This window comes from Lytechinus variegatus, chromosome 4 (assembly GCF_018143015.1).
Source record: "Lytechinus variegatus isolate NC3 chromosome 4, Lvar_3.0, whole genome shotgun sequence".
In the NCBI taxonomy this organism is placed as follows: Eukaryota; Metazoa; Echinodermata; class Echinoidea; order Temnopleuroida; family Toxopneustidae; genus Lytechinus; species Lytechinus variegatus.
In genome coordinates this window covers 34,520,086-34,747,251 of record NC_054743.1, presented here as the reverse complement: position 1 = coordinate 34,747,251, position 227,166 = coordinate 34,520,086, and the positions used below count along the sequence as shown (strand labels likewise).

Sequence of the window (227,166 nt, the reverse complement as noted above, 5' to 3'; positions counted from 1 at the left end):
AAAATCAAATACTTAACAATCGGAATATTTTTACTGTTATAGTAGAGCCATGCATGTCTATTCACTTCATAACCAATTCTATATAGGCCTATATATCAGACGTGTCATTACAAAGGTCATCTCTCCCAGCATCTAAATACAAATATATTACTACCGGTAAATATTATTTGTGTATAAGGTACCTTCAGATGTTATGGCCACTCGCATTGGATAGCACTGGCAATCACCAGTGGTGATCACCAACATGTCATTCAGACGTTAACACCACTTGCGTTTGCAAAACCGACACAGGGATAGTAGCGACCTCTTTCTAAACGTAACATCATATCTTTATTACTGACCCCTAGTAACCCTCGATCCTACAGAGATAAAGAGAAAATCCAGTATGGAACCATATCTACCCTGTTATTGCAGAGTCTATTACTGTATGTATTGGTATATTGCATCCCTGTTCCATGCACCTACATAATACACACACAAAACTCCCCTTTCAGATTTTAAAGAATACAAATATATCGTCTAACTGATGAATTATAGGTAAATCTGTTATCAGATTTGATTTATAGTACTACCATGTATCTTACAATTCTCATTGCACTTATCAGAGACTTTTGTGGCATTCTTTCCACGGGAAAAGCAGTCTCCATGTTTATATTTACATGTAAATGTCATTATTAATTATTTAGATAGAAATAAGTGCTGCTAAGATAAGATCAGGGCCCTGTCTTACAAAGAGTTACGATTGATCCGAACCATCGTAACTCTATGGAAATCCATCAGTGTAATAATTTTTTCTATGAAAAATTTGCACATTGTCCTTTTTATGCAAAGAGAAGCACAGCTAGAAAATATTTTGAACAAACATGCATAATAGAAGTTGACGTTGCTGGCCATTCATAGTTGCGATAGATTGGATCAATCGTAACTCTTTGTACAACAGGGCCCAGGATTAAAATCTACAGATTAGATATCAATTAATAGTATACATTGATTAAATGCACAAACTAGTTGAACAATTCCATAGGAGAGGTTAATTGGACAAACATTCGAATGGATTCATACAATGCAGTAGGTGAATACACCATCATGAAATCTAACTGAAAATTATGAAAAATTACAAAACCCTAGAGAACAAAATCATCTCATAAAGCAGCATTAGTTGGAACATATCAGGCCTATCAAATGCAAGATAAAAAAAACCTCACATGACATTACTGACTACAGACAGAGTACCCTCTACGATCCAAGTTGTTCTATTTGCATAGGTGACATACACATGTACCTACAGTACCCCTAATGAAGAAACAGTTTTACATCTAATTCAGAACAAAGTTTCACAAACTATGGAACTACATTGTGCGACAACAAGAGTAATATGTGTTTATGAGTTGTTTCATTTTCTTATCCAGTAGTCATAAATGTAACCAAAAAACACCCAGGAAAGCGAGAGACATCTACTTTGTCACACAGTATGTCATTTATACTTGGAAATCAAGAAGGAAAATATTGAACCAAAATTAAAAGGTTGAGTTTTAATTGGACATTAATATTATAAAATAGCATGACAGGAAATCAATAATTCTAAAATGAATGTAAATAAATTGATGTCATGTGATCTTCAACCCAGCAGACACATCTGACTGAAGTTTGATTTCACAAAGTTTACAAAGGCATGGAAAAGTTTCAACATTTAGAACAAGACTGATCATGAATAAAATTGAAAAAAAAATATATAAATGATTAATTTCTGCATGATTTCTGGAAGAGCTATGTTTAAACAGTGGCAATATAGGAAAGTCGCAAGTGATTTATATTTTGCTATAAAATATTTATTATAAATTGATAAATCTTTTTCAAAAGTTGTGTGAAATATTAAATGAAAACCAATACTCAATATCAAACGTAATCAACAAAACTAATTATAAAATTTTAAGAATTTTGCTGGAATAGCAACAAGAGTAATGTAATAATTGAAGGTGTTTCTAGATACAATTATTAGATTTCATATCATATAAACATTGGGGTTAATTATATTCAAAGTCACTAACATGAAGGAACATGATAAATGGCACCAAAAGATGGAAGACAGTTTTCTCAAAAAAAAAAAAAAAAAGCATCAAAATGATTAAAAAGTATGCTTACAAAATACTAAAATATGTGCTTTCCTTCCCAAACATGTAACTAACATAATGGAATAACTGGGGGAGATACACAAGAAATAAACTTCACTGTATTAAATGATTTTACCCAAATATGGTTCTTACATTTTAAACGATAAAAAAAAATACTATTAATGTATCCAAGCGAGTTGTTTTCAAGGTACAATATAATATCAATAATCTTCCTTTCCCCATGCATTTATACTGTGCACATCTCTGTTTCATTAATTGCAAAGTTCCACTTTCAAAAGTATTTGACACAAAGGAACTCGAAAAGGAGGTGGAATAAATAAATATGTAAAAAAAGGGAATAAATACAAACTGAATGGTATTTACACGTTCATGCTGACTTTATAGAAGTACCCTATAATATCTAATCCATGATTATTAATAATGGGAATCTGTATCATCAGAAATCTTGAATTCAAGGTAACTCTATCTCACTCTATCTCTTGCGTCTGTATAACGGTCATTGGTGTACATACAGCCCCCCAAAATCATATATAAACACCTCACGAATACATTATTACATCCACTAGTTTTGAAAAGGACACTTAATGAGCTTTGTAATAGGCTATTTCAAGGAAAAATCATCAAGTGCTTATTGAGATTATATTTTAAAAAAACTCCTGGCTCGAGAGAGTGGATTTGTATATCATCATTTGACAAGTAAAAGGGCAATATAGCTGATATAATAAAAAGCATCGGTTTTTGTTTTTTCTTTATAAATTTCTTGACAGAGTATTGAAAGCCCTTTCTTGTGATGTCTTCAAAATTACCAAATTATGAGTATTTTCGTAGAAATTTGATAACAAAGAAGGTGCATATTGCTTCCGAATGCCAATTTTGGCTAATGGAAGGGCATTATTTGAATCATAACTGGTATTTTTTTTTGCGAACGATAGTTTCATATTGCACTTTTACTTACCGAACAGCAATATATAAAATAAATTCATATGCAGAAGACTATAGACATTGGAAGACGCTATATTTTGAGAAGCTTTGACCAGATCAAGATGATGAATGATGATGAAAAAAAGACAACATACTATTTCACTGGCAGTACACTTTACCTCAGTTTGTGCCACAGCACTTGTAGGTTGACACTAACGATTCTTTATAGCAGAATGTGGTCCACAATGTCACTTCAGTTTCATTCATAATCATTATTGTTGCAAGTACAAGTAGACTTTGAAACTTCTATCTTTTTCACAGTAAATTATTTGTGAATTGACATGTCACTGCCTCAATTTCCAAATGCCTGCAAATCTGTTTCACTCATGCTAATCAGTATGCTCTCTCACCGGGCAAAAATACGAAAACAATGAAATCACTGTATACAAATGCAAATTGGCAGCGTTTTTTTCAAAGGAATCTTGCAAGTTCATCCATGTTAAATCCATATTTTATTTTATCAATTTACTAACTGGATAAAAATAATCATTGTTGCCAATTTGAGTTGTGAAGGCAGATTAATTTAAATCTTGAAAAAGCTAGAATTGTGTATCCATTTGGATTCAAACACACACATAAATATGAATAAGTGGGACTGCTATATTGCTTCATATACATGTATGAATACACCATGCTCTGTAATGCCCAAAATGATTTGCAATATATCCTACTGAAAATACAACTGTTTCTCACTGAATTACTATCAAAGAATGTTATTGATTTGAATCAATATCAAGTTATGGAAAGCCGTAGTAGGTTCCATTGGCCAATCAAGCTATGGAAAGCCAAATAATTTCAGTGACCTTGACTAATATGGGCCTTTCCGTTGCAATATCACTCTCTATCACCATGCATAGTGATGTACATAAATTAAAGATCATCGGATTGGAACGCAACGTACTTCATTAACAACGCTACTCATTGGATGAGTTTGGTTCATACGGTTTCTAATTAATGATTGGGAATGCTGCTTTAAAGACAAAGCACGCAGTCATGGGTTGAGTGTAATAAGGTCTTTCCGGACTTACTAACAGCTGCACAAGGACGCAAAGTTAACTAGACTTTATTATATTGCTACAAACGATCTGTCGCTCTTTGCTAATTGGAGGTTTATTCTCCCCCTATCAGAGGCTTCAGTACACTTGATCAACATTCTAGTGGACTATATAGTCTTGACCCCTTATCCAGAGGTTCGTACCTAGGTTACCATATGTCATGAGTTGATGGGTCATTAGCAACTGGTAACCATTGTAATGATAATGCCACATGCACCAACACCGATGGTTCAACCTTTTGACCTCTATCACTGAAAGTTCTAAGAAGATTCACAAACGCCACAGTGACAACAATGGCTCCACTCATGACTGCACGTACGTTGATGACGACAGTGTTGCCATGGCAATTTATGTGTGTTTATCTTTGTTGAATGATGCTCGGAGAGTGAGACATGCCTCTACCCATTGGTTGTGATTGCGTAACATCTCCTGCCAGAGTTGGATCTCAATGCCTGTTGAATCCTGCCACTCCACGCTTCGACCATACGACTTACCTACATGCATATGAAATCAAAGGAGAATTGAACCATCAACATCGTTGTTCATGCACATGGAAATGTATATATAATAAGGACATTTGTATATTGGACTTACAAAATGTATACGAGTTTTACAATTATAAGTTACGGTAAGTTTATGAACAGTTACTTTTTCTATTTAGCAATCAGTCTTATCCACATGGTCTAATTGTAGTTAATGTACAACCAGTAATACACTGTAGTTCACCAAACCATTTGGTGTAATTGGCCTGTTGCATAAAAATGACCAGTATGCACTTTGCCATCCCATGGTACCTTGCAATGGAATCCTTAATTCTGATTGGCTGTTTAACATTGTTACCATGGTAGTTACCATTGGATGGTAAAGTTACCATAATTGTAACCTTTAAGCAACGATGCCCTGGAGCGTATTTACCACACTGTTTAGTTTCTAGTTAGGCTATATCAGGGTACACGTGTGTGTGAGTGAGGGGCAACCTTAATCTTACCCGTGCCTGAGCCAAGACTGCCATCCCAATGGAAAGATATACTGGAGTGTGTGTGTGGGGGAGGGGACCTTGTTCACCTCCAAAGAATCAAGAATATGAATTAGTGGGTGGGTGGGGGGAGGCCTTACTCTTACCAGTGCCTGAGCCAAGCCTGACACCACCAAGGAATGAAGACGATCCTATCTCACTATCCCAGACGCCAACCTCTAGCGCCCTCTCCTTCAGGATGTCTTCAGTGACATTGGGAAACTCTAGACTCTGCTCATAGGATGGGTTCAGGGTGTTCCGCATCGTAGCTGTCTTCTTCTTACCGTTCTTGCTTCGGTCAGGTTCCAAGTACCTACAAACACAAAGTTAAACACAATACTCTGGTATTTACCTAGAATTTATCAACATAGCTGATATTTCACAAAGAATTAAGTCTGACTAAAGATAGTAAATTCTCAGTTGCATGGTCTAAATGTATCATCACATTGGTCAAATCATGCTCAAGGAATGCGCTTTGCAAGGTATTTATCATCAAAGAGCTTTTGTGTCTACATATATGATCAACGAAAACTATAATAAAGTTTATTATATCCTCAAGAATTTTATACAATATCATCACCTTATACACAAATGTCCATCTTTCTAAGACATATAAATCTTTCTCGGTGAAGAAATGGTCGAGACAAATTTGATATATTTTTTTCCACATGGCACATGCAATGTAAGTGCTAACCAGAGTAGGTCAACAAGATTGTTGTGTATTTTGTGGCACCAGTAGGAGAGAGTTTGGACTTACACTTTGATGTAAGGGTTAACAACAGCCCCGACTCGCTGAGGCGTAAGGTTCTTTGCTTCCTTGATGTGAACCTTGAGACTTCCTCCAATCTGCTTGGCGGATAGGCCTTTCTTTTTGCGTCGCAACGAGGACTTGGACTCGCTGGTTCCATTCTTGTTCTTATTCTCATCCAGTAGGGTCTCAAACATGAGGGCCAGGACTATGTCTCCCTTGTAGGAGATAGGCTTGGTCTCAGTTGGTGCGACCTGTCAGGGAAATTAAAGGTATATTACTTACAAAGAACAAACTTCTTCTTATGGCGAGTCCGCTATCTGCTTTTGCCAAACTTGAAGATTCTTTCAGAACTTGGGGTCATGTCTTCAATCTTTGTCACCTCCAGGAGCAGATTTGTAAACTCTACTTTGTGTCATACTGGTCCTTTTTTCACATGACAGTATACATTCTATTATTTTGACAAATAATAAACTTTTGCACTAAAATGCTTGTCAAAAACAGGAATTTTGATTAATTTACAAGATCTGATGTCATCTTCAGCTGATGGCATACAAGTCACTGAGAAACTTGATTAATACAAGGAAGGGTCTTCTGTTGCAGGAACCCTCAACCCATTCACCTATCTTGTGCTTGTCCATTTTTTTAAAGTGAAAATAGTGCCACCCTCTATTAAGTCCTAGATCCACCCCTGGGCCCTGTAAAGTAAGCAATAAATCGCTAATTTCAAAGAACAATTATTCTGATGGGTGCTTAGTCAATCAACTGAGCAAAATTTGCATGCAACGATGGTCATGATAGACCTTTTCATGTAGCGATTAATCACTATAACCTTTATGTTACAGGACAAAGGTTGTGCTTAACCGACAAAAACTCTATGAAACCCCCAGCAGGGCTACCCAAATGACCAAACACCGACATATGGAGTGTTGTGGCCCAGTGGATCAGTCTTCGGGCTTTGAAACAGAGGGTCGAGGGTTTGAAGCCCAGCCATGGCGCAATTTCCTTCGGCAAGAACTTTATCCACATTGTGCCGCACTCGACCCAGGTGAGGTGAATGGGTACCCGGTAGGATTAATTCCTTGAACGCTTTAGCGTCTATTAATATGGTGGCTCAGCTACAGCCGGGGTAATGATATGATACCAAGTATCAAAGCGCAGTTGAGTATATGCACATAGTAACTGCACTATATAAATGGACATATTATTACTTTTATTATTATATATCATTGAATTCTTCCTACCCTTGTCATTAGCTGATGCCACTTGACGGGATAGCTGGTGAGATCCACCCCATCCAACGGCAGCAGAACCTCCCCAAGGAACATGTTATGACCAAATCGATCATAGTGCCAGACTGCCACACTGAGGGTCCTGGTCTCAAGTTCGCTCTGAGAGATAGGGTACTTGAGGTTCTCGCTGTAGTTGGGATTGATGGTTCCCTTTTTGGTCCTGGTCTTACGCTTGCTGTTCTTGGACTTGTCCGGCAAGAGATAGGTCTTGATGTACCTATAGGGACAGAGAACATGGGTATAACTAGACTACAACTGAAGTCGATTGAAAGCATTGCTTCTCGATTATATCTATCCATGCACACATGATAAGTTGACTTCATTCAATTATAAAGTAGGACTACTCCATCAATAAGTGAAATTGTCATTATGATGATCTATCAGGAACTCAATTGTCAAATCTACAAAACAGAGTACAAATGGTCATATGGCTTTTTATTATTTTGTATCAATTGTACCTGTCAAAATCATCAGAATTTTTCAACATAAGTAGGTTTACATTGCCCCCACCCTCCCCATAGAGGATCAAGAAACTAAAATGGATCACTAATGGGCCGAAATGGCTGGCAGGAGGACCTCGACTGAGGATCCAGCTGTTCTGGAGGACATTTCTCTGCACAAAGTGTGTTTTGATTATCTCTTCTTGGCAGTGCTAAGACCCTGTTCCAAAAGTCATCAATCTTGAAATATAAACACAGAATTTATTACCTTACAGAACAAATTTAAAATATCTAGATCAGATTTGACGTTATTAACTTACGGATCCGATTTGTTCCTCTTGGCGTCAATGGGCACCAGGTCTCGGCAGCCACCGATCTTGACTTCAAAGACGTTGGTCTTGAAATTATAGCCTAGTCCAAAGCTGACGTCACCAGTGATGGGGTACTTTCCGTAGAACTCTTCCCCAGTACTGTAGAGACTGGTCAGACTAGACGTACTACCCTGTTCATGAGATCAAATCACCAAATACATTTCAATAACGAGCCTACAATAAGGTCTGCATATGTCAAGCATCAGTAAGACAAATAATAACCAAGTCCTAACAGAGGGCAATGCCATAAAATGATCAATCTTTTTAAACATCTGACCCCCATTTTTCTCAAGTTTTACTTCATTTTATAAACTGACCAATACATGGTCCTTTGAGAACACTACAGACTGTAATAAGAAAAAGAAATCAGAGACAGAAAATTTCATGAAGGTCTCACATATAGGGGGTCAGACGTACATGTTTTATGGAATTGCCCATGACAATAAAGGTAACTTTGCCACTGCGATGAATACCACAACAACCTTTATACTGACATTAAAGTACCATATTTTAAAACAAATTTGTGAAAAAGCCCACTGCAAAATGCAAATAACTGCAAAGTATGTCATATATCATTCAGTAAAACAGATCTTTGGTCAAGAGAGATCCAACTTCTAAAGGGAGACTTGCCTACATTGTCAAATCTAAATTCCATCATTGTTACCAAAAGCTGCTTCATATTATCTTTACATAAAGAGATATTATTTTTTTCTGATGATTTACATTGATATTAAATTTTTTGTCTAATCAAGTCTACATTTCAATAAAATTTGAATCTAGCATAAACTGTACATGTAACTAGGCAAAATTCTTTGCACACTGAATTAATTTTGGTGGATTATAATAACGATTGCTTCCATGATATTTTCTTTAATTCAAGATTTCCATATTGCACTATTGATATTCATTGTTATTATTTCGATGTTGTCCAAGAACTGTTGCCTTTTATTAGCTTATCTAATTTGAAGGTAGGGAAGAAAACTAATTATTACGATAGAAATATTCCATTGTACGAATGTGCAAGATTGCAACATCAGCGCGGAAAGGGTTAAAAGTTTATAGAATCCTGTATCTCTCTTCTCTTTTTCGTTAACTTGTTAACAAAAATACACTTCTGACACATTTCGAGAAGCTGAAAAGACCTCCATCGACAATCACATTGATCACATGCTTATTGATATCACTCAAAATATTCATGTTTTTTTCAGTAGCCATTTCTGGTTTAAAAAAAAATCATTTTTCATGCTTAGACTGTCATAACTCTCAAATGCCCTGCAACATAAAAGCTACAATAATAAATTATATTCAATCATAACTGTATATCTATGGCAACCCATGTGCAATTTTTTTTTAAATATTGAGCGTAGCTCTTTATATTACGCATTACCCTGACATTATTACTGTATACATGAAATCAATCTACCAAATTCAGTCATATATGGACCTTCTAGGAAGGCTAGTTGCTATCAAGGGGTACCAGGAACATGCGCATCATTATTCTCAATTGCATAAAGTTTAATGAGTATGGGCCAGGGTACAATGACCTTTGCACACATTAATAATAATAATAATAACAATAATAATAACAACAACAACACCAATAATAATAAATAATACTAATACTACTTGGGTCAATAAACGTGCATCACATAAAGCAAGTTGCATGTCCCTATGCGCTATAGGAAGAGTAAAAATAAATACATAGTCTCACAGTCCAATACTTTTTTAACTTTTTCTACCCTTTTTCTTTCCCATTAATAGGTACTCTCCTAAAAAGGAGGGAATTTTGAGAGATTTTTTTTGTATTTTAAAATCATTTAGAATGACCTATTGGACTACTCAAATAACCTCTAGTTTTCACTCATAAAGGCGTGAAAATAGATATTTCAATCTTGATTCACTCTAAATTATTATTTAAAAAAAAATCAAAATCAGTCACTTTGTTCAAAGAAACATTGCGAAGGCAAAATATACAAGATCTACGATAAAGTTGGTCTAACTTTGGTTGAATCAAAATAAAAACTTAATCTAATCCTAAAAAAGTTCGCCTGAAAATCAAAATGTTTGACAGTCATTATGTTGGTCTCCTATCAAATTTGAGGTTTTTGTTTGCATGATAAACATTTAGTCTATTTGCAATTTGATATCTTTAAATAATTGTTTTGTTTTGTTTCCTTAAACATGAACCTGGCCCAATGTCTTCCATTTATATCTTGAAATTAGTTTCATAAATGTTTAAGATACTTTAATTTCTGCAATGGCACTGAGTGGACATTTCATAAAGCTGTTAAGAACAACTGGTGATCCTTTCTTGTGGTAAATGATATTCATCATAAATGTAAAGTTATGATTTTTTAGAGCATAAGAAAGGTTCACCAGTCATCCTTAAAGTCGCTCTTAACTTATGAACAGCTTTATGAAATACATATCTCATACCCCTTTCATAAACCCAATTAAAATGAATTAGGCGGCTAATAGCAGCATAATTTGGTCGTAAAATTGGAGGAGGACAAGAGTTATCCGCATTACTCTGATGCTGCTATTATCCGCATAATAGCAGCATCGGGACAAGATTTTGAGTTTATGAACGCATTTCCAAATAATGCGGATAATTGCCATGGTGCGGTCACAAGGTCACCCTTTTCCAACACAACCGCATCGGAGGGGGCGTGTCCAGTTGTCATGGCGATTATCCGCCTTTTTCAGGACGGGCGCTCGTAAAAATAATGCGGCTTATTTTCGGAGTTTATGAACGCAATTTTTATTGAATTATCCGCATTACATGTACTCTTAGGCGGCTCATTGGAGGATAGGTTTATGAAAAGGGTATCATTTCACCAATTCAATTTCATCACTGATATTTTTACTTCAATCAATTCAACTGACAAACCCAGATACCCTGTCCTCAATAACCTTGCACTGTGGAACACTAAGTTCTTTCAGACCAACTGTAAATATTACTGTTTTGAAAAGTTGTCAGATCTGACTTTTCTTGATTTGGATGGGTTGGGAAGCACTGGTACTATGAGGTATTTTGAGGTCTCAAAAATTTACTGGTATTTTGCCGATTGGGTCAGTCTGAAAGCACTTGATGGTTCCCAACAAATCTAATCAAGATTATTCTTAACTAGGCTACTTACACTGCTTTCAGTAACCCACTGATTATTTTTTTGCTGATTTGGACCAGTCCAGGGCTAAGGTATAATTTTGAATTTATGAATGGTGCGGGCTATCTTAATTTGTTTGCGCCATGCCTTGGCCAGTTTGGTGCTGCTTTAATCAGCATCAGACCAGCGCCAGGCCAGCATGCCTACATATTTGTGTGATCATAAAAGTAGCACGGTTCTGCAATTTTTGTTGTGTGGTGCAGAATATTGTTTAGCACAGGCCTGGTGCGGAAAAAAAATTCATGAGTTACTGACAACAGTATTAGCAATTTATATGCTTACTACAAAAATGCACCTGGTAACACTAACAATAAATAAATTGAGATTGATCTGAAATCACAAATAAAGTCAGTCCTTAAAAGACCTACCTCTCCTTCTTCTACAGCCTACTTGTACAGTTATAGGGGGGGCAAGGACAAATTAAACAAAATCAATTCAGTGATGCAAATTTGAAACTTGAAAATATCATCTACTGCTTTTGATTTTCAGTAGGGTTTTAAGTATCCTCTTATTCTCCTGCAAATAATTAGTAAAACATCACTTCTCAGAACACACGGCATGTGCAACAAATACACTCTAAAATAACAGCTGTGAAGTGCACGTTAAACACTGGTGATGCTGAAAATAAAACAAGAAAGCTACATGTACATCTATCATATATTAATAAAAGTGCAATGCAATGCAATTCAATTTTACAAAACTATTCATCCTTCATGTCTTAAAGTGCAATCAAACACAGTTTACTTGATATTAATGTAACAGATAACGACAAGGCAAAGAACAAGATGCACATCAAACCATTTTATACCTTACGGTGCAATTTTCTCCTTTCTAAGGCCTGTTGAGCAGGGAAGTAGAAATTTGCATTTATAATGATATCTTTACTGAGGCAGTTACAACTATGAAGAATTCATTCAGGATTCACTTTTTAAATGTTGGTAAGATATGAGAATTCATTTAAATGCAGAGGGTTTTTATTATTTTTATTCAATGTAACTGATATTCTATGATGTTAAATTTTACTACAAGTCCAAGATGCCAATCAACTTATTCAAATTGATCTTTTCTTGAAAGAATATAATGATAAATTTCCTTTTATTCTATTTTATTATAGTCTATTCTATTTTATTCTATTATAGTCTATTCTATTCTATTTTATTTTATACTAATCTTTTCTAAATCTGTTCTATTCTGTTCTATTCTATTCTTATCTCCTCTCCCCTAACCTAGAATGAGTGATTGTTAATCACTTAACGAGACAAAATATACAACTGATGCAAATAAATAGGTGGGATTTTCATTACTACATGTACCTTAAGATGAAATGGGATTGATTTGAAGATATTGGGTTATCTGTTAGCCAGGGCATGAAATTTGAGTGAAGTATGTATCTGACTCATGTAACATTTAACATCTAAACATGGCACAACACATTTATCACTGATGAAAGTGACTTGAAATCAATATGAAATGTGAGATGTTGGCAATGTTTGTTGGCAATGTAATTTGGCACGCAACTGCACATTCAAGTGTGACTCTAAATCATACTATACTCTTTGTGAAAAACCCCTCAGAGCTTGAAATAATCCAAGGCAATCAAAAGCTATGGATGTGGGTGTCATATTGACTTGTCTAAATACCCTTGACTTATCTAAGGTGTGCAAGACTGCATGCTTCTTCAGGCCTGCATTGAAAATGACAAAGTTGTACACATGACATCTGCAACGTAACGTTCATAGCTTCACAAAAAAGGTAATTTTTCATGATTTTGAGATCAGACTGAGTGTGTTCCCATCTTATCACACCAATCAGATGAACCTCTTAAGCAATTTCTTCTGTACCCATAATGAACATTGAAAGGCACTTCTACACCAGGTTGATGCCCTACCTTATGCAGCATATTTGACCTTGACAATCTCTTTTCTACTGGAGTGGATGCGGTCGTGGAGGCAGTACTGACTGATGATCGCGATGTGAACCTATGTAATGAGTCTCTCTTTCTTTCTGGTCTGTCTTCCCCAACTACCGATGATACTTGTGACTTCTTTTCTTCATCTGGAATTCTTGGTGCCTGTGGTGCTCTGTGTTCAATGTCAACCTCGGCATCCCTGACCGCAGAAGCTGCAGAATTGTCCAAAGATGGCTTGACCTTTGAGCCAGGGACTGTTGCAAGTTTTTCTAGGGTAGGTTCTCCACCTGAATGTCCATTAGAAGGTCCTTTGGCAAGATCATGATCGGCGATGACAGCATCTGATCCGGAGACAAGTTGTCCATTCTGATACCGGACCCATTCTCCGGTGTTGGGATCCTGATCGAATCAAATGGGAGGCCATGATGATCAGTGATGTCAAAGAGCATTGGTGAAGAGCAAGGGTTCCGGAGTGAAAGGGGTGTGATCGAGTCTCAAGGATCAGTGAATGGATGATGGAAGTGTCGGGTTAGTGTGAGAAGTCTCCTGGAGAACAAAGACTGTCCTGGGGGACACTTAGGTGTGATGATTACATACAATCACTAGTGCTTCTGGATGACCCGAGTGTTAGGTGCAGTTGGTGCTGGATGATATTAGTGCATAGTACTCATATGGTGCAAATATGTTATTCTCAAGACAAACTATAACAATCTACAAGCATACAGATTCACAAAGTATTGGTGGTACATCGTATGAATAGGGGGGTTGGTATGGGTTTGAGTGAGTTGGTGAGTAGTGTTACAAGGTTATATGAATAAACTTTTGAGTGTTAGTCTCCAGGTCCTGGTAATAACAAAAGCAATTCCCTATAGAACTACTGGGTACACTGGGAATACTCATCTCATATGTATTTGGGTACATTTACAATACAAGGGGTTAAAATGATGTCTGCCAGTCTGCATGTACCTAAACAAATTCAGTATTAAATGCATAAAGGAGAGTAATTCTTAACAACAAGATTCCTTTATTTTCCTCTCTCCTTGAAATTCTATATCAAATATAGGTCTAGAGATCAACAAATCTGGAAAAAAAATCACTAATGGGTTTTGGAAGAATTGTATGATACTTTCCCCCCCCCTTTGATTTTGAAGAATGTAGCTTCTTTCATAATTCCTCAGAGGAACTACTTTGATCACAGACACTGATGGAAAAAATGATATTTGTTTACACAATCGATTGGGGGTCCCTGGCAGGATGTCATGGAGAACTGCCTGCCATAGAGATACCATTCAATCTCAGGGATCGTCACACCGAAACAATTAAACATGGATATGCAAACTTATGCTCGTCAAGTGATTTTGTAACTTAATCCTATCATGGGTAATTCCATGCTACAAAAATCAGCCATTTTCACATTTTTCCACCAGCTGTCCAAACAAATTTAATTTGATTTGTCATACGGGACATCTCTTCATCCCACATTTTCATCTTTAATTCACCTAAAGACAAATTTTGGTTTGATTGTCATTTTTTCACATGACTACCCACAAGAACTTTATCACTGCCTAAAAAAGGAAAATTATTGCTCAAGCGTTCAGTTTAGAGATATACATGTATGACACACATGGAATCACCCTCCTATGTTTCTTGATATAAAAAAAATTAATTGAAGCTGCACTTTTCAAGCAAAGATATAATTTCTTCATATTTGATATTACCAGAATAGAAAATTCATGAAATAAAAAAATCAATGGGATTAACTAATAAAATGGCTTGATATATATATATATATACATCAGTATTCCCTTTCAAAATTACCCACGTGTGACAGACCCGTCAGGATTACAACATCATATTAAGTCCAGTAGACCACTACACATTTGATGAAAGCTCGATTTCAAGGTATTGTGAGACTAGATTTATCTACATAATACTTGAATTTTATTACAGTCATTTAGTATTACAGGAATGTCACCCTGACATAAATTTTCTTCTAAGCACAAATAATGAAAAATATTGCTTTACTGAAAAGTGAAATCCAACAAAAGACCGTGGAATTATAGATTACACTTTAATTTAAGCTGAAACATCTCCCCATATACCAAGTGATTTGAAGTCTATAAAATGCTATTTCTCAGAAATTAAACAACGATTTTACCTGCATGTGCATTCAATGTACCCATAAACAGAAACAATATTTATAAATATGTTTTCTGAGAAATATATTTCAAATCATCATGATCCATTATAAATGAGGAATGTATCAAATTCGTATTGCATGACATTTCATATTCATCAGCTTTTTGCAACTTATGTCACAAAATTTGATACTCTGAAAATTCATTAACTCTTTGATTCTTTCATGCATTTTAGTCATAATTTGCTTCTCTCAAGTTCTGCTTTGGTTAAATCCAGCAATATGTCAGGGTAGACCTTCCCTTTTTAGGTTAATTGTTGATACACCTTCATGCTATTCATGTCTACTCCTAGTATAGTATCTTGTGGTGGTCTAGATGAATGTTTTCTCTTTAAAAAATTGAGACGAGACGAGACATACCACGTTTCCTGTTACATAGAACCCCGGTGTAGCCCACTGATCGTAGACTACATTAACCTTTGCATAGGAATTCAAGAAAAAGATGTGGCAAATGTAAGTCATGGAATAGAAACTGTGAGTTTTGTGATTTGTTCCTAAACATACACAAATCAATGACATAGATACATCTACAGTGTATATGACTTAAAATGATCTGCTTTTACATAATACTTAGGTGACGTCTCTAAGCGCATTACAGTTACTGCATATCATTACCCAGGGCGTCGGACACTGGCACGCCCGCACACAATGTATGCACTTTCTCCACTCCCCGGGGAGCATTCCAACAAGAGTTCCAAGACTCAATAGCTATAGGCATACTACATACTAGCTTTCGCATCATATAGGGTAGAAGGTGACAAAGTGTGGATTGATGCCTTGCCAAAAGGATGCTAGGCCAACACATGGATTCATGCACGAGACCATCTGATTATAAGCCGAGAGACAGGACGCTAAATCACGACACTTCTAGGTATAATTTTCTATCATAATATTTTACAGTGTCCATATAAATGGTGAGACAAAACCTGTGCTAGTGCATGCATTATATGATTTATGGCCCTGGATAGTGGGGTTCTGGAGGTGCTGAAGCACCCCAAGATTTTCCTGGAGGGGTGCTGTGTGTGTTATTTTCTGGTAGGTGAAACAAAATGGAGAAATGTAAACAGAATGACCTCCATTTTGTAGTGAAACCTTTTTTTGCCTGTCAGATTTCTCATGACCTCCATTTTGTAGCGATACCATTTTTTTTGCTTGTCGGATTTCCTGTTACCAAAATGACTGTCATTTTGCATAGTGAAATATCCCTTTTTTCCTTTTCAAATTACATCAGCACCCCATGTTTGAGTCTCAAATATAAGTTTGCTATTTTAAATGACAAAATCAATTAACTGAAATTTTCATGGAACTGTAAATGATTGAAATGTGTCAATTGTGTATACTGAATGTACAAGTAAAACGTATCCCTCCCATTCTATGTGCAGTTGATGCTATGTATTACTGTCATACATGTATGAATAAAAAATGTAAATTCTCATCTGGCCAAAAGGCATTAGTAGCACTATTAGGGATTTGAACCCCTAACTTCAGACATTTTTACAATGATCCACATCTACACTTCAAACTTGCCTTTGCCCCCACCTCGTAAGGTTTCATTATCAAGCTAAAATACAAGTAAGAAGTGAAAATCAGGGTAAGAAATAACTTAGGCCTTTTTTTCCAAGATTGGGGCGATTGCGGATTTTTTTTTGCTATTTCTTTCATTTTGAGGGCTACTTTTTTGCGACAAGTAATTATGCTTTAAAAGAATTTGTCATTATTCTGCTGCATGAAGAAAATTGATTTTCTAAAGTTTCTGGAATAGTAATTGTAACAGATCTGGGAGTGACTTTGGAAAAGATGGTCACCCCAAAGCATTAATTTGGGGAATTTCAGGGGCAGTTTGGACTGTCATGAGAGTTAGGTTGTCAATTGCTTTCATGTATTTCCTATGCTGGTTAAAATTCACATATGCCTCGTATTCAACAAAATAATGCCATGCTGAATTGAGATACCAGAGTACATGTACCTAAAAGAATCTGATTTACTAACCTTCCCACTTTTACGTAAAGGTCTCAAAGAAAATCGCTTTAGACTAACATGTTGAGGGGTATGTGATCCTTGTGCCTCTCTGTCGGCAACCAATCCCTCGTCATCAAGGATCATACTTGGTGTCCTGACAAGACTTGGTTCATCAGCTACTGCTCCTCTTTCTGAGGAACACTCAAGCTCTGTTTCTTCTCTTACGACAGGAAGACCTTGTCCTGGATGACTTTCATGACTGGTTGATGCCCTCATTGATTCCACCTCATCCTGTTTGGTATTACCTTCACGCACATTCCGGGATTCCTCAGCAGGGTGAACAATGCTCGCAGTTTGGCTCTGATCTGCAAGGGATGACTCTTTTTCAAAGAACCTTTGGTCAGATTCTTCAATGCTATCCAGGGTGGCTCGAGCCACAATTTCTACTTCATTGAGAGAATCTGGAGGAAGTACTATCTCATCAACTTTGAGAGGAAGAAGGGGCTCCAATAAAATATCTTGGTTTGAAATAGGTGCTTCTGTAATTGGTGTTAGCTTGGGTAGTGAATGACTTTGATCTTCTGTCATGAGCACTTTGGGTTCATCAGATGGATATAGGGCTTCCTCATCTGTCTGGTTTTGAGTATCTTCAGACATTTCTTCCTCTTCTTCATGGGCACCACTTTCTGACTTTCTAATGCGTATTATTGTGGCTTCTGCAACCTTTTCGACTTTAACTAAAGCATTCGGTGGCAACACTATCTCTCCAACTTCGAGTTCCAACAGGGGTGTTATAGCACATTCAGGGGTTCCCTGTGAAGCTTCTTCAGATAACAGTATAACATCTTCATGGGTTTTTTCATCTTGGTTTGTTTTATACGCTGCCAGTCCGCTTTCAGAAGCCATTCCAGTATTCCCTTCAACGATATAAAGAGGGTCTGAGCTTTTCTTATCACGATCTTGATGTTTGTGTAGAAGTTTCACACTATCCTTTCTGATTCTCTTCCTTTTGAAGACCTTCTTGGGGAAATGGGCAACCCATTTAGCTGTTCTAGAAACCCTTCTGAACTTCAATGTCTCTGGTCTCTCTAGAGGCTGCTGATGCATTTCCTGCTCAACTGAAACACCTTCACTGGTCTCTTTGAGGTCTCCAACAACCAAAGATGAACTGCTTGCACCGATAAGAGCATTGGGATCTGTGTCACTGCCCTCCGTATGTATGATTTCATCTTCTCCTGTGCTTTCATCGGGTCTGTTGTCTCCATTCAAAGATGGTGAACTAAAATATGGCGACATTTTATTTTCCATGATCATGCTCCTCTGTTCTTCATCAAAACCTCCAGAGGTTTCAGGGTCTTCTCCATTTTTCTGAGGAAATTCTACTGCAGGAACAAGTGAAGGTTCCCTACATTCTTCAGCTGCAATCCCTGGAGGAATATCAGACTTTGTCATGCTGGTCATAGCATCTTCACTCTTTTGCCTTTCTTCAAGAGAAGAAGAATCTACTGGAAGCATAGTTTCATCAGGTTTAGGTGCTCGCATGGGTGTCGTATCTGAGCTTGACACTTCTTCCTCTCCCGATATTTCTTGAGCTTTGCTTGCACCAAGTTGTGTGCATTCACAAGCAAAATACTCCATGGAGTTTGATTCTCTACATAAATGCTCTGGCTCTCCATGAATATGTGCAAGATCAACATCCATACCCTGATCTTCATATTCTTGCAGTAGTGGCTTTGGAGGTATCAGCGGTGCTTCGGTTTCTTCTGATATCTGAGAATCTAAAGATTCACTTGGTACATCCTCTTCAGTGCTAACTTCTTCTGCAGTTTGCTTGAATTCAACCTCTTTGGTCAATGACTCTTCATCTTCATTCCACGTTTCCTTCTCTTCTCCACGATCAAGGATCTCAGATTCCAATGCAGGCTCACAGTCTTCAACGTTATCCGAGGTTTGAACGCTGACAAGTCCATCTTCCCTAGGCTCCTACACAGAGGCAAACCATTAAACACTGCCTTGAGAACTTTCATAAGTGATGTTGGCCATGCAGCATTTCTAGATAGTCCAGGGATGTGCCAGTAAATGGAATCAGATATGGGAGAAAGCAGTCTGTTGCCAATCATGCATGCGATGAGATCGATAAGAAATACAGTATTCCCACCGGAAATGATAACATACTGTGATTATGAAACCGCTGACATTCACATGCATATTCATACACCCCTCTATCATATAAAGGCCATTGGAAGAGTTCAGACTAAACAAAATTGATTTGAAAATATGATTAATCAATGAAATATACAATTATGGAGTACAATTTGTAAATTTTCATCACCTTACACTTAGACTTTAAAACATCAACAAAGTGAACGTCTTTGTCAGATGCATAAAAAAGATATCTTAGCTGAAAGTAACCACAGTGTGTTCATATATGTGAATATGATAACACAATCACAGTTAAGTGTCTTTGCCAAACCTAAGGAGTTGTCTATCAAAAAGATGGAAAATACAATTTGTGAATGGAAAAGAAAAAATATCAAGTAAAATTAGAGGGCAGCCAATCAGTACCTTGCATAATTCGGGACTTAATTTCAACTCTCTGATGAGACCATTCCCTGTAAGATCACTCATGATCTTAATGGTTGCCGTTGGCTGTTCAGTTGATGTGTCGGCAAAAGCAGAAGCTCCCTCCTCCAGACTGCTGTCAAAGGCCACCGACACACTAGGATCTGATGTAGAGGACATCTCTGGTTGTATTGGTGCCATCTCTTCTACTGCAGGACTGTGTACAACTGGCACAGAACCCTGACTTTGCTCTATCTCCTTGGTCGATACTGTTGCCTGTGCTGCTTGCAGAGACCTTGACCTCTCTGAATCCAGCATCTCTTCTTGCAACTGCCGCTTAGCACCTATGAGAACCTGCTGAACAACTCCAGAAGCAGTTGCCATGAGCAGACCTTCTTCGGTTTCACGGAGTGCCAGATTTTCATCTTGACCTTTTCCAATATGCAGGTCACTGGAATCGAACTTAATTCCATCCACTATATCATCTTCATCAGCACATAACTGGGAAATACTGGCTTCATCCCCATTCACATGAACCGCAGGATCAATTCCAACATTCTCCTCATGAGGGCCAATGACCTGATTTTCAACAGCAACTGCACCCGAGGAAAAACAAGGCTCACTATGAACTTGTGCAACTTTCCAAGCTATTTCATCTTGAGATTCTTCCGGATCTGATCGATCAACTTCAGCGAAGGCAACATAGCTCTTCCCAATTCCCCACTCTTCCTCCTCTATGCTGGTTCCCACATCATTGGTAGAGAGATCTGGGTTATCTTCACCATCCTAAGATATGGATGAGGGAAATACACAAAAACTGGTTGCTTCAGTCCAAACCACAAGTCCCAGAATCCATCCACAGATGCAGTTTATAGAGAAGTGTTTAGAATAGTAAGGCAAAGGTGCAGCGTAACATATGGCAGATGCATTTAATTTTTTCAAGATGCAGAGTGATGTATGCATGATTTGATTTTGGACTTTGTGGAATACAGTAACCTGGGATGCGTTTTATGAATTTTTCTTTCGTCTTATTTGCTCTAGCCAATCAGATGCAATGAGATCAGTAGCTTATAGCAGTCCGTGGTGAAAATTTACTTTTTTGTTTTGTGGAATAGCAACCAGTTAGTGCATGTGTACCCTCTTCCCAAACATATACATGGACGATGAGGCACAAAGCAGACATAGATCCGGGGAAAAATAAAAAACAACAAGAAATACTTCATTTTAAAATGATCCCAACGTGCACTGAAGACTCCAAAGAATACACCGATCCATGCTTCACCAATGAAAGCTCACAATGAAGATGCAAAATTATTCAATTTAGAATTTTGAACAGTGATTTCATCATTATCAATATGCTGCCAATTTAAGGAGTTTAATGGTTAGCTTGATATTAATCAACATTCATTCACAAACGGCGCGGTATTCTGCAGTGGAAATGGTACCATTTTGCAAATAACTTTTCCTCTTTCGATTCATAATCCGTATATAACTAATTACTCGCAGAGTTTCAGGATAAAGGGAAACTGCAAATTTGGGAGACAATGTACCTCTCAGCATTAATAAACTTCAAGGCTTTTCCCAACATGATGATGCAATATTCCAGTAGATCCTACAGAAGGTGAAACATATTTTTTAATCATGGAAGAGGTTTACTGTACACCATGTGCAAAGTCCTGGAAGGACTGATGTTAGAAAAGTGGATAGAATTGGAGGTAAAATGGAAAGGCGACAAAGTGGAGGTTTAATTTTTTTAATGTTTCTTTTTGTGGCTTCACAGTTGACATGTAAAATTGGCACTTTGTATGAGCTCAAAAGCAATTTACGGGGGAACTGTTTCAATTAATAAGGACTATTTTGATCATTTCTTGGGGCAAATTGCTCTTCACACTTGTCTGCTTCTCTTAACCTGGTTTTCAGTTAAAAATCTTCCAGAAATGATCCGATTTTACAACAGTAAGTTTTATTTATTCATGGAATTTCATATAATTGCGATGGTTCTTTATGATCTAGAATTCAAAAGGTAGTGTTTGGTTTCAAAATCGTCTCTGACGTATCATCCCTAAGATTAGCCAACAGAACTACTATTAAGCTGAAAAAAAAGTTTTTTAAGTCAGAATCCCCCAAACCCTTCTTTCCCAAAGACCTACCTTAGCACCCAACTAGCAGTTTACTAGCAGTCTGGGCAGCTTCTTCGAGCAGATATCCTGCTACAATGGTAGTTCTGACAAGGGTAAATTGCCAATTCGTCCACTGCCAGCTCGTCCACTCACCAAATGGTCTACCTTCATTTAGTCTTGTACCATTCCGTCCATCAACATGTCGTCTAACATCAACCATTTGGTTCAATCATCACTTTGTCTAATCACAAGTTGGTCTTTAACCTTTTCGTCTCATAACCAGTTGGCATAATACTTGTTTCATATTCATTCATTTTGCCCAATTAGCATTTAGTCTAATTATACCAAATGGTTTATGGACTAAATGACTATTGAACAACTGGCTATTGACCAAATGGTTATTAGACCATGTGGATAGTGGACAAATTGGCAATTAGACCATGTGGATAGTGGACGAACTGATGGTAGACCAATCGATAGTAGACGAGTTGGCAATTGGATGAATTAATCTCAATTACACCAGCATTCATGACATCCAAATTCTTATAAATTTCTAATCAATTGTCCAGTTTTCTCAAACTTTTATTGATAATATGATTTAATGATGATTATGTTAAAGGCATATTTTACCCAGGGTAACCATTTCAGTTCTGAAAACCTGTTCTTCTAGCAGGCCCTGCTGATCATGTTATTACCCCAGTTTAAGCATGTCTACCTTGATCAGGCAATCGGGTTATGGAGGAATTTCTTCCTGCCAGTTAACCATTTACTACACCCGGGTGGAGAGCGGCAAATGCTGTGGTGGGATTCAAACACCCGACCTCATGGTTCTTAGACCAGAGACTTATTCACTCGTTTTTTGTGTTGCAAAACCTGACTTGTTCTAAGGTTTTCTTTCCCCAATACCACGTAAATAGAATCCGCAAATACTTACATGATTATGGGAGTGGCATCCACGGTGGAAGTATGTTAAAATCAAAAGTTCACTTTTAGCCTTTCTTGTTCTTAAGGGAGACTATTTTAAATTGATGGACTTCTTACAGCAGGAGACCCATACCCTGAACAATGCTTATTGTTCATAACAAGCCTGAAGAGGTCTCCCTCAAACAAATCAAAAGTGAAATGACCCAAATTAGATTCACACGTGTTGTGGGTTTTTCTTAAAACTTATTTGGGACAGTTATTGCCCTAAACAGAACGAATGAAGTTACCAAACACATATACCTACGCACAAGTTAGTTGCTGTTTGGTGTTGCAAAGCCCGACTTGTTCTAATGATTCCTTTTCCCATTATCAGGTAAATAGCATCCGCAAATACTTACAGGACTATGGGGGTGGCATCCAAGGTGGAAGTATGTTCAAATAAAAAGTTGACTTTTATAGCCTTTCTTGTTCTTAAGGGAGAGTATTTTAATTTGATGGACTTCTAACAGCAGGAGGGCCAGACCCTTAACAATGCTTATTAGAAGCATTCATTTCATGCATCTTACACCATTTTCATACCCATGTTCAAACATGACCTGAATTCAAAACAAGCCTGAAGAGGTCTCCCTCAAACAAATCATGAGTGAAATGACCCAAATTACATTCACTTCTTGAGCGAAGAATTTTGTCGAAGATTGAATCCTGGAATGTCACAAAACTTGGGGAAAGGTTGATATAACTGGGCCATTCTTAACCACGGATGTGAAACCTATTTAGGTGATAAATTCTAAGCCTTCCAAAAAAGTTTATCAGACAAACCTCCATTTGTGTCATGGCTCCATTCCCTTTTGTTGTAATCCTTGATCAATAGTCATTATCCACTCATGCATTAAAGGCACAACACCATGTCTGACAAAGAAGGGACGAAGCTTGCTCTTAAAAGAAGAAATGACTTAAGACACCGAACATGTGACCTCTTCGCACGTGTTCTCAGTCTTTAAGCTTATGTGGCAAAGTTATTTCCCTAAACAGAAAGAATGAAGATACCAAGCATGTGACACCAATGCACAAGTTAGACGCTTGTAACCCCATCGAGGGATGCAGAACAATGCTGCACATTTTACTTTCACTTTCCAGCTGAGCATTTGGCTAAAGAAAATAAGCCAACCTATTTAAAAAAGAAAAAAGCTCTATCCATGATTCAATGAAAGGAGTACTATGACTTCTATTTCTTTTTTGTTCACTACTTGAAGAAACATCAGGGGTGGTTTCCCCTATCCCCTTTACATAGTTCTGGCCATGATGAACCAACATTACAACCAATTTCCATTCATAACCATACAATTACATGGTAATGATGCGCAGCGCTTAGAAACATAAAATTGTGCGATATCAACCTTGCAAAATATCATCAATATCGCATACAGTGTATACACAATGCAATCAAATACTACTATCTGAAAAGATATGATCTCCCCTGTGAATAATAACTTTTTCTTAAAGATATTAACAAAGATATCTGCAAACATAAAAGAAGGGATTGTTCACAAAATTATCATTGGACTCTGTAGCATGCATGTAATTCAAGAAGTTTATAAAGATTGTTATGGAATGGCGTCATTCAATATAACTCCCCATGCATATAATGTCAGCATATGTTAGACATTGGTTAAAATCAGCAGTGAATAAAATGTGCCGCTTGGATATAGCTTTACAATTATAATGTTGCCAATCTGAAGAACACAGAAAATAGTTAATCATATCAGCGAATCAGATGTTAGAAGGTATAACCAGTACTACCATCGAGATAAGAAAATCTGGATAGTGCAACAACGTGCTCTGTGACTTGGGCCACTGAAAACACTTTACAAAAGTACTTTTTTTAAAAAGGTTAAGAGCACATTAAGTTCCCCATTTTTTTCCTCTCCTGCATGTGAATGAGCATGTTGTTTCTAGCATGTAGGTATGGCCCCATATCCTGCACTCTTATATCAGTCAACTTGACTAGACAAGTAGTCAGCTGGGTGCAAGTAATAGTCTAGTCACATTTCTGACATATGTTCTAATCAGAAATAATTCAATTCTAGTAAAATACGACTAGAAAATAGTCAAATATGACTAGAAGAACAGTTGCACCCAGCTGATCCTATCAACTAGTCATTTTTGACTGATTTGTTTTTAGAATGTGATAATTGCATCATGGAGTAATTCTTCTGTAGCTCCAAGGTTGTGTGTGCAGTAGCATAAACAAGCTCTATCCAGTCTTTGTATATCAATGGATATTCCAAGAGAGAAATACATGAATGATAACCTCATAGCCCAAGAAGTTATTAAGCATATTATATGGAACATGTTTGTGAGTGCACAGGAAAGATACCAGGATAAATACACTTGAAAATATGTGGTGTGGAGGGTACTTATGAACATATAAAACAAATAATGTATAATCAAAGAAAGCATAAAATAATTCTTACATCTGCGAAGCACAATATAGTTTGAGAATGAATGGACATTGAAATACAGTCCATTCATCTGTTAAAGAATGGTTTATCTATGATCTTGAATGGTGACTTTATAAAACAAAGCTTTAATTGGTCTTTTAAATTTCTTCAAAATATATACATTATCAAATTAATGGGCTTCTATTGCAGAATTTTAAATATTGAATACAAAATGCATTCACCTTCTTCAATATAATATACAGTCATCACGACATCTGTCTTTATTAAGCCTGTTAATAATTTCCTGATCCTTTGATCTTTACATATCCCATATCCATACACAATATCAGTGCATTTTCTATAATAACATATATAATTGTCATTTTGTGTTAGGGCTGAGTCAAGTCTAAAATTTTTCTTTCCAGATTCTGATGGCGTCTCACTGGTCGGAAAGCTACACTCATCCAAACACTGGAAATGGTAAAACATTACATCGGACAGATTACTGTGTTCTGAGATCCAAGACTCCGCCCTAATTCCTATCAATCATCTGTTGCCATAGCAATCACCATCACCGTGAATTGTACTTACCCTGTACATATTAGCTTCTAAAGCCTGTCTATGCAGTCTCTCGGATCCGCTGTAATATTCGCTTTCACTGAATGATGAATCCCCCTGAAAAAGAAAGAAAAATAATCAAAACAATAACAGTTTCAGTTTTCTCCCTTTAAAGGTATTGTTTAACTTTGTGAGCAGCCGATTAAAAAAATTCTCAAACCAAGATGAAACATGTGTACCAGTGCATGTATTAGAACTAATAAACCCTGAAAACAACCATTATTGAGAATGAAAAGCTAAAACTACAAGGATAACCCCGATTTTGTAAATAGGCGTCTTATAGACGCCTAAATAGTACACATAAGTGTATGGGATGAAATTAAGATGGTGTTTCCGGTCACTTTATATTTCAATTTTTGAAGCACTAAATAATTATTTTCGAACGCAATTTTTTCTGGGCTTCATTTTTGTAACATATCCTAGACACAGGTGACAAGTGTGACCTTCTAGCTCAGATTTTTTAAAAGTCAAACCAATGTTAAACAATCACTTTAATAACTCGATGAATATTTGTGATTTCATCCAAAAGTAAAAAAATTATTCATGGTTTCTTCTACAATTAAACAAAATATGATTTCTTCTACTAGCCAATACATATTCATGGCTTCTTCCAAGAATAAATTAATATTCATGGGTCTTCCATAATTCAATTGGTGAATACTCCTGATAAAATCAACAAATATTCATGGTTTCTTCCACAAACCATGAATATTCATGGTTTCTTCCATGAGTCAATGAATATACATTGTTTCTTCTGTAAGTCAATAAATAGCCATCATTCTTCCACACATCGATTGGTGAGTATATAATCATGGTTTCTTTCATAAATCAATGAATATTCATGGTTTCTTCACTTCCATAAATCAATGAATATTCATGATTTCTTCATTTCCTTAAGCAATAAATATTCATGGTTTCTTCACTTCTATAAGTCAATGAATATACATGGTTTCTTCAATTCCATAAGCCATAAATATTCATTGTTTCTTCACTTCCATCAGTCAATGAATATTCATGGTTTCTTCATTTCCATAAGTCAATAAATGGTTTCTTCATCTCCATAAGTCAATGAATATTCATGGTTCCTTTACTTCCATAAGTCAATGAATATTCATGTTTCTTCACTTCCATAAGTCAATGAATGGTTTCTTTACTTCCATAAGTCAATGAATATTCATGTTTCTTCACTTCCATAAGTCAATGAATATTCATGGTTTCTTTACTTCCATAAGTCAATGAATATTCAAGGTTTCCTACAGGAAACATTCATCTGGCTGTTTGAACATGAAATGCCCCTTATGATATCATATCTGGATGGCATTTCATCCATTTTGATTTCAAACTTTAATACAATTAATTCATATTGTTTTGAATCTTAACATTACATTCACCAAACCCAGTAAAATGAACATTACCATCACATTCACATTCATTTAAAACTGAGATGGTAATAGGTGTTGGGGGAAATCTGATGATCTAGTTTTCCAAATATTTAGTACCAGGACAATGATTTCCATGTTTCAAAACAAAAAGTTTACCATTATTACTTACAATATCTTGGATGGCAATGGTTGGAATAGGGGGGTGTCTCGGCACACCCCTTCCACCGGACCCATCAGACCGGTAGCTCCTATCGTCTTCCGATAGCTCCGAACCATGGTAGCTCTTGCGGCTGTTAACAGGGCTGTCTGGATGTCGTGGTTTTCCATGCTGGATGACATCTGCCGTCAAGAAAAATACGAGATTACATGTAGTTACAGGTTTAGAACGATGATGCCACTCACAAAAGAAATTGGTGTGAAGAGTAAAAAAAATATAAAGATAACTTTGCCTGAGTCAAACCTACATGTACTTGAACTGGGACCATTAAAATCTGGTGGACTTCAGAGATATATTTCATTTAGAAGAGTTATAAAAGATGTTTTGCATAATCTGGGCCATGTCTTACAACAAAGAGTTACGATTGATCTGAAAAACCCAAATGATATGGAAATCCAACAATGTCATAATTTTTTTCTCCAGGAAATTTGCACAATGTCCTTTGTAAGAAAAGAAAAACACACTGAAAACAATGAATGTATGACTTAACATTATAGCTAGAAAATATTTTGAACAAATGTGCATTTTAGATGTTGACGTGGCTGGCTGTCCATAGTTGTGGTGGATCGGATCAATCGCAACTCTTTGTACGACCTGATCCTGGTCTTCAAGGTTGCTTTGACGTGGGTGAACATTCAATTTCTGGAAGATTGATTTGTGCTAGTTTACCTGAACATAAAATTATTTCAATATCTATTGGAATTGTGCAAAGTGCCTGCATATGGTTGTCACAAAGTAAAATTACCAGAGGTAAGCAGTTTCAAGTTTGACACTTAATTCATAGCATGTCTAAAGTAAAGACCACACTCCATACTCTCTGCATTATGCACAAAAACCAAAGGTCTGCGTTTCTTGACGGGGGGGGGGGGAGATGATCTATTGTATCATCCCCACCCCAACTGGATGATTAGAAGCCATATTCCCATATTATCGAATGAAATGGTTCATTGCGTTTATTAAAACAAACCTTAAACTACGATGAACCTTCTCAACAATCTAACAATGATTGACTAAAACATAATGAGTAAAAGCTACAATGTACCTGTCATAAAAGTAGTTTCAACATGAAAAGCTGACTATACAACTCCTTGATAGCGACTGCTCATGCACCCCTTATTTTAGAGGGAACAAGGAGATCTACAATGTAATGCATGCATGCAATCTCCAAGTATCGATGGATGACCAAAGAGGGGTAATGCAGAAGAGAGAAAAGGGGGCATAGAGCATTTTGGTAGGATCGTAGGAGGTGCAGATACCAGACAAGGGCGGGAGACAGGTGGATAGATAGGCTCAACGTTCCGTCTACTAGTACTTTGGTCCAATAAAGAGAAGGCCCAGGATCCCACGTACAGGACTACAAGTGGCTTGGTCCTAATCAAATTCACAAGTGGTCTACTTTTCTTTTTCAATTACCAAATTCCTCAGAGCAACACATTTTTATCATGCTTCAGAGTGATTTTTTTTAAAAGTTCAGCAGGGATATATAAATTCAAGTATTTCGTTGCTGACTATGAGTTGGGTGCCAATTTTGCTGCACAAAACACCAGTAACACAGTGATCTATGAAAATCTAGTGTAGTATATTAAAAGTATTCCTTTTTCTATGTTGTGAGATTAAAGACAACCATGATGAACCAGATTTGAATAATTCATCAGGTCAGCATGGCAAGAGGTGTTTCTATCTGCAATTTCTTCATGACAAGATGGTTACCAACCCAAGAAATGTATGTACACTTGAATTAACCAAATAGAACGTGTCGATTTTTATGACATGTCTGCCTTGAATATAGGATAAATAATGACTCCTTAAATTAAAAACTTGGATCCAGTTCGATGGTACATCCCGAATTACGCAGGATACCAAAAAGAATGAGTAAGAATTAATCCAATAAAGCAATGAGACGTGATTTACACCTTGTAATTAAAGATGTAGATTTTATGTATTCGTAGAAGAATTCTGATTGCTAAATAAATGTACTTGAAGAGAGCTTAACAACTTGAATTTTGCTCTGATGAGTGCATGTCAAAGACTTCTTTATGTCTGTGTTTCAAAGGTGAATTCTGAATTTGAATAAAAAAAATCATATTTTATAGCTCGCTTTGTTAAGTATATATCTGGATATCTTCTTACTGAAAGGCATTCAGCAAAATATTAAAATTGAGCTCAGTTTATAAATTATCCCCTTCAAAAGATAATCTTTTAAAGTACTTAGGTCAGTATGTATGCTGGTATAAATAACATTAAAAATAGTATACATACATGTCATGAAGCGTTGGTCAAAAAAGTATGTTCTTAAGCACTGAGATGCAAGGCTTGAATTGGTAGCCATTTCATAATAAAATATCTGTAAAATGTTTGATGAACTATTCCATCATTGTTAATGCAACACAGATTGGGCATGCTAATTCAGGCATTGAAAAGGGAGCAAATAATTTTCTTAAAGCAGGTCTTCAGAAAAACCACCACCATACAAAAAAAAATCCCCTCATGCGATTGCATCTAATTCTAAAAACATAATAAACATAACAAAACAATATTTAACAATTCACCAACACTGAAAGTGGAAAAGTGCAGTCATGCAGTTTTAAAGAAATCATTTATTTGTCTGAGTGATCTCCAATTTGACTTGGAGAGATATGCAAGTATGGGGTTCAAATGCCCACAATGCATCAGAAAGTGGCACAAATCTATTAAGGTATTCACAATGGAGAAAATATTAAGGTAAAGTGAGGTATTCCAAAAGTTTTAAAGGTTAGCAAAAGATATAGGAGTACATGTACAATGTGAGTTAGATGCAGGGGAGTTTCGGAAGTTATCATCACTTGCGATCAATAGCGCTATCAATCACCAGTGGTGATCAGTAACAAGTCGTGATATGTTATCAGAACTTGCAATCAATAGCGTTATCAATCACAAGTGGTGTTCAGAAGCACACCATTCACACGTTATTTACCACACAATGGATATACGATCAATCACAAGTGCCAGTGAAGATCAGTAACAATATCATTCACATTTAATAATTGGTAATATTGCTTTCTCGGTTAACTCTGAAACATTCCGATACTCGACAGGGGGTGAGAATAAAAAAAATGGAAACAATAAGGGGGATATGACTTAATATATCTTAAATATTATACTACAGTCAGTGAAACAATTCATATTAATAAGTATTGTAAATATTTTCAAACAATTAATATCTGAGATGAAGCACTTAAGTATTAAAAATCTATTGTTGGATTTCACTTCTCCTAAACTTATCCTGTGGTATTAGAAGAGATGAGATAAATATGAGGTATATAATAGGTATATAATACTCTGTTGTCAGCCTTTTCAACCACCAGTTTACATGTACAAATAAATTTAAAAAATGAAAGTACTTGATATTTTACAACTACAGGTCCCTCTAACAAAAATAAAATTACTATCAATTGTAAGATTAATCATAACTGTAACTGCGTATATATGGCAAAAATGTAAAACAAGTTGAAACTAACTAAATGATTGTATCTCTTTGTGTTAAAGCCACCACACACCTTACGACTGTCCACGATCCGATTGAAGCAAATCCCACTTTTCTTCTTTTCTGAAAATGTTCATGAATGTTCATATTGATACTAATATAACAATTCTGAATGATTGCAAGCCTTAATTAGTTTCGAATCATAGCCAATCGTGCGACTGCTATGATCTCACTACAACTAGATGTTCAATTCGCTTTTATTCTAAAAAGGATAATAGCATGGTCACGATGATTTTGAACATTACACAGTAATTTGTCTCAATATTAGCATCAAATTTTGCTACTACATTTCATTCCAAAATTGCAGACTTCTCGGAAGGTGTATGGTGTCCGTTATAGATATAGGTCAGGTACAGGATCAAATAGGGGCATATACAGCCCCCCCCATGACAAAGCTTAGCAATCGATCATGAGACTGATTTTTACAATCGATCATACATGATATAATCAATGCAATCAAACATTGAAATCAGTCCCACAATCGATTGCTAAGCTTTTGTTATGGGGTCCCTGTTCACAAGTTAAAGGTCAAGTCCACCCCAGAAAAATGTTGATTTGATGCCCATCAGTAACTATTTCTTTTGCTTTTCATTATTTGAATTATACAATATTTCATTTTTTACAGAATTTACAATATAAATCTTGACTAAATCACATAATGTTAAACAATATTAATTCCACATGTTAAAGGGAGGAATAAAACTCTATTTCACATGACAAGGGGGAGAAAATCAGAACGTTTCATATTTCATATAATAGAATATAAAACGAAATAGTGAATGGGTGACGTCATCAGTCCCTTTAGTTCATTTGCATACCGACCAGGATATATGCATATAACTGTTGTTCAAAACTAAGCAAAATTTTAAAATTTTATATCTTTCTTACTTTACATCCAATTTTGATGAAATTTTCAGTGTTAGTCTTGTTGGATTTTTCTCTTTTTAATTTTATTCACATCAACTTTTTGTTGGGGTGGACCTGTCCTTTAAGATTTCCACAACCCTGGGATTAACCTGGGACCTCCGATGCCCTCCCCCCCCCCCGCATCCCCCTCGTAATCTAGCAATGAAAAGTAACCAATGGAAACATTCAGAAATCAATCATAACACAGGATAACAAAGTTTAAGATATCTAAACAACTAACCACCCCCGTTATTCAAAACTGAAGTCTGCTACAGTTACAGATCATTCAAATGCTGACTGAACATCAACATATATGGTATCCCCTAACACAACAATTCAAAATAATTTCATAATTCATAAGGTCCAATACAATAGAGACATAAACATATGTATAAAAATATACTTTCTGCAAAGGTGGGCTTCTGGAAAAATACTGACTAAGGCACAATTAAAAGTGGAAGTAACAATAATTGTGATATGTGATTTCTTTCGTGCACAGAGAAATAGACACAGGAACAAATCATTATATAAAATAATCATCTAAAAAATTATATGACAAATGAAAACTCCCTTTTTTGTAATTACTAAGAGACCAAAATATAACAATTACTGCATTGTCATAAGCACCAAACTTGTATTATATTATCACACATTAAGTATATGATATGAATGCATAAAAATCTTACTCCTTCGACAGTGGTTATTCCGATATACAAGACTATTTCAAAGAAAATATTTAAATGCAAGAAAGTCATTAATTTTAAGAAAAATCTTTGTATATCTTTGTTCTTGAACTCAAGCTCTATGACATGGTGTACACCCTAACTACATGGTACAAAGATAAGAACTCCTGTCAAAAATCTGTGCTGCATTTTGTGGCAAGAATTCTCCTATTTCTTGTAGCAATTTTCCTGCATTCTCCAATGATATGACGACATATATGCTTTTCACACAGCACATATTTTTCTTAAACCTGGGAAATTGGTGTTGCTAAGGGATGGGGGGGGGGTCTTAGCCCCATCAAATTTCCCAGGGTTAAGCTTGGCCCACTTTGGTTTCACACTAAGTTTTAGCAAAGTGGGCTAGCACAGTCTGGCCCTGGAAAAAAAATCAGAGTTATAGTTGCGGGGCTAGCACTACAATTACAGTGCTAAGAGATGTAGTGTGAAACGAAACCGGGCTGGGGCTAAGCAGTAGCCAATCACAGAAGTCGAAATTGCATATTAATCATGCTCTGTGTGGCAAAATTATCAATATTCATGAGCTGTGAGATAGTCCAAGTTTGACACGTTAACCCCAGCTAAGCAAGACAGTGTGAAATCAAAAAAAGATATTACGGGGTTAAGGATAATATGGGGTTATAGAAATGCAGTGTGAAAAGCATATGAGAATGGAGAGTCGGCTCTAACATTTGACAGGGTGCCTAACACAATAATACTGATTGTGGATCTACATGTATACAAACCAGCACGACTTTCAGAATTGATATTTTCATAAAAGTACATACACACATTTATCAACCAATGGCCCCATCTGAAGAAAGAACTCTGATTTGCACCATCCTCCCTGACTGAAACATTTCTCGGGCAATTTTACTATCGATCCTTCAGTAAGACGGGGCCAAGATTTCAGACTGAATTACATGGCAAGCCAATGAATTATTGCGTAAGTGTGGTTGCTATCATAGCTTTGAGTCATATGACTGTTCTAACTCTGCATCCAAGTCCTCTGGTTCCTCCATGATCACGGAGAGTTCACCATCAGAACTATCATCACCTGCAAAAGAGAACGGTCTGGTGATGGTATTGGGGGAGAATGGACGCGAGGAGATGCTGTCAATCTCATCACGATTGTCCTCTTCCTCATCCTCCTCACAAGAAGATGACGATGAGGAGGAATCATTGTCATTATGAGATCTTGGAAGACCGGGTGATGATGGTTGCTTGCGATGGATCCGAGGCTGAGGAAGCGATTGGCAGACATAAGGAGTGGTTGGCCTGTCCAAAGGCTGCGGCCCTTCTCCTGTATCTTTGAGAGGAGTGTATCTTCCTTTGCTGAGGTTTACTGGACTCTCAGCCCTGTCTTTGTCCTCTCCAAGTGTATACAATTGAGTCTTCCCGTCAGGGGTACTGGACAGCACCCCAAACTGTGTCTTTGACTGCCTCATCAAACCCTTTTTAGAGGCATAACCTACAGATGCTTCAGCATCATCTAATTTGGATTTACTCTTGCCCTTTTTCTTACGCCTGGGCTTATGATTTCCAGAACCTTCCACAGCAAAAGTGTTCTTTGATGATTGTTTAGATTGTTTATCTATTGTTTTCTCAGGTGTTTGACCTGCAAGAGCACTCGGACTCTGTTTCGCAAGGCTTTGACTGTTCTGCGACAATGGACCAGATTTTCTTTGACCAGTCTGTTCCTTCTCACTCAAGGTTTGCTCATCATCAGTTGAGAGGTCCTTAATCAACGATCGCATCAGAGCTTTGTTGTAATCTAGTTTGGATTTGTAACAAGCCTCTTTTTCCTCTGACGAGTCTGCAATGAGTGATGGATCAAATTCAAGATGGGCTTCATCAAGAGAATCAGTGTCGCTGGAGATATCCAAAGATTCACTGAACCTCTTGAAGGCATCCTCATCTTCATCATCAGATACAAGCGGTTTGCGGTTTGAAGGAGATGGCTGTTGAGGTGTGCTTGGTGTTCTGATGAGCCTCTTAAGAAGTGAATTCATAAGGGTATCACTGTCGTCTCCACTAGCAGCGCCTTTATCCTTGACTGATAGTTCACTCCCTGAGAACATTCCTGGCAGGACCAATGGAACCAATCCATCTCCATCATCAGAGAGTCCCCATTCATTCACAGATTTGTCTCTTTCTGAATTCTCAAACGTGGCTATTTTTCTTCCAACCTTCAAGACTCTTCTTTTGTTATCCTGGTCACGATTCAAGTTCGTGTCCGACTCGCTGCTCTCTGAGAAGTCAAGGTTTGAGATATCTATTGAGCTGCAATCACTGCTTTCATCATCATCATCAACAAGGTCTGTTACATAGTGAGAATTTATACTTCCCAGATCGTGGAAGGATAACTGCACATCGCTGACTTTGCTTTGTTGTTGACTTTCGTTTGGAATACTGTCCTCTATGCTCGGGTTTGGCTTTGCCACTTTCTCCTCACTGTCCAAATGCTGTTCATGAATAATGCTGTCAGTTGGTGCAGATGTCTTTGCCATGTCATCACAGAGCTCACTCTGCACATTCTGAAGCAGACTTCCCTGTTGCTGGAGATAAAATATATCAGCCAAAGGCATGTCTCTCTTGCATACTGACTTCACACTATCATATCTGCTTGGTTCATCTTCATTATTATTTCCAATGTTTGGAACGAGGTCTGGAGCAATCCTCTCAGACAAGCTCAGTTGCGATGAAATCTCCTCTTCCTCGAGAATGACATAGTCGTTGGGTGAGCTATCGTAGCTGAAATACTGAAGTGAAGGATAGTCATCCTTCAGCGAAATAGCAAGTCTCTCATTCATCAAGATTCTCCTCAAATCAGACCCAAAGGAGGAAACGTTAGATGTCTTGCTGTTTGTTTTCAGGCTCGCTTCACTTGATAATGAAAGAGACGATGCAGACTCATAGCCAGAACTTGCAACTGTGCTTCCATGTTGGTGCAAGGTGGCCTTTGTAAGATTGTCCTCCTGAAGCAGACAACCGCTACTCTCACTACTGTCAATGCACTGCCCGTCAATCTCTGATGAAGAGGTGGTCTTCTTGTTATCCATCTCCTTGGTATCCGTGAGGGTATCCCATGCAACTGTGCTCGAGCTTGTAATACTCTGGGTGTCCGTATCCGACTGTCTAGACGATTCTTCTCCCGCCGTGTCATCGACAGTATCAGAAACAGATTGATCCTGAAAGTCATAAACCCCGCTACTCAAATACACCCTATCTGAACTCACAGTATCATATTCGTAAGAGTTACTGGTTGGTTTAGTGAAATCACCAACGTTGGCATGCCTTTTATTAGTCACGTGTGCAGGGAACCTTGAGGAACCTACATGTGGGTTAGTTAGAAGGGCAGATGAGGTAGTAGTATGAGACAAAGGGGTTGGATTCAAAACGTGGGATTGAGCACTTGTTTTGAAAGAGGGGGCGATGTCTTGCCCCTCCTTGGAAACTAATGGCACTATTTTTTGTGGTGAATGTACATTAGTTGTATATACCTGCCTATCATCTATTTTATCTACAGATAGAGCATCCATCGACAGGTCATATCGAGGTTCTTTGCCACTAAGTAATACACTCTTATGGGATTGGGTGGTGAAAGGGAATTTGGACGGCAAACTTTTGTTACTAGAAGATTGTACAGCACTTGATTGGTTATCTTTTTTTGAATATGAGTTAGGTAATGGGAAGGGCACCTTGCCCTTCTCAATATTTATATTTGTGTAGCCACTGTGAAATGATTTTATGCCACTTTCGGATGCATTGTACTTTGGATCTAAAAAAAAAGGAAGAAAATAACAAAAAAACTATAAGAATCTGCAGAGATTTAACAACAAAATATATCATTAAAAAATATACACGTATAGTATAAAGTTTGAATGAAAGTTTTTTATCTAATCATAAGATGAACCGGTGACACGACACTTGCTCTGGCGACATTTGCTTCTGGGGAGCGTTTCATCAATATTTTCATCCGACAAGTTGTCAGATCTGACATCTTTCCATGATTTTGATTGGCTGAGAGGCACTGTTCCTATGGTAACTGTCGGATAAAACATCTGACAAGTCCTTTCATGAAACACTCCCCCGGTCTTTATATCTAAGAGGACATCTCGGGTTAGACTTGAAATTGTAATAGAGTTTTTAATTCAAAATAATGTAAAGATTAGAATTGTGGTTTATTTAGTTTTGAGGGTTAGGTTTTATGTTTGGCTTAACATGCAGATTTTTCATCGGAGCAATTGTCGCTAGAGCGACTGTCGCTAGAGCAAATGTCATGGAAGCGATTTGCCTACTCCTCTGTACCTAGTGTAAAATCATACAGTTAAAAGGCTGGATATAATCTTTCAATTATGAAAAATATTACCAATACAACAAACATGAATTAATTCCAATTTGTATGATATGAAAATGGCAAAATATAGACATACAACATCAGAGACAACATCCAAAATAAGAACAAAAACATGTTTATCTTTTAAACATTGTATTAAGCACTATATATGTTGCATATCATTATCATCATTATTTTTGGTATGTACCAATGGGTTTTGAGAAAATATTAAAACATTCTTTTGTCTCCTGAGCACCCTGATGGTTAATTCTATAAAACAGTAGACCATCACCAAGAAATGACAGATCTGGGCCATGTCACATGAAGCTTGGTGATTGAATGATCGTGGTTCTGATTACGATTAATTGCATTGATTATTATGTATGATCGATCGTAGGAACCAGCCTCACGATCAATCACAAAGCTTTATGTTGCTGGGCCCAGGATGTCCTATAATAACAATAGATGGTGATCAAGAGATGATTTCACAATTTCCTTTCTGAAACACGATTCAAGGTTTGGAGGGATTGGTATAATTACTGGATTTATTGAGGGCAGACACGCCTAGTCTGCTGCGCAAATCTTTCTCTCGAGTTAAATGGTCTGCATGCACAGACTAGTCTGCAGGCACAGTCCCTGATTGAAACTTTGATCAGCAAGTGTGTCTCAATGCAAAGACTAGCACGTACAAAACTTGCTGTTGAGGGCCTTCAGTACACAAGGCATGAGTAGGCTGCATAGTCAGCTGTGCAAACCTCTCTCTTGAGTTAAGGGTCTGAATGTACATTCAGACCCTTAACTCAAGAGAGAGGTTTGCACAGCAGACTATATGCACAGCCTACAATTACTGTGTACAGAAGGCCCTGGCCGAGCAAGGTTCATATGTGCTTGTCTCATGTAAAGACCAACTTGTTGCTCAGTTTCAATAAGGGACTGTGCTTGTAGACTAAGAAACACATGTATCGTATCCAGGGATTTTAGTGCCACTACCGACAAGCCCAAGGGGGGGGGTATGCTTCTAAAAGGGATCCGAGCTTTTTTATCTCTTTCTTTTCTTTTCTTTTTTTCTTGGTGGAAAATTTAGAAGGCAATATGCTTCTTGAGAGTGGTGGTTGCATATTTTATGCTTGTCAGAAAATCGTTGCTCCTCCTGACCTTGCATTGATCTCTTTCAACCTAAAACAAGTAAATGTTTTATGTAGAGTAAGTTAACTAACTGTCAGTAATCTTACAAAATTGTACTATACATTTCAACTACAAGGAATACATGCAATGAAAAAAGTTTGAGAGGAAAGAGACTTAGATATATGAAAATAAACATGTATATGCAACAAAAGAAGAATGGTAGGAAAGGTTGTTTGAATTGTAAGTCTATATAATGACAACAACACAAACAAAAAACAACATTAACAAAGATAATCAATGTTAATGATAAAATAAAAAATTCAATTTCAACAAAATTTACAAAGAGAACAGGGGCTATTTCACAAAAACTTAAAACTATGGTTATAATTTGCCATTCTAGTATCAATTAATTCCATGGGAACCCTCTGGATTTTGATGGCTGCTGAGCCTTGGCAATAAATCGTTCAAATAACGCAGCAACACACGTTCTAAAATCGTCCTGGAGAGTACTGAAATATTTGGGAGTAAAAATGACTGATGAAGCCCCAGGGATAGCCAAACGAAAATACTTTCATCGGTTTATTTTTAATTGGTCTAATGTCAATCTGTCCAATTACCAACTCGTCTACTATCATTTGGTCTACCATCAGTGTGTCCTCTGTCAACATGGTCTATATGCCATTTTGCCCATTCATCATTTTGTCTAATAATCAGATGTTCCAATAGCCTTTTAGTCCATATCCTATTTGGTCTAATTGGACTTGGTATTATTTGGGCAAAATGAATGAAAATAAAATGGAAATCAGACCAACTAGTTTTAACACGAAATGGTCATATTAGACCAAGTGATGATTGGACCAAATGGTTGCCGTACGAAACGTTGAAGGGTGGAATGACATTAGACAAAATGAAGTTAAACCATGTATTGAGTTGGCAATAGATGAATTGGCAATTTACCATTTGAAATATTTTGATCAGAGCATATTGGGAATACGATCAAATCAAAATACACACCGTTTTCAAATCTTTTTTTGAGAATAATTCAATCACATTTGTTTAAAGCTTGTGTATAGTTTTGGTAAATCCACCAAAATGCACCTATCACTATTCCAATTCATTGCTAGCTAATATGAATGGATATGCCCTATAACAGTTATGATGTGGAGGATATGAAATGAAAATGTGTTTTACAGGATAAATTTTGCGATTTTACATGGAAATTTAACTTGATCGGGTCACCCGATCAAATTAAAATATCTGTGTGTTTTTGTCTTTCAATTAAATCCTATTCCAAATCATGGAATGGGCTGAAACTTTCAAGATATGTTCTTTTTCTGTAACTTTTGGATATCTAATCACTAAATTTATAAGATAAGTGCTTGAATGCCCATTTTTTTAATTTAAAACAAGCATCGCCGAGAGAGGGCGCTATATATCCAAGATTTGAATATTTTAATTTTCTCAGAGCAGTGCAGTTGGAAAAATATAACAGTCTCTACGCTTCAGTAAGACTGTCATATTAGATGATATTCGATTATCAATCACATTATTGACCCTTTACCAAAGCTATACACAGGCTTTAATGTCTACAGTGTTCAATTGTTGTAGGCTCTGTATGGGCCATGAAAACACAATGCAAGAGATGTTTAAAATGTGGATCAACTACATGTATACAATGAGGGTTTTAAACTAAAGCCTTCGAGTGAAGGACAACTTTGAAGAATCATCAAACATTACAATCTTATCAAGTGTTGGGGATAAATACTTTTTCCAACGGTTGATTATTTGTGAATATTTGAAATCAGATTATTCGCATATCGACAGTGTAATGAATCTCTTGGTAATGCTACTGCTCCTTACTTATTTTAGAAAATGTATAGATCAGAAATAATATCAGAAACCTACAGTACAGACAAGGATGATATTGTGAAATTTTCAGCCCATTCCATACTGAAGACATAGTTTTACAGTGTACAAAAAAACAAGCCTCTTGCTTTTGATAACTTTCCCCACAATGTAAAACTTTTGATTTATGATAATAACAATAAACACATCATCTATTATGCACTATCTATCTAATGAACTATTCTGAGGAGAAGGGGGGGGGGCACATCCAGCCCATACCCCCACGCCCTTTTGAGAGGCATAATCAAAATCTGTAATGTAAATATGATGTTCTTACACAAGTGTGCCCCCCCCCCCTTTGAAAGTCACAACATATACTTTTAATGGAAATATGTCGTTCATACGCCAGTGAGGACCTTCAGGAAAATGTCCCCCCTCTTTTGGAAAATCCTGGATCCGCCCCTGTGTGTGTTTATGTGGAAATTAAATCAATAAATAATTTCAAAAATATTAATAAGTAAATGAATAATGATTAAAGGACAAGTCCACCGCAAGAAAGAGTTGATGTGAATAAAAAGAGAAAAATTCAACAAGAAAAAATAATAGTGAAAATTTCATCAAAATTGGATGTAAATTAAAAAAAGTTATGAAATTTTCAAGATTTGCAAAAATGGGTCAGTCTGGGGTTGTCTTTTTCCCACTTCCCATTTAAAGGATGATATCGACCGCGCCATTCGCCATTTAAAAAAAGTAAGCAACAGGACAAGGAGAATTAGGTTTGGTCCACACATTTTTCGTTGGTCAAATTTGAATAAAAAATTGTAAGTTGGCAAGTTTGACATGGGTCTGTCAGATACGGCAAACAAACACTTTTTTCCCCTATTTGAGAAGACCGAGTGAGTAAATAAACTATAGGCCCCTTTCGAGTACACGTGTACACGCACGGTCAAGTCAGTGCACGTGTACTAAATTCCATCACCATGTACACGGTAGCATCTGCACAAAGCTTGCATGGGAGTTGCAAAGTCAGTGAACAAGCTCATAGCCTCACATTAATTCTAAGTTCTCAGACACTGTACAAGTTTTAATCACTTAAATGTCACTTTCATACTAGTGTTGTACATGTAGTTAAACATTTTGCAATCCGTTAAACGACCGCCCATGCCACTAACCATTCTCAATTTGACGGTTTTGGATAAACAGAAATTGTTTACTGCAGCCTTGTGGAATTGGAAGGCTTGCACTGCGCATGCTTACTGTACTTTCAATCATAAATTTGAAATGAATACATCATGCAATTTGTTTATATATATCCTGCAACGTGTATACACGTGCATCAAAAATGGACTTTCAAAACGGGCCTAAAATAAACATACCTGATGGTCCGTCTACATCTGAGAACCAGAGATATTCTCCCCTCACATCGAGATCATTAGCCCAGCTCAGCCAATAATACAGAGGTGGCGAATAATATTGGGTCACCACGTCGGCCATTTTAACCACCGGGAGTATGACGGGTAAAATCAGACTTCGATCACTTCTGCTATAAGTGGCAGGCTGCAGCTAGCTCGAATGCAGTGCTCTCTTGATAATACCCCAGTAGGTTCTTTCACACATTCACTTTCTCGAAACCTTTCAGGACTATCTGATGCTAACAACATGCTAACAAAAACTTAATATACACATCTCCAAGACTATTATTGTAAGCCTCTTTGTGGAGATTGCTCAAAACAGATTTGCCTCCTTTTCTTAAAATTGAAGGACACGCAAGATTATCAGACTGTATACCCCGGGGGGGGCACTCGACCAAAAATGTGGTGGGGGTGTGCCGCGGGCGAGACAAAAAACGGGGGCCTTGGAGCGGCCGGCTTATTGTAGGTCCTAAAAAGGAGGGTCCTCGGAACGGGCTTCGGAACGACAAGTGTTTGTGAAAACGGGGGTCCTTGGAACGGATCGCCAGCGTGTGAGTGCGTATGCATCCCTATGGAACGGTCATGCGTGCATGATGCAGCTAGCGCGGCCTCCGCCGGGGGAGCTCTGCAGCCGCTTTTCACCAAAATTCGACTCATTCAATGCGATCGGAGCGGCGTAACGAAAAATATGCGAAGCTTTGGAGCGGATTTCCCTCTTCTTTTTTCTCGATAAGAAGAAAATGCTATGCCTTGGAGCGGCTTTCTTTGTTCTTTTTCTCAACAAGGCAAAAATGCTATGCCTTGGAACGGAAATTTGAGTGTGAAAATGGGGGTCCCCTCCGCGGCACATACCCACTATGCATTATATACTGAGTGCCCCCCCCGGGCTGTATACATGTCATGTACGCTTACATGTACATACAAGTAACTCCATGATCAGACAAAGACATTCATTTCATGATGCAGCCAAGCATTTGATTTGACCCAATCTCAAAGAGGGGTGTTGCAAATATATTGGAAGTAGACTGAGGCCGGCCCCTGAGGCTTGAGGCCAGTGTCACACCAGATTGATCAATCCTACAGCCGATTGTGAAAGTTTAACACCCCCAACTGGACTCAGGCCACCTTGACCACTGAATTAGTAATAGCAAACAATGGATATAGTTAATGAACAATGCAAAATGTTTACATGAAAAGTCAGGTGACTCGTGTCACAAGATTAGAGGATGTGAAGCTGGCTTAAGTGTAGACAAATAAAGTAAGACCCAGACCATGGGTGACAAAGGATTAAACCTGTTCTACATCTGAAAATTGCTGGCCTGGGGCCGGCCTGAGTCCGGTTGCAACCTTGAGAAGAGTTAAGGTGGATAAGCTTCACAGACGAACTTGGTCCGGGAATGTACATGTTTACATCACAGCAAACTCACCCCCCCAACCGGATTGTTCATAGAAATTTATTCTATCCCGAAATCTGTTTCGAAATTCAAGAGCACTTTCAGTAACTGTTAGTCTGAATGCACAGATCCTAATTCAAATATTAATTAGCTTCAGGATTTGAAAGTGGTCTGCAAAGTGCAGACTACCTTTGTCAATATTTTGGACTAAGGTTATCTATGAGCTACACTTCTTAACCATATATATCTCCTCTTTCTGACAAACATTCACACCTCTATTGACAAACTGGGGTCTGCGCTGCAAAACTATTGCAAGTGGACCGAGACAGGTTCGAGGTAGGTTTGCGTTTACATCCACGATTCAGTGGCCCATGCAGGGCCGGCCCGAGACCAGCCAAAGACTTCCACTGGAGGTGTTCTCGGGATCGGTTTCACATGTTTACATCTGTTTTCTTTCCACCCCAAGGCAGGCCCCAGGCCAATGATTTTCCGGTGTTACAAGTATCTCAAGCGGCTTCATATCCCAGGTGTGAATTCGGCTTTAAACCGGACACAAACGTATCAGGGGTAAAAAGACCCACACAATCACTTTTTCCCACTCTTTCCTTAACAGTCTGCTACGCAGACTCTGAATGGCTCACGAGGTGGGATCTCAGCGTGCTGCTGCTGGTTTGCGCACGCTGAGATCCCAAAGCAAACCAGCTTGTAAGGGTGAAGTGAGCCATTTCAGAATCTGCAGCCAGGGTAGACCTAGTCTTCTTTCAATCAGCTGTGGTACATTCACTGCAAATGTGGGTCTACATTTGTAGACTACTCTTTCCTTGCTATTATTGTTCTCTTTATCTACATGTAGGTAATTGTATCTCCCTCCTGGCTTCATCTCTTTGTTAACACCATTTCTGAATCTGTCTCATTGTGCATGTACCTGAGCTCATATTGTGGAGATACCAAGGATAGGAAATAAAAGAGAGTCTGGATGTGTTGCTTGATGTACCTTGAGACTTAAATACTGACTGTGCTCTTTACTGACTACTAAGTATTTCCCTGACTCCCCCTATAAACATAACATAGCCAACATAGTAATTCTTTTAAAGATAAGAATTCCATCAAAGGAGGGTATAAAAAAGATAAGCCTGAGCTTTGAGCCCTCTAAAGTTTTGTTACCCCCCCCCAAAAAAAAAAAATGTCTAGCGTTGATCCTGGTATTCTGCTAATTTCCATCAACATTTATCTCTTGGAAACTAAATATAAAATAACCATTTTTTCCAGGGGGGAAGCTAATTAAGAAAGCTGTTCAAATTATTTTAAAAATAAAGAAAATTTCAGGATATAATCTTTGCTTGAAGCTTTTTGATATATGCAATTCCAAAATTTATATGATTTGTGAGACAGTTCAAATGGCCTTTTCAAATAAAAATAACAAGACATTACTGTGTGAGGGAACTGAAACTCATCAAGGGTTTATTCAAAATGTCAGCATCAAATGCAAATTGATGGGCACATGGGCATGTCGCGGTCTAGTGGTTTGCCTCTCACTTTTCAAACAGAGGGTCGTGGGTTCAATCCTAGCCGTGGTGTTTTCCTTCAGCAAGAAATTTATCAACATTATGCTGCACTCGACCCAGCTAGGTGAGGTGAATGGGTACCCGACAGGATTAATTCCTTGAATACACTGAGCGCCGGTATTAGTAGCGAGCTGAAGCCGGGAAAATAATTAGCACTTTAAATCCACAAGGCAAAAAGCGCCAAATAAATTCAGCTATTATCAATTTTAATAAGTTTCCCCCCTTTTTTACTACCGGTATGTGTCTTCTATAAACAGAACTGGGGGTATAGGCCTGTTCTTCCTTCCTGTCTTCAGAACACTGCAACTAAGTCACAGAACAATGTTCATGCAAGTGCTTAAATCAATACAAACTACAAGTACAAAGGTATCATTTTCTAGTACACCTTCATGTAAGCACATCATCAACCTTAAGGCCTGGTCACACCACCCAAGCGTTGTTGGAGCGGTAGGGAGAGGGGTCGAATTTCGCTCACAAAATTGGGGAAAAAATCAAAAACAAAAATCGCAAACAAAATAAAAACAATCAAAATCGAAAATGGTGAACGGGAGCGAGCGCTGATGATTTTTTTCTCTCCGCTCCATGACCGCTTTAACAACGCTCGGGCAGTGTGACCATGCCTTAAGGATTTATCTAAAAAGACAAATAGGCAAAACTGCACTGCCAGACAGTTTTCCAGTAGTGTCTGTATATTACTTGGACTCATGACTCACAGAATCAGTCTACATGTTCCACGGTTTATCCGTGTGGTAATGTAGTACTTAGGAAGTTTTGATCCACATCTTTGGTATCTCTCGTTGCTAAGTATTACACTTTCGCCACCAGAGGGCAGCATAACATTTTTAAGATTGACAACATTCAATATTAGGAAACTACATTTCCATCTACCAAAAAGGAGCCATAAAACTTAAAAACTTATCGTCAATGGGCTGTAAACTCTTTTGCCACTAGAGGGCAGCAGAAGATTTTCAAGATTAACAACATTCACTATCAGGATACTACATTTCCAACCACCAAAAAGGAGCCATGGAACCGTAAAAAATATCGTCAATGGGTTGTCAGTACCTCATATCCTCTCTATTTAACATTTATGACAGAAATGGCATCCTCCTTTTGCTTTAATAGAAAGAGGTCTCTCCAGGAATATCTTCATAAATATGACATTGTCACCAATGCCATAATTTTAATATCTATTTTCTTAGCTGCATTCGAATTGCTAATTTTGAGTTATAATCATTTGACTGCCAATTGACGCTATATAATGTAATATGCCATTTTATAGTGAAAACTTGTAAAAACCCATCATTTTCTCCGAGTATAATTGACCGTCTTATAATCTTAACAGAGAGGATACAGTTTTGATAGAGTTTGAGGGTCAGAGGGATAAAGATATTAATGGATAAGTGTTAGGTTTAACATTGAGGAAAAGTGTATACAGTCAGTGTGCTATGTTCAGGCAAAAATCAATTAAAAACCCACGACAGCCACCTTGCTATTAAAATGGTATCGCCTTTCCTCAGGCAAATTTTTTTTTTTCAATTTCCTGGGCTATTTTTCACAACTTACTGCCTAAATCTACAAAATTGAGATTTTCCAGTGCTCTTTTGAGTATGGGGGTGAAATCCCCCACCCCCCTGCATGTATTTTTTTTCTCCTTTGACAAGCTGGTGCTTGATTTTGGGAAGGGAGCTTGGATTTGGACAGGGCTTCACCAGACTGATCACTTAGACAATTGCCCCCCAAACTGATTTTCAACCAAATTTGAGATACAAGTTTTTACCAGCACACAGAGGATATGCTTGTCACCAGAACATTAAGGGACAAGGAATCAAATTACAAGAAACTAAAACCCCACAAATCTAACTGACCAATAAGGAGGGAAAGGTAATATGAAAAGTAACCAAAGGTGCAAACTAAAGCAATTTAGAAAGAGCGACTCCTGCGACACATCTTGTCTCAATAGGAGCAAAATCAAAATAGGAAGTATGTTAGAGACACATTAATTGTACGGATGGGAAGGCGTTATATGAGGACACTGCGCGAAAGTTTGGGTTGCAATTTAAATCAATGAACTAGAAAAACTGAAAGATAATCTAATTACTGACATAAATAATACATCCAACAAATATCTACGGCACTTACTGGAGTTGCCTGCTTGAAAAAGGAAGAGAGGGTGGTGTTAAGTGAACAAAGAGAAAGTAAAAAAAAAATTGTTATAAATCCTACCTGATTGCCTGCTTCTTCTGTTGGTAGATGGAGAGACACGCTCCATTGTGATGTCAGCCGATCCATACATCCCTCCTTCAACATCATTCCTGCATGGAAAAGAATCCATGAATACATGTTTATTTGCTGAAGAGAATGATAAACAAGATTATGAGAGATTTGGCCTTGATAACTCGCGCAGGCCAATTCTAATTTTTGTTTATTGTCTATAAAAATAATTCAATAGTAAGTACAATGATAAAAAACAATCATAATAATAATAAAACAATAATAATGATGATGATGATGTTGATGATAATAATGATAATAATAATGATAATGATAATAGAAATAAAAACAACAACAATAATAATAACGACTATGATGATGATGATGATGATGATGTGGCCAAGTTAGGCAAGATGTTGAATGGACTGGCTCTAATTTTTTTGTTGCAACTATTAAAGCACCCTCTCTATGTATAAACATTATATCTCAAATGAAAACTACACACAAACAAATTGCATTCTATTTCTTTGCACATATTATTTCATCCCAATTATTCTGCAGACTAGCTAATGCTCTAGCGCCCCCTCTATAATTTATGTAAACATTTTGTCATTACATTCAGAGGTCACACAAAGAACAGATTAGTCCAGATTGGACCTTGTTGTTTGGAAGTGCCCTTTCCCAAAGCTAACATGGAGGGCACATGTCTCCCAATCTCTAATCAGCGCCAATCCACTCATCTTCCCTCCCCAACAAGGGAAGATGAGAGGATTGGTGCTGATTAGAGATTGGGAGACATGTGCCCTCTATGTTAGCTTTGGGAAAGAGCACAAAGAACAGATATGTGACTGCTTGAATTTTTTATGGGGAGCGGGGTAACTAGAGCAATTCATACAAAAAGTTGTTTAACTCTTTGCATGCTGAATTAATTTTTTGGGAAAATAAGGACAATTGTTTCCATGTTATTTTCTTTAATTCAAGCTTTCCATATTGGACCATTGATAATTATTATTAATACATAGATTTTGTCCAAGAACCATAGCCTTTTATTGGCTTATCTAATATGAATTTAGGGGGAGAAAACTAATTATAACGATTGTTGAATTTAACTGGACGAATGTGCAAGATTGTAACAGCGCAATAACAGAATAATATACAGAAAAAGACTCTGTTTAGTCCTTGGTGTATATGAACATGATTGTCGGAGTAAATATCAAATGTGAAGGTAAAATCATTTCATTTTTATGTTTTTTTATGGAATTTATTATATTCAACAGCAATGGGAGACTCAATGATTGCTTTCTGAGACATTATAAGACATCACAGCAATTTGGGGGTGAATATACAATTCTTTTAGCCTCATAAATCATGACAACAGCTCTATCAAAGCGATCAAACTACATTATTATTGCCCCAAGTCAACCAAACCATGCCAACCATGGATAGCAAATAAGAGTTCATAAAGTACCGTATGGTTAAATCATCTTCCAAAGCATGGGATGATAAAATGAGTGATATGCATGTACATGAAAATTTCCACAAAGACACATATAGAATATTGACATCAGATTGCCATATGGTATCAATAATTTGGAATGAACCAATAACATAATGCAGCATAAAGAAATGTTCAGCTTGAAAACAGCTAGTATACAGTACCCTGCAGATAAATATACAATAATTTTTGTGATTTTTCAAGTGGCAGGCTCTTTAATACTGTATCTTGCAAACTTAAAACTGCAGCCGGTCAGATCCTTTAAAGAAAATCTTTAAAAATCTCAAAAATTTACAGATTTACATAGATCTGGTGTAAATATTTTCATTACTCTGTAATTGATATGACTAAAGAAAAATTTAATCCCTATCTGATAATTGTTGATATTTTCATTACTATTATTAAAACTGGGATAAAGTGCAATAAAACTTGAGATAATGCTGTACATAACTGAAGACAAAACTTGATAAAAATCTCAAAATTGCAGATAATTTCACGACTGGGGGTGTTTCATAAAGCTGTTTGTAAGTTAAGAGAAACTTTAAGAATGACTGGTGAACCTTTCTTACATGCTAAACCACTGCCAATGAACATTTTGGTGTATACCATTAACCACAAGAAAGGATCACCAGTCGTTCTTGAAGTCGCTCTTAACTTATAAACAGCTTTATGAAACACCCCCAGTCGTGAAATTGTCTGCAATTTTTAAAGTTTTATCAAATTTTGTCTTCAGTTATGTACAGCAATATCTCAAGTTTAATTGCAACTAAGTTTGTGTATTAAAAAACAAGACAATGCAGCATATATTAGACCCTGTTGTTAAAGTGCACAGAAATTCATCTTTTTCAAGTGTTTGCTATTTGATATTAAGAGCCATCTCATGAATCAAGAACATCTGTTTGTACAATATGGATCTAATAACAGTACTGTCATCAATCCAAACAAGTGTTTTTTATCTGTGTGTAAAGCACCCGACAACATATTCTGATGTTTATGTTTTTAATATCCAAACACAATGACGGATCACTGTTTTTCAATCGCAACATGGTAGTGAGAAGGTGAAAATATTTTCATTTTTCTTGAAAATTCCAATTTTGTTTTGCAATTCCCTTATTTTATTTTGCTTTTCTACTTTCAACCAAATTCCTAACTCATGCTACCTTTTGGCTCATTTATTTTTAATCATATAGCAAGTTAGTGCAAATAATTTCAATTTGAAATTTCCATTTGAATAATTTCAATTTCAAAATTTTGGATCATCAAATTGCCGTTTCATATTACCAATGTTTCGATTTTCTGTTTATCTCATATTCATATGCCTGCATTGATATCTAAACAAAGCAAAGTCCGATTGTAGACAAGGAATATTGGATTGAAATTGAATCATATCTCTTGTTTCTGTTCATTCAATTTGATTATACATGAATGATGCTCAAGATAATGGAGTAATTATCAAATATATATTAACATATGGACTTGATCGTGAAGTAAAATAATTACGCATAATTTATACAATAGCTTTGATATTCCCTCCTATGTGCCTGATGTGAGTATTCTTTTATTAGTGATGCTATCTGTATGAAGAAGTAGCTATGAATGTATAAATTTGACATGAACATATGATGACCATTATCAATTCTCAATATCTATTATATCTCACCTTTTCAAAAGGGTTTAGCTCCTCTGATAGACATAAATATAATACTAAACACAACATCACAAGTAAGTTACCCCTTCAAATCATCCAGTATAACAAATCATTCAAGTTGAAACCAAGCATAGAATGTAGCTAGGGTTGTTAAAGGTAAATTCCAGTTTTGGTAATGATCTCAAAATGACTTTACAGAATCTAATATAATGACCACCCAAGTGTCTGTTTGTACAAATAAAAAATATGTGCCAAAGGATTCTGGAAGAAATTGTGTAATTGCTGAGAAATAAGCAAAATAATTCGGTCACTTCCATCGTGTCTTTATTCCAGCAATAATAATACACTGTCCCACGTGTGCCTATCTGTGTTGGCGATCTTCAGTGTGATCGTATTTCAGCTTAGATTTTATGATTTCACAAAGTTCAGTTTATGTAACTGTACCAGATCTAGATCCACAATGATATAGTCATACTTAACCTTGGTTTACAGGCTTTCTCACAAAATTAGTGTTTTGCTGCAACTACTAACATTTAGCTTTAAAAAAGTGGTTCATCGAAAATTAAATTAAAAACCCTAGATATATCCCATGCTTGAGTTTAACTTGAATAATTTGACAGATTTGATGGGGTTCTTTAGGGGGAACTTACTTTTGATGTTGTGTAAATCTGATATTTTGTAAGCTAAGAACTTGAGATAGCTTTCCAAAATACATGTATAAAATTCCATTCATTTTGTATTATTTTAATCCTTTGTTATTAATGCTAAAGGGACCATTTGCCAAAAAATGAAAGTGATATGATCGATTCATTCATTTTGTACTGCATGTTTATTATCTTTTCTTAAAATGCTAAAGGGACCATTTGCCATAGCATGAAAGTGATAAAATACTTAAAACTGGGAGGGTTGCATTTTTTTTCTGAAATGTTGGGAACTAAATGTGTAATACTAGGAGACATAGTGACTTGGAAAGGTGATAATTTTGACAGTTAACGCGAGGTAACATTGAGTTGAATGTTTTGAATTACAGGCAACAGCTGTGCAATTCGCAGACCTGAACCCGGCAACGCAAAACCATAATTAATTGCATAATTAAATGAATATAATGTATCAAAGATTACAATCAATTGTATCTTTTCATGTCACAAGTAAAGGTTTTAGGATAGAGCGCTTGTTTTCACCTGTGTACAGTAGAAAGCATTGTTTAAAATTTTATGCAACGCTGTTCAAAATATCAATTTAATAGTAGTTGTTTAACAGGTCAAACAATCACCTATAATTCATTGAATATTACATACTGTAGGGGAAGGCGGGGTAAGTTGTGACAGTTTTTGCATGTTAGAATTGATATGATTAATAATCTTGTCGAAATAAGTACCTTGCCTTGAAATTAAATTCTTCTGAAATATTTTCCACCTATATATAACTTTCTATCCCCACACTGAAAGTCATCGTGACCTTTGAAAAAAACGATGTCAAATGGCTCAACTTGCCCCATATATGGGGTAAGTTTGAGCCACCTTCTGGGGTAAGTTGAGCCACAAAAACTATGTACAAAATGTATGAGGGGAGAACCAGCATGTCAATTTTTTGTTTAAAGTCTTTTCACTTGCTAATTCTCTATAAATACTAACATCCTTTAAAAGGAAAAGAGCAGTCATGTAAATTTGCTCCTTTCAGCCAGCATTTCAATCGATTTTTATGTTTTTTTTTTTTTTTTTAAGATACATTACCATAGGAATTACCATGGCTCAACTTGCCCCATGCTGTTTGGCTCAACTTACCCCAGTCCGAACTTAGTGCGATAATTTTGTATCCACACATTTATTATGCATCCATCATATAAGACTATGACAAGAATGAAGATCCATACCTGGACTAATAATGTTGTTATCATGTCTTTATTATATTTAAAGACGTGTGTGTTTATAAAGCACTTATCTATTTCACACTCTTTTTTACTTTTTTGGCTGAAATTCATATTTTTCCCTCTAAAAAAATACTTTTTGTTTCAAAGTTGAAAACAATATGGTGGGGTTAGGGGTTATGCTATGGGTCATCAATACATGACACCACCACAATGTCTGACTCATTCATTATTGGCCTGGGGCTGGTGGCTCAACTTACCCCGCCTTCCCCTACATAACAAGAAAATCAACCTTGTGGTTTAAGATTTCAGACACTTGTTTAAACTGTTAAACAACTACTGTTAAATTCATTAAGGAAAACATTAATGTATAAAATTTTAAACAGCATTTTACAGTGCAGGCACAGGTGAAAGCAACCACCTTGTTCTTACACCTTCACACTTTAAGATAATAATAAAAAGGTACAATTGATTTTGTGTGAATGAATTTAATCTTTAATGTTTAATGTAACATGACAGAATCACCATAGGTTCAGTGTAAACGAGAGCACCATCTAATGTCCCAAACTCACGAATGTGTATTAGCCACTGTATCGTTTTTCGATTGTTGATTCTTTGGTAAATCTGAATTTCATCTTTTTACATATTTATCAATCTACCTCGATAATGCCTTAAACTTTTTTTTAAAGAGCCTTTGGAACACTTATCTTACAAAGTTATTGATGCTACTGGCAAAGATAAAATCCTGGAACTTTCAGCCTAATGCTAAAGAAAGGATTTTAATGTGTGTAAAATAACAATATTTATCCAATAAAACATATTTTAAAAAAATATCCTGTTCATTATAATAATTTTATGGCATGCAGGTTCATAAAAAAAGTTAGTCATGAATTTATATGTGACATGCACTTTGGGATACAGAAATACTATACTCTATTACTATTACATGAAACTACTGGTGTATGACTTGTTTAACATTGTATTCTATTGTGTATTTTGGATGTCAATTTGTTTCAAGATTTTTTCTTTGTACTGCAATATTGTTTATGTTTTTACCTCATTGTTTAGCGAATGCTGTGTATTTTGCTTATTGTTGGAAGTGAATTATGTTAAAATTCACTAACATAGTCAATTCATGTTTAATCATTCTCCTACATAAAGCTCTATGTGTATATTCATGAAAGAATAAACAAATAAATTGAAGAATAAATGGATAAACAAAAAATACATAAACAAATAAATAAATAAATAAAGGAATAAATGAATAAAATGAAATAAAAAAAATAAAATTCAGATAAACTGGCAAGGTCATTAACTTTGTAGTAACCAAACATATCTGATATAAAAGTAGTATTAAACTTACAGTCATACATGTACTTACCATTGAACAAACTTCTTTATGTAATTAAATACACTTCTCTATTTATAATAAACTTATTATTTTAACTCTTCATGCTCCATTCTATTGAATATTGTAAATTATCAGCTCTTACAAAATGTAATGCTTGACATTTAATATAGCAAAAACATGAATACTAAAGAAAGAAAAGTAAAAGATGACTTTTTTCTGAACAGATAAGAAGGGGGTACAAATAATAATTAAGTTGTTATAAAGTGATTTTGGAGAAATTATTCCCAACTAGCAGGTAGCAAGGTTTTTTGTCATTGAACCGAAGCATTTTATTGCATAAAGCTTTTTATATAACAATCATTGCTTTATTTTTGTCAATGGCATATTGCTATCTAAGTATGCCTATGACTATCGAATGATGCTTGAAGAGTTCAAATAAGCAGTAGACATAGCAAAAACAAAAATAACATGCAAATGGTCTGGGTATCCTCTAACCCATCGCCTATTGGAACAGTTTGATCCGTGGACAAAGCGTATGCGAGATCCCTGTACAATCAAAGCCTACTATGGCAATTCCAGTATTCATATTTCAACAGGTTAACTCCTTGCCTACTGGAACAAACTGATCCCTGTACAAAGGCTATGGGAATTCCAGTTCTCAGCAGTCAACAGGTTAAATAAAAGGGTTTTTCGAAAGATGTAAAAAATGAGGGATGCAATGGAAGGCTACGCTACCAGGGTTATGATGCAGTCACAACAACGAATCTGACTCCAATTCAAACAATGTTACGTTCACTTGTGATATCGTAATAGATTTTGTCCGTCTGGAGCCCGTAACACAAAGCTTTAATGATCATAGAAGAAACTTTCACGATTGACTAGAATGTACAATCAATCATAAAAAAATCAAGCATACGATCAATTGTTATGCTTTGTGTTACCGAGCCCTGGGGCCGTGACACAAAGCTTAGCACTGATCGTAGAGCATATTTCTACGACTGATTGCATTGACTACAATGCACAATCAATCGTAAAAATCAAGCATACGATCAATCGTTATGCTTTGTGTTATGCAGCCCTGCATGGAGTCAGTATCACTGGTGTGACTGTGGCATGTTGTATGGAAATCACAGGTTGAGACAGAGGTCAAAGGTCATGCATGGAGAAACCTTTCTACATTCATTGAAAGGCAGAAAATGGATGATTCGAGAACAGTTTTCTTTTTACTTTTTTTTTATGGGGGGGGGGACAATACAAGGAAATTGAGATTCGTTTAAAAGGATCCATAATTAATGAGTTTGAAGAATGAAAGTAGTCCAGTGTGTTAGACAGGGTGTATACGAACTAGGGGTAGGGATGTGTTCAAACAATAAAAATTTGATTTAATATTACATGCACATGTATGGAGACATATTTTTAGAACATGTTCATGACTACAGACTCGGACTCAGACTTTGCTACATAAGCGACAAGTTAGGATTGTTGAACCTTTTTCAATAAAACCCTTAATAAATAAAAAAAGAGAAAAACTTTATCTAATTCCTTATTAAAGGATAAGGATTCTGACCATGATTGAGGTTTAATGAATAAAATTACATAAATCTGCAAGAATTGCTCATTTTCATTTGCAAATAGTAATTCTAATACTAGCTCTCACTTCATTGACAGCTGATAAAATCTATTGATTAGCGAATATATATTTAAAATACTAGTAGAGGAAAAGTACTACTGCCACAATCACCGCCTCTATCAAGATAATTTTTCTTATGCAAATCGGGAGCAAATGGTTAAATATGGAAGTTATTTTGAAGCGGATTAATAAACAGAATCTGCTTTAACTTGCTGCTATTTTATCGGGGTTTTTCAGATCATATATTCGAAAGGGATAGGGGGTCCTACCACAACATTGGTCTTTTTGTTGCCATTTTTTTTTATTACCTTTTTAAAATCATGCCAATAAGATGCATACTTGACTCCTATCAATCCACTCAAAAATATGTGTACTGATGCCATATACTTTAGATACTTTTTGGAAAGCATTTCAAAGATGATAGAATTAAAAAAGATAATAAAAACTTTTCATATTCAAATACGTGTTTATTTTTCCTCATTCACTGCTGTGATATTTTGTGATACATTATTTTCCCCCATCTATGAATACAGATATCAAAATATTAGAATTTGAGTCAAATGAATCGATTCAAAGTCGATTAATGCTGGGACTCCCATTTCTTCTGCAAATTAATAAACAAACAATCTTCTTTTTTCTTAAACCTGTGAGATTTTATGAAATCCATGGTAACTCCATAACCGCTGGTTCTATTTTTTAACCTTAAAGAAACACCATATCTGAGGCACTTGCATGGAAAATTGCAAATTCAAATTGAGCCCTCCCTCAGTTAAGATAAAACAAGTAAGGAAGAAAATCTTAAACTGCTGGTAGTTTCAGATGGGTGATTTAGTATGTTAATGCAAAACACTTCAATCAAGAAAGAGGATGTTAGTTTGAAGGGTGACAGTCTTATCTTGTCTCTTGCATTGAGATTCTAGGCATTCTTAGGTATTCTGGCAAAAACAAAAAGATAGTGCAGTCTTTTTGTTTAAATGCTGCATTGAGCAACCTAGAACCTTGATGCTACAAGAACCATTCAAGTTTTACCACCAGCCAAGGCAATTGCTCAAAAATATTGTCTTAATATTCTGAATGAGAGCAAACACTTGGATACACTGTTCCCTATTGATTAGTAGAGTCATGCAGATTTCATGCAGGCAAGGAAATGCCTTTTCAGTTGCAACTTCAAGGACAAGTTTTTGTTTAAACAAGCTTCCTATGCTAGGTTTTTTCTTTTAAGGAGAGAGCAAGCAAAAAAGAGAAAGGGAGAATAAATCTATGCATGACCTTTATACCTTTGACCCCAATGTGACCCCGACCCTGAAGCAAGCGATCCATGTGATGAGTAATGATGTGATCTATGACGCCGATGAGATGAGAGTATAGGTGATGAGGGCACCGAGTTCGGCATGGAGTAGCTTACGCCACCACCGCCTCCACCACGACGGACCTTCCGCCGGTACCGCCGAGCGTGGCCATCTTCAACCTCTGACAGTGGGGGTGTGGAGGTACTGTCGGTGCCAGATGGCATACGCCGCGAGGAATGAGGCGATAGCCACGGACTACTGGGTGTGCTTGAGTCATACCTTACAGTGGTGCTATCATCGTGGTTCATCGGTGCTCCATGGCGTGCGATGCTGCCCCGCTGAGAGGCGCTAGGTCCGATGCTCTCTACGCCAGAAACCATACTCTGCTCGTAGCTGACATCACTAGGGTAGTCCTCGTCAAACGTGGTGCTCCCTCCTACCGATGGTACGTTGGTACCTCGACCGTGGAAACCCGAGTCTGCAGGGCTCTGCGGACCACCGTTGACTTGAATGTTTGGTTCAAGTACAGTCTTGCTTTGTCCTAGTGACATCTTTACAAGTTCTGTACCATAGGCTCCCGGCTGTCCTTCTCTCTTTGGTCCAAAGGCCTCTCCAGATTCTAGTCGGATTTGTCTAAAACAGAAAAAAAATGTATCAAACAAAATAATCTCTGCGGAATAATGCACCTTCATAATTTATTTTCATTATTAGTAATCATGGGCAACATTTAATGCGAGGATTGTTGTTTTGATTGTATTCCCTAATCTATTATTTTTGTGTTATGTGTACTATTCTCATATTGTATCAATAAACTTTGGCATTTATACCTTTACATAACAGTATATATATTTCTAATGGAAACAGATATAAATTGAATGAACAAAACCTACCTGAAAATTGTAGAATCTGCTTGCAAACCAAGTGAATATGAAACCATAATGATACAGGACAACATACGTTTATATTTTATAAGGACCTGTCTCATCGTTCCGTGCAAGCCTTAAGGGTGAGTTGTGGGCAACAATTTTTGCTACCTGCAAGTCGCCCGCAGGTCGCCTGCATTGACAGTATAGATCTTGCACGCAGTTGCCAACAGAAGTGCACGCAAGTCTGATTTCCACGCAGAAAAGTTTTGAACATGCTAAAAACTTTGTAACGGGCAATCATCCACGGCAACTCATCTGCAAGGCTGGTACATGATTTGACAGGCCTTCAAAGACAGTGAATAATACAGCAAACTTACAATTGTTTATTGCAGATTGTACACAGCCACTTCTTGCTGTTGGGAAGGATGACTTTACAGTTGGAGCAGACCTTGTGCTGGCAACGTGGGCACACTTCTCCCGAGTTGAATATTGTACCGAGTGGTTCCCGACATCTGGCACAGACCTTCTTCCCGCTATCTACGCTGTCATCATCGACCTTGACTGCGGATTTCTTTCGCAGCTCGTGGAGTTCCGTTTTCAGTTTTCTAGAAAAGGAATATTGAATAAACTAATTATCCCGACTATCGAAGAAAGAGAAGAAAAGCAGTCTTCATAAACAGATGGCCTTTATCAACAGGTTCCTTTATTATATGTCTTTCAGGGGAAACCAAATTTGTAGTGCTCTTATACAAGTGGTATATTTGACTTATCTAAGAGGGTACATGTAATAACAAGTTTTAAGCCCCTGCTAGAAAGAACACAGAGTCACAGAGTGAGATCACAGTGTGGACTATGTGAAAGTATTGTGTGAAGATATTTTCACACTGTGGACACTTTGACTGTGTGACTGTTCAGAATGTGTTCACACGGTCGACTATGTGAATATGTGATCCACACAGTGCGATCAGTGTGTTCACACAGTGGACTATGTGAAAATATCCACAGTGTAAGAATGATCAAATTCAACAGTGTGAAGATCTGTTCACACTGAGGACACCTTGCCAGTGTGACTGTTCACAGTGTGTCAACATGGTCGACTATGTGCACATGTGATCCGCACTGAGGAAATGCTCAAATTTAACAGCGTGAAGGTGATGTCCCACCGGGTTCCACACTGAGGGACACTGTTCTTTCCAGTAGGGACATGCCAAGTCTGGCACCCAAGTTGTTTAAGGAAAAGGAACTATAAACCGGACATCCCAAATCTCATAACAGGCTGGGGGCCACAATTTTGAAAGGGGGATTCAATCACAATTTTATGGTAATTTTTCATAGTTTTGTACATGTTCATGGAAAAAAGTGGGGGCGGTTCCTCTGCCCCAGAATGAAAAATATTTACAACCTATCAGTTATTTTGTAAATTCTTTAGCACTGGGATTTATAGGGTTGTGAGAAAATTTCCGATTCCGAAAAATGTGATCTGGATGCAAGTTTGGTTTTGGTTAATGTGCAAATTTCCAACAGAAACAATCACAGCATTTTGAACAAAATCACTAAAATATTGATAGTTTTAAAAAAGGATGCAAATCATCTAATCAGCTTGAGTGCAAAAGTGTTGTACTGCAAAGTATGTAAGTTATTTACTAGTTTTTGTGTGCAAAAATAAGTGGAAATTTAGATGCAACAAATGTGAGTGCATAAATTAAAAAGTTGCTCACACAAGCTTTGAGCTATTTTTACAAAGAAAAGAGAAAGTAGTACACTCTTGAGCAAACACTTCACTAATTGCTCTACTTTATATTTTTTTTACATATTCAAGTACAAAATGTTTTTTCAGGGGTGAACTATTATACATGCATGCCAAGATTAAAAATAAAAACAAATGAAAAGTCCATACAACAACACAAGTAAAAGACAATTTACAAGGTAATCAAATTTATACACTAATTCAAAGGGGAAATATAATATTACGAGTAAAACACACATAAACACTGTTAACATTGTCAAGTTGCAATTTACAGGACTGAACACAAGGCATATTGATAACCAGGGGAGGGTTTCATGACAAGCATGTATAACACTGTAAGTAGTCAGGCAGTGCTTTTCACTGACAACTGTTACAGGCTACTGAAATCCTTGCATCTGATTGGCTCAGAGCAAATAATCAGAATAAACCTGATATGACACTTCATGAAACACTACCGATGCATAAAAGGGATTTAATAACATAAAAAAATACTGTATTATAAAATAAATACACTTTAAACCCAACATCTTCAAGTTTTAAAGTGGATTAACTACATAGTATTAGTAAACAATTAATACATAGGTATTTCTCAAGATAAAGAGTTGACCTTTTGATATTTAGAGTGTTATCGAATGGAGTATGATGGCAACAATGCAATAGATGGTTGCCAGGTATTAATCAGAATAAGCCAGGATTCCTTCTCCCTTTGTTAATGGTTTCAAGTATTGATACTAACCAGTCAGTGTACACTACTCAATAATTTTCTCTCTGTTTTAAAAGGAAATCAAGAAAATTCAAGTGAACTTTCAACTGCAATTCCAAAACAAATGATAGAAAAAAGGCTGCATGCATTCAATAACAAGTTGAAGGAGGCACCGGAGAGTTTACTGAAGATAAAAGGCAGATATAAAATTTCCAGGCGAGCCTGCGCTTTCACCGACGTAAAAGATAGTTGTATGATTATGACCACTTTTAGAGTAAAACACAAGTGCATTAGTTTGGTAGACAAAATCCCCGAATTATTTCTCCCTTTTAGAAGAAGCATACTTGATACCATATTTTTATTGCAAGCATCAGCTCTTGTGTCGTAAAAAAATCCATGAGTAAAACAAGAGCATTAAGCCTACTTAATTTCTAATCAATTAAAATTTTGGAATACATTTTTATTGCTTGGAAATTCTAAGTAATGTTCTAAAATTCTGTCATTTTCAAAGTTTTCTACACAAAGTACAGAAAAAAGGTAAGCCTGTTGTTAAAAATAAACATTTAATATCTTCTGCTATCACAAAGAGTAGCAAAGATAGCAGTATACAAATTTATTCAAGTGTGATAAAAAGTTTACAAGCATACCTTACATGTACATAGTGCGCTGTGATCCCTTACACTATAGATCTTCAACTGTAATTTGGATTTTGATATAAAAGTATGTGATGACTTGGAAAGAAAAAAAGTTGTAAGAACTATCTTTTAAAAGATTAAATCTGCAAAATTCATACTCTTCCCAAGAAAAAGAGGAGGGGGAAGGGGAAAGGGAAGGGGTATTTATTTTGACTGGAACAATATGCAAAATTCACATCCCACCCCCAACCAACAAAGGGGAATAAGAAGGGAAACACTACATATATGTGTAACTAAATTACATAAATATTTAGTAAAAAAAGGTAAGAATCCGCCCCCACAAACACTGTATGAATCCTTGACTTTATATGGAAGACTAAGTCAAGGAGAATCAAACAGAATCTCCTTGGTTTGTTTTTATTTTAATTTTGATATTATATTCTTCTTTTTTTCATACATTTAAATCAATATGCAAGTTAACATGTTGAGACCTGTATGAGCTTGGAGAGTAAGAGGAACACAGATACCTAAGTAAGACCGTGTTTACACAGTGACACGGCTCGGGGGTTCGACACGCGAGCCGTGCTCAACACGGCAATTTTATGCTGTGTAAACGCGATCAGTGTGATCCGCGAGCCGTGTCGAACACGGCTTTTTTGATCCGCCAAAATCGTACGTTTCAACCCGCGAGCCGAGTCAGACTCGGCAATTTTTTCGTGTGTAAACAGAAAGCCGTGTCGAACTCTCTTGACCAGGTCACTGCGCGCGCTTTCACTTTTGGCATTGTTGTTGTTCGCACGGACAAGATTCGATTCCGGCGGTGAATTTCCCGCATTTAATTTGCGACGTCATAATTCTTCTTCCGTTCGAGATCCGCGAGCCGTGTTGAACTCGCCTTTTTATATGTACGTATAAACGCGATCTCTGATCCCTTCTTCGCAGTGTTCAACCCGGCTCGCGGATTCAACACCCGAGCCGAGTCAATGTGTAAACACGGTATGAGAGAGAGAGAGAGTGCATATTCTGCATGTATGTATTAATAGCAAGACATCTTTTACATGGACTGCACTGAATGAATGGGATCGGGCACCATTTAATCCGAAAATCCCTGATTTATAGAAAAAGAAATTTCCTTGGGTTAGACAAAAAGGATTCTTTTTTCACAACAGGTAGAATGGTTTATTATTGTGAATACTCTCATTCCTTGTCTGGTCTACTCCTCTGTTTCTTTTCTTACTATATTGTTGACCCCCCCCCCCCCCCCCCCCGATCTACATTTCTTTAAGCCCACTCTAAAGATCTTTTTAAAAATTTGTCAATACTTGGTACATTTCTTTTTTTCCTTACAAAAATGGGGGCAGAGTACTCTCTGTCCTTACGCTAACCCTCATTTTGTTGGGAGGGGCCGGGGGGGGGGGCGGGATTTCATTAATAGAATTTATAGAAGAGTGATTTCAGAAAAAAGGGACACTCACTTCTATCACTATTCAAACGCAAGACCAAACCTTATTTTTCATTCTTTAAAGAAATAGGACTACTGTTATCGTGCACCTACATGTATATTCATAGTTGATTTCTTTGCTCTCGAAAGCAAGTGTAAACCCTGTGGCCCATATTCCAAACTCACATTCAAATTGAACATTGGTTTAAGGTTTAAAGTTGTGTTTTCAGTATGGATAGCCAATCGAGGCTCAAATTCCTATGAACAGTGCACATCCAATTTCTTAAATCCTTCAACACTCCAATTGTTTACAATTGTCTGGGCATGATAACTGAGGCATTTCAAAGTATTTTTATTCATTATGAAAGCAAGAGGAAACAAAATAGTCAACAAGAAATATACAGCATAAATAGAATTCTATAATTATTGGCTCCCCATAATTTTAGAACAGAGTTAGACTGCACATAGTATACAGGCCTATGAAGCACTTTGAGGAATTTTAGATCAAAGGAAAATCAAGACCAACATGGAATTGAGAGCGAGTAATCACCAAAAACATACATTTTCGCTATTCTGAAATATGTAACCTTTTTTTTTATCATTGGTGTATTATCCCCATTGATTTGTGATGCATACTCTTTCACACACGAACCAATCCATGGGACCTGGGCTTTTTTTCGGGGGTACAAAGTCTAGGATGACTTATTTTAACCGGACATGGTGGCTCAGTGGTAGAGCATCCGCCTAATGAACGGGAGGTCGTGGGTTCGACCCTCAGCCAAGTCATTACAAAGACTTATAAAAATGGGACCTTCTGCCTTCTTGCTAGGCGCTCATGCAGCATTTAGATTGGAGAAGGATAATAATAACATATAATGTTATGCAGGGCCCGCTGGTAGAGCAGTTTCCTACCTGAAGTGGCTACCCTGGGTAAATAAAATATCATTATTATAGGAAACAGTACTGACAAAGGATGCCTACCTGACTGCTAACTATAACTTTTGTAATGAATTTGCTGGTTGCCAGGATAACTTTACCCCAATATCACATGACCTTTGCCTACAAGTACAACATGTGACCACAACACCTGACTATATTAATTGTAGTATATACAGAATTGTATCTGGTTTCATTTTGGGCTACTTTCAGCCTTAAAGGGATATGTTCTAAAGAGATTTACAAGGACCAGCATGAAAGCATTAGGACTTGAATAACTAGATTGAAATTCGAAAGTAGTTCGAATAATGAAAGTTTCAAATCAGAATATGATATTAAAGTTGCGGAATGTTTTCATTATTTTGTCAACATGGTTGAAAGCAGTTCTCATGAACATGCAGAGAGAGACCCGCCCCCCCAAACAAAACCCATACTGGAACATCCCTTTTCGTCCTCTCTGTCTCCCTTTTCAGTACTTCCAAAATGCCTTTCTCAATGCCCCTTTTGTACTGACTTCTTGTATGTCAGTGAAGCATGTAGCGTTTGACAAGACCCAATCAAATGTAATGTCAGTTCAGAACTAAAGCATGCAGATATATATACTGCAGCTCTCAATACCCAATGTTAGGACCCAGCCTGTACACTTCCCTGGAAAAGTTTTGTTTACTTTGGCTGACCAATGATCAACAACAAAACATAAACAGAGAATGCGCCTAGAAAACTTGATAAGCAAAAAAAAAAAAAGAAAAAGGTCATCAGTTAAACTGAGGAGCATTTCGACCCCAGAAACTTTGACAAGCCCCCTCCCCCGGTGAATTGTGCATTTTAAATGGTGCTCAATCAACGCATTCTACATGTTTTACATGTACTTTTTTTTTCTTCAAATTTTGCAGGGTTTACCATGACCTTTTGCCCCCCCCCCCAGTTAAACCTGTATCTTTATAGTCAGTTCCTTAGACTTGCGTCTTAAGTTTCTTTGAGGCAGCACCTCCCCCGCCACCAGTAAGAACATAAGTGGACAAAGTTCTATACAGCCAGTCTAAAAAAATTGTTAGCCTTCTTTATACAATATACTTTCCATCTTTACACCATACCCAAATCAAATTCAGTCTTGAATGAAAATACAAACTCACTCCACCTCATCTCGCCTACAAAAACAAATACCTTAATAAGCCAAACACACTCCAAATTTTACAAAACAAAAAGAACAAAACAAGACAAGTAACACAATAATTCCACATATACTCACAATAACACATATGGGCAAAATATAAACCCCCTATCACCTATATAGTCCTTCTTGGGGAGTTTTCATAAAGCTGTTTGTAAGTTAAGAACAACTTTACAAACTGGTGAACCTTCTTGCGTGTTAAACCATTTCCAATTAACATGGTGTATACAATATACCACAAGAAAGGATCACTGGTCATTCCAAAAGTCACTCTTAACTTAAGAGCAGCTCTATGAAATGGCCCACCCCCTGGTCCCTCTGTCTCTGTTGGACAGTCTGTACCGGGGCCCATTGCAGAAAGAGTTGCATTACACCCAACTTAAGAAATCAATCGCAAGTCCCAAATGTGCGCTTTTGATTGGTCAAAAATCAAGTTGCCCATGATCTTTAAAGTTGCGATTGATTGCAACTCTTTCTGCAACAGGCCCCAGATCTAAAATTGTCAAAATTTGGCAAGTTTAATAAAGTTAATAAAGGATAGGGAACAATGGGGGTCGAGCATATACATGTACATAAGTTCTGGAATTGCCCATTATACAAAAAATTCCCAAAACACCCTTTATCAAACCAAACCGGGAATAAGAACAAATATGCTTGCATTTGCAGAGTGTATCAAAATAAAAACAAATTTGAACTGTCCATTGATTGAAGCATGGACCTACAGTAATACATGTAGGTCCATGACTGAAGTCATCCAATACTTTTTTTTTAATTCAAAGAAGTATTTAAAGTAAAGTTGAGTATGCAAAATGATGAAAATTTCACTTTAATGTAAATTTTGAAAAGTTTGATAAAATGAAACTGTGGCACATTTTTGTGAACCAGTTTTACCTATGCATGCTATCTGCATGTTCTCATGAATATGTGATAAGAGATGTCATCTCCCCATTCTTACAAATAAAATCATAAAAAAATTCGAAATCCTCATGATTGCTGACTGCAATTTTGTAATACAAAGGAGATATGAATACACTTGTATAAAAAAAGGAATAGATCTCAGATCAAATTATTTTTAAAAATTTGTAAAAAGGAAATGCGAGGATGTGACATTATCACTCACTCATTACATTCCTTAATTCATCAGGTTAATAAACAATATCAATTAGTCAACTTAATCCCAAAATATGAAAGCATAGTGCATTATCCCCAAGGTGCATCATAAATGTTGGTTTGGAAGCAGGGGAGTTTGTCATACATTCTTTATGTATGACTTTCTCCCAACTCCAAACAGAGTGCGAAAACCACAACAAACTGAATAACAAATCATTATCATACATGTACTATAACACATTATATAACATATAATATATAATATAACTTATGATATATCATATAACTTATGATATATCATATAACATATAATATATTATATAACATATATTACATAACATAATTATTTAACATAAATTAACGAGGGACAGCAAGAGTCATGACGAAAATGAATTAGAAAAGATTAAAGGAATGGGTAAAATAAAGGAGTATAAAAAAAGAGGAATAAAATACTTATGAAAACATGGGGAAAGAAGATTGCAAACCATGTTACCTTGTATTGGTCCTGTTTAATATGAATAGCGTGAAATGGGGAAAAAATCAGATAATGAATACATTTTGGAATTGTGAAAAGAAAATGTACTGCAAAAGATATACATGAAGATGCACGACAGAACATGGTACATGTACGTATATCAAGTGGCAAGTCCACCCCAAGAAAACACTGATTTGAATAAAAAGAGACAAATCAAACAAGAATAATGCCAATTCTTTTTAATCAAGGTTGAATGTATATTTATTATTTAAGAAAGACTTAAAACTTTGCCTTTCATCACAAAACAGCTACATATATATACGCAACTTAGTACATGTACAGTGTAGTTGATAGTCGTCGATGATGTCACTTTATACTCACTATTTTTATTTTTTATTTGTATTTTTGTGTAAATTTTTAAAGAGATTTGAAATAAATTATTCTAATTCTGATGAAAATTAATCTGTTTGAATTATACAATATTTCATGTTTTTTTCAGATTTGACAAGGAGACTTTTTATTATCAAATCACACTAGTCAATCTTTGTTTTAAATATTATTACAAAAAACTGAAATACTTCATATTTCACATAATAAAATGTTATTGGCCATGAGGCTGTGCATATACTTGTAAATGTTTTCTGAAATGAAGTGATAATTTGAATTATCACAACTTTCACATCTGATAATGAAATAATCAGCATTATTAAAAATTTTATTAATTCTCTCAAGTTACTTTTCAAATTATGTTTTTTTTTGTTGGGTGGACTTGCCCATTAAAGAATATATATCTGACGAAAAACAGCAAAAAAGAAATATATATCATGGCTTGGCCGCAGATCTCAAAATTTAAAACTTTTCAGAGCAGCTTAGAAAAGGCTGTAATTTAGCAATGGTGGCAGTCTGATTGTCTGAAAAGCAGTCTCCTGATACCTGTGAAGAACTGTTTCAAGGCAAAAGAATGTTGCTACCCATGTCATAACGGTAAAATCAAGCTTATTCTGAGCCGTCATCATAATATTCAAATTTTGAGATACCAGGTTTTAGCAGCCTAGCCACGATATATAAAAATGAAATATGTACAAACATATACCGTGTTTACACAGTGACACGGCTCGGGGGTTCGACACGCGAGCCGTGCTCAACACGGCAATTTTATGCTGTGTAAACGCGATCAGTGTGATCCGCGAGCCGTGTCGAACACGGCTTTTTTGATCCTCCAAAATCGTAGGTTTCAACCCGCGAGCCGAGTCAGACTCGGCAATTTTTTTGTGTGTAAACAGAAAGCCGTGTCGAACTCTCTTGACCAGGTCACTGCACGCGCTTTCACTTTTGGCATTGTTGTTGTTCGCACGGACAAGATTCGATTCCGGCGGTGAATTTCCCGCGTTTAATTTGCGACGTCATAATTCTTCTTCCGTTCGAGATCCGCGAGCCGTGTTGAACTCGCCTTTTTATATGTACGTATAAACGCGATCTCTGATCCCTTCTTCGCAGTGTTCAACCCGGCTCGCGGATTCAACACCCGAGCTGAGTCAATGTGTAAACACGGTATGAGTGATACATGTATACATGTAAAATGAAGCCGCAGAGAAAAGCTTTCTTTTCTAACTACCTGTATTTAAAAGTAAATTGCTGGTCCATGCCCGGCCAGCTTTAAGTTGTACAAAGAAAAAGAGATGAACTACTGAAAGGTTTGAACCAAAATAGTCCGTCCTAATGTTAGCGCAGCTTAAAGAAGCACCATGGGGTTCTTTTCACAAAGTTGTCTAAAATTCCAAGTTGCATGCAGTATAGCATCAGTCAGAAAACAAGCTACGTGTATGCTCTCTTGGTCAATGAAAAATCTTCTCAATCAAATATTATGAGCACATTAGAGCTTAATACCTCGGTCACAATTTGCTCTACGGCGGCCGTACGGCGAGTCGAAAACGGCCGTTTTAACATTTTCGTAACAGCTACTATAAACACAGGTGGTTTGAATAAAACGAATGTTTTTGACTTGCCTTACGGCCGTTGTAGAGCAAATGTGACCGAGGTATAAAGCTATGACTTATTATCTTTGTGAAACTAACCCCAGGGATGGGCTGGGCCAGGCACTGACCAGAGAATATAACTAATCAGAAAGAAGTTCAACATGTAAGTTGGGAACTTTTAATCACTTTTACTGCATTTTTATCTAAAAAATAACACTCATACGGCAATATACAGAACGAATAAGACAAGTACACAAATGTGTTCATTCTAGTGAAAAAATAATGATGTACAACAAAATGACTTTTTCAAAAATTTCAACAAGGATTAGCACTTACACTTAACAATACTAATAGCACACAAACATATCAAATGAATAAAATGTCAAATTTACAGAGACATTTGGAAAACTTAATAGGATTTAATCATGAGAAGAGACAACAAAAAAGGGCATGGTATAGGTTAGAGAATTTTTTCATATAAATGTTCTGGTCTTTTTTCCAACTTTTTTTTGGGGGGTGCAATGATTGATCATTACTTTCCCTTAAATAATGTATTTGCATGCACAGATAATCAGAAAATGTAACAAATTTAGTAAATTTGCCTAAAATTTGTCTAAAAGAGACAATCATATGAAAGCCCTGATTGGAATACAAAACAAAGGGGTAAGAAAGAATGTTTGAAATATAAAAACATGTATTTTATTTAATTCAAATATGTATACAGCTTTGCTTTCAAATTTAAATGGGATAGTAAAGGACTTATGAAGCTGGATTATGGCCAAACGTAAAATGAATTTAGCACTGACAGTTTCTTTCACGATTTGACATGATAACCTTGGAATGAAAACAACATCTCGCAGACCAGAAAACTAACAATGAGCTTTGTGATTGAACCAATAGGGCATGCACTAAATGTCAACATCAATGTTTGATTATCAGGGGAATCAACACTTCTGAGAAGAGAAGAAAAAATAACTTTCTTATTACAATTATAATTTTTAAATGCTTGAATCTAGAGAGTAAACACAGTACATGTGTCAAGGTTAGACAAGGAAATATAAAACAAGAACTGAGCATGAAGTCAGTTCTTAATACCGTGTACCTGGAAAACAAATAATCTTCATCATAATTGAAAGTAAAACATGCAAATTCAATTTAGACGATCCAAAACTATTACACTATAATCACATGCACAGCATAAATGTTGTATTGTGTTTTCACAAAGAGTCCAAAGAGGCAAAAAGTTTTAACACTTTAAACTCATTTTCAACAAAAAAAATCTAAAAGTAAAAGCCTCTTGTTACGGTTCATGGAAACAACAACATTGCTACACTTTTAGAAAGTTTTTATTTCTAAGTAAATTTAAAAAATAAATATACTGACATTTTTATGCATGCAAACTCAAAACTAATTGATAGCGCTCTAACTATTTAAGGCTGTCAGATCTGCTCAAATTCAACATCATCTTTTTTAATAACTGCACAAAATATGTAACCACGGCTAAAAACTACAACCATAACACCAACATCCACGACATACCTCCACATTTTTATTTCCTCTTATTCCGAAGCAATTTGAAATTCATTGAAAAACTAAGAAATGTGCTTGCTAGAATTTCAGAAAGCAAATAGCGGGGGAGACAATTGAACGGTTTGGGAAAGAGGGGGGGGGGGGGGGGGGGACTGGTGTAGGTTAAGAGGAGGAAGGATGTACTTTTTTATACTGGAGCTATACTAGTTAGCTATTCCTCAAGCCCCCTCAAGTGACTATAACTTTGATAAATTTCATCAAAAATCAATTTTTAGAGTATGTACATTATTGCACATACTCACGGAGGCAACATGAAAATGTGTTACAAATCTTACAGAAATTGAAAAGAGTTTAAATGATTTACGATATCATCATACACTAGGTGCATACTTGTGTCCGCATACATTTAAAATCTGCTAATTGGCACTGTACAGTGTGTGAAAAAAATGTCTTGAACAGAGTTTGTGTTTTGAAAACGATGATGAAAAAATGACATTTTCAGGGCAATCTATCAAGATTTTCGTGGAAGAGGCTTCATACAAAACAAGATAACTAAAAATTGCCTGGGCCTCTATGTACATGTACATGCAAAATATTTTCAAATTACATAACATAAAATTGAAAACCAAGTGTGTTTCAACTTTAAAAAAGAAATTGACATTTTGGAATTAGCGATTACTTTTAATCATGGACATAGGTCAATGCTTTAATAAAGGTAAATTGTGAAAGTCCATAATTAATTTCAGAGAATGGCTGAGGGTCATTCCCATTTTTTTATTGAAATGACATGGTTGCAAGAGTAAGTTTTCATGAGGAATAAGGGGAAAAATAATGGTGTAAAGCTAAAATGAAATGAAGGCAGACAACAAACAAAATAATATAATAGTAGTGAAGAAAGGAATCTATTATGCTAAAGGGTTATTAGGAAAAACAAGGTGTGGGCCGGAGTGAAGAAATGGGAGAAAAATGCATGAAAATATTATCAGTTTTTTTTCTGAATGGATCATAGTTTACTTAACAAATCCAAGGCCCAAATACTTCCAAAATAAGGAATAATATTGAAATATCAATAAAGGACATGATTATAAGAAAAAAAATTGAAAAATAACACTAAGGGATGATGTACATAAGTACATTATGTAACTTCACAATTAATGCTTGAATGATACCTGTATCATTTTGGCTGATCAAAAATCTTGACGTGATTGTGTGAGCACTTTGGTCAGACATATTTTACAATCGTGGCAGTACGAAAGTATTTACGGTATCTAAAAAAGAAATTTGGACACCTCTCACTACCTTCCTAAAACTAGTTTAGTGGAAACTAGTTTAACGTGTAGTGAGAAGGGCCAAAGCGATCTTCCAAACTGCTTCAGAAAACAACCTGGCGATGTAGTTTTCAAGATCACTTTGCCTCATTAAACTGGTTTTAGCATAAGTGAGGACACAACCGTTCTTCGGGAAGTGATCTTCGCACATTTTAAGGGTGCACGATACTCTACACGACAGGTGCAGAATGTATACGCTGCTGTTTCAAATTTCGGGCGAAATGTGTGACTGTTATCCCCCTGAGTGTTTCCATAGCAACAAGATCGCTTTATGTGAAGTGATTTGAAAACAACTTTCGTGTGCATGATCAAGTGGGAATGCTAGCAAAGCGATCTTCCAAACCGGTTTCCTGGATCGGTTTCCTGTACACTAGTTTTAGAAAGCGAAATGAGAACGGCCTCTTTTAAAGGTTACACTTCAATAATCTCTAAAGAATGCTGTCTATCCTTTTACCAAATAGAATGATATTTGTTTTCAAGTCTGAGTGTTTGTTCGCTAACATTCCACCTGTGCAAAACGATTACATTAAATACTTCAAATTGACTTCATTGGGTTTTAATAAAAGAGAATATGGACTTTGATATTTGCTCCCTCTAGTCTCTCTGGAAATGGCAACTATTGTCATAACCTACATGTAGATTGTGCCTTAAAGGGCAAGGCAACTCCTTAAATTTGACTGATTGTATCACTTACTCTTTTAAAATTCCCTATACTTTAATAAAAAATCTGTCTCTTATTAAAAATTTGGCTTCCACCATACATGTTGGCCTACATGTACAGTAGTCCAATTTGATTTTGCATTTTGAACATTTCAGTTCACATTTTATATCACAAAATAACTGTATAGAAAACTTCATTGTGAAATAACTGGGATGGAATAACACTTGTCATAAGAGCCTTGCATGTAAACTTTAACGTTGACCTGAACATGACCTTTGACCTTACCGTGTGACCCCCGACTGCAGCATAACATGCAGGTCACTTAAGTACATCTAGCATCCAAGTTTTGTTACAAAGTGACTTACGGTTGCGGTGTAACATGTCGGTGTCATAAGAGGAACTTTAACATTGACCTGAAAATGACCTTTGACCTTACATGTACTATGTGACCTCTGACTCCAGCATCACATGCAGGTCCCCCAAGTCCATCTACAATCCAAGTTTGGTTGAAAAGCGACTCACCGTTGCGGAGTTAGGTGTCATAAGAGAGTTTTGCATGTAAACTTAAACGTTGACCTGAAAATGACCTTTGACCTTACCGTGTGACCTCTGACTGCAGCATCACATGCATGTCCTGCAAGTCCATCAAACATCCAAGTTTGGTGGAAAAATTACTTACAGTTGCAGAGTTAGGTGTCATAAGAGAGTTTTGCATGTAAACTTTAATGTTGACCCGAAAATGACCTTTGACCTTACAATGTGACCCCCAAGTGCAGCATAACATGCAGGTTCCCCACGGCCATCTACCATCCAAGATTGGTTGAAAAATGACTTATGGTTCCAGAGTTAGGTGTCATAAGAGAGTCTTGCATGTAAACTTTAACGTTCACCTGAAAATGACCTTTGACCTTGAGTCAAAACACAAACAAAAAGAAGGGGTGAAAGGAGAGGTGCCAGGCACAAGGCATGCTAAAAGCTTTAATAGGCTACATGTCTTAAAGCTCATCAAGTGATCAAACGATTGGAGACAAAGATTTTGGTTCTTCATTTCCATCTTGTGGCCACATACCAAATCAATCTTGTATTTCATGTACATTGATCATCAACGTATCAAAATAACAATCTTTCTTCATTGTTGCATTCTTGATTCTTCACAGAATCTTTTGATGAGAAATTGGTAGAAAATCACTTTTTAAAATTCAAACTTAAAAATAATTATTTATAAGGGGAGGGCGGGATGAATTTCTGCTCAGTATAACAGTATATATATTTTAGGACTCGTGCTTTTTCTCCTACAAACTCAAGTCACATGAATGGTGATTTTCACTGACTGTTAGTAATACAAATCCTTGCATCTGATTGGCTGAAAGCAAATTAGTCCTTGAAAATCACTGACAAACCTTTTCATGAAACTCTCCCAAGATCTGAGTCTATGAAAAACAAGCCTAGAGCAACTACATGTACATAAAATTTTCAATTTATTAAGAATTTTTCAATTTACACGTAGAATCAATGATGAGACTACACAGTATGCGAGGAAACATGGATGGGTAGACTTTTAAAATACATGAAAGTTCTTTTGTTCTCTTTGTTTAATAATGCAAGCATAAAGTGTTACCACCCACTCTAACCCTTACAAAGGAACCTTTGCAATGTTAAGCTTCCTATTTCTATGCAGTGAAATGTTAAGAACAAAACCCATCTTACTCGCTGTTGTGAAAAATGAAGAGGACAAAATGGGAGAAAAGAACATGAAAAGTTATTAAGTAAATAAAGCAAAACATGGATGAACAATCATTGGTTCCATTCCTTGAATACAACAAATGTTTGGAATGTGATCAATAGTACTCAGAATGATAATTGAAATGCAATGAAGCATGTACATGTATACAGGGTATTGACTAAAAATGCGTTATGAAAATTTTACATAAAAAAATTGTGTATCATGTAAATGTACATACATGTACTACATGTAAAGTATGTGATAAAAATGTACAAAATACCATCCTTTCCGATTCATATCTCTTCCACAAATACATTTTATACCATAATAATCATCATGAGGGAGTGCTCATAAATGTTTGAATCACAGGACATTGTGTTAAAAAGAAGCAACATTTCCTTCATTCAGACTAATTTCAGACTACAGAGCTCAAAATTGGTTAGAGTATCCACTGCAGTGCAAAATCAACTTGATCTATCTGTGTTCCAACTCTTTTAAGAAATTCTTTGCTACGTTTTAAAGCATGGATGTTAATAGGGACAGAATAACTACCAAGATTGTCTTTAGAGGTCTACATGTATTAAAATTCATGCTATAAATACCCACAGACCCTACACTCTAAATTAAGGAGTACTTTGAAAGAAAAGGTCCAATTAATCTATAAATATTTGAAAGCACTTGGGATGAAGAACCAGGGAATACACAATAATAGGAATGTGATCACTAAGTATTCAATATTAAGACAGCCAGTAATCAATATAGAATAATAGTTCAGCAAGAAGGATAAAAAATCAATTTCCGTCTATGCCTTGCTTGAAAAGCACAAAAGAGAAGATAGGGCCTTGTCCTTTTTAGGAGTCAAGGAATATCATGTCTATACTATCCTGGGACGACAATTGGTTAAAAACAGCGCTTGATTGCCAGTGCATATCCTTCTTTCCTGTTACCCTTTAGAGTGACTACACTGTAAAAACTGTGGTGTAAAACTGACACCAATCAGTGTTAATAGAGGACCACACCCTGAGGTGTTAAAATAACACCCTAGAGATTGAACATAACACCAAAGAGTGTAAATGTAACAACCATAGGTGTTGCAATAACACCTATAGGTGTAAAACTAACACCATGCACCAATTTAACACTGGTGTAAAATTACTGGTGTGGTCCTCTATGTACACCGGTTAACACCAGTTTTTGCTGTGTATAATCAGTTTTTAACTATCATCAGCAATACCTTGGTCACATTTGCTCTATGGTGGCCGTACGGCGAGTTGAGAACAGCCGTTTTATTCATTTTTATTCAAACCATCTGTGTAGATATATACAAAAAGTTTTAAAAGGGCTGTTTTCTACTCGTCGTACGGCTGCCTACAGCAAATGTGACTGAGTCACTGAGGTATAAAAAAGCGGTATCATATGATAGTTTCTAACAATGCTTGGACCAATGTAGTTGGTTAAGATATGAACCTAATAACTGAGGGTCACATGCAACTTTCTTTTTAAACAGTTGGTAGGTTAATATATGTTAAGTAACCTTAAAAAATTTTGAGACTGTACCAGGTGTCCTAAAAAAGGGCAAATTGAAGAATGTTGCAGTATTAAATTTTAAATAGCATTTAATATTGGTTTAAAAACTTTTTAATATTCATGACACCATGATCAGTGAATTAATTATTAAAGGAAAAAAACATCTAAACACTAAAGCAAAATACCAAAATACACTGCTCTGTGCTATGTCAGGGGTCAGGGGGGGGGGGGGAGACCCATAATTGTCTATGGGTTGTTGACCCTATCCCAAGCCTTCCCCATCCCTCCTCCACCTCTTATCTTGCTCCTCAAGAATGAATGGCTCCTGCTCCGATTGCTTACAGAAGTAATAGTTTTTCCTGCTCTTTCCCTTCCCAACTTTCTTCCTCCTTACTATAAGGATTACCCCACCCCCAACTCCCTAGCTTCCATCTTCCATTTCTTCCTGTTCCCAAAACACTTTCCTTCCTCTTTATGATTACCTCTCCCATCGTTCCTATAAGCCACACCCCCATCTCCCTGCCACCACTGATAACTCCCCCTTCTTTCTCTCGCTCTTTCCTCTTGAGAAATACTTACTTGACTCTCTCCTGCTCCGTCTGCCTGAGCTGCTCGTCCCTCTGTAAGACATCCATGATGATCTTCCGCTCCTCCTCCGTCAGGTGCTCCAGGTTAATCATCTTCCTTCGATCCTGTCTTCCACAACCCTGAGAATCTTCAGCTGGGGTGTCTCCCCTTCAGTCAGGTGCTCCTCTTCCTTCAAGGCAGTTGTGACCTGGTATCCAGGCCTAATTGTGTCCTAGACTATGGATGCTTCCTATGATGTCATGGTGTCATCAGTTCTTGATAAAACCGCATTCAAGAGTTGGAGTGGTTCTTTTACGATCGTCTTCACATCTGGTTAGCACCGCAAGGCACTCATGTTATGTCAGGTATCACTAGGTCACACATACATCTGCTAGATGATTTCTACTTCGGCCTTCAGAATCTGGACAAAAAAAAAAGAAATGAGAAAAGAAATCCAATACTAATTACTCGGTTCAAAGTTCAAAGACTGGCGATGTGTGAGATTTTCTGTGTCTTGGCCTGAGGCTGCAGGGATTGTGTATAAAATATGGTATGGGGATACTGTGAAACATACATGTGAAAGAGATTTCAGACGATGAGCAAGAGACCTTCATGCAGGGGTCTCTCACATAACGTGCGACTTGTTATGTCTGATCACAATAGTTTCAACCTCCTGCAGAATGGATTTGGATGATACTCAAAGTAAAACATTTTAGAGTTAACACCAACGTGGAAGGCGATGTTCAGACCTCAGAGGAACTTCTTTACTCCATGCTCAGATTACTCACATAAATCATGCCCTTGAGAGATGGTCTGAATGCCACTATCCCTTACATCATTCGGATCCATTTACAAAAGTGTTATACTTCAGCTCATCTCTCTTTCTCTGCAGCTAAGTCACAGCTCAATCCATTTTGTCAACAAACACGAGCAGGTCTCCTCACAACTAGCTAAACTTGTGAAGTTGTGTCAGATTCTCTGTGTTTGTATGACAATGGAGGGAGTATTGAAGACATCCATAATGTGTAGATGGCCAGTACATTGGACAGAGTACATTAAACTCTATAACCCTAACCTTCCTCAAAGCTTTTAAAGGCATGGTCCAGGCTGGAGATAAATAGAGTAAAATTTGAAAAGCAAACTGCTGAAAATTTGATCAAAATCGCATAACAAATTAAAGGGGAAGTTCACCCTGACAAAAAGTTTATTGTAAAAATAGCAGAAAAAATAATAAAAAATATTGACGAAGGTTTGAGAAAAATTCATCAAATATTTAAAAAGTTATTAGAATTTCAATTATTTGATTTGTGACGTCATATGCGAGCAGCATTCCTACACAGCGAATGGTAAAAAATCAATGAAATGTCATTTTCTCAGAAAATTAAAAATGGTTTTCACTGTACCTATTGTATATCAATAGACAAATCATTTCACACCCGATCATGAATAGAAAACATAATGAAGTCATCAGGAACCATAAAAAATTTGAAATTCATGCATTTTATATTACATAACACATGAAGCAGCTGCTCGTTTATGACGTCACAAATCCAAAACTTTGAACTCCAATAACTTTCTTATTCTTTGACGGATTTTCCTCAAACCTTCACCAATAATTTTTACTATTTTTTCTGCTATTTTTACAACAAAGTTTTCTTCAGGGTGAACTTCCCCTTTAAAGTTATTGAATTTTAAAGATTTGCATAATATTCTGGTGAAACAGTTCTAGGCATGTCTTCATGAATTTTCAATAGGTTGGCTGATGATGTCATATCCCCCCTTGTTCTTTTTTATTTTATTATATGAAATTAGGTTAATTCAATATTTTTCTACCAAGAGCTACAACAATTGGAATGACAAGTGCATTTTTTATTTATTGCTGCAACTTATTTCAAATGGAGACACATCATTTACACATGTACATTATGAAAAAAATGAAACAATTATGATTTCTTTTAATAACGTAAGAATCAAATCTGCAATTTGATGCAGAACGAAGGAACTAGATAAAAACTTGTGGTAGTGGCCAGTCCACCCGTCTAAAATGACCACTATAACCAATTCCCATGGAAGCAGATCGATTGTATCTATAAGAACCTGTCTATAGCAGCCACCTGTCAATAAAGGCCAGTGTTGTGTTTCCCTTTGATGGACACGATAAACCGGTTGCATTGTACATACACAGACAATAAAAATTCATTGGGCTTTGTGGTTAGATTTATAGGTTTGGTCTAGAAAGCAATGCACATTTTCTGAAACAAATGCGCAAGACATGCAGCAAAATTATGGTCATAGATTCTCAAATCGTCCCCTCTCATTATACCTGCATTTACTTTTATTGACATGGGATACAATTAACCTAATTATGGTACCCTCACTACACATACTGGTCATTAAAAATTTGATGAAACAGTCATGTCATGGAATAATTTGATAGTGACACTAACGATACCCGATAATTTCTGTTCGGGGTAGATCAGGGCAAATTTCCAGTTCAGACTTCAGAGAATACATGACCTGGAACTAGCGAACTTTGAGGTAGACTGAAAAGTAAAAAAAAAATAGATTCTAAAATCATCCCCTCTCATTACTACATGTACCTACAGTTTTTTTTAATGACATGTAAAACAACTAACCTCATAATACATTAATAACCATAATGGTTATTAAAAATTTGGTGAAAAGTCATACAAGGAACGTCAGTGACACTAACAATTTCCTCGCCATTCAAGATAAAAAATTTCAACTTAATGCACATACTGTATAAATGTATGTACGTAGATATCAAGGCCACATCCAAGACAATGATCAGATAAGCCACATATCTTTTAAGAGATATTTCTGAAAATACTTGTTGTTACCATGACAATATAATTTGGATTATTTCAGAGGTTATGAACAAGGTTATCAGCTGGTCACTATTCTGATTCACTTTTTTTGAGGTTGGATTTTATGGTGTATGAATTGTAAGAAGCCATTCCTGAGGACATGCATGTAGCCTACATGTACAGTACCGGGGAACGGTAAATGCGCAATGTTATACTAAAACAAGAACCGGAATCTCATTATCACCAAGCTGTCTGCGTGAAGTTACCCCAGTACCATAAAACACAAGCAATTAAAACGCGAGGATAAAATAAGGTACCAGTATCTTCAATAAACATGCCAAGGAAATGGAGTGCATGGATGAAAGACGTCAAGCTTTGTTGGATATTCCTGTCACACACACTTCTCTCTGGATCACTATCCATGCCGACATGTAGATTATTAGGCCTGTAAATGTTTGGGTCAAATTAGACACTGTTCTCACTACCTTCCTAAAACTAGTTTAGTGGAAACTAGTTTAGCGTGTTATGAGGACGGTCAAAGCGATCCTGGAAGCGATCTTTCAAACCGGTTTATAAAACCACATCGCGATGTAGTTTTCAAGATCACTTTGCCTCGTTATTTTTATAAGTGAGGACACTTCCGTTCTCCGGGAAGCGATCTTCGCACATTTTGAAGTTGCTACTCCACGCACTGTGTGTACATCTAGAATGCCTCTGCTGCGGTTTCGAATTTCCCACGAAACACTTCACCCTATGAGAGCGTTCCCACAGCAAAAACATCACTTCACGTGAAGTGATTTTGACACCCTTTTTCAGGTGATCAAACTAGTTTAAGAAAGTGTAATGAGAATGAGTCTTAGCTTAATCTGCCAGAACAAATGTATACCTTGTCAAGTTTCTTGTCTATATTGTCAAAACTCATTACTACCAGGTCTAATTTCAAAGGAATAAACGTTATTATCAATTTATTTAAAGACTGAAAAAATTATAATCAATATTTATAGCCACCAAAAAGGGAATTTCAAGTTTTGAACCCTTGGCATCACTTCAGTGCAGCATACATGTAAGGTGGTTTCAAACCGCCTCGATCACAAGAATCCCCGTTAAATTACGAGAACTTTTTTAGGCTGAAAAATACCCATTAATTATTCCTGCATTCACACCGCCCTGAAACATACCCTTCGGGATAAGTTCCTGAAGTTACGAGCATGCGCAGTATGGTCTGATAAGCAGGCAAGGCGCGAGATTCAAAATCACTAGCCCAGCAGCCACCCACGGCACCGCACCGAACAACACGCTGGGCTAAAAGTTCCCATAATTTGCTTTCACATCGCCAAAATACCTGCGACCTTGGAAAAATACCCAGCGAAAGTTCTCGTAATTTCGCCAAGTACCTACTATTTAGCGGGTATTTTCTTTCGGGGAAATTACGCGTAGTTTGCTTTCACATTACCAAAATACCTGGTATTTTCTGATCGGGGTAAATTTCCAGATCAGAGAATACCTGGAACTGACGAACTTCGAGGCGGTCTGAAACCATCTGTAGAGCTTTCACTTGTTGCTTTTACCACAAAAAAGGACTTGACGGCAAAATCCAAGTGCTAAAAAGAAAGACTTCATAACTCCACTCTCCAGAAATTCTAAATCTATATGTCTCGTCTGCTTCTGAGGATATTTATTTTTTACAAAGATATTCTACATACTGTGGACTTATGTAAGATCCTTGCTGGTTTGACGGTTTCCTTGTTACATGTACATGTATATCTGGAAATGTTGCTAATGCATGCTTTTACAGAAAAAAGACCCTAAAACAGAGCTGCCAACCTGAAAAAGAACATTTCAGTATTTTTAAAGTTGGAAATCAGTATTTCGGTGAGGAAATCAGTATTTTCAAAAAATACCATAGGACAACACATAAAGCTGAAACTTTAGAAATCAGTATTTTACGTTAAACTGTCAGTATTTTTCTCACTTTTCAGTACGAAATACTGAAAATCAGTACTACATGTACTTGGCAGCTCTGCTAAAATGCTTCAGTCTTAGTATTCCACACAAATTAATCTATGAAAAATAAATCACAGAAATTTCATTGTGCAGATTACTTACCAATTGCTATATTGAATAGAATCCACAAGATCATTCAAATGAAAATCAACAGATTGTATCAGTTTCTCATACTTCGGATCCAACTGCACTAGAAATCATAAAGTTATTGCAAAGCTGAAGATTTCCACTAATTTCAATATTCTACTGACGAATTCAATTCAATGGTTGGCCTTCTTCTGATCTATGCCCCACAGTTAAATGGGGCCAGCTTTCTTTCTACAAATCTGAAAGATACATTGTTGTGAAGCTACTAGACTGTCTTGTTTGCAGGTATGCTTTCCAACTATGAAGCACCCATGCATGACTGAACAGCATGCATGCGTAGAAAACATGTAAAGGTGTACTGTAGCTGTTTGAAGAGAGCAGTAACACACCCACGTTATATCATCGATCAGCCAAAACACATTTGCACTTTTTACATGCATAACAACTTATGACCTTCAATGTATGTAAATTTACACAGCCTATTTTTTTTAAAGGTAATTAGAATTCATATCTTCTAGTGATCAATGTATTTGGTCGTCAAATCTGAAATCAGATTTTTTTTCAGTACTACTCGGCCTACAGCTACATTTGTTTAGATCTGAATAAAAGTACATACATGTACGAGGCCTAACGATAGACTATAATACTGAAGAAAAAATGATTCTCTGTAAAATCTACGGGTAAATTTTTTGAAAAGGGAATAACTCTAGGCCAAAACATATCATTACCTTTAATGGTCTGCTCTTGTAACAGATCAGCTTTTATTTTTGTGACATATTGCTCGCAATTTTACTTTTTTAGTTTCATTTTAAAGTGCTGTTCCCTCATTGTTGATGATTTAGGATTTGAACTGGAAAAATACTTTCAGGTAGTGAAGATCTGAGCTTGCAAATTGATTTCATATAAAAATGTAGTGGTATGCTGCCTACAATACCAATAGACTGGTTCTGCAGCTGCAGTGTGACTGGAGTAATAATGTATCCACAGGTAATGTCACAAATACATGTATTGCTGCAAGCACAAACAAAAATAATGATGATAAATCAAGAGTACATGTATACCCAGTTAAAGGCACAAACAAAAATACCAATAAAATCATAATCCAAGATTTGTAATTGGTCCCAGGGGGCCGGGCACAACCAATAGGTGGTTTCAGACGCCTCGAAGTTCGCCAGTTCCAGGTACATAAGCAAACTACGCGTAATATCCCCGAAAGAAAATACCCGCTAAATAGTAGGTACTTGGCGAAATTACGAGAACTTTCGTGGGGATTTTTCCAAGGTGGCAGGTATTTTGGCGATGTGAAAGCAAATTACGGGAACTTTTATCCCAGCGTGTCGTTGGGCGCGGCAGCGTGGGTGGCTGCTGGGCTAGTGATTTTGAATCTCCCGCCTTGCCTGCTTATCAGATCACACTGCGCATGCTCGTAACTTCGGGAACTTATCCCGAAGGATGTGTTTCGGGGCGGTGTGAATGCAGGAATAATTAACGGGTATTTTTTAGCCTTAAAAAGTTCTCGTAATTTAACGGGGATTCTTGTGATTGAGGCGGTTTGAAACCACCTATTGACAAGTGGAAATAATAATGCATGATCAGGGTCTGCATTTTGAGGGTATAAAAATCTAGAGTACAGTATATTTAAAAAGGCTGTAGTTTTTTACCAACATTACATGTACATGTTTACTATAATATAATTGGGGTCCAATTTACCCCGAGCTGATTAACTAGTGATTTAAATATATCCCCAGTTCTCCTTGCAATTGAAATGCACAGAACAACTAAAATGGTAAAATTTTATGGGAAAACTTGTTACGGGTTGTGTTTCATGCCAAATACATACTTGTTAAGGGTGGGGCTATGTAGGCTACATGTAGGTACTTCGTCAATGGACGAGTCCATCTCAATAATAAAAAATAAATCTCAATAAATAAAAAAGAAAAATCCTACAAGCATAACACTGACAATTTCATCAAAATTCGATGCAAAATAATTAGTTTCGCTTAATTTCACAAAACAATTAAAGTACATACAAATCCTGGTCGGTATGTGAATGAGGTGACTAATGATGTCATCCACTCACTATTTTTTGTTTTATTGCATGAAAAATGAAATAATTTTCTCCTTACTGTCCTGGGCTATTCCACGGTTACTCACGTTACATTTGGAGACACCTTGACTCATACTTGGACCTGTAACTCCATTATTATTGATAGGAACTAAACATCTTCTTATCACAACAAAGTACACAGTCTGACTATCCGTTGTATAAAAACAAAACTTGGGAAATTTTATTATGCTCCTGGCAAATCTTTGGAATGTGTCGGTTACTCACGTTACATGATTTGGACATGCATTAAATGAAAAGTCGACATAAGTGAAAAGTCTCCTCATGCAAGGCTTTTATGAAAGTTGATTATATCCATTTCAAAGAAGTATATTAGGGAGACAAACTTTGTATATAATTAAAAAAATAAAGAACACATGGTTTTTACTTGGGGTGCAGATAATGTGGTTACTCACGTTACGGTTACTCACGTTACATTTTGTCCATGTATGGTTAACAACACACATGTCATTAAAAATTCAATAATGTGTGTAAAATTCATTGCTAGGAACATCAAAATGAGATTTTATACCAAAAATTGGAACAATTGGAGCTTTATTAGGGTGTAGGAGGGAAAGTATGATTTCGCTTACTAATTATGCATAAATTAGCATAATCGCTTAGTACCAATTTGCATGAAATAAATTACTGTATAGTATTGTAGATTATGTCCAAGACAACCTGCACGCAAATTTTCGGCGTGATCGTGCGGCCAATGGCCGAGATCTCAAGAAGGGCCTGGGAGGCCCCCCCCCCCCCCCCCCGGGCCATATCAACTCCCAAAATACCCGGTCTAGATAGGGTTACAGGTATAAAGGGCATTCAATGTGTTGTTCGAACACTCGGAAGTTTGGTTAATCAAAACCAAGCCTTACTAATGCACTCTCGCATTGTGAATACTTCTACTAATATTCATTTTTTTGTGTGATTGTATGACTACTGATATTTTGATGAACAAAGAGTCACATCAAAGAGGTGTACCCTCATTTTGCTTTTAATTAATCAAAAATAACTTCACAACTCACCATGAGACTTAAAACTTGACATCCCACAGAAAATGTTACCTAACTGAATAATTTTTACTGGTTACTCACATTACATGATGGTTACTCACGTTACAAAGTTACTCACGTTACAGTTTTTCTTCATCATTTTTATAAAAAATTGTACTTTTTAATGATTTTGATAGTCATCACTGTGTCAAAGATTGTTTGAAGGAAGAGAATTTAAAATCCCACCAATTAACTGTGAAGAATTTTTCTCTCAGAAAACAAAGTCAGTTTTTTCGGTTACTCACGTTACATCACCTCAACAGGTTGCAATATTCAGTTTTGAATGAGTACTACAAATTTACTTGAAAAGCTGTTGTGTATTTTAAGTAATTTGACCCTTCTAAACTTCAGAAATATATAAAGTGGTATGTTGTTGCAATAACAAAATGGTAGTAAGGCATATTTAATTTTTCACTATTTTTCTTGTATTTTGGTACAAAATGGAAGACACAACTTTTGACCATTTTTACCAAAGTATACATATGAAAATAAACTTTTTATTTCTTGTTCCTGAAACTATCATGTATGAAGGACTTAAAGTATTAAAAAATTCAAGAAAATATTGAATTTGAATTTTTAAGCTCATGTCCACCAACCTGTGGAATTGCCCTCCTGTCAAACAAAGTTTTATTCCTCTGTGAACATGTGGAATTACCTGATTATTTTAATGGTTCAGTCAAGTTTGTCCTTCTTGTGACATCGGTAAAAATTGAAATGATGTCTAATTCAAACAATAAATAAAGAGTGACAGACATCATCGACTCTCATTTGCATACCACTGGCCATGCAGTATAAATGTGAATAAACAAAATTTATATTGTCACAACTTTATGAATTATACATATCCAATTTTCAATGGTGTGCTTGTTTCATTTTTCCAGGGGCCTGTTGCATATAACTTTTTACCTGAGAAAACTCTGGTAAAAACTGAAAACTAAGGTTACTTTGATTTCTGCCATTGACTTTAACACAGGGAAAAACCGGTAAAAACAACCTGCGTTTTCTCAGGTAAAAGTTTTATGCAACGGGCCCCAGGTATTATTTATTCAAATCAACATTTTTCTGTGATGGACTTAGACATTTTTTAGGGCTGGGTTTCATACCCAATACTGGGTGATTTCCAAAATTATTGTACACATTTATATCAAAGAAAACCTACATTGTATAGTGACAAGGCTCCTCTCCCCGCCCTCGTAAAGTAGACAAAATTACAATTAATCATAGCCTGTAATGATCATAGACTTGGAGGATGATTAATATGATAACAAGTGCAATGATCAAGTACTTTCAAGTGCTGCAGATGCATGTATGGTGGCTCGTCAAATGGAATTTCAAAGACAAGAGTCAAAATGAATTATGATACATGTACATGTTAATTTTGATATTGATGTACAATTTATTACATACATGTACATGTAATGTAGCAAACATTTAATACTGTGATTTAAAAAAAAACACATTGAGTTCAGTACATTTACGTATGAATAAAATCATGTGTCAAATTTTGGGAGCTTAAAGAATTTTAATGATTGATATAAAGTACGAAATGTCTGATGTTGGGAATGTTGCATACATGTACTTCTAAAATAGATAAAAAGTAGCAAAATACTTCGATATGTGCATCATCCATCAATCAATCAATCAAGTGGGTATGAATCTACAATAGTTACAATGTAGCACTAACAATATAGAACTACAGGTAATGATTTATAAAACAATTTATATCTTAAAAATTGGTCCTGAATTTTGTTCAACTGGACAAAAATTGGAATGCAGCAAAGTTCACATAGCTTTTTATAAAAATAAAGCCAATATTTTTTTGTTCTTAAAGTGACATATTTATCAAGACAAATAGGGACATTTACAAAGAGAATTAAGGTCCTGCTATATGGTCAGCCATATTCAAACTTTAAAAAAGTTTAAATCTATGAAAAATTAGATAGCACCTCCTATGCTTAGACAGATATGAGGTGCAAATCACATTGGATCTTTACAAAAAAAAATTGGCAGGAAATGATGACTTGTCCTCCATACACATACGAGTACAGTATAATACCACCCATTAAATCAAATATTGAGTGAATTATAATAACAAATGTCAATATCACTATCAATGAGTCAGATCATAAATCTAATCAACCTCTCATACTATATGTACTCAATAAAGATGTGTTGCAAAATTATTGCAATCATGTTCATCCTGAAATAATTGTTTGATTTTCTTTTTTCCTTTTTTTTTGGGGGGGGGTAATCATGTATGTGGTATGGGCTGCATTGGGACATTCCACTCTGATTACCCCCTTTTTCAGATCTTGATTTCAGTTCTCTTGATAATCTATTTAGCGAAGATTATTTAGAAGCCACTCAAAAGCTTCTCAGTCAAGCTCAGAAGACCCTACAGATAGGCCTACTTACGAATCATACCTGTTCGCATGCAAATGGGGATTGTCGAGGCTGAAGTTGTGTGCCCCTTTGTAGCTACAGTGTACAGCAATGGTCAGGCCCCACCATCACAAAAGATTTCTGACCATCACTCATTGTGAAAAACACTGCTTCGGTTCACCACTTATTTCAAATGAAAAGTGTTTTGAAACGAACTCCTTGCAAAAAGGAATTGCACTTGCATTCTTTTCCATCTAATCTTGTTTTCTTTATATTTAATGATAAATATTAGAATTTAATTTCAAATATTTGCTAATGTCAGATTGTTACTACATTGATGTTCCTTCACTTTTGACTTTAAGACCACTAACTTGGCCTGAAAAAAACTTTGTAATGCAGTGAAATATAACGACCACCACCAAAATGGGTCTAGCTAGGACACTGGTGTGCCCATACTGTCATTAGCACAATCTCTAAGAAGAGATGCAGTGTGAAATGAAACTGGGCTAAGGAAAAGTGGGGCTAAGCATTAGCCAATTACAGAAGTCGCAATTGCACGTTAATCATGCTCTGTGTGGTTAAGGCGTTATAGCCCGGCTGAGCAAATAGTATGGGATTAATAAGAAAATCAGTGTGAAAAAAAAAGATAGTATGGGGTTAAGGAAATGCAGTGTGAAAAGCATATTACTCATAATACATGCATAAGGAACAAATTATCAGCTGAAAATTGTTGCGGAACAAACATAAATCCATAAATGTGTAATCTGAAGTATGAGATATATGCAGAAATCCCCCCCCCCCCTCATACTGTGTTTGAGAGAATCCCAACCAGTGAGTATTAAAAGAAACTGCATGTACAGAGTCATTATGTTATGAAAACATATCAAAATTAACACTCAATAATAAAACAAAATAGTCTAAATATTTAAAAAAGTAAAATTCAAACTGTAATACTGCTTCTCATATCCAACAACGAAAGAATAAAGTACCCACTACCAGCATAATAATTCAATAATTTCAATATGTGTGAAGGGAGGATGACATCCACCTGCATAAAGCAATCCACAAACTTCTTGCCCTCCCCCCCCCCCCCCCCCCCCCCCCCCGTTCAATAGTAGTCTACATGTACAAGCACAGACTTATATCAGACACTTTTTACCATGCTTAGAGTGAAGACTAGATACATGTTCCAAAGGCTCTGTATGTGTAGAGTGACCAATAGTATACAGTGAATCTAGTCTCACTACTTCAGACTGCATCATGCACTATACCAATGCAAAAAACAGGGGTCTGTGACTAGTTCACTAGCTAGCTGCAAGCTTGAAATTTGCGTGGCGGTTGGTCCGACTGTGGTTCAAGATATGACTACACATGATATACAGTTCAAGCGTGACATCCTATCCAACTGTGAACCACCTGTCCATTTAGTTTACATGCATGTACATTACAGTACTAAACACTGTCAACATAATGTCAAAGACAATATTCAAAGGTTCCCAGAATGTTCTGTAGGACAACGTGTACATGCAAAATTCATGTTTATTTTGTCTTTGTTATATCTTTTTAGGTTTTTACTCTATGTTAATTTTGTAACAATTAAGATGTTTTGATGATTTTATACTTGAGTATGATTCTTAGTTTCTTACATACATGTAATGAATTGAAGCCTTTCCCATAGCTATGGTCAAGGATCGATTGCAAATCAAACTACATGTATCGTAATTCATGTAGTTATTCATCCATTGCTTGACTTAAAAAATAGATTTTAGACTCTTGATTAGATTCACCATATTCTCTCAAGCAAATAAACATACTGTACAAACAGTATGTCAGTTACAGATTCAAGTTTCATTCCATTATTCTTTTGATTTGGTTTTACATATCAAACATGAACAAATATTTTTAAAAGCTGGGAACCTGACTTTCTCTAAACACGTGACATTGTAGAATTTCTCACTCTTTGCCTCTGTAATGCTTTATTCTTTTCTATTAAAGATGCATCAAGAACTATATAACAGGTACATGAACTTACTTACATGTACTAGAGTTATTGGATAGTGAATGTTTTCACAGAAAAATCCTTAGATCTGATAACTACTTACAAACTTTCATTGTGCTTTTGAATGTGATAAATCCAAACCAATATCTTACTTCTTGTGCAATTGTGTGTATAGGATGCATTATAAATAATCTTATTCAGGAAATAATTTTGCTTTACAAATTTGAATTAAGCATTTTTGGTCATAAGAGAAAAGCTCTCATCTAGTAATGTACAATCCTATGTAAAAATATATACCAAAGACTTTATGCATAGCAGTCTTTCGAAAATGTGGAGGAAATTGCAATGCGAGACCGGGAAAATTATTCCGTTATTCAATTTGTAAAATTAAAAGATATCTAAAAAGCAAAAATTTGCCATATATATAGCAATTTGAAAGGGAAAACCCAAACACGACACATTTGATATTTTGAAGCAGTATGCAAACCGATTTAATTTCTTTGCAGTCAGATTACAGCATGTAGAATCGAAATAACCCTGCATACTGCCAAGTACCAGGAGATGTACGTAAGAGATATGAAAACCAATATCGTGACTCTATGACAAGCCTTGGAACGTGGTAAGAGGGATTTGAAATGAAGAAGCTGCAGTCTACTGCATCAAATATTATCACAAACCACCCATGCACGGATTATTAAATTGCCCGCATGCTGTTCTCACGTTCTATTATGCCAAAACATCCTTCAAAATATACAAATAACACTGTACGTGTAACTATGTACATGTATGTAACTCTCAAGTTTCAACATAAATGATTTTCAAAATTGCATGATAAATCGATACTTTATGACAGCCTGTTCCATCTGTAATGTGCATGTTAATTCCTACTTGTACATTTAAGAAAACATTACAAATAAGTTAAAGCATGGCTAAATTTATATCATTTTTGGAGGGGGGAGTGAGTTTATTGTTGTTGCATTGTAACAATGTCGACTTCATAATGTGTTGTATATATGATAATTTTTTTTTTTTTATTGTTGTATATTGTGCATGGCCCTGGTGGACAACAGTGTCTAAACCACTGAACAGGCTACCTGGGTAAAGAAGACAAATAAAATAGAATAAAGTAAATAAATTGTACCATGTACATGTGTGTGTGTACAGTAATAACAGTTATACACAATTCAATATTTGACCCTTTTCCTGATAAGGAGCTGTAATTGTATGGGACTGAAATGTAACCAAGGCACTCAAAAGTTATTTCTGTAGGTTCACAAGAAAATGCATGCACTTTGTTGGCCTATAATATATGTTCAAGTATTATCATCTACCGTATAAGGCTTACAGTACATGTATGTGTTTCAAGATCTAAATTAAAGACATACACTGTACTGTACTGTACATTTGCTTTACATATTTTACCTACATGTATTTCTACTCTTAACCAGTGCATCTAAAAAAAATCCATACAAAAACTGTGCAACAGAAATACTGTATTTTCATATTTTAATAGGCCTTTAAAAAGACTGTTTTGAACTGTAAATAATTTCTACATCTGATTAATTTACTAGAAATCATTTGGTGAATTATGCCAAATAGAGATTAGGTGTCTAATGTTTATGCATTATTCATGAACTTGACATACTTGGGTGAAACTACAAGTACACACATGTAAACACAGAAGAAAATATACAGTGCATCCCACAAAAAAAGAAACCGAGATTTATCGATGATAAATTAATCACAAATACAATAGACAAATGACTTTATACCATTGTAAAGCTTAGAATCTCTCCTTTCATCTGAAATTACTTAGATTATTTCTCATTCACACATGAGTGAGCAAAAAACAATTTGAAGAAAGGATACCAAAAATTAATTTGGCGGGGGGTATCTGAATTTTAAAAAGAAAATCACATGCCTAAAGTTCATTGAGAGTGACATATGGAGTATAAAAATATTTTTGTTTATGTCTATAAAGTAATATTGCACAGAAGTAGGACTGTAGGAGTTAAAGTTGATACATATTAAGAACAATAAATTTCACAAAAAAACTTTTTAGTGTGGTCCAATCTGTAAGAAAATCAAAGATAATTAAAAGTATTTTTTTTTTAAGTACTTAAAGTATTATTTTTCTCATAATCATATAGTTTATTTTCTTTCAGTTGTTATTTGGCGAAGGTGATAAAAATCAATTTACATGTACATGTATATGACGAGCCTTGTCAAAAGGATGTCTGCTTGCTCTGTATAGGCCCTACCCTATATTGCAAACTGTATGACAGGAATTTATTAAAAGTGTACTAGTAGTATTGTGGCTTGGAATTTATGGCTCTTTGGGCATCATTTCATTATCAGTTTCTTGCTCCTGTTGCACTTTACTTCATGAGAGTATGTTATTTAGAAATTTCTTTTATATTTTTTATAAACCTAGTGCTTTCATTTATTGGTTGTACTAAAGCAAAGCTACGAGCAGCCCGTACACGAGATGGCACTCCTTCGAAAAATACTGAAAACAACCTCCTACGCCATGGCCTACATGTACATGCCTTCCACAAAACCAGTAATACAAGCTCCATTCAAAAATCAAATGTACGGATAGAAATTGAGCCCCCTCTATTGGCAAGCATTTTCGCCATCGACTCTGCAGAATGCGGTTGTATTTTTACACAGGCTTAAATATGCTGGCATGTGTGGGTTTGAGCCCTTGGCTTCACGTCTTCAGGGGATTCGCCCGGAGGGGCCACTTCCATTGACGAGTGGATACCATGCGTGACCATGGGGTCTCAAAAAGCACCCTAGGCACGTATTTTCCATATTTTGCAAATGCACCCCTTAACAAGTATTGGCGTGTGAAACCCTACCCTCAACCAGTATTGGAAACAATGGGGTCTCGAAAAGCACCCTAAACACCTATTTTCCATATTCTGCAAATGCACCCCTTAACAAGTATTGGCGTGTGAAACCTTACCCTTAACCAGTATTGGAAACAAAACGATACTATTGGCAAGTATTCCATGAACTGAACCCCTAAAAAAGTGCAGCGATATTTCACTGTCATGTCACGGACGTCGGTTTTACCGTTACCTACATCATTGGGCTCAGTACAGCCCCACCTCCCACACCTCGCGCAAATCGTACTCTTTACACATAGTGTTGACTCTTGGGGCAAGAAGTACAACCTTTATAAAACATTTAGTCTTTATTTTTTATACCCTTGCAAAATCGACCCTAAACACATAGCCTTCCTTGAGAAAATAGATACTCTTTTTCCATTATTTTAGTGTTTTTGACACCCTTATTACATTACGTACGTAACCTGCCCTATCTTGAAAAAGATATCCTTTTCACATGGTTTTTTGGTTGCGCATGGCATCCACTCGTCAATGAAAGTGGCCCCCCGTGGGGATTCGTCTTTACTTTTTGTCTTTAGTATGATGGTATTACATTACAATCACACAATTAAAGGTTCGTCCCAGATGGAAATAATTAAGATAATTACCAGTATGTGATCATATTACTGTCACACATACTTACATACACACACACACATGCCATTACCACCAATAGTTCAGGATAAAAGAATCCCAAATTCGGCTATAAACTCTGTATAGATATAGTCAAGCTCCAGTCGGTACTCCAGCCCTTGCCGCACACCTGCACCTGCGCCTAGTATACTACCAGTACCAACCAACTACCACCGGCACCGGTACCGTTCCTCAGACAAAACATATTAATGTGCAAGACAGGTTATTGATTAAAACTAATAAATTCGCGTATCCAACATTTCCATAAATCATCAGTATTCAGATTAAATAATACTTACTACTCCCAACTGCAGTTTGTCAACAAACAACGACGAAAGGCCAGGCCCGACTGTTAAGACGTCACAGATCCAGTCGCTGGTGGAAGTTATGATACCAATATGTCAGGCTAGCTGCATCACGTCACGTCAATGAGCTGGGCGGATCGAGAATGTGCAGACTGCGCTTTACACTGTACTGTACGTAGGGCGCCCGAGCTCTATGCCCAAACGATACACCGTATACATACAAGTGGCGCCACTCCCGGCGCCACATAGTTCAGAAGTACATGAAGGTAAAGAAGAAGTTAAATCTTTGCTTTTACTTTTTAAAAGATAGGTTCTTCTCAAAGGTGGTTCCGTATAATTTTCTTAATTGATGTATATTAAAAACACAGTTTTTTGTTTTCGCGTTTGATGGGGGGGGGGTATTCTTCAGCCCTCATATGCACTTTTTTCAGTTAATTATGTGCAGCACACGTTTAATATAATATTTAAAAAAAAACAGTCAAGGTGAAATGAAGCCTCTAGTCCCGGTTTCACGGCCACTGATATTGATAAGACGAAGATGAATGAAGAAGATTGACCAAATAGATATTCTTTTTATGATGATGCCAATTATATTCAACATTGATTTGAATAATATCATAATGATGATGATGATTATGAGCATGAAGAGTAAATCATGATACCTTGTGATTTTCTGAAATATTGTTTGTTCATAATTATAAGGATACAATACAATAAAAAAAATGTTTACATAAATTTGCTGAGTTCAAATCGACTTTTTGTTGGGATGGACTTGTCCATTAATTACTGATCAAGTGGGTGCAATGCAGGTGTGCGGGTGCAGTAGATAGCAGTTGAGTATATGAGAATATTAAGTAGCGATTATGCATAATGTTGTGGACAATGTGTTCATCTGGAGTAGGCCTCTGAGATGCGTATAATAGATCTTTTAAGAGTGGCTTTCAGGGAGTATGGTCGAACAAGATTATTTTGATGTTGTCCAAAAATTATTCCAAAAGTCTGGACCATGATGTCGAATTGATTTAAAGATAATGTATGATCTGGGTGTGTTAGCTAAATGGAAGTGTCTTTCAGATTATGCCAATTGGGTTCGTATAGTTGGACAGAGCTACACTCTAAAAAAAATTAGTAAAAAATGACTAGTTATAAGAGGGTCAGCTGGGTGCAACGTTATTCTAGTCACATTTGACTATTTTCTAGTCGTATTTTACTCGATAGAGTTATTTCTGACTAGAACCTACTGCACTATTCGTATAAGAGTAGGGGGTAACCCCGGTGTAGTGGTCCACCTGCATTCCCCCAATCAGTTATATCGGGAGGAGGGACCTGCGGGTCATAGTGATTCAGTTCGCTTTTCGCCTGCCAGGCACAGGTGACGCCAAAACAAATAATAATAATAATAATATATGTCAGAAATGTGACTATCAGTGATTGTCATATCAGTTGCATCCAGCTGACTATACTGGTCTAGTCAATTTGACTGATTTGTTTTAAGAGTGTATATTGTGCTTAAACATGCACAAGGCGATGGAAGTAAATTATCAATATATTTGAACATAATCATGGGTGTCGATCCCGGGGGACGGGGGATTATTATATCGAAAAAAAAATCAGGTGGATGATGGCCTATACAATCATCCCCCAATATTTCGAGGGCATGAAAATACCGTATATCTCCAGAAAAAATCGATAGCTTTATAAAAATCCATAAAATCAATAATCATTCAAATTCAAATACAAATTCAAATTTATTTATTTCACTTCCATCAAATAAAAACGAATTGTATGCCATATATAAACATAAATATTTGTATCCGTTGCAAAAAAATATTAATAATACATATGTTGTGAAAAAAAAACACTTAGACAAAATGGGCGACACATTGTAATTAACAACACAGAAATACAAAAAAATAAATCGTTCTCCAAATTAATTATTCCTAAGTTTTTTTCTGAATTTGACAAGTCTGTTTTGAAAACAGTTAACGCACTCATCTGCACGTGATAAGTAATAGGCAGATCCAGGGGGCCCGGGCCCCCCTCCCCCTATCGGCGGAGCAAAAAAAAAGGAAAAAGGGGACAAAAGAAAAAAAGAAGGGAAAAGAGAGGAGAAAAAAGAAAGGGAAACATAAGAAGAGGAAGACGAGTGAATAGAATAAGATAAGGGGAAGACTTGGAAAATAATATTTTAAATATTTCATGTCACTGTACAGTATAAAATTTTCGCTCGCGCTCGCATTGACTTTGAGATGATTTATATATCTTGCTCAATGCGGAGCTTAAATATCGAATTTTGAAGTCAATATATAAAACATATTTCAGCTAGGAACTCGGACTTTAATTATTTTGTTGATTTTTTAAGTGCTCTGTAAAAAAATTATGTTTTATCTTCTGAATATTAGCATTTTCTGCTCTCTCTGCGGCGCTCGCAAAATTTGATTTGTCAGATACCTATTATTTTCCTGTATTCCATAAAGTTCTCAAATATCCCTATCCAGGTCAAATTGTCGAAACATAACAGCTAGCGCTTCACGCTCGCATTTTGATTGGCGATTTGATATGTATATCTCAATTTTAATTCTATAAAAACTACTTAAAATCCCCATTTCATGACAGTTTATCAAAAATTTCGGCTCTCGATTTGCGCTCGCATTAATTGTTGAAAATATATTAACTCGTGCATCTTATTCAGACCATAATATATTAACAGATTTCTCGCTCTCATTAGGCTTATTAGATTAATAAATACATGTAAGATATTAATTAAACGATCGAATTGACCCTTTTTAAGAATGGAATATCGACAAGTTTCATCTTCTGCTTAGGATGAGAAATGGGAAGATAGTCATCATTTTCAAATGATGACATAGTGTTCTCAGAATGTCCCTGTCCTATGTTAAAACTCAAAGTAATAATAATGAAACATATCAGATCTTTTTTTAACTGTGATTCATATCCACCTCACAATTTTCCTACAAAGTGCTTGAAATGCAGAGCTTAAATTTACCTTTTTCAGATAGGAATGTCAAATATTTTAAGCTCGCGCTTCCCGCTCGCTTTATAGATTTTCATGATGAAAAAAGGGTATTTAGAACATGTAGAATGCCCAGATTCTAGGTCAAAATCGGAAAAACGCGCAGGCATGTTTATTGAGATACCCTGCTTGTTCTCTATTTAAATCATTATAAGCCTATATATCCAGTCTCAGATCAGAATATCAAAAATTTTCTGCTCACGCTTTGCGCTCGCATGATTAATGTAGGATCAGACACCAAATTATACCCCGTTTTTAGGTTTCAAATCTCATTTTTTTTCTGCTCGCACTTCGCGCTCGCATGAATTGTTTGGTTATATACTTATACCGTTTATGATTACAAAAAGTGCGTAGAATGTTATTTTTTAGGTCGGAACGTCAAAATATTTTCAGCTCGAGCTTCGCGCTCGCATTATTTAATCATTGAAATATGTGTCGTCTTAATGGCTAAATGCAAAACGTCCTTAGCAGGTCCCTTTTCGACAAGGCCAGAACATATAATAAAAATTTCTGCTCGCGCTTCGCGCATGCAGTAATTGTCTAGTTACATACGCATCTTGTTCAGGTTCAAAAACATTACCCAGAATGTTCAATTTTCAGGACAAAATACATGAAATTTCAAAATTGTTTAGCTCGCACTTCGCGCTCACACTATCTACATTGGACTTATGAAATTATAACACATTTATGTTGCTTATATAATAAAGCTAAGAAATTACTGTTAGGACATGGGCATTTTGCCCCCCCCAAAATAAAGGTACGATCAAGAAAAAAAAAAAGAAAAGGAAAGGGAAGGGATAAGGGTGAAATATAATATTATTTTCCAAATTCTATGTCAAATACATCACGAACTTGGATTTTTGTAATAAAAATGTCAGAATTTTTGCTCGCTCGCTCGTAACTTCTTAATTTTACGCGATACGCCATATCGAGCCCCCTCAATTTTTTTGGCTCATTACACCACTGGGACAACCCCTTCAAAGAAACAAACAAAAATCAACTTTGAGCGGCCGATTGGGGAAAATATGGGTGACTTATGTGATATGCATAATATGCATATATCTATGGAGACATCTATATGTCGCATTGCAAACAGATCTCAATAGCTTTCGAGACATGCAAAAAATTATGTCCAAAAAACTTCCTTGGGTTTGTCCAAACTTCAAGGCACGATAATACGCCAGTGGCGGACTGTACCAGACTGGAAGAAGAAACTTTAAAAAAACTTTCAGTGATATAGATGTCTAGCACCCTCTCTCGACAAAAAAATAGCAGTTGCCTCACAAACTTAATTGGTGTAAAACTGAAAAAAAGAAGAATCAAGTATTCAATTTGCGTAAGATCGAAAACAGAAAAGACATGCAATAGTGGTGGAGGATTTGCGCTTCATTTTGCTTCACACTATGCAGTGCGTCCAAAAAAAAAAAACGAAACAGAGATTTATCGATGATTTATCATAGCTTAAAGGACAAGTCCACCCTGACAAAATTGATTTTAATAAATAGAAAAAATCAAACAAGCATAACACTGGGCGTTGTGGCGTGCGCCTGTAATCCAAGCTGTGGGGAAGTTACAAATTGATGCAGAGGTTCGAGCCCTGGTCACGTCTTTCGGATGGTGACGTTAAATATCGGTCCCAGACGTAAATAATCATATCTGATTGATACACGTCTGACAAAACTCAAATACACACATACACACACACTGAAAATTTCATCAAAATCGGATGTAAAAAAGAGATTTATGACATTTTAAAGTTTCGCTTAATTTTACAAAACAGTTATATGCACATCCTGGTCGGTATGCGAATGAGGAGACTGATGACGTCATCAACTCACTATTTCTTTTGTATTTTATTATATGAGATATGAAATATTCTAATTTTCTCCTCATTGTTAATTGAAACAGTGATTAATTCCTCCCTGAACATGTGGAATTAGCATTGTTTAATACTATATGGTGCAGTCAAGTCGGTCTCTATGGTCAAATCTGTAAAAAGTGAAATATTGTATAATTCAAACAATAAAAAAACGATGAGTGATGGACATCATCGACTGACTCATTTGCATGTCACCGAGTTGTGCATATCACTGTTTTGTGAAAAATACGCGGAACTTTAAAAAGGCCATAACTTTCTTATTTTACATCCGATTTTGATGAAATTTTCAATGTTATGCTGGTTTAATTTTTCTCTACTTATTCAAATCAATATTTTGCTGGAGTGGAATTGACCTTTAAGGTATGAAATGAAAGAGCAGATATTGAAGTTTTTAGGCATGTGATTTTCTTTTTGAAATTCAGATACCCCCCGCCAAATGATTTTTTCATATCCTTTCTTCAAATTATTTTTGCTCACTTAAATGCGTGAATGAGGAATAATCTAAGTGATTTCAGACAAAAGAGGAGATTCTAAGCTTTACATTGGTAAGTAATTCGTCTACTTTATTTATAATAAAGTTATGATGATAAATCATTGCTAAATCCGGGTTTAGTTTTTTCGTGCGACGCACTGTATAGGCCCAATCAAAAAAAAATCCCAACCGGAATACTTTAATGAATGATTATTTTTCTTCTGCTAGGGGCGGCACCGGGTAGAAGGAGGGAGGGGGGGCAAAAAGTGACGCATTTATTCATAATAATTAAGCAATATCATGTCTAGTGGATTATTATAGTCCTATCTAAAGAAAATAATGCCCTGGTTATGATGTCAATACCTTTTTGATTTCTCCTCATTCTAAATCCTTTTCTCATTTTTTTTCTTGTTCTTCTCCTCCTCCTATTTTTTTCATGATTTCTCCTCATTCTAAATACTTTTATCAATCTTTTCATCTTCTTTTCTTCTTTTTTTTCTTCTTCTTCTTCTCCCCGTCCTCATTTTCTGTGATCATTATAATTTTCGAATTACCAAATTGGCGACGTCGAATTTGGTTTGATATACATGTAGCTATTTTCAATTATGATTGGAATCGTCCATTATTACGTAGGGGATAACTAGGTAATATATATATATAATTACGACCAAATAATTTTTCTTTCATCCCTTAACAGTACAGAATTAGAATATCTCACTTATGTTAATACTTGCCATTACCTTCTTCAATGATGATGAATCATAAATTACATTTTAGAAATAGATTACCATAGCTCGTAACGGGATAAAACATAGTCAATTCACCCAACAACCTCTTGCCAACGAAAGGTCACCGGGGTCAACTTGTAAATAGAAAACTGTGCGAGAACCTATCCCAACTCTTGAAATTTACGTGTTTGAAGAATAAATTTCATCAATATGGATGATTTTCAAACTGCCGAAGAGGTAAGTATCCATTAATGAACATGTAGATCTATTTAATAAGGGAGAAAGCGATGAATGTGTCCAAATAGCGGTAATGTACCACCACTTTTTTGTGAAAATTCCAACTTGAGTTCCCGACCCGGGTGTCTGTTGTTGACGTTGTTAAGCCTATCGTAACTTACTGAACTCCCCCCCGGTTGCGGCGGCGGAACTCTAGTCTCGATCGCGATCAAGCGGAGAGTAGCAACGGCTACGCGCTACCTACCAGCGCAGCTGGGAAACGGGTTCAAATTATCATCACGCATCATTGTGACTAGACAGCTGTCAGCCGTCTGTTTCAAGTTTTTTTTTTAGCATTTTAAATAAAAAAAAAAATTCTCATTACTATTAAAACGAGCAACAACATAAAAATACATTAGGCCCTATATAAAAAGAAGGCAGTGTAATCTGTGTATACAGCCACACGCGTGTGTCTGGCTTTACCATCCAGCCACACGCGTGTGGTTATATCCAGAACACCTATCTGTGGATACCGCCACACGCCGCCAGTAATAACAGTAAAACACGTATGTAGGTCTGACCGTCTATATCACGATCAAAATAACCTCATTTCTTCATTAAATTCTTACATTCTAAACCCCTTTGAATATCCTTAGGCCCTAGATCGTTTCAATTTCATTCTCACCATCTTCTCTCCTTGCTTTTCTTGTCTTGTTACAAACGGTCGTCTGTTTAACAGCAAATTCTCTTTTTCTACTTGTGTCGATTCTGGCTTCCTTCGCGGTGGCAGACCCATACAGCGTTAGCGCAGCGCAGTAGTAGACATACACAGTTTGGGTTTCGTACGTACGCACGTACGCGCACATAGCCTAGAGTCAGTAGAGAATCGACACAAGTAGAAAAAGTGTGGAAATTTGCTATTTAACAGGCGGCCTTTAACAGACAAGAAAAGCAAGGAAAGAAGACGGTGAGAATGAAATTGAAACGATTTAAAGAAATCAGAGTGGTTTAGAATGTAAGAATTTAATGAAGAAATGAGGTTATTTTGATCGTGATATAGACGGTCAGACCTACATACGCGTTTTACTGTTATTACTGGCGGCGTGTGGCGGTATCCACAGATAGGTGTTCTGGATATAACCACACGCGTGTGGCTGGATGGTAAAGACACACGCGTGTGGCTGTATACACTGCCTAAAAAGAAAATTAAAGAACTGTAGGCCTACCAAAATAAAGATTATTATTCTGTTTTGGCCTGCAAATGAAATGCACCAAAACGGGGAAAATAAACTTGAAAGGGGAAAAAACAGCGACTAGTCGCGCACCTTGCTTCACATCCGTTTATCCGAACTTAATAATACATAAACATATGGCCATTGAGTCCCCTGTACAGATCGAGCTAGAACTTCTGTCTCTGTATTTTGGTGAGTGGAGCTAACGGAGTTCAGCAGAACAACCAACTACAGAGACCAAAGCTTTTGGTCTACATGTACTGTTTTACAGACTGCAGTGTGACATGATTTAGATCTAGTAGTAGAATAAGACGAAATAAAACGAAATTTTCTCCTTGCTCGATTCTATTTTTTTTCCATGAACATGGTGAGAAAAGAAGTATTATTGATGGAAATCTTGACTTTTCTGAAGACTGAATCATTGAATTGGCTGAGACTAGCCAGGCCCAGGAGGCTCCTTAAGAGTAAAAATCATTTACTAACGTATGCTTATTCTCCACGGAGCCAGGAATTCCTTTCCATTCATCTCCATGTACCGCCAAAAAACCTGAAACTTTCGCCCCCGAGACTTCGACTTTCCTTCTAAAAGATCTAGCCCTCAATCCTGTGAATCAATGTCTTCATTTCCGACATTTCTACGCTATCGATTTCATTTTTAAACAAGAATTCATTTAAAAAACAAGATAAATGTTATGAAAAGACGGAAAACTTGCCACCATGTAGGTATGAGACCAAAAAAATAAAAATCATGGAATTACATTGTAACCTACATGTAGTCCATTGGAAAGGGCTGAAAAATCCATTTAAAATTGTATATTAACTATTACTCTAGGCCAAATATTAATAGTTATGATTTTTTTAATATTGAAAATCAGATTTCTAAATTGCCATTGCCTTACATGTACCATTGCGACCATTCAAAATGTGTGACCGACCGTGACCCCCCAATTTTTTTTTACAAAATTATACAAATTATTCATTTTACTCTATAAAACGGAGTAAAAAAGAGGTGATGAGAAAGGATATCAATATTTGTCTTAATTGATCAATGTATTAAATATTTAATTAGTAATTATCAAAACTGATATGTTTAATTGTTCATAAACTCATTACCGAACACATACAAACTTTTAGAATTTTTTGACAGGAACTTCTGCAACAACACATCTTCTAAATAAAACTTTCAGAATGATAAAACATTGAATATTGTCTTACAGAGAGATCTCAGTATTGCAGTATTTGATAAATGTATTGATTAGTAATTATCAATAAGCAAATTAATTAGTTATCTACATGTATTCAAATGTCACTGCTGAAAAAAAAAATCTGGGCCTATAATTAAAGCGACCAGAAACTGGCAAACACTGGTTGATGCCATCTACATGTACGTTTTCCTCCATTCACTCATACGTAACATTTTTCGACACACGCCGTGCGCTAGTCCGACGCACTATGTGCGGGCTGGAACAGTGTATGAGTAAATGGGAAAAGCCGTAGATGGCGTCAACCTGTGTTTGCCAGTTTCTGGTCACTTTAACAGATGTTTTTATTGAACAAAATTTTGATGTCAGTTTCTACTCTTTTATATATATCAGTAACAAAAATAAAATCTTTCATAAAACTGTATGAGCACATGATTCAATGCAGGACCTAGAATTATATTATTATTTTTTTAATTTTATTTTTTCTTGGGTGACCTCAGGCTAGTTTTGCCTAAAGAAATGATAATGACATCCCAATTATCTTACAACAAAATACTGAAAACAAGCTAAAATTGTGTAATGTGTATATTTACATTCATCAAAGGATGTAATAACTAATAATATAAATATAAGCAAGTAGACTCTAGATCTCAAAAGCAAATAATTCATCAATGCAATGCACAAACTGCTAGCATAACCCCTCTGTGCACCCATGCCAGGGCTCCCGGCGTCACGGCACTCATCAGTCATCATGATGGTCGCGTAGCACGCAACTCTCACGGCAGTTTATTTCTGACAATCAATTTTTAGGATGTAAAAAATAAATGATCAGATTTTTAGACTCGATTTATATTCACCACACACCAAGAAAAATATATTAACAAGCTGTAAAAATAGGTTTAAAAACTGTCAAAACTTACCTCCAGGGCCGGTTTCAATGGTAAAGACAACATTAGACTTTCACATGAGCCAAATCCAACTTCCATGCGTCCGATCTTCAAAATTTAACATCAAGGCAAAGGGGATTTTTTTCAGCTATGTCATTGGTGAAAATAAGCCAAATTGGCAAGAAACTGCCAAATCTAAACCCATTTAAAGCCACCCCTTACAGAGCAACCCAAGCTCGTTTTGAAACCGCTGCCCCGGTATTGAGATCATATTGCGCGATAGTCACATACCTACACCATGTTTACGTCGCCATCTTGATTTCATTGTCTTTTTCTTGGCAACGGCACGCAAATCGAGCTTGAAAATATTTCTCAAGACCTCAAGACATGGTTGGGTATTTAACTCAGAGACCGTGTGAATCAACCTTTTCCATGTGTACTTCGCACAAATGCACACTCACGCCACGCGCCGCCTTTCACGCTCAAGCAAACAATCCATTGTTTCCCTCCCTAAAAATGATTCAGCACAGAGGGGTCATGGCCCAGTGCACAAAGAGTTTAATTGTAATTACCATTTTACTTGGCTTAGCCAAAAAAAAAAGGTAAGAGTAGACTATTAAATTGAATACTGGCACTGAAACTTTCAGAGGCATGGACAAGACTTTTATCATATCATACAGTCATATTAACAATTTCAACCTTTTTTTTTCATTTTTAGACTACATTTGTTGTGGATGAAGTGAGTAACATTATCAAGGAAGCCGTAGAAGGGACCATCGGAGGCAGTGCTTACCAACACAACAAGGTCAACCAGTGGACGTCGAATGTAGTCGAGCAGTGTCTAAATCAACTCACCAAACTAGGAAAGCCTTTCAAATATATTGGTAAGACTGAGTTATTGGTAAGACTGTGCAAATCATTTGCTAAAGTGAAAATAGTCCCTACATGTACCTATCCTACCTCTCAGAAATTGAAACAGTAAGGTGTATTTATGTTTATTTTAGTATTGTGTCAAGGCCCACTTGTTGATTAAAGTTTCAATCAAGGTCTGCCTACGGGCTGAGAATGAGTCCTTACAAAAAAAACATTTAAGCCATTAGCATTGATTTGACTAAGTTACACAATGTGAGCTGTTACGGTCCAAATTGTTACCCAGTCTGTACATGTATATGAAGCGCTGAAAAAAGCACCTGAATTCATTTAGTGCTTCAGAAAAGTGACAAGTACATACATGTCTGACCGGAATTTTGTTCAAATTTCAAACGGGTACGAGATCAAAACATATGTTACTATTATTACTCTGGAGAGATTAAATTAAGATTCTTTTATAGTCACAGATATCTTCATGTCTGCACAAATACACAGTAGTGCTAGGTTTACATGTACATACATGTGTTATGGGCAAGTCCAAGAAAAGGTCACCCTAGAAGGCAAAATTTCATCTTTAATTTAAGAAGTTATCTTTGGTGGAGTAAGAAAGCCTAAATGTGGAATTTTAAAATTTCATTAAGAGAAATGTGATAATATGCATATTTATGCTAATTTGGGGCACCTAATTTGCATAATTGGTAAAATGGGCGTTACGTATGGGACAATTATAAAAAACTCATAAAAAATAAAAACAAAACTTGTGAGATTTAGTCATAGGTGGGACATGGACCCCCTAACATCTTAATACTTATGAGGGAAAAAAAGTGGTGTCATCTAATTAATTATGCAAATTAGGTCTTGTCCAAGGATGGAATGTCCCATACGTAACATTTTGAGGATGTTTTTTAAAGTTATTTCTCATAATACAATACTTTTATTGTTGCATCTCTGGGAAGTTCTAATTTATAAAGTATGAAAATGTTATACCACAAAAAGTTTCAAAAATAGAGTTTACTTTTTAATTAAAAGTTAATTAAAAAATTGTTACGTATGGGACAACATGTTACGTATGGGACATTTACACACAATGTCAATGGGGAGATTTGTGTACAAAGTGAATGGAGAAAAAACAAATTTCAAGAGTGCTCTAAACAGTGATTATTTACCTTTTCTTTAGTTTTTAAGGACTGATTTGTTATAAATACTGATTAATGAAAACAACTGAAGCGAAAAAATTTTGAAAATGGAAAAATATGAAAAAAATAAAAAACAATAGAAATACATAAGAAATTCATGAAACCATGAAAAACAAGGAAAAAAAAGTTAAAATGGCTAATTTCCTTTTCAGTCATATCAAATATGTCTCAATAGAACATTTGAAAAGACAGAAACTCTTTGGTTATTTCTATATTTTAAATTATTTCAATTTTTTTAATTATGGGGAAAATTGTGTACGTTCTCTATGGGGACAAAATGTCCCATACGTAACTGTCCCATACGTAACATGTCATTAATTTGTTTAATTAGAGTCTGTAATTAGAGGGATTTGACTTATGACATGAAACTTGCCTTAGATATACTAGAGTATTGTGAATTCTATCACACTAAGTTACAAGTTGTCAAATGAAATACTTTCAGAGAATTCTCAACTTGAAAAAAATGTTCTAAAAATTGTCTTTTCTCTGCGTCCCATACGTAACGGCCCATCTTTTCTCTCTAAAAGTTCAAGGTCAAGGTCATATGTCACCATTTTTTCCATGATTATTCTTCTCCTAGATGTCTACCATCATGAGGGTATTCAATCTAATCAGAGTCAATTAACACTATTTTTCAGGTCATTGAAACCTCTGAAATGTCCCATACGTAACGCGCGCGAATTCTTGGACTTGCCCTTATCAGATATTATAGTCGATAGTAAATGTACGTGTATATTTGTTTCTCTTTTTCAGTCACATGTGTGATCATGCAGAAGAACGGTGCAGGCCTACACACAGCCAGTTCATGTTTCTGGGATAACTCCACCGACGGGAGCTGTACTGTAAGATGGGAGAACAAGACCATGTATTGCATTGTGAGTGTCTTTGGATTGGCCATCTAAACCATCGGAAACCCGTCATCAGAGAATGCTCTATGACCGGTGCAAAGGATTTGACCAATGGACAATTGAGTGCTTTAAACACAGCGATGATTCCACTTCCTAATGTTATCTTGAGTTAATATGTGTTTACATTTCCATTACTTTTATGTAACATCTCTTCATTTCCACCTTGTATCCTTAAATAGAGAGATATAAATACTCCACAATCATATTAAATATTTATTGTTTTGCAGTATTTAATATGTGAAGGTTTGTTTATTTGACTTTTTTTCAGAGTATGCTTGAAAAGTATCAAAAGCATTCCACGTACATGTATATCATACCCTGTTTCGCATAGATTGCTTTGAACAAGTTGTAACTTATTGACAGTTGCCATAGCAACAGACATTACCGGCCAATTAGATGTAGAGCCAGATTGTCCAAGGTAGTATATCATTGATATAGAATTTGTCATTGATGGCAACTTGTGTGAAACAGTGCCGAGACATCGAGGGTCTGTTCACCAATTTTTTAACACAACTTACAGTATAAAATATGGTAAAAAAAGAATACCCAAGGTTCTTAACAGTATTTTTTTTTTAATGTGACAGGGTTCAGGGGTGCTTTTCATGAAGTACATGTACGCTGTCAGTGATTTCCACTAAAAAGTTTTTTTGTAAGCTATAAAATTCTTACCTCTAACTGACTGAGAATGAATTGTCGATGAAATCACCAGCAACATTTGTTTTTAATGCTCATGAGATGTCCATCAACAGTGGTTTGTTTTGATTGACTTTCTTAACTTGTATATGGAGTACCCATGAGATTGAAAGGAACATGGAAAGATCGTTTTCGAGGCACCATGTCATATGCTCATGCTATACACTGCAAATAGAGCGTGTCCATGGTTTGCTGATTGGTCAATAAGTGAAGTGAAAGGCTGGAAACCGTTCATCTGTAGTAGCATGTTTATGCATATAGTTCTGATTTTTTTTAAGGTATGATACAAATGGCACATTAATGGGGGGAATGGCTGGAGGAATTTGGTTAAGCACAAATGTATAGAGATTTTTACTTAATTTTTTGTTATATAGTATAATTGAAACCGAAAATGCAGAGTAGGATACATGCGACTCATGAATTTATTGTATATTAGGAGTAAATAAAGCCCAGAATGAGGTATCACTATCTCTCAGAAGTCATAATTTTTTAAACTTAGATATAAATTAATCATAATGTATATGCAAACTTTAAATTGTGTCATATAGTGTAGAGCATTTAGTAGCTTTATTGTAATTAATTGTACATAAGGCATCCATAATGCAACAGACTTATGTAAATATTTTTTTTCTTGAGTATATTTTGCGGCATTATCTGAAAATAATCTATTTCTGTATCATCTATGATTGGACTTTTTGTTCCTGTTTGTTTGCAGGTTGTAAGTCACTTGTAACAGGCTTGGTATTTGGTCTGACGATAAGAGCGGACTGCCCTTTTCAGCTTGCAAATACATATCAAAATCAACTTTGCCATTACCATTTTTACCAAGCCTGCTAACTTGTTCATGCCAGTTGCATGTTATAAATCTGCTTTACCACCAAAAAGCTAATAATCGATCATCAATACAACCAAAAACAAAGTGCTGTTACCTTCTTGTGGAAATAAGCGCTAAGGTCTTAAGATGAATAATTACCAAGCTTGATAGAGGGTGCCATCCAGATGGACTATTACATGCATCGATCACAATATCTTTTGTTCTTCTGCATATGAATGAATATTAAAATAAGGTCCATACTGTAAGACCAACATACAGGAATTCCACCTTCAAGAGAGGGTTGTCACGTACAGAAGAAAAGCAATATGGAGTTTATTCTCTTTCAAACAAGGCGACTTAGTGTAATTCCTTTGATTTTCTTATATGTACATGTATGTTATTCTCTGATTTTTTTCAAATTATTTTTCTATTTTTCTCTATGCACTCTTGTTACTTTGGCTTGCTTAAACATATTGTAATTTTATTGTGTAAGCATGAATTATAATTATTCTGCACAGAGTAAAATATTCTAAAGCACTCATTCTTGAATCGAATATGTCGAGCGTTACATATGAAATTAGATCTTCGTCCATTCCTACCTCTGTCCTGCTATGCACCTTATGATTGGCTTACATTTCATGTGCAGCTATTATGCTTTTATCACCTTTATGGATTACTCTCACCGACTTTTTTTCATACAATTTAGAGTAAACTGCTGGTAAATCTGCCCAAGTCAAATCCATTGGGAGTGGACCACAGAAGTCTGATTGACTTCAGAGAAATTTGACTTAGCAGAAGCATGTATAACTGTTTTAACATGTTATAACACATGTTTCGAATACTCTGGTAAAAAAAAGACTGCAACTTACTGTAGGCAAATAGTTGACTTATGGAAGGTCGACTTCGGCAGAGTTGCCTGTATTTGTATAAATTAGAGAATTAGCTTTGAATTTGAAAAATAATAAATATTCAACCAGTGCAATTGCAAATGAGGTTTTAAAACAATAGAATACTGGAGCATTGTGCTACATGTATCAGTACAGATGAAAAATTGAATAAAGTTTATTTGGGGAGTTCACTGTACTTTGAATTTCAACTTGAAATTTTGTTCTGTGCTAATGATATGTGTACATGCAACATATATATCTTTTTGAAAAAAAAAGATTATCACCTGTGAAATTGCAGAGTTATTTATGGACAGATGCAATCAAAATTGTCATATTCTTTCATTCTTGACCATGCTCTCATCCCTGGGTTTATAGAATCCTGAACTGCAGACATGTTGCCAATTTGGTATTCTGGTCAGTTATCATGTCATGACTTGTGCTTACTTGATAAATCAGTCTCCCCCATTGTCAGGTGAATATATTCAACTAAAACCTAAATGACCAAACTCAAGCATTTAGATAGCTCTGGACTCACTTCTTCATTGTCCTGATAAGCTCTGAAAATAATTTGCATGTTATGTTCTGACCCTATATTGTGAAATAACGCATGGAAATTATCTGTATGTTTTATGTGTTTAGATGCTAGTCGTTATTGACGATATACTAGTACTGAAATGTACTACATGATAAGTTCTTACAAAAAATTGATTTGGACTTTTAATAACTGTATTGAAACCACCACGCCCCCAATTTCATCAGAAATGCGCATTTGTGTTTCATAAATAACTATGTCTTTGATGTGATGTGTGTTTATTGTATTAAAGGAAAAAAAACATATGCCAAGGAATCTTATGTTGACTTAAATGAAGTATCCACTAAATTGTCACTGTCTTCAGTGTCCCATTGTTGAAAAAAACAAACAGACTTGTCAATTGTCCATAATCTCAATATTTCAGTCTTTTCATGGTCCGACTCGATTCCTAAGATATCATACCATCATAGTTTCAAAAACAATTATTCAATCCCATAGTTTTCAAGCCAACATAAAATTTCATCCCCCCCAAAAAAATGTATATATATAATTCTGAAGAAACCCTCTTGAGATGGTTTGTGAAAAGTCACAAATTCTTATATTCGTATGTATGACCAAATTTCTGAAAAAGGAAAAACAACTTGAGGGCAGACATGTACATTCAAGCGCCGCGGTGTAGCGGTTCTGACTCTCGCCTTGTAATCAGAGGGTAGTGTGTTTGAATCCCACCATGGCCTCGCCCCCTTTGGCAAGGCGCCAATCCACACTTTGCCACTCTCACCCAGGTGCTAATTGGGTACCAGTAGGAAACAACCGTCATTGTGGTTGGTTTAGCAAGTTTGCGCCTAACAGGCTGCTTGGAATGCTATGAATCCAGTGACTGGGTAATAATAATTGTGAAGCGCTTTGAACAGTCGTAGATTGATAAAGCACTATATAAATGCCAATTATTATTATTCAGAGTGCAGAGAGGTTTCAGAAGAGGAAGAGTAAGAGAGAGAGAGAAAGTGGAGGAAATGGATAGGCAGAGAGGGGGGGGGGGGGGGGGGGTGGCTGTTGATGCATGGCATTTTGTACGCAGTCCAAGTGTATTAAAAATTGACAAATCCTGTATTCCCATTGGCAGAAACCTCTTCCCACCCGGTTCCAGAAGGTACATGTAATGGCCCGTATTCTGAAGTCAGGTTTAAGTTAGACCATGGTCCAACTTTGTGCTAAAATTATGGGAAGCCAAAAGTGTCAAAATTGTTATTAAGTTGTATGTTTATTATGTTTATTGTGCTCTTTCTTGATTCATGGATGGTGAAGACAATCATCTATTTATACTTCCTAGACAAATATGAATGATTTGAAAGCCAAATGAACTGAAACATGATATCTCTACCATTAGTGATCTATGTAACAATTGGCTATCCATACTTAAACCACAATTTTAAACCTGAGTTTAAGTTAAACCTGACTTCAGAATACAGGCCGATGGGTTTACCCCTGGATTAACGACACATACACAAAATCATACACATGTACGTCACATTTCATACCACAAATTCACAATACACACTATTTCATGGCTCTGTAAACTCGTGATAAAGGTTCCTTATACTGTCATGACAGGTTTTTGATCCATGAATTACCGATTATTAACAAAATGACGAACACAGATACAGACAAAAAAGTGACAAACAAACTTCCATAATTTAAATTTTCTTTTAATATACAAATTTGGTGAATTCAATTCACAATGATAGTTTGGTTCCTTCACAAGTGACAAGATGCGAGAGAAAGGGCCTGATTGACCTCTGGGAATAATCTAAAATGAATAGATCAAACTAAAGATTCATTTAGATCTGTCGAAAGAAAGCTTAGCAACATTTTTCAGTGTTCGGGTGTGGCGAGATAAATCACCTCCCTGATGCTACATGTCATTGACATGCATTACATATTTCAAATCTTAAAATGTTTGCAAATGTAAACTATTAACAAAACATTTGAGTTCATTACGATGTCATGAGCATGCTATGTTATGTTGTAATTTCGTCTCAAAAATCTGAGCAATTATTGACAACGGCTTGTAACAAAACATGGGGCAAAGGCAGAAGATATGCTGTATGGCCATTCTTAAGAATTACATGCAGTTATTAGTCCCAGTAGTTAGCAAATTCTGCTATTTGCTGAAATAAACGACTGGTCTTGTGATGGATTTTGGCCAATCGTTTGAATAGGATTGATGTCAACATTTCATATCCCATTGATTTTATCTATCACAAAATGTTGCTGCAAGCCTGAATGAGGATTAATTGTGCCAAAGTAGGGCATGACTAGTCTGCAGGCCCAGACCCTGATTTAGACTTTTTCAACAAGTGGGTCTCTAGCACATACAACAATTTGCTGTTTCAATTAGAGGGCCTGAAGTACACAAGGCATTGTAGGCTGCACATCTAGACTCGAGTGAAGGATTTGCACAGCAGATTAACATAAGGGCATGACAGACATGGAGAGAAAAATGTCATATATCTGTAAATTATTAAATCCCACCTGTATAAGTTATGAATACAGATGTAGGGTAGCTGGTACAGAGAGACTACACATTGGAATGCCTCAATATTTCAAATACCCATCATATGATTGGGGGTATGGATCAGATACATGTATGAGAACAGGAAAGTTTTACATCATACACTAAACACATCAAGTCAATGGAAGTTATACAACCAACTTAGAATTTAACTTTAATTGAGCAATGCTACATAATATTATAAAAGAAACAATGATTAATCAACAGTTTAAGCTATATTCTTTAAAAATATTGAAGCCTTGCAGTTAAAAAAGTATTCAACAAACATTTCAATTACTTACTAGTATATTCTGATTTGATTTTTAAAACCTCTCAGCCAAATCTGCCAGAGTTGACCTCACTTAAAGTAACTCGAACAATCTTGCTATTAGTTTATTCCTTTCCAGTTTACATAATTTGATCTCAAGTTTGGCCCATTCTTTCACCTCATGATATAATAACATGTTTGCTAGTGAAACCAAATATGTTAATTGGAAAGAATTCTCTTTGGAGTGCGGTCAACAGACTGTTGGAAGTTATGTAAAGATTATGGCCCATATTCTGAAGTCAGGTTTAATTTGGACCACGGTCTAACTCTGTGCTAAAATTATGGGGAGCCAAAAGTTCAAAAATTTTGTTTATATTTCTTATGTTTACTATTTAGTTTCCTTTTGCTTTCATAATGATGAAAAATACATTAAAATACTTCAGTTATCACTCCCAGACAATAGGGGTGTCATATGAGTTAATGGATGTGTACTGTTAGGGATTCGTGCCCCAACTGGCTCTCCATAATTAAACCACAACTTTAAACCAGGGTTTAAAATAAACCCGAGTTCAGAATACGGGCCAATGTGTTTCATGAAGTTATTTGTAACTTATAAAGGTTAATTGCCAATGGGTTTATTGCCAACTTGTCCACTCATCATATGATCTACCTTTATTTAGTCTAATGCCAATCCACCCATCAACATTTCGTCTAAGAACCATTTAGTCCAATAACCACTTGGTCAAATCATCACTTCATCTCATCAACAGTTCGTCTATGACCATTTCATCTTAAACCAGTTGGTCTAATACCTATGTTATTTTTATTCATTTTGCCCAATTAACACTTAGTCTATTTCGAACAAATGGTATATGGACTAAATGGCTATTGGACCAACTGGTTATTACACTAAATGGTGAGAGAATGAAATGGAAATTAGACCATGTGGATAGTGGATGAACTGATGGTTGACTGAATGCTAGTAGATGAGTTGGCAATTGGACGAATTGGCATTAGACCAATTGAAAGTAGACCACTTATAAATTAATTTACACATGACTGGTGACTAATTCTTGTGCTAAATGGCACAGACCAAATCCCTACATAGCGGACTTAGCACATATAGGGAACATGTTCCAGTCATGCATAAAGTTAACATATAATTTACAAACAGCTTTATGAAACATCCGCCTGATATCGATACTGATGACCATCTTTCACAAACCAAACATGACTAATGAGAGACAGTAGGGCATTAAAACAATTGGTTACATGGAAGAACGACTTTACTACTATATCGTCAACATATAGGCCTCTCTTGTGGGAAGCATGTCGGCCAACCGTTTGTTGTCAAGGGTCATAGCATCCTTCTGGCTCTGCAAATTCAAAATTGTGATTTCTACTTGTCAATCTCATCAATCACACATTCACCGATCACCTTGTTCATACTGCAGGCCATCGCATCTGATAATCACTGTAGGACGAACTCATGTACAAAACTAACTATCTAAAGTCCTGGACGTTATGAGAGTTTATTATGCTCCCGTTGGAGTCTCATGTTATACGCCTTTGAGACGGTGTTCCAGGAGTCCATGTATCTATCCATACACATTGCTATGCATTTCTGAGAAAAGATGAGAGAGAAAAAAGAAACAAAGTAGACATTATTACAAAATGAATACATATTTTGTAACAAATTTATGCAAAAATGGCATACTATCACTAAATGCTTTTAAAATCTATGTTGAATTTCCATTTGTTCTGTTTTACAAATTAGTATCATTAGGGACAAAACAATGAATCAGATGGAAGAAAAATAGTTGTTTTTTATTCATTTTTAATGTTCTAATTAAAGCCATGTTTTTGTTTTGTTGTGTTATCAGAATAATACAAACAGAATACATCATACTATCATTTTTTATGGTCGAAGGGTATCATGAGAAGAAAAAAAATTCTCCATAAAAGAGGTGTTTTTCGTTTACCAAATTATCTCAAAGAAAATGTACATCTTTATCCCCCACCAAATTTCAAAACAAGGTGTATTGTAATCTGGACGAGATCACACATTTTCTTTTTCCTTATGTTTTATAACAACTTAAGAAAAGTGCAATTGATTGGCCCAGACAGATTGGCCAAACACTTTGAAATATTATCATTTCACTGTAAACATAAATATACCAAGCACACAACCCTATTCCAACTTATTTGGGGACTTACTCAGCTCTTACTTGATTTAATGTTCTTCCTAAAAGCAAGAAGTACACATAATGTTTTCATATAAAATGGACCTTTGTGGAATGCGTGGGAGTTCTCTGCCCCAAATTAAAAATGAATCGAATAGGTTACACAATGTCCCAAATTAAAAACAAATCGAATAGGTTACACAATGCCCCAAATTAAAAACAAATCGAATAGGTTACACAATGAGCAAGGAAAAAAATAATTTGTCCCTTAATTTTTTTTTAAATAGATGAACAAATAAACCTGTGTGAAATTTACTTTGCGGAATCAAGGATTGAAAACACCTCCTAATACGACCTTTGACTTTGTGACCCTCTAGATCTAAGGAGACCATCGCCATTTCCATATGCATTTAATAACTAAGTTTTAAAGTTGAAATTTAAAAAATTCAAAATGTTCTTTTTGTTGAAACAAAAAACAGGACAGAGAAACCTAAAAGATTATGACTCCGATAACCACCTATTGTAGGTAGAAGCAGAAAAAAAAAATAATAAAAGTAAAATAAAATGGAAAGAGTTTCTTTTGTGATAGCCACCCTAATGCTAAGATGCCTAACCTTTACCCTAACATTTTTTTTTACACTTTGGGTAGTTGTCGCAAAAGGACCTCTTCCCCACAAGAATCCCACCAAATATCTCCTCGTTAATTTATCTAGGAAGTTGAATAGCTAGATTTTTTTATTTAAAAAATGAAAGCTTGTAGAAAATTAAATCTTTGTCAAATATGACAGAGCTCTCTTACCTGTTCTGAGTTATCTAATGTTGTTCCTGGCTTATACACACACTTCTTGAAGCATTTATCAGTCATTTTCTGTCAAAATCAAAGAGACAGTTACAGTAAATATCTTATAAGTTTATTCACCGAACCATGGTCATTTTCAGTAAATAAACCCAGGTTTTCTGTGATGTAGATCGGGCATATCGTCACACTGTGAACAGAGCGTGTTCATGGTAAAATGAATACATGGTATGAACTTCCGGGTTTGCAGGGTCAACAACAATCATGCATTGCGAGGCCTGTAGACATCGATACAGGCTGCAAGATGGCTTCGAACGAAGCTAAGATGATGAACTTTATCCCCCCCCAATTTTTTTTTTTCCTATGGTTTTCATTGAAATATTAAAATGAAAAAAAGGGAGTACTTGTATGCTAAATTTGAGGTATCTTTGAGGGCTTACAGCTCGAAAATGACCCCCTCAAGACATATTAAGAACCATGTTTTTGAGTAGCTTGCAATGTTCTCTTTTGATTGCTACCAAACTTGCGGCCAATAATTGTGGCGCTGAGAAGCGAAAAAGACAATACTGAAACCATGTCAAAATTGTTAAGATAAATTTTGATCGTCGGAAAGGCGAAATGTACTTAATCCTACAAATAGTAATTTATGCGTCTTTCAGGATATTTCGCCTGATTGTATAGGTTTCAAAGATATATTTAACATTTGACATGTCTGTAACGTTGGCAAAGAACAATAGGAGACAAGATGGCGGCGTAAACATCGGGCAAGTCTCTTCTGTTTTGTCATATTTTTCTCATTTTTTAAAATGAATTCTTGTTAAAAAATAAAATCGATGGCGCAGAAATGTAGGAAATGAAGTTGCATCCCATGTACAGGGCTATCCTACATGTAGGGCCTAGATCTTTTAGAAGTAGAAAATCTCGGGGGCGAAAGTTTCAGGTTTTGGCGGCCTACTAGCATGACAAGCTCGTGAATGGATAGGAACACCCACTCATTCAATGAACAAGGTTATAATATAATTATTCACAAGTTACTAATGAAAAATAAATTGCAACTGTATGGAAATTAGTAATTTTGGTCACAAAGTGATATTTTAATGATTTTTTAAAGTGTGTGCTCTGTACAACATTAGCATACCATAGTCCTACCTCTAGATTCCCCACAGGCAGGGACCAGGGTGGTAGCAGTGAACAAGTGGGAACACCTAGCTTCATTGAGAGTAATCTTATGTCAGTAAATGATTTTTACTCTCTAGAAGCCGCCTGGCTAAGCCTACTAGTACTATTAGCCTACCGATTATTTAATAGGACCTAGCCTAGGCCTAGAATCTAGATCTAGGCACTCATTCAATGAACAATGAACAATAATATAACCTTGTTCTCAGTTATATCTCCATGTGTGACAAAATAAGGGTGGCAATGTTTGGCTTATTTTCTCTTTTTCTTTGGGGCAAATGCTTGATTTTTTTACACTGACAGTTTCCATTAGACCTGTTAATTCATACTGCTTGGCTCTTATTTAAATTTGATTCTTTATATCATTTTTTCTTAATTAAAAATAGAGATCAAAAAATGAAAATTTTCTTGCCATATTACTTTCCACCAATAGAGGGCGTACACAAAAATATGGCCAAAATTCAAGTTTTTTAGTGCTCTGGTGAATACAAAAATTATTCCCACATTACGAATGATAAATAAAAACAAACTGTATGGAAATTAGTAATTTTGGTCACAAAAGTGATATTTTAATGATTTTTTAAAGTGTGTGCTCTATCACTATACAGCATTGGCATACCATAGTCCTACCTGTAGATTCTCCACAGGCCAGATGGTAGCAGTGAACAAGTGGATCTAGGCCTAATTTCAAGTTTTTACAACCATCACTCACTTGTTCACTGCTACCACCCTGCCTGTGGGGAATCTACAGGTAGGACTATGGCATGCCAATGTTGTACAGGGCACACACTTTAAAAAATCATTTAAATATCACTTTTGTGACCAAAACTACTAATTTCCATACAGTTGCAATTTATTTTTCATAAGTAACTTGGGAATAATTTTTTGTATTCACCAGAGCGCTCAAAAACTTGAATTTTGGGCATATTTTTGTGTACGCCCTCTACTGGTGAAAAGTAATATGGCAAGAAAATTTTCATTTTTTTATCTCTATTTTTAATTAAGAAAAAAATAATTTAAAGAATCAAATTTAAATAAGAGCTAAGTTGTAAGAATAATAGGTGTAGTGGAAATTGTCAGTGTAAAAAAATCAAGCATTTGCCCCAAAGAAAAAGAGAAAATTAGCCAAACATTACCACCCTTATTTTGCCACACATGGAGATATAACTGAGAACAAGGTTATATCACCTTGTTCATTGAATGAGTGCCATCACTCAGATTCAGAAATTTCTCAAAATCTCATAAATATATAGAAGACCTCACCAACAGAATATAATAAAGTTAAAAAAACAAACATTATAGTGATACGATTGGTGCATATTCTATATTCATTTTGTAAAGAGAGCGCCATAAAAACCCATCAACATCAACGCATTGTATAATTTGCACTGAGATCCAGTGCAGTCCCACCCCATTCACGAATGTGTAAGTTATTGTAATGACGTCTAACCCGATGAAAGGTTGCTCACCTGTAATAATTCTTGGGCATTTGCTAATGCAATTTGTGTCCTGACTTCTTCCATTATCTGACCCTTTTTAGCACTATCCATTTTCCCACCCCCTGACATGCCAGACGATCCAAAAGAATCCATGATATATTTTTGTCTGGAGTGAGTTCTACTTCACACGTGTGCTGCGCCTGAAGATTCTCGCTGTAGCTGTAATCAAGCATGCATGCATGGGATCGGATCGGATAAAGCGTAGCCCCTTATCCAACTCTATGCTGTAATCCGATGAAAGCGACTGAAGTTAGAGGATCAAAATATTGACTCTACATAACCTGCGTTGTCGATTTAATGATCAAAATACCCAAGATTTGGATTGAAAAGTCTGATTAACTTGTGCTTGTTCAAAACTGTTGAGGCATAGACTGCCCCAGTGAGGTTAGAACAAAAATGGCGTAGAAACCAATCCCGTCAGATAGAAAACAATAAACATTTTCACCATTTTCTTTGCATTTATTCCATGAAGTATGGAATATTGTACTTTTTTCTTGTTTAATTGTGAAACAAGATTTGATTAATCGCGAATATGTGGAATTTTCATTATTAGTTGTCATGCCCCTCCCAGTTCCCCCTTGTTTTGGATTGTACTATGTATTTCTTGTCATGGTGCACTCATCACAAACTGTGCTTTCTGAGTTTCTATCTTCATTGTTTTGTTTTGTTCAAGTTCATAAAATCAATTAATGATTTTATTGTTGGAAATGTATGTACTTCATTCATTCATTCATTCATATCGATCGAGGGTTGGTATGTCTTTTTTGTGTCAAATCTGCAAGAATTAGAGAATAATTGAACTTTCTGGGAAAAATAAATAACAGAACATTAAAAAAAAAATCGCGAAAATTGCAAAAGCGACCAATTGAGAATGTTCTTTTTTAAAATTTAGATTCTTTAATTGACATTGAAATTTCAATTCACACATCATCGAGCCGATTTGGAGGGGGGAGACGGCGTCCATACCTGAAACCACCGTGCTATGCGCTTATCTCACTGGGGCACCGTCATGATATTTTGAGAGAGAGGGGGGGGGGGGGCGGGGGACGACCGTGATATAATTTTATTTTCTCACACGAATGAAATAGGCATAATCATAGCGTTACCTAGATATCTGATTTCCCCTTTTCATTTCGAATCCCCGCAAATTTCCTTATAATTTAAAACACTTATTTTATTTTCATTAATGAATTAAGTGAGCATTTGTTTTCTGATGCCTGTCACTGGATTGTATCTACTTCCTGAAAGACATCGAGATCTAGGCCGGGGGGGGGGCTCCTCCGATATTATGGCGTCAAATTCCAGTAAGGGGGGGGGGGTGCTACCCGGCTCTCCGCTTGTGGCGCTGTTTCGCCCTTGTTTCCAGCCCCACAAATTTAATTTTTTGTTTGTCAAGTTAAACTACGTACTTTAAATTATCACATTGCGTGAGAGGCCGACGGTAGATGGGCCTACATTAACATCACTCAATTTCCAATAAAATTTAGTTAAATTTTTATGAACATTGCCATACTCGTCGGTGTGTCAGTGAGATCGAAACTAAATCATGCATGTCAAAGTTGATTAATATTGCTACTTAAAAGAAAACCGAAACTTCTTGAAATAATAGACAAAGGGGCGGAAAGCATGAAACTCATATAATTTGCTACATGACTGAATGTATATTCAAGCAAAGGCAAGGGCGTAGGCTGGTTTGAGCATGGGGAGGCGGAACTATAGTGTTATGGGGGTGCACATCCGGGAAGGTGGAACTAAAGTTTGGAAAGAAGAAATGGTACAATTGTTTTTTTTTTTTGCTTGCCAGTGTCGGAAGTTCTCTTCCTTAGCAAGAGGGTTCGCGTGCACCCCAACCTATACGCCCTTGAAACTTCAATAGCTTGCTCCACTGTTGTGTTAAAGCAAATGATTGGTTAAAAGCCATCATCGAACATCAATCAGTTGATTGAAACATCCTGAGCGTAAAAGTGTCAATCAGTGGAATGTATAGTGTATAATGCACTTTTGGATATTGATCTATGATGCTGAACTTGATTGTTGCACCAACGCTCATTCACCCCCGGCTTTGAGCACGGTCAATCAGCGGTCATCTCAGACTGCATCATTGGGTCTCCAATCGGGCCTGTAAAATGCCTACGAATTTCACCAGATTAAAGACAGTTTCGTACCAAATTTTCTCCGAAGATGGCGGATGCTTCTACTTTTTTAGAGGCATTGAGGCAAGTGCACTTATCTTCATATAATTAAATAGATAAACTCACAGCTTCTGATCTGTTCATTATTAAAAAAAAAAAACGTTTGATGTCTTAAAAGAATGATGATCATGATTATTTGTGATTATTTTGATTTTTATGTGCTATGTTACTACAAGAATATTTTATTAGGAGGCTGCACTCTACAAGCTCCGCTTTTTAGCAGCCTCCTCCATTTCCAACCCGATATGCAATAATCTTGAATATATTTTTTTGTACAGGGATACTTGAAATATTATGTTTTGTTATTTGTATGTCAAAATGTACAAAACAAACCGTAATTGTTGAAAATGGAAATAAAGAAATGAAATCAAATAAAATTAATTTTAAAAACACTATAATCTACAGATGTTCCCTTCCGTGAAAATCGAACTGACGAAGTATTCTGATCTCAAGTATGTACGATTGAAAACTGCTTGTAACATTTTGATTGATATTTTGTTGGAAATCCTTGGACATTCTTCAAGATTTTTGTCGGGGTGTTAATATAATTTGAATTAGCTTCAGATTCAGATATTGGTTGCAAACGTTTTCGACTTTCTCTCGTTTTGTGTCGAACCGTTCTTTTCACATTATATTCACCTTTGCTGAAGTAGAATCTATGTATTAGGACCAGATAAAACCGTTTGACTTAAAAGAGGTTTATAACACATTTTGTGCATAATAAAACTATATATAAAAATACTTTGACTTATCATGCTAGGCGGATATTTGACTCATTTAAGATCGACTACATAGTAAAAACAAAATTATACAACGCTGCTTACTATATGAACATTACAGTAATTGTTTAAACAGTTTAAACAAGTGTTTAAATTTTAAGCAACAAAGTTTAATTTTCAATATGTAATTTTCAATATTTTTTCATGATTATTTAAACGGTTAAACTAATGTTAGGTTTATATAGTAAACAACGTTGTATAAAACCTTAAATAGCGTTTTTACTGTGTAATAGGTGAAGGCAACTTTTTTTTGTTTTTACTTAATGTTGAGAAACACACAGATACCACGAAATATACAATTAATGCTTTTGCATTATTCTTTATGTTCATATTTAGCCTCATCATAATCATGACCTGTGCTATCATAGAAAACACCACGGCCATCGCCATCATTCTACGCGTGCGTATTCTCAGACAGACCCCTCATAACATGCTAATCCTGAACCTGTGCGTGGTGGATCTGGGCGTGGCACTTTTCAGTATGACGTTTTCTTTGGTGTCCGTATTTGACGATGGGCGGTACCTCGAAGAGCATAAGTTGCTATGTAAGGTACGTTGCAGCAATGATGAATGGGCTACATTAATTTACAATTTATTTTTTTTCCCAATTTTCAATTTCATCTTCTAACATGTCTAATGATGATTTTTCCACATTCCACTAACAAAAGTAAATCCAGGTATGATAATTATTCAGCATTCTATAGTACAATAAGCAAACATTTTTCAACATAATGATAAACATACTAAGTATATATATACATGTATATATAATACACGTGGACATGTATAATTAATAAATATAAATTGATGTATTATACACAATATCGTCAATTGAAAGGTGTGAGACCGCCATCTTATAAGCTTGGAGTTTAAAATTGATTGAGGCATCGAAAGGAAAGGGGAGAGAAAACCAAACTACAGTGGGATAAAGGGAGATAATCCTTTATTTCACAGAATAATAGGAATATAACAGAAGAAAGGTGGATGGAAAAGAAAGGTTCAAACCGAGAGAGGTATAATAATCATAATGTTGATAAAAGTGAAAGCGCAAGTGGGTGAGTGCGCAGAGTGTGATTCGAGAGTAAAACCTTTTCACAGGGGAAGCGCTAGGGTACTTAGACAGGATTGGGGGCAATTCTACTTTTTTCTCTATCAATTGAAAAAAGTGGTAATAAAGATTTAGACGACCCGTCCTTTACACCTGTTTTTTGTTGACTCTCTATTCCTTTCGAAGTTGTTTCTCATTTCCTGGTAATTTTTTTTCTCGCTCCCGATTTTTTTAATAGGAAGGAGGGGGGAGGGGTCGCCCCAAGCCCCCTGCCTGTAGTGTCACCACTGGAGTAGCCCATAATTTACTGCACGCTATAGTTATATTTTAATCAGAATTACGTAATCATTGAATGACATTGCGTAAAATGTCACTAAAATTGTAAAATTGGAAAAACAAAATTGTGAACATTTCTTAGTAGTTGTTGATGATCTGTGGGTGATAGGACTTTTAGTGGCAAACTTTTAATATATGTTCTTAAAAAGAATTAGCTTTACCTTTGTTTTTCAAATCTGATCATACTCTAATGCAGGCTTTAATGTGTCATATCGATATCGTGTTTTCCCTTTGCCACCTAAAATAAATTTCTCACTGGCAGCTTTTTTTAATCAAATATTTAAATTCTATATCTCCTTTTCGATCGTATACAGGTGACGGGTTTCCTGGCAAACTTATTCACTTTTACTCATCTTATGACAATTGTTGTCATAGCAATTGATCGCGTTCTAATCGTGACGTCATTTAAGGCACTCCCAGACAGCCATCTCAGAGTCTTCATCATGGTGGCCACATCATGGCTCATCGGGACAATTATCCCACTGGCACCAGCAACAGAACTCTTATCCAGCATGATTTACGTCAGTTCAACAAGACATTGCACCATCAAGTTAAACGCTGTGAAATTTCGTATAATTTTCATCATCTTCATATTTTTATTTGTGATTCCTACTCTTGTAGCCTGCTACTCGTTCGTTGCTTACACCCTTTGGCGAAAGGGCCAAATGCTTAAGGAATGCCAGATGTCCGGTCGAACACGAGGGAAGCGGGCTTGTAGGGTTGGTGCGGTTGAGCCAAGTCAGAACAGTGAAAGCAAACCAAACTCAAGCAATAGCGTACCAGAGGAAGACAACGGCAAGAGGTGGGATCCATCTGACGTAATGACCCCTACCGATGAGGGCGTATCACATGATGAATCGTCAGGAATGGTCATTGATGATGATTCTTTAGGAATGGCCACTGACCATGCTGACGACGATGTCCTTGAAAGGCATCGCGCAGAACGTCCTCACGTCTCGTTTCCAGACGTGCCAGGAGACACAGCAGTAGAACCTGGAAAGGTCTTATTCTATAATCGCAAGGAAAGTCTCACATCGTCCGTCGCTAGCAGTTCTTGGGTAGCTTCAGGACAGTACAACCAAAAACAACGGAATGCCACTGGGAAGCGGACCAAGAAAAGAAAACGGTCGTTGAAAGTAAGAAAGAAGAACTACTTCATCCAGAGAAGAGTTTCCATTATGGGTAAGATCATGTCTAAAACTATCGTGTATTTTTCTGATGGCTCAAAAGTGGTTTTTAAATAGTTCACACAACTAACATAGTAATAGTGTAATTGCTCTTTCAATGTAAAGTGTCATCAAAAGAACATGGTGATTTTGAAATGAAATAAGTGACGCAGAAAAAAGTGATTCATGAATATAGACTTCATATAAAAGTGATAAACAAAGGATGCATTCTTTGAACTTTGGATGAAGACGGTGAAATCTTAAATTCAATAGAAATGTGAACCAAGATTTGCTTTAATTGAGACAAACATAATTTCTATCTGGTAGATTGCACCACACATACCATACAAACCTAAATGATCTTCATTTATTTTGAAAATTATTATTTGAAAATTTGCCTTTTCAGACAAAAGAATAAAAAATAAACCGTGAAAATGAATGAAATAAGGTTTAGTGTTAGATGACACTACATTTTGAGCTTAAACAAATCTAAATTTATCTGAGGCATCGTGTTGGCTTTTATTTATTAATTTAGTTATTTGTTTATTCATTTATTCATTCATTTTTTCTATGAATTCCAGGAGCACTTCTTGTGCTGGCGTCGGGAATCTGCTGGACACCATATGTGCTAGTTCGAACCATAGACCACAGCGTGAATGACGCCATAGGAGTATTTGCAATGTGGTTGGCATATTGTATCACGGTCATAGATCCTGTCATATACGCCTTCATGAATCAGCATGCGAGGAAAGAACTTATTAGGTACAAGAACATACTATCACGGAAGATATCGAAATGACCACCACACGATCTTGATGTCACCAGAATCAGCGGCTATCGGGGTGACGTGATGGACAATATGCGGCATTAATGATTGGTCAAACCATGGACCTACTACAACATGGTCAAACTGACTATCCATTTAGTGAATATGATTATGTCCTGCAAAATTAACGGCAAAATCAACTCAAAGTTTGGTAGATTGTAACATTGATTGGGCTGGTATTGATATTTATTTGGTTGGACATTCTTTACCAACACATAGGGGTTTTTTTACGAGTAGTTTTAAAGAATGCAGTTCATTCTTCAACTAGATTACAGTCATGTATAGTTATATTGTTTGGAAGCCAAACCAATTTTAGATTTTGTTTCTTCTGGATTCGCATTCATTCTATACATATTTGGAAATATTTGCACAATTGATCAAATCAAATCAAAATATGTGACTTGGTAGAGTCCTCAAAAAACGTAAATGCAATATGATGTTAAATATTATTACAATTCCCTTTTTCAAAACTCGAGACGTATTCTTGACATTATCATTGTAACAATGATTATATGGGTACTTGATTGCAGATTGATGTCCATTGAAGGTTGATGGTTCTTGTACGTTGTTTTGTTATTAATGAATAAGAGCCATCTTGAAATTAACTTTCAAATCTGCTTAAGAATAGGGTAATGAGCGTGAGGATAGGAAAGTAAAACTCAACTTTATTATTTCGAACATTAAGTGGCATACATAAATCCAATTAGATAGGTCATTAGTCATTGATCATCCATTCAATCATCATAATCATGGTGATTATCATGATTATTCTGTTGTGACATGGTGGCTCAGTGGTATATACTTAAAAAAAAATGACGTTCTGCCTTTTTGCTAGGCGCTTAGCATTTAGATTGGAGAAGGGTAATAATAACATGTTATGTTATGCATGGCCCGCTGGAAGAACATCTTACAGCTGAAATGGCTACCCTGGGTAAAGAGTTATTTTTATTATTATTTTATAGCCCTATTATTATGAGGAGCAAACCATCATGAATTTAAAATGACTTTGACGCTAACCTATATCATACTCAAATGAAAATAAACTACATACATTCACAGTTGCTTAATAAACTTTCACATCGTAGTTAACTTCTATCAAACATTGTCAAAAGAGACTTTGCGGTGAGAGATGATATAAAGAATGCTTTCAAAATCATGGCTATTTGTTCCAATATCCTCAAATCTATACAACTTACAAAGCTGCCATAGACCATGCAGACCAAACTTTCGTGAATAATGGCATTTAAACAAAAAACAAACAATACGTTCAAAATCGACAACAATTTATGCATTATCAAGGTAAGCAGGTTTTTCTTTATTTGGAGATCGTCTCCTAGTGGCGGAGTTCGAGGGGACGCCAAACTGGAAGGGAATACAATTATACACACACACAAACACACACAATCACACCCCATCACACACACACACGCACATACTCAATGCAACGAATGAGAAAATTGAAGTCATTCCATGTCGTAAGACCACAACATTATGGTTTTCTTCTACAGATCACTTATTGAAAGCATCATCATATTTGATTGTGTGGTTTGGTACACAAGCTGCCGTAAGAAAGATCTAAATGCACTAAATAGAACGGTCAGACAAGCAGAGAAAATAACAAGAAAAGAAATCTCATTGATGTATGTCGAAATAAAATACTGGAAAAGGCAAAAGTCCGTTAGATCTTCATCCCTATTTCTTTTATCCTTTCGTTGATTTTGAGTGTTTTTGGTACCCCAACCTCGAAGGTAAGTATTAAAATTAGTTAACTGTTAGTGTTTGTAACTGTGGCAGCCTATGGCTACCTTCTGGGCTCCGGCCCGCTTCGCTGGCCGGAGCTCTCTGGGTTAATAGAAAATAAGACATTACATACTCTAATGCTGCGATTTCATTTATTGCTTCAACCACATAAAAAACACAAAGAATTACAGCAGTATTTGAAGGTACAATACAAGAGAGCTCCAAAAAGAAATACCGTGTGGCTAGAACTTCCTACAGGTAAAATATAACAATAATTAAAATTAATAAAATCAATTCGTATGAAAAAGTATGTTAAACATAAATATGACAAATATACAAATAAACTCTGGTTAGCACTCACAAGCTGCACTGCCGCGAAAGAGCGGCAAAAATTAAAGTAAACCAAATAATGCATATTGAACAATTACATTTATCATGAAACTGATGCTAGTAAAGATGAAGAAGTTGCTATAAGTATACTTCGTTATTATTGTGTCGACATATTTTGTAAAGTCAGCAAATCTAAAAAATAGTATACATTGGACAATCTGATGGCAATGCAGAATTTATCTTGGCAAAATTATTAGTAATTAAAGTCAATGGGTCAACGCAATTTTGTCCACAAAAATCTCGATCTTCCTTCATCGGGCCCCTGAAAATCTGGTGTACTATATGTCATTGGCAAAAATGCATATCGATTTCATAATCGTTATCGCTGCCAATAGGTGGATGATTTAACATGTTTATATATATATATATATATATATATATATATATATATATATATATATATATATGTACATGTTTATAACTAATAATAATATACAAATCGACATTGAATTAGAAACACTTCCTAAGAGCACTCACCGGTTCGTACAAGACTAGTTCATTATTCCCACATTTTCTTCAGTACCAATTCACTTCTGGAGGAATGCACAAAAAGTATCCTTGCAGAATCCTTCTAGCATAACTCCATGCTTCTAGATCTCAGATTCGAAACTTCCTCTACAGGTAAACGTACCTCTTACATGATAGTCAGGCATGTCAAGGGTGCCCCGCTGCGCTGGTGAGTGCATTCGCCCTATCTTAGAACGTAAGATGACTGTGCAATGGTGCACAATAAGCCAGTTCGTAGTTCCTTTCTGCTCATTATCAGAGAAAGGTCATTGGTACTAAAATGACACGGTGGTTAAAAAATTAATGAGATAAGCACCAATTTTGATGTCTGGATTATTCATACATTCTTTTAAATTGTGTTTTTCATTTACATCCACCAAAAAACAACCACAATGCGTCCACGAACGATTGGTATTTCACACTACACTTTGCCAAGTACATTGTGCAACATGCTATAATATGCATTCAAAATAGAAATGCAACGAACCATCATAAAATGTTCATTGGTGTGTTATTCTAGTCACCTGGTCTATTCAATTTCTTCATCCTGCTATGTAAGGCAAGCTTACGTAATATCTTGCTTTGAAATCTGCCTATCATAATGAAAGAATGAAAGGTCATTTGACCAAAATTGTCTATGAAGTAACTACGAACTGGTCCATTTCTTCATCCTGCTATGTAAGGCATGCTTACATAATATCTTGCTTTGAAATCTGCCCGGCTATCATAATGAAAGAAATGAAAGGTCATTTGACCAAAATTGTCCATGAAGGAATTACGAACTGGTATAGTCTGCAGGCATAGACCCTGATTGAAACTTTGATCAGCAAGTGTGTCTTCACGCAAAGACTAGCATTGATGTTCCAATTCCTGAGTTAGAGGGCCTTCTGTACACAATGCATGAGTGTAGGCTGCACATTCAGACCCTTAACTCGAGTGAAGGGTCTGCACAGCAGACTAGGTGCACAACCCAGGACAAATAAATTCCATCGATATAAAAAAGCTAGATGGGGCTCGTTGTATATGCTTGCACACACGACCAAGGCTTGAAGATACAGGAAAAGTACAACATGGCACAATTAACAATTATGGGGATATGCTAAAGCGTAAAAAAAGAAAAAAGAGAGGATCTTTGTGCGCTCTTGACCTTGGCTTGGGGTACTTTTAAGTGACCTCAATATTATAAGAGCGTGTTGTAGCTCTGTCCAGCTTTTTGATAGTTACGTTACACTCTCGGTGGATCTCATGCCAAGTGTAATACCGTGGTCACATTTGTTCTACGACGGTCGTACGGCGAGTCGAAAACAGCCGTTTTAACATTTTTGTACCAGCTAAATATAAGTGGTTTGAATAAAAATGAATAAAACGGCTGTTTTCGACTCGCCGTACGGCCGCCGTAGAGCAAATGTGACCAAGGTATAAGGCATGGTCATGGCCCGAGCGTTGTTGGAGCGGTCGTGGGGCGGAGAGAAAAAAAAATCATCACCGCTCGCTACCGTTCACCATTTTCGATTTCGATTGTTTTTTTTTGCTTTCGATTTTCCCCCCAATTTTGAGAGCGACATTCGACCCTCTTTCCCTTTCGCTCCACGAACGCTCCAACAACGCTCGGGCGGTGTGACCAGGCCTTTAGAACAGAAAATGTGCAATGGGGCATAGCCTAATGCAATAATTCCCTGCAGGCGATACTTGGATAAAGGCGACCGCACACCTTACGATTGGTCTGCGACTCGATTTTGGAATAAAACCTAGTAGAATTTGATGCTAACATTGCGACTTGAACTATCTTACTGTGAAATGTTAAATCATCGTACGAAAACCTATATTCAAAAATCCTTAGAATAAAAGCACATCTAACATCTCATAACGACGTCATAGCAGTCGTACGATTGGCTACGATTTGAAACTAATTGGACTTTTATTCCAAAACAAAGGCTTTCAATCTTTCAAAACGGTTATGCTAGTATTCTTTCAATTAATATTAACCTCAAATAAAATGATATGTTCCATTCACATTTTCAGAAAATGAGCAAAATGCGATGTGTTCCAAAATCGGATCGCGAACAGTCGTAAGGTGTGCGGTAGCCTTTAAAGCATTAAGTCTATTGGTTATGCTCCTGATGAGACTTGGTGAATCACATGGCTTTCTCTCCACTCTCGTCCTCCATTTCGAATACTGGGTTATCGTGGGTGACTCCATTTGAGATGTCCAATGTGTTTCCATTCTCTTTGGATACACCATTTGCCTTTTTGGCTTCACATAAGTCATACTCGGAATTCCTGTCACTGGAGTTCTCATCCATGTCATTATTCCTGAAAAGGGTTTTAGAAAGAGAGAGAGGAAGTAGTGATTAAAACATCGACAACAGTAATAGAAAAAATAGTAATAATAATGATAATGATGATAATAATAATGATAATATATCATAGTTTTATTATTATTATACAACATTATCAACAACGACGACGACGACGATGATGATGATAACAATAATAATAGTAATAATAATTAGGTTTTCATAAGCTTTGTGACGGACAGACGACAGACGACGGACAGATGGACGGACGGAAAACGGACGACATTTGGATCCCTAAGTCTCGCCTTAATTCACCTCCGGTGGTCGAGACAAAAATGACCTTCTAAAGAGTTAAAAAAAAAACGCTGACATACCGATCGCACCTTCAAACTATGCCTGTCGAGATAATGAAAAATAAATCTGGATCATATTTTTGTAGAACCTTCCTTCATCCACTCCCTTTTCGGCGCCCACTGATAAGGGCACCCAGAGAAGTGCCCACTTGCCACTCTCTAAGTACGCCAATGGTGTAATACTTACAATCCGAATCGTTCGCCTTCCTCGAGCGTCTCGGGAAGCTTCTTGCCCCGTGTCTCGGGCAAGGCAAGTGCGGTCAGGGACGCCACGACAGACACAGACCCGTAGATAACCAAGGGAAGGGGGGCCCAGTACTTGTCGAGTACGAGGATGAGAGGCGCCACTATACCAGCGATCCGAGAAAACATGGAACAGCTACCGATAGCCACACCCCTGGACAGAGGGAGAAATTAAGGAAACAGCATGAGAAAGTCGTAAGAGACATAACGCCGACGGCCGGGCGCCAACGACACCCGATGTTAAAAAGGGTTCCCTGATAATTGTTCCGGCTTAGTCCTCTGTAAATTCCGCACACTAATCAAATGGCCAACTTCAATCCAGGGTTTAACACTATACCCTATCCTAAACCCTATAAATTAACATAAGCCCTTTGTAACCCTATCCCTAATCATCTTACGCAATATTAAAAGCCGGGAATAATTGTCGCCGGAGCAAAAGTCTTGTCACCATTAAAAGATGGGTGGGTACAAGCGAGTGATATGATGTATTTACCTTAAATCATACACTCTAAATTTCAAGGATTTTGAATAAATCGAGATCGGCTGTAAGCATAATAGTGACCAGTCACATATTCGATAGATTTCTAATCTTAAAGATTTAAATCCAACTCTTTTCGATTTATTTTAAAATCCACAAGGTTTAAATCGGTAGCTCAATTTTCACAACTGGATCTGCATTTTAAATCCTTGGAATTTAGACTGTTAACACATGCATTATTTATTCGACTCTTTCAAGAGCTTTATGAAATGAAAAAAATATATCATTACAGATATCAACTTGAACTTTTTGTTGTCGTTCACTGGGTGCCGCAATTGCCCACGAAGGAGGGCAAACTGTTATTTTATTTGATTTACTTTTAATTTAGTTTTTTTTCCCGAAATTACACAATTTTATATAACAACATAATAATGCCGAAGGGCCTTTTACGATAAATATGAAATATAATTAGCAGGCATTCTCAATAATTATTAATACGCTGCATGGATGAGGTACATAAAACGAAAATATAGAGGAAAACTTAGAAGCAGAATGCTTGTAGATTTGGTTCCCCTTTTTATACATCACTCTTTATCTTTTAATGCACTTTAAGTAACTTTACTAATCACAGTAACCATACGTGTTATATTTTGGTATTACAAATATTAAAGATTCATACCTAACATTTGTAGGGTAAAGCTCCACTGTGTAGAGGTATATGATGGTAAATGAACCCGAGATTCCAAACTTGCCTATCATAGCAACGGTGGTAAGGACAGCACCAGGGGCTAGACAGAATTAAAAGACATCAAGGTTAATATTTATCCTTTCCGTATTGGAAGAACGCAGGACAATCAGTTGAGTCTCCTGGGCCCCGTAACATAAAGGTTAACGATTAATCGCTAATTTGAAAAAGCAATTCCGATTGGTTCCTCGTCAGTCTACTGACCAAAAATGCACATGCTACGTTGATCGTGATAGGCCATTTCATTTGAACATATTTCAGTTGAACTGCAGCCGTGTCATTCACGCTGGTTTAAATGGCAAATTATCGTCATGATCATGGATTAATAATAATAATGACGATGATGATGATGATAATAATAATAATAATAACAACAACAATAATGGGCATCTATATAGCGCCATCTAACTAGAAATATTCTATTCCGAGGCGCGTTGTTATTATTATTATCCCGGTTTTAGCTCGAGCTGCCTTTCAACGCCCATGCATTCAAGGAATTCATCCTGCCGGGTACCCATTCACTTCACCTGGGTTGAGTGCAGTACGTTGTGGATAAATATCTTGCTGAAGGAGATTACGCCATGGCTGGGATTATGATTATGACAGATTGATTGTGATTATAACAGACTTATCCGAAGGTATGTCTAATGCGATGTAATTTCTGGGGGCTGGGGGGGGGGGGGATAGTGCACCCTGACGTAAAGTTGAAAAATCAAAGCAGAAATAGGAGGGAAACATATAAATCCGTCAAACAATAGCATAATTTTTTCTTCACCATGTTTACGTTTCATTTTGATTTTGCGATAATTCACTGGGTTATATTTCGAGGCTTGTCTCAATTCTTGTTCAATTGTGTGAAGTAGTTCGTTATATTGAATCAGTAACACTAGTCATTGATGTACCAAACCCCTATCAATAATGAATCTTACGTATGAAGGCAGTTGAAAGACAAGCAAGACCGCCCAGCATCATGCAAAAGGAAAGACTGAGCTTCCGACCGAAGACCTGGACGATGACGACGTCCATAAGATATGCTGGGATCTCGATGGCACCGGAAATGGCAAAGGCGACGTAATCATTGGTTCCCAGGTTTGAACTATTGAGAGACAGGCCATGGTAGACAAGGGAGTTCACCATCCTAAGCGAAGAAGAAGAAAAAATAGGAGTTAAAATTGAGAAGAGCCAATATTATTTGAAAAAAATAATGATGATGCAGCACTAACAGTGATATCTATAGCAGTGCTGATGAAGGTGATGATGATAGGAATAAAAAAAACAACAGTATTTTAGATCATGAAAGAGAGATAGATATATACAGAGAGGGGGGGGGGGGGAGATCGTGGCATTGCCCTCGGAAGCGGGGATGCTGAAGGACCCCCAAAGATTTTCTGGGGGTGCTGAATATGTTTTACACCTTATAAGCAGCACTCCCTGGAAAATAAAAAAGTACCTTCGTTTATCAAAGGGAGAAAACATTTTTTTTTTTTTTGGGGGGGGAAATTTTTAAAAAGCCATAATCACATTCATTTTGGAGTTAAAAACTCTATTTGACGGGGGGGGGGTGGATGTGAGAGGTCAAGAGATTGAAGGGGAGCCAAAGTACATGGATGAGGCTAAGAACAGGCACAATGGAGGTTACCTTTGCAATTATCAATCAAAAAGAATAATGACAATCAAGTTTAACACTAAAGGCATAAAAGGAGAACTTGATACGAATAGTAAGATCAGTGTTAATTTAAGCCATTCATCCAAATATACAACCCCCCACCAAAATCAACTTCCAAAATGGCGACACTTCTATTAGAGGTGTATATATATATATATATATATATATATAGTTACCATATATAGGCCATATTTATCGTCCTCAGTCTCATTCTTGGTGTGCGGACCAAATCAATGAAGGTTGGACGACGAGCCTTGCGAATCTCATCCTGAATTAAGTAGGGAAGAAGAATGGAATGATTGTTTCTTTTTGACAAAGCGTGTTGTTTAAAATTAATCTTAGATAATAATAATAATAATAATAATGGTACTAATACTACTACTACTAATAATATTAATGATAATAATAATGATAATAATATTATGTGATTGACACCCCCTTGGCATTCCGTCCTTGTTGCCCATTATACTGAGTAAAATTAAGCCAAACTTTAAAATGCTTTCTAAATTCCGTAGATTGAAAGTCAATCTTATAGATCGTGGTCAGAGACCAATCCAAAGTTGGAGTGAAGGTTTCCCTCGGATTAGATTGAATTCTAAATCTGTTAGATTGGAAACTTCAATCCAACACTGGATTGGTCCCTTATCGCAATCTATTCCAATGTAAGGATTTTCAGAGAGTGCCATTTTAAACATATTGATCATTATTTGCATTTTTTGTTTGAATGATCTACTCTTATTAGGGTGGACTTCAAGAAATTGTATGATACCTGTTCTTCGATGAATTCCTTTGTAAAGAGTGGTTTCGGAAGCTCGGCCTTGTTGACTTCGGCCACTTTGTTGATGATCTTTTCGGCGTCGTCGTATTTCCCGGAAGAGATCAACCACCTTGCAGATTCAGGCAGCCATCTTGAATTATTTAAAGAGACAGATTTGAAGTCATTTTAATTTTATTCTGAGATTTCTGACGGAATTCAGAAGAAGCTGTTCAAATAAGGATGGAAAATGAAATATGCCCAAATTGCAGCGATAAAAAATATAGCACATTGAAATCATATGTAATCTATCTATATGATGTCTACAATAATGAATGTCCTATATATATATATATATATATATATATATTAGTCTGGTCTGTTAGCGTCAAAAATGCCCTACTTGTGGACACGGTGGACAAAAGCATGATTTTTTCTCCAGACCTTTGTTTATGTATAAGAATTGGGAATGGGGTATGCTCCAAAAAATCTGGCTGCAGGAACAGTGAAAAAATGGGTGAAAATGTCAGAATTTATGAGTTCAGATTTGTCTGATATATAGACTAGCGCTAGTGCAAAACTCAATAGCAGTGCATTATTTTGCATTGGATTAGTTCTTGAATTCAGACCCTTTTTGAACAGATCTTCTGTTTGTCCTCGCATCTCAATGCACCAAATATCTGAATGAAGATGCTAACCAAGCCGAAGGGTGACGGTGGAGGGGGTTGAATGTTGGTGTGTGTGTACATATTTTGGTCTTGGGGTAAAGGTGTGCAAGACACATTTTTGCATGTGTTGGAAATTGTGTTGCCATGGTAACAGTGTATTATTGCAAAAATAAGGTAAAAATCTTGCAGTTAGAACCACTTCCTCTGTTTTTAACCGATTCTCATGAAATTTGGCACACACATTGGTCTTGAGGTGAAGATGTCTAAGACACACTTTTGTGTGTCTTTCAGAAATCTTGTTGCCATGGTAACAACATATTATCTGGTGAAAATTGGGGAAAAAACCTTACAATTCAAACTGTTTCATCAGTTTTCAATCATTTTTCATGAAATTTGGCACACACATTGGTATTGAAGTAAAGATGTACAAGGCACTTTTTGTGTGTGTTCCAAAATTGTGTTGCCATGGGAACAACATATTATATAGCAAAATTTAGGTAAAAACCTTGCAATTTGAACTACTTCATCAGTTTTTTTGTTGTTGTTGTTTTGAACCAATTCTCATGAAATAATTATGGCTCACACATTGGCCTTGAGGTAAAGATGTGCAAGAACCTTTTGTCAGAGAGTGCATTGCCTTGGTAACCACCTTTAGCCAGAAATATGGGGAAAACTCATCGTGGATTAGTCTACATCTCAGTTTTCAGCCTGTGCTCATAAAAGTTGACACAAATATTCATTTTGGGTAAAGATTCATATTCAGTATTAAAAGGGAATCAAGCCTTGGTCATAATGTTGTGTGCATGGAAAAGGAGAAAAATAAGAATGGTGAAAGTTTTAAAGAAATCGGACAAGCAAAATAAAGTTATGGCTGCTTTAAAATTAAGATCCCTAAGGCTACTAGTATGTAGAATTCAAATTGGCAACTGGGTAAGTAAATTATGACAAGGGGTGGGGCCGCAAGGGCAACTTTCCCATAAGACTAGTAGTTAGCAGGATTTTGGGTTTTCTCCTAAATCCCTATTCCATTGGGGCCGTAATATAAACCCGGTAGTATGTTTTATGTCCTCATGAAAGAAAGATATAATTTGAAGTAAAACTTTTGAAAAAAGAAATTTTAGCTAATTAATTATTCCAGTACATGGAAGAGTGGTCCTTGCCTTCTTAAATCACTGTGACATCATATTATTATGCGGTCAATTTGAAGTCTTCATGGGTATAGTGATATGTTCACAACTTTGTTATGGTTTGTCCGATATTGTTCAAACTTTGACCTATAAACTTGTCTGATTTTTCATTTTCCTCTAAAAACAAGTGTTTATTTGGGTTTGATTCCCCTTTATAACGTCATATAATAGCGCAGGGTATTAATCACCTTCAATAATATTTATAGGCTTTTTTTTGGGGGGGGGGCGGAGAAGGTCCTTAAAAACTGACAACATAAAAATATAGAAGGTTAAAGGCCATGACCATGAGGAACTTAAACACTCTTAAAAAAACACCCCATACATTTTTTTTTTGGGGGGGGGCTTTAGAAAATTGCCACATAAAGATTAAAATGAAATTATAACGACTAGGAACTTAACCCCCCCCCCAAAAAAAAGGGAAATCCTTTACACTTCAGCATATTAATTTAAAGCCTCAAACATTCTGCTTTGAAAAAGTTTCCGGTGTCCAATTAATCAATGTTTTATTTGAAGCAGGGGCTGTCACAGAAATATACTGAAAAAATTAAATGAAAGAAAATATAAGGCTAAAATCTATTGTGCACATAGGTATATTTTTGATATGGTATGTTACTGAGTCATGGATTTGCAAGTGAATTTCTAAAACAAGTGCAGATATTTTTGTATATATTTATATTTCTATAATAATTAGTTGCATGATTAAAGGTACACTTTAAAATATGTCAGAAAAAATATACTTAGAGAGAGACAGGAAACAGAAGGAGATGGCATGGTAAAGCTCAAAGTCAAGAGTGATGTGAAAGTTAAAAAGAAAGAGTAGGCACGGAATATGAATATGAATAAAAGACTGAGTAGGAGAATATAAATAAACAATGGTTAATTGGGTAAACAATTTTTTATCAAATCAGAATGCATTAAGCTTCAAATGAATGGTCTGAAGTGCAAAGGACTCTTCTTACCTTTGAAGGGGGGGGGGGTATTTTCTGCTAAAAAGTATTATCAGCCCCCTATTTTTTCGGGGGGGGGGGGGGGTTAAGTTCCTAGTCATGATCCTTTAACTGTAATTTTAATGAGGTCATTTTCTAAAGACCCCACCCCCAAAAAAGAGTAATGTCTAGCTTTAAAAATGCATTGACCCCTGAGGGACAAAGGTGTAGACTGGTTTGAGCATGGGGAAGTAGAACTAAAAGTGGTATGGGGAGGGGTGCACATCATTCTTGGGGAGGTGGAACTAAGGTTTGGAAAATCAGCTGTTGAAAGTAGAAGGGTACACATTTTGTTTTGCTTGCCAGTGTTGGAACTCCTCTGCTTCAGCGGAAGGTTTCATATTCACCCAGTGTACCTCCAGCCTATATGCCCTTAAGGGGATGCGTTTTTTTAAGAGTGTTTATCATTTTTATGTTTCTAATGGCCACTGCCTTTAACCTTCTTTGATGTCAGATTTAAAGGACTAATCCTGCCCCTTCCCCCAAACCCAGAAATATTAATGAAGGTGATTAATACCCCCACATTTTAATGCAGAGAAGACATTTAGAATTTAATATGAATCTTTACCCTAAGATGAATATTTCTTCCAATTTTCATGAGCACTGACTAAAAACAGGGGAAGAAGTTTGATCCACACTAAATTTTCCTACATTTCTGGCTATCATATGTGGCTACCCTGGTAATGCACTCTCTGACAAATGCAAAAAAAAAAGGTTCTTGCACATCTTTACCCCAAGGCCAATGTGTGAGCCAAATTTCACGAGAATTGGTTCAAAACTGATGAAGTAGTTCAAATTGCAAGTTTTTTACCTAAATATTGCCATATGATATTTTGTTATCATGACAACACAGTTTCTGAAACACACACAAAAAGTGCCTAATACATCTTTACTTCAATATCAATGTGTGTGCCAAATTTCATTAGAATTGATTGAAAACTGATGAAGCAGTTTGAATTGTAAGATTTTTTCCCAATTTTCACCAGATAATATGTTGTTACCATGGCAACAAGATTTCTGAAAGACACACAAAAGTGTGTCTTAGACATCTTCACCTCAAGACCAATGTGTGTGCCAAATTTCATGAGAATCGGTTAAAAACAGAGGAAGTTGTTCTAACTGCGAGATTTTTACCTTATTTTTGCAATAATACACTGTTACCATGGCAACACAATTTCCAACACATGCAAAAAATGTGTCTTGCACACCTTTACCCCAAGACCAAAATATGTACACACACACCAACATTCAACCCCCTCCACCGTCACCCTTCGGCTTGGTTAGCATCTTCATTCAGATATTTGGTGCATTGAGATGCGAGGACAAACAGAAGATCTGTTCAAAAAGGGTCTGAATTCAAGAACTAATCCAATGCAAAATAATGCACTGCTATTGAGTTTTGCACTAGCGCTAGTCTATATATCAGACAAATCTGAACTCATAAATTCTGACATTTTCACCCATTTTTTCACTGTTCCTGCAGCCAGATTTTTTGGAGCATACCCCATTCTTAATTCTTATACATAAACAAAGGTCTGGAGAAAAAATCACGCTTTTGTCCACCGTGTCCACATAATTCCGCTAACTGACCAGACTATATAGTGTAAAGAAGTGGATGAAGAGAACAATGGTAGGCGTAGCTTACATCAAGGTTCCCCAGAGCTACCTACCCTTTGGAAAAATTGGTGATGCCGAAAAAATGTCTCTGCCAGGAATCGAACCCGGCCCCCAGCTTTGAACGCCGGTGCCTTAACCACTAGACCACAGAGACGGGTTAGTGGCTCGGCGACCCTGATTCAATTGATCGTCAGATAGACAGATTTTCGACACCATACCAATTATAATTTCCTTTGTATATATATATATATAAATATATATATATATATATTATATAATATCACATGAACTGATTTGCTATTGTTTACATTTCAAACAAACTGTTAGATATTAATCTACTTATCATTCTTAAAAAGGACAACTTTAATTTCATTTGGTAAACCAGATTGTACAAACATGATAAAAATGATACATTTTGTTAATTTTTGGGGCTGTGTACTGCTTACAACTAGATACTGCTACTACTATTACTCAATACAACAACAACTACTACTACTACTACTACTACTACTACTACTACTACTACTACTACTACTACTACTACTACTACTACTACTACTACTACTACTACTACTACTACTACTACTACTACTACACAGCAAAAACTGTGGTATTAACCGGTGTACATAGAGGACCACACCAGTTATTTTACACCGGTGTTAAATTGGTGGTGTTAGTTTACACCTATAGGTGTTATTACAACACCTTTTGTTGTTAGATTTACACTCTTTGGTGTTACGTTTAATCTCTAGGGTGTAATTTAAACACCTCAGGGTGTGGTCCTCTATTAACACCAATTGGTGTCAGTTTTAACACCGCAGTTTTTACAGTGTACTACTACTACTACTACTACTACTACTACTACTACTACTACTACTACTACTACTACTACTACTACTACTACTACTACTACTACTACTACTACTACTACTATTACTACTACTACTACTACTACTCCTACTACTACTACTACTACCACCACCACCACCACCACCACACTACTACTACTACTACTACTACTATATACTACTACTACTACTACTACTACTACTACTACTACTACTACTACTACTACTACTACTACTACTACTACTACTACTACTACTACTACTACTACTACTACTACTACTACTACTACTACTACTACTACTACTACTACTACTACTACTACTACTCCTACTACTACTACTACTACCACCACCACCACCACCACCACCACCACCACTACTACTACTACTACTACTACTACTACTACTACTACTACTACTACTACTACTACTACTACTACTACTACTACTACTGCTACTACTACTACTAGGGCCTACTACTGCTACTACTACTACTACTACTACTACTACTACTACTACTACTACTACAAATAGTTCTATTTCTTCTTCTACTACTATTTGGTTATTGAGACTTTTCTTGAAACAAATTTCGATTTTTTTTTTCTTTAAATTGATGTTAGAAAGTTATCATCAATAGGAAATATCTTACATGAAAGCAAGAAATACGGGGATAAGTGGTGCAGTGATCACCAGTTGTAATGTACGCCATGAACGTATGAAGTAAGCTGGTAGTGCTAGGAACATGTATCCCAGAGCATAAGAGATGGTTGCCAACATCACTAGATTCCTTTTTGATGGTCCTATATACTCCGTTCCTGATTAAAAGAAAAATCAACATTTCAAAAAGAAAGTTAAGAGAAAGATTTTTTTCCCAGATGTTTCTGCAATACCCATCTTTATTGTTTAATCGCAATAGAGTACCGAAGCAATGACGTCAGTTGCCATGGTGTCATTGCGGCCTGGTTTGTTTCTAATGAACCCTGAGCGTGTTTCTCATACAAGAAAATGGCTGCAAACGAAATTTCTTCGCTTGTAACCTCAGAATGATGGTAATTTTTACATATACAAATGTGTGTAGGCCCCGGGGGGGGGGGGGCACTCAGTTTATAATGCATAGTGCGTATGTGCCGCGGAGGGTACCCCCATTTTTACACTCAAATTTCTGTTCCAATGCATAGCATATTTGTCTTATTGAGAAAAAGAACAAAGAAAGCCGCTTAAAGCATAGCATTTTCTTCTTATCGAGAAAAAAGAAAGAAATCTGCTCCAAAGCTTCGCATATTTTCCGTTACGACGTTCCAGCCGTATTGAACTGCTACAATGAGCCGCAATATTGGCCGTGAAAAGCGGCAGCGGAGCGCTGTCCGATCATCGCATCTGCGCTAGCGCATCCGGCGTCCGTGCCGCCGGGCTAGCTGCATGCACGAACGCCCGTTTGAATACGGGTGAATACGCAATCACACGCAGGCGACCAGTTCCAAGGACCCCCGTTTTCACAAAAAATTGTCGTTCCGAAGCCCGTTCCGTTTACAATAAGCCCGCTCCAAAGTCCCCGTTTTTTGTCTCGCCCGCGGCACATACCAACTACTTTTTTGGTCGAGTGCCCCCCGACTCTGTTTAGAACCAGCTGGTTCGTTGGTATGACAGTGACGTCACACTTCGGTACTCTGTACATGTTTTTAATGAATAATAACAAATAACATGAACATATCAACTGGATAAGTTACAACCAGGACTTACCAAGGATCATTCCGAAAACTTGAAAACATAAAAAAAGGGCAATGAAAATCATCCTTGGACGTCAATTCACACACTATGATGATGCTCTCGTTTTATTGAACTTGAGTACCCTTGTTAAACGACGGCAAAGGAACTAAACTGCTAAGGAACTGAACAATCCGACAGGACCATGTCACCATTTGATGCCAGTGGCGCCAGAAACTGCCCTCTCTATGAGGCTTAGAAAGAGACCCCAAGTTCCGCAAATAAAATTCAGAACAAACAGACTCAGGGATAGCACTATCCCATACTCGGTGAAATTGCTGAACGAACTCTAAATTGAACATAAAACCTCAAGTACCCGAATGAACTAAGTAATTGAAACCAATATTCTTATCTTTTTACATCTACTTCAAGTCAGTTTTATATGTAAATTCCAGTAATTATTCATTTAATAACAAATATTTAGGGAAAATTATTTTAATATATTTCAAAATTTTAGCCAGTTCTTGTGTCTTAATATTTTTGGGCGAGGAAATGTTTAAAAAAATATATTACCATGGTTACAGCATTGTAGTTGGAACACTCTCCCCCCTGAGGATTGTAGGAATATGCTAATGATGGTGTGTGTGAGGGTGTATGTGTGTGCTGTGTGTGTGAGAGAATGAGATGTATATAAGCCCGGCTCACACCTTTGCGTTTTTAGCTGCGTATTGCTGCGATAGCCGAACGCAGTCTAAACGCAGCCTTAAGCAGCACAACGCAGCAAAACATTCGGCAGCCCTCACACTGTTGCGGATGGAGCTCGTTATAGCTCGTACATTTTTTTCGAAAAATGACCGCTTAAGCAAGGTTTCCACTTTGGCGAGTTGGAGTTGCGAGTCATACGCGAGCTGCGCGAGCTCTAACTCGCCATAGCTCGCACAAGCTCGCGTGAAATTTACATTTTTTCCTGGAATTTGCTTCAGTGACAAAAGACTCAACATCGAGTTCACTACGCTCGCTGTACGAGTGAACCGAGCGCGAAACGAGTCAGGCCGAGCTTAGTATGAGTTGCGGTGACCTTTATACGACTTACAGCGAGCTATGAACGAGTTATCAAGATTTTGTTACGAGTGATAAGAGTTTCATACGACCAAGGGACGAGATATGCACATTTTTGGCACTCAAAGATGGATTCCGGCGGCGGTGGCGTCAACACCAAATCTTAACCGAAGGTTAAGTTTTTGAAATTAAATGGCATCATAAATTAGAAACTATATGGACCTAGTTCATAAAACTTGACCATAAGGTTTATCAAGCATTACTGAACATCCTTCCTGAGTTTCAGGTCACAAGACCAAGGTCAGAGGTCATTTGCGGTCAATGAACTTAGACCATGTTTACTGAGGGAATCAACATCAAAATCTTAACCTACGGTTCAATTTTTGAAATGTCATCATAACTTAGAAAATATGTGAACCTAGTTCATGAAACGTGGACATAAGGTTATTAAAGAATATAAACATCCTGCTTGAGTTTCAAGTCACATGACTAAGGTCAAAGGTCAATTAGGGTCAATGGACTTTGGCTAATTGGGATATTTGTTAAATTAACATTATAACTTTGAACGTTTATGAATCTGATTCATGAAACTTGAACATAAGAGTAATCAGGTATCACTAAACATCCTCTGCGAATTTCAGGTCACATGTCCAAGGTTAAAGGTCAATGAACTTTAGTGATGTTAGGGTGATCTGTTGAATTTCCATCATAACTTAGAAAGTTTATAGATCTGATTCATAAAACTTGGATATAAGAGTAATCAAGTATTACTGAACATCCTGTGAGAGTTTCAGGTCACACGACGAAGGTCAAAGGTCATTTAAGGTCAACGAACTTTGGCCATGTTGGGGGTATTTGTGGAATTACCATCATAACTTTGAGAGCTTATGGATATGATTCATCCACTTGGACATTAGAGTAGTCAAGTATCACCGAACATCTCATGCCAGTTTCAGGTCACATGACCAAAGTCAAAGGTCATTTAAGGTTATTGAACTTTGGCCATTTTGGAGATTAATACTATATTGCTGTCATAACTTTCAAAGTTTAGATACAGTTTATAAAATGTGGATATAGGGTAATCAAGTATCACTGACAACTGAAGTCTTAGGTCACATGATAAAGGTCAAATGTCATTTATTGTCAATGAACGTAGTATTGTATCATTGTATGAATGGTGTTTCGTGAATAATTATTTTATAGTAGTTTTCAAAGTCAGCACTGCTACTATATTGGATAGCGTGATGCAGGTTAGACTGCCAGAGGCGCTCCACTTGGACCTTGTCTAGTTTGATGTCTTGTTCTTTTACCTTGGCTCTGCTCGTCATTGAACTTTTCTTCCGTTTCAATTGTCTCTTCCTGCACTTCTTCTACCCTTGTTTGAATGTCATCTTCATTCGCTGTTTCCCTACCTGAATGGCTACAACTCTTGGGTCTTTTGGATCGAGGCATATTTCTCTCCTTATTTTGTTGAAAGTTGTAATAATGCAGCCTTTTTAAAAGTAATTGTACATTGCGTGGGTCAGTTAAAATGTTCACTTTAAAATAAACTCCCTCCTCGGTTTTAATAAATATCAATTGTTATTAATATCAATGATTAGATCATCTAATTTTCTTTACAATGATACCCTACATGATATGATTATGGTTCACATGGAGGTGCAGTGCCTTGAAATGTGGGGCAAGGTCAAAATTCAAAATTAAGTTGCAAAGTGACACAATAATGAAAGTCACTGTTCCTTTTTCCGTGGTGATGAGTGAGTTTTTTAAGCGGTTTCTTTTGAGTTTGATCGGTAATCCCGCCTCGGTTTTAGTAAATATCAATGTTAAATTAATATCAATGAATAGTTCATTTCATTTCTTTAAAATGATACTTTCCATGATGTGATTTTGGCTCACATGGAGGTGCAGTGCCTTGAAATGTGGGGCAAGGTCAAAATTCAAAATTTGCAAAATGACATAATATTGAAAGTCACTGTTCTTTTCATCCATGATGATGAGTGAGATACTCAGCAATTGTTTTCATGCACCTTAACATCAACATTCAAATGGAATCAAACATACCTCTGCGCAAGCAAACACACAACAAACAAACATAAACCACAAGAAAACATTATGAAATGAAAAAGCAGGGCCAATGGATTTTCATCTGTATTGACACAGACAAAAGAATCATGTTCTGTATTGACCCTCCATGATTATTTCTGCTCGTTTTGCAGCTTTTTACTTCAGACCTCATCCAACACTTTTCAATTTCGCTCTTTTGTTTGATGACATGATCATAACAAGCATGGAATCATTTTAAAGGGAATCAAATGATCTTTTAAAAGATATCAAATATGCATTGTGTAAAATTTGGAGTCGGGAGAAATTAATAGCCAAACTCAGATTTCCAAACTTTTTGCTCGTTTTGCAGCTTTTCAATTCAAACTTCATCCAACACTTTTGAATCCTGCTCTTTTCGTGATGACATGATCATAACAAGCATGGTATCATTGTAAAGAAAATCAAATGACCTTTTAAATGATGTTAAATATGCAATGTGTAAATTTTGGAGTTGGGAGAAATTAATGGCCAAACTCAGATTTCCAAACTTTTTTTTTAGGGGTTTATATGTGGGGAAAATATAGATCACTGGACATTTATCATTCAGTCGGCATGCCTCTGAGCCCTTGCCACGCACTCGGAATAAACTCATTCGAAACTCGCTGTAACTCGGGGTGCTCGATCTAAATTCGCGCTAATCTCGTGGGCACCTCCACTTGACTCGTAAAACGATCGCAATGCTCGTATCTCGCTCTCGAAAACTCGGAACGCACTCGCGTATACTCAGATGTGGCGAGTTATTACGAGTTATTGTGAGGTTATCTCGAGCTTCTTACGAGTTATTACGAGTACTGCGAGTATACAACGAGTTTAGGTGAGTTCAGCACGAGTTACAGCGAGTTAGCAAAATTTTTGAACATGTTCAAAAATTTTGAAACTGCTCACGACTTCAAGGAGAGTTGTCCCGAGCTTGAACGAGCTCCGCCGAGTCATGCCGAGTTGTCGCGAGTTATCCCGAGTTTCATGGTGAGCTTTATGCGAGTTATCGCGAGTGCCTCGTTTTGGCAACTCGCTATAACTCGCCATAACTCGCGTTGTTAACTCGCCAAAGTGGAAACCTTGCTTTATATACGGTCGCTTTAGGTTGCGTTTTACCTCGCTCTAGCTCGCTTTTGCTCGTAGCAGTACGATGCAATACGAAGTTTGCTCGCCACGTTGCGTGTTTATCTCGTTAGCCACTCGTTTGTTGCTCGCTAGCCGCTCGCCCTACCTCGTCTCGCCTCGACTCACTGCTCATTCACTCGCTTTATCTCGACTGCTGCTCGTTCCGCGGCGTAACAGTTCGCTCTGCTGCGTAAACGTGTGGTCGTATATTGCAACGGTGATGATCATTTTGTGGTACTAGCCGGGGGGGGGGGGGCACTTCCATTCACGAGTGGATACCATGCGCGACCATGGGGTCTCGAAAAGCACCCTAAACACGTAATTTCCATATTCTGAAAATGCACCCCTTAACAAGTATTGGCGTGTGAAACCCTACCCTTAACAAGAATTGTAAACAAAACGATACTTAAGCTTGGCAAATATTCCCTGAAATAAACCCCTAAACAAGTACAGGAATGTTTTATTGTTACGGGTCCTTCGGTCGTCTGCTTTACCTTATTTGGTTTAGTACGACCCCACCTCTACACCTCGCGCAAATCGGACTCTTAACACGAAGTGTTGGGGCAAAAAGGACATCCTTTATAGAACATTTTAATTTTGTTTTAACATCCCAGCAAATTCGACCCTAAACACGTAATTTTCCTAGCGAAATAGATACCCTTTTTTCATTATTTTTGTGTTTTTGACACCCTTATCACGTTACGTACGTAACGTGTCCTATCGTGAAAAAAGACATCCTTTTTACCTTTTTTTTTGGTCGCGCATGGTATCCACTCGTCAATGTAAGTGGCCCCTCCGGGGGTACTAGTCATAATCTTTTGACGAATCTACAGGCAAACATCTCTTTGTGAACTATGACTTCTCTGCAAAGCTCTTCTATACAAAAAATTAAGTTTTTGCTTCAGCTGGAAGAGGAAGAGGCCACTGACGATTATGCGCAAGGGGAATTGCTGCTTGAGTTGCATCGACGAAGTCGTATCCGGCCTCGAAGTTGTTGGATTCGGTCTTGGATCTGCAGGAGGAATGAGCAGGGCCATTTCAACCAGCTGATGAGGGAACTAGAAGCTGAAGACCAAGAAGCATTCGCAAACTATTTGAGAATAAGTCCTGCAATGTTCAGCGAGTTAGAACAAAGACTCCATGGGAGACTGGAGAAGCAGGACACCTTCTTCAGGGAAGCTCTTTCACCTGCACTAAAGCTAGCCGTCACCCTTAGACACTTGGCCACTGGGGACAGTTACAAAACGCTCATGTATAGTTTCAGGGTAGCCGATAACACAATTTCACCCATAGTCCGTGAAGTGTGCTCTGCCATCATCGAGGAGTTCTCAGACGAGCTTGTTAGGTGCCCCACCAGTCCTCATGAGTGAGGGTTCTCTGTCAAAGGCAGATATCCGCAGTGCTGGTTAGCCAAAGCGAGCAGGAACGAGCTAAAATGTGCAGGAACGAGGTAAAACGAGCGAAAGACGAGCTAGACTCGCAGTTAAGATCCAAGACGAACGCAGTGTACCGAGCTACATCCGTAACGGTCCTTGTTGTTGCGAACAGCGTGCGAGGTATAGCGCAACGAGATACGCGTTGATGCGAGCTAAAGCGAGGTAAGTCGAGGTAAATCGAGCAGGTAACGCAGCTTTAGGCAGTGAAACGCAGCTCAAAGTAGCGCTGCGTTGGCCTGCGTTAAGCTGCTCGCTGTTGCTCGTCCTTGCTCGCATCAGCTGGTTGCCACTCGTCTTTGCTCGTATGGATTTTTCTCTTGCGTTCAGTTGCGGAAGTTTGAAAAAAATTCAAACTAGCGAGCTAGAACGCAATGCCTCTACGTTGGTCTGCGTATTGACCTCGTATTAGCTCGTTTAATCGCGTTGTGTTGCGTTTATCTGCGTTCGGGCAATACGCAGCTGAACGCAAGCTAAAAACGCAAAGGTGTGAGCCGGGCTTTAAATGCTACATGTACCTTGTTCGGATCAGGAAGGGGGGGGGGTTATCTTCCAAAATAGTTCACACTCTGTAACCCACATAATTTCATCACATAGAGTATCATTGTCAAATATGGGTCAATTTTTTGTTTCTCATTAAATTATCAATATTTCAATCTGTGTGATTCATCTTCCATCCTTCCTCTTTCTTTTGTATGCCTTTTCCCTTTCACCTTTTCTCTTATTTCTCCCCTCCTTAACTTCAGTATCTTCTCCCCCTCCTTTCCTTCTTCACCTATTTTTCTCCTCCATCTACGTGCATATTCTTTATTACCTTTCTCTGAATTCATATATTTGTTTTCAAACTGATCTCGTATTATACATCTAAATTGTGTTTAAAATGTATTACTTTCATGAAATTACGAATGTATGATTATGTGATATATTTTTCTTAACTAATATTTTTATTTACTTTGTTTGGATTATTATGATTATGTAATGCCTCTTTTGTAAACTTACCTTTGTAAACTCATCGCAATTCGACTTTGTCGCAACGATGTTTTTTATCAATAAACCAGTTATCTATCTATCTATCTATCTATCTAACAAAAATGAAGCTAATTCTAAGACCAATCATATGCAAAAAACAACACAAACTAATAACAAACAGAAATATGAATAAACATTGATTCAGTGTTATGTTACTCATTCAGCACATACTTCAACTTTGAACCACAACAAATGCAAGGTTAGGCAAGGAGGCAGTTTCGATATTAAAACAAAAGGAACACACACAAACCACGAAATTAGCAAAACTAGCAAACATAAAAAATTAATACTAATGTCATACGTGAATGGAGCAAGGGCCGCGGAAACGGGGGTGGGGGGGGGAGCTTCAGCCCCCACTTTTTTCCGAAACCGTTTACACAAACGTAAAAATTACCATTTGATTGTGATTTTTTTCATGGTCAGCCCCCACTTTAAAAACTGTTCCGCGGCCCCTGTTAAGTGTCTTTTTACAACATAATGACCAAATCTCGGAGAAGGTCTTTGTAACATCCATATACAATGAGATAAACGATGACTCAGTTAATAAACATTCTAAATATAAGGAATATCATAATACAGTCCCCTCTAATTTATAAAACGTATACGAACATGGGAATGGAAAGCATTTTATTTTCATGGGGGGGGGGGTGGGCATGCCCCTCCCCTCGGGTATCATGTTTCGCATAGCAGCTTACAGAAGAGGGCGATATTTCTTCATTACGTGTACTTTAAGGTAACCTTCAATATATTACATGAAATAATATTCAAATTGATTAATCTATTAATTATTACCATTATCAGCATATAACTGTATAATCAAATCTGTACAATAAACCACAACAATCTCCTGAAATGATTGGTCGAAATAACTAGTGTCGTAGGCCGTCGCTTAATACATGTAATAGTTGTCCAATCTTTATTCGGGGGGGGGGGCGGTTGAAATCATCGGTCGTTTTGATGGAGATCTGAAATCGTTTTGTCGATTTCGACTCTATCATATATTAACTAAGCAATTTCTGAACATCTTTCGATTTGTTCTTATAGGGTTATTACTTCGAAAAATAAATCATGATCAATCTCACCTATGATGTACAAGATGATATTGAATGCAATGTTACCAAAGCCCATAAAGAATCGCATTGTAGCGAAGAACCACCAGTTCGGGGAGAAGGCGATAGCAATTCCAGAAGCAACCGCGATAATGTTGGAGAGGAGTAGAGACCACCATCGTCCAATGCTGGAGATAAGAAAATGAAATCATGGTATAATTATCATATTGAACACTGTTACACCAGTCGGGTTGTGTGTTTACATGTCATGGGGCAAATCGATATTTTGCCACTCCCAACCCAGGTGTTGAATGTGTACTCGGTTGGACGTGACAGCTGAAGAAGAAGGCTATGCCTGACATTTGACCTTGGAAGCTCTTGCTGTAATGTTCCCCAGGGTGCGGAGAAGGTGCATGTCGGCAAGTCATAATCTGATGATCCGATAATACCTTCAAAGCACTCAGAGACATCATTTAAAACGCTACTTAACAAAGGTAATCATTAATCGCATTATCAACATACATGTTTACGTCCAAGAGCCGTGTGTACATATAGACCAACGATAATTACCAGAGAATTGTTTAAATAGTCATAAGAGTTGGCAGAGTGATAAATCGTTCCTCCTTTTCGAACAAAAATTAATATCATAGATATGTAGTTCTCATCCTTTTAATGGTACTAACAATATTGATGATAGTAATGACAAAACACAGTTCTTGTTTGGCGTAAATTACACTTACCCATTCATCTATGAATGAGTCAAATCATTTATCACGCAACAATCATGCAAAAAAATATCCGTGATTATATTTCTTTGCGACGATAAGACCCCTTTCTGTATACTCTATTCATTGTTCACTTCTAGTAGTATCTTAGTATCTTTCCCCGATCCTCTCTTTATATATTATTATTTTTTATTAATTTATTTATATCAGCATTGTCTTTGTATGTTTGCCTTAATGTATTCTATATGTTGATTGTTGATATAGACCTCTGCGTAATCATCCAGCCGTGTCTGAAATACAGAAGAGTCATTACATGGTCCTTTCGAAGCATACGAAGAATATAAACTCTCATCAACGGGGTAGCCATTAGCAGTTACATACCAAAATAAGGAGATGTATAAACAATAAATGAACAAATAAATGAATATATGCATACATTTACTCGTTATCATAAACGCAGCAGCCGGCGAAGTAACACGCATATCTCGAAAAAGCAATAAAAGGAAAGAGCGAAAGAGAATATGTAAATATTTCTATCTGGTAATGATCATTCACAGCTGAGCAACCTCAAAAAATATGAATTTGATTAAGAAGGAACAATCGCAAATTAATTTCTTGGGTATGCACATCTCAATGACATGCAGATGAGATAGTCAATGATGTCCCCACTCACTATTTCTTTTGTTTTGTACTGCTTAAGTAGACAATATTTCAATTTTTACAGATTTTTTCAACAAGGACCAACTTGACTGAACTATTACGAAACGATTGTAATCCTGCATGGTCAGGGAGGAATAAAACTTTTTTTAAAGGACAAGGAGGTGAAATTTAGAATATCTCACATGCCATAATACTATACAGAAGAAAATGAGTGAGTGACGTCATTAGTCCCCTCATTTGCATACAGACCAGGGGCCCGTTGCATAAAACTTTTTACCTGAGAAAACTCGGGTTGTTTTTACCGGAGTTTTTGTCCTGTGTTAAAGTCAATGGCAGATATCAGACTAAGCTTAGTTTTCAGTTTTTACCAGAGTTTTCTCAGGTTAAAAGTTTTATGCAACAGGCCCCAGGATGTGCATTGTGTGAAATTAAGCGAAATCTTAAAATGTCATAACTTTCTTATTTCACATCCGATTTTGATGAAATTTTTATAGTTATGTTTGTTGGAAATTTGTATTTTTATTCAAATCAACTTTTTGTTGGGGTGGACCTGCCCTTCAAAAAGGGGCAATCGCTTAGCAAATTCGTGGATATTTGATTATTATTGGACACTTACATATCTGACAGAATACCGAAGAGAATAGAACCAGCCAGATATCCTCCGTAGTATATAGACTGAGAAACCTGGGTAAGGTCTTCACTGCCACATACGAGATCAAACTGTATCAAAACGAGAGAAAGAGACAGAGATAAAAAGAAGAAAGTGGGACGTACACCCTCATCTCATCCACATCAATCCACACACACACTCACAGACGTACACCCTCATCTCACCCACATCAATCCACACACACACTCACAGACGTACACCCTCATCTCACCCACATCAATCCACACACACACTCACAGACGTACACCATCATCTCACCCACATCAATCCACACACACACTCACAGACGTACACCCTCATCTCACCCACATCAATCCACACACACACTCACAGACGTACACCCTCATCTCACCCACATCAATCCACACACACACTCACAGACGTACACCCTCATCTCACCCACATCAATCCACACACACACTCACAGACGTACACCCTCATCACCCACATCAATCCACACACACACTCACAGACGTACACCCTCATCTCACCCACATCAATCCACACACACTCACAGACGTACACCCTCATCTCACCCACATCAATCCACACACACACAGACGTACACCCTCATCTCACCCACATCAATCCACACACACACACTTACAGACGTACACCCTCATCTCACCCACATCAATCCACACACACACTCACAGACGTACACCCTCATCTCACCCACATCAATCCACACACACACTCACAGACGTACACCCTCATCTCACCCACATCAATCCACACCCACCCACAGACGTCCACCCTCATCTTATCCACATTAATCCACACACACCCACAGACTCGTAGACGTCCATTCTCATAACATGCACAAGATTCCACACCCAAGCCACAGATGTGCATCCTCATATCACCATGTTTCTACCTCCATGATCTCATCAATACCATACCCACCCTCCCTTATCTCACTTACACTAACCCACGCGCACCCAAAGACATTTTCCCCACCCCACCAACATGAACCAAAACCAAAACAACATCCATTGCACACCAGCAATTTCCTTACATCAGACACAGTGCTTGATTCGTATTGGCTGTCATCGTAGACCCATCCACTGTCACATGACATCGTTTGGCTGCTGTAATTGGATGGATCAATCCCGGACCAGAATCCCACTCCTGACACATCATATTTCTCGCACTGTGCGTATTCCAGCTTTCCATCTGATGTATAGTTCGATGGGATACTACCGGTCTTTTTGGCTAGTTCACAATCTTCTTCTGATAGTCCATACTGCTCACATCCTGAGTCCCATTCTGGGGTCTTTACAAAAAATCAAATAAAAAAGCAAAATGAAAATTTCTGCTTTTAGTCACGTTAATTTGATAGATTAGGAGAGCAATGATAATGATAGTGATACTAATAATATTTGATGGATATTTTTTTTACACATTGCGTTAAAGATTCCGAGTACTAGGCGTCATTTTACTCACAAATATGTGCATCATGACGTGTGTTCCAATATAACGTCTTGTTGGTTTTGATAGAAGAAAAAAAAAATATAAAAATTGAATGAGAAGTTCTGGATCTTCGGCATTTTAAGTTGGTGACATCACAAATGAGTACCCCCATAGCTCTATGTATTTTAAACAAAGTATACTCCTTTAGATTTTTGTTTACTTGTTGACTCATAGTTGGCCACAACATGACCTAAATGGGGAAATACAAATCAGATGTATAATCCATTTAAACTGTCAATAATTGGAATTTGTGTGAATACCCTATGGGGGAATTGCTCGATTATGACATCACTAATTCATATATTACAAAAGTAAAATCGTAGGTCTAGTCATCATGGCCATGGAGGTGTGTTGATAACAACATTGTCTCATATTCTGCAGTGGATTTCCACTTAACGTTCAGTGATATTTCTATTGGATCTGTTTGTGTTTACAAAAAGCAGTTTTGAAATCCGAATGGACAACAGCAGTTAGGTTTGTGAACGAAGTTATGTGACAGTGCGCAACGCAAAGAAAAACTGTCATGCGCGAGCACAAGAGAATAATGGTGCTAGATGAAAGTTGTGACGCAAACCTGAACATGTCCAATCATCTTAATGCACAGTAGGAACGATGGTGATAGCATTTACTTCCTAAAATTAATTCAATTCCAATTTTTCACAATTAAATTCATTTATTTGACATCCTTTAAAAAAACATACAAACATATGTACAAGTATACAACAACAAAGGAATAAAATAATTTAAATCACAGTATAAGCAATAAAAAAATGGTAGAAATATAAAAGAAATGAAAATAAAATGTAGCGGATGTAGGAAGTCAGAAAGGCCATTGACCTGTCAAAGCCGACTCCCTTGATTACTACATTACACGATTAAAAACACAAATAGAATAGTGGCCAAAAACAAACAAACAAACAAACAAACAAACAAAAAACTCGAACATACTGACATCACCCCCCCCATTAGATAGGCAGTTGGAATTATTTTCTATAAGAAGACGGTTGGTTTTGCTTCAATCTACGTTTCAATGATGAGTATCGGGTAAATTATTCCACAAGTTTGGTCCTTTATAACGAATTAGAAAGATTTAGAAAGCGTATAACGAAAGAACGGTATATATAATTTCTTTGAATTTCTCGTTACATGATTATTTATACTGCTATTAAATATAAAATAAGTATTAAAACAAGATAGAAAAGTAGAATTTAAATTGAAATATTGGTACATAAATAAAATAATTTGCGATTCATAGAGTTCATTCAGCTTTAAAATTTTTAGCTTAAAAGATAAAATCTGTGTATGAGCTCTAAAAAAATGAATTTGTTAATACCCTTATTGCACGTTTTTGAATCACATATATCCTTTGGAATAAATATGAGGCACAGCCACCCCAGAAAATCAGACAATAATTCAAACGTGGCAAGATCAAGGTATTATATATATTTACAAAGATGCGTAATGGTAAACATTTTTTAAATAATAATTAAACTTGCTTGAAATAACGCTAAACACTTACTTTATCAGATTCAGGTCTCTAAGCGCTCTACAATAATGCAGCACACTAATAAAAGTTTATATATATATAGAAAAAATACGTCTCTAGAGTAATATAGAAAAAATGTTTTGGAGGTGCGCGTTTGCAGGGGCCTGTTAACTCTATGGTTGCATTAAACTCAAATCAAAGATAACACGCTCAAGTTCCGAATACGTGCTTTTGATTGCTTAAAAAACAAGTTGCGTTCGATTTTTAGAGTTGTGTTTAATTGCAGCTATTTCTGCAACCGGCCCCAGAAAATGCAGGTGAACAACCTGAAAACACCGCTGATCGGTTTAGTACACGTAGTAGGTAGTATGAGCCGTAATAAACCTTTTAACCCGTAATCAATTGTTGACAGATATTTTTATGGTTTCGGCTTCAACTCCCCTTTCAATTTTTATATTTCTGCCCAGGCGCGTACGCAGGATTTTTGAAAGGGGGGGGGGGGGGAGGTTTCGAGCTGATTTTTTTTTTAAATCTCCCGCCCAGTCTCTAAAAAGTGATGAGCGGGGGGGGGGGGGGAGGTGAAGATTTTTTTTTTTCAGCGCTGCAAATAAGACAATAACATTTAAGTGGGGATGGGGTATGTAAGTACAGTGCGGTCATGACCCGCGAGCGAGCAGAAATGTTCTCGTTTTTGCGTTGAAAACATAACCTTTCTGTCAATAGTTTGTTGGTATCATAGTCGATGCTACATGTCCTTCGGATCGTAGCACTCATGATATGGCCTTGATCAGAACACTAGAAACTTGAGAAATGTCATGAATAATTACGAGCGAGCGGAGCGAGCGAGCCGAAATGTTTGCGTTTTTCCGTCAAAACATACAATTCTTCTCAATAGCTTGTTGGTAATGATTACATATTAGTTGATGATACATGTCCTTCTGCTCGTAAGTCTCATGATATGGCCTTGATCAAGAGACTAGAAACTTAAGAAATTTCATAAATGATTACGAGCGAGCGGAGTGAGCGAGCCGAAATTTTCGCGTTTTCCCGTCAAAACATACATTTCTTGTCAATAGTTTGTTAGTAAATCAAGTATTAGTCGATGCTACATGTCCTTCTATTCGTAACACTCATAATACGGCCTTGAACAGGAGACTAGATACTTATGGAATTTCATAAATTATTACGAGCGAGCTAACCGACATTTTAGCGTTTTCCGTCATTTTGGTTTTCATATTGGTAAAACATATTTTGTAAGAAAACGTATGTCTTTGTCTTGGTTCACTTGTATTCAAAAGTATACATCATGATAATCATGTATGGCCTTGTTAATGGCGATACCGTGATCATGTCGGCGACATGCGGAAATAAAAGATATAATAAAATGGAGCGAGCGAAGCGAGCGGAAATTTTTTCTGTGTTTTTCGTCGGAAACATGAGATTCTGTTCATTATTGCTGTCATATACATTATTTGGTAGGGGAACTGTCCGTAACCAGACCAAGGAGTTATCAGGCGCTTGCCCGATAACTCCTTGACCAGACCGACCTCTGGGGAGACAAGCAAAAAAAAAAAAAGGAAACGAAAGGGGGGGGGGTTGAACCCCCTAAACCCCCCCTTGCGTGCGCGCCTGTTTCTGCCCGATAACAAGCCTCCCATGTAGATTGTAGATGCATAACACACTTCTTGCATAATCTGCGTTTAATGTTTATTTGCTGTCTATACATTCAGCAATCTTATCAGAGTCCTTATATGCAGTTTTGCTTACATCACAAGTTCATTTTGTATGTATCACATGTCAAACAAGACAGCAAGATGACGGTTATATTTGTATCAGATTCTTGGAGAATTTATCAAACTCTACGCAAACCATAATACAGCTTATACTAAAACTTATCATATATTATCATGTAAGGTTTTCTTTTATTTATTGGAAATGTATTTATTCTGACATTGTGAACGCTTCGCTGTCATTTCTTTTGCAAAACTATAGGCATGTATTTTCTTTTATTTTTCTTGAATATGAAGGGTCTTATTGCTGGATCAGATATCGAATCACTATTGCTGAATTGAATTTGATTTACAATTAAGTGATTAAAAATGCAATTTCATATACATCACAGATGCTATCGTGTTGAAAAAGAATAGAATTAACGAAAGATAACTGTTCGAACTTGTATAAATAAATCCACATACAGGAGCGGATCCAGCCTTCGCCAATATTGGGGGGGGGGGGCGGCGGATTTTTTTTATTCAGCCATATTTTCCCCGATCAGGCACGAGAAGATGATTTTTGGTTTCTTTGAAGGGGTAGTCCTAAAAGTAACTTCTTAGCTTTATCAACATAAATATGTAATATCATTATTCTTATCTACACAATGCAAGCGCGAAGCGCTAGCTAATTTTCTTTGTTGAAATATTATGTATTTTTACCTAAAATTTGAATATTCTGGGCAATCCTGAAAAGATGTGTATGTAACTAAATAATTATTACGAACGCGAAGCGCGAGCAGAAATAAACTGATGGAAAAGGTACATGTTAAAGACTGCAGTTAAAGGGGGAATTCACCCTGACAAAAAGTTTATTGTAAAAATAGCAGAAAAAATAATAAAAAATATTGCCGAGGGTTTGAGAAAAATTCATCAAATAATTAAAAAGTTATTAGAATTTCAATTATTTGATTTGTGACGTCATATGCGAGCAGCATTTCTACATAGCGAATGGTAAAAAATCAATGAAATGTCATTTTCTCAGAAAATTGAAAATGGTTTTCACTGTAACTTTTGTATATCAATAGACAAATCATTTCACATCCGATCATGAAAAGAAAACAAAATTAAGTTATCAGGAACCATACAAAATTTGAAATTTATGCATTTTATATTACATAACACATGGGGCAGCTGCTCGTTTATGACGTCACAAATCCAAAACTTTGAACTCTAATTACTTTCTTACTCTTTAACGGATTTTCCTCAAACCTTCACCAATATTTTTTACTATTTTTCTGTTATTTTTACAACAAAGTTTTCTTCAGGGTGAACTTCCCCTTTAACCATGAAGACGTTACATATTAAAAAATAATAATGCGAGCGCGAAGCGCGATCTGAATTTTTTTGACATTTTTTACATATAGAATGGAAATGTTAAGCACTTTTTGTAACTTAAACATAATAGGTATGTAACTAAAAAATTCATTCGAGCGCGAAGCCCGAGCGGAAAATTTCGAGATTTAGACCTACTGAACGAGACACTCTATTCATGGTTTGTAAATCATGAAAAGGATGAGTAATTGGGGATCTTCCTTACATTAATAATGCGAGCGCAAAGCGCGAGCAGAAAATGTTTATATACGTTTTGAACTGATCGAAAAGGTACCTGTTAAGGACTGCTTGCACTTAGCGATGAAGACTTTACATATTTCAACAATCAAAATATGCGAGCGCAAAGCGCGAGCTGAAAAGAATTGACATTAAACAAAGAATGGACAATTTTAATCAACTTTTATAATCGTGAACAGGATAGCTATGTAACTAAGTAATTGATGCGAGCGGGAAAAAAATCGAGATTTAGACCTAGAAATGGGACTCTGTAATCATGTTTTGTAAATCATGAAAAGAATGAGTAATAGGTGATCTTCCTACATTGATAATGCGTGCACAAGGCGCAGGCAGAAAATTTTTGATATTGTGATCTATGAAATTTGATAATGATTTAAATAGACAATAAGTTGAGTATCTGAATAATTATGTGCGCGCTTGTTTCATATTTAGACCTAGAATCTAGGCATTCTAAATACATCTTTAGTCATGAAAATCAAAGCGAGCACTAAGCGCGAGCTGAAACTATTTGATATTCCGATCTGAAAACAATCAATTTCAGCTCTATATTTCAAGCACTTTGTAGGAAAATTGTGAGGTCGATATGGATATCTTTCATTATTATTACTTTGCGTTTTGACATAGGACATCCTTGGGACATATCATCAAATGAAAATGATGAAACAAAAGGGACAATTCAATTATTAAATTAATATCTTATTTATTAATGCCTGAGGGCGCGAAATCTGATGATATTATGGCCTAAAAACTAGACATTTCACGCACTTTTTTAATTATAAATATGGTGCATCAGTTAATATATTTTTAACCATTAATGCGAGCGCATATTGCGAGCCAATTTTTTTTTTAACTGTCATGATAAGTTTGTTGTATAATCAATATTGAGACATACATAACTCGCCAATCAAAATGCGAGCGTGCGACGCTAGATGATACGATCTGACCAACAGACCTGAAAAGAGATATTTTGAATACTTTATGGAATACACGACAATAATAGGTACCTGATGAATCAAATGCGACCGCGATGCGCGAGCGAAAATTTCATAAAGTAAGGTGAAAGATTCTTTTTCTTTTCCAAATCTTCCCCTCATTTTATTTCATTCACTCGTCTTCCTCCTCTTCTTTTTTTCACCTCTCTTTTCCCTCCCCCTTTTTCTTTTTTTGCTCCGCCAATCGGGGGGGGGGGGGGAGGCCGGGACTCTCGGGCCCCCCTGGATCCGCCTATGACATATAGAAATAAAGTACCACGGTGGCCCGAAGTCAACAGTAAAATTCAAGTTATTTCAACATAACGAAGACATACATTATAGCCTCTTCACGGTCAGCATCGTTATTTACTTTGATAAAACATGAAAATTAGTTCGCCTATTTTATTCTTATACTCTTACCGCACACCAATGGTCGACAGATGCATTGAGGAAAACGGCCACCATAGTCGCCCAGGAAACGGTGAACTTTAACAAGACCAAAATGACGTAAAGGCGCCGTTGGTAAGGCCCAAACTCACCAACCGTCCTTAAAATATCATCGAACTTCATTTTGATCTCTTTGTGTGGTGCTAGCCGATTGTGAAGTATTCTACATCGGTTAGTTGCCCTAAGTTTCACTGACTCGAGTCACTCACAATCAAACCATTAAATGATCGATTGGTGGGCTTATAAGCGTCCCCTAAATTATCTTATTTTTATGTCAATTTGTTTGGTGATCGGTTTGTCCCATAAAACCTTTGCGTAAGGGACTACTTTTGAGTTTTGTAACATGGGCGGGGGCACAGGTCATGCAGGTGGAGATGATGATGGTAGTGGTGGTGGTGGTAGGGGAGAAAGGGGGGGGGGCATGTCTTGTGGCTTTTCAATCATCATGTGCAAAAACGTGAAAATGAAATCATGAATATCAAATTGCAATTTGTATGCATGTTCAATCCACCGGCCCATTCTCGGCTCAGGGGTTACACTGTAAAGAATATTGGGTGAAATTTTAACCAGCTAGAGGGTAATTATGTGTTAAACCAATTTTAAGCAGTATATTACCCAAATGCGGGAAGCATATTGTCCAGTAAGGTTAACAAATAAGCAGCAATTACTTTAGAATGGGCAAAATTTTCATCACACTGGATGAATAAAATTGCCCCAAAGAAATTCCTAATGTTGGTTGGACACATAACTACCCTCGAGGAGCACTTTTACCCAATATTTTTTAGAGTGTAGGGGCCGAGCGGACAGGATGAAATACATCTACAAATCTTATATTTCAAAACAAGTCATGATATGTGCCTTATCGCATTCAGGACATTTCCAAAGGGAAGGCTGAATAATATCGGTCAAAAATTGGTTCAGATCATTGGACATGTGTCGTAAGGGGTGGCTACCCCCCCCGTAAGCATAATGTTACACCCAGTAGTAGGGGTGGGCAAATGACAACTTTTTTTTTCAAACGGGTGAATTCTATTGCCATTTTTGCTGCTGAACACAAATCCGCCAACCATTTTGACCTCCAATGAGGTTTGATATTGGTTCCAGCCATTTTTTTGAAAAATGGCGGGAAAATTGCCCTTTTTGCCCTATTTTTATATATAACGGCATATAACGGGTGTGTATTTGTCTCTCTCTTTGTTTTTGAGGGTGCTGAGTTCAATTATCTCAATATGTAAATCATTGGATGTATAGCCATGGTAAAAAATTGCCATTTTCCCTCCATTTCTTGAAAAATGGCGGGAAAATGGCATTTTCCATGTTTTTTTACATTGAGTAGCATAAAATTGGTGTGTGATATGTCTTATGTGTTTGAGGGTGCTGAGTTCAAATATCTGCACATACATAAAGGACATTAGATGTATAGGCTCGGTGAGATGAAGTTGGTTTCCCGCCATTCTTTGAAAAATGGCGGGAAAATGACCTTTTGGCCATATTTGTACATTAAACATCATAAAAGGGGTGTGCGACATGTCTCTTTATTTTTTAGGGTACTGAGTTGAAATATATGCATACTTATTGAGGTACAGGCATGGTGATAAATGGTAAGATCAACATTGTAAGCAAAAATAAATGCAAATAGTGAATTTCATATGTTTATTAAAAATCATTATCATACATGTAGTTATGAACAAAACAAAACGAAATCAAAGATTTAATAATCTGCAGACCAGCTGCTTTAATGAATCAATGTTGAAAATACATAGGCATACAGTTGATATGAATAACATGAAAGCAGACCACATCACCATAACTGGACATTCAGGTAAAAGGACATCCCTGACCACAGGTTATGTGGGAAATTTGATGCATAGTGGTCAAGATGGGGCTGATCAAAGCTTATGGGTTCAGGTGCTTAATAGCCATTCTTGCCAACTCCACAGCTGATGAATTGAAATCAGAAATAGACTTCTGGATGACAGATCGAGTTGCTGACAGAAGTCCTTCTTCAGGCTCTTGGAGTAGACCTTACTAAAATCCTAAAATGCTGCGCTCATATAATTTTGCGTATAGATCATGCAATCTATGTGCAGAAACATAACAGAACAGAAGATTTGCATCCACCAGTTACTGGAGGTATCAGCAGGTGAGGGGATATTTGTATCTCCAGGATTTTCAATCCATACTAGGGTTAATCGCAATCTCCTAGTTATTGTCTCCTAGCCATAATCAGCAATAAGTGTCCCTCTTGGATGGAAGATAACAATATTCAGTGCCAAGGATTCAAAGGATTTGTAGCCAATAAATTCGGTAGAATTGCAGAACTTGCTAAGGAGTACCTGTCATGACGAGAATTCATCCAAGCTTTCTTCAATGCAGATGTGGACACCAACAACTACAAACTTGTTCTTGCAGTGGCTACATTCATTCAGAATGAGTGGTTCACATGCTGTTGAGAAATTTACACAATGACAGGTTATCTTAACATCTTCCTGATGAAAGAACTGCTGGGCATCAACAAGATGGGTGAGCAAAATGTTGGGGATAGAACGTGGCAGGTGATTCCTTGAGGAAAAACTAAATGGGTAAGACAAAATTATGGTGGACAAAGAGAAAAGAAACAGGATTGGGAAGAGATAGGCTAGTTGCTGATGTGATTGAAGAAGATATTAGTACAGTGAAGAGCCAGATGTCCAGGACAGATTACTTTATCGGATGTTGATGGCATGATTTATGCTCCTTTTACCAACTTAGAATGTGAACTGAATTTTCAAAGCTAGTGCACAGATTCAAAGTTACTGATGGAAGTTCTCCTGTCCAGACTCTGTCCAGAAAAAAAAAATCTGCTGGCATCTGGTGGTCTTCTGGTACACCCTGAATTTGAAAGTAAGAGTATAGAAGAAAGGAAGGAAAGGTGGAAGTGGGCTCGCTGTTCTGAAGAGGTGAACACAGTATAGAAGCTCGAAGCACACTTTAATGCAACTGTTGTATCTGCACAGAAATTTGCACTGCATAAGAATGAGGAGTTAAAGAAGAAAGCTTGTAAAACTCTAACAATCTTGGAAAGATGTAAAGACCATAATGGCCCACTGACTCTTAACAACTTAGATATGTTAGCAAATCTCAGTGAAAATGGCTTCAGAATTAAGTTGGCTATCTTTGTCTCACAGTAACTCCAGACATTCGTCAAATAGGTGTGTGAAAGGATCAGATGACATACAAGATGGAAAAATGTTCTGTGGAGAAATTGAAAGTTTTGATAAGAAATGCACTAAGAATACCAAAAGACTAAAAAATGGATGCTCTGCTGCTGAATGAAAAAGTTCATATATTAATTCATTATACACGTACACACATTAGTACACTCTGTGCTCAGACTCTACAGTTTCATGTAAACAATTTTCATTTGTCAAAATATTTTCGTTTTCCCAAACTTTGACACAGAGTACTTGTAGGCAATCGTATTAGTCAAAAATTATGTTCCAGTTTTACTAGTGTTGAGATGGTCTTATAAATCACTGCATATTGGTAACAGATGCAATAAGTACATTTTAACATCTATAATTCTGACTAAAGTCAAGGTGATATCTAGCAAAAAATTCACCAAGCCAAGCATTACCCCAAATCTAAAACAGAAATATATAAATCCTCAAAGGGAAACATTGATATCTAACAAGAAATTCATATAGCCTCCTGCTTTAAATTTCATTTTCTTTAATCTAGTGCTGATCATGAAAACATGCACTATAGGAGGCATAGTTCGAGACTTGTTCTATTACGTTATGTACATTGTACACCAAAAATATTTCAAAGCCACATACATGTATACTCCCCCCCCTTGCCTGACAATTTCTGGGATTTTTCTCTAGAAAGAAAATGAAATTATATCATCATATATGAATCATCTATTTTTCAAATAAATAGCATGAACACATCAGTTCATACTATAGTAATTAGTATAGGTACAGATGCATTAATATTGTTTTTTTTTATGAATGCAATAGTGATTTGTGATCATTTATCACCACATGATAAAAAAAGCTGATTTCACCCCCCAAAAAAACTTTACAAATGTTGGAACAGATTTAATTTATTGATTGTTGGCTTCAGTGGCCATGAAAACATATATTTAGATATGTAACAAACTACAGATAAATGAATAGTTACTGCTTTATGTCAAAAAATTATGATTTGAGGGCAATTCATACCAAAAATGGCCCAAATATGCTGTTTTCACCTAAAAACATCATTTTGAATGACCCAACTTATCTGATTCATGCATTTTTGTGCTTAGTGACCATGAAAACATAGAGCTAGACATGCAACAAGTTACAGATGAATGAATAATTAAGGATTGATGTACAAAAAATGTGATTTGAGGACAATTTTTACCAAAAAATGACCCAAAAATGCTGATTTTCACCCAAAAACGTCATTTTGAATGACCCAACTTATCTGATTCATGTATTTTTGTGCTCAGTGACCATGAAAACATATAGTAAGATATGTTGCAACCCTTATTTGTACAGATATTTAAGGATTTACAAGTGAAAACACTGATTTTTGAGGAATTCGGCGGCCATTTTGAAAAATCGCTTGGAACCAATATCAGACGTATTCTAAAACAAAAATACTTATTAGATTTGTGTTCAGCAGCCAAAATGGCAACAGAATCCACTCGTTTTAAATTGAATTTCCCAAAAAAGGTTTTATTTGCCCACCCCTACCAGTAGGACCCGGGAAAACCTAATTTTGTCGAGAAATGACCTTCATGCGAATTTTTATTTGATACTAGCAGCTAAAGATACTGTAAATTAAATTGTATCAATCATTTTCATGCAATTTCCCTTAAAAGGCAGATTGCATGAATTCCCATTCACCCATCAAAATGATAATAGTAATAATAATATATAAATTTATAGAGCGCATAAACAATTCCATTAAGTGTATATTCTACTGCGCTTTATAGGACTCATAAAATGCTTGTTATTAACTTTGATTTAAAGATGTTTACGGATGGTGCTTTCCCAACTTCCAGGGGTACGCTATTCCAGAGCTTTGGGGCTACACAAGCAAATGCTCGAATCAACTGGCGTTGCTTTTGTTTTGAAGGATGGATTGATCGGGGCTCATGGGCGCGAATTCTAATTAAAATTCCAATAATCCATTTAAGTCATTATGTATAGTCGTACCAATTTTCATTTATTACTCTTTAAAATGGTAGTCTGATCTAATTTCTGTCAAATGTGTATGCGCTGCCAGATGCAAGCCTCAATTTCCACACCATTCAACAGAAAACAGCTTTCATACCATTTCTTCTTGTACAAGTGTTATTCATATGCAATCGAAAATCAACAATTTTTTTTTCATAATCAAGACAAGTAAAATTTTTGTATACAAATTAAAAAGCACAACATTTTTGCAAGGCATTAATAAATCTCCTGTTTCACTAGAATAGCGGTTAAATATCGTTTTATAATTCGAACCTCAACAATATTCTAAGATATCAACACAATTCGAATCCATTATGAATAGGACCTCGATATCCCGAAAACCAAACAAAGGAATAAAATCGAACAGGCCGTGAGCTTATGTTAGGCATGCGTGAAGCCTGCCACCAACGACTTTCTTAGAGTATTCACCAAGAACGAGGTCAGATATTGACTGAATTTCCGGCAGACATTTTTTTCTAAAAAGGTGTTAGCAGATATTAAGCACATTATCATGCCTTGAACTGCAATTAGGATCAGGCCTAAAACCAGAATTTGATGACCACTTAGCGTTTTTTTAAGGGAAGGGGGTATATGGCACAAAAAGGGACAAATCAGAAATCATGGAAAGTAGATTTTTGGGTCACCGTGACATAATGCATCAGGAAAAGGGATAGGAGTAGCTAGTATACCTTAACCCCCACATATCCTGTAATTTTCTGATTTGTGAGCGAATTTGATAGAAATGAAATAGAAAATATGAGAGCGCGAAGCGCAGCCTATGAAATTTTAATTTACTAACCCGAATAGGGAATATTTCGAGCACCGTTTGAAGAGTTCAGTTATCAGAATTTTCTTGAAAAATGGCTGCTTTATATTAGATACATGTAGGTAAAATGATTTTGAAAATAGAATGTAAATAAAGTTATGGATGATGATTTATGTGAAGTATGGGTACGGGTGCCCCATATCCTGTGCCTACATGTCCATTGTACCTAAACCCACATTTTCTGAAAGATCAAAAGTTGGCCTTTTCACATATAACGTTTCAGAGTGAAGAACTGTGCTATGATATCTACATGAAAAGTTAAGTTCAACATGTTCAACATGAGTTATCGTTTCGTTCTACTGCTTACCGCACACCAATGGTCCACAGATGCATTGAGAAAAATTGCCACCATCGTTGCCCAGGAAACAGTGAAATATATCAAGGCAAAGATGGCAAAAACACGACGCTGGTAAGGCCCAAACTCACCAACCGTCCTTAAAATATCATCGAACTTCATTTTGCCTGTGATCCTGAATGATTAATGATCGGTCGCAGGCATTTTACAACCCGTCTTTTGATCTGTTCGTGATTACATTATGGCCGTACGTAGCCTCGGTGGTGGCGGTGGGTGGGGTAGTTGCCTCCAAAATTAAAATGTTCTTAAATGCATTTTCTAGGGGAAAAAATGCACGAAATGTATGCAAACTATGAACCCCCTAACCCTCTATTACGATCATTGTTTTGTGATTACGTTAATCTTAAAACACTTAACAGATTCTTACCCACGATCGAGGTCGGGGAACCGCCTTCCAGGGTTTGATAATGTTTGTATGAATACATATCAACCGTTTATCCGTAATGTATATTTGCTCAGCTATCCCTGTGATAGCTATGATAGCTATAAACATAACAAGAACTTTTTTTTCATTCCTCCAAACAAGGAGATGCAGATTTACCGGTACCTCATTTTATTCAACTTAATGATTGAGATGTGTCTCTTTTCATAACAATGACAACCAAACTTTGTCATTGTCGTACGTAACTTTCATGGAATCCTTGAGTGTGATTGGCTGTTGAGCCCTGGTACCATGGTAGTTATCATAAAGACAATTGTTCAAAAGTCACGATAGCTGTACCGCTTTGTGATATACTGGCCCGGATCATTATAAGCAATGGAACGCAAAAAGCGTCAAACATGTCAAACTCGAAACCTTATTGATTCAAGACTGTCTATAGCCCTCTACATAAGAAGCAAAAACTTATTTCATATTAGTGGACAACTAGTTTGGACAATACCCTCCCCCATTGTGAAAAACTACCTTTTTTCAAATTTAAAATGAGAATAATAACTCTTCTTTACGGGAAATTAATATGGGAAGCGGGGCTACTGAAGCACCCGAAGATTTTTAAGGGAGTGTTGTGTGATATTTACTATAGGCAGTACCCCTGGAAATCAAGTTGACAAGCAAGCAAGCACTAAAAAAAATACTTATACAATTTGGGGTGGGGGATATTGCTTCCAAATGACGGAGATTTGGGGCCAAAACCTTTTTTGTTTTATTTTGTTCCATTTGTTTTTTTTTTCTCGGAAGCAGACCAAAAACCCTTTGCAGCCCCCTGAACAAACGCACCAGCACCCCCTATTAAACAAATCGTTCCAAGGCCCAGCCAGCCCTTGCTTACAAACAACGTGAGAAGGCTAAAGAAATGAGAAACAAATCTAACGAAGACTTATTGGGCACAATATTCTCTATGATAAACCCCTCCAAAAATTCTGCAACTCAAGTTTGAGCGGGGATAAATTTCCTAGTGCGCCATCATCATGAAAGTGGTATCATTTGAAAGCATGAGTATTTCCCTTCAATTACGTGTCATTTGTAATGCTAATGTTATCATGGTATGCGCAGACATGATTATGCAACAGTGTCAAAATGAAATGTTGCGAAATCTATTCTTTCCAATAGCGAATTTCCAATTGTTTTAAGGATTGACCGAGTTTGAACGATATTGATGCATCGATGCCTGAAAATCCACACATTGTGTATTCTCATTTGCGCAATGGATTAAATATGTTTGGAATAATGTTGAAACTTGTCATTTTAAAACGTTTTAGGATGTTTAATTTAAAGAAAGCTGAGATGTTATTTTCATTGTTACTGAATTTTTATGAGAGCTTCCACTCCAAGCAAACACTTAATCACGCAATAGTTTCACCTTGTTTAGTTTTTTTTAATCTGAAACAACGTATGCAAACGGTCGAAACACATCTCTTCAACAACACAAACCACTCCTTTCGTCTTCAATGACACATCTCCTCACTGTCACCCGCCTGCATGGTCAATATTCTATGGTTAGAAAACAATGCACTTTGCAACGTTCCACTTCTGACTTTTCCCTATATTTAGGGTAACTACACATTCCATGATTACATCATCACATCAGACGGCACATCATTGTAAATAGGGGTAATTAAACTTCTCAATGATACCACTGTCGTCTTATATATCTCAGTAACCAAAAAATATATCATCCCTCAAAATTGAGTTGCAGAACCTTTTTGAGGGGTTACCTGCAGTTGCGCAACACATACAAATGAGAAGGCCCGGCAATAATGCTGATTACGGCAATATATTGTTTACTTTTAACTAAAGAAAATCATTTGCTGCATACACTTTATATGTTTTTTCTTGAAATTTTCTAAAATTTATGGGAGGGGGGCAGGGTGCTTCGTAACTTTTTAGAAGCACTTTCCCAGTGGGGCAAGTAATTTTTGAAGTAGTTGTAATATACTTGTCCGAAAATCTATTTCACTTGCCCGGAAATAATCCTGGAAAAAAGTTTTACCTCTTCAAAAGAAAGTACATGTATTGCGGTTTTATAAACTATTGACCCTTTTCTCTCTTTTGACATGAACTGATCTACCTTGTTATCGCATTTCTTTTTCAAAAGTGATTTTTATCTTGCCTGCCATGCCCCAAATTAGGGACAATATCATATTATATCAACCCTAATTTTTGTCATTATACTGTGAGAATTTTGCTTGCTTAATTCGGGCAAGTAGTTTTGGTCTTTACTTCAAAACACTTGCCCGACTCTAACTTATTCTTGCCCCGGGCAATCGGGCGAGTGCTTATGTAGCACCCGGTGGGGGGGGGGGGGGGGTAATTTAGTTCAAGTGCTTGGCTCTCTGTTGTAGCCGGAGAAAAAGTTGCTGAAGTCAAACGCAAGTGTGTTACCACTCAACATTGAGTGATGGTTCACTCACTCTGGCAAACGGGTGACAGATTCACTCCTTAACATTGAATAAAAAGAGTGGATATACTGTACAGTGTGTGTCCAAACGGGGAAAAACAGAAGTGGCAAACTTAAAACCATAATAATAATTAGAAGTTCGATAATAATATAAGAATAAGTTAGGTATTAAATCACTATTATTGAACAAATATTCACAAACTTAATAGGCTATTTCTCTATATCTTATGAAACAGATGGTTTCAAAAACAGAAAAAAACAACTATAAGAATCAAAATAAAGCATACATTATGAGGACCAACCGACCCCCTGTTGCACCCACAAATGTAATAACGCCCACAAATGTAGTAACGCCCACAAATGTAATAACACCTAACCCACAAATGTAATAACGCCCACAAATGTAATAACACTTTACCCACTAATGTAATAATTTTGAAGGGATTTTTGGCGAATCCGTTCTAACTAAAATCCTATAGTAATGCGTTCATATAGCACAAAAGTGCAAAGTCTTTTTTTCAGACCGGGTTAATAAAACATCAAAGGACAAATATAAATCCAAAGTCTTTTTTCCAGACCCGGTTGTTAAAAAAATATAATAAAAGTCCAAAGTCTTTTTTTCCAGACCCGGTTGTTTAAAAAAATTGTGATATAAGTCCAAAGTCTTTTTTCCAGACCCGGTTGTTTCAAGAATTTTAATAAGTCCAAAGTCTTTTTCCTGACCCAGTTATTTCAAAATTTATAATATAAGTCCAAACTAAGATACGATAATGATATTCCTGTGAAAAAAAGGGAATCGAGCTTAGTCTTTTCTCCAGACCCAGTTAATTAAAACTGGTGGAATTAATGTCTTTGTTGTTGTTTCAACTGTATATTGTGAATATATGCACTAGGAGTAAATTGAGAATCAAGCGTAGTCTTTTCTCTAGACCTGGTTACCTGTTATTTAAACATTATGAATAACAGTTTAAAAACAGCATAAAGACCCCATAATCTTATTAATGCTGGATATAGCGTAGTCTTTAGCCTGACCAATTTTTTCTTTAAAAAAAAACGGTAATAGTAAGAATTAAAAAAATCAAAGTATAAGACCAAACAAACCTTCAACCTAAGAACATGTTTTAAAAGAGGTTTAGAATGTTGTCTTTATTCCAGACCTAAAACAGTTACGAAAAAAATCTTCTAACATAAGACCTTATATTCTTATTCTCGTGGAATAACACGAGTTTTAAAACGTACTCTTTCCTCCAGACCCGGCTATTTAAAAAAAGTAACTGAAAAACTTCGAATCTAAGACCAAATTTACAAAGTTTCACCCAGTAAGAATGTGTTTTTTTTTCAAATAATACTACTACCCCTACAAAACATTGTAATAGCGCGTGGGTAAAGCAGACATCCTTTCTCCAGACTTGGTTACTATTTGAAAAATAAAATAGTTTTTACAAATATTCTAAAACGAATACCCAATAATCTAATTACTGTGGAACAACATGAAGACCGATTGTCGAAGATCGACTTTCCTCCAGACACAATTATTTCAGGAATAAAAAATCAATAAAACTCAACCCCCAACAACGAATCTAAGAACCAACAATCCTCCAAATTAAGACCATGCATGTAGAAAAGCACATGTTTAAAGCGTTGTCTTTATTCCAGACCCGGTGATTTAAAAATGATTTAAACAATCCTAAAAACAAAAGACTCATATTCTTATTCTTGTGGAATAACACGAGTATTATGCTTAGTCTTTCGTCTGGACCCGGTTATTTAAAAGATAAAGAAATATTGAAAAAAAATGACAGCTGAGACCAATCTTCAAAATTAAACCCACTTAAAATGCTTGGGCTTAGAGTGTTGTCTTTACCCCTCACCGACGTATATTATAACTTTTGAAACGACCGGGTCTGAAAAAAAGACTTTGGACTTGCATTATAATTTTTTAATTAACCGGGTCTGGAAAAAAGACTTTGGACGTATATTATAATTTTGAAACAACCGGGTCTGGTAAAAAACATTTGGACGTATATTATAATTTTGAAAAACCGGGTCTGGAAAAAGACTTGGACTTGTACTGTAATATTTCATTAACCGGGTCTGGAAAAAAGACTTTGAACTTTTGTGCTATATGAACTCATTACTATAGGATATTAGTTTAGAACGAATTCGCCAAAAATCACTTCAAATTTATTACATTTGTAGGTAAAGTAATTATTACATTTGTGGGCATTATTACATTTGTGGGTAAAGTGTTATTACATTTGTGGGCGTTATTACATTTGTGGGTAAAGTGTTATTACATTTGTGGGCGATCAAAAATTATTACATTTGTGGGTAAAGTGTTATTACATTTGTGGGCGTTATTACATTTGTGGGCGATTATTACATTTGTGGGTGTAACACCCAGGCGCGCCGGAACACTTTCAGTTTTTTTTTTTTTGGGGGGGGCAAAATCGACAGCGTGAGATACAGAAGCGATCGAGCGGGAGAGGGGGTTGGACCCCCCGTAAGGACTTTGTGTAAAAATGGAGTATAAAAGTTGCGTTTCTAAGAGAATTCAAAAATAAATTTCTTGAGAATTAAACATAGAATTCACTACGAAAGACTATACTTTTATAGGTTTATGAGAACCTATAAAATCTACGCGCAAAATGTGGTTTTTGTGTCTGATTAACTAAATTACGTAATACGCTTATATTGACTCAAAATACCAGAAATTACATTTTTCATGCATTATCCTTTCAGAAATATTTATTTATGTACAGTTACATACACGGACGACGCGAGAGAGCACAATTATCATAAGTTTCAAGGAGTGTATTAAGCAGAAGAAGCGTAACAATAGAAACAATATACATTGAATGTCTTTTTAAATTCAAAATGTCATACTGTTCTGACGTGGCAGACGTCGATAAGCACTTAAATCCCCATTTTATGCAAATCATTTCTGACCTCAGCATTGGAGATAGTCGGTCCCTGATTATCCATGCATAGGCAAAACGTTTCATATTTTGTAACTGGAGGAAAAAGAAATATGACCTGCTTAATTATTGTCTAACAATTTTAAACGTTTCTGAAAATTTAAACCATTACTCGATTTATGTGTTTCCTTTGACATGTTTTGTATGGCTTGGAATCACTTTTGGATGACCCCTTAAAAATCTTCTTTTTTCTTTACATATTTTCTGGGGAAAATGTGACCATAACTAGGAAATGATGAATATCAAATTCCAGGAAACATTCATTTGTAAGTAATCATGAATTAGCAAACTACGGCAGTTCATAATGTACATTACGTAACATTATTTAGAAGAAACCAATTACATTGTAGCAGATGTGGTTGACGGTACACCATGTGGAGTTTTCGAAAAAGTGGATAGAGGAAGAAGTGAAATTGATAGGAGGAAGTGGACAGTTGATAGTCGAGTAATTTTTTTTTCAAATGAGCGTAGTCCTGATAAAGACAGTAAACCAGAAAAGGTTGAAGATTTGAGGCTTGATTAGTTGATAGATGAGTACTCCTGCTCTGCACTCCATTCGCAAACTCAAGCTAGCATCTTCTCATTTATCCAATAAGCAACTACTCAAGCCTCCATAACTCTTTAAACTTTTTGGTTTTACAGCTATTTTCAGATTCCATATGTTGCTCGAGTAACTAGCGTTCACGCGCGTTGGTGATATCGGGTCCGGGGAGCATTTCATGAAAGGACTTAATGTCGGACGTTTTATCCGACAGTTGCTATGGTAACAATGCTTCTCAACCAATCAGAATACAGGAAAGTTGTCAGATCTGACAACTTGTCGGACGAAAATATTGATGAAACACCACCCCGGTCTGAGCGTTTCTGGGCGACCGCACGTTTGATAGCCGACACAGCATTGGTGAACCACTTTCAATTTGCCATTCGGTTTTAGTCTAAAATGTATTCATTAAAAGGTAAAACGTTATCACACTGTAATAAGATGGAAAAGGGGCTTATCAAAGGTATGTTTCACAAAGGGAGATATTCGTCAAAAGACGCAAGGCTCACTATGATGTGTATAATTTTCATTTTTGACAATGGAAATGACAATTCTTAGGCAGAGAAGTGCCTTCATCATTACTTTTGTCCTTAAATAATATAATTTTTCTACTTTTAGGGGGGCACATTGGGGGGGGGGGCAAAATCTCGTTTTGCCCCCCCCAAATTTTCTTTGGGGGGGGAAGTGCCCCCCCGCTTCCGGCGCCCTTGGTAACACCCCCCTCTCCCCCGCCATTATGCACCTGCACCCTTACGTTAAGATATGTAGTAAGAAAAATAATTATCGTTTTCTGGGGTTGCCACGCAGTCAAGCTTTAATAGCTTATAGTGGCAACCCTGCAACCTTCTAATAATCGATGTTTTAATAGAAAATGCATTTTTTTTTCTATGTTTTGCTTGTCGGTTATATGTATATTATTATTGTATTTTCTTTGTTAATGTGTTTATGAAAAAGTGTTGCAGAAACCAGTAAATGAAATGAAATATCATTCTATAGGCTTAAAGGAGGCCAAAACCCAAGTAGAGAATCAATCTCATTGGAAAGAGTAAAATGAGAGGAACAATTTAAAAAAAAGTTTCATCAAAATCGGTTATGAAATAAGCAAGTTATGGGAGTTTGAAAACTCTTGTTTTCCTTCTTATGGGCATCCTCAAATTGGCAAACGTGCTTCAAAATGGCTGATTTTGTGGACAACTCTCCATTTGTTTTGTACACAAATTTTCAGATTTTCCTCATTATCTTTCAAATTGCAACTTGCCTCCTTCTGAGCACAACATATGTCATGGGAAAATATAATCCACACCATATATGTTAAGGTCAGGAGGAGATAATGTGAAATATGTAAAATAAAGGGGAAAATCTGAAAATATGTGTACAAAACAAATGGAGAGTTGTCCACAAAATCAGCCATTTTGAAGCACGTTTGCCAATTTGAGGATCCACATAGAAAGTACAAGACTTTTTAATCGTCCATAACTTCATAACCGATTTTGATGAAACTTTTTTTAAATTGTTCCTCTCATTTTACTCTTTCCAATAAGATTGCTTCTCTTCTTGCATGGGTTTTGGTTTCCTTTAACAGTTTATTAAGGTATTATCCAGTGGACAGGGAAAAAATATAGGGTCTTTAATGATAATGGGCAATCTCAGGTATACATGAAAAAGGACACCAACAATTCAATTCAATGTAACAACTTTCTATTTCGATCACTTTAATATGCGTTTATAATTATGCTATTAAAATGTGCAATATATATGTATATGTATAATACCTATTGGGTATTTAAAAATATAACTCATGGATATAATTATAATGTTTATCATTAAGATTGCATATAAAGTTAAAACATCTCGTAAAAAAATAGATGGTTCCTCGACTGCCGGCCGTAGAAACGTATACCTCCACCATTGGCAGGACATGGCATATACACAATCGCCCTCTTTCCTTTTGTAAATCGTGAAAATTCACACTATAATCAGATCATTTTTCTCGTAAACGTACTTCTATGAAAAAAACTAACCCTCTCTTGGTTGTACAGAATATTAGGCCCCAAATGAGATTACTGTCGTTACGTCCCGTATTTTATATTAGGGACTTTTTGCAACTACTACTTTCTGGAACGTTGATAATACATTGTCACAACCCCTTCATAACAAATCAGTTTTTGTTTAAAATCGGTGAATCAAAACAGCAGTGTCGTCCTATAGGCTTTAGACAAACGACACATTTTTCCAATTTTTTCGTCAACTCCAAATTATAGGACAATATGCGGTCCCGGTTCAAAACTATTCGACAATGACCTCTAAGCCATTCATTGTGATGTGACCAGTACTTTCAATAGATTATCAACGTTCAAGAAAGCGTCTGCCTAGTGATTATGAAAACTCGTCTCCGGTTTGATTCAAACTCTTGTCCCCCGTTGCATAAAAATCACTATTATGGTAGCTTTACCATCCAATGGTAAAGTTACTATTATGGTAGCTTTACCACCCAATGGTAAAGTTACTATTATGCTAGCTTTACCACCCAATTGTTACTAAAACGGTAACAGTGCTTATATCCCCATCTCACTAGAAAGGCGATCATGGCGACCATGGCGATTTGTGTAAGTTCCGAAAAGCGTAGCAGAATCGTCCTCGAATTCTATTTTTAGCCTGCGAGGCGATTGCACTGCAACTTCACTGCGACTGACCTGCGCTGATGGCGATCCTTGCCGCTTGAGAAAAGGTCAAGGTACGACGGAGAAGATTGAAAAGATCAAGCTACGATCAAGCTACGATATACCGCGCTTTGTCGATTTTTGACGACCGCAGCAGAATCGCCATCTATATGGGGCCTTAAGAGCAAATCAGGATATATGATTCCATGGAGATACCACTAGACGGTAAAATTACCCAAAATCGAAAAGTTTTGGTTTCGCTATGGATAGCCAATTGTGCCACTTGTATCAAGTGTAGAGGTTGAATTTCACAGATAAGACGCTCCCTTAATTAAAAATTGTGTGAGAATAATAACTACATTATTTCTCTTTCCCGTTAACCCTGAAAGGACTTGGGGCATCAACGCTTCGCGCAATATTTCCGAAACGCAAAAATATATCGCCGCAAAATTTTATGACTTTTTTTTTAAGTCTCGCGCAACTTTTGAGATCGAATTCGCGACATACGGTTATAGCGTCGCGACGCCACATGACTTTTAACGAGAGAATGTCATGCCGAAAATGTCTCATTTTTATACTTTGTGTACGAAGTCTACGGGAGATGAAAGTCATAAAAGGGTGATAATTTTCGTTCTAATTGGTCTGCTTAATTAGTTTATCATTATCAATTAACCATTGTCTAACCTAAACCCGACTTATTAAATTGAATAAGTCAAAGTAAACATAAATGCTAAAACACAACTATTGAGTATACATGCGTAAACATTTGAGTTAAGTCTAAATTTGATCGGTCATTTAGTTTAATTATCCCGAGAACGATCCCCCTTTCAGGTAGATAATTCTCCTTGACCGTTTACCTATGGCCTCATTACCTTAATTTGAATCAGATTGTCAAATCATTGCATGGTTCAAGTTTAAAATAGAGTTTGACAGTTCTTAAGGAAACTGGACGGAATGATGAACAGACGACAAGGAAAAAAAAATGAATCCTGTAATAATAATAATATATGCATTTATACATGTATAGCGCCATCTATCTAGAAATATTCTATTCCGAGGCGCGTTGTCATTATTATTATTATTATCCCGGCTTTAGCTCGAGCTGCCTTTTAGCACTCATGCATTCAAAGAATTAATCCTGCCGGGTACCCATTCACCTCACCTGGGTTGAGTGCAGCACAATGTAGATAAATTTATTGCTGAAGGAAATTACGCCATGGCTGGGATTCGAACCCACGACCCTCTGTGTCAAAGTCAGAATACTAATCCACTGGGCCACAACGCTCCACATCCTGTATATGTCTTTTAAGATTATCTACAACTCGTGTCCCAAAAATACCCGATGAGACCCCAAAGGTGATCAGCTAGATCCTTTCATAGATATTCCAGTTTTCCTTCACTGTAGAAGAAAGATTTCCTGGAACAAAAAAATCCGATATCCGATACACCGTCCTTGCTGACCATCCTGTAGGAATATGATAGCTTGAGAAGAGTTTGGAGTCGGTCTTTCAGAGTGACTGAAGCATCAGTCAAATGCATTAAAATACGCCATGACCATGATGAGGTAAACGAACATGCCAACCTAAGAACTCTATCTGTATTCTAAGCGTATCGCCATCTTGGAAAATCCACAGATCATACCCGTTCTTCTCTGTAAGGGAAAGCAAGAAGACAAAATGAGTGTGAGATGAGGTTGCTGAACTCACACGGTAATCGAGAGTCGCAAAAAGATGTGTTTTCTGTGAGATTAAAAGAAATAGAATAATAAAGAGGAGTCGCCGTTTTAGATACTGCCAAATGTGACAAACTTCTTATTTAACTTCCGTTACTTAAACAACCTGATTTATATTTGTCTAAACTTTGAAATGATGTAACAAAATCTCCATCATTAAAAAGACTACGATGTTGTAAATAGGACTATATGCAATCACAGAATTCCCATCCACCAGGACCAGAATAATATTTTGCAATGTGTTACAAAATGTTGCCAATTTAGAGTTATATTTTCTTTATTTTATCATATTTCAGCAAGTTTTATAACAACAATTATAACCACTATAACCAACGACATCACAACCATCATAATTGTCATCATCATGAGTTTCTCAAAAATGCTGTGTGGACCAACATGTACTAAGGAATAGGAGCCCCAAAATTCACAAAGCAAAATACTGACAATTTGATCAACATCGGATAACAAATAACGAAGTTATTGAATTTTAAAGATTAGCATTATTCTGGTGAAACAGTTCTAGGCATGTCTTAATGAATATTCATTAGGTGGGCTGATGATGTCATTATCCCCACTTGTTCATTTGTATTTCATTATATGAAATTCGGTTTATTCAAAAATGTTCAACCAAGAACTAAAATTTAATTGACAGCTGATTAAGTGCATTAGTTATTCATTTTTATCATAATGGAGTCACATCTACACATGTATGAAAAAATGAAACATTTATGATTTCATGTAATAACATGAGAAAAAGGAAAGTGGGGATGTGACATCATCAGCCCACCTAATGAATATTCACGACGATGTGCATATAACTGTTTTTAATAAATATTCATAAACTTAAAAATTCAATAACTTCGTTGTTTCTTATCCGATTTTGATGAAATTTTCAGCATTTTGCTTTGTGAATTTTACTATATTCATTTAGATATAAATATTTCCAACCCGGACCATCCCTTAGGCACCCAATGAGGTGGATATGTGCGCAATATGAGTTTTCGCCTCAGCGATGCACGACAGATTCAAGAACATTAAAAATGTATTGTCTAACGCCCTTTATGACAATGAACAACCAGGAAGACTTTGTCGAAAACTGGTAAATCAAGACAGCGGTTTCGTCCTGGACTCTGGACAGACACCGTATTTACACTTTTTCGTCAGCTCCGAAACTCAGGACTAGACTACTGTTCCGGTTTATCATTTTTCGACAAAGACCTCCCATCTCTTTATTGTCATTTGACAGGCATTTTTCAATACATTTAGTGTGTTCTGGAATCCGATATGCGTCGCGGAGCGAAAAATCCCTATACTGTAAAAACTGTGATGTTAAAACTGACACAAGTTGGTGTTAATAGAGTACTACACCTTGAGGTGTAAAACTTACACCCTAGAGACTGAACATAACACCAAAAAGTTTAAACGTAACAACAAAATGTGTTGTAATAACACCTATAGGTGTTAAACTAACACTGTCAATTTAACACCGATGTAAAATAACTGGTGTGGTCCTCTATGTACACCGGTTAACACCACATTTTTTTTGCGGTGTATTAGTGGTATCAATTGATAAAGATTACCGTACGTTACTCACAAGTTAAACTTTTCTCCCTCTTCGACATGTTCCACGGTTTCGGGGAGTTTCTTTCCTCGCGTCTCCGGGAGCGTTAAGGCAAAAAGTGCAGCCATGATCGCAGCGGAGCCATATATAACAAGAGGCAGAGGAGACCAGTACTCGCTAAGGAGTAGGATGAGAGGGGCTACTATACTCGCGAACCTTGAGAACATCGAACAGTTGCCGATGGCTACACCCCTGTATACGAATAGGTCAAATAGCCGCATTACAATGAATCCTTATTATGATGCTCTTCCCAAAAGTTTCTTCTTGCCATGCATCACAATATTAAAAATAATTTGTGTGTAATACTAATCCTACATGTACTGGTCTTTGACGCAGTGGCTTAGTGTAATAAAGTGTCATTGAACACGACCCGTTTCCTACACTGTAGAAGACTTTGGTGTTGAAACTGATGCCTGTTGGTATTCCTCGGGGACCACATCCAGAGGTGTTAAGATTACACCCTAGTGGTTGAACATAATGTAACCCGAGAGGAAATTTAACACCTTGTGGTCATATATGTATTTTTTTATTACGTGCATATCATCCCATTATTTGCTTCTTACATTGACACACACAGAAATACATCTCATATGAAATATGAATTACTTGAACAATAACAATGTACACTAAATATATGTTATTGCTGTAATTTAAATTATGTAACCAGAGTCACAGTTCAAAGTTTAAACCCTTGGCCAATAATATCTTAAATATAAACGATGAATAAAATTAGTTCCTGAATCATCTTAAAAAAAAAATTTGTAGCTGAAGATAATACTTCTGAATATTCTAGATCCGAAATAAGGTCTTCCATACCCATCAATTCACTTGGGTGTTTCGTAAAAGTTCATTAAACTCTTTCAATTACAAAGGTTTTTCATTTATATTGGATTTGATAATAAGTAATCATCTAGTCATATCTACCTTATATTCGTTGGATAGAGTTCAACTGTGTAGAGGTACATTATACAAAAGGATCCAGTGATTCCGAACTTGCCTATCATAGCAACCGTTGTCAAAGCAGCACCAGGAGCTAGAAAAAATATTTAGTAATCGAACAATTTTTTTATTGCAAACAAAACACACTTGCGAAATTTGTTAAGTCCGTATATGCATGTCACACATCGACACTTCGGACGGTGTTCAGGTTTTAATCCCCCAAAGTTTTAATAACGATTCCGTGCTATTTGGGTTTGTCTGTGCAGAGCTGATTATGGCTTTGAAGTGGAATTAAGTTGTCTAGAGACTTTTTATCCGATGGGATATAACTAATTAATGTTCACAATAAAAAAATCATTCAGTCTCTATCATCTTCCCTGCTTTTACTAAGTTAAAGACACCAATTTGAGCCAATGATTAATGATGTTAAATGATAGGCTAAAATTGGTAGTGAAATTAAATATGTCCTTTTGATGGATATAGATATATTTTCTTGTGTAACATTTCTTTGAAAGAAAGTCGTACATGTATTTCAGTTTTTTTGGTGATATTTGAACAAAATATGGAGCATTTGTCAATTCTAAATCCCCGCAGGTATAGAATTTACAACTTTTAGAAGTCATGACCATTTCATCGTCAGTCTAACTTTCTTCAAACTTTTACCTACAGTATCTGTACCTTAAGTATCTGCTTCTATTTTGTTTTACTTTTCACTTTCAAAACATCCTTCCATGTTAGTCGGATTTCCCTTCGAAAAGGATAGATGAGCTTGTCTGTCCAACTTTACTCAAACAATCACCTATCTGCTTCTACTTTGTTTACATTGCCCTAAAAAACCCCTTTCATATCAGTCTGATTTCCCTTCGAAAACGGTAGACGAGCTTACATAGGAACGCGGTCGAGACGCAGGCAATCCCACCAAACATCATGCACATAAAAAGACTCGGCTTCCGACCAAAATATTCGATGATAAACACATCCATGATGAAGGCAGGAATCTCAACACCAGCTGAGAGAGCAAAGGCGAGGTAATCATTGGAACCGAGACTCGAGCTGTTAAGGGAGAGTCCCAGGTATACCATAGAGTTTACCATCCTACAGGAAAAACAAAGATACACTTTTGAAATAATCATCAGCATCGAGACCAAAGCTGTTGAGGGATAGTCCCATGCATATTAACAAAGAATAGACAGAGCTCTTTGTTTTGCCATCACAAACACGACCTTCAAGCTATTCAAGAAAAGTACTCCATGACGCAATTAGAAGTGTACTCTGCAAAAACGCCGGTGTTAATTGAACACCAGCCTGGTATATATATATATATATATATATATATATATATATATATATATATATATATATATATATATATCGGTTCACATCAGAGAAGCATTGAAACAACACCAATTAAGAATCAAACCGATATTGGTTTAACACCTAACGCCAAACCGGTGTTGTTTCAACACCTCTCAGGTGTGGACCGATGTAGATACCAGGCTGGTATAAAAGGACAAGTCCACCCCAACAAAAACTTGATTTGAATAAAAAGAGAAAAATTTAACAAGCATAACACTGAAAATTTCATCAAAATCGGATGTAAAATAAGAAAGTTATGGCATTTTAAAGTTTAGCTTCATTTTACAAACAGTTATTATGCACATCTCGTTCGTTATGCAAATGAGGAACTGATGACATCATTTTTTTTAACATTATTTCTTTTGTATTTTATTATATGAAATATTTTTAACTTCTCGTCATTGTCATGTGAAATGAATTTCATTCCTCCCTGAACACGTGGAATTGACTATTTTTGTGCTTCAGGCAAGGAGGTCCTAATCGTCAAATTCGTAAAAATTGAAATATTGTATAATTCAAACAATAAAAAACAAAAGAAATAGTGAGTGAGTGACATCATCGACTCTCTCATTTGGATGTAACTGGCTCGTTCACATAACTATTTTGTTAAAAATAAGCGAAACTTTGAAATGTCATAACTTTCTTATTTTACATCCGATTTTGATGAAATTTTCAGCATTGTGCTTGTCTGATTTTTCTCTATTGATTCAAATCAACATTTTTCTGAGGTGGACTTGACCTTTAAATTACCACCGGCGTTTTTGCACTGTAGGGCCAAGAGAAAAGGGAAATGTGGAACTTTGTGAGCGCTGGACCTTTTTTCAGTAGGCCCACTTTTAAGAGCTTCCGGTGGCCCCAAAAGAGCGCAATGGTGCTCTTTCCATTTTTTTCAATATCGATGGATTGTCCGTTGTTGACCATCCCATACAAGGAAAAGGAAAAAAAAGAGAAAACAGTCTTGCAATTGCGATCGACCCCAAGGAGCTGTTTAGGGGATAGTCCGTTGTAGACCACATAGTTTATTATCATTAAATGAAGAAGAAAGAAACAGTCGGAAAAAATAGCGGAAAAATAGTGAAGGAAAGTAGAAAGTAGACTATGTTATATGAAAAAATGATCTAAAGAAAGGACGGGAGGTAAGAACTGGGAAAAGCCAAGGGATTTGGTAAATCGAAAGGAAAATGTAATCATAGGAAAATTAAGCACATTTAAGGGGGACCTGCGACTTAAATGACGAATTCATATTTCAGATTGAAGTTCGTCATATAAATTTCACTGGATTGAAAATACATTGCCCAATATGAAATAATGCTCAGTATATAATTTTGTGGGGGTCATTAAAGATCCCGATGTACATGCCTATGAATTGCTATGCTTTGCAGCTAGGTTTCGATTTGTTAGTTTCAGTTTGGTCTGTTGGTTGGGGGTCTTTAAAGATCAAGTCCAACCCAGAAAAAATGTTGATTTGAATAAATAGAACAAAACATTAAATCAGCACAATGCTGAAAATTTCATCTGATGTAAAATAAGAAATAGTTATGACATTTTGAAGATTCGCTTATTTTTCACAAAACAGTGATATGCACAACTCGGTGACATACAAATGGGTCAGTCGATGATGTCCATCACTCACTATTTATTTTGTTTGTTATTGAATGAATTATACAACATTTCAATTTTTACAGATTTGACGATAGGGACCAACTTAACAGAGCCATATAATACTATACAACGCTAATTCCACATGTTCAGGGAGAAATAAATTATTGTTTCACCTGACAATGAGGACAAAATTAGAATATTTTATATATCATGTTATAAAATAGTGAGAGGATGACCTCATCAGTCACCTCATTTGCAAAGTTTACCGACCAGAATGTAATAACTATTGGTGAAACTTTTAAATGTCACAATGAAATTTTCATTTCTCTCCTTTTTTTTATTCAAATCAACTTTTTGTTGGGGTGGACTAGTCATTTAAATTGTATCACTGTATAATAATCACGCTCATATAATCAAATGGGTTTAACATCTCCGTGGATGGGCGGAAATCTGTCCCCAAAGGTAGGGGACCAGGGGAATATTTGACAAGCAAGCAAAAAAGCAACAAAAACAGGAAAAAAGAAAGAAAAAAAAGGTTTTTGTCAGGTCATTTTAGCCCAAACAAAATTTAATATTTGACCCCCCCTAAAAACCACACACACATAAATGAAAGAGGTTTTCATCCAAAATGTAAGGTCATTTAGTCCAAAAATACATGTATTATTTCGATTGTGAATTATGTATTTTTCTCCATCGTAAAAGACCAAAAATAGTAGGGGGAACATTTGATATTGTGTCCACCCTGCTATTTTTAATGGGGGGGGGGGACGCGTCCCACTGCCCCCTGGGATTTCCGCCTATGTCTCAGTGCTATTCCATGTGAGGAGGATATCGAGAAGTGCACTGGAGTTTCCTGGAGCCGTTCTGGTTCTCATACCTTAACTTTGGAGCGAACACCGAACATTTCCTAGTCAGATTTGTGTAAAAGATCTAATTGATATGTAACCCAGACATGGGTGATAAAAGTTGTTGATTTTCCAGAAGGTTGATTATGCAGTAAAAAAAAAAGAGACATGGTCTGTGCGTGATAATCTTATCTATATGACATATTTACATATCCGTTCTTTTATTTTCGTTATCACGTAAAGTAATTTGTTTATTTGTGATTGGGGAAAGAGATTGTCGGGAGTCTTTGAAGATATTTACATATCCGAGAGAAGATTTTTAGTTTTTTGATATCTCTAACTAAAGGCCCCATTCTATATTGAACACGAATGTGTGATGTGTTATTTCCATGCAAATTTGGTCTGTGCGTGATAATCTTATCTATATGACATATTTATATATCCGTTCTTTTATTTTCGTTATCCCGTAAAGTAATTTGTGTATTTGTGATTGGGGAAAGAGACGAGAGTCTTTGAAGACATTTACATAATACATAATTATCTGAGAGAGGATTTTTTTGTTTCATGATGTCACTAACTATAGGCCCCATTCTATATTGAACACGAATATGTGATGTGTTATTTTCACGCAAAATTGGTCTGTGCGTGATAATCTTATCTATATGACATATTTACATATCTGTTCATTCATTTTCGTTATCACGTAAAGTAATTTGTGTATTTGTGATTGGGGAAAGAGACGGGAGTCTTTGAAGACATTTACATAATACATATCTGAGAGGAGATTTTTAGTTTCTTGATGTCTCTTACTATAGACCCTATTCCATATTGAACACGAATGTGTGATGTGTTATTTCCATGCAAATTTCTGATCACAAGATATCACATCAAAAATAATATAAGATCCTCATGAGAATGGAAAGAACCAAGACATTTAAAAAGCTCGAGGAAAGGTATGATATAAAAAAAATGAATATATTTTTATCTTTTTTCTAAGATCACGGAAATCCATTCTGAATTACAGACTCATATCTATTAAAAATCACAACAGACGATTAATGTTCATATGGCAGTAAAGAAGAGAGAGAGAGAGAGAAAAAAAGAGTACGTTCAGGGGCGCATCCAGGATTCCAAGGGGGGGGGGCACATTTTCCCGATGAAAATTTGGCAAAAAAAAGAAAAGAGAAAAAAAAGGTTTTAGCCTAAAATTGAAGGTTATTTCGTCCGCGGAAAATTTGACAAGCAAAAACAGGGGCACACTTAATTAAAAACAATACATTTACACGTACATTACAAATTTTGATTATAACTATCAAGGGGGGGGGGGCTGTGCCTCCTGGATCCGCCAATGAATATGATCATTTTTTTCATGTGATAGGATATACAATTCATGGATAGAGTGTGTGCACATGCTTTAGCTCCCTATTATTACACATAATAGATCAAAAAGATGTTCACGTTGGCGTCAGTGGAAGGTTCAACGAGGGAGAGGCTCAATTATTGAATCACGTAACAATCCCAATAAAGTAAATGATTTTTAAGAATAGAAGTATATAAATATATAAAGGATAATATACCAACCCTTGACCAGTTTAAGGAAAAAAATACAAAAAAGGAAAGGAAATTATCTTAACTAAAAGGTTTACTAACAATCCGTTTCAGAAAATGGGTCAAGTTTATTTCCTCGGGATTCTGAGTCAGAGTTAAATATAATATAAAGAGCTTAAAGATACAGGTAATGTACGATAAAATGCAAGGCAGATCAAAGCGTGACAGAGTATGAGAGGGAGAGTGGGGGGGGGGGGGGGTCCTGATCTGGGAAGGGAAAGGAAGTGGGCAAGGGATGTCTGTATAGGCAGCTTTTAAGGGGGGGGGGGTGACCTTTTCACATTAATCTTTTGTTTCTAATTGTATACTGATTTTATTTTCGTTTATTTGATACAAGATGCGGTAGGTGAATCTTAATGTATTTTGTTAAATGTATCTATATGAAGTCTTACGTAACCATACCTTTTGTATAAATCTGATATGTGTTATCTTCCCTGTAACGCATGGAAAAATAGCCATCAGTGAATTATTAATAAAGACTTCTTCAAAACAACAAAAGTAGTTAAATTCATGACATAACACCAGTGGCGTACCTAGGATTTTCCACGGGGGGTGGGGGGCAAAATTTGAAAAAAAATGACAAGCAAAAAAAAGGTCCTCAACAGGATATAGAGGACATTTCACAGCTGAAAAAAATTGATAAGCAAAAAAAAAAAGTCTTCAACTTCTCGTCAGGGGAAGGGGGGGGGGTGTAGGGATAGGTCCCTTGCATAGGTTGTGACTCGTCAGGGGGGGGGGGCAGTCTGCCCACCCGTAGGTACGCTAGTGCATAACACCCTATCATCCAAGGTGAATAAACCCTGATGAAACAATTGTCTGAATACATTTTTTATTACAAAACTATCGGCCTCCTCTGTTATTGAACCTTGATAAACATTTACGATAGGTTAGATAACTTTAGGGTCATAATTTTTATGGAATGAACCAAAAGTAACAGATTAAACAAATATCCGAAAACAGTTCTTTTACAACAATGAGGGGATATCTTTTGTCAATATAGTAACCTTATTGTATTTAGCCAGTGAAACAAATATCATCTTTAGAAATCTGTGAAGTGATATAAGGGATCAATAAAATAACTAAATATTGATTACCATTATTGCACTGTTTGTCTGATTTTCTCCCCCTTTCCTTTCGAGGCCTTTATCAAAATGTATTATGTAATATGTATATATACATTCTGCTATATGTTTCAATAATAAAAAAAGAAAAATTTATCAGATATAATTATATTTCAACTAGAATGTTAGAATGTAGGTCTGTGTATGCATATGTTATTCATTATGTCATTTGCTTATTGTTATGTTATGCTGAGAAAATATGATTACATTTGTATGAAATAAATAAATGAAATAAAATCAAACTATCAATATTTTCACCACTTTTAACAAGGTTATCATTACTACTATCATTATTTTCATCGTTGTTATAAAATTATCAGTATTGTCATCATTATCATTAGCATTCTCCCTTTCTCCTCCTTCTCGTCATAGTTTCAATCAATATTATCAATGTACAATATATAAAAAGATTTGTATCTTAAAAAAAACAACTAACGCACCTTCAAGCTTGAACTTATGAAGTGCTATTCCAAAAGGGCGATTCCATGCTAGAAATATAAGCTATTTTCGCAACATTTATCAACCTATTGTCCAAACACACGAAGAACATCAATTTGTTTTGTGTTAATAATGAATTATGAATATTCAATATCATAACAGCCAATCACAGAATCGAATTTCAACACACCTCTCCATCTAGTAACGAAATACACTTTGACGGTTATATATATTGTTAAAATAAAAACTGTGAAAAATATTGCCTTGACAAAAACGAAATGAAGCTCTCACTATATTAGGCACAATATGAGATGAGGTCTTAAACTTATGCCAGTATACATGGTTTAAGTGACAAAAATCCAGTTTCGTGGCTCGCTATTTTGAATATTCTTAAAACAGATTGAAAAATTTGGGTAAAAAGCAAAAATGCATGAAATTTGTGCTGCATTCTGTTGCTTTATATCCTCCCAACGATGTTAGTTGCTTTGGCTTCGGATATGGTTTTCAAATCTTTGTTAAACACAATCTGAGATAATAGTTTTAGAGTTTTATTGCTATTCTAAAGATATAAAATATAATTGATAATAAAAACCCAAAATGTAGCACAAGGTGAAGAAAGCAACAAGTTGTAAACATTGCAATATAGGCCTATATGACAAGGAACTTCAAGTAACGACATGGGCAATACGAAAATAATAAAAAGTTTACCTTTTAACATTCGAATGAATTGAAGTTATTCGAACGTCACTGGCATTCGCCAATATTTTGTTCAAAATAAGAAGTACAAAATAATACAAAACAAACATACAATGCAAGGAATATAAGCGGATAAACAAAAACAAAATAGTATTTCTTCAAAAAAAAAAACATGTCTACTTATAGATAGTAAATGCATCATGGCATATCAATGTGAATACTGGATAGTGGGTTTTTTTTCATAAAACTGACCTGTTCAATTCTTATTGTGACTGAGTAAATACCCTTTTATCCGTACTTTGAAATCAATGCCCACATTTTAGAATATTTTTGGCAATTCTGTAAGTAATCGATTTATCTTACGTGTCCCCTTTTTTACATATGATGACTCGGTATCCCACAAGCTCTTCCTTTTTACGCAGGTGTACCCTTACTATATTATTTCACCATATCTTTAATTTCTTTATAATGTTTATGTATGTTGTTATATTTATCTACATTAATTTTTTACGTAAGCATACCTTCCAAATATTCACTGTTCTTAAAAAAAATCAAATAAGTGCCATGTTTGATTCATATCATGTTGAGTCTTCTAACAATAATGATTCTTTATTTTGCTTATTTGTGAAATGTGTAAAAATAAAGTCAAACTCCATTTCAAATCTTGATAGAAATATCACACTTACCATATGAAGACAAGGCTTATAGATCTTTGTCTAATTCTTGGGGTACGAACCAAATCAAGGCCCGTCGGTCGATGTGCCTTCCGAATTTGATCCTGAACAAAACAAATACATGGAAATATTTTTAAGGAAAACAGATGATTTCAGATCATAATAGCGTGTCATAAATGAAATATTCATCTTATTTAGAGATTAGAGTAGTTAACACAATCACCAATGAAACTAAATAACATTACATTTTCAGAAAGCCCATTTGAAATTCTTGTAAAATTTCCGAGGCTCTTGCTTCATTAGTTTTGAATACATGGGCTCTTTGGAGACTCCGTGAAATCGTGGTTCTAACATCTTATTATAAAAAGCCCCCATAAATTTCCTCAAAAAAACGAACTACTTTGCTTATGTACAAATCATTTATTTATATATAAAGGCCTGGTCACACCGCCCGAGCGTTGTTTGGAGCGGTCGTGGAGCGAAGAGAAAAAAATCATCACCGCTCGCTACCGTTCACCATTTTCGATTTCGATTGTTTTTTGTTGTTTTCGATTTTTTCCCCCAATTTTGTGAGCGATATTCGACCCTCTCTCCCTACCGCTCCACGACCGCTCCAACAACGCTCGGGTGGTGTGACCAGGCCTTAATCTCGTTCATGAGAATTTATTCTCGATGGCAAGCTGTCATTAATATAATAACGACATTAATTGACCTGAATTAAACGTGATTTGATTATGTGCCTTTCAAACTATATACCTGTTCCTCTTTGAATTCTTCTGTGAAGAGAGGGGTTGGCAGTTTGGCATCATTGGTCTGGGCGATATTTCTGATAAGTTTCTCAGCTTTATCATATTTACCTGTCGATATGAGCCATCTTGCAGACTCTGGAAGCCATCTAGAAAAGAAAAGACATTTATATTCGAGGTGAGATACCTATGAATATCCAAGGGGGATATTCTTAAGACCAGATTAACTTGAGGCATGGACTGACTTCTGTGCTGAAACTATGGTTAGCCAAAAAATATCAACATCTTCGTTACATTGTGTTGACTGAGTTGCAGCGACATGTCAGAAATGTTGTCAGAGATATCACAGCGGCAGCATTGAGACCACGCAGCAACATCGTCGCGACTGTCGGCAAAGTGCTTGCCACCTTGTCCGGACGTCGCAGAGACTTCTCCTTGGTTAGATCGAAGAAACCAATATGTTAGAGGCGATCCGCGGCTGTAATCTATAGTATTATCACAGTTTGATACGTTTATAGTGGCCTATTAAACGACAAATCATATATTTTCATCACTCTCTAAGCAATGAAATAAATTCTAACATGAACAATTTAACGAGCGTTAATAAGCTTGAAATCGTTTTAAAAAATATATTCAATACAATTTACGAGCATCATGATCATTATCTTTCCTCAGATATCAATATCTGATTTTGTAATGGTCGAGAAATTCAATGCAATTCAATGTCTTTATTTCCAATTCATTAAAAAAATACATATTTACAACACATAAGATCATATAAATGCATTTTAAATCATTAAGAATTCAACAAATATAAACAGAGATGCTAAATGCATTCCAAATTGACGCTTGGTCATGATATAAATGAACAACATTCGGGTAAACGAGTGTAAACCATCAATTAAAAAAAAACAAGAAGAAGTAGAAACAAACCGAATATTATAACAGATAGAAAGAAAAAAAAAACATCATCAGAGTAACTTTTTGCAGTTCGAACCGATTCCAATCCCAGCGATGGTATGTCATTGAAACTAGGGTTTGACCGGGATGTGTAGCGGCAGATCTGGTTCCACCGGCGGTTATACGGTGTCCGCCGGCATGCAAGTATCGTTTTTAGCGGTAGATAATCATCGTTCTCTCCTCGGAACCATATCTGCCCAGTTGAGGCGGTTTGATTTTCTGATCAATTTATTCTCATATTAAACTAGATAACTAAAAATTGTAGGTCCTATATAATTTTGAAGGAAATGGGCACTATGTGCATGCAGATTGAGAAACGATAGCAAAAACGATATCCGCCGAAGAGAAATTGGTTCTGAATCCGCCGGAGCTGGATCACGATCCGCCGGCAGATAGTGTTCCTGGGACCGTACACTGTAAAAACTGCGGTGTTAAAACTGACACCAATTGGTGTTAACAGAGGACCACACCCTGAGGTGTTAGAATTACACCCTAGAGATTAAACACAACACCAAAGAGTGTAAATGTAACAACAAAAGGTGTTGTAATAACACCTATATGTGTAAAAACTAACCACCAATTTAACACCGGTGTAAAATAACTGGGGTGGTCCTCTATGTACACCGGTTAACACCACAGTTTTTGCTGTGTATCTGCCTAGCCGCCTAGCACCTTGCAGATCCTCCGCTACACATGCATCGGTTTCGTGTGTTTGACTGCGGCCGAAAACAGAAAAAATACACATCTTACTTAAAGAATATGAAGATGGCGATGAGAGGCGCTGTCATGACTAGTTGCAGTATACGCCATGAACGGATGAAATAAGCTACCAGAGCAAGCACCATGTAGCCAACGGCATAACCGATCGTTGCTAGAAGAACCAGGTAGCGCTTTGAAGGCCCGATAAACTCAGTACCTACGTATCAAGCAAAATAATACATTTTCAGTAGATGGTTGTGGAAATGTATCGGATGAAGGTATAAATCATGCCAGATCTAAACATGAGTCTGCTAGTATACAGTCTAGCACTTATAGTAATGCAGTAATGGGTTTTTAAATTATTATTTTGGTCTGAAAGGGGCAAGGGTGCACCCATAAAGATGCTCATATTGCAGAAAGGGATAGTTGCACCTTTTAAAGGCGCTCTCAGTATGGCATGAGTTCATAGGTGTCGAGTTGAACTGTTTTCCCGAAGATTGTCTTCAAAGGGGATCGAGTTTACTAGACACTTTTCAAAGTCGAATTCCAATGATGTAACTAATAAACTGAATGCAAAGTGCATGAAAACCATATTTATAATTATAATCTAATTCATTGTCTATTCTTGGTTTCTATTTGAATTCCCTTTAATAGGAGTAGGCCTATTCGTCGATGGGTGCACTCTAGAACAATTGAGGCAATAGGCATGATAGGGTAGGCCTAAAGAGCTATGCAGGAAGGAACCCCGTGTCCTACGGTGTGTTCTGAGCGTGGAACACATTCTTAAACATAGTATTCCAAGGTGTAAATCCGTGCAAAATGTCGTACGATCGTCGAAAGCAAACCGAAAGAGATCGTGCGATTGGTAGGATACGATCATCCTACCGGCACACTGCGATTGCAACCGCGTACAACCGCGTAGCCAGGATTTCATTTTGGAGGGGGCGGTAAATGCACGCGAAGCGTGCCAACACTTACAGAGCGCGCAAAGCGCGCTCCCTAGGGGGTGGGTGCAGGGAGGGGGAGTTTCCCCCTCCCGCGCGAAGCGCGAAGCTTTTAGTGTTTCATAAATTAAAATGAAAAGGAGCCGTTTCTCTTGTCTCTAGTACCTCCAATTCGGTTGACTCTATTGCGATTTTGAACCTTGTTTTCAAAAGTGAACAAACAAAAGAGGTATACAATGGAGGAACTTAAGATGATAATAACTCCGCGCGAAGCGCGGAAGCTAAAGTGTTTTATCAATTTTTCTTGCCATAAAAAGGGTCCCGAGAAAAGGGTATTCTCAAAGATATATTGAAACTTTCTTTGGAAAGATCAGATTTGATTACAAACAATTTAGCATCAGTGCATACTTTTAACTCGCAAAACTGAGGAGAAGATTGGTAGAGGAAGATATTCCTCCCCGCGCAGAGCAATGAAACTCTGAAATTTCAAAGGGCGGACGTTTCATCAAATGTAAATATCTCTAATACCCAATCGTCTCTTATTCAATTGATTTTCTAAGATTATTGAACTTCATTACAAGGAAAATAGTGCGCATAAAGTTGAAACTTCTGTGATTTATTGAAATTATCTATCTATATAATAAAGGATGATTATTTTTTTTTACTTATCCTGAAGCGCTTCATTTTGAATATAAAGAAACTTAAGTGTCATTCAAAATTTCAAACTGAGGGCGCAAAACAGGACAGGAGATGAATGTATACAGGGAAATGACATGAAGTTTAATACAATTTGATAAAAAAAATATTGCACTTTTTTATTTGATACGACACGAATTCCATACCTTCCTCTTTTTGTCTCACCTGCGAAGCAAGTGAGACTATAGGCGCCGCTTTTCCGACGGCGACGGCGGCGGCGGCGTCAACATCAAATCTAAGGTTAAGTTTTTGAAATGACGTCATAACTTATAAAGTATATGGACCTAGTTAATAAAACTTGGCCATAAGGTTAATCAAGTATTACTGAACATCCTATTAGAGTTTCATGTCACATAATCAAGGTCAAAGGTCATTTCGGGTCAATGAACTTAGACCATGTTGGAGGAATCAACATCGAAATCTTAACCTGAGGTTAAGTTTTTGAAATGTCATCATAACTTAGAAAATATATGGACCTAGTTCATGAAACTTGGACATAAGGTTAATCAAGTATCACTGAACATCCTGCATGAGTTTCACGTCACATGACCAAGGTCAAAGGTCATTTAGGGTCAATGAACTTTGGCCGAATTGGAGATATCTGTTGAATTCCCATCATAACTTTGAAAGCTTATGGATCTGATTCATGAAACTTGGACATAATAGTAATCATGCATCACTGAAAATTTTGTGCAAGTTTCAGGTCTCATGATTAAGGTCAAAGGTCATTTAGGGTCAATGAACTTTGGCCGAATCGGGGGTGTCTGTTGAATTACCATCATAACTTTGAAAGTTTATTGGTCTAGTTCATTAAACTTGGACATTAGAGTAATCAAGTATCACTGAACATCCTGTGCGCGTTTCAGGTCACATGACCAAGGTCAAAGGTCAATGAACTTTGGCCGAATTGGGTGTATCTGTTGAATTACCATCATAACTTTGAAAGTTTATGGATCTGATTCATGAAACTTGTACATAAGAGTAATCAAGTATCACTGAACATCCTGTTCGAGTTTCATGTCACATGATCAAGGTCAAAGGTCATGTAGGGTCAATGAACTTTGGCCATGTTGGGTTTTTTTGTTGAATAACCATCATATCTCTGTAAGTTTATTGGTCTAGTTCATAAAAAGTGGACATAAGAGTAACCATGTATCACTGAACATCTTACGCGAGTTAGAGTAGTATTCAAAGTCAGCACTGCTGCTATATTGAACCGCGTGATGCAGGTGAGACGGCCAGAGGCATTCCACTTGTTAAATTAGGAACCTGTTTGCCCCCAAATTATGGTTGTTTATAGTAATGAGCTGAAAAGCGGGAGAAGCTGACTTTATGGAGGTGACGGCAGAAACTGATATAAAGATTTTACCCGCTCGGAGCCGACCAGACCAGAAGTTGCGCGATCAATTGAAAAAAAAATAACTTCATATATTTACTTCGGCCTAACTTTACTCAAATTCATGCCCTAATGTATACAATTTTAACTTTAACTGGCAAGAAGCACATAGCTGAGGTGGAAAAACAGGGTTAAGGTGGGGGAACAATGGAGAACTTCAATATTGTCATTTAACCGCGCGCAGCGCGGAAGCAAAATTCATATAATAATTTAGAGCAAGAAGAGTGAAGGAGTTTCTCTTTTGAGAAAAAAATAAAGAATAAAAAGAAAAAACACAAAGCTACCTTTCTTCCCTTTCCTCCCTTCCCTTTTCCTTTTCTCCTCTCTTTTTTCCCTTCTTTTTTTTCTTTTTTGGGGACGTTTTTTTTTGGGGGGCGACCGCCCCCCCCTCGCTACGCGCCTGACCGCGTAGCCAGGATTTTATTTTGGAGGGGGCGGTAAATGCACGCGAAGCGTGCCAACTCTTACAGAGCGCGCGAAGCGCGCTCCCTAGGGGGTGGGTGCAGGGAGGGGGAGTTTCCCCCTCCCGCGCGAAGCGCGAAGCTTTTAGCGTTTCATAAGTTAAAATGAAAAGGAGCTGTTTCTCTTGTCTCTAGTACCTCCAATTCGGTTGACTATATTGCGATTTTGAACCTTGTTTTCAAATGATTGTGAATGCACAAAAGAGGTATACAATGGAGGAAATTAAAATGATAATAAATCCGCGCGAAGCGCGGAAGCTAAAGCGTTTTATCAATTTTTCTTGCCATAAAAAGGGTCCCGAGAAAAGGGTTTTCTCAAAGATATATTGAATACTTTCTTTGGAAAGATCAGATCATTGATTACAAAAAATTTAGCAACAGTGCATATTTTTAACTCGCAAAACAGAGGAGAAGATTGGTAGAGGAAGATATTCCTCCCCGCGCAGAGCAATGAAACTCTGAAATTTCAAAGGGCGGACGTTTCATCAAATTGTACTTTATTAAATACGACACGAACGAAATTAGGAACCTGTTTGCCCCAAAATTATGGTTGTTAAAAAGCGGGAGAAGTTGACTTTATGTAGGTGACGGCAGAAACTGATATAAAGATTTTACCCGCCCGGAGCCGACCAGACCAGAAGTTGCGCGATCAATTGAAAAAAAAGATAACTTCATATCTATTTCGGTCTAACCTTACTCAAATTCATACCCTAATGTATACAATTTTAACTTTAACTGGCAAGAAGCACATAGCTGAGGTGGAAAAACAGGGTTAGAGAAAAGGTGGGGAAACAATGGAGAACTTCAATATTGTCATCTAACCGCGCGCAGCGCGGAAGCAAAATTCATATTTATATTTAGAGCAAGAAGAGTGAAGGAGTTTCTCTTTAGAGACAAAAATAAAGAATAAAAAAAACACAAAGCTACCTTCCTTTCTTCCCTTTCCTCCCTTCCCTTTTCCTTTTCTCCTCCCTTTTTTTCCCTTCTTTTTTTTTCTTTTTGGGGACGTTTTGGGGGGCGACCGCCCCCACCGCCCCCCTGGCTACGCGCCTGTGCGATTGTGGTTGCACTCCAAAAACTCCGGTGTTGATTTAACACCAGCCTGGAATGCTATATATGTCCAGACCAGAGAAGTGTTTAACAACACCAGTTTGGTTTTGGTCTAACACTAGATAGGCGTTTATACAACACAAATTAGTATTGAAACAGCATGGGTTTGATTCCAAACTGGTGTTGTTTCAATACTTCTCTGGTGTGGACATAATAATTCCGGTTTGGTGTTAAATCAACAGTTTTTGGTGTGTGACCATATGTAATCGAGACATTACTAAATTGAAATGGAAATTAAAATAATTTTGAAAAAACATTATCGTTAACAATTCAATGACCGGTCTATTTATAATCCATTTAACCCAATAGTATTCAACGCCATGTCACGTATTTTAAATTGGGTTGAGAAGAATATTCATATTCAGTCCTAAGGCAATGTTGCCGATGTCGATCACTCACCAACAACAAAAAGGATAATGTTGAATGCAATATTGCTGAAGCCATTGAGGAAACGCATTGCAGCAAAGAACCACCAATTCGGGGAAAAGGCAAGAGCAATACCAGAGATGACAGCAAGAACGTTAGATAAGAAGAGAGTCCACCACCGTCCAATTCTGTAATGGGTAATAAAGAACATTGAAACAGAAGATAGCCCACCGCCCACTAATCCTTTAGTCGTCAAGAACAATATAATTCCCTATGTTTGTTTTTGTTTTTATAAAGGGACGGATATACATTTTTCTTTACAGTTTTGGAAACGTACAGGTCTAGATATTTTTCATAGAACTTCTGAAAAAACATTTTGGAAAGATCACAGTAGAACATTGAAGACAGCTGCAAGTTTACTGAAATATCGATTAGACAATTAAGAGATTACTGAAAGATCATCTGATGTATACTATCAGACATCTTGGAAAGATCAATCAAGATCTATGAAAGAATGACAGAGGGCCTTCACACACGTAAATTTTGAATACCATTTTTTTTATCAAAGATTGCAATTCGTCTTTCGAAATATCGGACCTTTCACACGCTCACTCGAAAGCTGTGATTTGAATTCGAATTCCCGAGCTAAGGCGGTATGTGTCCTTGGTGGCTTGTCAATCAAAGCACTGCGTCGATACGACAAGTGCATGACAATTGTATTATCTACGGAAGTGCTTGAAAGGACACGTAAGCTCCGCCCCCCAAAAATGTTTTGGAATTCAAGCATTTCACACGTAAAATTCGTACCTTATTTGGAAAGACTTATCTGGAATTCACCTTGAGAGTGAAATTTGAATTTATGATTGTGATTAGCGTTCGTGATTCTAGTTTGGTTTCACACGTGCTAAAAAAATTGGTCATGAGCCTATTTTCGACTGGAATCATCATTCAAATCACGATTTTGTAACCGTGTGAAAAGGCGGAGAGACCACTTAAAGATCTCGGAAAGATTGACAAAGGGCCATTTCACACGTAAATCTTGAATCATCATTGTTATTATGATTGCAATTCGTCCTTAGACTCATCGGACCATTCACATGCTCTCTCGAAAAATGTGATTTAAATGGAATGGAACTGGAATTCACCTCCGGAATAGAATTTGAATTCGTGATTGTGATTAGCGTTCGTGATTCTAATCATGTTGTAGTTTTGTTTCACACGTACTTAAAATTCACCATTAGCCTTATTTTTCACTGGAATCATCGCTCAAATTACGATTTCTTTACAGGGTGAAAAGGCAAGACCCCTAAGACAAGTTTGAAAGACTGATACTTTGTGTCTTGCTGAGCTTAACTAGTCTTACTGTAATCTTTAAATCATAATCTTTTAGAGGTCTTTTATTCATCAGACGGTCTTTCAAGGCAATTGTTCCATCAACTTTCATTAGTCTTTAAAATAATGATCTTTAAATGATCTCTAAGAAGCCTTCCAGCGATATCCGCAACAAACTGCTTTTTCACACTGTAAAAAAAATGTAATTTGAATGATGACTCCAGTGAAAAATAAGGCTAATGACGAGTTATTGGCACGTGTGAAACCAAATTAGAACATGATTACAATCACGAAAGCTAATCACAATTACGAATTCAAAATCTACTCTGGAGGTGAATTCCAGTTAAACTCAAATTAGGGTAAAAATTTTGCGTGTGAAAGCTTTGTCCTCCAAAACATCTTTTTGGGAAGGAGCTTACGTGACCTTTCAAGCACTTCCGTAGATGATACAATTGCCATGCTCTCATCATAGTTTGTATTTGTGATGAAGTGTTTTGATTGATAAGTCACCAAGGACACATACCGCCTTCGCTCGGGAATTCGAATTCAAATCACAGTTCTGAGCGAGCGTGTCAAAGGTCCGATGATTCTAAAGACGAATTGCAATCATCACTATGATGACTCAAGATTTACGTGTGAAAAGATCCAAGAACTTTTGAAGGATCATGGGAAGACTAACATGACCTTTGAAAGTTCATCGAGAAAGGTTCTGGAGCTCATGGAGACGACGAAGAATTTCGGAAGATCGGTCGAGAATCATGAAAGACCTGAGGGATTAAGTTTCATGGCCTTTAAATTGTTATCAGTATTATTGTTACTTACGTGTCAGAGAGGATACCAGATATGATTGAGCCAGCTAAATATCCTCCATAGAATATAGATTGAGAAATCTGGGCAAGTTCATCTCTCCCACAGACAAGATCGAACTATTCGAATAGAGGGGAAAGAGGGGAGAGAAAAAAAAGATCATCCAAATCTCTTCAAAAAAATTATTTCTAAAAGTATATTAAAACGACATTGCAATAACAGTGAGATTCAGGTAATGATTCTTTGTTTAAAAACAACAAAAAGAAATACTAACATGGATAACCCCAAACAAAAATTTACGTTATTCCAGTTTATAAAATAGGTCTATTATTTCAAGCATCGCGATTGGCCAGTACGCGTCATATGCCATCCAACGTTTTTTGTGCTGCGTTGCACGGCAGTGCAAAAGGTGCGCAACAGCCGGGAAATTGACATAGCACGCTCAAGCAGACCAGTGCGGTAGAAGTCCAAAAAACTGTACTGTAACTTTTTAAGAATTTGTTTCTGTGTTGCTAATTTATAAAACGAACAATGCACTTGCTCTGTAAATGCAGAGAAAGCTCGTTTTATTCAGATGGTACACACTGGGCACTCGCCGCCAGCGGCTCGTGCACGGTGCGGCACCTATCCAAAGAAACCTCGCGTGCTCTGCGTTTCCACTTTTTCGGCTTCATGCATTATTTGTATACATGTAATAGTAGGGCATTTTAGCAATCTTTTCTCAGACGCTTTCTATAGCGCAGAGTATCTCTTGTAAAAGCCCCTCATAACAGAGCAGCATTTGTCAAAAATTTGTGATTCAAAACAACTGTGTCGATCTGACAAATGACACGGTTCATTGTGATTAGACGGACAATTTCAATAGATTATTAACGTTGCAGAGAAAACATTTGCGACGTGGATACTAATATACGTTATCCCGTTTCACACTCAAAGATGACCTTATGATGATGGCGTGTTCCAAACTTAGGTGCATATAAACCTGAACTCCGGACACCTACTTTTGCTTGTTTTTTAGTTATACATGTAATTTCGTTCGCTGCTGTTGTTATCATTCATGTACATTACAATAAGATATTGAGACTGTTTACACTTAATCGGTTTTTGCATCGGCTCGCGGTTCTGAACCACGAGCTGTAACAGCGTGTAAACGCAGTGCAAGATAAACCAAAAGCCGATTCTGCATCGGCTTTTGGTTCTGAACCAATGGCTAATCTGAGGTGTACATGAGTTAAAGGAGAATGAAGCCATTGGAACAAGATAGCTTGTGTGAAAACAGAAAAATCAAAGAAACAGATCAACAAAAGTTTGAGAAAAATCGGACAAATAATGAGAAAGTTATGAGCATTTGAATATTGCGATCACTATTGCTATGGAGATAGCAAATTGGCAATGCGACAAAGATGTGTGATGTCACTGATGAACAACTCTCCCCATTACTTTAGTATATATTTCACTTGAATTGCCTCTTTTATCACATCTATCCATAGATCATGTGTTCTTTCTAAATGAGGGCATGTAATACATATTTTTTAAGAATACGTAATGGATAAAGAGTTTGTATCATCGTAAGAAAAAGCAAAAAGAGACATTTTGAGGGTATTTTATAGTCCACCAAAGGGAAAGTTGTTCATCAGTGACATCACACATCCTTGTCGCATTGCCAATGGGAGGATCTCCATAGCATTAGTGATTGCAATATTCAAATGCTCTTAACTTTCTCATTATTTGTCCGATTTTTCTCAAACTTTCTTTATTCTTATTCTTTGATTTTTCTGTTTCTACACAAGCCTATTTGTTCCAAAGGTTTCATTCCCCTTTAAGTATAAAAGAAATTTACATCCGTCACGGTGGTTGATTCGAATTGACTATCGTCGTAGACCCATCCACTGTCACATGACATCGTTTCTCGGCTGTAATTGGATGGATCAATCCCAGACCAGAATCCCACTCCTGACACATTATATTTCTCGCACTGTGCGTATTCCAGCTTTCCATCTGATGTATAGTTCGATGGGATACTCCCCGTCTTTTTAGCTAGTTCACAATCTTCTCCTGATAGTCCATACTGCTCACATCCTGAGTCCCATTCTGGGGTCTACGGAAAAATACAAATAAAATGAAATAATGATTTTTGATATGGTTTATGTTAAACGGTCTGAATACTTAAAACAATTTTGACACGCAAGTGTTGTTGGCATTTCCCCATGGCTGTTAATGGCAAAGTCCACCCAGGAAAATGTTGATTTGAATAAATAGAGAAAAATCAAACTAGAATTTCGCTGAAAATTTCATCAAAATCGGATGTTAAAGAAAGCTAGGACATTTCATATAATAAAATAAAAAAAAACAGTGAGTAGATGACATCATCATGGATGACATCATGTGCATAATGTGTAAGAGTTTAAGTAGTTTGTTCGGATTATTTTTTTTTACAATTGTTACTTTGTACACTGTAATGTATGAACTTAATTTGGGAGGAAAACATTAAAACATCTTTAAAGGGGGGGGGGGGGGGGTGGGAGGGAGGGCAGGGGCCTTTGCAGAAAGAGTTGCAATCAAACGCAACTAGATTTTTAGCCAATCAGATGTGATTATTTAGGACTTGGGCTTGTTTCTGCGTTCAAACCAAACGCTTCCATAAACTGGGTCAATGTCCTTGAAGTCGATTTTCACGATTAGATCTAGATTTTACTCTAGCTGGGGCAAATCGTGATTTCACAAGGAAATGTCACCATTAATCTATGGGCCTTTTCACACGTGGATCTTGAATCGTCATTGTAATGATGATTGCAATTCGTCTAGAATCATCGGACCTTTCACACGCTCACCCCAAAACTGTGATTTGAATTCGAATTCCCGAGCGTTGGCGGTATGTGTCCTTGGTGACTTGTCATTCAAAGCACTGCATTGCAAATACAAACTAGTCTGCTATGCAGACTCTGAATGGCTCGTGAGGTGGGATCTGCTACTGGTTTGCGAAGCAAACCAGCCTGAAAGGGTGAGCGAAGCGAGCCATTTCAGAGTCTGCTTCTTCTTTGGAAATCTGGTTCCCACGGTCAAAATAAGTCCCACCCACCCAAAATTTCAGAGAGCTTTCATTGGATAACATCATCTGTCTATCAACCAAATTTTAGGACCCCTAAGGAGTATAGATAATCCCCTACTTTAACCACAGAGCCACGAGCAGGGTTATTATATAATACCCTGGCTCAGGCCATCAGAAAGTGTTTACATATGACATTCCACTGAGCAGCTGCATGTATGGCTCCATTGCCCAAACCAATACATATTGTGTATGCATGGTAGTGGATAGCTCTATTATGGTATTATCATTATCAAACACTTTTCATCATATCTAACTCATTCAATTCAATTCAATCTTTATTTCACAAATAGTATAAAAATACAAGGAAACATCAAATAATGCGATTAGATAATAAAAATAAATTCCGTGGCTTCCAATGAAGGTAATAAGAAACCTGTGAGGCTGGATCACCAAAACATAGTAAAAAACACAACATTAATACAAAACAAAATGTCATATCATTATAATAATTAGTGCAGGAAAAGGGAGGAAAAAACAACAACACATTACAAAGAACACGAGTTGAGGGGTCTATACAGTACAAGTATGCATCGATATCAACTGCGAGAATTAATAATCATTTCCTAGAAAATTTGTATACTGTTTTCTAAAGGGAGATGAAAATTGTGAATTAGTTATTATTTGGGGAATCTCATTCCATTGTTTGGGACCTACATAACCCAGCTTCGTGACTAGACCTGATAGACCATAAATGAAATTTATTGGAAGAACGGGCATTATGGTTATGAACTTGATTACTGTATTGAAAAAAGATCTGAAAACTCTACATGGGTAGCAACCTCTGCTTGTATGTATACATAAATATTGTGAGTTCTTGCTTATTAATATCATAAGGACAGTTTCTTAAAGTTCAAGACCATCCCAGGAAAATGGGAAAATGCTGACTTGAATAAATACTGAAAAATCAAACTAGCATATAGTGCAAAAAATTTCATCAAAATCGAATGTAAAATAAGAAAGTTATGACATTTCAAAGTTTCGCTTATTTTTAACAAAATAGTTATATGAACGAGCCAGTTACATCCAAATGAGAGAGTCAATGATGTCACTCATTCGCTAAAATAAATAGTGAGTGGATGACGTCATAGTCTCCTCATTTGCATACCAGCTAGGATGTGCACATAATTTAAATTAAGCGAAACTTTGAAATGTCAAGACTCTTTTATTTTACATCCGATTTTGATGAAATTTTCAGTGTTATGCTTGTTGGATTTTTCTCTTTTTATTCAAATCAACCTTTTTGTTCGGGTGGACTTGTCCTTTAAAGGTCAAGTCCACCTCAGAAAAATGTTGATTTGGATCAATGGAGAAAAATCAGACAAGCACAAATGCTGAAAATTTCATCAAAATCGGATGTAAAATAAGAAAGTTATGACATTTCAAAGTTTCGCTTATTTTTAACAAAATAGTTATATGAACGAGCCAGTTACATCCAAATGAGAGAGTCAATAATGTCACTCATTCGCTATTTCTTTTGTTTTTTATTGTTTGAATTATAGAATATTTCAATTTTTACGAATTTGACGATTATGACATCCTTGCCTGAAGCACAAAATGTTAAAATAATGGAATTCCACGTGTTCAGGGAGGAATGAAACTTCATTTCACATGACAATGACAAGAAAATGAAAATATTTCGTATTTCATATAATAAAATACAAAAGAAATAGTGAGTGATGTCATCAGTTCCTCATTTTCATACCGACCGAGATGTGCATATAACTGTTTTGTGAAATGAAGCGAAACTTTAAAATGCCATAACTTTCTTATTTTACATCCAAGTTTGATGAAATTTTCAGTGTTATGCTTGTTGAAATTTTCTCATTTTGTTCAAATCAAGTTTTTCTTGAGGTGGACTTGTCCTTTAAATAAATGCGCGGATGGTGCTAGGTAATGGAAATTGGTGATTATTCTTAAGTTTCTTTTGAATTTTGAATATTGAGTCCAAATTCATATGAGGTTACATTGGTATTGCAATATTTTAAATAAGAGCGAATCATGGAATGGTATAAAGTTATCAGATTTTTATGAAGCAAACTACGCTTAAGTTAGTAAATTAAACCAGTATTCCTTAAAACATGTATCATAATGGTACTTAAACTCGAAATATTATCCAACTCAAAAACACCATAGAGTTCAGAACTTGAATAATAGATAGTTTACAAAATGAAAATCTTAAATTTCAAGATTGTAAGTTTGTAAACTATCATACTTTAAATCAAACAGGATAGCTTTTATTATTTTGTTATTATTTATTTATTATTATTTTGTTCCTGTTTGGAATTAACTTCTAACCACAGTTTGTTGATTGGACCTGGGACCTTGTATGTATATTCACTTCTCCATGCATGCTACTGTATTCAACCTGTTTTACTGTTATGTTTACAGCTCGGTTTGATATTAATTAGCTTCAATCAGCATCATTTAAGTTGTCATGCCCAGCAACATTCGTTCACCTTTGTATTGAAAGTGCTTTTATGCCAGCCATAATACCAGTGGTAAAGACGTACAGTTATGTATGTGACAAATCTGGTTCATAAGTATGCTGAATGACAATGTTGGCATTTTTTTATATAAACTTAAATCGGATTTATTTGATTTAAATAAGATTTTTTATATTTAATATGATTTTTTTCCACCAGATTTTTTTTTTAAAACAAAGCGCAAACACCCAAAATTTAACCCTTTACACTGACATCAATTTTAAGATCATACATTTCACCACTAAGAATATTCTTAACTATATTTCATAATCAAATCCAGTCAAAATATAATTTACAGAAAATATTAAAGCCATGAATATAGGCTGACATTTTCTGCTGTGTCTAAAGTGAATGTCGAGAGCTTCTACTGATTGGTTCAAAGGAACTGTCTTGGTACAGCTAATGCTAAAAAGTTGGTGTTCATTTTAAAACTCTGAACATTTAATGAGAATCAGTTTATTTGGAAGAATTACATGACTCAGAGATTCAAATTTTCCAAAGAGAAACATTTTTAAAATCTTATTTTCAAGCCCATGATTGAAGATCATAATGTTAAAGAAAACTGCACTTATCTTTTGTTTGTTTCAACCCCAAGTTGTTCTTTGAGCCAAATTGGAACAACTGTTTCAAAGCATTGGCTTGCAAAACTTTGACCGACTGCATTCAAACTTAAAGAAATGGACCAGGCTGAAAATGTTCACGTCTAGATAAATAGAGTAAAATGATGAAAATTTCACAAAAATTTGATGACAAATAACGAGGTTATTGTATTTTGTGAAAAACAGTTATATTTACATCGTCATGAATATTCATTTGGTGGGTTAATGATTTCACATCCCATCTTTCCTTTTTATTATAACACGAAATCATAATTATTTCATTTTTTCATACATGTGTAAATAATGTGTCTCCATTATGATGAAATAAGTTGCGGCAATAAATAACTAATGTACTTAATTAGTTCTAAAATCAATTTTTTTAGTTCTTGGTAAATTCTTTTTTTAATAAACCTAATATCATATAATTATGATAAAAAGAACAAGTGGAGATATGCCACCATCAGCCCAACTAATGGATATTCATGAAGACATGCCTAGTTTCACCGGAAAGATGGAAAAGAAATCTTTAAAATTCAATAACTTTGTTATTTGTTATGCGATTTTGATCACATTTTCAGCATTTTGAATTTTACTCTATTAATCAGCGAGATATAAATTTCTCCAGCCTGGACAATTCCTTTAAGTTCTTCTTTGAGCCATAGTTGGAACTATTGGACTATTTCAAAGCATTTGCTTGCAAATTTTTGACAAACTTGCAAGTTGATTTAAATGATTTCTTTCACAATAAACTTGAATACCTGCAGTATTTGGCAGTTGTTAGAAGTTTTGCAAAAAATAAGAAAACGGGTTCCCTTATACTACTGTGTCGGCTTATTTATTTGAATAAGACATATAAAAGAATTAAATGATAAACTATTGGTCTAATGGGTCACCAGGGACATTGCAGAATTTTACTTTTATTGTACTCCATTCAAAACATTCACTAAAAAATGTACAAACATAAATCCTTTTGGCGAAGGGCACTAAAATGTATAGTTGCTGTGATTTAGTCATGTTAGTGCCCTTTGCCAAGAACATTCATCCATTTTTAAAATAAAAATGTACATTTTACTGAATCTTTTTCAGTGAAGTGGCTGAATGAAGCACAATCTCACTCAGAATGTCTGAACAGGCTTTTTCTAGTAGGATCCAAGGTTATAACCCATCCTGGCAAAATTTATGTTGAGATTCAGCCTAATAAGTTCAGAGTTCCTGTACTTTTCTTTCTTGAAAACTGTCCTCTAAAACACTTCTGAAGTTTGACATAAAGAAATAAGAACTGTTTTACTATCAACAAAGTCCACTCATACATACAAGTCGAGTAGGGGTCCCATATAGGCTACATGTACATCTTTGGTTTTGCAAGATTGACTTGATTAAGTTGATTTTATTGATTTGATTTCAATTGTTATGAGTAGATATAAAGGGTTTATTCCTTTTCTCATGATATAAAGTTGGTAAAATCTTACTCTTTTGAATTTAAAAAGTAAAACTGCCACAAACAATAAATTAAAAAAAATCCCAAATTTGTAGATGTTCCAATGGAAGTGATTTAAAGGACAAGTCATGCACCCCAACAAAAAGCTGCTTTGAACATGTTGAATAGTAAGAGAAAATCAGACAAGCATAACACTGAAAATTTCATCAAAATCCAATCTAAAAGAAGAAAGTAATGACATTTTAAAATTTTGCTTAATTTAAAAAGAACAGGGGTCCGTTGCAGAAAGAGTTGCGTTTAAACGCAAGTCAAAAATACAATCGCAAGTCCCAAATGCACACTGTTGATTGGTTAAAAATCAAGTTGCGCATGATTTTTAGAGTTGCGTTTGATTGCAACTCTTTCTGCAACGGGGCCCAGTTGTACTTATATGCAAATCCTTGTCGGTATGCAAATGAGGGGACCGATGACATCACTCTCTATTCATTTTGTATTTTATTATGTGAAATGTGAAATATTTTTATGAACAAAAAAATCCCCCCCCCCTGAACATGTGGGATTACATTGTTTTAACATTTTGTAGTTTAAACAAGAGGGTCCTATTTTTTTTACATTCTTGAAAATTGAAATGTTGTATTATTCAAACAGTACAAATACAAAAGAAATAGTGAGTGAGTGACATCGTCGACTCTATGATTTCCATATCACTGAATTGTCCATATAACTAAGGGCCTTTTCATAAAGCTGTTAATAAGTTAAGGGCGATTTTAAAGGACATATCCACCCCAACAAAACTTGATTTGAATACAAAGAGAAAAATTCAACAATCATAACACTAAAAATTTCATCAAAATAATAAAATAAGAAAGTTATGACATTTCAAAGTTTCGCTTTTTAACAAAACAGTTATATGAAAGAGCCAGTAACATCCAAATGAGAGAGTCGATGATGTCACTCACTCACTATTTCTTTTTTTTTATTGTTTGAAATATGAAATATTTTGATTTTCTCGTCATTGTCATGTGAAATGAAGTTTCATTCCTCCCTGAACACATGGAATTCCATTATTCTAACATTTTGTGCTTCAGGCAAGGAGGTCGTAATCATCAAATTCGTAAAAATTGAAATATTGTATAATTCAAACAATAAAAAACAAAAGAAATAGTGAGTGAGTGACATCATCGACTCTCTCATTTGGATGTAACACTGGCTCGTTCATGTAACTATTTTGTTAAAAATAAGCGAAACTTTGAAATGTAATAACTTTCTTATTTTACATCCGATTTTGATGAAATCTTTAGCATTGTGCTTGTCTGATTTTTCTCTGTTGATTCAAATCAACATTTTTCTGAGGTGGACTTGACCTTTAAGAACGACTAATGATCCTCTCTTACGCGATAAATCATCGCCAATATATACTATATATACTATTTACCACAAGAAAGGATCACCAATCGTTCTTAAAGTCGCTCTTATACGAACAGCTTTATTAAACACCCACCGGTTTGTGAAAAATAAGCGAAACTTTAAGATGTTTTATTACTATCCTATTTTACAGTCAATTTTGATGTAGTTTCCAGCGTTATTCTTTGATTTTTCTTTATTTTTATTCAATTAAACTTTTTCTGGGGTGGATATGACCTTTAAAGCAATGATTTGAAAAAATAATCATCATAGTGATTTAAATCAGCCAATCCTGCTGAATGAACTGAATATGAAAACAATTAGCTTTGTCAACACATGCAATGTCGATGCCAAAGATGTGAAAGTTGCATATAGTTATGCCCGGGAGCTACATGTATATGCCTTGATGTTTTTTAATTACCTGTTTACTAGTGCAAACTGCTTACATGTATGTGCCCCATTGGTTTGAAGGATAATTATTTCGTTTCCAAATATTAATTTGTTGGATTTGAATTGTGGAAAGTAGGTAAGATCTTTGTTGTCTGTTAAATATGTGCTTATCGGTTATATTGGCTGTAGTGTATGCTATTTATATCATTTCATAGGCGGATCCAGGGTGGGCCCGAAGTGTCCGCCCCCCTTATATTGGCAGAACTAAAAAAGAAGGAAAAAGGCGGAAATAAAAAAGAAAAAGAAGGGAGAGGAAGAAGATAAAAAAGAGAAGAAAGACAAGAGAATAAGATAAGGTCAGGGGAACTCCGGGAAAATAACAAAAATATGTAAAATTTTCGCTCCCGCTTCGCGCTGACATTGCCTGTTCGATGAGATACATATCTTATTTCAGTTCGGACATCGAGCTTTCATTATTTTGTTTTACAAATGATTTTTTTTCATAAGTGCTTTGTAAAATGTCCGTTTTATGGTGTGAATATCAACATTTTCAGCTTTCGCTGTGCGTTCGCATTATGTAATTTGTCAAGTACTGTACATATTGTCTTTGTGTATTACATTAAAGTTTCAAAATATCCCTTCTGAGGTGTCTGATTGTGAAAAAGTAGGCATATGAGCTAGCGCTCTGCATTTTTGATTGGTAGGTCCAGTATAGAAAACGGTTCTGTACATTAATCAATCGGTTCCATTATAATGTAGAAATTATAAAGATACATCATTTAAAAACAGGATATTTAAGGAAGGGAAGAAGAATGAGAGAGCAAGTGAAAGATAAAACGAAAATAAAAATAAGAAAGAAGGAAAGGAAAGAATGAAAGAGTAAAAGAGAGAGAAAGAGAAAAAAATGGAAAAAAAAGGAAGGAAAGGGTGAATGAAAGAAAGAAAGAAAGAAAGAAAAAGAAAGAAAGAAAAAGAAAGAAAGAAAGAAAACAGAAGAGAAGAAAGAAAGAGGAAAAGAAAAAATCAAGAAGAATCAAAGGGAAAAAAAGGAAAACGAAAAAGAAGAAAGGAAAAGAAAGAAAGGGCAATGTTTATTTTTATGTCACTTATTAGGCCCAATTACATGACGGGGGGTGATCTTCTACATATTCATATTCTGTATACACGTTCCTCTCTGCATGGACCGTTATAGAAGATATTTCCAAGGAGATATCATCTCACTCCTTGATATTTCAAAGTATAACACATATGTATCTACCCATGTATGTTATGTATAGCCATGGACCTATATACATGTAGCAAGCCCAGAATGTGAAAGAGAATGGCCCTACTTGTATACATTCCACAAGATAAGAAATGGTCATAACAGCTGGATCCTAATCCCTCTCTTGCCCCTACTTCCACAAATCTGCTGTCAATCATGGTATCTACTGGCAACGGAGGGTTTCAGCAAGCTCCGCCTCACATCCACGTTTCGTGGATGTGGCTCAAACAAGTTGTAGACCCACTTCTGCTGCCTCAGTAGACCTAGTCTGCTATGCAGACTCGTTGAATCAGCTGAGGTACACACACTGCAGATGTGGGTCTACATTTGTAGACTAAATACAAACTACGATGAGTGCCTGGCAATTGTATTATCAACGGAAGTACTTGGAAGGTTACGTAGCTCCGCTCTCAAAAGATGTTTTGGAGATCAAGCCTTTCACATGTAGAATTCATCTCGAATTTGAATTTGTCATCGTGATTAGCGTTCGTGATTCTAATCATGTTGTTGTTTGGTTTCACACGTGCTCAAAATTCGTCATGAGCCCTTCACTTGAATCATCATTCAAATTACATTTTTACCAGGTGAATAAAGGGTGGTAGGTTTGGGGAAACATGGGGGGGGGGGTGTATGGCATAAAGACAGTACGAAAAACTTTCTTCTTTTACATAATATAGTCAAAACAATTGTTAACGCGCATGATTCGAAAGAACGGAGGGATCGGCGAAACGTAAAAGTAACATAGAACGAGCGACTAAAGGATTAAAGATGGATCGGAGCAACCATTCAAACGATGAAAAAACAATATTTGTATGTGGAATATAAAGAAAATGATAATAAAAAACCTTGCCCAGTCAGCTTGGTCAACTTCAGCTAAGAAATATTATCAAAACGGCCATCTTTTACGATCCCAACTGTAGGATATTCATGGCAGCAACTGGACAATGTAGCCCACATTCTGAAGGTACCATGCCATGCGCAGAAAACATTAGCCATAGACTTGCGTGTAAAAAATGACTTGAAAAATTCATGAAAAAAAAATAAACGTGAAATCAGAGGGTCGAATGTTTACTACCATCGGATAGGTTATATATTTGAAATTCCATATCTGAACAGAAAAAGGGTATCGTATGAAGATAACCATGATGGGACCATATTCATCATCTGAAACAGTAAAATAGCTCGAATTCTCATTTTCGCCAGTCAAAAAATAGTTCCAAATTCATTGATATATCTTCCCAATTCGGGCAAAAAGAAGTCCAGTAGTTACCATTTCTAGAATCAGTGTTATATTTTCATTCATTCACTTTCAGATTCAGATTCATTTATTGGTCCATGCATATTCAAACGAAAAAAAATTGTCCTCCATTGGCAATACATTGTAATATGAAATACATAAATAAATACTAATGACGTATAAACTAACAGATATATCACATTGAAGGAATATAAATGAGAAGGTAGTGGAATACAATAAAAACGAATTAGCAAAATGATTACTTACACGACAGAATAACAGAGGATAAAGGATGGAAGAGACCATGTATCCATCATTTTAAATCTTAAACTGATCATAATGTTTATTGGGGCAATTTGATGGCATTTCTTTATTCACGATCTGGTGAGAACTAGTTGTAAATTTTAACATGAGTTTTGATACATTTTGTTATGCAAAGTATTTCTATAAGCCTTCATAATCACTGGTATTTGCCAAAGGCACATAAAACAGATTTCCAAACTTTGTACTATTCTAGTCACATGGTCTATACGATACCTTTTGTTCTTAGAATTTGAATACTCTGCCGGTAAAGTTTACGCAGCATCTATTTGAAGTGCTTATCCTAATGAAAAATCACAAAGGTCATTTGAGAAAAGTTGATCATGAGCTAACCGTGAACTGGCTTATTTTTTAGTGCGAAAAGGGAATTTGTGAAATTAAACACCCTTGAGGAGCACCTAGATTCAAACATTATTTTGGTGACAGAATTCAGATTTTAATATTGCACTTGACCCATTGCAGTCAATCTACGAGGAAATTATGAATAATCCTAACAAGACCGGGTGAGACATTCGTATTGAGTAATTTATCTATCAGCATGTGAGGTACTATGGTGTTAAATGCACTTGAGAATCCTATGAAAACACACCTTACCTAAGACCTTGGAATATATAGGTCCATGCTGATCGGGATGCTGATACACACCCTTCAAAAAGACTAACACTGCGTCCTCTACGCCTCTATTGTGCTCATATGCAAACTAAGTTATATCATAGTCGTCTCAACAATTAAACGTTCAAAACATTTAATCGGGTTGCAACCCAAGTGAAAGCAATTGGTCTACATACTGATTCTATTCACTCGGACTTTTGACCTCAGGAACTGGGATAATGTTTGCAGATTTCAAAAGACGCAGAATCCTACTAGTATTCATGATCAATTGACGGAAGCAAGTTGTTGGCTACACATGTTCAAAAACTTGTTAGAAATCTTACCTAAACCAGACGCATTATTTACATATATTTACATATTGTGGATGTCCTCTTCCCCTTCCCCATCAAAATGTATACTGGGCCCGACCCTTCCCTTGAGAAACAATTCACCAATCGTATAATGATTATGCCTCTTAACTGTAATGAATTTATATTCGTTTCATAATCAGATTACGTCAGAGTGGTGAACATAAACAATGGGAACGTGTGCACATCAGTCCATAAAAAAACAATGATTTATCATGGTTTGACGCACACATCATGCAAACGTTCATTGTTTGCCCTCCAATAAGGTACACATGTCTGCCTCCAGGAAATCTCTATCGCTGGGCATAGATAAAGGACAAGTCCACCCCAACAAAAACCTGATTTGAATAAAAAGATAAAAATTCAACAAGCATAACACTGAAAATTTCATCAAAATCGGACGTAAAATAAGAAAGTTATGGCATTTTAAAGTTTCGCTTCATTTCACAAAACAGTTATATGCACATCCCGGTCGGTATGCAAATGAGGAACTGACATCACTCACTCACTATTTATTTTGTATTTTATCAAACGAAATATGAAATATTTTTATTTTTTCGCCATTGTCATGTGATATGAAGTTTCATTCCTCCCTAAACACGTGGAATTCCATTATCTTAAAATTTTGTGCTTCAGGCAAGGAGGTCCTAATCGTCAAATTCGTAAAAATTGAAATATTGTATAATTCAAACAATAAAAAAAACAAAAGAAATAGTGAGTGACATCATCGACTCATCTGAATGTAACGTACTGGCTCGTTCATACTACTATTTTGTTAAAATAAGCTAAATTTTGAAATGTCGTAACTTTCTTATTTTACATCTGATTTTGATGAAATTTTCAGCACTGTGCTTGTCTGATTTTTTCGCTATTGATTCAAATCAACATTTTTCTGAGGTGGACTAGACTTTAAATTCTTACCTTGCACCAATGGTCGACGGATGGGTTCATGAATACTGATATCATTTGCGTCCATGAAACAGTGAATAACAGGATCACAACGATGGCAAATATACGCTTCTGATACCGTCCAAACTCTCCTACATCTTTTAAGATTTCGTCGAACTGCATAATTACCTCCTTTGAACATGCACGCAAACCTCGATCTCAAGGTAACAATTGAAGTACTTTGTACCCCCGATAGAGAAATGACACACCGGGAATACAGACGCTTCCGATGGACGTCCAGTCATGAATGATGAAGACATTATCATACAAGCGCGGATACAGGATGTTTCTGAAGGGGTGGCAAGAATCACAAGAGGTGGCATGACCAGCACTACCGCATCACTTACAATAGGAATTGAAGGCATCTGGTATCCAGATTTTATATAATAACAAGCATCGCTCCCAAAAGAAGGCACTTTGGGTTATTCCTTTAAAGGGGAAGTTCACCCTGACAAAAAGTTTATTGTAAAAATAGCAGAAAAAATAATAAAAAATATTGCCGAAGGTTTGAGAAAAATTCATCAAATAATTAAAAAGTTATTAGAATTTCAATTACTTGATTTGTGACGTCATAATTATGCGAGCAGCATTCCTACATAGCGAATGGTAAAAAATCAATGAAATGTCATTTTCTCAGAAAATTGAAAATGGTTTTCACTGTAACTTTTGTATATCAATAGAGAAATCATTTCACACCCGATCATGAAAAGAAAACAAAATTAAGTCATCAGGAACCATACAAAATTTGAAATTCATACATTTTATATTTCATACCACATGGGGCAGCTGCTCGTTTATGACGTCACAAATCCCAAATTTTGAACTCTAATAACTTTCTTACTCTTTAACAGATTTTCCTCAAACCTTCACCAATATTTTTTACTATTTTTTCTGCTATTTTTACAACAAATTTTTCTTCAGGGTGAACTTCCCCTTTAATAATCCCTCTCTTGTTATTACTTTTCTAATGGGGACGGGGGGCGCGTTTCCGTTTTACACCCTGGCGAAGGCATTTTCCGGAAAAGTAGCCAAAAAGCGACTAGTGAAGAGTCTACGTCTACGTTTGTTTACATTATCAGCTGGGCGCGCGATCCAAAGTCCGCACCGAAGTTATCCGCAGAACATACCGTACTTGCTGAGCTTATACTTTCCAGGTTCAATACGAATGTTTGCCTTGATCATTTGCCTTGCCGATTTGCTGATGTCTGTCTTTCTCTCTATCTGTCTATATATCTATCTCTCAAATTCTATCTCTATCTATCTATGTAACTGCAGTATCTATCTATCTAATAATCTTCTCTGTCTCTCTCATTCTTTATCTAACATCTATCTATCTCAAATTCTCTATCTCTCTCTATCTATCCATCCATCTGTCTGTCTTTCTCTATTTCTCTCTCTCTACCTACCTATGTAACTACAGTATCTATCTGTTAATTTGTCGCTCTTCTCTCTCATTCTTGATCTATCTGACATCTATCTATCTCTCAAATTCTCTATCTATCTCTCTATCCATCTATCTATCTATCCATCTGTCTGTCTTTCTCTATTTCTCTCTATCTATTTATCTATTTTTTAACTAGAGTATCTATCTATCTGTTTATAATCTAGCTTCTGTGTCTCTCTCATTCTTTAATTATCTATTTAATATATATATCTCTCTATCTATCTATCTATCTATCTATCTATCCATCTGTCTGTCTTTCTCTTATTCTCTCTATTTATCTATCTATTTTTTTAACTTATCTATCTGTTAATTTGTTAATATTATTTGTCTCTCTCCCTCTTTATCTATCTAACATCTATCTATCTCTCATCTATCTATCTCTATCTATCCATATGTCTGTCTTTCTCTATTTCTATCTCTATCTATCTGTCTATCTTGTCTCTATCTATTTATCAGTCTTCTATATCTATCTTTCGGCAGCTTCTAAGTGTATCAATCCATCAAACTTCAATTTGTCTTTCCATTATAAGTATCTGTTTATTTTGATTTGTCTGTCATTCTATTCATTTAGTTAATAATTTATTATTAGAAAAAAAAAACTATCATAAACAACGCGACTGCAAAAACGTGTTCGGATTTCACTCCTGACTGCCACTCTCTCTGTACATGAAGTGCCGAGGAACTCTGTGCTCTGATCAGTAACTGTGCAAATTGCATGCGGTGGTGGACTCGCCTGTGTCGCACGCTGCATGCAACCATGTCCAGCGTCGTGTGTAGACTCTTCACTAGTCGCTTTTTGACTACTTTTCCGGAAAATGCCTTCGCCAGGGTGTAAAACGGAAACGCGCGGACGGCGGGGGGGGGGGGGTGAGGGGCATGCAATTTTACGCACCCCCGCACTCACCCGTACCACTCATATTATGGTTGAGTGGTACGCGGGGACGTGCCGCTTTGAATACCCCCCCTTTTCAGACCTAAATTTCAGTTCTCTAGCATCTAGGTTTTACAAAAGTTCCGTTCATAAGCCACCCCAATCAGCTCCCAAGACCCCTGTTACGAAACACCTCCGTTCCCAAGCCCTGCCAAAATTTTACACCGCGAGCCGTGAAAATCTACTGTATCCCGGAACGGAGAGCAAGCTACACGCACGGCTCCATCAAACCAAAGGTCCTCATCTACGAGCGCGCGCGATCGCAGTCGTTACGGTACAGTGTGCCGTTCCCATGACCTCATTTTCCCCGCCCTGTTTGATTTGATTTAGTTCCGTGGACCCTGTTTTTCACACGGCCAGGTACATTTTTAGTTCCCAAGACCCCGTATTTCTCCCTTGTAGTCAGTTCCTTAGACCCAAATTTCAGTGTTTCGCGAGGCACACCCCCATCAAAAAATAATTTGAGTGCTACCCCGCCCCCCTCCCCCATCAGCTATGTATGCTTTGCACGAACTCTTATCGTCAAACAGCTACGATATGATAGCGCAGCTGACCGTTTGCGGAAGCTGTGGTCAGATAGGCCGAAGAATTTCATTTACCCCCACCTAACTTCAAGTTTTGCGTTAGTTGTCATTTAATTCATATCGTCAATTGTCCAATGGTTGTACTACGTACATCGAATACTGGTCGACGAAAAGAAAAATACCAACAACATATATATCGATACCGGAGTGTTTGCTTGCTGACGTTTCGTGTAATCATCGTAATCGTTTGTTTGTTTTACATAATTTTTCAACATGCACAAAAATACAAATTGACAGAATATAATGTTACATTGATAATGATAATACACCGTAGGGACTAAGCATAAACAAAATACATTTGATATGATTTTACATCTTGAACAAATGAGAACACAATGAAAATAATTACATTCAGGGTTTAACAAAGTAATTGAATTGAGTAACGTGAAATGAATTTTGAGGAACCTTTTGTGGCGTGCGATACGTCGAAAACTAAACAAACCCAAGAATCAGACCGAGTCCCTGCCTAATATACAATTTAATACAGAATAAACAGTGATTATATAATTGATAATAAAATGGATTGAAAACATGTCAATCAGGACATTAATAAATAATATATGTCTATCGTATCCATTGGCGGCGGAAGCCAAAAATAATAGGGGGTCCACCTGAAATTTTGGGATAGACACAGGTAAAAAAAAAAAAAAAAAGGCCATCAACATAAATTTTAGGGGGGGGGGGGCGTCCCCCGTCCTCAAATTAGGCGGCGGAAGCGGGGGCCGGGGGACATGTCCCCCCGCCTATCATGCCTATGATCGTATCAGATTTCCAAACAAACATATAATGTTAACTTGCATTACTGTAACAACTAACAGAGATGTATATGACTGGGTTTATCAAAAACTGAGAGTGACCTTCAAGGTCATAAACTGTATAATCTCAGTTATGTATTGATTGCCATAAATTCCACTCTTTGGAAAACAACCTTCATAATATAAATGAAATCAACTACGGCTTTAAATGCGCTTCTGTTTACTTCTTTATGTTTACATGGTTTATGACAATGCATTCATCACGTTCCCGAAGGCGCCAAATTCAAGTTTCTTCCTATCATACACAACTACGCCACGTACGACTGTACGCTTTATATTACGTAATGCATAGACGGTCTACACGGATACAAAATTTCATGCAACTAATTCATTCGGCCTGAAACTTTGACACATAAATTTTATTACTTGAAAACCATATTTCTCTGTGCCACTCGGTTTAAATGATAACATAACTAATAAACTTTAAGATAATGACATAATACTCACGTCATTGGGTTCGTATCACGAATTAAAACAAATTACACGGCAACTATGGAAAAGCGACAAGCTTCCCATGACCAGCCATAATAGCAACACGCCCTCAATCGGTAAATTCAAATTACTTCATCGATTTACGAGATGAATTAACCAATTGAAATATTATAAAAACTTCATCCTGTACACAACACTATCAAAATCATATTTTTTGTAATCATAGGTTCCCAGAAAATAAAAGTGATTAAAACTCCTTACGCAATGAAGAAAATATTAAGAAATTATTTATTTATTTATCTATTTATTCATTTATTTATTTATTAGAACATATTTAATCAGGTACAAAACATCAGTATAAAACTGTTTTTCATCAATGACCTGATGAAAACATAAAGAATAACATAAATTATCACATCATACATGAAAATATAGTCAAAATCTAAATCAAAGATAACAATACTTAGTAACATAAATAAACAAATATTGTTACTTAAATGGTAACATTAATCAAACTAAAATATTTTAAATTATTAAAAGGAACAGTAACTAATTTATTACTACTAATTGTATAATTTATTCGCTGATAAAAACAATGAACAATGAAATAATCCTGGCACAATAGAAAATCGAGTGAAAAAAAAATGGCAATCAGTTATAAATGTATGTCTAACTATAAGATATCAAAGGGTTTATATGAATACATTATAGTGGTCATTCCCACCCTTTCACACGGTACCAAAATCGTAATTTCAATGATGATTCCAGTGAAAAATAATCCTAATGCCGAATTTGTAGCACGTGTGAAACCAAACTAGAATCACAAACGCTAATCACAATCACGAATTCAAATTCTACTCCGGAGGTGAATTCCAGTTAAGTTTCACTCAAATTAATTCCACATGTTCAGAGAGGAATAATTAAAACTTTATTTCGCATGGTAATGAGGAGAAAATCAAATTATTTTAACTAAAATTATATTAAATAAAAATCAAATTAATATTTTAAATATTTCATTTTAAAATATTTCGTATACTGCATAATAAAATACAAAGAAATAGTAAGATTGAGGTTTTATAATTTCAGTTCATAACAAAATACAATCAAAGTAACAAAATATCACAATGTATACTGTGTCAGTCATGGCCTGGACCTTCTACAACAAATTAAAAGATATATTAAATAATGAGCTATAGTGACTTTTTCTAGTAAGTAAATGAAAAGAACGCCATATGGGAGACAAGCCCCTGTAACTTTGTTTCCTACTAAATGAACAATAATCTGTGAACAACTGTTGAAATATAATGCAGAGTTGACAGTCCTGAAAACATGTAACAAAATAAACACTAAACAAATATCAAAAAGTCATAACGAAGGAGTGACACAATTAAAAAAGGAAAACAGTGAGTGGGTGGTGTCATCAGTCCCTTCATTTGCATACCGAACAGGGTCTGCATATAACTCATTTGTAAAATTAAGCGAAACTTGAAAATGTCATAACTTTCTTACATTACATCCGATTTCGTTGAATTTTTCATTGCTATCATGAAGCTAAAGCCGGGGTAATAATAGCAGGGCCCGCTGGGAGAACAGTTTTCGGAACTGAAGTGGCTACCCTGGGTAAATATGCCGCTTTTATTATTATTATAAGCTTGTTTGATTTTTTTTCTTCTCATTTTTAAAATTAAAATCAATGATTTATTGGGGTGAACTTGTCCTTTAACCAATGAACGTCCATATCTCGTAGGTCCGTGTACGACACTGGCGTAAATCCCGGGGGGGGGGGATATATCCCCCCCACTTTTCGAGGAGGGGGGGGGGTGGCCTGTACAAACATCCCCCCACTTTTTACGGAAGAAATGAAGAAAAAAAATCACAAGAGATAATTGTTTTGTTGGTGAAAATTCTTCCTAAAATACCGCTTAACAAATAAAACAATATCATTGGATCATAAAATGCAAATAAAGAGCCAGTTCACCATTTGCAAACGAAATACTTTTGTCCTTATTATAACATTGAAGAGAAACCCCCGTTTCTTCCAATTCATCAATGTTGGGGTTTTGGGGATGGATTAAGATGGAATGTCAAAACATTTTGAATGTAATCTCTAATAAAACCATTAAACCATCATGGGTAAAAAAGATAACAATATCAGAGGGGTATTTGCCATATGGACATACAGTGGCGTAACTACCGGGGGGGGCATGGGGGCACATCCCCTCCCCCATCGGCTGACCAACCCCCCCCCAAAAAAAAAAACTGGGAAAAGGAGAAATGAGGGAGAAAGGAAGAGAAACGTAGTGGGAAAGAAGAAAATATAATTCATTATAATGTTATATTATAATTATTCATGTTACATTACATAAGAAACATTTTTATCATAACTTTATGAAACATAATTTGCCAAGGGCCTACGTCTTCATTGTTCCTGGTGCTCGCATTGTCTGTTTAACAAGATATATAATCCTGTTGTACTAAAACATCACGTTTTCAAGTCAATATAAACCAAATATATTTTCTAGCACCTGAGTTATCATATATTGACATATGCTTCTTTTACTTGACTCAAAAAGTGATTGCCCCATGTTAAGGTCTCCGTATATAAACATTTCCTGTCCGTGATTACGTTCGCATTAGTGGATTGGTGAGATATGTCTGCTCTTCGTGAATTCCTAAAATCAGTCCTTAAAATGTCCCTTCTTCTGATCTGAATACGAAAAATTTTCAGCTCGTGCTTCGCGCTCGCATCATTTGGTTAATGAAATACCTATATGGTCCTAGTTAATTCCTACAAAGAATCCTTAGAATGCCCCACTTCAGGTCTGAATTATCTAAATTTTCAGCTCGCGCTTCGCGCTCGCAATATTTAATTGGTGAGATGCGTATGATAATCATGATTGCAATGACTACAAAGAGTGTTTCATGTGTTCAGATGTAATTCTAAGAAAATCAGCAAGCGCTTGGCACTCGCATTAGATGACTATGGTGAGATATGCATACTCTTAATGGATTCCTAAAATATATTCCTTAAAATCTCGCTGTTTGTGGTCAAAATATACGAAAATTTTAGCTCGCGCTTCGCGCTCGCATTGTTAAGCAAGACAGGTACCTATCATGATTACATAAATTTGATTATAATGTCCCTTTTTAGATGTGAATATAAAAAAATCAGTGCGCGCTCACACAGTGATTCAAAAAATTTGCTGGTGCCCCCACAATGCCGTGACCCACGGAACGCCAGTGTGGACATATCAATGACAATTCCTTGCATATCTAAAAACATGATTGCAAAAAAAATGCCAAAATATTTCAGTCATCCCCCACCCATCAACACGGATTTACGCCAGTGGTGTAGGAGATGTATGTGTACTTGAGTTTTTTTCTCAGACGTGTATCAATCAGATATGATTATTTACGTCTGAGACCGACCTTTAACGTCACCATCCGAAAGACGTGACCAGGGCTCGAACCTCTGCATCAATTTGTAACTTCCCCACAGCTTGGATTACAGGCGCACGCCACAACGCCCTACTCCCCGTGTAGGAAATCTTATATATGATCATTTTATACATGTTTATATCTAAAATTGAGCACAATTAGCATGGTTATACCTTGGTCACATTTGATCTACGGCGGCCGTACGGCGAGTCGATAACAGCCGTTTTATTCATTTTTATTCAAACCACCTATTTGTAGCTGGTCAAAAAATATTAAAAACGGCTGTTTTCGACTCGCCGTACGGCCGCCGTAGAGCAAATGTGACCAAGCCATTAGTGAATAGATTAAAATTTTGAGCGTATGTAACTGCACATGCACTTCCCCACTTTGGCGATTAATGATTGTTGCATTGTCAATTTATGATACTATGCATGAGGAGGGGGTGTATGTGGTGCCAGAGGGGGGGGGGGGTGTTCTGAGCCCCTAGCCCTATATAGACTGCTGTTTAATTATGACAAAATCCAAGGTGAGGGAACACGCCTCACCAAATCGCTACAATGACTATCGAGAACATGCCGTGGCCGAGTGGTCTAAAGCGCCTGACTATACGCGGAAAGGCCGGGGTCCGATCTCCGGCCGCGGCACCTATGCCCGTGATCAAGGCATTTAATCGACAATGTTATTTTATCCTGCATTCAAATAAATGGAAATGCTATACGCATTCTTGGTAACAAGGTGTGCTCTTGTTTAAAAAAAAGGGGGGGGGGAAGGGAAAGGAGGACCAGAGCCCCGTTGCATAAAAGCATGGAGGTAACAAGAAAAAATCTCCTTGATAAAAGCTACTGTTATATAGTAGCTTTTGCCATCCAACGGTAAGTACCATGGTAATGCTGATCAACAGCAAATCAAAATCAAAGATTCCATGCAAGTTATCATTGATTGGATGGCATAGCCTTTATGCAACGGGTCTAAGGTCCTTGTAAAGAATATACATTGCTTTCTCATAAAACAAAACAATGGGCATGCTTTAATCATTTTGTTTGAGAATCGTTTAATGTGTATATATATATAGACATAGCGGCGATAAAATCTTGACTGAGGAAAATTGATCACGATGCCATAACAGCTCCCCCGGGATGTTTTATGCAACAGCACACTTTGCACCTTCAGGTGGAGTTGCCAAAATGTGTAGTTCTTATACTCTGTGCATTTATGTTGTTGTAAATTTACCACAATGTGTATAGGACATTTACGGCACATTTTGGTAATCTCAATTGAATCTAATTCAATTCAGTATTAATTCGTTTCCAATGAAATATAAAAAATGCCATATCTGAATTCTAGGTATTAAATCCGAATCATGAGCAAGATGAGTATTCTTTTAATGCGGGTAATACTACTACTACTACTACTACTACTACTACTACTACTACTACTACTACTACTACTACTACTACTACTACTACTACTACTACTACTACTTCTACTACTACTACTACTACTACTACTACTACTACTACTACTACTACTACTACTACTACTACTCTTACTCCTCCTCATACTACTACTACTTCTACTACTACTACTACTTCTAACTCTTCTACTACTACTACTGATGATGATGATGATAATAATAATGATAATAGTAATAATAATAACAATAATAATGATAATAACAATAATGGTAATAATAAATAATGGTTATAATAAAGACGTTCAATACGAAGAGATGACAAGTGGGCACTTAAATGCTAATTCTCAACTCATGCTTGCTCGGCATGTGCCAGATATATGGACCTGGTTATCGAAGCAACGTTTTAGATTCTCATGGGTTCCGTTCGGACTGGTCGACATTTATCAGGCGTGTGGACAGTGAGGATTGCTTGAGGTATTCTTACCTTGCACCAATGATCGGCAGACGCGTTGAGGAAGACGGCAATCATCGATGCCCATGATACAGTGGATTTCAAGATAACAACGACGATATAAAGGCGTTTCTGGTACCGTCCAAACTCGCCAACGTCTTTTAAAATATCGTCGAATTTCATTTCTTCCCAGTTGTGTGCGGAGAATAAAATGCCAGAATTTACAGGTGGATTTTCCCATTCGAAAGAGATGTAACTTTTCCTAGTTATCAAAGGGAGGGATAGATAGTATCGGCGTACTCATCGACTAACTGATTTCTACTGTTTGCAAGGCACAAAACGAAAACATGCACGTTACTCTTATCCCCACTTTAGGAGCATTTGTTGATTCTCGACGGTCATTAATTCGATGTATTCATTAGAGCGGGCCGGCTGGCTGATCTGATGACGCTCTATACATCGCCAACCAGTTTTGCCAAAACAAATATATCTAAAAAACATTCCATTGCCTTTTTTGGTTGACTTACTCAACAAAAGTTGGGTATGGAAACTAAAAAAGACAATGGACAATGACACGTACCCCTGGAGTCCTCCTAGTCGTTTTTTTTACAATTTGTATATTGCTATTGTAACATTCTTATAAATAAAATATTAATGTATATAGATGTTCAAATGGTCTCTCTAGGTCGCGTGGAAGAAAATATGGTGAGTGTTAGCTCAAATGAAGTGACTCAAACTAAATATAAAATATATGTTCGAACAATTGATACATATAAATAAAACAAGCTCTTAATGAGGATTCTGGCACTCCCCTAGTCAGGCCTCAAAGGGCAGGGGCGCAAGCTATAGATTGTTGTCCAAAGACTATACAGTGCGTCCCACAAAAAACGAAACCGAGATTTATCGATGATTTATCATAACTTAATCACAAATACAATAGACAAATGACCTACCATTTTAAAGCTTAGAATCTCCTCTTTCATTTGGAATTACTTAAATTATTTCTCATTCACGCATGAGTGAGCAAAAACAATTTGAAAAGGGGATTCCAAAAAGTCACTTCGCGGGCCGTATCTGGGTTTTAAAAAGAAAACCACATTGTTAAAAAGTTCAATATCTGCTCTTTAATTTGATACCTCAATTACAGAAAATGGTCAAGGAATAACAAAGTTCTGGTTATTTGAAATAAGGCTTGAATTTCAATTATTTCATAAAATGAAGAGGTTTTACAGGCTACCGTTCAAACTCACTCGACGCTCCGTTTTGTTGACGATCAGCCATGCATTAACTTCTGTGGGAAACTGGTGAAAATACGTTTATTTACTGAAATTATGGAAATACAAGCATTGTTTCGAGGGATCATAACTTTTTTACTTCTTGACCATTTTTTGTGATTAAGGTATGAAATAAAAGAGCAGATATTGAACTTTTTAGTCATGTGAATGGCTTTTTGTCATTTAGATACCCCCGCCCAATGAGTTTTTGGCATCCTTTCTTTGAATTGTTTTTGCTCCTTCATGCGTGGATGAGGAATAATCTAAGTAGTATCAGTTGAAAGAGGAGATTCTAAGCTTTACGTTGGTAGGTCATTTGTCTATTTTACTTATGATTAAGTTATGATAGATCATCACTAAATCTCGGTTTCGTTTTTTCTGGGACGCACTCTATAGGAATCGACCCGAGGGAATAATATATCTTTTTATTTATTTATTCATTTTTCTTATTCACTTAGAGGAGATGCTCACCCATTGGAACTCATCAATGGGAACTCTGTATGAGCACACAATTATAGCAAAGGACAGGTCTGGAATATAAAGAGTCATAAACCAATGAACTAGAAAAACTAATGAATGGTAGAGAATTACCCTGAGGTAATATATTGTCCACCCAAAGAAAAAAAAATGGAATTGAATTGATAGAGAAAAATAAACAAGCATAACGCTGAAAATTTCATCATGATCGTATGTAAAAGAAGAGAGTGCTAAAGCCAGGGGGAATAATTTTAATAGCAAGGCCCTCTGGAAGAAGTTTTCGGAACTGAAGCGGGTACCCTGGGTAAATATGCCGTTATTATTATTATTATTATAGTAATGACATTTTCAAGTTTCGTTTATTTTTCGCAACACAATTATATGCACAACTCAGTGATGTTCAAATGAGAGAGTCGATGATGTCACTACTCACTATTTCTTTTGTCTTTAATTGCTTGAATTATATACAATATTTTAATTTTTGCAAATTTGAGAATAAATACCAAATTGACGGAACCACAAATTTTTTGAATAATGGTATTTCCACAATGCAGGGAATGAGAAGAAAATTTGATTATTATACATTTCATATAATAAAATCCAAAAGAAATACCGAGTGGGTGATGTTATCAGTTCCCGCATTTGCATACCGACGAGGATGTGAATATAACTGTTGTACATTGGAATGAATATTTTACTCTTACATAATATTCACCCAATTTCCAGTACACATTTAGCTTAACACACGCATTACTGATTTGGCCTTTAAAATGTATAACTTGTTTATGCATTTATTATTGTAGAAATATATATTTTCCTAACAATCTGATTTTCCAACTACGATATTGTAAGATTATCAATAAATACTTATTTTTAAAATTGAAATGTATGTAAAAAATAAATCATTACAGTACGCAGAACAGGAAAGAGAGCAGTACGTTACACTCATTAAATTTGGTAAACCTACATTTTTCCTTTTTACTGACAATCTTCACATAATTCACCAAAACTTGTCCACAAAATCCTTCAATTTTACTTTAGAAAATGCAAAAGGGCCCACACGACAAGCACGGTTTCTTTTCATCACTACCATCATACAAAATAATGAATATCAAGATTTTATCATTTGGATGGATTTGTACTTACAACATTGGCTTGTTATCTCATAAAAATAATAATTTTCATCCTTATGCGATATCAAACGTACTGGTAATGAAAATGACTTGATGTAAAAAAAAATCACAAATTTGCTTTGATATCAAGTTTCCAAGATTTCAGTGCTGCCCTCTACGACATACGGAATCTACGAGGTTCCCATTTTATTTGATTACGTTTAATTATGTGTGTGTGCACACCTAGTTACAAACAATGCGTAAAGCATTTCCATTTATTTGAATGCAGGATAAAAGAGCATAGGTGTCGTGGCCGGGGATCGTACCCTGGACTTTCCATGTATAGCCAGGCGCCTTAGACCACTCGGCCACGGCAACTCCACCTTTTTTGAAGAAAGATACACCCTTCTGGCTACCATCTACGGGTCATTTTTGACTTCTGCACTGATTTCTCGTATCTTCATTTAAGGACCCATACCATATTCAAAATTGAAATAGACAAATCATAAACAACGAATTACTGTTAGTGGCTCAAACATGGAATAGTGTGTTTGCAGCGCTTTGTAACCGAAAGGACAATGCACTATATGTAAAATATTTATTCGATTGGAAATTTAGAGCTTGTTAACTAGAAAAGACGGCAATATACAGTTATGCATTTTAACCAGTGGTATTTTGCCTAATAATGGCTTTACTGCAGTGGCGTTATGAGCTAAAATAATTGAGGGGCTAGATATAGCATAACGGGCAAAATTTATGAAAAAGAAGTTGCAAGTGAGCAAGCAGATAATGTGGTTCTATGACATTTGCTCCGGCGACAATATGTTCCGATGGACAATCTGCACGTTAGGCAACACAAAATAACCCCCAAATACTGAACAAATCCTAATCATTATAATAACATTAATCTGAACAAAACCCTATGTTACAGTTTTCAATTTCTAATCCTAACGCTATACCTTCTGAGATATTAGACCGGAACAAACGCCATGTCACCCAAAAGGTTGACAGTCTTTTATTACAAAAATCAAATTTTATGATAGATTTTCACTGGCCTGAAGTTCATACAGGGACACGTGTTAGGAAGGATAGGAAACTCAAACACAATGCATTCAAAAAATAATTAAATAAATAAACCATCCCAATCACTGACGTAGCATTCCATGGGGTTCCATATTCCATGTGGCGACCGGACGATAACCCTTTGGTGCGACTGATAATAAAAAAGCTTATCTTTGAAATATAGTTTCATCTCTATTTCGAACAATGAATTATGGATTTATCATATTTTATCATTTATATCATAACCATCAATAATATGGAGAACGGATTATCCTGTAATTCATTCATACATCAATTCTAAGATTTTTGAGAGGAGAGTGTGGTATGAATATATTGAGTTAGCTATTGAATTATCATTCACGTAGGCCTATATCACAGGACTACTGTTAGTATTCAGCTCAAAATGGCATCTTATGCTGGCCAGGGGCCCGTCTTACAAACAGTGGACTATGGAAAGCCAGCAAAGTCAACATGTAAAATGCATGTTTGCTGAAAAAATTCTGGATATGAATGTATCCAAAACTTCATTGAGTTCTTGACAATTTGATGTGCTCTTCTTTGTTTTCATAGGAAATTTTACAAATTTCCTTCAAAGAAATTATGACACTGATGGATTTCCATAAAGTAACTTAAAAAAAAACAAGCTCACACCAATAATGCACATAACATTTCCATTTATTTGAATTTGAAAGCATGATAAAAGAGCATTGTAGAATAAATGCCTTGCTCACGGGTATCGCTGCCGCGGATCGAACCCCGGACTTTTTCATGTATAGCCAGGCGCCTTAGACCACTCTGCCACGGCACCTCCACAACGATTGATTGGATCGATCGCAACTCTTTGGAAGAGTGAGCTCAGATGTGAGAAGTTGAGCACTTGAGGTGGCGCTATAACACTTCTGATTCGTTTTTGCATTAACCATGTTAACATGGATTACAAGAGTTCAGAGAAAAAATTGAAATCACTGGTCGATATAAGAGCAGTGCTCTCTTATGAAAAATTACACGGTGATAAACAGTAATATTAAATGACAAGGGTGGCACAGTGTAGATTTCAGCCTACTTTATGGCTGGGATCTTTTTACTGCGGTGTATGGTCCACGTACCCACCGACTCTTATGAACTTGTTAACAGAACACCTATCACACAATTAGCTTTTAGGAAACCTTTATTGTTGGTCTAAAAGTGATTTCACATTCCCATGGCGGATGTCATGGTATTTTAAGTTTATTACGTTTAGAAACACTGCAATTTTGGTGAATTTCAATAAGCTTGTTAAAAATGTCTAAGAATTGCCAATGGAATGGACCTAGCCCCTATTGGAAATAAAGAACATTTTCTTTGCATTTGTGAATATATTTTCACGGGAATATCATCTTTTATTAAGTGTTATGTTCTACAGCTTCTATAAGTTTATAGATTGAGGCAAAGAAATAAAATTTGATGAGAGGTGGACCAAACCCCTTTTGGAAATAAGCTCTTCAATTGTTTGTGGAAACTGGCAAGTCTTGGCGTAAACGTCAGAGTAGTAAACACCGTTTTGCAGGTGGTGGTTGTCGTCGCAGACTAGTTGAAGTTGAAACGGGAGATACAGCGGCATTCATTAACCTGATTTAGCATTTTCTACTGAAAAAATAGACACACTTCGTATTACCGCTGTCACTCGCTTTCACGTTCGTCATTACCTCTAATTGTTGATCGCCAATATGATCACGATTAAGAAGCTGTGTCACCATCTTTATCATTCCAAGATTAAAATGAATCTTGCTAAAAATAATCGTGATATTCATGGTGTAAAGGAGAAGAGATCGATTCTCGATCATCATGATCATAATGGTCGTTAGAATGTGAAAGGGCAGTGCTATACTCATGAGTGAGTGGAGGGGTCGGAGGAGTCATCGAGAATGATGGTGGCAAAGCGAAGTTCTGGTAAGGTTGGACCGAGTCATTACCAAGATGGCAATCAGCTCTTTGTGGCGGCCAAGATATTTCATCGGGGAGCTCTTCGTAACCACTTCCCTTCAGGTCCATATCGTTGTTAAACCCAGAAGCAACTGCAAAGGCGAAATGCTCACCCTCGTTCCTTTGATCGTTATCTGCAGCGTTCGTTTCCAATTCTGGATATGCATACTCATCCAGTGATTCATCTGAGGCGGTTTGTCTTTCATCTCCATTCGTATTAAGGTCTAAGTCAGTATGATCGGATGGGCGTCTGGATTTTATACTGAATGTTATGACTTTGGAATCATTAACAGGGCTCCAGTACCGGCTCCTTGCTAAAGTACTAAAAGTGACCCAGGCAAAGATCAAGAGTGCCAATGAGGCACATATACCAATGCTTATCACAAGCCACAACGAACTTTCAGAAATGTTGGAAGAGCTTCGATCATTAGGGGCTGGCTTCGGAGAGGACTGCAAGAAGGAATGATCGGTTGTGAAATTGATCGTTTCAGTACTTGCGCCCACCATATCACTGAAAGTGCTCCAGACACGAGTAATGTTACCATCGTAGAGGGCGTCGCATACTACCAAGTGGAAGGTTTGGTCAACACGATAGGTCGAGTGTATTTCTTGTTGATGATTGGGCGTAATGTCAACGGTATCTGAGATTCCTTGCTTTATACCATCTATATACCAAGCAAAAGTGGGTTCATCATTCATGCCATTCCCATTGTATCTCACTGAACATCTAAGGAGATATTCATCACTCTCCGGGTCGGAATGCAACCGGAGTGATACTGTAATGCCCTCTCGTTCAGCAGAAGCCTTTCTTGAATGTTGGGAATACGATTCAGAATGGATTGTAAGGTTTGCATGAGCTTCTCTGTGGACGTCTTCCATGCACTCGACCCGACATGTAACTTCTATCTTCTTCTCTAAACTTGACGATTCGTTAACATTGATGATTAAACTGTCGTTATCACTGTAACACCCTAGAACATTTGGTTGGCATCCCCACGTGTAAGAGCAGGATTGACGATAAAGACCTCTCACGTCGCACCAATATTCAACCTCGTTTACAAACCCAAAGCCCAGACTGGTGTTTCCGGGAATTATTCGTGGTTGCTGGACAACCCTAATAAGACCAATGACGCATGGGTTTGCCACCAATTTATCCCAGGGTATTGTTGCTTTACAATAAAGAACGAGTCCATCCAACTGCCGGTCCCACTCTAGAGAAGAGTTGATGGAACGATGAATACCTGCAGTGAAGGCGGAAACATGAATTTAATGAATTAATGTTGATTAATCATTGCAAATAAATGACCGGGGCGTCGCGAGTACATTTTTATTGGGTGATGGATTGGATGTAAGACATTCTTGATGATGCCGGCAATTTCTCTGAATGCTAAGCCTCATATACAGGCATGCAAACAATTTTTTACATCAAAGATTATATTGCTCACAAAGGTGTTTTAGGTAGCACATCTTAGCACTCCATAAACCCCCTTTTCTCGGTTAATTTTGTTACTGTGAAAAATGGAAATCAAGCATCGGTCATCGCCTCTCCCTAAATGTAGCAACAAAACTTGAAACCCGTGTATGTTTTGGTCAGTTCCCCATTTTTTTTTAACTCACCGTCATCATAACGTCTGGAAACAATACCGGTTTTTCCATCTCTTTGTAGGAACCTCCATTTTAGCTCAGGAACAATGGGTTCTCTCAACGTCTTACAGGAGATGTCAACCGGTGGGCCTCCCTCATACAGGTGTATCACCTTGTCTCCATCGGACGACCTGTGACACTCGGATGTCCTCGCCAGGGGCGTGCCAGAGACCACGGACTTGGCGAACGCTACCAAGTTCGATCCTCCTCGAGCCGTTGTGTGGTTCACTTCGCAGAAATATAAAGTTGTGAAGTCAACGCCTGGATTCCACAAAGTCAGTGAAGAATTTATTGTACGTCCTTCGAATAACGTTTGTTTGGATTGAAGATGACTAGCCGGAGCACCATGTGAAGTGTTACTCCATTTGATCGTATAGAAACGGTGGTCAACATCGGTGACAAGACATTGAAGGGTTACGGTTTCCCCTTCAGAAATAATGGCGATTTCCGGCGTAAGGAAAACGTCCATCTCACCGTTACTTATACCATGTAAAATCCAAGTAAGTAAAATCATCATCAAATCAGTTTTCAACATACTGACCTTCGAGAGCGCATGCAGGAACGTTGTACAACGAACAGTCGCATATAGATATAGTTACGGGATTTGTAAACTCCGAGATATACATTGCTAATAATTGAAAGTAAAGCATCTATTGTTTTCGATAAACAACTAAGATGACGAAAATCACATTATCTAAATGCGAAAGACCCATATGAGAAAGTACGTGTAAATTACGATATTGGTTATGATGATACTATTTTGATATAAATAGAAAGTGGTAACATAATGCTCTCTCTTTCTATCTCTCATAAGAACGACAAGGCAAAACAGTCATTTGTTGAGCTTACTGCTATACCAACGAAAGTGAAATAATTCCGTAATTCAAGAGCCACTTAAGATTAATAATTAAACCGATCCAATTTTGTTTTAAAAACCTCATATGTATGAATGGAATCATGAACCCACACAAGCATGACAAGGGCGTATCCAGAGAGTAGAACGAGTTTGCTTGACAATTATTTTGATTGACAATCCCACACCTTTACAACAAAGAATCTGACTTACACACAAAACAAGAGATTCAAGTGTTTCTAAGAATGAGCTGACAAGGAAATACAAAAAGATCACTATTTAAAGGGAGGCTCACTTTTCATTTCAGGGGGGGGGGGGTAGCAATGTGATATACATTATGACAAAGAATATCAATGAATGACTAGAATGCTCTCTAAAAAATTGTGCATCAAGACATACTTTGTGAAAGGAGGTGCTCATAGGGTTGGGAGTTTTTGATTCGGATCAGTGACACGTATTTAGAAAATATTAAAGGGAAATCCAACCCAAATAAAAACTTGTTTTTATAAGAAAAAGAAAAATCAGACAAGTTGATAGGTGAAGGTTTGAACAATAGTGGACAAACAACAAGAAAATTATGAATTTTTAAAAGTTGTAAATGATGGTGATCACTTTACCCATGGAGACTTCAAATTGGCTGCTTATGTGGTGTCATAGTGATGTAAGGCAAGGACTACTCTGCCATGGACTCCAATACATATTCTGGCTAAAATGTAATTTTTCCCAAAAGTTTTATTTCAAATTATATTTTTCTTTCATGAGGACATAAAACAATATACTACCTGGGTTATATTTAGATTACCTCCCCAGGGGAATGGGTACTTAGGAGAAAATAATAAAGTACATGGCCTATGGGAAAGTTGTCCTTGCCCCTTGTCATAATTTAATTACCCAGTTGCCAATTTGGAATCTACACAGTATTAGTGATTTCAATTTTAAAGTAGCTATAACTTTCTTACTTCTTGGCGGATTTCTTTCAAACTTTCACCATTCTGTTAATTTATTTTTCTCCTTCCCAACACAACTGTTTAAGGCCAAGGCTGGATTTCCCTTTAATTGAAAGAAAAAAAAAGAAAATATCTGTATGTATTGACATAGATAAAATAAGAACTCTGGGCTGAAAATATTCATCTCTATGTAACCATAGAGTAAAATCCACAAAGCAAATTGATGAAAATTTCATCAGAATCTGATTTCATCAAAATCTGAAGAAGTTATTGAATTTTTAAGTTGAGCAATATTTTGTGAAAACAAGCTCGTCGTCATGAATATTCGTTAGGTTAGTTTCCCCGGAGGTCAAGTCCACCGGGGGATAACTTTGTTTATGTTTAATTGCCTTATATTCGTTGGAACCCTTTTGTTCCCAATAGAAAAAAAATGAACAAAAGTTAATCCTTTATTTTCTCATTTTCACATTCAAATAGGCCTACTCATCATGTTCGAGGGGACATTATCCTTGGATATACTAGTTACCACTCTCTGGCAATAGAGATATATAAGTATTTCATTTTTCATAAACACTCCCTAGAATAGCTCAGTATATCAAGTAGTTGGAGCTCTCGTAAGAGTTGTCCTCCGGGTGACTTGACCTCAGGGGGACCCGGCCTACCGGGGAGACGTCCTGCGGAGGAGCTGTCCTCCATGGGAGCCGTCCTCCGAAAGAGTCACCCTCCAAGGGAGCTGTCCCACCGGCATGAGCGGGGGAGTTGTCCCCGGACAATTTTTTCACCGGAGGAGATATCCTGTAGAACTCATTTTTTTATATACGGAAATGAAACAAACGAACACACAAAGCGTCATAGCATTAGAATAATATTGTCCAATTTATTACCAAGAGTACACAAATAACGGACCAGTTTCCAATAAGAATTATGATTATAGCCATGATGGTACAGATATCTCCCAAAATATTTACAAGGAGCAGAAATATGGATGACCTTTCAGGTAATGGGAAGACAATATTCGAAGAAACTCGAAAACGAGAACTCAAAGCGACAGAGCATGTTATGGGGGTACTTTTGCATTTTTAAAAAGAGAAATTGAAGGCTTTTGTGAAAAATTTTCATAAAAACAAGTTTTCAAAAATTCTGGCGGGGGGAGGGAGGAACTGCCCGCGCTGCGTACGGCCAAGGCTGTACCGTATCTAGCATTATGATCCCCGGCATAAACACTGAATTTGTGCCCCCTCCTGCCTCGTAAATCTTCTAAAAATGTCATAGTTTATTACCTTCTATTTCTTTTGCCATGATTGTGCACCTTAAATGGCTTCCCTCAGAGGTTGCATGCTGCGGATTCTGGGCCTCGATGATACCAATGAAAATGTAATTGTAGAGCTATTATGGGGCACAAAATCATGCGATTCTGACATGTATGAGAGAAGACATATCTGAGGATACGTAGTTACAGGGCTTGACAGAAATCATTTATTTATTTATTAGAACATATTTACACGCAATTTTCAGAATTGCGCCTTTTTGAATTCTGACGGGTTTTTCCCAATGCAAATAATATTTTTCATATGGGGTGGACTTCCCGTTTGTTTATTTTTTTTTATTAGAAGATATACATTCAGGTACAAAAGATCAGCATAAAACTGCTTTTCATAATTCAATGACCTGATGAAAGCATAAAGAACACAAATCATCATATCATGCATAAAAATAAAGTCAAAATATAAGTCAAAGATAACAATACTTCGTAACATAAAATGCAAAAATATTGTTACTTAAATGATAATATGAATCAAGCTAAAATATTTTTTAAGTTATCAAAAGGGAACAGTTACTTATTATAAAGCTACTAATAGTATAATCTATTCACTGATAAAAACACTGAACAATGAAATAATTATGGCATTATAGAAAATCGAGTGAAAAAATGGTAATCAGTTATAAATGTATGTCTAAAACTATAAAACATC

At 36.5% G+C, this 227,166-nt stretch overlaps 7 protein-coding genes across 16 annotated transcripts; 2 read left to right on the top strand and 5 right to left on the bottom strand.

Annotated features, from left to right (window-relative positions):
• Window positions 1-3,381: 3,381 nt before the first annotated feature.
• LOC121413911 (synaptotagmin-like protein 4) lies at window positions 3,382-90,750 on the bottom strand. 9 transcript variants are annotated; one of them, XM_041606913.1, is made up of 15 exons: window positions 90,531-90,730; window positions 74,261-74,669; window positions 64,955-64,966; window positions 57,096-57,323; window positions 56,132-56,485; window positions 46,585-46,673; window positions 27,483-27,652; window positions 25,905-25,988; window positions 13,090-13,509; window positions 12,010-12,039; window positions 7,984-8,165; window positions 7,176-7,440; window positions 5,941-6,185; window positions 5,291-5,496; window positions 3,382-4,662 (listed from the first exon to the last, which is right to left on the bottom strand). In XM_041606913.1, exons 2-15 carry the CDS (start codon window positions 74,359-74,361, stop codon window positions 4,517-4,519), a joined length of 2,532 nt encoding a protein of 843 aa, XP_041462847.1. In that variant the 5' UTR covers window positions 74,362-74,669; window positions 90,531-90,730; the 3' UTR covers window positions 3,382-4,516. The 9 variants fall into 9 exon arrangements, with proteins under 9 accessions (XP_041462847.1, XP_041462846.1, XP_041462848.1 ...); XM_041606912.1 differs by lacking the exons at window positions 12,010-12,039; window positions 13,090-13,509 and adding an exon at window positions 19,832-20,614 and having other exon boundaries at window positions 90,531-90,735; XM_041606914.1 differs by lacking the exon at window positions 12,010-12,039 and having other exon boundaries at window positions 90,531-90,729.
• A 6,011-nt stretch (window positions 90,751-96,761) lies between these two features.
• LOC121413910 (dynein light chain Tctex-type 1) lies at window positions 96,762-103,984 on the top strand. Its single transcript, XM_041606905.1, has 3 exons — window positions 96,762-96,886; window positions 100,905-101,070; window positions 103,006-103,984. The coding sequence occupies exons 1-3, from the start codon at window positions 96,860-96,862 to the stop codon at window positions 103,152-103,154; spliced, it is 342 nt and encodes a 113-aa protein (XP_041462839.1). The 5' UTR covers window positions 96,762-96,859; the 3' UTR covers window positions 103,155-103,984.
• A 3,795-nt stretch (window positions 103,985-107,779) lies between these two features.
• On the bottom strand, window positions 107,780-114,762 carry LOC121413909 (mitochondrial import inner membrane translocase subunit Tim13-like). The gene is made up of 3 exons (XM_041606904.1): window positions 114,533-114,762; window positions 111,891-111,959; window positions 107,780-110,532 (listed from the first exon to the last, which is right to left on the bottom strand). The coding sequence occupies exons 1-3, from the start codon at window positions 114,653-114,655 to the stop codon at window positions 110,431-110,433; spliced, it is 294 nt and encodes a 97-aa protein (XP_041462838.1). The 5' UTR covers window positions 114,656-114,762; the 3' UTR covers window positions 107,780-110,430.
• A 3,083-nt stretch (window positions 114,763-117,845) lies between these two features.
• Window positions 117,846-121,814, top strand: LOC121413908 (alpha-2 adrenergic receptor-like). The gene is made up of 3 exons (XM_041606903.1): window positions 117,846-118,083; window positions 119,232-120,099; window positions 120,665-121,814. The coding sequence occupies exons 1-3, from the start codon at window positions 117,856-117,858 to the stop codon at window positions 120,880-120,882; spliced, it is 1,314 nt and encodes a 437-aa protein (XP_041462837.1). The 5' UTR covers window positions 117,846-117,855; the 3' UTR covers window positions 120,883-121,814.
• Window positions 121,815-125,111: 3,297 nt separating this feature from the next.
• LOC121413906 (organic cation transporter protein-like) lies at window positions 125,112-161,200 on the bottom strand. Of its 2 annotated transcripts, none has more exons than XM_041606902.1 (11): window positions 160,989-161,200; window positions 147,946-148,203; window positions 146,874-146,977; window positions 144,906-145,060; window positions 136,038-136,203; window positions 130,098-130,236; window positions 129,505-129,596; window positions 128,592-128,800; window positions 127,597-127,705; window positions 126,384-126,593; window positions 125,112-125,859 (listed from the first exon to the last, which is right to left on the bottom strand). In XM_041606902.1, the coding sequence occupies exons 1-11, from the start codon at window positions 161,136-161,138 to the stop codon at window positions 125,682-125,684; spliced, it is 1,770 nt and encodes a 589-aa protein (XP_041462836.1). In that variant the 5' UTR covers window positions 161,139-161,200; the 3' UTR covers window positions 125,112-125,681. The 2 variants fall into 2 exon arrangements, with proteins under 2 accessions (XP_041462836.1, XP_041462835.1); XM_041606901.1 differs by lacking the exon at window positions 160,989-161,200 and adding an exon at window positions 154,619-154,890.
• Window positions 161,201-171,268: 10,068 nt separating this feature from the next.
• Window positions 171,269-206,596, bottom strand: LOC121413905 (organic cation transporter protein-like). The gene is made up of 11 exons (XM_041606900.1): window positions 206,327-206,596; window positions 194,042-194,299; window positions 192,217-192,320; window positions 190,096-190,250; window positions 185,141-185,306; window positions 183,441-183,579; window positions 182,697-182,788; window positions 175,231-175,439; window positions 174,330-174,438; window positions 173,379-173,597; window positions 171,269-171,703 (listed from the first exon to the last, which is right to left on the bottom strand). Exons 1-11 carry the CDS (start codon window positions 206,474-206,476, stop codon window positions 171,688-171,690), a joined length of 1,617 nt encoding a protein of 538 aa, XP_041462834.1. The 5' UTR covers window positions 206,477-206,596; the 3' UTR covers window positions 171,269-171,687.
• A 14,169-nt stretch (window positions 206,597-220,765) lies between these two features.
• LOC121412670 lies at window positions 220,766-224,111 on the bottom strand. Its single transcript, XM_041605444.1, has 2 exons — window positions 223,367-224,111; window positions 220,766-222,990 (listed from the first exon to the last, which is right to left on the bottom strand). Exons 1-2 carry the CDS (start codon window positions 223,926-223,928, stop codon window positions 221,555-221,557), a joined length of 1,998 nt encoding a protein of 665 aa, XP_041461378.1. The 5' UTR covers window positions 223,929-224,111; the 3' UTR covers window positions 220,766-221,554.
• Window positions 224,112-227,166: the final 3,055 nt, after the last annotated feature.

What these genes read in the sequence shown, in the direction of transcription:
- LOC121413911 (XM_041606907.1), bottom strand. Translation starts at nt 74,361, where the DNA reads ATGATTAACCTGGAGCACCTGACGGAGGAGGAGCGGAAGATCATCATG. An exon ending in ACAATCTGCAATAAACAATT is followed by an intron (nt 56,486 to 57,095) that starts GTAAGTTTGCTG and finishes TTTCTGTTTTAG; the next exon opens with ACAAATCCGACTAGAATCTG. An exon ending in CAGAAGAAGCAGGCAATCAG is followed by an intron (nt 36,460 to 46,584) that starts GTAGGATTTATA and finishes CTTTTTTTTTAG; the next exon opens with ATCCAAAGTACAATGCATCC.
- LOC121413910 (XM_041606905.1), top strand. Translation starts at nt 96,860, where the DNA reads ATGGATGATTTTCAAACTGCCGAAGAG. An exon ending in ATTTTCAAACTGCCGAAGAG is followed by an intron (nt 96,887 to 100,904) that starts GTAAGTATCCAT and finishes TTTCATTTTTAG; the next exon opens with ACTACATTTGTTGTGGATGA. An exon ending in AAAGCCTTTCAAATATATTG is followed by an intron (nt 101,071 to 103,005) that starts GTAAGACTGAGT and finishes TCTCTTTTTCAG; the next exon opens with TCACATGTGTGATCATGCAG.
- LOC121413909 (XM_041606904.1), bottom strand. Translation starts at nt 114,655, where the DNA reads ATGGATTCTTTTGGATCGTCTGGCATGTCAGGGGGTGGGAAAATGGAT. An exon ending in ATGCCCAAGAATTATTACAG is followed by an intron (nt 111,960 to 114,532) that starts GTGAGCAACCTT and finishes TGATTTTGACAG; the next exon opens with AAAATGACTGATAAATGCTT. An exon ending in CATTAGATAACTCAGAACAG is followed by an intron (nt 110,533 to 111,890) that starts GTAAGAGAGCTC and finishes ATCTTTTCTCAG; the next exon opens with AAATGCATAGCAATGTGTAT.
- LOC121412670 (XM_041605444.1), bottom strand. Translation starts at nt 223,928, where the DNA reads ATGTTGAAAACTGATTTGATGATGATTTTACTTACTTGGATTTTACAT. An exon ending in TTCCAGACGTTATGATGACG is followed by an intron (nt 222,991 to 223,366) that starts GTGAGTTAAAAA and finishes CCTTCACTGCAG; the next exon opens with GTATTCATCGTTCCATCAAC.
- LOC121413905 (XM_041606900.1), bottom strand. Translation starts at nt 206,476, where the DNA reads ATGCAGTTCGACGAAATCTTAAAAGATGTAGGAGAGTTTGGACGGTAT. An exon ending in AATCAACCACCGTGACGGAT is followed by an intron (nt 192,321 to 194,041) that starts GTAAATTTCTTT and finishes CTATTCGAATAG; the next exon opens with TTCGATCTTGTCTGTGGGAG. An exon ending in CTCTATCCAACGAATATAAG is followed by an intron (nt 173,598 to 174,329) that starts GTAGATATGACT and finishes ATTCGTATACAG; the next exon opens with GGGTGTAGCCATCGGCAACT.
- LOC121413906 (XM_041606902.1), bottom strand. Translation starts at nt 161,138, where the DNA reads ATGAAGTTCGATGATATTTTAAGGACGGTTGGTGAGTTTGGGCCTTAC. An exon ending in CCCGTATTTCTTGCTTTCAT is followed by an intron (nt 130,237 to 136,037) that starts GTAAGATATTTC and finishes AAATAATTCAAG; the next exon opens with ATGGCTGCCTGAATCTGCAA. An exon ending in CTTTACCCTACAAATGTTAG is followed by an intron (nt 126,594 to 127,596) that starts GTATGAATCTTT and finishes CCCTCTGTCCAG; the next exon opens with GGGTGTGGCTATCGGTAGCT.
- LOC121413908 (XM_041606903.1), top strand. Translation starts at nt 117,856, where the DNA reads ATGTTCATATTTAGCCTCATCATAATCATGACCTGTGCTATCATAGAA. An exon ending in AGCATAAGTTGCTATGTAAG is followed by an intron (nt 118,084 to 119,231) that starts GTACGTTGCAGC and finishes GATCGTATACAG; the next exon opens with GTGACGGGTTTCCTGGCAAA. An exon ending in GAGAAGAGTTTCCATTATGG is followed by an intron (nt 120,100 to 120,664) that starts GTAAGATCATGT and finishes TATGAATTCCAG; the next exon opens with GAGCACTTCTTGTGCTGGCG.